The sequence below is a fragment of the Homo sapiens genome, chromosome 12 (genome assembly GCF_000001405.40).
Source record: "Homo sapiens chromosome 12, GRCh38.p14 Primary Assembly".
Taxonomy (NCBI): Eukaryota; Metazoa; Chordata; class Mammalia; order Primates; family Hominidae; genus Homo; species Homo sapiens.
In genome coordinates this window covers 101,241,757-101,518,540 of record NC_000012.12, presented here as the reverse complement: position 1 = coordinate 101,518,540, position 276,784 = coordinate 101,241,757, and the positions used below count along the sequence as shown (strand labels likewise).

The 276,784-nt window shown below is 40.5% G+C and overlaps 3 protein-coding genes, 1 non-coding gene and 4 pseudogenes across 6 annotated transcripts, besides 8 other annotated features; 2 read left to right on the top strand and 6 right to left on the bottom strand.

Annotated features, from left to right (window-relative positions):
* Positions 1-31,543: 31,543 nt before the first annotated feature.
* On the bottom strand, positions 31,544-43,205 carry SPIC (Spi-C transcription factor). Of its 2 annotated transcripts, none has more exons than NM_152323.3 (6): positions 43,039-43,205; positions 41,634-41,713; positions 40,890-40,983; positions 38,847-38,959; positions 35,641-35,749; positions 31,544-32,197 (listed from the first exon to the last, which is right to left on the bottom strand). In NM_152323.3, exons 2-6 carry the CDS (start codon positions 41,634-41,636, stop codon positions 31,770-31,772), a joined length of 747 nt encoding a protein of 248 aa, NP_689536.1. In that variant the 5' UTR covers positions 41,637-41,713; positions 43,039-43,205; the 3' UTR covers positions 31,544-31,769. The 2 variants fall into 2 exon arrangements, with proteins under 2 accessions (NP_689536.1, XP_006719302.1); XM_006719239.4 differs by having other exon boundaries at positions 41,634-41,679.
* Positions 43,865-44,560: an enhancer, noted in NCBI's record as "NANOG-H3K27ac hESC enhancer chr12:101867759-101868454 (GRCh37/hg19 assembly coordinates)". NCBI's record gives its function as "activates a minimal SCP1, AML or CMV promoter by ChIP-STARR-seq in naive H9 embryonic stem cells {active_cell/tissue: H9 hESC(naive)}" and the evidence as "EXISTENCE:reporter gene assay evidence [ECO:0000049][PMID:30033119]".
* On the bottom strand, positions 46,085-46,202 carry RNA5SP367 (RNA, 5S ribosomal pseudogene 367; annotated as a pseudogene).
* Positions 51,621-51,936, bottom strand: RNU5E-5P (RNA, U5E small nuclear 5, pseudogene; annotated as a pseudogene).
* Positions 69,677-69,854: a silencer, noted in NCBI's record as "fragment chr12:101842465-101842642 (GRCh37/hg19 assembly coordinates)". NCBI's record gives its function as "represses an EF-1alpha promoter that drives an FKBP-Casp9 reporter gene in an ReSE screen in HepG2 liver carcinoma cells and phorbol 12-myristate 13-acetate-treated (for megakaryocytic differentiation) K562 erythroleukemia cells {active_cell/tissue: HepG2 | K562(+PMA)}" and the evidence as "EXISTENCE:reporter gene assay evidence [ECO:0000049][PMID:32094911]".
* RPS27P23 (ribosomal protein S27 pseudogene 23) lies at positions 93,790-94,133 on the bottom strand (annotated as a pseudogene).
* Positions 107,082-107,184, bottom strand: RNU6-1068P (RNA, U6 small nuclear 1068, pseudogene; annotated as a pseudogene).
* Positions 110,721-125,425, top strand: ARL1 (ARF like GTPase 1). Of its 2 annotated transcripts, NM_001177.6 has the most exons (6): positions 110,769-110,899; positions 112,560-112,697; positions 115,595-115,676; positions 117,368-117,479; positions 121,964-122,142; positions 122,871-125,425. In NM_001177.6, the coding sequence occupies exons 1-6, from the start codon at positions 110,896-110,898 to the stop codon at positions 122,899-122,901; spliced, it is 546 nt and encodes a 181-aa protein (NP_001168.1). In that variant the 5' UTR covers positions 110,769-110,895; the 3' UTR covers positions 122,902-125,425. The 2 variants fall into 2 exon arrangements, with proteins under 2 accessions (NP_001287997.1, NP_001168.1); NM_001301068.1 differs by lacking the exon at positions 112,560-112,697 and having other exon boundaries at positions 110,721-110,899; positions 122,871-125,421.
* Positions 111,107-111,156: an enhancer, noted in NCBI's record as "active region_6863". NCBI's record gives its function as "activates an Ori minimal core promoter by ATAC-STARR-seq in GM12878 lymphoblastoid cells {active_cell/tissue: GM12878}" and the evidence as "EXISTENCE:reporter gene assay evidence [ECO:0000049][PMID:35858748]".
* Positions 111,237-111,286: an enhancer, noted in NCBI's record as "active region_6862". NCBI's record gives its function as "activates an Ori minimal core promoter by ATAC-STARR-seq in GM12878 lymphoblastoid cells {active_cell/tissue: GM12878}" and the evidence as "EXISTENCE:reporter gene assay evidence [ECO:0000049][PMID:35858748]".
* Positions 125,426-131,922: 6,497 nt separating the features above from the next.
* On the bottom strand, positions 131,923-238,436 carry UTP20 (UTP20 small subunit processome component). The gene is made up of 62 exons (NM_014503.3): positions 238,214-238,436; positions 237,345-237,425; positions 232,905-232,971; positions 232,660-232,792; positions 232,032-232,220; positions 229,500-229,581; positions 228,267-228,404; positions 227,653-227,808; positions 226,653-226,799; positions 226,437-226,571; positions 225,296-225,373; positions 222,883-223,061; positions 218,704-218,859; positions 218,480-218,568; positions 215,988-216,093; positions 212,476-212,626; positions 211,780-211,842; positions 210,198-210,356; positions 208,702-208,778; positions 206,743-206,822; positions 206,265-206,505; positions 200,878-201,063; positions 198,906-198,996; positions 197,604-197,689; positions 196,912-197,037; positions 191,294-191,460; positions 189,092-189,300; positions 185,097-185,240; positions 184,037-184,116; positions 180,264-180,490; positions 179,584-179,728; positions 177,931-178,018; positions 175,952-176,095; positions 175,704-175,754; positions 175,448-175,600; positions 173,791-173,946; positions 172,847-172,987; positions 171,953-172,090; positions 166,347-166,486; positions 165,412-165,494; positions 163,423-163,709; positions 161,848-161,987; positions 161,459-161,615; positions 156,481-156,579; positions 154,798-154,965; positions 152,916-153,082; positions 151,842-151,983; positions 150,565-150,681; positions 148,650-148,820; positions 147,978-148,109; positions 147,373-147,483; positions 145,578-145,657; positions 145,071-145,140; positions 144,774-144,956; positions 143,602-143,733; positions 142,785-142,917; positions 138,983-139,170; positions 137,330-137,401; positions 135,228-135,500; positions 134,872-134,998; positions 132,813-132,958; positions 131,923-132,573 (listed from the first exon to the last, which is right to left on the bottom strand). The coding sequence occupies exons 1-62, from the start codon at positions 238,256-238,258 to the stop codon at positions 132,418-132,420; spliced, it is 8,358 nt and encodes a 2,785-aa protein (NP_055318.2). The 5' UTR covers positions 238,259-238,436; the 3' UTR covers positions 131,923-132,417.
* Positions 132,286-132,500: a silencer, noted in NCBI's record as "fragment chr12:101779819-101780033 (GRCh37/hg19 assembly coordinates)". NCBI's record gives its function as "represses an EF-1alpha promoter that drives an FKBP-Casp9 reporter gene in an ReSE screen in K562 erythroleukemia cells {active_cell/tissue: K562}" and the evidence as "EXISTENCE:reporter gene assay evidence [ECO:0000049][PMID:32094911]".
* LOC124903119 (small nucleolar RNA U13) lies at positions 159,692-159,793 on the top strand. Its single transcript, XR_007063651.1, has one exon. It is a non-coding gene; the product is annotated as a small nucleolar RNA U13 (small nucleolar RNA).
* Positions 218,030-219,229: an enhancer, noted in NCBI's record as "CDK7 strongly-dependent group 2 enhancer chr12:101693090-101694289 (GRCh37/hg19 assembly coordinates)". NCBI's record gives its function as "activates an origin of replication core promoter dependent on BRD2, BRD4, P300/CBP, MED14 and CDK7 cofactors, with strong dependence on CDK7, by STARR-seq in HCT116 cells {active_cell/tissue: HCT116}" and the evidence as "EXISTENCE:reporter gene assay evidence [ECO:0000049][PMID:35650434]".
* Positions 238,146-238,737: an enhancer, noted in NCBI's record as "H3K27ac hESC enhancer chr12:101673582-101674173 (GRCh37/hg19 assembly coordinates)". NCBI's record gives its function as "activates a minimal SCP1, AML or CMV promoter by ChIP-STARR-seq in primed H9 embryonic stem cells {active_cell/tissue: H9 hESC(primed)}" and the evidence as "EXISTENCE:reporter gene assay evidence [ECO:0000049][PMID:30033119]".
* Positions 238,363-238,412: an enhancer, noted in NCBI's record as "active region_6861". NCBI's record gives its function as "activates an Ori minimal core promoter by ATAC-STARR-seq in GM12878 lymphoblastoid cells {active_cell/tissue: GM12878}" and the evidence as "EXISTENCE:reporter gene assay evidence [ECO:0000049][PMID:35858748]".

Below are 276,784 nucleotides of genomic sequence, written 5' to 3'. Positions count from 1 at the left end.
TGCCTGCCTCGGCCTCACAAAGTGCTGGGATTACATGCATGATCCACCATACCCAGACATCTTTCTATTAATATCTTAAAGTTGGCCATGTACGCCTGGTGTAGTGCCTCATGCCGGTAACCCCAACACTTTAGAGGCCATGGCAGGTGGATCCCTTGAGCCCAGGAGTTCAAGACCACCCTGAGCGACATGGCAAGACCCCATATCCACCAAAAACAAATACAAAAATCAGCTAGATGTGGCGGTGTGTGCCTGTAGTCCCAGCTACTTGGAAGGCTGAGGAGGGAGGATCGCTTGAGCCCATGAGGCAGAGGTTACAGTGAGCTGAGATCATGCCACTGCACTCCAACCTGGGTGACAGAGTGAGACCCTATCTCAATAAATAAATGAATAAATAAAGTTGGCCATGAAGAAATCCTCTGACTCACCTTGTCTGATAGTAGGTCATAAGACCCCCATTTCAGAAGGGTTTCTGCCATGTACTCCAGAGGAAGGGATGCTGCACAGAGAGGCCAAGAAGAATCTGAATGTGTTTCCCCACTTGGTTTATAGTATTAGATCACACCCTTTTTGTCCAGTCACTTTTCTGCATGTTGGTCAATCATGCCTATGCAATGAAATCTCCATAAAAGGCCCTAGAGAACAGGGTTCGGGGGGCTTCTGGATAGCTGAACATGTGGAGGTTCCTGCAGGGTGGAACACTCAGGGAGAGCATGGAAGGTCCATGCTTTTAGACCCATAGCTCATCCTGTGCGTTGCTTCATCTGTATCATTTATAATATCCTTTACCATCAGCCAGTTAACATAAGTAAGTGTTTCCCTGATTTCTGCCAGCTACTGGAGCAAATTAATAAAGAAGAGTCATGGGAACTTCAACTTGAAGCCAATCAGAAGTTCTGGAGGCCCAGGCTTGTGACTGGCACCTGGAAGATAGGGGAGGCAGTCTTGTGGGACTGAGCTCTCGACCTGTGGGATTTGACACTATCTTCAGGCAGATAGTGTCAGAACTGAACCAGAGGACACCTAGCTGGTATCTGCTGCAGAATCATTTACTCATTTGCTGGTGGGGAAAATCCCATGCACATCAGGTTACAGAAGTCTTCTGGGTTGATTTTTGTTGTGTGAGAGCAAAAGAACAGTTTGAGTTCTTCTGCTATAACAGAGGGCAACTTCCCTTATTCAGTCTGCCAATTCAAATGTTAATCTCCTCCAGAAACACCTGAATAATATAGACACAGTCAGAATAATGTGTGGCCAAATATCTAGGCAACCTGTGGCCCCGTCCAGTTGACACATAAAATCAACTATCACCAGTCCACCTCTTGTCAACTTGGCACCCATACATATCTCTTTAAACCAATAACACATTTATATTATTGATATAATTATAAATTATTCTATATTATTTTATATACATAATTTTAAATATTTATGAGTAATAACATTACTATACTAAATGTAGTCATTTGACTAATCTATACCATAGAAGTTTGTATTTTCTTTTTCTTTTTTTTGAGACGGAGTCTCCCTCTGTCGCCCAGGCTGGAGTACAATGGAGCGATCTTGGCTTACTGCAACCTCCGCCTCCCGGGTTCAAGCAATTCTCCTGCCTCAGCCTCCTGAGTAGCTGGGATTACAGGTGCATGCCACCAGGCCCAGCTAATTTTTTGTATTTTCAGTAGAGACGGAGTTTCACCGTGTTCCCCAGGCTGGTCTCAAACTCCTGGACTCAGGCAATCCACCCACCTCGGCCTCCCAAAGTGCTAGGATTACAGGCATGAGCCACCGTGCCTGGCTGAAGTTTGTATTTTCAAGTGACTGAAAACTTGCTTTTTGGACTTCTCAGTGAGAAAACAAGGGATTGAGTTATATATGGAGTCAGTTTTAATTGGGGGAAATATAGCTTTTCTGTGGGGCAGATATGTCATTTAGCCCTCATGATAGCCTTGAGAGACAGTAATATCTACATTAGAACAACAAATAATAATAATTCTTTGTGTCTCAAATAATTTAAGTCACTTGTCCAAGAATGAAGATTCAAACTCAGATTTTTCTACTCTAAATCTGGTGTACTTTCACCGAAGGAACTTAATACTTGTCAACCACTCATATTAAAAAGCACAACACCATATGCCATAAGCCTTGTTGTAATGCTCTTTCATCTATTTAATTTTCTATGCCATAAGCCTTGTTGTAATGCTCTTTCATCTATTTAATTTTCTATGCCATAAGCCTTGTTGTAATGCTCTTTCATCTATTTAATTTCAGCTATAACTATTTAATTTACCTGTGATTCCCTTTCTCCTACAAATGACTTGCCAGATAGTCATAGTCTCCTCATCAAAAGCCATATACCAGCCAGGCATAGTGGCTCATGTCTGTAATCCTCGCACTTTGGGAGGCTGAGATGGGAGGATCACCTGAGGTCAGCAGTTTGAGACCAGCCTGGCCAAAATGGTGAAACCCCATCTCTACTAAAAATATAAAAATCAGCCGGGTGGGGTGGCTCACACCTGTAATCCCAGCATTTAGGGAGGCTGAGGCAGGTGGATCACGAGGTCAGGAGATCGAGACCATCCTGGCCAACGTGGTGAAACTCTGTCTACTAAAAATACAAAAATTAGCTGGGCACGGGTGGTGGTGGGCGCCTGTAGTCCCAGCTACTCAGGAGGCTGAGGCAGGAGAATCACTTGAACCTGGGAGGTGGAGGTTGCAGTGAGTCGAGATCGCGCCACTGCACTCCAGCCTGGGTGACAGAGAGAGACTCCACCTCAAAAAAAAAAAAAAAAAAACCATATACCAATCCAAGAAATAAGTTTAAAAATTCTCTTCTCTTTTACATGTTTTTAAATCATTTTTATTTTCAATATTTAGATGCAGAGGGTACATGTGCAGGTTTGTTACATGGATATATTGCATGATGATGAGGTTTGGGCTTTGATTGAACCCAGCACCCAGATAGTGAACATAGTACCCAAGAGACAGTTTTTCAATTCTTGCCCCCTTCCTTCTCATCGCCTTTTGGAGTCCCCAGTATCTATTGTTCCCAGCATTATGTCCACGCATACACAATGTTTAGCTCCCACTTGTAAGTGAGAACATGTGGTATTTGGTTTTCTATTCTTATGTTAATTCACTTAAGATAAGAGCCTCCAGCTGCGTTTATGTTGCTGCAAAGGACATGATTTCATTCTTTTTATGGCTGCATAGTATTCCATGATATATATTTACTACATTTTCTTTATCCAATCTACTGTTGATGGGCACTTGGTTTGAGTCCATATCTTGGTTATTATGAACAGTGCTGTGATAAACATGGAAATGCAGGTATCTTTTTGGTAGAATGATTGATTTTCGAATCAGTAATTCCAATACCCAGTAATGGAATTGCTGGTTTGAATGGTAACTCTGTTTTTAATTCTTTGAGAAATCTCCAAACTGCTTTCCACAGGGGCTGAACTAATTTACAACCCCACCAACAGTGTATGAGCATCCCCTTTTCTCTGCAACCTTGCCAACTTCTGTCATTTTCTGACTTTTAAATAATACCCATTCCGACTGGTGCATGATGGTATCTCATTGTGGTTTTGATTTGCATTTTTCTGATTATTAGTGATGTTGAACATTTTTTCATATGCTTGTTGGCCACTTGTATGCCTTCTTTTGAGAAGTATCTGTTCATGTCCTTTGCCTACTTTTTAATGGAGTTGTTTGTGCTTTTCTTATTGATTTGTTTAAGTTCTTTATAGATTCTGGATATTATTCCTTTGTCAGATGCATAGTTTGCAAATATTTTCTCCCATTCAGTAGGTTGTCTGCTTACTCTGTTAATGGTTTCTTTTGCTGTGCAGAAGCTCTTTAGTTTAATTATGTTCCAATTTTCAGTTTTTGTTTTTGTTGCATTTGCTTTACAGAATTGAGGAGGAAGTATTCCTCCCCAATTAATTCTATGCAATCAGTATTGTCTGATACCAAAATCTGGCAAAAACGCACACAAAAAAGAAAACTACAGGCCAATATTTCTGATGAACATAGATGCAAAAATCTTCAACAAAATACTAGCAAACTGAATCTGGCAGTTGAATTAACATCAAAAGTTAATTCACCACAATCAAGTAGGCTCTATTCCTGGGATGGAAGGATGTTTCAACATATGCAAATCAACAAATGTGATTCACCACATAAACAGAATTAAAAACAAAAACCATACGATCATTTTAATGGAGGCAGAAAAAGCATTCTATATAATCCAACATCTGACCAGGTGCGGTAACTCATGCCTATAATCCCAGCACTTTGGAAGGCCAAGGTGGCCAGATCATTTCAGGCTAGGAGTTTGAGAACACCCTGGACAACATGGTGAAACCCCTTCACTGCAAAAAATACAAAAATTAGCTGCGCATGGTGGCATGCGCCTCTGGTCCCAGCTACTCTGGAGACTGAGGTGGGAGGATTGTTTGAACCTGGGAGGTCAAGACTGCAGTGAGCTGTGATCATGCCACTGCACTCCAGCCTGGGTGACAGAGTGAGACCCTGTCTCAAAAAGCAACAAAAACCCAACATCCCTTCATGATATAAACCCTCAACAGACTAGGCATTAAAGGAACATAACTCAAAATAATAAGAGCCATCTATGACAAACCCACAGCAAATATCATGCTGAATAGGCAAAAGCTGGAAGCATTCCCCTCAAGAACTTGAATAAGACAAGGATGCCCACTCTCACCACTCCTATTCAATGTAGTACTGGAATTCCCAGCCAGAGCAATCAGGCAAGAGAAAGAAATAAAAAGGCATCCAAACAGGAAAAGAGGAGGTCACATTATCTCTCTTCGCTGATTATATGATTCCATACCTAGAAAACCCTAAAGATTACACCAAAAGACTCCTAGACCTGATAAACAACTTCAGTAAATTTCCAGGATGCAAAATCAATGTATAAAAACCAGTATCACTTCTAATTTTTTTATTTTTATTTTTTTGAGACAGAGTCTCACTCTGTCACCCAAACTGCAGTGCAGTAGCATGATCATGGCTCACTGCAGCCTTGACCTCCTGGGTCCAAGTGATCCTCTTACTTCAACTTCCCAAGTAGCCGGGACCACAGGTGTGTGCCACCACACCCAGCTAATTTTTGTATTTTTTTTTAAGAGATATAGTATCCCTATGTTGCTCAGGCTGGTCTCAGACTCCTGGACTCATGCTATCCTCCTACCTCAGCCTCCCAAAGTGCTGAAATTACAGATATGAGCCACTGTGCCTAGCCAGAATTTAGTAGCATTTCTATACACCAATAATGCTCAAGCTAAGAACCAAATAAAAAACATGATGCCATTTACAATAACTATACACAAAATAAAATATATCTAAAAAGGAGGTGAAATACCTCTACAAGGAGAACTACAAAACATTGCCGAAAGAAATTATAGATGACACAAACAAATGGAAGAACAGTCCATGCTCATAGATTGGAAGAAACAATATCATTAAAGTGTCCATACTGCCCAAAACAATCTATAGACTCAATGCAATTCCCATGAAATTACCAACATCATTCTTCACAGAATTAGAAAAACTATTACAAAACACATACAGAACCAAAAAAGAGTCTAATAGCCAAAGCCAGAAGCATCACATTATCCGACTTCAAACTATACTACAAGGCTATCATAACCAATACAGCATGGTATTGGTACAAAAATAGACATATAGACCAATAGAGCAGAATAGAGAACCCAGAAATAAAGTCGCACACCTACAACCAATTAATCTTAGACAAAGTTGACAAAAATAAACAATAGGGAAAGGACACTCTATTCTATAAACGTTGCTGCGAAAACTGGTTAACCATATGCAGAATAATGAAACTTGACTACTACCTCTCACCATGTACAAAAATTAACTCAAGATGGATTAGAGACATAACTGTGGCAGAGCATGGTGGCTCACATCTGTAATCTCATCACTTTGAAAGGCTGAAGCAGGTAGATCACTTGAAGCAAGGCATTCCAGACCAACCTGGGCAACATGGCAAAACCCCATCTCTACTAAAAATACAAAAATTAGCCAGGTGTGTTAGTGCATACCTATAGTTCCAGCTATTTGGGAGGCTGAGGCATGAGAACTGCTTGAACCTGGGAGGCGGAGGTTGCAGTGAGCCAAGATGGCACCACTGCACTCCAACCTGGGTGACAGAGCAAGACTCCATCTCAAAAAAAAAAAAAAAACAAAAAACTTAAATGTAAGACCTCATACTATAAAAAAATCCTAAAAGATAACCAGGAAATAATCTCCTAGACACTGGCCTAGGCAAATAATTTATGGCTAAGTTCTCTTCATTATTTTTTATTTATTTACCAACCAAAGTAAGTCTCTGTACTCCACCAAAGTCAAATGAGTTGAATAACTTATTCAGTATGAAGGTAATAAGATAGCAAAATATTTTTATGAGTTGGATTGACATATTCCTTCTGCCACTCAGGGGACATGATAGGATATTCTTGCTCTACAAAAATGTTTTTACATCATCCTGCTATCAAGTAGTCCCTACATAGAAATGTTTCTAAAAATATCTATAATAAATGTTGGGTTGTTTTTGCCTCTGAATAAATTTGCATAGAGAGACCTATAAGAAATATTAATTTCATGTGGGCAAATGCATATAACTGATAGTTTTCCTTGTATTTTATTTTTTTGTATTAATGTGAGGAGAGGTAGAAAATTTTTCTTGTGTCAAATAGACACAATAAAAAATGATAAAGGGGATATCACCACTGATCCCACAGAAATACAAACTACCATCAGAGAATACTACAAACACCTCTATGCAAATAAACTAGAAAATCTAGAAGAAATGGATACATTCCTCGACACATACACTCTCCCAAGACTAAACCACGAAGAAGTTGAATCTCTGAATAGACCAATAACAGGAGCTGAAATTGTGGCAATAATCAATAGTTTACCAACCAAAAAGAGTCCAGGACCAGATGGATTCACAGCCGAATTCTACCAGAGGTACAAGGAGGAACTGATACCATTCCTTCTGAAACTATTCCAATCAATAGAAAAAGAGGGAATCCTCCCTAACTCATTTTATGAGGCCAGCATCATTCTGATACCAAAGCCGGGCAGAGACACAACCAAAAAAGAGAATTTTAGACCAATATCCTTGATGAACATTGATGAAAAAATCCTCAATAAAATACTGGCAAACCGAATCCAGCAGCACATCAAAAAGCTTATCCACCATGATCAAGTGGGCTTCATCCCTGGGATGCAAGGCTGGTTCAATATACACAAATCAATAAATGTAATCCAGCATATAAACAGAGCCAAAGACAAAAACCACATGATTATCTCAATAGATGCAGAAAAGGCCTTTGACAAAATTCAACAACCCTTCATGCTAAAAACTCTCAATAAATTAGGTATTGATGGGACGTATTTCAAAATAATAAGAGCTATCTATGACAAACCCACAGCCAATATCATACTGAATGGGCAAAAACTGGAAGCATTCCCTTTGAAAACTGGCACAACACAGGGATGCCCTCTCTCACCGCTCCTATTCAACATAGTGTTGGAAGTTCTGGCCAGGGCAATCAGGCAGGAGAAGGAAATAAAGGGTATTCAATTAGGAAAAGAGGAAGTCAAATTGTCCCTGTTTGCAGACGACATGATTGTTTATCTAGAAAACCCCATCGTCTCAGCCCAAAACCTCCTTAAGCTGATAAGCAACTTCAGCAAAGTCTCAGGGTACAAAATCAATGTACAAAAATCACAAGCATTCTTATACACCAACAACAGACAAACAGAGAGCCAAATCATGAGTGAACTCCCATTCACAATTGCTTCAAAGAGAATAAAATACCTAGGAATCCAACTTACAAGGGATGTGAAGGACCTCTTCAAGGAGAACTACAGACCACTGCTCAAGGAAATAAAAGAGGATACAAACAAATGGAAGAACATTCCATGCTCATGGGTAGGAAGAATCAATATCGTGAAAATGGCCATACTGCCCAAGGTAATTTACAGATTCAATGCCATCCCCATCAAGCTACCAATGACTTTCTTCACAGAATTGGAAAAAACTACTTTAAAGTTCATATGGAACCAAAAAAGAGCCTGCATCGCCAAGTCAATCCTAAGCCAAAAGAACAAAGCTGGAGGCATCACACTACCTGACTTCAAATTATACTACAAGGCTACAGTAACCAAAACAGCATGGTACTTGTACCAAAACAGAGATATAGATCAATGGAACAGAACAGAGCCCTCAGAAATAATGCCGCATACCTACAACTATCTGATCTTTGACAAACCTGAGAAAAACAAGCAATGGGGAAAGGATTCCCTATTTAATAAATGGTGCTGGGAAAACTGGCTAGCCATATGTAGAAAGCTGAAACTGGATCCCTTCCTTACACCTTATACAAAAATCAATTCAAGATGGATTAAAGATTTAAACGTTAGACCTAAAACCATAAAAACCCTAGAAGAAAACCTAGGCATTACCATTCAGGACATAGGCATGGGCAAGGACTTCATGTCCGAAACACCAAAAGCAATGGCAACAAAAGACAAAATTGACAAATGGGATCTAATTAAACTAAAGAGCTTCTGCACAGCAAAAGAAACTACCATCAGAGTGAACAGGCAACCTACAACATGGGAGAAAATTTTCGCAACCTACTCATCTGACAAAGGGCTAATATCCAGAATCTACAATGAACTCAAACAAATTTACAAGAAAAAAACAAACAACCCCATCAAAAAGTGGGCGAAGGACATGAACAGACACTTCTCAAAAGAAGACATTTATGCAGCCAAAAAACACATGAAAAAATGCTCATCATCACTGGCCATCAGAGAAATGCAAATCAAAACCACTATGAGATATCATCTCACACCAGTTAGAATGGCAATGATTAAAAAGTCAGGAAACAACAGGTGCTGGAGAGGATGTGGAGAAATAGGAACACTTTTACACTGTTGGTGGGACTGTAAACTAGTTCAACCATTGTGGAAGTCAGTGTGGCGATTCCTCAGGGATCTAGAACTAGAAATACCATTTGACCCAGCCATCCCATTACTGGGTATATACCCAAATGACTATAAATCATGCTGCTATAAAGACACATGCACACATATGTTTATTGCGGCATTATTCACAATAGCAAAGACTTGGAACCAACCCAAATGTCCAACAATGATAGACTGGATTAAGAAAATGCGGCACATATACACCATGGAATACTATGCAGCCATAAAAAATGATGAGTTCATGTCCTTTGTAGGGACATGGATGAAATTGGAAACCATCATTCTCAGTAAACTATCGCAAGAACAAAAAACCAAACACCGCATATTCTCACTCATAGGTGGGAATTGAACAATGAGATCACATGGACACATGAAGGGGAATATCACACTCTGGGGACTGTGGTGGGGTGGGGGGAGGGGGGAGGGATAGCATTGGGAGATATACCTAAGGCTAGATGACGAGTTAGTGGGTGCAGCGCACCAGCATGGCACATGTATACATATGTAACTAACCTGCACAATGTGCACATGTACCCTAAAACTTAAGTATAATTAAAAAAAAAAAAAGAAAATTTTTCTTGTATTTTAAAATGTCTTACATATTTTAAGTATAGCAAAATAAAGTCTAAGAAATTTTTTACACAGTCTAAGAAACACCAAATGTCTCTAACGCTGATTATCTAACTTCTTTGTATTAGGTTAAGTTGATTTCCCAGTGACTTATCAAAAAATGTTACACAAAATTAACAAATCATATCACTGTCTTTGAAGGAAATTGTCACCTTACAAAAAAAGCAATGAAGCCGGGTGCGGTGGCTCACGCCTGTATTCCATGCACTTTGGGAGGCTGAGGCAGGCGAATCACAAGGTCAGGAGTTCGAGACCAGCCTGGCCAACGTGGTGAAACCTCGTCTCTACTAAAAATACAAAAATTAGCAGGGTGCAGTGGCGGGCACCTGTAATCCCACCTACTGAGGAGGCTGAGGCAGGAGAATTGCTTGAACTTGGGAGGCAGGGTTGCAGTGAGCCAAGATCGCACCACTGCACTCCAGCCTGGGTGACAGAGTGAAACTCTGCCTTGAAAAAGGAAAAAAAAAAAAAAAGCAATAAACAAAATAATCAATGCAATAGATAGGTACATGCATACAGATATAAATAATAGATTGATATAGTACCTCAAAAGACTATAAAGCAGCAGACAATAAACTCACAAAAAGCATATTGGATAAAGATAAGGAAAAAAACAGAAACCAAATATAGACAAAAAAGTGAAAATTAAATCAGAAGTCATAGAGTGCTTAAATAAATGAATAAATTAATAAGATTATTACTGAATGTCTATTATGTAATGTTTTGAAGTTCCTGGCTACCAAAACAAGAAGAAAGAAGGAGAAAGAAGTAGAATTAGATAGAATCAGTGCTTCTGAAACTTTTCCCATAGACTTCAAAGAGAATGACTCCTGGGGTGCATAGACTGAAACAATCCGCCAGAAGTGAGAAATCATTTTGCAATTTAGCATAAGAATTCATTAAAATACTGCAGTCTATCTTCAACATATTGGAATTAATTTTAAAATAATAATTTTTATTGTCCCTAATCTAGAGTGTATTAGTCTGTTTTCATGCTGCTGATAAAGACAAACCTGAGACTGGGAAGAAAAAGAGATTTAATTGGACTTACAGTTCCGCATGGCTGGGGAGGCCTCATAATCATGGCAGGAAGTGAAAAGCACCTCTTACATGGCAGCAGCAGGAAAAAATGAGAAAGATGCAAAAGCAGAAACCCCTGATAAAACTATCAGATTTCATGAGACTTATTCACTACCATGAGAACAGTATGGGGGAAACCACTCCCATGATCCAGCCATCTCCCACTGGGTCCCTCCCACAACAGGTGAGAATTATGAGAATACAATTCAAGATGAGATTTGGGTATGGACTCAGAGCCAAACAATATCATTCCACCCCTTGTCCCTCCAAATCTCATGTCCTCACATTTCAAAACCAATCATGCCTTCCCAACAGTCCCCAAAGTCTTAACTCATTTCAGCATTTACCCCAAAGTCCACAGTCCAAAGTCTCATCTGAGACAAGGCAAGTCCTTTCCACCTATGAGCCTGTAAAATCAAAAGTAAGCTAGTTACTACCTAGATGCAATGGGGGGGGGGGGGTACAGGTATGGGTAAATACACCCATTCTAAATGGGAGAAATTGGCCCAAACAAAGGGGCTAAAGGCCCCATGCCAGTCTGAACCCCAGCAGGGCAGTGAAATTGTAAAGCTCCAAAATAATCTCCTTTGACTCCATGTCTCACATCCAGGTCACGCTGATGCAAGAGGTGGGTTCCCATGGTCTTGGGCAGCTATGCCACTATGGTTTGCAGGGTAGAGCCTCCCTCCAGGCTGCTTTCATGGGCTGGCATTGAATGTCTGCAGCTTTTCCAGCTTCACGGTGCAAACTACAAGTGGATCTACCATTCTGAGGTCCAGAGGACAGGGGCCTTCTTCTCACAGCTCCGCTAGGTAGTGCCCCAGTAGGGACTCTGTGGGGCTCTGACCCCACGTTTCCCTTCTGCACTGCCCTAGCAGAGGTTCTCCATGAGAGTCCTGCCCCTGCAGCAAACTTCTGCCTGGACATCCATACATTTCCATACATCTTCTGAAATCTAGGTGCAGGTTCCCAAACCTCAATTCATGACTTCTGTGCACCTGTAGGCTCAACACCACATGGAAACTGCCAAGGCTTGGGGCTTGCACCCTCTGAAGCCACAGCCCAAGCTCTATGTTGGCTCTTTTCAGCCATCACTGGAATAGCTGGGACACAGGGCACCAAGTCCCTAGATAGCGCACAGAATGGGGACTTTGGGCCCTGCCCACAAAACCATTTTTTCCTCGTAGACCTCTGGGCCTGTGATGGGAGAGGCTGCCACACAGGTCTCTGACAAGCCCTGGAGACATTTTCCCCGTTGTCTTGGTGATTAACATTCAGCTCCTTGTTAATAATGCAAATATCTGCAGCTGGCTTGAATTTCTCCACAGAAAATGGGATTTTCTTTTCTATTGCAAAGTCAGGCTGCAAATTTTCCAAACTTTTATGCTGTTTCCTTTTTAAAACTGAATGCCTTTAACAACACCCAAGTCACCTCTAATGCTTCGCTGCTTAGAAGTTTATTCCTTTATTCCACCAGATACACTAAATTATCTCCCTGAAGTTCATAGTTCCACAGATCTCTAGGGCAGGGGCAAAATGCCACTAGTCTCTTTGGTAAAACATAGTAAGAGTCACCTTTACTCCAGTTCCCAACAAGTTCCTCATCTCCATCTGAGACCACCTCAGCCTGAATTTCATTGTCCCTATCATTATCAGTATTTTTGTCAAAGCCATTCAACAACTCTCTAGAAGGTTCCAAATTTTCCCACATTTTCCTGTCTTCTTCTGAGCCTTCCAAACTGTTCCAACCTCTGCCTGTTACCCAGTTCCAAAGTCACTTCCACATTTTGGGGTATCTTTTCAGCAGCATCCCTCTCCTGGTACCAATTTACTGTATTAGTCTGTTTTCACACTACTGATAAACACATACCTGAGACTGGGAAGAAAAAGAGGTTTAACTGGACTTAGAGTTCCACATGGCTGGGGAGGCCTCAGAATCACGGCAAAAGGTGAAAGTCACTGCTTACACCGTGGTGGCAAGAGAAAATAAGGAAGATGCAAAAGCAGAAACCCCTGGTAAAACCATCAGATCTCATGAGACTTATTCACTACCACAAGAACAGTATGGGGGAAACCACCCCTATGATTCAAATTATCTCCCACTGGGTCCCTCCCACAACACGTGGTAATTATGGGAGTACAATTCAAGATGAGATTTGGGTGGGGACACAGAACCAAACCATTCCATGGAGTAAAATTTGTTCTCCAAAATAAAGTACCATGTTAATTCTGTAGCTTAACACCATGTTCCCAAAATATGATACATTTCTTCTTACCCCTGGGAAGTAAATATAATTTTAGAAGTCTAAGTTTACAAATTTCTCATCTTATTAATTTTTAAAAATCAGGCTGTGTTTAATGGCTCACGCCTGTAATCCCAACACTTTGGGGGGCTGAGACAGGCAGATCACCTGAGGTCAGGAGTTTGATACCAGTCTGGCCAACATGGTGAAACCCCATCTCCACTGAAAATATTTTTAAAAATTAGCCGGATGTGGTTGTGCACACCTGTAATCCCAGCTACTCAGGAGGCTGAGGCAGGAGAATTGCTTGAACCCAGGAAGCAGAAGTTGCAGCAAGCCAAGATCTTGCCACTGCACTCCAGCCTGGGGGACAGTGTGAGACTGTCTCAAAAAAAGAAAATTTTTAAAAATCATATAACAGACTTTTTAAAGTAGAATCTTTAAATTTAAATATAATATATGGGCAGGGATATCCCCCCAGGAGATAGTGTAAAAAGGGAAATAGGTTTTAGTCTTTATAAACTATAAAGACTGTCTTGAATTAGCTCGGTCTCTGACTGCATAAGGTGATCTACTCCTAATCTGTCCTTTAATTGAGATTAAAGCTAAGATAAATCCTTTCTGGAGGAAATAGTATCATTCACAGCCTATAATTTTTCATCTGCAATATCTAACATTCTCTTAAAAATTAATAAAATTGGCCAGGCACAGTGGCTCACGCCTATAATCCCAGCACTTTGGGAGGCTGAGGTGGGTGGATCACTTATCAGGAGTTCGAGACCAGCCTGGCCAACATGGTGAAACCCTGTCTCTACCAAAAATATAAAAAATTACCACATGTGGTGGTGCACACCTGTAATCCCAGCAACTCAGGAGGCTGAGGCAGGAGAATTGCGTGAACCCAGGAGGTGGAGGTTGCAGTGAGCCAAGATCATACCACTGCACTCTAGCCTGGGTGACAGAGTGAGACTCCATCTCAAAAAAAAAAAAAAAAATTAATAAAATCAAGAAATGAGACCAAGAAGAGAAAGACAATAGAAACAGACCCATTGGCTGGGCACAGTGGCTCACACCTGTAACCCCAGCAGTTTGGGAGGCCGAGGCAGGCAGATCACCTGAGGTCAGGAGTTCAAGACCAACCTCACCAACATGGATAGAAACCCCGTCTCTATTAAAAATACAAAATTAGCCAGGCGTGGTGGCACGTGGCTGTAATCCCAGCTACTTGGGAGGCTGAGACAGGAGAATCGCTTGAACCCGGGAGGCAGAGGTTGTGGTGAGCTGCAATCGTGCCATTGCACTCCAGCCTGGGCAACAAGAGCAAAACTCCGTCTCAAAACAAAAAAAAAAAAAAGAAAAAGAAACAGACTCACTGCTTATACAACAGAGGTATAATAACTGCCTTGGCCAAGAAGAGAAAACTTCAATCTATGTATTCACAGAAGGGGAAACTTAAGAGCAAAGTTGATTTTCCAAACTAAGAAGTCTGGAATTTGAGGGCACCAAGAATCATGGAAAACAGAGGTCAATGTAGGGTTGAAAATAGGGTCCTTGGTTGTAAATTTTTAAGTGGAGCAAATACATCCCTAAGTCCACTATCCCAAAAGGTAACTATTTCATCTCCTAGGAGATCAGTTTTATTATGTAGATAACTTGAATCAGAATGGCTCCAGTTTAGGTTGGAGGGCAAAGTGAAGTATGAACCTGAAAACATGAAGATTAGTGAACATCTGCTTATTGAATGGTAGGAGCCTCAGATTCTTATTCAATCTGCTCTGAAAACCTCAGGAACCAAGCATATGCCCCTCCAGTCAAGAGACTGGAATATTCTTCTAAGAAAGATTTTTCTCCATGTGATGATATTTGGGTTCCCTCCAAAATATCCTGCTCCCAACTATATCATCTTAAAATGGACCCCATAGTCAGCAAGTTCTATCCGTAAATGCCTTTCAGTGCCTCACACTTACACATTAGTAAAGAGACAAGAATCAATAGACAGTTGAAGAAAGTAACAAACATAAAAGAGAGGGGAAAGCAAGTAGGAAAAACATGAAGTAAAGGAGGGGCTTGGAAAGAAAGATTATACTGGAAATAGAAGAAAACTTAAAGCTACATATGTAATTAATAACTTACAGATATAAAGGATAATGCTTTCATAGAATAAAAACAAGATATAATGAAAATGAAACAACCAGAAAACAAGATAAAACACTTGGAAGCTAAAAATATAATAGCTAAAATAAACTTTAAATGAGGAATTGGAAGAAGAAGTTGAAAAAAGTCTCCCAGAAAGTAGAAGAAATACAAAAAGAGAATAACAATGATAAGACTTCTACAGTCAATTCATTAGGTCTACCAATTAGAAGTTCCAAAATGAGAAGGGAGAGAAACCCCTGGGACACAAGTTTACCTATATAACAAACCTGCACATGTACCCCTGCACCTGAAATACAGGTTTAAAAAATAATTGCCATGTTGTCCTCCAAAGGTTGTACTAATGTATACTCCCATTAACAGTGACAGAGAGGAGGCAGTTATTTTGCATATGATTTTTGCTAATAACATTGAATAAACTTAGCAAAGGCTTTTTGGCAAATGATAATGTTATGGAGATCTGACATTGCTGCAGGTGGAGAACCTACAGGAATGCATTCCTTAGATAGTCCTTAGTCAGTGAGTAGGGTGGAATAGTAGAAATAATTAGATGGACCTGAATTCAAATTGACAATGAAACCTGAGTTCAAATTGACTCGTTAGCTGTATGAATTTAGAAAAGATATTAAAATTCTTCCAGCACCAGTTGCTCCATTTATAAAATGGAGCTGTTAACACCCACCCTGATCATGGTGTAGCTTGCCTGAAAGAGACAGAGAGAGTCAGTTAGCAAACATGCTAGTAGTCTACTAAGCTCTGACTACCTGACCACTGCTCTTATTTATAATTGATCAACTGAGTGTCATAAGTAACTTGATTCAGTTAATGGTTTATGTTGGGTTCTCCTTCACCCTCAGAAGCAGACACTGAGACAAGAATGTGAATGTTAGTTTTTAAGAGGTGGTCCAGGAAGCATCAGTAGGAGAGTAGGGAAGTAAGATGGAGAAGAGAAGAAAGTCAATTGAAGGCAAGTTATCCAGCAGGTTACTGGAACTCGGTCCTACTGGGTAATTCTGGGGAAACCGTGTAGAACATGTCTCAGAATTATCCCAACTAAGGGTGAAGAAACAGAGGCATGTGTCTACCACTCCCAGTTGTCATTGATTAAGAACAACCCCCAAGGGGACATTAAAACCTGAGTACTTCCAAGGTACCCCTCAAGTCCTCAAAGTGAGCTCTGGCAGCCAGAAAGTGCTCCTGGGCAAAGAGGCAGCATCAATTATCTTCTATAATTGTAACTGGTTGATTGCATTATTTTGAGCTCTTCAAACTTAATTTTAGTGAAATTAAATCATAAAACCGGAATATGATAAGAGCTTCCTGGAAGAAGGAAACCATATAAAGAAAGCCTCTATATTGAGAAAGTTAGAAATTGCACACTTTAATTTTTTTAGACTAGCTTCAGTTACAGAAATGTAAGTTACAATTTTACTTGCTATTTGGAGAATTTAAATACCGTGCTGAAATTGCCCTCTCAGAAAGATAAGGAAAAGTTGTTTAGGAGCTATTTAAATTCCTATGACCACAGAAGTACTAAGAACAAACAGTATTTTTGGAGATTAGCCAGGTGGGGCAAAGGTCTTTAGAATTAAACTATACATGCTGTGATCCTTGTTGTTACGGTTTAAAAAATCTAATAAACGTTTGTCATTTTTTTGGCTGCCCAGCATCTGAACTCCTTCCTATGTTTGGGGAATTCTTGACCTTGTGTCTTGGTAGGAAGAAGAAACAGTCTCCCAGTATAAGAGTTGAGAGTTCCAGATAATCAATTTTCTAGTTTTCTTCACAGCCAAACATGGGCTCCTGACTTAGCCTCAGCCAATCAGAAGCCCCTTCCTCTAGAATTTGAATGGGTGATAGGGATATCGAGAAGAAGCAGGGAAACCTCAGCCAATCAGAAGCCCCCTCCCCAAGAATTTGAATGGGAGGTTAGGGATGTCAAGAGACAGGGATGATGGAGAACCATCTCTGAACACAATGGCAGTTGCAGCCAGAGAGCTTCTGGGCGCAGCCACGACACTGTGGATGATATGCTAGTTCTGTTCAGTGATGTCTGAGTGACATAAACTAGAGGCAACTAGGGGTTGGTAACAGGGACAATGATGTCTTCTCTTGAATAGATCTTTGGTGTGGTTCAGGGCTTTGTCTGACTGCATGTTCTCTAGCCTTCTCAGAGATTCCGTAAGCCATCTAATACCATTCAGCAAGTTCCCTTTGCACCTAAGTGAGGCAAAGCTGATTTCAGTTAGTTACAAACAGGAAAGTTTACTGCTTCAAAATTCAGCACCCAGGAAGAAGGGTGTTGTCAGTAGCAAATGCCAAAATGTAGAACTGGCAGTCCCAAACCCCTGAACGCATATGAACATATTGCTATACAGCACCAAGAAAAACATCTTTCTAATGTCCATCTCAGAGAGTGCCATAGAAAACCATAAACAGGAAAATTATCCCAAAAGGCAGAAGCAGGGCCAGGGCCCATGGAGGATATGATAAAGAGTATTCCCTGAAGAGAGTGGAAATAGGGCCAGCCTGAGGGGATGACTAAAGAACGTCCGCTCCCAGGCAGGAATCTCACCACTCGTGTGATGTTGGATAAGACATGTGTTTTACTTATTTACTTACAAAACATGTGTTTTATTTACTTACTTACTTGCTTGCTTATTTATAATTTCAACTTCTATTGAGATTCAGGGCTGGGCACAGTGGCTCACACCTGTAATCCCAGCACGTTGGGAGGCCAAGGAGGGCAGATCACCTGAGCTCAGGAGTTTGAAGCTAGCTTGGCCAACATGGCAAAACTCTGTCTCTACAAAAAATACAATAATTAGCCAGACTGCACTCCAGCCTGGGCAATAGAACAAGACTCTGTCTCAATAAATAAGTAAATAATAAATAAATAAAAGATTCAGGGAGTACATTACATGTGCAGGTTTGTTACAAGGGTATATTGTGTGATGAAGAGGTTTTGGGAATTAATGATCCTGTCAACCAGGTAGTGAGCATAATTCCCAATAAGTAGTTTTTCAACCCTTACCCCCTTCCCTGCCTCCCACTCTAGTAGTCCCCAGTGGCTACTGTTGCCATCTTTATGTCCATGAGTAGCTATTGTTTAACTCCCACTTAGAAGTAGAACATGCGGTATTTGCTTTTCTGTTTCTGTGTTAATTAGTATAGTGGCCTCCAGCTGCATCTATGTTGCTGCAAAGGACATGATTTTGTTTCTTTTTTGTGGCTGCATACTATTCCATGGTGTATATGACCCACATTTTCTTGGATAAGATACGTGTTAATATGCGTTATAGACAAGTGGGAGTTGTTTTCTGCTCCTCCCCTTTCCAGATCAGACTTTATATTGTTATATAGTCTATTGCAGGACTGCTGTGCTGCTGGAAGAGCAAATTCAGTCATGGATCAGAGGAGACAACTGAACGTTACACTGCAATCCTGGGCTTGGAGGTAGTGACCCCATGAGACTTAGGGTTGCCATTCCTTAGAGTATTTGAATAATTTCCACAAAGACATGAACATCTTTTAAGTGTTTTCAGAAAACGTGGGCAAAGAGGTGCACTAGAGCAAAAGTTGTTGGTTTCCTACTCAATATCCACTACTCCCTTTCTCCTTCCAAGAAAAACTCATTTTATTCAGGTGTTTGTCCTCTCCTACAGTGACCTCTCTCCTCCAGAGAGAAATCCTATTTGGTTTGAATCAGTCACAGCTGTCCCCTTCTTGCCAGTGATTGACTCAGTGCTGAGCATGAGACCCAGGTCTGGCCACCAAGACATGAGGAGATGTGTTCTGGGGGGCTCTAGGTGGTTTCCTTATGGCCACAAAGGAGACCCTGGAAGAAATGACCCTTTCTGCCCCTGAACATTGCTGTGTTGAGATGTATCTGGAACTGTAGTGTGAAGATAAGGCCAGTGGCAAGAAGAAGAGACCAAGGACTCAACTAAAACTGAAGGCAGAGCAAGAATGTATCACGGTTGTAGCCCACTCTTCCTTTGGACGTCTTGGTCAGCGGCATAATAAATTTTATTGTTTAAACCAGTTCATGTCAGAATTTTTTTGTTACGTCATGCTCACAGTATCCTAACCAATCTTCTTGCTTTTACTGAGTTAATGAGAAGAAACAAAGTATTCCAAGAAATAGCATTCTGACTGCAAAGCTTGTAAATGTGATCTTTCACCACATGACTTGCTAGAATTTAACTGCTTGTGTAAAACATGCTGGTTATATAAAAACTTATTGTTCGCTTACATCATAAGGTGTTTATTGGCCAGGCATGGTGGCTCATGCCTGTAATCCCAATGCTTTTGGAGGCCAAGGTGGGAGGATCACTTGAGGCCAGAAGTTCAAGACCGATAGGGGCAACGTATAGAGACCTAGTCTCTACAAAACAAAATTAAAATTTAGCCAGATATGGCGGTGTACAACTGTAATTCCAGCTACTTGAGAAGCTGAGGTGAAAAGATTGCTTGAGCCCAGGAATTCGAGGCTGCAGTGAGCTGTGATCTTGCCACTGCACCCCAGCCTGGGTAACAGAGCGAGACCCTGTCTCTTAAACACACACACACACACACACACACACACACACACACACGACAAACAAAAAATGTTTATTATAAGAAATTTGGTTTGCTTACTTGAGCTGCATGTGGACTCATCAGGCTTTCATTGATTAATTCATCACTACAGATCCCAGATGGGTTTACTTGTCAAAGAGAATCTTCACTAGTTCCTACAGCTGTAGAGAATAAAGCTACCTCTGACAGCTAATCCAAACATTTTGCAACGCTTTGTTCTTGCACAAATTGCAAATATCTCTTATTTGAACCACATCTACTTCTCTGGCACCAATTATTGGCTCAAGATCACCATGAATATGTTACATAACATATTCATGTGGTACTCTATTTTTGGGTTTTTAATCATGTGGTCCACGGCTGAGAAACCTGGATGCTACAGATTCATCTTCCACTTTCAGCTCTTTATTCATGACTGGAGTAAGTTGGGACTGCCCCTGACAGAAAATTTATTTTTGTATTTTTGAGACAGAGTCTTGCTCTGTCACCCAGGCTAGAGTGCAGTGGCATGAGCCCCAATCACTGCAACCTCCACCTCCTGGGTTCGAGTGATTCTCGTGCCTCAGCCTCTCAAGTAGCTAGGATTATAGGCAAGCATCAACACACCCAGCTAATTTTTGTATTTTTAGTAGAGACGGAGTTTTGCCGTGTTGGCCAGGCTGGTCTTGGCCTCCCAAAGTGCTAAGATTACAACTGTGAGCCCCTGTGCCTGGCCAGAAAATTATTGAAGTACTCTATTTCACACAACCACAGCAAAGCACACCCAATCCCTACCTGCAGTCCTCTTTCTCTCTTGAATCTATCCATGCCCTTAAAATCCATCCAGGCCTAAATTAGAGAGGCAGCCATCCACCAAACTCAAAACACTTTTTCTTCATATTGCAAGGGCAAATCTAAGGTATCTTGAGCTTAGATTTGTGGTCAAGAAACGTTAAGAAATACAGTTCTTAATAATGTCTTAATAGGGGATCTCAGTGCCCACTGAAACCTGGAGTTGTAACAGACTCCTGGATCCATATTTTCACACCTTAAGAGGGTCCCCCAACCCACATGTACATCAACTGGACACCTGACTGTGTCTTAACAAATCCTCAAAGTGACCAGGTGTCTGAACAAGCACTAACACTGCCCACTTGTTCAATTGGTCCAAATTCCTATAATTTATTCTGGACATCTAGAAGGAATTTGGGACACCTGAAACAATAGAGACCAGCTGTTTAATTTAACATCACTCTTCCAGCAAGTCCATGTCTTCGCCAGGCTGAAGCTTTCCCGGTCTCATTGTTCAAGAGTTTCTAAAGAGCTCAATCTCTGGCTTGGCATGGTGGCTCACACCTGTAATCTCAGCACACACCTGTAATCTCAGCACTTTGGGAGGCCGAGGCGGGTGGATCACTTGAGGTCAGGAGTTCGAGACCAGCCTGGCCAACATGGCAAAAGCCCATCTCTAGTAAAATACGAAAATTAGCCAGGTGTGGTGGCGGGTGCCTGTAGTCCCAGCTACTCAGGAGGCTGAGTCAGGAGAATTGCTTGAACCTAGGAGGTGGAGGTTGCAGTGAGCCAAGATCACGCCACTGCACTCCAGCCTGGGTGACAGAGTGAGACTCTTTCTCAAAAAAAAAAAATTAAAAAATTAAAAAAAAAAAAAGAGCTCAATCTCATCTCCATCTCCTTCCCACAGGTCTGTAGGTGGGGCTGAAAATTCACACCCTTTAATCACCGGCTCTTTCTGGGACACACCCCATCCTTAGGCTATCTAGAGGCCCCACCCTAAGTCATCTCATTAGCATAAATTTCATGTGGTAAAAGGGGACTTGTTAAAAATAGTAAAAGATACTCCCTTGCTAGGGCATGGTGGCTCATGCCTGTAATCTCAGCACTTTGGGAGGCTGAAACCAGAGGATTGCTTGAGACCAGGGGTTCAAAGCCAGTCTAGGCAACATAGGAAGACCTGTGTCTACTAAAAAAATAAACAACGAGCTGGGCGTGGTAGCACATGCCGGTAGTCTCAAGTATTCAAGAGGCTGAGGTGGGAGGATTGCTTGAACCTGGGAGACAAAGGCAGGCTGCAGTGAGCCGTGATCAGGCCATGGCACTCCAGCCTGGGTGACAGAGCAAGACCTTCCTAAAAATCAAATAAAATAAAAAAGATACTCCTATCACTCAGGGAAATTTGAAGGGTTTTAGGAGCTGCATGCCAAGAAAGAAGAACAAAGACCAATTTTTAAAAATATAAGGCCGGGCGCAGTGGTTCATGCTTGTAATCCCAGTACCTTGGTAGACTGAGGTGGGAGGATAACTTGAGGTCAGGAGTTGAAGACCAGCCTAGCCAACATGGCGAAACCCTGTAGCTACTAAAAAGACAAAAATTAGCTGGCCATGGTGGTGTGTGCCTGTAATCCCAGCTACTCAAGAGGCTGAGGCAGGAGAATTGTTTGAACCTGGGAGGCAGAGATTTGGGTGAGCTCAGATGGTGCCACTGCACTCCAGCCTGGTGACAAAGTGAGACCCTGTCTCTAAATAAATAAATACACCAATAAAAAATAAATAAAAATATAATACCACAACCTATGATACATAAAGAGAGTGCATTAGTAATTTATTTTTTTTTAAAGGCCGGGCGCAGTGGCTCACGCCTGTAATCCCAGCACTTTTGGAGGCCAAGGCAGGCAGATCACGCGGTCAGGAGATTGAGACCATCCTGACTAACACAGTGAAACCCAGTCTCTACCAAAAATACAAAAAAATTAGCCGACTGTGGTGGTATGTGCCTGTAGTCCCAGCTACTCAGGAGGCTGAGGCAGGAGAATCGCTTGAACCCGGGAGGTAGAGATTGAAGTGAGCCCAGATCATGCCACTGTACTCCAGCCTGAACGATGGAGCAAGACTCCATCTCAAAAACAAAACAAAACAAAACAAAAAAAAACAGCAATAAAAGCCCAGAACTAAATGGCTTCACCACTGAATTCTACCAAATATTTAAAAGATTTTTTTTTTGAAAGGGAGTCTTAACACTACATACTATATGAATTCACTTATGTGATAGTGAAGAAGGTGGGTATAGATTGGAAAACAACGTGAGGGAACATTAGAAGGTGCTAGGAATATTCTGTATTTTGGTCTGGATGTTGGTTATATGGGTGTATACATCAATCACAATATACAGTAAATATTAGTGCACTTTATATTTATTATACCCCTTGAAAAAAATTAGAAGCTAAGTCTAAACCAGGCTGTTATCCATCTGATGCTAGCCAGCAGGAGCCTTAGAATGATTTCAACTTAGATATACTCTACCTTTAAAAACCTAGAATTAGGGGATTTGAATCTTGGAAATCATAGGAAATTGTTTACATGAAAGTAGCAGGCCGGGCACGGTGGCTCATGCCTATAATCCCAGCACTTTGGGAGGTCGAGGCAGGCAGATGGCTTCAGCTCAGCAGTTCGAGACCAGCCTGGGCAACATAGTGAAACCCCATCTCTATAAAAAATACAAAAGTTAGCCAGATCTGGTGGTGGGCATCTGTAATCCAGCTACTCGAGAGGCTGAGTCTAGAGGATCATTTGAACCTGGGAAGTAGAGGCTGCAGTGAGTCAAGATTGTGCCACTGCATTCCATCCTGGGCAACAGAGCAAGACACTGTCTCAAAAAGAAAAGAAAAAAAAAAGCCAGGCGTGTCTCATGCCTGTAATCCCAACACTTTGGGAGGCCGAGGTGGGTGGATCACTTGAGGTCGGGAGTTCAAGACCAGCCTAGCCACCATGGCGAAACGTCATCTCTACTGAAAATACAAAAATTAGCCAGGCATGGTGGCATGCATCTATAATTCTAGCTGCTTGGGAGGCTGAGGTACAAGAACTGCTTGAAGCTGGAAGGTGGAGATTGAAGTGAGCCAAGATCACGCCACTGCACTACAGCCTGGGTGATGGAGTGAGACTCTGTCTCAAAAAGAAAAAAAAAGAAGCAGTCAAAATTAAAATTAAAAAAAGACAAATGCAAGACTCCAGTCAAAATTAAAATGTAAAAAAACATGAAAGTAGCATATGCCTCAAGGCATTCTTAGTGGATTTTTATTATTTAATTCAATTTAATTTAATTTTTTTTTGAGATGGAGTCTCGCTCTGTCACCCAGGCTGGAGTGCAATGGCGCAATCTCGGCTCAGTGCAAGCTCCGCCTCCTGGGTTCATGCCATTCTCCTGCCTCAGCCTCCCGAGTAGCTGGGAGTACAGGTGCCCGCCACCACGCCCGGCTAATTTTTTGTATTTTTAGTAGAGACGGGGTTTCACCGTGTTAGCCAGGATGGTCTCGATCTCCTGACCTCGTGATCCACCCACCTCTGCCTCCCAAAGTGCTGGGATTACAGGCGTGAGCCACTGCGCCCAGCCAAATGAAAATAAAAGGAACACATACTTTATAGGATTGCTGTGAATAGAAAATGGAAAGTACTTAGCAAAATGCCTGCCATATAAAAGTGCCAAGTAAATGTTAGCCATTGTTACTGCTAAGAAAGTGGCTCAGAGAGGAACTTACCTGTCACCCTTCTCCCTGGTGTGCTAACTTCACCCCCTGCACAGCTCTTTGATGTTGGCTTTGGCAGAAGAGGGTGAGAGGACCCAGAAGAGACAGGGAAGTGGCAAGAGGGCCCAGAGAGAAGACTAGAAGACCTTAGCAATAAGGAAGGAGAAAATGGGGCGAGGCGGGTGGTGGGAAGCAGATGAGCATATAACTAATGACATTCACTGAATTCATTGAAAGGATCTTTTCTTTTTTTAATTTCTTTTTTATTTAAAAAGCTTTTTCACTTCATACTGGATACCCCTGATGTGGCATAATCTACCTTGCACAGGAAAAGCAGGAGAAGAATAGGAAGGAAGAATAGAGGGTGGGAGAGAGGAAGGACACGTATTGAAGCTGTCTTTCAGTTTATTATAATTAATGCCATCCTCCACTTAATGCATTTGGCTTTTTCCTTAATTTAGTAAGGAAGATGACTTTGAGTAGGGCTGCTCCATAGAGTATTTTTTATACAGAACAGATGGCTGAGATGAGGAAAAAAAAATATCCTTGGCACTTATGCCTATGAATAGGAAGAACTGAAGGGAGAAAAAAGGATAAATCAACCAGAAGGCCCACCTGCTTCAGGACCAGAGCTCAGAGGAGCATCCAGTGATTTAAAAGAAGTGCTATCACTGATCATCAGGGAAATGCAAATCAAAACCACAATGAGGTAGCACCTCACACCTGTTAAGATGGTTTTTATCAGACTAAATGTTGGTAAGACTGTGGAGAAATTAGAACTCTTGTACATCGTTGGTGGGAATGTAAAATGGCATGGCCACTATGGAAAACAACATGGAGGTTCCTCAAAAATTTAAAAATAGTACTACCATGAGATCCAACAATCCCACTCCAAAAGACTTTAATCCAAAAGAATTGTAATCAGAATATTGAAATGATATCGGCATTCCCACATTTGTTGCAGCATCATTCACAATAGCCAAGATATGGAAACAACCCAAATGTCCATCAACAGATGAATAGATAAAGAAAATGTGGTGTGGTGTGGTGTGTGTCTGTGTGTGCGTGTGTGTACATGTGTGTGTATAGTACTATTCACTGTGAAAAAGAAGCTAATTCTCCAATTTGTGACAACATGGAGGAACCTGGAAGACATTATGCTAAATGAAATAAGCTAGTCACAGAAGGACAAATATTGCATGATTTCACTTATATGAGATATCTAAAATAGTCATACTCAGAAGGAGACACTAGAACAGAGATTGCTAGGGGCAGGGGGAAGGAGGAGAGGGAGAGCTGTTGCTCAAGGTATATAAAGTTTCAGTGATGCTAAGACGAAAATGTTCTAGAGATCTGCTGTACAACATAGGGCCTGATATGGTTTGCCTGTGTCCCCACCCAAATCTCACCTTGAATTGTAATAATCTTCACGTGTCAAGGGCGGGGCCAGGTGGAGGTAATTGAATCATGGGGATGGTTTCCCCCATACTGTTCTCATGGTAGTGAATCAGTCTCACGAGATCTGGTGGTTTTAAAAAAGGGAGTTCCCTTGCACACTCTCTTTTCTGCCGCCATGTAAGACATGACTTCCGCCATGATTGTGAAGCCTCCCCAGCCATGTGGAACTGTGAGTCAATTAAACCTCTTTCCTTTATAAACTACCCAGTCTCGAGTATGTCTTTATTAGCAGCATGAGACTAATATAGTGCCTGTAGTTCACAATATGGTATTGTATTCCTAAAAATCTGTTAAGAGGGTAGATCTCATGTTAAGAGTTCTTTCTAGGCCGGGCATGGTGGCTCATGCCTGTAATCTCAGCACTTTGGGAGGCCAAGGCAGGCGTATCACCTGAGGTCAGGAGTTCGAGACCAGCCTGACCAACATGGCAAAACCTCATCTTTACTAAAAATACAAAAATTAGCTGGCCATGATGGTGGGCGCCTGTAATCCCAACTACTCAGTAGGCTGAGGCAGGAGAATCACTTGAATCCAGGAGGCAGAGGTTGCAGTCAGTCAAGATCACGCATTGCACCCTAGCCTGGGCAACAGAGTGAGACTGTCTCAAAAAAAAAAAAAAAAAAAAAAAGATTTCTTATTACTGGGACACCCCTGACCTACCTACCTTCCCTGACCCACCCTCCACACACAAAGGGACACAGGGAAACTTTTGGAGGTGGTGGATATGTTTATTTCCTTGATAGTGGTGATGGTATCATGGGTGTACACATATATCAAACTTATGAAATTGGATACACTAAATGTGCAGTTTTTATTGTATATCAATTATACTTCAATAAAGCTCTTAAAAAATAAATAAAATCAGGTCTACAAAAATAATAAAATAAAGGAAGCACTGACAGGAAGCACATGGAAGCAGAAGTTTAATGCATAATACCTGGGCCAAGAAAACTAGTAATGGGAAGCTGCCCACGGGATGCACAGTGAGTAGGTCAAGTTTGCTTCTCAGACCTCCAGCTCAGTGGAGAAGAGTTTAACTGAGCCATTCAACCAGATGAAAGTGACAAAATGGAGGATGGAGTGCCATACACTAGAGATTGAGGGGCCATGAATAAAACTAGGAAGTCTTCCTTCCTTGTCCTTAGCAGGTGGGTGCACATGCCATGGCAGGGAAGAATGACCCTGTTTGTAATAGGACATCATTTTTCATAATAGAGGAAGAGGGTTTTAATCTCTGAGCACTGGTATGAGCATGTCTTTATAAGGAGGAACCTGCTTACAGAAATGGGCTTTGGTCAGCGCTTTTTGCACTGAAGGCAGAGCCCAGGCTTCTGCCTGAGAGAAAGCAACTCTGTATAATCTAGGGAAGAGAGTTAGAACTGACTGGGAGCTTTGGGGAAGAATTGTCAAGATGAACCCCTCAAGCTGGCATTGGTTATAGGAGGAACTATGGGGAGAACTAAATGTTGATGGAATTGTATTAAGTTGTTGGCTGAATGATTTGTGTGATACACCCTTTTTACCCTTTCTCCTTTCTTTTTTTTATTATTTTTTTTCAAGTTCCCATTGTCCAGGGGTCATTTCCCCTTTCAATCTTTGGTAAAACTTATGTTTCTTTTTAACTTCACTGTTGTTGCTATTTTAAATAGAGATGGGGTCTCACTATGTTGTCTGGGCTGGTCTCAAACTCTTGGTCTCAAGTGATCCTCCTGCCTTGGCCTCCCAAAGTGCTATGATTATGGGTGTGAGCCATCACACCCAGCCAAAATTTATGTTTCTTACTAATGCTTTATAAGGCATTTTCTTTGTGGGGGCATGGGTGTAAATCTCAGTCCTGCTTTGAGATGAGCATGGATTGAAATAGACTACACTTGGAGACGGCCAATATCAAGTCCACCTTCCCTCAGTCACTCTGGATTGATCATGTCTTTTCCTCAGAGTCCCTGGGGAAGGTAGGGCACACAAGAGAGGGACATGAAGGAAAAGAGGACACTGGACATTCTACAGCTCCCAGAGATCAGGCCCAGGGAGCTCTTGGCCTGGACTGAAGATGGCCCATGTAGTCTGGAAAGTTTTCCTGCCTTGTGGTAATACAAATGACATATGCAGTCACCTGCCAAGCATGAAGAAAGAAAGCATTTATTTCCAGGGTTCTTTGTGAAATGTGGAGAATAAGCCATAGCTTTCAAGCTAGACTGCTTATATCCTGGTCCCTTCCTCAGTTTACTATTTGCTGGTATCTAGCCTTTATAAAGTCTTTTTATTTTCCTTCTCTAACTGTTCTAGCCTGTCTCCACTGGGCTAGTTCAAGGGAAGAGACCATGTGCCAGATAGATACCAGGGCAACAGCACCTCCCTATGGCTTCGTGGCAGGATAGCAAGAAATATTAGCACCTGGATCTACCTAAGAAAAACGTCAACCACGAAGGGGATTTGTAGGAGGTGTAAGCTTTAGATTTTTATTATCATTAAGGAAAGTGGCATTTTCCTTAGGCTGTCATCTGTTGAATGCCACATGGTTACAGATCATGAGTGGAAGTGCAGAGAAAATACAGACTCAAGATACCCACTAAAGTTTTTTTCTTTTTTATTGTAAATTGACTATTTATAATTGTATAGATTTATGGGTTCTGTAAAGAGAGAGTTGTGTGGGGAAAAAATTTATGGGGTACAAAATGATGTTATGATTTGTGAACGCCATATGAAATAATTCAGTCAAGCTAGTTAACATACCCATCACCTCAAATACTTAACTTTCTTTGAGGTAAGAACATTTGAAGTTTACTTAGCAATTTGAAATGTACAGCACTCTACTATTAACTATATTCACCATGCTGTGCAATAGAATGCACAAAAAGAGAAAACATATTCTCCCTGTTTGAAATTGTATACCCTTTGCTCATCACCTCCCCATCTCCCCCTCCTCCAGCTTCTGTCACCACAATTCTACTCTCCACTTCTATAAGTTCATTGTTTTAACTCCACATATAAATGAGAACATGTGGTATTTGTCTTTCTAGCCCTGACTTATTTCACTTAGCATAATGTTCTCCAATTTCATCAATGTTGTCACAAATTTCAGGATTTCCTTCCTTTTTTTTTTTGAGATGGAGTCTCACTCTGTCGCCCAGGCTGGAGTGCAGTAGTGCCATCTCAGCTCACTGAAACCTCTGCCTCCAAGGTTCAAGCCATTCTCCTGCCTCAGCCTCCCAAGTAGCTGAGATTACAGGCATGCATCATCACACCCAGCTAATTGTTGTATTTTTAGTAGAGATGGGGTTTCACCATGTTGGCCAGGCTGGTTTCAAACTCCTGACTTCAAGTGATCTGCCTGCCTTGATCTCCTAAAGTGTTGGAATTACAGGTGTGAGCCATTGCACCTGGCCAGAATGTCCTTCTTTTTAAAGGCTGAATAGTATTCCATCATGTATATGCAATACATTTTTTTAATCCATTCATCTGTTGATAGACAGAGATTGATTCCCTAACTTGGCTATTGTGCGTAGTGTTGCAATGAACATAGGAATGCAGATATCCCTTCCACAAACTGATTTCGAGTCTTTTGCATTAATACACTGAAGTGGGATTTCTAGATCATATAATTCTATTTTTAGTTTTTTTTCGGGGGGGGGTGGAATTTCCATACCATTTTCCATAATGGCTACACCAATTTACATTTCCACCAACAGTGTACAAGTGTTTCCTTTGCTCTACATCCTTACCAACACTTATCTTTTGTGTCTTCATTTGAAAACATTGTTTTGAAATAAAGTACAGGATGATTAAAAACATAATAATAAACATTTTAAGACGTTGTGACAGGTGAGAGATTATATCTTATTGTGGTTTTAATTTGCATTTCTCTAATGATTACAAGAAGAAAGAAAGAAAGAGAGAGAGAGAAAGAAAGAAAAGAAAGAAAGAAAACATAGGGGAAACATATAAGACATTGGTGTGGGTAGTGATATTTTGGATTTGATCCCGAAAGCATGGACAACAAAATTAAATATAGACAAATGGTATCACATCAAACTAAAAAGCTTCTTAGTTCATGACGTGTAGCTAAAACAAACAAACTAAAAAGCTTCTGCACAGCAAAGGAAATAATCACCAGAGTAAAGAGACAGCCTATGGAATGGGAGAAAACATTTGCAAGCCAGACATCTGACAAGGGTTTAATATCCAATACATATAAGGAACTCAAACAACTCAATAGCAACAAAACAAACAAACAAAAAAGCAATTAAGACCTGCTTTCTGCTGACAAAGTCTTCTTCCTTACCCCTCCCTAATAAGAAGGAAGAAAAAAGGCAATTAAAAAAATGGGTAACTCCTCCTTAGTACAGTGGTAAAACTTAAACATTAAAAAAGTTTTGGGGCCAGCTCGGTGGCTCACACCTGTAATCCTAGCACTTCTGAAGGCCAAGGTGGGCAGATCACCTGAGCCCAGGAGTTAGAGACCAGCCTGGGCAACATGGCAAAACAGTCTCTACAAAAAAAAAAAAAAAAAATTAGCTGGGCTTCATCCATGTTTGTGTCACTGCACCTGAGCATAGGTGACAGAGTGAGACCCTGTCTCAAAAAAAAAAAAAAAAAAAAAGCTTTAAGTTGTAAAAATGGGTAAGATCAAAAGAGAAGGAAATAAAAAAATGTGTAAGGAAGCTGAACAGACATTTCTAGTGATGTTTTTAAAGCTATGAACCCATTTTGGCACAAAGGCTTTATCATATGCAGTCATTTACAAAATTTTTTTGTAAAGCCATCATATAAAAGTGTGAATTTTCTCACCTGAGTACATGACAAGAAAATGCTGAAATCAATATATAAATCAAATCATCTGTACTGGCACTGTTAATCTAGAAGAAGGTGGTTGCATAGAGAATAGCAAGAATTTAAACCAGCTTATTGAAGTGTGAAAAGAAAAAAAGAGAGAGCTTCAGAGGTAGGCTTTGCCTCTTAAAAAAATTAAAAATAGCCGGGCGCGGTGACTCACGCCTGTAATCCCAGCACTTTGGGAGGCCGAGGCGGGCGGATCATGAGGTCAGGAGATCGAGACCATCCTGGTTAACACAGTGAAACCCCGTCTCTACTAAAAATACAAAAAAATCAGCCGGGCGTGGTGGCGGGCACCTGTACTCCCAGCTACTCGGGAGGCTGAGGCAGGAGAATGGCATGAACCCAGGAGGCGGAGCTTGCACTGAGCCGAGATTGCGCCACAGCACTCCAGCCTGGGCGACAGAGCGAGACTCCGTCTCAAAAAAAAAAAAAAAAAAAAAAATTAAAAATATAAGTCACTGTCAGTGTTGTGCTTGGGAGTTAGCAGCCAAAAACAAACAAACAAACAAAAAAAGAAGTCATCGTCTGTGAAAAGAAAAGAAAAAAAGAAAAAAGAAAAAGACTTTGCATCCATTGAAGTATGCAGCAAAAGAAAACAATTTTTAAAATAAAATAAAATGGGTATAGTTGGGAGCTTAGCAATGGTCATACAGAATGGAGTAATGGACACTGGAGGCTCTGAAAGGTGGGAGGATGCCAGGGGGATGAGGGATGAAATCCTACCTATTGGGTACAGTGTTCACTATTCTGGTGATGAGGATGCATATTTCACCACTATGCAATATATCAAAGCAACAAAACTGCACTTGTACTCCTAAATCCATAAAAATAAAAAATTATCTTGGCTGAGACATCTTTAAAAAATAATAAAATAAAAAAATAAAAATTTTAATAGAGAGAGAACAGTAAGAGCAGAGCAAGGACCTTAGTCTATACTTTCAAATGGGCTTGATCATTTGAAACAATAAAGTTGTTCATTGAATCTTCACAAAGTATTATAAAAAAGTTGTTCATTGGCAGAATTTCCCAACAAGTTAGTATAGATTACATACTCTTTGATAAAAGCAACAATAAAGTTAATTTTTTTTCCTCTTTAGTATTTGCTTTAAGAGAAAAATCCTAAATTTCTTCAGAGGAGGAAAAAAAGAGAGGGAGGGAGAAATCATTAAAACTTGTAGAGATTTCCGATGCCAGTAAACCATGAAATATGAAAGTATATTTAGCAATCATGGTGATTTAGCTCATGGTAATTGGCATATGTATAATTATAATTTGCATTCCAGTTATTTAAACTGAGATATTCTTGATCAGGTTGAACACACTGTGAATAGAAGATCTCTTTCCCCAGGAAATAGGATGGAGAGAGTCTTTGGAGAATGGCCTCACTGAACTGGTAAGTCAGCTTCCTCCGGATTTTGGTAATTTCCCCACTTCTTCCGTAATTTCTGAGTGCCCTGGCCATTTTCTGGTAAGTCATGGTCTTCCTGTTGCCTTTTCTTTTCCCCCAAAGCTCGGCAAGTTTTTCTTTGTTTTTTGATACAAACTGAAAGATGCCTTTGGTTTTATCTACCCACTGAATACAAGATGCCATCTCCGGATTATACAGGGATTCGTGAAGGTATTCAAACAGTCGGAGCTTCTTCCTGCCTAAAATGAAGGGAAACAAGGTCAAACTCCACCGTGGCTGTAAACCGAGAACATCCTCAGAAAGGGTTTGTTGAGCAACTACTGAATTAAAAGCTGCATCGAGACTGGTTTTTCTCCCACTCACTGCCCTTACGAATGCATGATGGCATCATTTTATGGGATTCGAAGGTAGAGGATCTATTTGGCCTATTGAAGTTTCAACTGGATCTTTCTTTGTTGGAGAAGTTGTTAAGAATGTTGCCTGGCCGGGCGTGATGGCTCACGCCTGTAGTCCCAGCACTTTGGGAGGCCGAGGAGGGCGGATCACTTGAGGTCAGGAGTTCACCAGCCTGGCCAATATGGTGAAATCCCGTCTCTACTAAAAATACAAAAATTAGCCAGGCAGGGTGGCACGCGCCTGTAATCCCAGCTACTCGGGAGGCTGAGGCAGTCCCCTGAGGATTCTCCCTCGAACCCAGGAGAATCATTTGAGGTGGAGGCTGCAGTGAGCCGAGATCGCGCCACTGCACTCCAGCCTGGGCAACAGAGCGAGAATCTGTCTCAAAAAACAAAACAAAACAAACTTTCCACAGAACAACATTGAGCAAAATGGACCACAAGTTTAGCAGTTTCGAAGAGAAGCCTCAAAAAGCCATTTCCAGAAAACAAGTCATTTTAAGGGGCTTTATTCAAATGAGTTAAGGGATGTAAATGCACTTTGTAAAATGCAAAATAGAATGCAAATGTAAGGTAATATTAAGGAAATTAATACCGAAGACCTAGGTAAAAGTGCTAACTCTGGGTTTGCACAATTACTTGAAAAATAAAAAAGGAGAAAAACTCATATGGAAATGCCAAAAATGTTTTTATATCACTTTAACATTATTCATTTAACAATGCAATGGGCACTGTGATATTTCTCATTGTTGTGGAATAAATAGTGCCACTAGAATCTTAGGAACACAGCCATTTATATTTCAAAATAACTAGGCAGGAAATTTTGAGAGAATCTGTGTGGGTTTTGTTCAGTTGATAGGATTTCTTTTGCATAACAGCTCATGAGAACAAAAGTGACAGCCCATTTTGTGACTTCTGAGTTAGTCTGTAAATACTGTGCTCTGCCAGATCTGTCAGTAGCTAAAAAATTTGCAGCCAAATTCCATTTTCCCTTGAGGAGGTATACTAGTGGATTCCCAAACTGCTTTAAACAGTCTCTGGGGAATAATACTCTTGCATGATGCATTTATCACTCATCCAAAGACCTCAAACATTTTTACAAAGATTATCTTTTGTATTATATTATCTTGAGTTTATGAATTGAGAAATGAAAGGGACTTACCAAAAAACACATCATGAATTAAAGTCACAGCTTAAACAAAACTCCTCTGTCTCTCATTCAGTGATCAAATTGGTCTTAATGGATCATCATCTTTTAAAGTTTTCCGTATTTTTTTATGTTTAAATTTTATTTTATTTTATTTTATTTATTAATTTTTGGAGATGGAGTCTCGCTCTGTCGCCCAGGCTGGAGTGTAGTGGCGCAATCTTGGCTCACTGCAACCTCTGCCTCCCGGGTTCAAGCGATTCTCCTGCCTCAGCCTCCTGACCTCGAGTGATCTGCCTGCCTCAGTCTCCCGAAGTGCTGGGATTACAGGCATGAGCCACCATGCCTGGCCTATAATTTTTTTTTAACCATGCCTGGCCTATAATTATTTTTTAAAGTGAATCAGGTAGCCTCCTTGAACCAGAATAGGTTCGGAGAGACTCCCTCAACTATATATTTATCTATCTATTTATTTTCTTTATTTTATTTATTATTATTATTTTTTGAGTTGGAGTCTCACTCTGTCACCCAGGCTGGAGTGCAGTGGCTTGATCTTGGCTCACTGCAACCTCCACCTCCTGGACTCAAGTGATCCTCCCACCTCAGCCTCCCCAGTAGCTGGGATTACAGGCACCCACCACCATGCCCGGCTAAATTTTTTTTATTTTTTGTAGAGACGGAGCTTCACCATGTTGGCCAGGTTCGTCTCGAACTCCTGACCCCAGGTGATCCGTCTACCTTGGCCTCCCAAAGTGCTAGGATTACAGGCATGAGCCACCATGCCCAGAATTTACTTAAGATATATTATTTACTGGAAAAAGTGCAAGAGTACAATCCCATGTGTAATTTCAAAGGATATGCATATACTTGTATATGTGAAAATTTTTTTAAAAAAAGCTTTCTAGAAATATGTAAAATACACTGGAACTTTTACTTTCACTTTGTACTTTGGTTTGAGTCTTTTACCATGAGTATATAATACTTCTATTTTGAAAAATAAAAAGAGCTAGACTCTGTTTCAAAAAAATTAAAAAATAAATAAATGAATAAATAAAAATAAAAATAAATAAATAAAATGTATTGGTGAGGGAGTCTCTCTGAACCTATTTTGGTTCGGGGGGGCTGCCTGAATCACATTTAAAAAAATTATATGGCCAGGCATGGTAGCTCACACCTGTAATCCCAGCACTTTGGAAGACTGGATCACCTGAGGCCAGGGTTTCGAGACCAGCCTGGCCAACATGACAAAACCCCGTCTCTACTAAAAATACAAAAAACGGGCCAGGCGTGGTGGTGAGTGCCTGTAATCCCAGCTACTCAGGAGGCTGAGGCAGGAGAATTGCTTGAGTCGGGGAGGCAGAAGCTGCAGTGAGCTGAGATGATGCCACTGCATCCTAACCTGGGCAACAATTAAAAAAAAGAAAAAAAAGATGATAGTGGAGCTGAAAAATTCCTATCACCTAGTATCTACTGTATATATGTTTTATCATTATTTTAGATTGTACTCCTTCTACTTAATTTTCTTTTAAATTTAACTGTAAAACAATCAATAAATAATAAAATAAAAATTAAAAAATAGAAAGCTAACTGTGAATCAGCCTCAGGCAGGTTCTTCAACAGGTATTCCAGAAGGCGCTGTTATCATAGGAGATGACAGCTCTATGTGTTATTGTCCCTGAAGACCTTCCAGTGGGACAAGATGTGGAGGTGGAAGACAGTGATAGTGACGATCCTGTCACTGTTACTCCTAGGCTAATGTGTGTGTTTGTGTCTCTGTTTTTAACAACATAAGCTCAAAAAGTAAAAAATAAAAATAAAAAAATTTAAAAATAGGAGGCTGGGTGTGGTGGCTCACACCTGTAATCCCAGCACTTTGGATGGCTTGAGTCCAGGAGTTTCAGACCCAGCCTGGACAACAGAGTGAGACTCTGTCTCAGAAAAAAAAAAAAAAAAACACAGGAAGTCTCACCCAAGATGAATGGCTTGGACTGTTTCAAGAAGTCAGAGTTAAATTACTCTCAAATGTGATAAAAGAATATTTTGCAAATTCAATTCCAAACTCAGTTATAAAATCCCTTTAAAGCAGCTATGAGGAAGATCTGGTTCTTTTACCTGTATAACGAATGATGGATCAACGTACCTTTTCCCCCCTTTTGCTGGAGAAGAGTGGGTTGTACCAGCTGGTTTTCAGTTATGTTCTGCAGAGATTGATGAATATTTCCTTCAAAATAGAAGTCCGCAGCACTGTTCTATATAAATAATGAAGCAGGATGTTAAGTGAGACTTTCCCTGTTGCCCCCTATTATAGGCTGAAGTCAAAAGTTAGGGGAAAAAGAGGCTAAGCGTCTCCCAGATTGCAAAAGGAATTACCCCCAACTGCAGCCAGATAGCTCCCAGGGCAGCACTAGCATCAAACCCACATAAGGAGAGGACCAGGGGACAGAGGGTAATCCTTGGCTTTGTGAGGAGTGTCATGTCCTACCCTCCCTACAAGAAAGAAGGGATTGCTTAAAGTCTGTGGTACCATCAGAAAGGGAAGATGGGCTTCCATTCCTGTGTTGGATGCCCATGTAGGCAAGGGGAGATAAGAAAAGAAAGATGTCAGTAGGCAGCTGGGAAGATAAAATAAAATAAGTAATGAAAACAATAAAAATTTTACAAGACAAGAAAGGGCCGAGCACGGTGGCTCATGCCTGTAATCTCAACAGTTTGGGAAGCCAAGGCAGGGGAATCACTTGAGCCCAGGAGTTCAAGACCAGCCTGGGCAACTTAGAGAGACCCCACCTCTACAATTTTTTTTTTTTTTTTGAGACAGAGTTTCACTCTTGTTGCCTAGGCTGGAGTGCAATGGCGCGATCTTGGCTCAACGCAACCTCCGCCTCCCAGTTTCAAGCGATTCTCCTGCCTCAGCCTCCCTAGTAGCTGGGCGTGCCACCATGCCCGGCTAATTTTGTATTTTTAGTAGAGATGGGGTTTCTCCATGTTGGCCAGGCTGGTCTTGAACTCCCGACCTCAGGCGATCCACCTGCCTCGGCCTCCCAAAGTGCTGGGATTACAGGCATGAGACACCGTGCCTGGCCTTTTTGTACGCCAGGCATGGTGGCTCATGCCTGTAATCCCAGCACTTTGGGAGGCCGAGGCGGGCGGATCGCCTGAAGTCAAGAGTTCGAGACCAGCCTGGCCAACGTGGTGAAACCCCGTCTCTACTAAAAGTACAAAAAAATTGGCTGGGTGCACAGTGGCTCACACTTGTAATTCCAACACTTTGGGAGGCCGAGGTGGGTGGATCACCTGAGGTCAGGTGTTTGAGATCAGCCTGGCCAACATGGTAAAACCCTGTCTCTACTAAAAATACAAAAATTAGCTGGGCATGGTGGCAGGCGCCTGTGATCCCAGCTAGCTACTAGGGAGGCTGAGGCAGGAGAATCGCTTGAACCTGGGAGGCGGAGGATGCAGTGAGCCGAGATCACACTATTGCACTCCAGCCTGGGTGACAACAGTGAAACTCTATCTCAAAAAAAAAAAAAAAATTAGCTGTGGGTGGTGGTGGGCACCTGTAATCCCACCTACTTGGGAGGCCGAGGCAGGAGAATCGCTTGAACCCAGGAGGCAGAGGTTGCAGTGAGCCGAGATGGTGCCATTGCACTACGGCCTGGGCAACAGAACAAAAAAATTTATATTTAAAAATTACCCAGGCCTGGTGGCACATGTCTATAGTCCCAGCTACTTGGGAAGCTGAGGCAGGAGGATCCCTTGACCCCAGGAATTTGAAGCTTCAGTGAGCTATAATCGCACCACTGCACTCCAACCTAGGTGAGAGAAAAATACCCTGTCTTAAAAAAAAAAGATGACAGCCAAGGGAAGGCAGAATAAAGAAAGGGGACAGGAAGAAGCAGCCCAAGCTTCTACCATTTACATATGGCAAGAAGAATATGTGGGTTTCCAAGGGTTAAACACCGGAAGGGGCTGGGCTTGAGCTGTCTTTCCACACCCCAATCAAGAAGGCTGACCAGCAGGCAAGGAGTCCCCAGGGATAAGAGGCTGTGAGGCACATGCTAGAAAATGGGAGCTGAAGTAGAAAGAAGAAGGGTTGCCAGATTTAGCAAACAAAATATTGGGCATCTTGCATTTTACCTGGCAACCCTAAGTGGAGGTGGAAGAGGTTAAGCTGGAACCAAAGCACCCTCTATTTAAAATTTTTATTTACAAAATTTTTTTTTGAGACAGGGTCTTGCTCTGTTGCCCAGGTTGGTCTCGAACTCTTGGGCTCAAGTGATCCTTCCTCCTCAGCCTCCCAAAACTTTGGGATTACAGGCGTGAGCCACTGAGCCCAGCCCAAAGCACTCTCTTAAAATAAAATGTCTTGTGAAGAGGCCCCAAGGGAACAATTTATAGAAACAGAAAAAGGACATTTGACATGGTGTGATTGAAGGTAGTGACTGAAGAAAAATAAAAACCAATTCACATTTATACCTCATCCCATGAAGACCGCTTGATAAAATGGATGCATGAAGAAGACAACTAAAAGAATACATGAATGGGGAGATGGCAGGGTGTTTCCCTTTGCAGATGCTGCTATTAATAAAATATCAATGAATTGGTCCAATACATGCAGATAACACTGAGTTTGAGAAGGAAAACAGAGCAGTCTAATACAAGACTGTAGGTAAAACCAGTGCAGGGGCAGTTTGGATCTTTGCCCTGTGGCTTTTAGGGGAAACTTTTTGCAATTTCCCAGATGGACTAAGGAGAAGCAACTGATATTAACATCCTGAAAACACCTCCTTTTTACGAAGTCATCCAAACCAGTCTGAGGCTAAGTAGAGAGCAATGATGAAGGGTTATTTCCTTCCTAACAGCATGTGATCATCCATGTTGACTGTCAAGTTCAGACTACAGCTGATGGCCCTTAAAAAGCATTTTCAGGTAGAGCACAGTGGCTCACGCCTGTAATCCTTCCCTTTGGGAGGCTGAGGCTGGTGGATCACCTGAAGTCAGGAGTTTGAGACCAGCCTGGCCAATATGTGGAAATCCTGTCTCCACTAAAAATACAGAAGTTAACTGGGCATTGTGGTGCACGCCTGTAACCCCAGCTACTTGGGAGGCTGAGGCAGGAGAATCACTTGAACCTGGGAGGCAGAGGTTGCAGTGAGCTGAGATTGAGCTACTGAACCCCAGCCTGGGTGACAGAGCCAGACTCCATCTCAAAAAAAAAAAAAAAAGAAAGAAAAAACCATTTTCATAGTCAATGCTGTCTTTAAGCTGGGTTTCAGACAGTGTATGTGAAATGGAAGGCTGGCAAGAATAGGATATTTGCCTGTTATTAAGGGATGGTCTGATACTTACAATTACCGTTCTCCAATTATAGACAGGCTCCTCTGTAGGCAACACTCCATAGCAGCTGGAATTTCCTTTGACATGAGGACGATGGTTGATTAAAGCCAGGTAATTTCTGTAATCTAATTTTAAATCAGAGAAAGAAACTAAAAAAGTCAAAGTTTGTATTTGTGCATATAAATATGTGTGTATATATATGCACTTATAGATGCAATTGCTCTCATCTATGTTTTCTTGCCACTTTGCACTTCTCCTGTGGTGTTTATCTCATTATGCTGCTATTATGGATACTGTTATACATATCCCATTTGGAGAACATGCTCCTTGCAGGCTGAAACCGCATGATTTCTTTCTTTCTTTCTTTCTTTCTTTCTTTCTTTCTTTCTTTCTTTCTTTTTTCTTTCTTTCTTTCTTTCTTTTTCTTTCTTTCTTTCTTTCTTTCCTTCCTTCTTTCTTTCTTTTTCTTTCTTTCTTTCTTTCCTTCTTTCTTTCTTTCTTTCTTTCTTTCTTTCTTTCTTTCTTTCTTTCTTTTTCTTTCTTTCTTTCTTTTCTTTCTTTTTTTTTTTTAAGACAGGGTCTTGCTCTGTTACCCAGGCTGGAGTGCGGCCACGTTATTTCGGTTCACTGCAGCCTGTGCCTCCTGGCCTCAAGTGATCCTCCCACCTCAGCCTCCCAAGTAGCTGGGACTCCAGGCACACGCCACCACACTTGGCTAATTTTTGTATTTTTTGTAGAGACAGGGTTTTGCCATGTTGCCCAGGCTGGTCTTGAACTCCTGGGCTCAAGTGATCCACCCACCTTGGCTTCCCAAAGTGCTGGAATCACAGGTGTGAGCCACCATGCCCTGCCCACATGATTTCTCTTATCTTGGAACACCCTGTAATACCCTATATAAACTTAATACATAACATATTTGCATTCTATTTAGACTATATAGTCCATAGGATAATGGGTGAGGAAGGATAAAAATACTTATTCTTCCAAGTAGAATATATCTTGTTGTGTGGGTGGAAGGTCTATAAGATTCATTGGAACAATTTAAAAGCCTTTCGTGAATAGTTAAAATGAACTGTCTATTAGATAAATAAATGTCAACCAGATATTTCTAATAGCAGATAATTATATATCTTTGTATTTCTGTGTGGAATGTCATCCTCTATATTCTCTGCATTTTTATATGTGAGACTTTAGTTTTATTTAGGCTAGATACTCCTGGACATATTTTGCCTTTGCTAGAATTAATCCTGGATGCTTCAGGTAAAAATGATCTCGTTTTTGAGTCCAGGAGTTCCAGACCAGCCTGGGCAACATAGTGAGACCCTGTCTCTACAAAAAAATAAACAAATAAAAATTAAATTAAAGATAAAAAAGGTCACCGGGCACAGTGGCTCATGCCTGTAATCCCAGCGCTTTGGGAGGCCGAGATGGGCGGATCACGAGGTCAGGAGATCGAGAACATCCTGGCTAACACGGTGAAACCCCGTCTCTACTAAAAATACAAAAAATTAGATGGGCATGGTGGCGGGCGCCTGTAGTCCCAGCTACTCGGGAGGCTGAGGCAGGAGAATGGCGTGAACCCGGGAGGAGGAGCTTGCAGTGAGCCGAGATCGCGCCACTGCACGCCAGCCTGGGCGACAGAGTGAGACTTCGTCTCAAAAAAAAAAAAAAAAGAAAAAAGAAAAAAGAAAAAAAAGGTCTTCTCTGTTCTGATCATTATCCTGGAATACAGTGGCGCCATCTCGGCTTACTAAAGCTTCTGCCTCTCAGGTTCAGCAATTCTTAAGCCTCAGCCCCCAGAGTAGCTGGGATTACAGTCGCGCCACCATGCCTAGCTAATTTTTGTATTTTTAGTAGAGACAGGGTTTCGCCATATTGGCCAGGCAGGTCTTGAATTCCTGGTCTTAAGTGATCTGCCCACCTTGGCCTCCCAAAGTGCTGGGATTACAGATGTGAGCCACAGCACCTGGTCAGCTGATCATTATTCTTATATGTGTATGTGACCAACAAGCCATTTGATGTACCAGCAGAAGAGGGTAAATGACTCATCTTTACCTGGCGAGTACTGAAGATCTCCAGTTGAATGTTGCCTCAGAACCTCAAAAGCATCTTCAAATGCTTGACCCAGCTTGTCTTGTTCAACACACGTCTGTTGGAACAATGATAGAATTCTGGAGTTTTCGAATTACCAATTAAACTTAATCTCCCTGATTTAAAATAGTATTTAGTCTAAAGGAGGGTTTCTCAATCTTGACACTATGGGCATTTGGTGTTGGCTGTCTCTGTTGTCAGGGGGGCTGCCTGTGCATTGTACGATGTTTAGCAGCTTCCCTGACCCCTACCCACTGGTTGCCAGTAGTACCTTCACAGTTGTGACCGTCAAAAATGTTTCCGACATCACCAAATGTACCCTGAGGCACAAAATCAATCACAGTTGAAACACACTCCATTATAGTATACTATTTAGAGAATGGTATTCATTCTATAGTACAGTATTTAACATTATTGCAAAATTTTAGCAAGGAGTTGTAGAGCAGAGGAGAGTGATTTAGAAAAAAAGGGCCAAGGAAATATCTTCAATGAAACAGAACCTATGAATTGTTGTTTAAAAATGAAATGCTCTTATGTCTCCAAGACCTAAAATTGAATTGCTTTGCAAACTATTTCATATCCTTATTAACATGATCGATATATTTTATTTTTAAAATGGAGGGAGAGTAAAGAAAAAAGTTTTTTAATTATTATGCTGTAGAGCTCCTCTGTGGACAGAGTAAAGAAAATATTAAAATGTCAGCTTACCATATTTCATTAATAAATTGACAATTCTGTTCCTTAGCAATTGTTGCTTGAAGAAAATAAAATAAAATAAGTTGACAATCCTGAAAAAGTTTAATATTTAAAAAGCAAAATTAAATGCAGTCTCTAATTTGATTCTGAATAAGATCTTGCTCAAAAATATTTTCTGAAAATACCTTACATAAACCAAGAGTACCTCCTGAATTCTCTTTGATGAGTACAAATTTTTTTCTACGAAATTTTCTACAAACATTTCTTTTTGCTTTTCCATGATTACAAAATGCTTTAAATATTAAAATAGCTATATATTTAATTATCTGAGCTGCTTGATTGATAAGAGAAAGTGGAAATAACTCAAAAGTATATATAAGTATTTCAAAATTATTTTAAATATTCTAAAATTCTGAAAATCAAAATCCTTTTTACCTTAGCATAGCTTTATAAAAATAGGGCTTTTTTAAAAAACCTTTCTTTGGTGTTATATTGCCTTCTGAGAATCTGGCAAAAGCCATCCTTTTCCTCCCATGAAAATTGGACTTATATTGCAAATAAAATTTAGCCTGTGAAGACTATCCTTGGACTTGCTTGAATCCTAGGCTAAGAAAACTCGTCTATAATTTTGTTATTTACTTTCTTATCTCTAAGTAATTCTGATTTTGCTTTAGAGAAACAATTATCACACCGACCCACAATTAAATGCTTTTAACTCTACGTTCTATAGACCAACACAGGGAACAAACAAACAAAAACCAACCCACATAATAAAAAGAACTGTGGTGGGTCCAAAATTGCTTATCATTCCATTAAGTAAACCCAGCAGTTCTTTTTATGCAAGTATTTATCTTCTTAGTATTTACCCGCAAACACAATGTGTTTACTCTTTAGTGTTTAACTTTGAATAATAAAATGAGATGATGTAATCTAATGCCAATATTATATATATCCATCATATATCAACATAACATATTAAATATCAAAATTCTGCTTGGCTCTTTGAAATCATTACATCATGTCAGTTAAAAGAAAATAGAAGAAAATCCAGAAATCACTCTTCGGCTCATGGTCTTTAGTGAATATTATCAGTAGCACATATTTTTTAAAAGCCATGTCAGTGATTTTCAATTAACTGCTTTGACTCAAAAGTGCAGAAGCACTGAATGTTGTATTTTGAATTAAATATTTAAAAATGAACATGTTCTCTTTGACTAAAATGCTCCACAAGACTATCGCAGCTATTACAAGTAGCAAATCTAAAAGGAAGAAAAAGCTTGAAAACATTATTGATTACTATGATTGCTTAATATTTCTTGCATCTGAACACGCAGACAGTGAGAAACACTCATTAGGCCAAAGGAAAAAATGAACAGTGATTAGAAGATATTTAGAAAAACATAAGCTGAGAACTTACCGGGAAGACACTTCAACCCTTTATAGAGATGTTTCATTAATATCAGAACGGTAAATTCAACGGTAGGCTATCATGAAAATAAAAAATTATTTTCCAGTGCAATGGCTCTGATGAAAAAAAATAGTAATATTTTTTTTAAAAATTAGAATTGTTAAGACATAACCATCAAGAACATACTGGCAGAGTTGCATTAAATAGCTGTTTTTAAGGAAGTTCTTCAAAAGGGGATTTTTTTTAAAAGATACAGTGCCTTCACAATTTCTATTTCATGATATGATTAGTAGACACCAGGGGCTATTATTTTGAAGAGGCACATAGTAGTTTGCATCCCATCAGCCAAAAAGCAAAAAAGCATTAGAACAAGCCCCATGAATCCCCCGCCCAACTTAGGTTGCAGCTCTTCAGATTGCATAGCCCCACCGGAAACTTCTAACCCAGGCAACTCAGGCCCACCCTTCTTTTTTTAATTCATATTACTTCTCTCCCAATTCTGGACTCTATACTCTCTTTCTTGCCTGGACTGTCAACAGCCTTCACTCTGGACTCTCCAAATCGGTCTTTCCTCCTAAACTACTTTACTTACACTGCCATTCACTGATCGCCTTAGAGAGCTTAAAGGCTTAGGGCCCTTGTCCTGACATTCAAGGCTCTTGAGCCTTAGCCTTATATCTTGCCACTCAGTTGAGTGGGGATAATAGAATCCATGCTCTTGCTTTCCTCCACACCTAAATTCAGTAGCGGCTCCAAAATGGTTAGGAAAACCTTATGGGGGGCCATGTGGTTGGACATACCTGAGGCTGCTGCATTCCTAATGCAGGTCCCGTTCTCTTACTTGGCTTCAAGGTTTATTTGGGGTGGCTCTGTTGGAAATTATGAGACGCTCCCTCCACCTAAAATACTTTCCTCCCAGTTCATCCCCCTGCAGATTCGCCCATTTTATGTTACCTGTCCATCAGTGTCCAAAGCAGCATCCACTTGTACACGGTGGAAATAACCTTCCTGTCCCCTGAAACACATGTCTGCCTCTCACTTGGCTAACCTGAAACCTGCCATTTTAATAGCTGTCACATTTTGGCCAGGGGGAAAACCGCCTAAGAATTTTTTGTAAACCTTGTGGGTGGGGAGAGTGAAGAGGGTCTGTGATTTCAAAGCTGCCAGTAACTTCAGTTTTGCATTGTTGGAGCCTAACCTCACCTTTGATAGGGGACTATTGTTTTGGACCAATTACTTTTTTGAGCCAATTTGTTATGCAAATGTTAACACACAGTCCTTCTTCTGATATGCAGATCTTATAATAACAGGTATAAAACGGTAATCACTAATGTTGATTTGTTTTTAATCTGTACTAGTCTACACCCTTTTCAAGCCACCTTATTTGGTTCATTCGTTCAACATATTACTGAGCTCTTCACTCTTCTGGGCACTGCCCCATGTCCAGGAGCTACAGCCCTGAACAAATCCTTATGAGAAGAAATGATTTTTAAAAAATAAACACATTGGTAAAGTATTAGATAAGAAGTGTCAAAAACAACAATACAAAAGAGAAAGATTATGAAGACAGTGTGCGAATAGCCAGGAAAAATCTCTGAGGAGGAAAGCGGTGTGAGCTGAAACCCAAGAAGAAGACTTAAGAGTGAGCAGGCGGGCAGGGTGTCTGGTGCCTATATCCCCGCTAAGCAGCTACACAGGAGGATGGCTTGAGGCCAGGAGTTTGAGACCAGCCTGGACAGCACAGTGAAACCCCCAAGAAAAATGGAGTGCCTCCCCACCCTGCCTCAGAAAAATGAAGGAGTGAGCAAAACAAAAAGCAGAGATGCAAATATTTGGAGGAGCACCTCCTGGCAGAGGAAGCAGCAGGTGCAAAGAGCCTGGGATGGAAATGAGTTTGGCATTCAAGACACAGAAAAAAAGCGGGAGGAGGAGAGGAGGCTGCAGGAAAATGCACCTGGGGGCTAAGAGGCAAAGTTGGAGAAGAAAGAGGCAGGATCCAGATCAACATACACATCAAGCCCTAAAATAATCACAAGTCATGTATGGCAGTCGTTATCTGTGTACCCCCATGTCACAGATGAGGAATCTAAACTGAAGTTCAAAGATGTTTTGTGATTTTCCCTAAGGTTCAACTTCTAGTGAGGTGGGCTGGGCCAGATCCAAATTTGGGTTAATTCCACTTCATGTGCACGCTCTCAGCCCTGGAGACCTGTGTGTGCAGTTGAGGCTGCCTTCGACCAGGTGCTCAGTCCCAACGGCAAACTCCACAGCACCCAGCCCATGCTTGTCACATATTAATACTACAGGTGTGGTGAGTATTTGAAATGAATGTAAACACAGTGAACTTTTTTTTTTTTTTGAGACAGAGTCTCCCTCAGTCCCCTAGGCTGGAGTGCAATCGCATGATCTTGGCTCACTGCAACTTCCACCTCCTGGGTTCAAGCGATTCTCCTGCCTCAGCCTGCCGAGTAACTGGGATTACAGGCCACCACCACATCCAGCTAATTTTTGTATTTTTAGTAGAGACGGGGTTTCACCATATTGGCCAGGCTGTAATCCCAGCTACTCAGGCTGGTTAATTTTTGTATTTTTAGTAGAGATGGGGTTTCACCATGTTGGCCAGGCTGGTCTTGAACTCCTGACCTCAGGTGATCCACCCGCCTTGGCCTCCCAAAGTGCTGGGATTACAGGCCTGAGCCACTACACCCAGCCTGAACTTTCTTTTTTTTTAATTTTTAATTTTTATTTTTATTTCCAAGATGGAGTCTCTGTCACCCAGGCTGGAGTTCAGTGACGTGATCTCGGCTCACTGCAACCTCTGCCTGCCGGGTTCAAGTGATTCTCCTGCCTCAGCCTCCTGAGTAGCTGGGATTACAGGCCCACGCCATCGCACAGGGTTAATTTTTGCATTTTTAGTAGAGATGGGGTTTCACCATGTTGGCCAGGCTGGTCTCAAACTCGTGACCTCAGGTGATATGCCTGCCTCGGCCTCCCAAATTGCTGGGATTACAGGCATGAACCACCACGCCTGGACTATTTTTTTTTTAATGTAAATAAATTAAAACCCTGATATTTCTAGGTGGGATCTCATCCAAGTACTAAACTGGCCCTACACGCCTTGGTGTCTAAAATCGGAAGAGGTCAGGCCTGTTCAAGGTGTTATGGCCATAAAAAAGTGATTTTTTTTTTTTTTTTTTTTGAGAGTGAGCCTTGCTCTATCGCCCAGGCTGGAGTGCAGTGGCACCATATCAGCTTAATGCAACCTCCACCTCCTGGGTTTAAGCAATTCTCATGCCTCAGCCTCCCAAGTAGCTGTGATTACAGGCGCCTGCCACCATGCCTGGCTAATTTTTCTATTTTTAGTAGAGATGGGGTTTCACCATGTTGGCCAGGCTGATCTCAAACTCCTTACTTAGCTCAAGTGATCTTCCAGCCTCGGCCTCCTAAAGTGCTACGATTACAGGCATGATTCACCGTGACCGGCCAACAAGTAAACTTTCTAAGCTAGCATTTCCCCAACTATTGTCTCTAGAGTTTGATTATGCAGGATATTAATAAATGAACCTGGCAAAAGTGTTGAGTGGAAGCTAGGGTTGCTGCCTAGAACTTCCTTAGTGAAGTCAATGAGTGTGTTGATTTTTTTTTTTTTTTTTTTTTTGAGGTAGGGTCTCACTCTGTCACTCAGGCTGGAGTGCAGTGGTGCAATCATAGCTCACTAAAGCCTCAACCTCTTAGGCTCAAGTGATCCTCCTGCCTCAACCTCCCAAGTAGCTGGGACTGCAGGCAGGCACCACCATGCCGAGCTAATTTTTACATTTTTTGTAGAGATGGGGTCTCACCATGTTGCCCAGGTTGGTCTCGAACTCCTGGGCTTAAGCCATCCTCCTGCCTCGGCCTCCCAAAGTACTGGGAATACAGGTGTGAGACACTGCATACGGCCTGTTGGAGATATATGTATATATATACAACCCTACGTTACAGATGCAAAAACAGAAATGCAGCTTTAGGGTTCTCTGTAGGGCTAAGATGTGAAGTTGTTTTGGCATCTTGAAAAGTTAATGCAATAGACTTTTAGCATTTTAGAAGTCAAAACTCCTATCTCTTGAGAATCTGATGAAAGCTGGCAGTTATTTTCCCAGGAAAATGCCATCAGCACACATTTTCAGGCAAACCCTCCCAGTAGGGCCAGTGAACTCCAATTTGGGAGCCCCTGCAGTATTTATTTAATATATGGACACCAATGTTTCCCTCAACTCCAGAAATGAGCTGAGTAACAAGCTAAGGGCTCTGAAGAGAGGATCCCTGATTGACAGATTCACTTTTGCAGAAGTTCATTGTCCTCAGTGGCAATGGAGATTATTTTAGAAAATCTTAAGCAACACATGTGCTGGCGTACAAATCATATGGTGACACGCTTCAGGTGGAAGACTGTGTTTTCTGAGAATAGGGAACTGCAGAACCCAAAAAGGGAGATCAAGTTCAAGCTCTTATCATTCCTCACAAATTCTTCTTCAATAATTCAGTTGTTGAAGTGACTAAAGAATTTGGTCTTAATCTTGGCAAGATCTTTGGAAACTCCAATAAGCAAATAATAAAGATTGTTAGCAGACTGGGGAGAAGGTGCTAGAAAACTCCTCATGTTTGGCTGGGTGCGGTGGCTCACACCTATAATCTCATTACTTTGGGTGGCTAAAGTGAGAGGATCGCTTGAGGCCAGGAGTTCAAGACCAGCCTGGTCAACATAGTGAGACCCCCATCTCAATTATTTTTTTAAAAAAAGAAAGGAAGCCTGGGCACGCTGGCTCATGCCTGTAATCAATCCCAGCACTTTGGGAGGCCAAGGCGGGAGTTCGAGACCAGCCTGACCAACATGGAGAAACCCCGTCTCTACTAAAAATACAAAATTGGTAGGGCGTGGTGGCGGGTGCCTGTAATCCCAGCTACTCAGGAGGCTGAGGCAGGAGAATTGCTTGAACCCAGGAGGTGGAGGTTGCGGTGAGCCTAGATCACGCCATTGCACTCCAGCCTGGGCTACAAGAGCGAGACTCCGTTTCAAAAAACAAAAACAAAAAGCAAAACAAAGAGCGAAACTCCATCTCAAAAAAAAAAAGGAAAAAGAAAAACAATTCCTCACATTTGAGTAGGAGGAGTCATAGAACCAGAGATTATGAGACAAATAGTTAACCCTCACCCTCATTTTAATAATAATTACTTGCAATAGATATTCTATGAAATTTACTGAGACTTGTTTCGTGGCCCAACATGGAGTCCATTTTGACTGAATTTGCACTTGGAAGAATGTATACTTTGCAGCTATAAAATGCAGTGGCTGATAAATATCAATTATATCTAGTTGGCTGATAATATTGTTCAAATCTTTTATATTTTGAGGGGCTTCTTTTGTCTTCATGGTCTATAAATTAGTGTAAGGGAAATCTCCAATTATAGTTGTGAGTGTGTCTATTTCTCTTCTTTAGTTCTGTCTATTTTTGCTTCACGTATTTTGAAATTTTCTCATTAGCTGCATACTCATAATTAATTGCTATGTGTTCTTGATAAATTGAGTCTTTTGTCATTATAAAATTTCTGTCTTTTTTTTTTCTGGTAATCCTCCCTGTCTTGAAGTCTTCTTTGATATTAACCACCTCAGTTTTCTTCTCCTTAGTGTATATACCATTTATATTTTTACTTGCAACCTGTCCCGCTTGTCTGTGTCTCTCTATTTAAAGTATGTCGCTTTAAGCAGCTTATAGTTGGGGATGGCTTATTAATCTAGTTTGACAATCTCTGCCTTTTTAGTGTTTAGTCCAATGTAGTAACTCCTGATATAGCTCGGTTTAAGTCTACCATTTTGCTATTTGTTTTCTATTGATCCCACTTATTTTCTGTTCCTTTGCTCTTGCTTGCTTACTTTCTTTTGTATTGAATATTTTTATTATTTCACTTTATTTCCTCTATCATCTCATTATAATGTGATTATATATTTTTCTTTGTGTGGGGGGGGTTTTAAATATTTTTAATTTTTGTTTTTATTTTTGTGGAGACAGGAGTCTTGCTATGTTGCCGAGGCTGGTCTCAAACTCCTGGGCTAATCTTCCTGAATCAGCCTCCCAAAGTGTTGGAATTACAGGTATGAGCCACTGCGCCTGGCCTGTTTATATGATACACTTTTGTAGATTTTTTTTTGTGGTTGCTGTGGGGATTACAATATGTATTTTTAATTTATCACAGTCTACTTTGGGTTAATATTATACCACTTTATGTATAATGGAAGAAGGATAATTCCCTTTACGTCACCTCCCATTCTTTGTGCTACTGTTGTCGTCTATTCACATGTGATAACTCCCACATGTTATCACAGTTGACTATTTAAGCCTCACAGTAATGTTGTCAGGTGGTATTATTGTCCCTGAGTTCTATCTGTGACTCTGTATCTGCTAGCTGTGTAAACCTGAACAAATAACTTAATCTCTCAGTTTCTTCTTCTGTAAATTGTGGATAATAATTTTACTTATAAGTAAGGTTAGTGTGTAAATTTATCCCAGGGAATCTATGTAATGTGCTTGGGGCAGTCCTGGTTTTAATACATGCTCAGCCTGGTGTGGTGGCTCATGCCTATAATCCCAGCACTTTGGGAGGCCAAGGTGGGCCGATCACCTGAGGTCAGGAGTTTGAGACCAGCCTGGCCAACATAGTGAAACCCCGTCTCTACTAAAAATACTAAAATTAGCCTGACGTGGTGGCACATGCCTGTAATCCCAGCTACTAGGGAGGCTGAGGCAGGAGAATCAGTTGAGGCGGAGGTTGCAGTGAGCCAAGATTGCGCCATTGCACTATAGCCTGGGTGACAAGAGCAAGACTCCATATCAAAATAAATAAATAAATAAACATTTTAGAAGGCTAGGTCTTTCTTTCTTTCTTTCTTTCTTTCCTTCTTTCTCTTTCTTTCTTTCTCTCTTTTTCTTTCTTTCTTTCTTTCTTTTTTTGAGACAGAGTCTTGCTCTGTCTCCCAGACTGGAGTGTAGTGGCATGATCTTGATTCACTGCAAGCTCCACCTCCCGGGTTCACACCATTCTCCTGCCTCAGCCTCCTGAGTAGCTGCGACTACAGGCGCCCGTCACCATGCCTGGCTAATTTTTTTGTATTTTTAGTAGTGACAGGGTTTCACCCTGTTAGCCAGGATGTTCTCGATCTCCTGACCTCGTGATCCGCCCACCTTAGCCTCCCAAAGTGCTGGGATTACAGGCGTGAGCCACCACGCCCAGCCTTTGCTTTCTTAATTACCCTCATTTTACAGATGAAGAAACAGGCTCAGGGAGGCTAAGTAGCATATTCAAGGTCACGCAGTTAGGAAGAGATAGAGGTGGAGGTTTTCAAACCAGTTCTAACTAGAGGTTTTTAACCATTCTGCCTATCTTTCTTTCCTTATATGGAGTGAGGATCAGAAGAAGAAGAATGTGATAGCAATGGCCTTATGTCCTATGGCTCTTGAGAGCTATTTATTTATTTATTTATTTATTTATTTATTTATTTATTTATTTTTGAGACAGAGTCTTGCTCTGTCACACAGGCCGGAGTGCAGTGGCGTGATCTTGGCTCACTGCAACCTCCGCCTCCCGGGTTCAAGCAATTCTCCTGCCTCAGCCTCCCGAGTAGCTGGGATTACAGGCGTGTGCCACCACGCCAGGCTAATTTTAGTATTTTTAGTAGAGACGAGGTTTCACCATGTTGGCCAGGCTGGTCTTTAACTTCTGACCTCAGGTGATCCGGCCGCCATGGCATCCCAAAGTGCTAGGATTACAGGCGTGAGCCACCGCACCTGGCCTTGAGAGCTTTTATGGTGCTTGAGAACAGGAGTAAACACTCACCATGACAGCTGTTACATCACCAGAAGTGCTCTGCTTTTACCATGTCTGGGACCTGCGGCCTCGCTGGTAAGTGGCAGAACCAGGGCTCAAACCCAGTTCTTCCCTTGCCATGTCTGGTACCTCTTCCTGATCATCAGGTTGCACAACTATTCCCCATAGGCTCTATGTATTGACCATAATTACTTTAATGGCTCCTGCCAGTGTTTATACCAACAGAGGAAACTTCTCTGACACAAGACTAGTAGGGAACAGCATAGCTGCACAGAAAAAGATGAGACTACAGACCCATTCTCATCGTCCCCATTGGGTGCCAGCAAGGTAGTGACTTTTTAAGTCTTGTGTTCTGAACCATGACTGATTGTGAAAGGGCACTTTCTAGTCTTTCTGAAGCAGCTAAACTCTGAGGACCTACTGGTGTATCTTACTGCATTCTAATTCTAGGCACAGAGAGGTGGGCTAAATCACAGCCAAATTCTTTTGTTGTTGTTGTTGTTGTTGTTGTTTTAAAATTAGCCCTGAATCGCAGTGGCTCATGCCTATAATCACAGAACTTTGGGAAGCCGAGGTGGGCAAATCACCTGAGGTCAGGAGTTCGAGAACAGCCTGGCCAACATGGTGAAACCCCGCCACTACTAAAAATACAAAAATTAGCTGGGTATGGTGGTGCATGACTGTAACCCAGCTACTTGGGAGGCTGAGGCAGAAGAATTGCTTGGACCCCGGCAGTGGGGGTTGCAAGTGAGCCAAGATCGCAACACTGCACTCCAGCCTGGGTGACAAAGTGAGATTCCATCTCAAAAAATAATAATAATAAAATAAAATTGCCTTGAAGACTAAAGGCCTCAAAAAATTTGGTTAAGACTCAGAATTGTTTCTCTTCACATAAATCTTTAGGAAAAGGTGAAAAATTGATATAATCTGAAGAGATACCAGAGTATACCAGACTTTTTTTTTTTTTTTTGGACGGAGCCTCTCTCTGTTGCCAGACTGGAGTGCAGTGGCGCAATCTTGGCTCACTGCAACCTCTGCCTCCCGGGTTCAAGCAATTCTCCTGCCTCAGCCTCCCGAGTAGCTGGGACTACAGGCACATGCCACCACGCTCAGCTAATTTTTGTATTTTTACTAGAGACGGGGTTTCACCTTGTTGGCCACGATGGTCTGGATCTCTTGTACTCGTGATCCTCCTGCCTCAGCCTCCCAAAGTGCTAGGACTATAGACATGAGCCACTGCGCCCAGCCTCATTTTTTTTTTTTTTTTTTTTGAGACAGGGTCTCACTCTACCAGGCTGAAGTGCAGTGGTGCAATCATGGCTCACTGCAGCCTCGACCTCCCTGGCTCAAGCGATCCTGCCGTCTCAGCCCCACTAGTAGGTGGGACTGCAGGTGCGCACCACCACGCCCGGCTAATTTGTGTATTTTTTGTAGAGATGGGGTTTCACCATGTTGCCCAGGCTGGTCTACCAAATTCTTTATACATTTTTATCCTAAGCCTGAAGAACACATATGCCTCTGCTTCATCACTTTTGGCCTCAGAAGTTTCTAAACCTAAGCCATTTACCAGCCTGGGAAAGGGAAGAGGAAAATGACTCCTCCCTTCATCTCTTAGTGGGTTTGTAATGCTTATTTTCACTTTCTAGTTTACTAAGAAGACAGACTTGCAATTGATTCTGCTTTAAATTTAGGTCCTTTTGGTAAGGAATTTTTTTTTTTCTAGCAGTTTGTAAGTGGCAATTCTCCCTGTTTTAACAAAATTAATTAGCAGGGCAATAATGTCCTTTTTACAGGGAAGAGGCATCCTGTTCTTACAGAAGTTAGCTGGTTAACTGGGAGTAGAGAAGAAGGGTTGGGGAGTCCTGTAAACTCAAAGAAGTTTAGGAAACAGGCACATTAATGGGATCCCAAGTTTCAGCTACGTGCTTATAACTGGCTATAAGTTTCTGGTTCCAGTTGTCATCAGTGAGAATTCACTGCTGGTAGGAGTCTAAATTGGGACAACCATTTAAGAAAATAGTCATTAGCAAAGCTTAGTTCACAAATCCTTTTCAGGCATATATATAAGAGAAATTCTTGTATACAAGCATCAGGACATATGTGGAAAGAAGATGGTTTTAGCAGCCATGTTTATAAGGGGAAAGAACTACAAACTATATATCTTTCTATAGATATGTAAGTATAGATAGATAAACATATATAGGTCTGATAGATATATACTCACATACATAGTGACAAGAGAATGAGTGAATTGTGGTATGTTCACATAATAGAATATAGAAATGTGAAAATGAATAAACTATAACTAAGTGCAATTACTTGGAAGAATCTTGAACACATAATATTCAGTGAAAAAGGAAAACCTAGAAAACCACTTAAAATATGATTTCTATAGAGTTCAAAAATAAACAACTACACAATATATTATTTGTCTACATCTATCTATCATCTATCTATCTATCTATCTATCTATCTATCTATCTATCTATCTATCATCATCAATCGTGTGTGTGTGTGTGTGAGTAAAGCAAGGGAATAATAAGCACAAAATTTAGGGCAATGGATACTTTTAGGAATGGGAAGGCAGGGAAATAGATGATCTAGGTGTGGCGCATAATTTATCACAACAATTTTTTTTAGCTGGGCATTGTGGCTCACGCATGTAGTCCCAGCACTTTGGAAGACTGAGGCGGGTAGATCACCTGAGGTCAGGAGTTAGAGACCAGCCTGGCCAACATGGCGAAGCCCGTCTCCACTAAAAATACAAAAATTAGCCGAATGTGGTGGTGCATGCCTGTAGTCCCAGCTACTTGGGAGGCTGAGGCAGGAGAATCACTTGAACCCGGGAGGTGGAGGTTGCAGTGAGCCAAAATCATGCCACCTCACTCTAGCATCAGTGACAAAGCAAGACTCTGTCTAAAAAAAAAAAAAAAATTTTCTTTTTTGTTTTTGGGCCAGGAGATGGGCTCATGGGTGTTTATTTCACTGAAGTATCACATATATGCTTTTGTATGTTTCAAAAAACATAACATCATAAACAACTAAAATAATGACAGACAAAAAAATAATAACAATGAAAATAATAATAAACAATGACAGACAAAAGGAACAAGGGATAAGAGAAGGTCAACTAACAAAGCAAGTGAAGTTTCAAAAAAAATTCTAAGGAAACAATTTTGCTGCTGCTGCTTCTTTCTTTTTTTTTCTTTTTTTTTTTTTAAGACAAGGTCTTGCTCTGTCACCCAGCCTGGAGTGCAGTGACACAATTTTGCTTTTAACAGTGAAAACATTCATCATTCAGTATTGTAAAATTAGTTTTCATTATGTGAAAACTCTTGCCTGATTTAAGTATAATAGTTCAATTTATGACAGAAATAAATTATGAAAGTTTGGAGAACAGGCTGGGCATGGTGGCTCAAGCCTCTAATCCCAGCACTTTGGGAGGCCAAAGCAGGAGAATAGCTTGAGCCCAGGAGTTCGAGACCAGCCCGGGCAACATAGCTTGGGCATGGTGGCATGTGTTTGTGGTCTCAGCTATTTGAGAGGCTGAGGTGGGAGGATCACTTGCACCCAGAAGGTCCAGTCTGCAGTGAGCTATGATCATGCCACTACACCCCAGCCTGGGTGACAGAGCGAGACCCTGTCTCAAAAAAAAAAAAAAAAAAAGAAAAGTTTTGGAAACTCATTCTGCTCCCTTCAATTGCAAGAGACTTTTTCTTGTTTAAAGTCCTATACTCGGCTGGGCGCGGTGGCTCACGCTTGTAATCCTAACACTTTGGGAGGCTGAGGTGGGCAGATCACCTGAGGTCAGGAGTTTGAGACCAGCCTGGCCAACAGGTAAAACCCCGTCTCTACTAAAAATACAAAAATTAGCCAGGTGTGGTGGTGTGCACCTGTAATCCCAGCTACTTGGGAGGCTGAGGCACTAGAATCACTTGAACCCAGGATTTGGAGGTTGCAGTGAGCCAAGATCACACCACTGCACTCCAGCCTGGGTGACGGAGCGAGACTCTGTCTCAAAAAATATAATAAAATAAAATAAAAAATAAAAAAATAAAGTCCTGTACTCAAATGGGAATAATTTTGCCATCAGATAACACTATAGTTAACATATGGACTGTCTCGATTCATGTTTCTTGGTGTGCCAGTGTGGGTAAATATGAAAGAAGAAACACTTGATTAAGACAGGGTCTCACTATGTTGCCAAGGCTGGTCTCGAACTCCTGGGCTCAAGTGATTTTCCCACCTCAGCCTCCGAAGTGAGGAGGAGGAAGCAATCCATTTCTGAACAAAGTCATCGCTATTGCGAAGATGGATGCAGGGTGTGATAGGCCGTGAATTTTAGAGTATTTCAGAAATGTTCAAGGAGACCAGCACCCTTATGAGATGCAGAGACAGACCAAAAGTGGGCCAGACAGACAAGATCCAGAACAACACTTTACAATGAGCTCTAAAATATTACCATAAATGTAAGGATATTGGCGAAATCTATTTACCAGAATTCCTCTTGAGGACTGGATTATATGGGTTGGAAAAAATGTTTGATAAACCATGGAGGAGCTGAGGGATCTGCTCTTGTCTCCATGATAGTCCCTGAGATGCCTTCCTTTAATCGTCTCATGAATATCTACTGAGCACCAATAGTTGCTGCTCTAGATGCTGGGATACATCAATGAACAAAGCAGACAGAGATTCCTGTCTTTGTATCATTTCTACAATAAGCATGGGTCTGATGCATGAATTAGAATCCATAGTAGAAAATGAATAGTTTGTGAAAGAATAAAAAGCCAAGCAGGGTAAGGAGAATCTAGAATGCGAGAGGGTCCCCCTTTATATAGAGTGATCCAGCCATGCCATATTAAGACAGTAGCATTTGGGCAAAGACTTGAAGGAGGTGAAGAAGTTAATCGTGTGAACATCTGTGGGAAGATGACTCAGGCAAGGGAACAGCAAGTGAAATAGCAGCTCCTCACGCCTGTAATCCCAGCACTTTGGAAGGCCAACACAGCAGGATCACATGAGCTCAGGAGTTCAAAACTAGCCTGGGCAATATGGCAAAACCCCATCTCTACAACAAATACAAAAATTAGCCGGCCTTGGTGTCACATGCCTGTGATCCCAGCTACCTGGGAGGCTGAGGTGGGAGGATTGCTTGAGCTCAAGAGGTCGAGGCTGCAGTGACAGAGCCTGGGTGACAGAGCAAGATCCTGTTCCCCCGCAAAAAAAGAGGGCCCGGCTCAGTGGCTCACGCCTGTAATACCAGCACTTTGCGAAGTCAAGATGGGCATATCACTTGAGGTCAGGAGGCTGAGGCAGGAGAATCGCTTGAATCCGGGAGGTGAAGTTTGCATTGAGCCGAGATCATGCTACTGCACTCCAGCCTGGGTGATGGAATGAGACTCTGTCTCAAAAAAAAAAAAAAAAAAAAAAAAAAAAGAGAGAGAGACAGCTAGCAGCTCATAGGCTTCGAGAACATGAGAGCTGAGGGTTTGAGTGCCTTTCTGGAGGGAGGGTCCCAGTTCATTGGAGGACTATATTGGTTGCTTGGGGGCACTGATGAAAGTGATCTTTTGGCTGGGTACAGTGGCTCATGCCTGTAATCCCAGCACTCTGGGGGGCCGAGATGGGCAGATCACGTGAGGTCAGGAGTTCAAGACCAGCCTGGCCAACATGGTGGAACCCTGTCTCCACTAAAACTACAAAAATTAGCCAGGCATGGTGGCGTACGCCTGTAATCCCAGCTATTTGGGAGGCTGAGGCAGGAGAATTGCTTGAACCAGAGAGGCAGAGATTGCAGTGAGCCGAGATCGCACCATTGCACTTCAGCCCGGGCAAAAAGAGCGAAACCCTGTCTCAAGAAAAAAAAAAGGAACAAAAAAAAGAAAAAGAAAGAAAGAGGCTGGGCGCAGTGGCTTACGCCTATAATCCCAGCACTTTGGGAGGCCGAGGCAGGCGAATCACGAGGTCAAGAGATCAAGACCATCCTGGCCAACATGGTGAAACCCTGTCTCTACTAAAAATACAAAAAAATTAGCTGGGTGTGGTGGTGCATGCCTGTAGTCCCAGCTACTCTGGAAGCTGAAGCAGGAGAATCGCTTGAACCCGGGAGGCGGAGGTTGCGGTGAGCTGAGATCGCGCCACTGCACTTCAGCCTGGTGACAGAGTGAGACTCCATCTCAAAAAAAAAAAAAAAAGAAAGAAAGAAAGAAAGAAAGTATCTTTTTTTCATCCTTCTTGTAGTCGGATGCACTCCTAAATGCTTTAAACATCAAGTTGATATTTAAGGAATGTGCGTTTGAGAGTGTACCAAATTAGAAACTAGATGCCTATTTGTTTCCATCTCTTCTGATGCATTAAATAGGGTGTGGAGAAAAGGGGACCACTGTACACTATTGGTGGGGATGTAAGTTGGTGCAGACACTATGGAAAACGGTACAGAGGTTCCAATTAAAAATAGAATTACCACATGATCCGGCAATCCCACCTCGGGGTACATACCCAAAGGAAAGAAAACCAGTATGTTGCAGAGGTATCTGCACTCCCATTTTCATTGCAGCATTATTCACAATAACCAAGATATGGAAACAAATAAAGTGTTTTTTATGGATGAATGGCTTAAGAAATTATGTTGTGTGTGTCAGCTGGGTTGTGGTGGCTCACGCCTGTAATCCCAGCACTTTGGGAGGCTGAGGCGGGAGGATCACCTGAGGTCGGGAGTTCGAGACCAGCCTAACTAACATGGAGAAACCCCGTCTCTACTAAAAATACAAAAATTAGCTGGGTGTGGTGGCCGGCGCCTGTAGTCCCAGCTACACGGGAAGCTGAAGCAGGAGAATCGCTTGAACCTGGGAGGTTCTACAACCTCTGCCTCTCAGGTTCAGGTGATTCTCCTGCCTCAGCCTCCCAAGTAGCTGAGATTACAGGTACGCACCATCATGCCTGGCTAATTTATTTATTTATTTTGAGACAGAGTCTCACTCTGTTGCCCAGGCTGGAGTGCCGTGGTGCGATCTCAGCTCACTGCAACCTCTGCCTCCCGGGTTCAAGCAATTCTCCTGCCTCAGCCTCCTAAGTAGCTGGGATTACAGGCCACTGCACCCAGCTGAAAAGAACTTCTTTAGAGAAGAACACACAAAACAAATACTAATCAAATAAAAATTCAAACATTTCACCTTAATCTTAATGTGAAGAACTTCTGTATCAGGCAGAGTTTCTGCTGCTGCTTCTTCTTTTCTTTTTTTGGAGACAGACTCTCGCTCTGTTGCCCAGGCTGGAGTGCAATGACACAATCTTGGCTCACTGCAACCTCTGCCTCACCAGTTCAAGCAATTCTCCTGCCTGAGCCTCCCAAGTAGCTGGGATTACAGGCACCCACTACCACACCCAGCTAATTTTTTTATTTTAATAGAGACAGGGTTTCACCATGTTGGCCAGGCTGGTCTTGAACTTCTGACCTCAGGTGATCCACCCACCTCGACTTCCCAAAGTGCTGGGATTACAGGCCTGAGCCACCGCCCCTGGCCCAGGCCAAGTTTCAATTGCAAACAGATGACAAACTCAGGCCAAGATGATTCAACTAGAGTTTGTTTACAAAGGGATTAACTATAACAGGAGGAACAGAGTGTTGGGGAACTATCAAGAAAACAATGCAGGAAGCCTGGGTTAGCCGTAGAGGAGCTCCCTCCACCAACAGGAGGGACAGGGAGGTCAACAGAACCTGAAAGAGAAGGAGAATCCTCCAAGACAGGGCTCCTTTGGCCAGGAAATGCAGCACCTCATGCAACCTCGCAGGGAAAGAGCTAGGAAGAAAAAAACCCTGACCTCATTCTGTTCCCTCCAACTTCCTGCTGGGGTTCCTCTTTCTGGCCAAACTCAAGTAGAAAGTAGGGAATATAAAGCCCACTGATGAGTTTCATATAGGAAGGCATTCAGGGGCAGAGAGGAGGTGGAAATCAACCTAGAGGGGCAAGCATGACTCATAATAATTAAAAAGCATCTTAAAGAAAATGAAAAGAGCCACCACTTACTCAATTTTATGGAATGAAGTATTGCCAATTTAAATTTTAAAAATAACATTTTAAAAAAAAATTTAAAGAAAATGAGGCCGGGCAAGGTGGCTCATGCCTATAATCTCAGCACTTTGGGAAGCCGAGGAGGGTGGATCACCTGAGGTCAGGAGTTCAAGACCACCCTAGCCAACATGGTGAAACCCTGTCTTTACCAAAAATACAAAAAATTAGCTGGGCATGGTGGCAGGCACCTGTAATCTCAGCTACTCAAGAGGCTGAGGCAGAAGAATCACTTGAACCCAGGAGGCGGAGGTTGTAGTGAGCCGAGATCACACCATTGCATTTCAGCCTGGGAGACAAGAGTGAAACCACGTTTCAAAAAAAAAAAAAAAAGAAAATGAAAAGACAAGCAACTGGAGAAGATAACCAACTGAAACTCAGACACCAGTGGGGCAGAAGTGTAAATTGGCACAATCATTTTGGAACATAGTTTAGTATTATCTGGCAATTTGAACATTCACAAATATTTATACCATTTTTATGCATATATTCAAGAGAAACTCTGGCTAATGTGTACCAAGGGACATGGACAATCATGTGCAAACCAGTGTTGTTCATTATAGCAAAAAGGAGACGATAATTCAAATGCCCATTGACAGGACAAGGGTAGAGTATATTTACATAACTGAATAGTATGCACCAATGAAATGGAATCTCAGCAACACAATGTTGAGTAAAACATCAAGTCTCAGAAGATTACAAACAGCATGTTGTATCCCTTCTACCCACGGTACTTCTAGGATTTTCTTTTTTCTTTTTTTTTTTTACAGATCCACTCACAAATAATATATACAGGGATATGTATAAAAGTATTCATTTCAGACCAGGTGCAATGGCTCACGCCTGTAATTCCAACACTTTGGGAGGCCGAGGCAGGCAGATCACTTGAGGTCAGGAGTTTGAGACCAGCCTGACCAATATGGTGAAATCCCATCTCTACTAAAAATACAAAAATTAGCCAGGCGTGGTGGCACGTGCCTGTAACCCCAGCTATTGGGGACGCCGAGGCAGGAGGATTGCTTAAACTCAGGAGGTGAAGGTTGCAGTGAGCTGAGATCTCACCACTGCACTCCAGCCTGGGAAACAGAGTGAGACTGTCTCAAAATAATAATAATAATAATAAAGTATTCATTGGATGGGCACGGTGGCTCATGCCTGTAATCCCAGAACTTTGGGAGGCCAAAGTGGGTGGATCACCTGAGGTCAGGAGTTCAAGACCAGCCTGGCCAATACAGTGAAACCCCTTTTCTACTAAAAATACAAAAATTAGCTGGGCGTGGTGGTGCGTGCCTATAATCATAGCTACTCGGGAGACTGAGGCAGGAGAATCACTTGAACCTGGGAGGCAGAGGTTGCAGTGAGATGAGATCGTGCCACTGCACTTCAGCCTGGGCAACAGAGAGAGACTCCATCTCAAAAAAAAGTAAAAAATAAAAATGTATTCATTTCAGCAAAAGATGGGAAACAAATCATGTCCATCAATAAAGAATTATGAAGCAAACCATGGTAATCCACCTGATAGGAATGCTGTGTAGCCATTAGAATGAATTATTTTATTTATATCAATATGGAACCCTAAGGTATATTATATTATGAAATAAAAAATGTGAGGAGCCATACCATGTGTAGCCTAATTTAATTTATATTTTAAAGGATATATTGGGCCAGGTGGGGTGGCTCACACCTGTAATCCCAGCACTTTGAGAGGCCAGTGAGGGAGGATCGCTAGAGGACTAGAGCCCAAGAATTCAAGACCAGCCTGGGCAACATGGTGGGACCTTGTCTCTCTCTCTAAAAAAAAAAAAAAAAAAAAATACGTTAAATATTATATGTGCTTATCTATACATGGTATACATGGAATAGCCTGCAAGGATACATAAGAAATTACTAAAAATGGGTGTCTCTAGGCAAGAATAGAGATTGGATACTACAGGTAGGAGACTTATTTTTCACTATATACCTTTTGGTACTCTGAATTTTTTAATCATCTAGTTTTAAAAAATATAAAGCTGGTGCAGTGGCTCACGCCTGTAATCCCAGCACTTTGGGCGGCCAAGGTGGGCAGATGACCTGAGGTCAGGAGTTTGAGACCAGCCTTGCCAACATGGAGAAACCCCATCTCTAATAAAAATACAAAAAATTAACTGGGTATGGTGGCTTGCACCTGTTGTCCCAGCTACTTGGGAGGCCGAGGCAGGAGAATCACTTGAATCTGGGAGGCAGAGGTTGTAGTGAGCCAAGATTGCACCACTGCACTCCAGCCTGGGTGACAGTGCAAGACCCCATCTCAAAATACAAATAAATAAATAAATAAACAACTAAATAAATAAAAATATAAAACCTTTTAAAAGTTAAAGGCTAAATTTTCTCATGTAACACAGGTTTAATATATATGTTTCTCCTTTGGAAGAAATTTTTCACAATTAGGAATAAAATGTACTTTGAAAACACTTAGGAATATTCCATTAATACATAGCCTCAACAGAATAAAGAAACCCTCTTAGGTGTTGACAAAATGAAAAACAAAACCTTCAGTATGCATTTAAACACTGGCTGGGCATGGCCTAAAACTTATATATATATATATATTTTTTTTTTTTTTTAGAGATGGAGTCTTGCTCTGTTGCCCAGGCTGGAGTGCAGTGGGGTGATCTCGGCTCACTGCAAGCTCCGCCTCCTGGGTTCATGCCATTCTCCTGCCTCAGCCTCCTGAGTAGCTGGGACTACAGGCGCCCACCACCACGCCCAGCTAATTTTTGTATTTTTAGTAGAGACGGGGTTTCACCGTGTTAGCCAGGATGGTCTCAATCTCCTGACCTCATGATCTGCCCGCCTCAGCCTCCCAAAGTGCTGGGATTACAGGCGTGAGCCACCACACCCGGCCTAAAACTTACATTTTAAGCAGGATTACCTCTTGCCCCATATCCATTGTTCAGGTTCCAGAAAAGTTTAGCTCTTTTTAAAAAGCAAGTTAAACTGGGTGTGGTGGCTTGCATTTGTAAACCCAGCTACCTGGGAGGCTGAGATGGGAAGACTGCCTGAGCCCAGGAGTTTGAGGCTGCAGTGAGCCATGATCATACCAATGCACTCCAGCCTGGGCAACAGAGTGAGGCTCTGTGTACACTTCTATTTAACATTGTATTGGTGGTCCTAACCAATGTAATAAGGCAAGAAAAAGGAATGAGCATTCAGATTGGAAAGGAAGAAGTAAAACTGTCTTTATTTGAATATGATATGATTGGTTATGATTACAATCCTAAGAAATTCACAAAAAGGTTGCAGAATATGAGGGTATTTCTATATACCAATATTATAATCCCAGCTACTCAGGAGGCTGAGGCAGGAGAATTGCTTGAACTCAGGAGGTGGAGGTTGCAATGTGCCGTCCCACTACTGCACTTCAGTGTGGGTGATGGGATGAGACTCTGTCTCAAAAAAAAAAAAAAAAAAGAAAGTCTTGAAAAACTGAACTTCATTAAAATTTAACTTTGTCTCTTCAAAGGACGCTGTGAAGAAAATTAAAACCCAAGCCACAAACTGAAAGAACATACATCAAGCCCTCAAATAACACATCCTTTCCGTCCACCTTCTTTTGTCCTTTGGCTCTAACTTTGATGAGAAAACAAATGGATTCCTGGCCTGGGCCACTTCCTGTATGGGGTTGGTACTTCCTCTGTGGGGTTGGCACTTCCTGTGTGGGGTTGGCACCTTCTCTCCGTAGTCTGTATGGGTTTGCTTTGGTACTCCAGTTTCCTCTCACATCCCAAATATGGGTACGTTAGGTTCATTGGGCTGTCTACATGGTCCCAGTCTGAGTGAGTGTAGATGTGGTTGTGGGTATGCACCCACCCTGAGATGGGATGGTGTCCTTTCAGGGCTGTTTCCAACCTGAGCCCTGAGCTGTTGGAGAGGCTCTGGCCACCTTCAACCCGGAACTGGAATAAGCAGATTGGGAAAGGAATGAAGAAATTTATACAAATTATAGTAAAATAAAAGTTTGTAAAGTATAGGATAATTATACAAATGCATGACAATAAGTGATGTGACACAAGAGCGCTCAGAGAGCCGCCATTTTCATCAGTGTTTGCTTTGGGTGAGGGGAGGCACTTTCAACAATTTTTGCTTTGCAAACATTTATTCCTTAATTTAACCCATGGCCACTGTGACTGCCTTCATCACTGATTCCCCCAAAATTAGGTAAATAATTATCTTACTTGTTTTTATTTATCTTTCTTAAATGAATACATAGCTTCCATTTATTTGTTTAATATTAAAAGTGTTGGCCAGGCACGGTGGCTCACGCTTGTAATCCCAGCATTTTGGGAGGTTGAGGCGGGCGGATCACCTGAGGTCGGGAGTTTGAGACCAGCCTGACCTACATACCTACATGGAGAAACCCCATCTCCACTAAAAATACAAAATTAGCCAGGTGTGGTGGCACATGCCTGTAATCCCAGCTACTTGGGAGGCTGAGGCAGGGGAATCTTGAACCCAGGAGGCAGAGGTTGAGGTGAGCCGAGATCACGCCATCGCACTCCAGCCTGGGCAACAAAGAGCGAAACTCCATCTCCAAAAAAAAAAAGAAAAGAAAAGAAACAGGGTTTTGGTCTTGTTGGATGGGGTGGCTCACGCCTGTAATCCCAGCACTTTGGGAGGATGAGGCAGGCAGATCACTTGAGTTCAGGAGTTCGAAACCAGCCTGGGCAACATGGCAAAATCCCATCTCTACTAAAAATACAAAAACATTAGCTGGGTGTGGTGGTGCACACCTGTAATCCCAGCTACTTGGGAGGCTGAGACACGAGAATCATTTCATCCCAGGAGGTAGAGGTTGCAGTGAGCCAAGATTGTGCCATTGCACTCCAGCCTGGGCAACAGAATGAGACTCTGTTTCAATAAATAAATAAACTAATAGTAGTAGAAAAATTGGTTGGGTGCAGTGGCTCACGCCTGTAATCCCACCAGTTTGGGAGGCTGAAGCGAGTGGATCCCTTGAGGTCAGGAGTTGGAGCCCAGCCTGGTCAACATGGTGAAGGCTCCTCTCTACAAAAAGTACAAAAATTAGCTGGGCATCGTGGCACATGCCTGTAATCCTAGCTACTTGGGAGGCTGAGGCAGGAGGATCGCTTGAACCCAGGAGGTGGAGGTTGCCGTGAGCTGAGATTGCACCACTGCACTCCAGCCTGGACAAAAAAGCTAGACCCTCTCTCAATAATAATAATAATAATAATAATAAAACTCAAATTTTAGCTGGGCATGGGGGCTCACGCCTGTAATCCCAGCACTTTGGGAGGTGGAGGTGGGTGGATCGTCTGAGGTCAGGATTTCCAGACAAGCTTGGCCAACATGGTGAAACCCCATCTCTATTAAAAAAACAAAAAATTAGCCAGGCGTGGTGGCGGGTGCCTGTAATCCCAGCTACTCAGGAGGCTGAGGCAGGAGAATCACTTGAACCTGGGAGGCGGAGGTTGCAGTGAGCCGAAATCATGCCTTTGCACTCCAGTCTGGGAAACAAGAGTGAAACTCCATCTAAACAACAACAAAAAAAGTCCCAGGTTAACCAGGAAGACTTGGTCACCACAGGCGTACTTAGCATAGCCATAACAAGAGGGCTAGCATTTATCAATTATCTAGAATATCTTGGGTGTTTCCCGTTCTAAGCACTTTGGATGTATTAGCTCTTTTTAATCTGCCCGACAGTTTTACCCCCAGGTAATTAGTAGTATCAGTACCATGATGCAATGAAGGAAATCAAGTCACACAGATTCTCAAGGTCAAAATCTAGGAGGTGGTGGAACCAAGCACAGTGACCTTCTAAAGTTCACGCTTTTCTCCATTGTTCTTTCCTTCTGGGCGCACATAATAATAGCCTGCTATTGGAACTGGGTGTGGTGGTGTGTGCCTGTAATCCCGGCAACTCTGGAGGCTGAGGCAGGAGGATGGCTTGAACCCAGGAGTTTGAGGCTGCAGTGAGCTATGATTGTGTCATCACACTTCAGTATGGACAACAGAGCAAGACCCTGCCTCTAAAAAATAAAACAGGATGGGAGTGGTCGCTTATGCCTGTCATTCCAGCACTTTGGGAGGCCGAGGCAGGTGGCTCACTTGAGGCCAGGAGTTCGACACCAGCCTGACCAACATGGCAAAATTCTATCTCTACTAAAAATACAAAAATTAGCCAGGCATGGTGGCGTGAACCTGTAATCCCAGCTACTCTGGAGCCTGAGGCAAGAGAATCGCCTGAACCCAGGAGGCGGAGGTTGCAGTGAGCCAAGATGGCATCACTGCACTCCAGCCTGGGCCACAGAATAAGACCTTGTCTCAAAATAAAATACAACATAAAAAATAATGGAAAAAAGAAAAATAATCAGCTGTGGTTGGTTCTAAGGAACTTAGACTACCCAGGAATGTCAGAACAAAGTCCAACTTGACAACGAAAGCATTCAAAAGTTTACTAATCCTAGTGATTTGAACATAGAACTACCAGTCTCCCAATTCCATGACCTGCCAGGTAAACATTTCTAACGCTTTGAATGAAGTTCTAGGTCCCTAGAACACTTTGCAATGGATCCTTACCTGTTCTGAGATAACTATAGATTAAGTGAGGGTCAATTTCAACTCTGCTCAGCTAATATTTATATTTTATCACTTTTCAAAAATCAGCTATCCTTAATTGAGAACGTACTATGTGTCTAGCATTGTTTTAAGTTTTAAGCATCTCACATATATTAAATCATTTATTCTGTATTGCCTTTTTCTTTCTTTCTTTCTTTTTTTTTTCTTTGAGTGTCTCACTCAGTCACCCAGGCTGGAGTGCAGCAGTGCAATCTTTGCTCACTGCAACCTCTGCCTCCGGGGTTCAAGTGATTCTCCTGCCTCAGCCTCCCAAGTAGCTGGGACTACAGGCATGCACCACCACGCCCGGCTAACTTTTGTATTTTTAGTAGAGATGGGGTTTCACCACATTGGCCAGGCTGGTCTCAAACTCCTGACCTCAGGTGATCCACCTGCCTCTGCTTCCAAAGTGTTAGGATTACAGGCGTGAGCCACAACACGTGGCCGTATTCTATGTTTTCTATATTGGTCTGCAAAAGAAGCATGCCTGTGGCAGGGTGCGGTGGCTCACCTGTAATCCCAGCACTTTGGGAGGCCAAAGGGGGCGGATCACCTGAGGTCAGGAGTTCGAGACCAACCTGGCCAACATGACGAAACCCCATCTCTACTAAAAGTACAACAATTAGCCAGGCATGGTGGCAGGCACTGGTAATCCCAGCCCAGGTGGCTGAGGCAGGAGAATCGCCTGAACCCAGGAAGTGGAGGTTGTGGTGAGCTGAGATCATGCCATTGCACTCCAGCCTGGACAACAAAGTGAGACTCCATCTCAAAAAAAAAAAAAAAAGAAGCATGCCTGCAAAAAAAGAGAAATTTGAAAGTTAGCTTTTTACCTATGGTTTTCTGAAAACTAAAGTAAATAAGTAAATAGGAATTCTTAGACAGAGCAATCAGGCAAGAAAAAAAAATAAAGGGCATCCGAATTGGAAAAGGAAGTCAAACTATCTTTTTGCCAATGATACAATCATATACCTAGAAAATCTTAAAGACTCCTCCAAAAGATGCCTATATTTGATAAATGAATTCAGTAAACTCTCAGGGTACAAAATCAATGTACACGTCAGGTGAAGTGGCTCATACTTGTAATCCCAGCACTTTGGGAGGCTGAGGCAGATGGATTGCCTGAGGTCAGGAGTTCCAGACCAGCTTGGCCAACATGGTGAAACCCCATCTCTACTAAAAAAAACAAATACAAAAATTATCCAGGTATGGTTGTGCATGCCTGTGATCCCAGCTACTCGGGAGGCTGAGGCAGGAGAATTGCTTGAACCTGGGAGGTGGAGGTTGCAGTGAGCTGAGATCGTGCCACTGCACTCCAGCCTGGGCAACAGAGAGAGACTCCATCTCCAAAAAAAAGAAAAAAAAAGAAAAAAGAAAAAAAAAGAAAATCAATGTACACAAATCAGTATCACTGCTATGCATCAACAACAACAAAGCTAAAAATCAAATCAAGAACTCAATCTCTTTAAAAATAGCTGCAAAAGGCAGGATGTGGTTGCTCAAACCTGTAATCCTCACACTTTGGGAGGCTGAGATAGGAGGATCACTTGAGGCCAGGAGTTCAAGACCAGCCTGGTTAACATAGCAAGACTCCATCTCTATAAAAAAAAATAATAAAATAGCTGCAAAAAAAATAAAATAAAATAGCTGCCAAAAAAAAAAAAAAACAACTAGGAATGTACTTAACCAAGGAGGTGAAAGGGCAAGAGTTCGAGACCAGTCTGGTCAACATACCGAGACCCTGTCTCTATAAAAAAAGTAACAATAATAATAGTGGCTCCTGAGCTGCTTGCTAGGACCCGCTCCCACCCTGTGGAGTGTACTTTTCGTTTTCAATAAATCTCTGATTTTGTTGATTCAAAAAAAAAAGTAAAATAGCTGCAAAAAAAAAACAATAAACAAACAAAACAAACACCTAGCAATATACTTAACCAAGGAGGTGAAAGGATCTCTTTTAATCAAGGAGGTAAAAAATCTCTAAAAGGAGAACTACAAAACACTGCTGAAAGAAATCATAGATGATACAAACAGATGGAGATATGTCCTATTCTTATGAATTGAAAGAAGAATCAACATTGTGAAAATAACCATATTTCGCAAAGCAATCCACAGATTCAATGCAATTGTTTTTTTGTTTTTTTGTTTTTTTTGAGATGGAGTTTCACTATTGTTGCCCAGGCTGGAGTGCAACGGCACCATATTGGCTCACTGCAACCTCCATCTCCTGGGTTCAAGCGATTCTTCTATCTCAGCCTCCTGAGTAACTGGGATTACAGGCACCCACCATCACTCCCAGCTAATTTTTTTTTTTTTTTTTTTGAGATGGAGTTTTGCTCTGTTTCCCAGGCTGGAGTGCAGTGGCACCATCTTGGCTCACCACAACCTCCGCCTCCCAGGTTCAAGCGATTCTCCTGCCTCAGCCTCCCAAGTAGCTGGGACTACAGGCACATACCACCATGCCCAGCTAATTTTTTATTTTTATTTTTAGTAGAGACGAGGTTTCACTATGTGGCCAGGCTGGCCTCGAACTCCTGACCTCATGATCCGCCCACTTTGGCCTCCCAGAGTGCTGAGATTACAGGCATGAGCCACCGCATCCAGCCTAATTTGTGTATTTTTAATAGAGATGGGTTTTTATCAAGAAGTGCAATTCTTATTAAAATACAAACATCATTTTTCACAGAATTAGAAAAATCCAAAAATTAATATGGACCCAAAAAAGAGCTCAAGTAGACAAAGCAATCTTAAGCAAAAAGAGCAAATCTGAAGGCATCACATTACCTGAATTCAAAGTATGCTACAAGGCTATAGTTACCAAAACAGCATGGTACTAGTATAAAGGTAGATACATAGATCAAAGGAACAGAATAGAGGATCCAGAGATAAGACCAAATACTTACAACTGCCTAGTGTTCAACAAAACATACAAAAACATAAATTGGGGAAAGAACAATATTCAATAAGTGGTGCTGGTAAAACTGGATAGCCACCTGCTGAAGAGTGAAACTGAATCCCTATCTCCATAGGGATCCATATACAAAAGTCAACTTAAGATGAATTTAAGATTTAAATCTAAAACCTGAAACCATAAAAATTCTAGTCAAAAACCTAGGAAAAACTGTTTGGGACATTGGCCTACATAAAGAATTTATGACTAAGACCCCAAAAGCTAATGCAGCAAAACCAAAAATAAATAAATGGGACAGAAGTAAACTAAAAAGCTTCTTGCACAGCAAAAGAAATAATCATCAGAGTAAACAGACAACCTACAAAGTGATAGAAAATATTTGCAAATTATGCATCCCACGAAGAGGTAATATCCAGAATCTACAAAAAACTCAAACAAATCGTCAAGAAAAAAAAAATTATCTCATCAAAAAGTAGGCAAATGACATGAATAGACACTTCTCAAAGAAAAAGATATTGCAAATGGCCAAAAAAATATGAAAAAATGCTGAATATCACTAATCATCAGGGAAATGCACATTAAAACCACAATGAAATACCATCTTACCCCAGCCAGAATTGAGTTTTGTTTTGTTGTTGTCGTTGTTTTGTTTTGTTTTTTGAGATAAGGTGTCGCTCTATCACCCAGGTTGGAGTGTAGTGCCACAATCTTGGCTCACTGCAACCTCTCCTCCTGGGTTGAAGCAATCCTCCCACCTCAGCCTCTTGAGTAGCTGGGACCATAGGCATTCACCACCATGCCCTGCTAATTTTTTTTTTTTTTTTTTTTGGTATTTTTTGTAGAAATGGGGTTTCGCCATGTTGCCCAGGCTGGTTTTGAACTCCTGGACACAAGCGATCCACACACCTAGGCCTCCCAAAGTGCTGGGATTACAGGCATGAGCCACTGCACCTGGCCCAGAATTGCCGTTATTAAAAAGACAAAAAACAATAGATTTTGATGTGGATGTGGTGAAAAGGGAGTGCTTATACATTGCTTGTGAGAATGTAAATTTGTACAACCTCTATGGAAACAGTATGGAGAGTTCTTTTTTTTTAAATTTTATTAAAGACTTTATTTTTACAAGTTTTAGGTTCACAGAAAAATTGAGAGAAAGGTACAGAGATTTCTCATATACCCCGCCCCCCAATCCCCCCACCCGCCCCGCCACATGCACAGCCTCCCCACTGTCAACATCCCCCACCTGTACATTTGTTACAATTGACAAACCTACATTGACACATCATAATTACCCAGAGTCCATGGTTTACATTAAAGTTCACTCTCAGTGTTGTACATTCTATGGGTTTGGACAAATTTATAATGACATGTAATCTATCTTTATGGTATTACACAGAGTATTTTCACTGCCCGAAAAATCCTCTGTGTTCCACCTATTCATCCCTCCCTCCCCGCCCACAACTCCTGACAACCACTGATCTTTTAATGTCTAGTATGGAGATTTCTTAAAGATCTACCATTTGATCCAGCAATCCCACTACTGGGTATCTACCCAAAGGAAAATAAGTCATTATATCAAAAAGACACCTGCACATGCATGTTTATTGCTGCACAGTTCACAATTGCAAAGATATGCAACCAACCAATTGGTTGATTGGTGCCCATCAACCCATGAGTGGACAAAGAAAATGTGATATATATACACCATGGATACTACTCAGTCATAAAAAGAACCGAATAATGTCTTTTGCAGCAACATGGATGGAGCTGGAGGCCATTATTCTAAGTGAAGTAACTCAGGAATGGAAAACCAAATACTACATATTCTCATTTATAAGTGGGAGCTAAACTATGGGTATGCAAAGGCATACAGATTGATATAATGGACTTTGAAAACTCAGAAGGCGGAGTTGTAGAAGAGGGATGATGGATTTAAAAACTGCATATTGGGTACAATGTATACTACTTGGGTGATACGTAAATCTCAGACTTTACAACTATACAATTCATCAGTGTAACCAGAAACTGCTTGTACCACAAAAGCTATTGAAATAAATGAATATATATATTAAAATATCATTCATGATAGCAACAAAATGAAATACTCAAGGATAAATTTAACAAAATATGTGCAATACCTATATGCTACACATGACTGAGAAAAACCAAAGAACACCTAAACAGTGTTATTTACTGTGTTTATGAAATAAATAAATAAAAATTTAAAATTTTAAAATTCTAAAAATTAGGCCAGGCAAGGTGGCTCACGCCCATAATCCTAGCACTTTGGGAGGCTGAGGCGGGTGGATCACCTGAGATCAGGAGTTTGAGACCAGCGTGGCCAACATGGTGAAACCCCGTCTCTACTAAAAATACAAAATTAGCAGGGCATGGTGGCACATGCCTGTAATCCCAGCTACTTGGGAGGCTGAGGCAGGACAATCTTGAAGTCAGGAGGTGGAGGTTGCAGTGAGCCGAGATCATGCCATTGCACTCAGCCTGGGAAAAAAGACTGAAACTCCATCTCAAAAATAAATAAATAAATAAATAAATACTAAAAGTAAAAATAAATAAATAAAATTCTAACAATTAAAAAAAGAAAGCTTTTCATCCTCTCCTAAAAATGACAATGGCTGGCAGGATTAAAGAAATTCATGGGAAATTGAAAATCTATCTATGCTTCAATTAGTATTTCTCCTGGTATATAAATTATTTTATTTCTTCATCATTATTCTTTGCCTGTGCAATATGCTGAAGTTATAAAGTTATGAAACTTGAAATCAAGTATCTAAAGTTTATGTTATTTATTTATGTACTTATTTTAAAGACAGGGTCTCGCTCTGTGGCCCAGGCTGGAGTGTAGTGGTGTGATCTTGGCTCACTGCAGCCTCGACCTCCCAGGCTCAAATGATCCTCTTGCCTCAGTCCCCTGAGTAGCTGGAACTACAGGTGTGTGCCACCATGCCTGGCTAATTTTTGTATTTTTTGTAGAGATGGGATTTTGCCATGTTTTCCAGGCTGTTCTTGAACTCCTGGGCTCAAGTGATCCTCCCACCTCAGCCTCCCAAAATGTGGGGATTACATGTGTGAGCCACCATGCCCAGCATATTTATTATGTTTATTTATCTTTTTAAGACTAGTCAAGTGCAGTAGTGAAAGGGGGAAAAGAGGAGAATAAGGATTTCAATCTTTGACTGCGAACAATCAATTGAGGTCACTCACTACCTTCGGAATAGCCAGGTTTATGACTTCATGTCTAAATATCTCACTATTTTGATGATATGTATCACTACTGTATCATGATCACATTTGAGGAGTTTGTTATTGTTATAATATTGTTATCTAATATAATGTTCATATTAGAATATCACCAATTACCCCGGATATGTCCTTTATAGCACTTTTGACCCCCTTCTCGCCAGGATCCAATTCAAGACCATACATTGCACTTTATGGTGGTTCCATTTCATCCCTTTAAATCTGGAGGAGTTCCTCAGCCTTTCTTTGTCCTTCACAGCATCAACTCTTTATTTTTATTTATTTTTATTTTTTTGTAGAGATGGGGTTTTGCCATGTTGCCCAGGGTGGTCTGGAACTCCTGATCTCAAGTGGTCCTCTTGCCTCGGCCTCTCAAATTGCTAGGATTACAGGTAACTTTTTTTTTTGTTTCATAAGACAGGGTCTTGCTGTGTTGTTCAGTCTGGTCTTGAACTCTTGGACTGAAGCAATCCTCCTGCTTCAGCCTCCAAAATAGTTAGGACTACAGTTGCATGCCATGGCGCATGGCATCATTGACATTTTGAAGACTGCAGGCTAGTTCTTTCATAGACTGTCCCTCAATTTGGGTTTCCTCATGATTAGGTTCTGATCATGCACTTTGGGCAGAAATGCTACACGAAATGTTTTGTCCTCAGTGGATTATATCAGGAGGCATATATGATCTCAGCTTTCTTCACTATTGGTGATGTTAATGACAGACGCTTCTTGAGCTGGGTAGCTAAATTGATGTTAGCTACAAACAAATGGATTTTTTTTTTTTTTGAGATGGGGTCTCACTCTGTCACTCTGTCACCTAGGTTGGAGTGCAGTGTTGTGATCTCGGCTCACTGCAACCAACCTCCGCCTCCCAGGCTCAAGCCATTCTCCCACCTCAGCCTTCCAAGTAGCTGGGACCACAGACATGCACCACCACACCCAGCTAAGTTTTGTATTTTTTGGTAGAGACGGGGTTTTGCCATGTTGCCCAGGCTGGTCTCAAACTCCTGAGCTCAAGCAGTCCACCTGTCTGGGCCTCCCAAAGTGCTAAGGTTACAGGCGTGAACCACAATACCCAACAACAAATGGATTTTATAATTCTTTCCTATCTTCTATTTGTGTTATTAAAAACCAATCTGGTGTTCTTCAAAAGCCTCCACTGTTGAAACACATAGACGATATTAAGTCAGAGTGGCTAAGGGCACAGGCTAGAGTGCCTGACACATAGTGGTTCAAACCCCTGATCTCATTTATCAGGAGTAACCTTGAACAATTAACTAATTCTGTAGTTTCCTCATTTGGAAACTGATTGTAATGAGAGTCCCTGCAGCTCATTTGCTTGTAATAGTGTTAAATGAAGCAATCAATGTAATAAAGCACCCAGCACGTGGCCTGGCACAAAGTAAGAGCTCAATAAATATTCAAGATTTTTTTTTTTTTAATCCTAGCCACTAGACCACTAGGGGCATGATTGTTATTATTACAAATTTTTTTCTTTTTGTTTTTGTTTTTTTGAGACAGAGTCTCACTCTGTCACCAGGCTAGAGTGCAGTGGCGTGATCTGGGCTCACTGCAACCTCCACCTCCCAGGTTCAAGCAATTCTCCTGCCTCAGCCTCCCGAGTAGCTGGGACTACAGGCATGCGCCACCACGCCCAGCTACTTTTTGTGTTTTTTAGTAGAGACGGGGTTTCACCATGTTGGCCAGGATGATCTCCATCTCTTGACCTCGTGATCCACCCGCCTCAGCCTCCCAAAGTGCTGGGATTACAGGCGTGAGCCACCGCGCCCGGCCTATTATTATAATTAATACACACAAGATCAAGCAGAGACGGTTGTTCTCCCTAAGACTTTGTCAATCTCTTTTGCCACTGGGATAGGGCCATATGATTTGTTCTGGCCAAAAAACTATAGGTGGAAGTGCCATATGCTGCCTCTATCTGGAACTTCCCCTGCTACAGGGACCTTGGAGGATGCATGCTCCACGAGAAGTAGCTACAAGATGGAGATAGGTTGCCTGTCACATATACAATTTCAATGAATAAGAAGTAAATCTTGGCCAGGTGCGGTGGCTCACGCCTGTAATCCCAGCACTTTGAGAGGCTGAGGTGGGCGGATCACGAGGTTAGGAGTTGAGCCTGGCCAACACGGTGAAACCCCGTCTCTACTAAAAATACAAAAATTAGCCGGTCGTGGTGACGCATGCCTATAATCCCACCTACTCAGGAGGCTGAGGCAGAAGAATCGCTCGAACCCGGGAGGTGGAGGTTGCAGCGAGCTGAGATTGTGCCATTACACTCCAGCCTGAGCAACAGAGCGAGACTCTCTCTAAAAAAAAAAAAAAAAAAAAAAAAGGTAAATCTTTTTGTCTCCAGCCACAGACATATCAAGGTTTGTATTTTACTGCAGCAGAATCTAACATATCCTGGACTAATGTAAGTAGCATGTCCATATAAGGTGTGAATGATAGTTTGACAATTATTCCACAGACTAAATATACAAGTTTTTATGGTTGTTTTTCTTTTTTCTTTTTCTTTTTCTTTTTTCCTTTTTTTTTTTTTTTGAGTCGGGGTCTCACTTTATAGTCCAGGCTGTAGTGCAGTGGTGCAATCACAGCTCACTGCAGCCTCAACCTCCTGGGCTCAAATGATCCTCTCACCTCAGCCTCACGAGTAGCTGGGACTATAGGCGAGTGCCACCACACCTGGTTAATTTAAAAAAATAATAAATTGGGGGACCAGACGCAATGGCTTGCACCAGTAATTTCAGCACTTTGGGAGGCCGAGGCGGGCGGATCACTTGAGGTCAGGAGTTTGAGACCAGCCTGGCTAACATCGCAAAAACCCACCTCTACTAAAAATACAAAATTAGCTGGGCATTGTGGTGGGTGCCTGTAATCCCAGCTACTTGGAAGGTTAAGGCAGGAGAATCACTTGAGGAAGCAGAGGTTGCAGTGAGCTGAGACCCTGCGCCACTGCATGCCAGCCTGGGTGACAGAGCAAGACTCCATCTCAAAAAAATAAAATAAAATAAAATAAATAAATAAGGCCGGGCTTGGTGGCTCACACCTGTAATCACTGCACTTTGGAAGGCCGAGGTGGATGGATCACTTGAGGTCAGGAGTTCGAGACCACCCTGGCCAACATGGTGAAACTCCATCTCTAATAAAAATACAAAATTAGCTGGGAGTGGTGGCGCTTGCCTGTAGTCCCAGCTACTTGGGAGGCTGAAGCAGGAGAATCACTTGAACCCAGGAGGTGGAGGTTGCAGTGAGCCAAGATTGTGCCACTGCACTCCAGCCTGGGCAATGAAAGCAAAACTCCATCGCAAAAAATGTAAATAAATAAACAAACTTTTTGTAGAGATGGGGTCTTACTATGTTGCCTAGGCTGATCTTGAACTCCTGGGCTCAAATGATCCTCCCACCTCAGCCTCCCAAAGTGCTGGGATTACAGATGTGAGCCACCATGCCCAGTCTAAGTATACTATTGATTGTATGTTTATTGATAGTTTATCGATAGTTTATTCTGTGTTTCCTGATACTCATTCAACACATATTTACTGAGCACTGACTACATATCTGACACTGTACTGTCAAACAGCAAGGAAAACTAGACAGGGTTTTTGTTGTTGTTGTTGTTGTTTGTTTTTTCGAGACAGAATCTCCCTCTCTAGCCTAGACTGGAGTGCAGTGGTTCGATTCACCTCACTGCAACCTCCACCTCCTGAGTTCAAGCAATTCTCCTGCCTCAGTCCCCTGAGTAGCTGAGACTACAGGGGCGTGCCACCGTGCCTGACTAATTTTTATACTTTTAGTAGAGATGGGATTTCACCATGTTGGCCAGGCTGGTCTCGAACTCCTAATCTCAAGTGATCCACCTGCCTCGGCCTTCCAAAGTGCTGGGATTACTAATGTGAGCCATTGCGCCTGGCCAATACGGGGTTCTTGCATTCAAGAAGGAATAGTCTAGTGGGGGAGACAGGCATTAATGAAATAATGACAAGTGGATGTATCACTGGCATAAAAACGGACACATAGACCGACAGAACACAATAGATAACTCAGATACAAAACCGCAAATTTACAGTCAACTCATTTTTGACAGAGGCACCAAGAAGATACGTTGGGGAAAGGACAGCCTCTTTAATAAATGGTGATGGGAAAACTGCATAGGATAACCCTATGCAGAAGAATGAAGCTAGACCCCTATCTCTCACCATATATAAGAATCAAATCAAAATGGATTAAAGACTTAAATCTAAGACCTGAAACTATGCAACTACTAGAAGAAAACATTGGGAAATGCTTCAGGACATTGGTCTGGGCAAAGACTTTTTGGGTAAGACCTCAAAAGCACAGGCAACAAAAACAAAAATAGACAAATGGGATTACATCAAGCTAAAAAGCTTCTGCACAGCAAAGGAAACAATCAACAAAATGAAAAGAGAGTTTACAGAATGGGAGAAAATATTTAATAGCCAAAATATGTAAGGAACTCAAACAACCAAATAGCAAAAAAAAGGATAATCTGATTTTAAAATGAACAAAAGATCTGAATAGACGTTTCTCAAAAAGAAGACAAATGGCTTACAAGTATATGTGAAAAAATGCTCAACATCATTAATCATCAGACAAATGCAAATCAAAACCAAACTGAGATATTATCTCATTCCAGTTAAAATGGCTATAACCAAAAAGACAAAAAATAATGGATGCTGATGAGGATGTGGAAAAAGGGAAATGCTTGTGCACTGTTGGTGGGATTGTAAATTAATACAACCACTATGCAGAACAGTATGGCAGTTCCTCAAAAAACTAAAAATAGAACTACCATATCATGTAGCAATCCCACTGCTGGGTATATATCCAAAAGAAAGGAAATCACAGTATGGAAGAATTATCTGCACTCCCATGTTTATTGCAGCACCATTTACAATAGCCAAGATGTGGAATCAGCCTGAGTGTCCACCAATGGATAAATAGTTAAAGAAAATATGGTACATATATAATGAAATATTATTCAGCCATACATAAGAGTAAAATCCTGTAAAATGCAGCAACATGGATGGAACTGGAGGTTATTATGTTAAGTGAAATGAGCCAGGCACAGTATGACAAATACCACATGATCTCACTCATATGTGGGAGCTTAAAAAGTGGATCTCATAGAGGTAGAGAGTTGATTGGTGGTTACCAGAGGCTGGCAAGAGAAGTGGGGCAGGGGACAAGGAAGAGAGATTGGTGAATGGGTACAAAAGTACAATTAGAAAGAACAAGATCTTATGTTTGATAGTACAGTAGGGTGACTATAGTTAACAGCAATATATTATATATTTCAAAATAGCTAGAAGAGAAGAATTGGAATGTTTCCAACATAATAAATGTTTGAGGAGATGGATACCCCAATCACTCTGATTTGATCATTACACATTGTATGTATGTATAAAAATATCACATGCACCCCCAAAATATGTACAACTATTATGTATTAATTTTTTGAAAAGTGTTACTGGTGTCATGCTCTAAAGAAAAGAGGGAACCAGGGTGCTATGAGAGCCTGTAGCTGAGAAATGAGATCTACCACCAGCTGGATGATCTTTGGTAACTTAATAGCCTCATTTTTTTCTATATAAGTACATTGGCTTAGATGATCATAAAGCTCCCTTCCAGCTCTAATATTCTATATTTCTTTGTGAAGTCCTTTCTCTTTATGTGTGTAAGCAGTTTTTTAATGGAAAAAAACAATTTAGCAGGAACATTGGCTAGCTGATACGGCAATGTGACTTCTTTTCATACTGCTAATGTGAATTCAATAGTCATGGGTAGCCTCCTTCAATGTTTTTGCTGAAACTTTGAAATATTGCTTACTAATCATCTTCAGAGGAACTTTGTGAGCTATGAGTAAGCAAGTTTCATTGAATAAGAAAAAGGCAGCTTACATTCATTTAGCAAAGATGGCCCTCTCTGTGGTGGCATTTGAAAAGAATGCTAAGAAAGCTGGTAATGGGATAACATCTCCTTCTAACTACCTGAAATCCCATGGTATTCATAACTCTTCAGAAAACTATTGAATGACAATGAATGTGTTTACTTGGAAACAATACCACTTTTTTTTTCCTGTCTAACACTTTTTTTTTTTTTTTTTTTTTGAGATGGAGTCTCGCTCTGTCGCCCAGGCTGGACTGCAGTGGCGCGATCTCGGCTCACTGCAAGCTCTGCCTCCCAGGTTCACGCCATTCTCCTGCCTCAGCCTCCCGAGTAGCTGGGACTACAGGCGGCCGCCACCACGCCCGGCTAATTTTTTTGGATTTTTAGTAGAGACGGGGTTTCACCGTGTTAGCCAGGATGGTCTCGATCTTCTGACTTCGTGATCCACCCGCCTTGGCCTCCCAAAGTGCTGGGATTACAGGCGTGAGCCACCACGCCCGGCCATTCCTATCTAATACTTGAGTGTGAATTTCTTTTTTTCTTTTCTTTTCTTTTCTTTTTTTTGAGACAGTTTTGCTCATGTTGAAGTCACTGGACGCTAAGGAAGGAGTTCAGAAAGACCTGGAGTTTGAGGGACTTGGCCAGAGAATGCAGACAGGTTGGGGTCCAGAAATAGGGATGCCCTAGGAAGACCCTGGCTGCCAGGCCAAGGGGACCCAAAATCAAAGATCAAGCCGGACACAGTGTCATAGAACTCAGGAGTTTGAGACCAGCCTGGGCAACATGGTAAAAACCCGTCTCTATAAAAAATACAAAAATTAACCAGGTGTGTGTGGCTCGTGCTTGTGGTCCCAGCTACTTGGGAGGCTGAGGTAGGAGGATTGCTGGAGCCCAGGAAGTCAAACTGCAGTGAGCTGTGATTGAGCCACTGCACTCCAGCCTGGGTGACAGAACAAGACCTGTTTCAAAGAAAAATTTTTTTTTAATTTAAAGAAAAGTCAAGGAAAAATAACTTTACTGCACAGTGTTTTCAGGGGATAACAATGAGTGCCTGACATGTTCATTACTAAATATGTTCACTACCTATTATGAAGCACTATACCATGCAACAATGGTCTTGCATACTCTAAAGAAAGAAGCATAGTCTAAGTACTTCAAACAAGAGAAGAAAGGAGTGTGAATTTTTTTGAATGACTGAAGGTCTTTGCTACCAGATCCATAACATCTGTGTACCTCAGATAGCTGTTAAAGACAAAAAGAACAAGAAAAAATTAGCATGAACATGAATTCATGTGACATTGATTCCCACGTTGATGCCAGCGAAAAAGTCAATACATAACAGCAAAATAACTTTAAAAAAATGACATGACTAAGCAAAGCTGGTATTAATAAGTCAGTTCTTCTTTTTGTAAAGGACTCGAAACTTGCTAACTTAATAGTAGGAGTTTTCTCATGCCCATAGCACCATTTTCACATCCCGCATTTTGCCAGATTGGCATTTCCTTCCTTATTGTTAAATATTGTCAGTATTTTGAAAGGAGAAAAGAAGTCCATTCGAATGTGTGTAGAATATTCTCAACAATTCTGATAGAACAAGTAGAATTTAAATCAGAAACAATTACATTTTTTTTAATTGAAAGGGCAAGGAACTTTGGTTAATGTTCTGTGTTCTTGGAGGAAAATGTCATATTTATATTAAAAGTAAATATATTTTCTGCATTCATTCAAGTGAAATAATTCACTTTATTTATTTATTTATTTATTTATTTATTTACAGACAGAGTTTCGCTCTTCTTGCCCATACTGGAGTGCAATGGTGCAATCTCAGCTCACTGCAACCTCCACCTCCCAGGTTCAAGCAATTCTCCCACCTCAGCCTCCCAAGCAGCTGGGATTACAGGTGCCCACCATCACGCCTGGCTAACTTTTTGTATTTTTAGTAGAGATGGGGTTTCACTATGTTGGCCAGGCTAGTCCCGAACTCCTGATCTCAGGTCATCCATCCGCCTCAGCCTCCCAAAGTGCTAGGATTACAGGCATGAGCCACCACGCCCGGCCAATTCACTTTATTTCATGTTATTCTTTTCTTTTGCTGGTCAATGAAATTATTATTTTTTTAACTATTCTTATTTCAATAGTTTTTGGGGAACAGGTGGATTTTGGTTACATGGATGAGTTCTCTAGTGGTAATCTCTGAGATTTTGGTGCACCCGTCACCCGAGGAGTGTACACTGTACTCAATGTGTAGCCCCCAAAGTCCATTGTATCATTCTTATGCCTTTGCATCCTCATAGCTTAGCTCCCATATTTCATATTATTCTTGAGTTGTCTCAAATATGATGTACACATATAGTTTGTAAGGAATTCTAAGAAAAGAGAAAAAAATTCTTCACAATTCTATCCATATCTTGTATTACAGAAGGAAATTTGAGGATCCAGTGGTTTTCAAATCTTTTTCTTTTTTAACCAGTGGAACATATTCCTACAACAGACTGTCACATGAAATGTCAACATATAAAACACAGGAAAGCTACCGTAGTGGGGAAGGTAACTGAGACTGTGCCTCGCATCTGGCCCTCCAAAGGCATCATAGAACTGTTTCAAAAATCGCTGATCTATCCCAAGCTGTTGATGCTGCTCAAAAAGGAAAACCAGGTTGCCTAACTTAGGTTAACTGGCTGGTCCCAAAACATAAAGTTGGTTTAAAAGAGAGTCTGGGGCCCAGCACGGTGGCTCACACCTATAATCCCAACACTTTGGGAGGCCAAGGTGGATGATCACTTGCGGTCAGGAATTCGAGACTAGCCTGGCCAAGATGGTGAAACTCATCTCTACTAAAAATACAAAAATTAGCAGGGCATGGTGGCAGGTACCTGTAATCCCAGCTATTCAGGAGGCTGAGGCAGGAGAATCTCTTGTACCTGGTAGGTGAAGGTTGCAGTGAGCTGGGATCATGCCACTGCATTCCAACCTGGCCGACAAAGCAAGACTCCATCTCAAAAAAAAAAAAAGAAAAAGAGAGAGAGAGAGAACCGGGTACTAGAACCTTGGTCTTTGATTCTCAACCCAGTACTCATTAAAAAAAAATTTTTTTTTTTGAGACAGAGTCTCAGTCTGTCACCCAGGCTGCAGTGCAGTGGCACACTCTTGGCTCACTGCAACCTCTGCCTTCCGGGTTCAAGCTATTCTCTTACCTCAGCCTCTGAAGTAGCTGATACTACAGGCATGCACCACCATGCCTGGATAATTTTTGTAGTTTTAGTAGAGATGGGGTTTTACCATGTTGCCCAGGCTGGTCTCAAACTCTTGACCTCAAGTGATCCGTTCGCCTTGGCCTCCCAAAGTGCTGGGATTACAGGTGTCAGCCACCATGCCTGGCCCCAGCATTCATTTTTAAATAAACTTTCTTTGCATCACTATTTTATCACACAGAGTTCAACATATCATAGGATCGTGAAAGAATATATTATGCTGACTCAGTCAATATCAAATAGAGATAATCACTTATATATATATATTTTTTTTAATGATTTTTAAAAAAATTTTTATAGAGATGGGGTTTTGCCATATTGCCCAGGCTGGTCTTGAATTCCTGGGGTCAAGCGATCTGCATGTCTTGGTCTCCCAACGTGCTTGGAATTATAGGTGTGAGCCATCTGGCCTAGCCAAGGTTATCATTATAATACACATTAAAAAATTTATTAAAATAATGTAATGCTGGGCATAGTGGCTCATGCCTGTAATCCTAACACTTTGGGAGGCTTAGGCAGGTGGATCTCTCGAGGTCACGAGTTCGAGACCAGCCTGACCAACATGGTGAAAACCCATCTCTACTAAAAATGCAAAATTAGCTGGGTGTGGTGGTGCACACCTGTAATCCTAGCTATTTGGGAGGCTGAGGCAGGAGAATCACTTGAACTCGGGAGGCAGGAGGTGGAGGTTGCAGGGAGCCAAGATTGTGCCATTGCACTCTAGTCTGGGCAACAAAGAGCAAAATTACGTCTCAAAATACATAAATAAATAAATAAATAAATAAATGTAATAATATAAAGTATTTTAATTGTTTTTTTTTTTTTGAGACAGAGTTTTACTCTTGTTGCCCAGGCACGATTTCAGCTCACTGCAACCTCTGCCTCCCAGGTTCAAGTGATTCTCCTGCTTCAGCCTCCCAAGTAGCTGGGATTACGCTTGGCTAATTTTTGTTATTTTTAGTAGGGATGGGGTTTCCCTATGTTGGTCAGGCTGGTCTTGAACTCCTGAACTCAGGTGATCCACCTGCCTCGGCCTCCCGAAGTGCTGGAATTACAGGCATGAGGCATGAGCCACTGCGCCCAGCCTATTTCAATATATTTTAAGTAAAATTTTATGGTAATACTTGGCCTTAAAATATGTTTTAGTCCTTGGCAAAGCAATGTGGATTCATTTTTATTTGAAAGGTATATTTTGAGTGACACATTGTGCTATGCTGAAATGAGCCAAACAGGTCCAGCAGCTGCTGTACACTGTGCCTATATGCTTATCCTCAGTCTTTGCATGACTGGTTCCTTCTTACCTCCCACACTTCAGGCTTCAGCTGGAATGTCACCTTCTTTGAGCCCTTTCCTGGCCCTTCTATCTAAAACAGCCTCTTCTTCCTAGTTACACTTTATCACCTTACCCTTCCTCTCCTCCAGAGAATTTATTGCTAACTGTATATATCTTACTTACCTACTTGTTTACATGTTGAAAGCTTCAAGTTGTGCCTCTTTTGGGACAAAGCCCCAGGAGAAAGCATGCCTGGGCTCAATGGCCAGGACTCAGTAAATATTTATTTATTTATTTATTTTTATTTATATATATTTTTAAGATGGAGTTTCACTCTTCTTGCCCAGGTTGGAGTGCAATGGTATGATCTCGCCTCACCGCAACCTCCACCTTCCAGGTTCAAGCGATTCTCCGGCCTCAGCCTCCCGGGTAGCTGAGGTTACAGGCATGCGCCACCGCACCTGGCTAATTTTATATTTTTAGTAGAGACGGAGCATCTCCATGTTGGTCAGGCTGGTCTTAAACTCCTGACCTCAGGTGATCCACCTGCCTTGGCCTCCCAAAGTGCTGGGATTACAGGCATGAGCCACCATGCCCAGCCTTATTTATTTATTTTTGAGATGGAGTCTGCTCTGTCACCCAGGCTGGAGTACAGTGGTGCAATCTTGGCTCACTGCAACTTCTGCTTCCCGGGGTTCAAGTGATTCCCCTGCCTCAGCCTCCCCAGTAGCTGAGATTACAGGCGTCCGCCACCATCCCTAGCTAATTTTTGTATTTTTAGTAAAGACAGGGATTTGCCATGTTGGCCAGGCTGGTCTCAAATTCCTGACCCAGGTGATCTGCCCACCTTGGCCTCCCAAAGTGCTGGGATTACAGGCATAAGCCACCGCACCCGGCTAATTTTTGTATGTTTAGTAGAGACAGGGTTTTGCCATGTTGGCCAGGCTAGTCTTGAATTCCTGACCTCAAGTGACCCACCTGCTTTGGCCTCCCAAAGTGCTGGGATGAATATTTATTGAATGAATGAATGATCAAACATGCATAGTGCCCAAGGGCACACAGCTGTACATGATAAACTTATAATTTAATAGGAGTGTGAATACAGGTTGTGCTTGGAATGGTTGTGGATAGACAGGGGTTCTCCAGCCCTGGAGAGGCAGTTTGTGGGAACAGAAGACTAATAACTGTCCCCTGTATGAATACTTCAGCCTCACTTCTTTCCTTAGCTAGTACTTAACCTCACTTTCCTCAGCTGTAAGTGAGAGCAATAACACCAACTTTGGTGTCCATTAATGGAAGTCTCTTTTCTCCATGCCTGCCAATGAGGCTTACAGGAGGTGCGCTGACTCTACAGGAGCACCTCATTGTGTGTATTTAGGGGATGGCAGGGAAGACTGGAATCACTCATCTTGAGCCAATGGTTACCGTTTCATTAAACGGATTGAGACCCTAATGGGACTGTTGGGAGGTTAGCTAGAGAGGGCCCACCAGAGGTCTATTTGCATGAAAGATCAGGAGCCTTCTAAGAAGGTTCTTATTCTAAGGAATCACTTAGTTACTGTAGGACAAAGCCAATTCTGAATGTTGCATGTTGCTACTCGCTCAGATTTGAAGAGTTTATGTATCATGTTGAAACCAGAACTAAGTTTTTTTTTTTCTCTTTTTTTTTTTTTTTTTTTTGGAGACATCTTACTCTGTCTCCCAGGCTCGAGTGCAGTGGCTCGATCTCAGCTCACTGCAACCTCCCCCTCCCGGTTCAAGCAATTCTACAGCCCCCCAGGTAGCTGGGACTACAGCCACGTGCCACCACGCCCGGCTAATTATTGTATCTTTAGAAGACAAGTTTTCACCATGTTGGCCAGGCTGGCCTCAAACTCCTGACCTGAAGTGATCTGCCCGCCTCAGCCTCCCAAAGTGCTGGGATTACAGGCATGAGCCACTGCACCCGGCCGAGTAAGTTCTTTTGACTTGACACAGAAGTTTTTATGAGACGTGATGGGGAAAGGACTACCCTGCACGGCTTGAACCTTTCTGTGTGTTGGCACATCGGAGAGTGCACCTGAATATCTCCCCATTGTAGGCTGAGAGAACACGCACGCATGGGCTTTGCATGGGGGTTAGGAGTCTTACAGTTTTATGCATAGAAAACAGAGCCTGAGAAATGCTATGTATTATTGTTAATAAATTTCTCCCTTTTCAGTTCATCTTCTTCCCAGTATCTCCCCAACAGAATGTTTTACAGCTGTTGAAAAGAACGAAGTAACTCTACATGTATTGATACAGAATATTTGCCAAGATATGTTATTTTTAAGTGTAAAAAGATACAGAACAGTGTAAATATTATGCTGCTATTTATATTAAAGGAAATATGCATGCATCTGTATATGCATATAATACATTTAGAAAGAAACACAAGACCATTAATAGTAATTAGTTTGGCCAGGCGCAGCGGCTCACGCCTGTAATCCCAGCACTTTGGGAGGCCAAGGAGGGTGGATCACCTGAGGTTGGGATTTCGAGGCCAGCCTGACCAACATGGAGAAACCTCGTTTCTACTAAAAAATACAAAATTAGCCGGGTGTCGTGGTGCATGCCTGTAATCCCAGCTACTTGGGAGGCTGAGGCAGGAGAATCGCTTGAACCTGGGAGGTGGAGGTTGCGGTGAGCCGAGATCGCACCATTGCACTCCAGCCTGGGCAATAAGAGCAAAAGTCTATCTCAAAAAAAAAAAAAAAAGTGATTAGTTCTGAGAAGGAGATTCTGGGTGAGGAAGTTAGGGTTGTAGATATATATATATATATATTTAAAATGATGCATTGCAAAAATAAAATTGAAATTGAAAATGACTCAGCCTGGACAACATAGTGAGACTTCAACTCTACCAAAACATTAAAAAAAAAAAAATAGCCAGGCATAGTGGCACATGCCTGTAGTCCCAAGTGGGAGGATTGCTTGAGCCTGGAGGTTGAGGCTGCAGTGAGCCAAGATCACACTACTTCATTCCAGCCTGGGTGACAGAGTAAGACCCTGCCTCAAAGAAAAAAAAAAATACTGGTGAATTACTCTGAAGTTTCTCATAGTATTGATGACGTACTTACTCTTCCCAAATAATAGGAAAAGAAGAACACGCCATTTAGAGAATAATTTGTAAATATTTTCAGTTTTCATATGTGTATGTGTGTATGTGTTATTTCTTTTTATAAGGAAATTTCTTATTTTGGGTAGGCCAGTTTTTTTTTTTCCCAGAGGCAGAGCACAGAAATAGTGCTGAGGAGGTCTGGTTCTGATGTCAGACAGCTTGGACTCTAATTCTAGCTCTGCTGCTTACTAGCTATGCACCTTGGGCAAATTGCTTAACTTACCTAAGCTTCAATTTCATTGCCTTTAAAATATGGAAGAATAATAGTATTTACTTAATGGTGTTGTTTATAAAGATTTATTTATTTATTTATTTATTTTGGAGATGGAGTCTCACTCTCCCAGGCTGGAGTGCAATGGCGCAATCTTGGCTCACTGTACCCACTGCCTCCCAGGTTCAAGCGATTCTCCTGCCTCAGCCTCCTGAGCAGCTGGGATTACAGGCACCACTACCACACCTGGCTAATTTTTTGTATTCTTAGTAGAGACAAGGTCTTACCATGTTGGCCAGGCTGGTCTCGAACTCCTGACTTCAGGTTATCCGCCTGCCTCAGCGTCCCAAAATGCTGGGATTACAGGTGTGAGCCACCGCACTCAGCTATAAAGATTTTTTTTTTTTTTTTTTTTTTTTTTTGAGATGGAGTCTCGCTCCGTCACCCGGGCTGGAGTGCAGTGGCGCGATCTCGGCTCACTGCAAGCTCCTCCTCTCGGGTTCACGCTATTCTCCTGCCTCAGCCTCCCAAGTAGGTGGGACTACAGGCGCCCACCAGCACGCCTGGCTTATTTTTTTGTATTTTTAATAGAGACGGGGTTTCACCGTGTTAGCCAAGATGGTCTCGATCTCCTGACCTCGTGATCCGCCCGCCTTGGCCACCCAAAGTGCTGGGATTACAGGTTTAAGCCACCGCGCCCGGCCAGCTATAAAGATTTAATGAAGTACAATAGTTGCCCCTTATCTGTGGTTTTGCTTTCCTTGATTTCAGTTACCCACGGTCAACCCTGGTTGAGGAAAATAGGTGAATACAGTACAGTAAGACATTTTGAGACAGAGAGATTACATTCACATAACTTTTATTACAGTGTATTGTTATAATTGCTGTTTTATTTTATTATTAGTTATTGTTGTTAATTTATTTCTGTGCCTAATTTATAAGTTTAACTTTATCATAGGTTTGTAGATATAGGATAAAACAGTATATATAGGGTTCAGGATACTATCTGCAGTTCCAGGCACCCACTGGAGTCATGGAACGTATCCCCTGCAGACACGGGGGGACTATGCAATGCGGTTGAAGCAAACAGCATACTGACTGGCCCACAGTAAGCGCTTGATAAATGTTAGAAGGAAGTACATGTAATGAACATTCAGTGCACACACGATAAGAATCTGTGGGATAAAGTAAACATTTGTTTTCCTTTTTGAAAAGTGTGGCTATCTTGTGACAGATACAGATAATAAAACCCATTTAGAGATATTCCATTTGTCTAATCAACAGTCTAGTAATTGCCAGTCACTGGTTGAGGTTTAAGCCTCTCAAGGATGGCAGCCATTGAGAGTTGACCCAGGTGTGGAGATGCAAGCTGCAAATGGCAGGGCTTCACGGCCGTCTGGAAGAGACTTTGTTACCTCCTTCACCTACCTGTGTTTTCTGATGCTCTTAGTATTCTTAGTTTTCCCATGTCTCAATTCACAAGATGGAAAGAACTACGGACTGAAGAAGAGAAGAGTTCAAGTTAATGAGCAGGGTGACCTCAAGGCCACAGCATCCCCAGTTGTAAAACAAGGAGACTGGAACAGATGATCTCCGAGGTTCTTCTGGCTCTAAGCATTCTATAAAAATGCCAGGCCTGAGTCAGCCCTTCTGGTCTCTATGAATTCTGTATTCTGTGTTGCTCTATTCTGAAGAACTGAGATTACAGATGACAGAGAGCTTTGCAAAACCAGAACTAAAGATGACCTCCTTCCATAAATATTTTATCAGAAGCTAGAGAACTACATAAATGAAAAGATAGTTAAAAGTGAATATTAATGTCTGTCTTCTGAGAATCTTCACTTTACTTTGTGAAGAGAAGTTTCCATCAGAGGTATGTAAACTAAATTAAGAATAGAAATTCTTTAAAGAAAACAAACTTAAATGACTAAAATCTGTTAAGAATAAGATTCATTATACTTTATAGCTCCTATTCAAGTGATACATTACTTTATTAGGTGTACTCATTTAGCTTATATTTTCCAGCATTTTCAGAAATATTATATGTTTTGCATAGTAATGATTATAATGCTTTACATTTGTGGAGCTAATACTTTACAAGTTTACCAAGAGATTTTACAGTAAATTTCAATTATAATGACTTACAACCAAAATATTTATCTGATCAAAAATTTGGTAATATGTAATATAGTTACTTACTCTTGTCAAAAATTATAAATTTATATTAGGGTTAAAGTGTATTTTATACAACAAATATTGCAAGGTGGTTAAAACGCAGCTGTTCAATAGAAATGCAAAGTAGGATGGTAGGTTCTGAAATGCTTCTACGTTTTTTCCCACAGTTGTGAGTTAAGCAATATTCAAAGAACTTCCTTATTTTAACTTTAAGATTAAAACAACTTCTCTATATCAATAATAAAGATTCTTTGTCTTTCAACAGGCAGAAAGTCCACTTCATTATTTGGTATGCAGCATGATATTTAGTATAAAGCAGATTGTTTGACCAAGCTGTTGAAATCATGATATAATAACAAATCATACTCTATGGACAAATCTTTTATGCAATATGATGCTAATTTCTCATGCATAATATATTGTGTGTATTTGGCTTTGAAAAGTGAGACAAAAACAGCAGTAGCAAATGCCAGTGTTTCAGAAGCTAAAGAGAAATTTGAAATTTAATATCAACATTTATTTTTAATATCGTTAACTTTTGAATGGATCAAATTATTGCTTAGCTTGGACTGCCTCATTTGAATAGGCTGGGGAAATTCCAAATTGGCAGTTTCCTCTATGTTCTGGAAAACAATTTTATAAAATACTGAAACATTTGATATCTCTCTGGAGCACCAATGCTATAGTAAATTATTCATTCATTCATTCATTTATTCAACAAAACTTGCAACTTACTATACCTGAGCCACTGTGGTAAGCCTCCTAGGAAAGAAAAAAATATATATAACTGGTTACTTGTGTACATAATGATAAGCAACAATTAATAGTTGTAGGTGATTAGTGTAACATTCCAAGTGCCAGCAATGGATACTATAATATAATAAAGATGGGGGGAATTGGGGAACTAGAGTAGTAATGGAAGGCTTTGCCCAGGAGAAAGAGCTTGAAAAGGTGAGTTGGATTTATATGGAGGGAAATGAATAGAGAAAGCATCTCAGGAAAGAGAAGCAATATACAGAACTTTATAGCATCAGTCATGAAAAAGACAATAAATAGACCAGAGAACATAGAACTTCGTAATTACTTCAATAGTTGTCTTAGTCTGTTTTCTGTTGCTTAAAACAGAATAACTGAAAGTGGGTAATTTATAAGAAAAGGAATTTATTCCTTATAGTTATGGAGGCCGAGAAGTCCAAGGTCAAGGGACCATATCTGGTGAGAGCCTTCTTGCTGGTGAGGACTCTCTGCAGACTCCCAAGGCTGTGCAGGATGTCTCATGGTAAGGGGACTGAGTATGCTAGCTCAGGTGTCTCCCTTTTCTTAGAAAGCCACCAGTCCTACTCTCATAATAATCCATTAATTCATGAATCCGTGAATCCAGAAATGGATTAATTCGTCATGAAAGCAGAGCCCTCATGGCCCAGTCACCTCTTAAAGGCCCCACTTCTCAATACTGCCACACTGGGGATTAAATTTCAACATGATCTTTGAAAGGTAGAAAAAGGTACAAATATTCATGCATTAGCATCCCCTGGGAGCTTGTAGAAATGCAGAATCACAGTCTGATTGTGCATGTTCAAGGTCTTTGGTGCTTTTTTTGTTTGTTTTTTTGTTTTGTTTTTTTAGAGATGCAGTCTCGCTCTGTCACCCAGGCTGGAGTGCAGTGGCACCATCTCGGCTCACTGCAAGCTCCACCTCCAGGTTCACGCCATTCTCCTGCCTCAGCCTCCCGAGTAGTTGGGACTACAGGCGCCCGCCACCACGCCCAGCTAATTTTTGTATTTTTAGTAGAGACGGGGTTTCACTCTGTTAGCCAGGATGGTCTCGTTCTCCTGACCTCGTGATCTACCTGCCTCAGCCTCCCAAAGTGCTGGGATTACAGGCTTGAGCCACCTCGCCCGGCCAGGTGCTTTGTATGTAGACATTAAAGTCTGAGGAGTTTCACTCTTGACCAATCCTTCATTTTGCAGAGGAATCTGAACCACAGAGTGGCTGGATGGCTTTCCCAATGGTAATGGCAAACCTCACTATAGAAGCAAAATCTACAGAGTCCTGGAAACAGTGAGTTTCCCCCCGATTCCACAATGTTTGACTGAACTGGAGAGAGGTAGTCAGTTGGATCTGATTATGGAAGTATCTGAATGCTAAGTTAAGAAATTCAAGCCTCATCCTTCATGAATTCAACAAACATTTATTGAACTCCAGTGTGGTAGCACTGGAGATACAGAGAAGAATAAGAAAGACGCTGCCCTTAAAAAGTTAGCCTTCTAAAAAAGTAAGTAACTGCTATTATTTAAATGTTCCTGCCAAAACTCATGTTCAAATGTAATTGCCAGTCGGGCGCGGTGGCTCACGCCTGTAATCCCAACACTTTGGGAGGCCGAGGTGGGCGGATCACGGGGTCAGGATTTCGAAACCAGCCTGGCCAATATGGTGAAACCCTGTCTCTACTAAAAATACAAAAATTAGCTGGGTGTGGTGATGGGCGCCTGTAATCCCAGCTACTTGGGAGGCTGAGTCAGGAGAATTGCTTGAATCTGGGAGGAGGAGGTTGCAGTGAGCTGAGATCACACCATTGCACTCCAGCCTGGGTGACAGAGTGAAACTCCAACTCAAAAAAAAAGTGTCATTGCCATTATAACAGTATTAAGAGGTGCTGTTAGCTGGGCACAGAGGCTCATGCCTGTAATCCCAGCACTTTGGAAGGCTGAGGCAGGAGGATCACTTGAGGCCGGGAGTTTGAGACCATCCTTGGCAACATAGCAAGACCTTGCCTCAAAACAAAACAAAACAAAAAAGAGGTGCTTTCTCTTTTTTTTTTTTTTTGAGATGGAGTCTTGCTCTGTCACCCAGGCTGGAGTGCAGTGGTGTGATCTCGGCTCACTGCAAGCTCCGCCTCCCAGGTTCACACCATTCTCCTGCCTCAGCCTCCCAAGTAGCTGGGACTACAGGCACCCGCCACCACGCCTGGCTAATTTTTTTGTATTTTTAGTAGAGACGGGGTTTCACTGCATTAGCCAGGATGGTCTCAATCTCCTGACCTCGTGATCCGCCTGCCTCGGCCTCCCAAAGTGCTGGGATTACAGGCGTAAGAGGTGCTTTCTTTAAGAGGTAATTCAGTCACGAGAGCTCTGCCATCATAAATGGATTAATGCTATTATCTCAGGAGTGGGCTCCTGATAAAGGATGAATTCAGTTCTATTTCTCCTCTTGTTCTCATAAGCTTGCTTAACCTTCTGCCATGTTATGATGCAGCACAAAGGCCTCGCCAGAGGCAATGCCAAGCTCTTGGACTTTCCAGTCTCCAGAACTGTGAGAAATTAATTTGTTTTCTTTATAAATTACCCAGCCTGTGGTATTCCATTATAGCAGCAGAAAACTGATTAAGATAGTAACCAACAATTACGAACATCCTTGGCAATGAGTTTTAAAGGTTTCTAATAGAGAAATTAACATGATATATTCTGTGAACATGTATTGAGTACCTAGTACAGGACAGACTTTATTAGATGCAAAGTGGTGGTATTCAAAGGTATTTGAGGGTGAGGAAAAATAGGCTACTGTCCGAGAGTAGGAGATAAAGGATGAATGAACAAGATTTGGTCACTGTGAGGCCAGAGAAAGGCCCTCTGCATTAACCCATAGGTGGCAAGGAGAGGTAGAATTTGGCTCATTGAGCAGAGAAATAAGAAAGTTGGGAGAGTAAATCAGATTTTTAGAGTTGTGTTTGTTTTACTTTTTAGTTAGCAAAAAGGTATGTTTGGTTTTAGACATATGAAGCTTGAGTGAATATCCCATAAAGAACTCTCTAGTAAGTAGTTGGAGATTCAGAACAGAAGCTTGAGAGAAAATCAGGACTGGAGAAAGGGTTCATCAGATGTTTTTGTTCATAAGAATCCATTTTCTTTGGGAGGCTGAGGCAAGAGGATTGCTTGAGCCTTGGAGTTCAAAGCTGCAGTGAGCTATGATAGTGCCATACATCCCAGCATGGGTGACAGAAGGAGACCCTGTCTCTTAAAAAAAAAAAAAAAGAAAGAAAGAAAAAAAGGCCAACAGTTCATTTTAATCACTGGTAAGTCAATAGGACTGATTGGGCAGTTTCAAGTTGTTGATTGGTTAGATATATTTCATTTGCTTTTATTTATTTATTTAGAGACATGGTGTCACTCACTGGTGCAGCCTCAATCTCCCCAGCTCAAGTAATCTTCCTGCCTCATCGTCCCAAAGTGCTGGGACTACAGGCATGCACCACCACGCCTGGCTTTGTTTGCCTTTAAATAAAGTTCCAAAGCCTTTGCTTTCTCAGCTACAACTAACACAGTTATGTTTAATTATAACAATCGTTATGTCACTTTTGGGACTCAGAAAACAATATCTGGCTGAGTATAGTCGCTTATGCTTGTAATCCAGCACTTTAGGAGGCTGAGGCGGGCGATTGCTTGAGGCCAGGAGTTCAAGATCAGCCTGGGTAACACAGCAAGACTCTGTCTCTACAAAAACAAAAACAAAATAGCCAGGCATGGTGGCATGTGCCTGTAATCCTAGCTACTTGAAGGCTGAGGCAGGAGGATCACTTGAGGCCAGGAGTTTGAGACCAGCCTGGCAACATAGTGAGACCCCGTCTCTACAAAAAAAATTTAGAAATTAGCTGGATGTGGTGGTGTAGTAGTTTCAGCTACTTGGGAGGCTGAGGTGGGAGGTTCGTTTGAACCTGGGAGGCTGAGGCTGCAGTGAGCCGAGATCATGCCACTGCACTCCAGCCTGGGTGACAGAGTGAAACCCTGTCTCTTAAAAAAAACACAATACCCCCAAAATGAAGGCCTCAGAAGCAAAACTTTTTGTCTTTCTCCTGATGTTCTTTCAGTCTCATTCTCCCCAAAAACTAGCCATAGAAACCAGAATCCCTCTTCCCAAGGCAGATCATAGAAATCAGAACCCTTTTTCCCCAAAGCCAGCCATAAAACCTAAAAAGATTACTTTTATTTTCCTTCTATCTTTCTGTGTAAAAATTGGCCAAAAAAATTTATCTGAGCTATCTTCTTTGACTATTGATCCTAAGACCCTCCATTCCAGAGAGGGTCCTGCCCCATAACCAGAAAAAAAAAATACCCAGAGAGGCTGAAAAGAATCTAGACACACAGGCATTTCTGGGTGTCCTACTCAGGCTATTAGCATTAGGTCATAACCTTTTTGTCCAATCACATTTCTACACCACTGTTCTAGTTTGTAAACCTAAACATTAAAGGACAATTTTCCCTGTATTTTTGGATCTTCATTCTAAAGGCTTCTGTGTATACATGTTAAATAAATCCGTATGTCTTTTCTGTTTTTGTTTTTCATTTATTTTATTTTATTCTTTAGAGACTGGGTCTTGCTATGTTTCCCAGGCTGGTCTCCAACTCCAGGCCTCAAACAATCCTCCTGCCTGAGCCTTCTGAGTTGCTGGGATTACAGATGTGCACCAACTGTCCCCAGTTGTTGTATGCATTTTCTTCAATTAATCTGCCTTTTTGTGGATTGGTTTTTCAATACCCTTCAGAAGGCCAAAAGGAACCTTTCCTTTGGCCCCTACATCACAAAAGTCACCTAATTTCTTTTTCCTGCCAGTGCAACATTAACAGCAAAAATGCCAGTAACCAAGTTTTTTTTTAACTCCATTTTCCAAGTCCTATTGTAATATGTTTTATCATGCAAGTGTTCACTTTTTAAAATATTTTAGCTAACTTCAACTTCAGAAACAACAGCTGTCCTATAGCCTAAAAAATTTGATCAACTATATAAATAGTTATTACAGTTAATGCATAGCTGGGTAATTTAAGTTCCTCTAAAAATTATGTAACTAATAATTTAATTTTTAATTTTTTGAAACTTTTTTTTTTAATAATAAAGACTGGGTTTCACCATGTTGCCCAGGCTGGTCTTGAATTCCTGGACTCAAGTGACCCGCCTGCCTCAGCCTCTCAAAGTGCTGGAATTACAGGCATGAGCCACCTCCCAGGCTCAAGTGATTCTTTCCACCTTAGCCTCCCAAATAGCTGGGACTACAGATGTGTGCCAACATGCCCGGCTAATTTTTTTTTTAATCCAAAATGTGCTTATTGAGATGGTTTCCCACTCATCTTGATTCAGAGTGCTTTTAGTGCTGCTTTCTCCTAAAGGAACATCCTTCTGTAAGCCTTGCTTTTCCTCTTGTGGGCTAGCAGTGGACAGTAGAGCAGCCAAAACACAAAACTACTGTTTGTGCATGCTAAAGACCATGGTGATTTTATAGCATCCTGGGTATTTCACATCCATGAAGTAGGAATTGGGGCTCTGCACCAGGCGTTTCCTCTTGTGTTTCCTCTTCTTCTCTCCTGAAGAGGGATGAAGGAGATCCTTTGCAAGAGGCATGTTCTCGTGGGTAGGTCATCACTGCCAGAAAGGATTTTTTACTTTTTTTTTTTTTTTGAGACGGAGTTTCGCTCTTGTTGCCCGGGCTGGAGTGCAATGGCACAATCTTGGCTCACCACAACCTCCACCTCCCGGGTTCAAGCAATTCTCCTGCCTCACCCTCCCAAGTAGCTGGGCTTACAGGCATGCGCCACCATACCCAGCTAATTTTGTATTTTTAGTAGAGACAGAGTTTCTCTATGTTGGTCAGGCTGGTCTCGAACTCCTGACCTCAGGTGATCTGCCAGCCTCAGCCTCCCAAAGTGCTGGGATTACAGGCGTGAGCCACTGCACCAGGCAACTTTTTTTTTTTGAGATGGAGTCTCATTCTGTTGCCCAGGCTGGAGTACAGTGGGGCAATGCTGGCTCACTGCAACCTCCACCTCCTGGGTTCAAGTGATTCTTCTGCCTCAGCCTGCCAAGTTGCTGGGATTACTAGGAGCACGCCACCATGCCCAGCTAATTTTTGTATTTTTAGTAGAGACGGGGTTTCACCATATTGGCCAGGCTGGTCTCGAACTTCTGACCTCGTGATCCACCCACCTCAGCCTCCCAAAGTGCTGGGATTACAGGCATGAGCCATTGTGCCTGGCTGATTTTTAAATTTTTTATACAGATGAGGTTTCATCATGTTGCCCATGCTGGTCTCAAATTCTTGGGCTCAAGTGATCCACCCTCTTTAGCCTTACAAAATGCTGGGATTACAGACATGAGCCACTGCTCCCAGGCATCAAAGTTTCTTTATCAAAGGATGAGTTTGGCCCCCTTTTGGCTCTCTCTTGCCCTCTCTTTGCCCTTCCACCATGGGATAACACAGAATAAGGCCCTTGCCAGATGTCAGCTTCTCAGTCTTGGACTTTCCAGCCTCCCAAATCATGAGCCAATACATTTCTGTTTATTATATATAATAAATAAATAAAAACAAAAATACAAATTTAGGTCACAGGCCAGGCGCAGGAGTTCGAGACCAGCCTGGCCAACATGGTGAAACCCCGTCTCTAGTAAAAAAACAAAAATTAGCCAGGCATGGTAACGCGTGCCTATAATCCCAGCTATTCAGGAGGCTGAGGCAGGAAAATCACTTGAATCTGGGAGGTGGAGGTTGCAGTGAGCCGAGATCGTGCCATTGCACTCCAGCCTGGGCAATAGAGTGAGACTCCATCTCAAAAAAAAAAAAAAAAAATTTAGGTCAGAGACCGATCCTTTGAGATTCTGATAGAGGTTCCAGACTGTCTTTCTGAGAAAAGAATGCATGGCCCATGTGTGGTGGCTCACACCTGTAATTCCAGCACTTTGGGTGGCCGAGGCAGGCGGATCATGAGGTCAGGAGTTTGAGACCAGCCTGACGAACATGGTGAAACCCCATCTCTACTAAAAATACAAAAATTAGCCAGGCGTGGTAGCAGGCGTGGTAGCACGCGCCTGTAATCCCAGCTACTTGGGAGACTGAGGCAGGAGAATTGCTTGAACCTGGGAGGCGGAGGTTGCAGTGAGCCGAGATCACGCCATTGCACTCTAGCCCGGGTGACAGAGCGAGAGTCCATCTCAAAAAAAAAAAAAAAAATGCATGTACACACAGAGATAAAATTCTGAAAATAACTTTAATAGGTGTGCAGGCTCCCAGAAGTCTACTGTGAATTAACAGAATGTCAGGTTAAGAACCATTTGTCTCAACAAAATAAGTAAGTTTAACCAAAGAACTGTAATACCTGTTACTGAAAACTCCAAAACATTGAAAAAAATTTATATATGTATTTGTATCTCACTCTGTCGTCCAGGCTGGAGTGTGATGGCACAATCTCAGCTCACTGCAACCTCTGCCTCCTGGGTTCAAGTAATTCTCTTGCCTCAGCCTCCCGAGTAGCTGAGACTACAGACACACACCACCACGCCGGCTAATTTTAGTATTTTTAGTAGAGACGGGGTTTCGCCATGTTGGCCAGGCTGAACTTGAAATCCTGGCCTCAGGTGATCCACCCACCTCGGCCTCCCAAAGTGTTGGGATTACAGGCATGAGCCACCACTCCTGGCCTATATAATATTGTTTTTTATGGTTTTTTTTTTTTTTTTTTTTCAGACAAGGTCTCTCTCTGTTTCCCATGCTGGAGTGCAGTGGTGTGATCACAGCTCACTGCAACCTTGACTTTCTGAACTCAATCGATCCTCTCACCTCAGCCTTCTGAGTAGCTAGGATTACAGGTGTGTGCCACCATGCCCAGCTAATTTTTGTAATTTTTTTTTTTTTTTTTTTGAGAGGGAGTCTCACTCTGTCGCCCAGGCTGGAGTGCCATGGCATGATCTCGGCTCACTACAACCACCTTCTCCCAAGTTCAAGCGATTATCCCACCTCAGCCTCTCAAGTATCTGGGACTACAGGCGCATGCAACCACGCCCGGCTAATTTTTGTATTTTTAGTAGAGATGGGGTTTCACTATGTTGGCCAGGCTGGTCTCGAACTCCTGACTTCGTGATCCGCCTGCCTTGGCCTCCCAAAATGCTGGGATTATAGGCGTGAGCCACCGCGCCCAGCCTAATTTTTTATTTTTTTTAAATAGTTATGAGGTTTTACCATGTTGCCCAGGCTGGTCTCAAACTCCTGGGTTTGGCCTACAAAACCCAGGCATTGGCCTCCCAAAATGCTGGGATTACCGGCACAAACTGCTGTGCCTGGCCCATAAATGTTGTTAAGATGACAGCACTTCCTGTTATGGTTTGAACGTAGGTATCCCTCCAAAATTCATATGTTGGAATTCAACACGGTACCCTCCTCTTGACCTTATCTATGGGGGATATGTTTCAAGACTCCCAGTGGATGCCTGAAACTGCAGATAGTATCAAACTGTATATGACAATGCTCTGGAGCGCCCAGGACTAGATCTCCTCACTGCTGATTACTAAGAGTACTGCATCAGAGTACAAAGCATGGGAGTCAGAAAATGAGTAATATGGAAGGGAGGGTTGGAAAAAGCAAAGGCTTCTTTTTGGCATATCAGAATGGCCAGGATCACTACTCTTGCATTTTGGGGTGATTTTCTTTTCTTTTTTTTTTCTTTTGTGACGGAGTTTCGCTCTTATCGTACAGGCTGGAGTACAATGGTGCAATCTTAGCTCACTACAACCACTGCCTCCTGGGTTCAGGTGATTCTCCTGCCTCTGCCTCCCTAGTAGCTGGGATTACAGGCATGCGCCACCATACGCGGCTTATTTATTTATTTATTTATTTATTTTTGTGAGATAGAGTGTTGCTCTGTTGCTCAGGCTGGAATGCGGGGCACGATCTCGGCTCACTGGAACCTCCGCCTCCGGGGTTCAAGTGATTCTCCTGACTCAGCCTCCTGAGTAAACTGAGATTACAGGCACACACCACCATGCCCAGCTAATTTTTGTATTTTTAGTAGAGTCGGGGTTTCATCAGGTTGACCAGGCTGGTCTTGAACTCCTGACCTCATGATCTGCCACCTCAGCCTCCCAAAGTGCTGGGATTACAGGCATGAGCCACCGCGTCCCGCTAATTTTGTATTTTTAGTAGAGACGGGGTTTCACCACATTGGTCAGGCTGTTCTCAAACTCCTGACCTCAGGTGATCCACCTGAAGTGTTGGGATTACAGGCATGAGCCACCGCGCCCAGCCTGGGGTGATTATTAAGCAAAACAAGAGTTGCTTGAACACAAGCGCTGTAATACTGTGACAGTTGATTTGATAACTGAGATGGCTACTAAGTGACTAGCAGGTGGGTAGCATATACCGCAGGGATATGCTGAACAAAGGGATAAAATTAACATCCAGGACAGCACAGAGCAGGATGGTGTGAGATTTTAACATGCTACGCAGAATAGCAAGAAATTTAAAACTTATGAATTATTTCTGGAATTTTCAATTTAATATTTTTGGACCGAGGTGGACCATGGGTAAGTGAAACCTCGAAAAGTTCACCACAGATAAGGGGAAACTACTCTATTTATGTGACAGTGTTAAGAGGTAGGACTTCTATTGAAGGGATTAATTCACAAGGGCTCTGACCTCATGTATGGATTAGTACTATTTTTAAAAAAGTTGAAGGGGGCCGAGCGTGGTGGCTCATGCCTGTAATCCCAGCACTTTGGGAGGCCGAGGCAGGTGGATCACGAGGTCAGGAGGTCGAGACCATCCTGGCCAACATGGTGAAACCCCGTCCCTACTAAAAATACAAAAATTAGCCAGGTGTGGTGGCACGTGCTGTAGTCCCAGCTACTTGGGAGGCTGAGGCAGGAGAATCGCTTGAACCTGGGAGGCGGAGGTTGCAGTGAGCCGAGATCTTGCCATTGCACTCCAGCCTGCTGACAGAGTGAGACTCCATCTCAAAAAAAAAGGTAGAAAGGAGTGCTCCATGCCTTTTGTCCTTCAACCATATGAGAAAGGACCAAGAGGCGCCATCTTGGAAGCAGATAGCAATCCTTACCAAGCACCAAATCTGCTAGTGTGTTGATCTTGGACTTCCCAGCTCTAGAACAACGATAAATAAATTTCTATTGTTTATAAATTACTCAGTCTAAGGTAGTTTGTTATAGCAGCAGGAAAAAGCTAAGACATTTCCCAAATTAATCTACAGATTCAATGTAATCCCTATAAAAATTCCAACTGCCTTTTTTTTTTTTTGCAGAAATGAATAAACTGATTCTAAAATTCACATGGAAATGGAAGGGACCCAGAATAGCCAAGACAAAGTAGGAAATGAACAAAGTTGGAGGACTCACACTTCCTAATTTTAAAACCTACTACAAAGCTACTATAATCAACAGCTACTTTGGAAGGCTAAGGTGGGAGGATCACTCAAGGCCAGGAGTTTAAGACCAGTCTGGGCGACATAGTGAGGCTCCATCTCTGCAAAAAATTAAAAAATTAGCCAGGGATAGTGTTGCACACTCATAGTCCTTGCTATTCAGGAGACTGAGGCAGGGGGATTGCTTGAGTCCAGGAGTTTGAGGCTATAGTGAGCTATGATTGCACCATCATACTCCAATCTGGGCAACAGAGTAATGCTCTGTCTCAAAATTAAAAAAAAAAAAATCAACACGGTGTGTGTGGTACTGGCACAAAGATAAACATATACATCAATGGACTAGAATTGATAATTCAGAGGTTGGGCACAGTAGCTCATGCCTGTAATCCCAGCACTTTGGGAGGCCAAGGTGGGTGGATCACTTGAGGCCAGGAGTTTGAGATCAGCCTGGCCAACATGGTGAAAACCCGTTTCTACTAAAAATACAAAAATTAGCCAGGCATGGTTGTGTGCACCTGTAATGCCACCTACTTGGGAGGCTGAGGCATGAGAATCACTTGAACCCAGGAGGTGAAAGTTGCAGTGAGCCAAGATTGTGTCCCTGTACTCCAGCCTGGGCAACAGAGGGAGACTCTGTCTCAGAAAAAAAAAAAAAAAGAAAATTCAGAAATAAACTTGTAATGTAGTAATGTGAAATGAATACTGACTTTTTTTTTGTAAAATTAGTTAAAATTATTTAAAAAAAGAAAAAAGATGGGCCAAGTGTGGTGGCTCATCTCTGCAATGCCAGCAGCACTTTGGGAGGCCAAGGCAGGCAGATCACTTGAGCTCAGAAGTTTAAGACCAGCCTTGGCAACATGGTGAAACCCTGTCTCTACTAAAAATTCAAAAATTATCTGGGTGTGGTGGTGCACACCTGCAGTTCCAGCTACTCAGAAGCCTAGGTGGGAGGATCACTTGAGCCCGGGTGGCAGAGGTTGTAGTGAGCTGAGATTATGCCACTGCACTTCAGCCTAAGTAACAGAGCAAGACCCCATCTCAAAAGAAAAAAAAAAAAAGGGAAAAAAGAAAAAAAGAGGCTGGGTGCAGTGGCTCACACCTGTAATCCCAGCACTTTGGGAGTCCAAGGTGGGCAGATCACCTGAGGTCAGGAGCTCAAGACCAGCTTGGCCAACATGGTGAAACCCTGTCTCTACTAAACATACAAAAAATCAGCCAGGCGTGGTGGCAGGTGCCTGTAATCTCAGCTACTTGGGAGGAGGAGGCAGGAGAATCACTTGAACCTGGGAGGTGGAGGTTGTGGTGAGTCGAGTTTGCACCACTGCATTCCAGCTTGGGCAACAGAGTGAGACTCCATCTCAAAAAAAAAAAAAAAATTAGCCTGGCGTGGTGGCACACACATGTAGTCCCAGCTACTTGGGAGGCTGAGGCAGGAGAATCGATTGAGCCCAGGAGGTGGAAGTTGCAGTGAGTGGAGACTGCGCCACTACACTTCAGCCTGGGCGACAGAGAGAGACTCTGTCTCAAAAAAAAAAGAAAAGAAAAAAGAAATTTATATTACCTATGATCAATTGATTTTTGACAAGGTGTGAAGACCATTTAATGGAGAAAGTCTACTTTCTTCAACAAAAGGTGCCAGGACAACTGGATATTCACATGGCAGGGTTTGTTTTGTTTTGTTTTGTTTTTTTGAGACAGTCTTTCTCTGTCACACAGGCAGGAGTGCAGTGGTGCAATCTTGGCTTACTGAAACCTCCACCTCCCAAGTTCAAGTGATTCTCCTGCTTCAGCCTCCCGAGTAGATGGGATTACAAGCATGCAACACCACACCTGGCTAATTTTTGTATTTTTAGTAGAGACAGGTTTCACCATGTTGGCCAGGCTGGTTTCAAACTCCTGGCCTCAAGCGATCTGCCTGCCTTGCCCTCCCAAAGTACTGGGATTACAGGCATGAGCCACCCAAGCCTGGCCAAGCAAATGAATTTGGATCCATATTTCATACGATTTGCAAAAATCAACCCAAAATAGAAAAAGATCAAAATATAAGAGCTAAAACAATAAAACTCCTAGAAGAAAATACAACTGTAAATCTTTGTGAGCTTGGGTTAGGCAATGGTTTCTCAGATATGATACCAAAAGCACAAGCTACAAAAGAAAAAAGTAGATTTTTTTTTTTTTGAGAGTCTTGCTCTGTTGCCCAGGCTGGAGTGCAGTGGCACAATCTTGGCTCGCTGCAACCTCCACCTCCTGGGCTCAAGGGATTCTCCTGCCTCAGCTTCCTGGGTAACTGGGATTACAGGTGTGTACCACCACACCTGGCTAATTTTTGTATTTTTAGTAGAGACGGGGTTTCGCAATGTTGGCCAGGCTGGTCTTGAACTCCTGACCTCAGGTGGTTCACCTATCTCGGCCTTTCAAAGTGCTAGGATTGCAGGCATGGGCCACCACACCCAGCTGAAAAAAAAAATAGATAACTTGTATGTCTTAGTCCATTTTGTGTTGTTATAAAAGAATATCGTAGACTGAGTAATTTATAAAGAAGAAAAAATTACTTCTCACAATTCTGGAGGCTGGAAAGTCCAACATCAAGATGCCTGCATCCTGTGAGGGCCTTCTTGCTCTGTCATCCCATGGCAGAAGGTGGAAGGGCAAGAGAGCATTCTTGAGAGAAAAGGCAGAACTCGCTTTCATAACAAACTTACTCTAGTGATAACAAACCCACTCCTTTGATAACAACATGAATTCATTCATGAGGATAAAGCCCTCATGATCTAATCACCTCATAAATGTCCCGCTTCTCAGTAGTGTGGCATTGGGGATCATGTTTCCAACACATGAACTTTGGAGGACACATTCAAACCAGAGCACTGGACTTCAACAAAATTAAAAACTTTTGGCCAGGCGCGGTGGCTCGAGCCTGTAATCCCAGCATTTTGGGAGGCCGAGACAGGTGGATCATGAGGTCAGGAGATCGAGACCATCCTGGCTAACACGGTGAAACCCTGTCTCTACTAAAAATATAAAAAAATTAGCTGGGCGTGGTGGCAGGCGCCTGTAGTCCCAGCTACTCAGGAGGCTGAGGCAGGAGAATGGCATGAACCCAGGAGGCGGAGCTTGCAGTGAGCAGAGATTGTGCCACTGCACTCCAGCCTGGGCGACAGAGCAAGACTGCATCTCAAACAAACAAACAAAAATTAAAAACGTTTGTGTGTCAAAGGGCATGCTCAACAAAGTGAAAAAACTCACAGAATGGGAGAAAATATTTGTAAATCATAAATCTGATAAGGATCTAGTACACAGAATATATAAAGAACTTTTACAACTCAACAATAGAAAAATAATCCAACTAAAAGATGGTCAAAAGACGTGAATAGACATTTCTCCAAAGAAGATATATGTATGTCCAATAAACATGTGAAAAGATTTTCAAAATCATTAGTTTTTATCAGCAAAATTCAAATCAAAACCACGATGCAAACCACCTGCTAGGATGGCTATAATTTAAAAAGTGGAAAATAAGTGATGGTGAGAATGTGGAAAAAACAGAACCCAGATGCATTGCTGGTGTGAATGTAAAATGGCATAGCCACCATGGGAAATAGTTTGGTAGTTCTTCAAAAAGTTAAACATACATATGACCCACCAATTCCACTCCTAGGTATATACCCAAGAGAACTGAAAACATATGTACCCACAAAAACTTGTGCAGAGATGTTAATAGCATCTTTATTCAAATAGCCAAAAAGTGAAAACAACCCAATGTCCACTAACTTATGAATGGATAAACAAATTGTGGTATGTTCATATAACAGAATATTATTCAGCCATAAAAAGGAATGACATATTGATACATGCTACAATATGGATGAACCTTGAAAACATTATGCCAAATAAGCCAAACACAAAAGAACAAATACTGTATGATCCTACTTATATGAACTACCTAGATTAGGCAAATTCATAGAGAAAGAAAGTAGATTAGAGGTTACCAGAGGCAGGAATTTGGGGCAAGGACTAGAGAATTATTACTTAATGGGTATAGACTTTCTATTCAGGGTGCTGAAAATGTTCTGGTATTAGATAGTGGTGACAGTTGCAAACCTTGTGAATCTACTAAAAACCACTGAATTGTACATTTAAAAATGGTGAGTTATGGTATGCGAATTGTATCTTAATTGAAAAAATAACAACCTTTAGTCTAAAGAGAAATTCTGCTTTGTTGGCAAAATACATGTCATTAAAAGGAAACATGTTTGAAACACACTATACACATCCTAATTTGGGAAACTCAACACACCTACTTATGATCTCAAATTGCTCCTAAATTTAAAATACAATTATAAATATACATAGTTATAAGCCCTTATGAAGCCTATATTATACTTATATATTTATACTTATTATGGGTTTCTTCTTTGTAGAATAAAATCTGAACAACAGAATGTAACTTCCAATAGGCAATGGAACACACATAAATGCTAAGTTCTTTGGAAACTACAGCAAATACTTGAGGCATAGGTATGTATTTGAAAAGAAATTTATGAAATGTATAGATCATGGCTCAGTTACAAAAGACATCATAATTTAGTTATTCCAGGCCAAGTTAAATTATCAAATTTGCTGTCCTGGCTTTGTTGTCTAGTTTGTTTTTACTTCTTTATGTGTAATTGAGGTGGCTGAAATTGAGGATTTTTCTAGCTTTAAAATTCTGAGCTTATTTGATCTTATTGTGACTTATAGTCAAAGGAGTTTTTGAATTATTTTATTTGCTTGAACTGCATTAAAACATTCACATTTTAAAATTTAGTGATTCCTGGACTATAAGATCTGAAAAGGATGAAACTGCCCTCTCAGCTTTTAGTAAACTGACCAATTGACCTGATTCTAGTAGGAATTAGTCTGAAACAACACCACCACCTGGTGGCTTCTCTTCAAATATCACAATTTCCTTGAAGATGACGGTTTGGCTTCTTGTATCAAATTAGGACAAGTGCTTCAGTTACGACTATCTTAGGAAACAAGTTTAATCATATTGCAGAATATATGCTTAAGAACTAAACTAATATTTAGGGCCTTGGCCTCAAAAACTTATTTTGTAATTTAAATATTTGTTTAATGGCCATGTACAGGAACAAAATAGTGAACAAATAGACAAAAATACTTGCATTCATAGATCTTACATTCTAGTGAATGTAAGACAATAAATAATCAGCATAATAAGCAAGTAAATTATAATCTGGTGAGAAGTATTAAAACATCAGGCTAAGGGTAGGTTGCAATTTTTTTTAAAATTATACTTTAAGTTCTAGGGTACATGTGCACAAGGTGCAGGTTTGTTACATATGTATACATGTGCCATGTTGGTGTGCTGCACCCATTAACTCGTCATTTGCATTAGGTATATCTCCTAATGCTATCCCTCCACCCTCCCCTCACCCCACTACAGGTCTCGGCGTGTGATGTTCCCCTTCCTGTGTCCAAGTGTTCTCATTGTTCAATTCCCACCTATGAGTGAGAACATGTGGTGTTTGGTTTATTGTCCTTGTGATAGTTGGCTGAGAATGATGGTTTCCAGCTGCATCCATGTCCCTACAAAGGACATGAACTCATCCTTTTTTATGGTTGCATAGTATTCCATGGTGTGTATGTGCCTCATTTTCTTAATCCAGTCTATCATTGATGGAGATTTGGGTTGGTTCCAAGTCTTTGCTATTGTGAGTAGTGCTGCAATAAACATACGTGTGCATGTGTCTTTATAGCAGCACGATTTATAATCCTTTGGGTATATACCCAGTAATGGGATGGCTGGGTCAAACGGTATTTCTAGTTCTAGATCCTTGAGGAATCACCACACTGTCTTCCACAATGGTTGTACTAGTTTACAGTCCCACCAACAGTGTAAAATTGTTCCTATTTCTCCACATCCTCTCCAGCACCTGTTGTTTCCTGACTTTTTAATGATTGCCATTCTAACTGGTGTGAGATCATTGTGCTTTTGATTTGCATTTCTCTGATGGCCAGTGATGATGAGCATTTTTTCATGTGTCTTTTAGCTGCATAAATATCTTCTTTTGAGAAGTGTCTGTTCATATCCTTTGCCCACTTTTTGATGGGGTTGTTTGTTTTTTTCTTGTAAATTTGTTTGAGTTCTTTGTAGATCCTGGATATTAGCCCTTTGTCAGATGAGTAGATTGCAAAAATTTTCTCCCATTCTGTAGGTTGTCTGTTCACTCTGATGGTAGTTTCTTTTGCTGTGCAGAAGCTCTTTAGTTTAATTAGATCCCATTTGTCAATTTTGGCTTTTGTTGCCATTGCTTTTGGTGTTTTAGACATGAAGTCCTTGCCCATGCCTATGTCCTGAATGGTATTGCCTAGGTTTTTTTCTAGGGCTTTTATGGTTTTAGGTCTAACATTTAAGTCTTTAATCCATTTTGAATTAATTTTTGTATAAGGTGTAAGGAAGGGATCCAGTTTCAGCTTTCTACATATGGCTAGCTAGTTTTCCCAGCACCATTTATTAAATAGGGAATCCTTTACCCATTTCTTGTTTTTTTCAGGTTTGTCAAAGATCAGATGGTTGTAGATGTGTGGTATTATTTCTGAGGGCTCTGTTCTGTATCATTGGTCTATATCTCTGTTTTGGTACCAGTATCATGCTGTTTTGGTTAATGTAGCCTTGTAGTATAGTTGAAGTCAGGTAGCATGATGCCTCCAGCTTTGTTCTTTTGGCTTAGGATTGACTTGGCAACGCGGGCTCTTTTTTGGTTCCATATGAACTTTAAAGTAGTTTTTTCCAATTCTGTGAGGAAAGTCATTGGTAGCTTCATGGGGATGGCATTGAATCTATAAATTACCTTGGGCAGTATGGCCATTTTCACAATACTGATTCTTCCCATCCATGAGAATGGAATGTTCTTCCATTTGTTTGTGTCCTCTTTTATTTTGTTGAGCAGTGGTTTGTAGTTCTCCTTGAAGAGGTCCTTCACATGCCTTGTAAGTTGGATTCCTAGGTATTTTATTCTCTTTGAAGAAAACTGGCACAAGACAAGGATGCCCTCTCTCACCACTCCTATTCAACATAGTGTTGGAAGTTCTGGCCAGGGCAATCAGGCAGGAGAAAGAAATAAAGGGTATTCAATTAGGAAAAGAGGAAGTCAAATTGTCCCTGTTTGCAGAAGACATGATTGTATATTTAGAAAACCCCATCGTCTCAGCCCAAAAATCTCCTTAAGCTGATACTTCAGCAAAGTCTCAGGATACAAAATCAATGTGCAAAAATCACAAGCATTCTTATACACCAATAACAGACAAACAGAGAGCCAATTCATGGTTGCAATTTTTAAATAGGATGACATTTGAGGTGAGATCAATTCTACATGGTTGTCTAAAGAAAAAAATTCTAAAGACTTTAAAGAAAAAAATTCCAAAGACTTACAATCTAAACATTTAGTTTTGACCAGGTGCAGTGGCTCATACCTGTAATCCTAACACTTTGGGAGGCTGAGGCAGGAGGATCACTTGAGTCTAAGAAGTCAAGCTCAGCCTGGGCAACAGAATGGGACCCCATTTCTATGAACAAATTAAAAATTTTTAAATTTGCTTTTCACGCCTGTAGTCCCAGTTACTTGTGAGGCTGAGCTGGGAGAATCGCTTGAGCCCTGGAGGTCTAGGCTGACATGAGCCATGATGACACTACTGTACTCCAGCCTAGGTGACAAAGTGAGACCCTGTCTCAAATAAATAAATACATAAATAAATGAAAACCAAACATTTAGTTTTAATTCTAGCATGATGCTATAATTCTACTTCCTCAAAGACTTCATTTTAATAAGTAGGAAACTATAATACTAGGTCAATATTAATAGGAATGACTACATTTTGAAAAGCAACATTGCCCTAAAGATATGTATCTTTCCTACAGAGTAATGGCTGTCATTAGTTAGAATCATAAAATATACAGGAAATGGCAGTTTTGTTATTTTATTTTTCAACACCTTATCATGACCTTTATGCATTTGCGTTCCTATAAAAGTAGGAACCTTGCTGTGGTCATAAACTGAGAGAAGCAGTGGTGGAGGTGGGATGTAATCACCAATAAAGATTAGCTAAGTTTCTCTTGGCTATTTATGACTTTGTTAATTATAAATTTGTCTCAACACTTTTATTCTTTTTTAAAATTTTTTAAAATATGGAACACTTCAATTTGCATGTCATTGTTGTGCAGAGGCCATGCTAATCTTCCTTGTATTCTTCAATTTTAGTGTATGTGCTGCTGAAACAAGCTCTCAATACTTTTTTAAAAAACCTTGAGTATTATGTGTTGATAACTATTCTATTTCATGTGCGTTGGCTCATTAAATCTCTTTATTCAATGTCTCAACACTTTATTTATCCATTTATTAGCAAAAAGGTCTTGCTCTGTTGCCCTAGCTAGATCGTAGTGGCTTGATCATAGCTCACAGCAGCCTCAAACTTCTGGGCTCAAGCAATCCTTCTGCCTCAGCCTCCGAAGTAGCCGGGACCACAGGTGTGTGTCACCAGGCCTGGCTAATTACAAAAATAATTTTCTTTTTTAGATACGGGGTCTCATTATATTGCCCAGCTGGTCTTGAACTGCTGACCTCAATCTATCCTTCCGCCTCAATCCAAAGTGCTAGGATTACAGGCATGAGCCATTGCTCTGGCCTTTGTTTTGTTTTCAATGCCTGTAGGGAATTAGGTCAGTTCTTTACTAACAAAGCAAAGCATTATATGATCAAATTTTGAAAAATGAGAATTTTTGATCAAAATGCCTAATGGGTCTTTTTTAGTCTTTATTACACTGTTATTTCCACAGTGACTTGTAACTAGGTGCTTAATATAGATTCTGAAAGGCTGTCAATACATTTAAATTTGTATATAGTATTTCAGTTTACAAAGCATCGCGATATATATCTCATTTATCTGGTTCAGAATATGTAGTTTGAATACACAATTATATTACAGCACATTTTTCCTTTCAGTTCTATTTTATTTATTTTTTTGAGATGGAGTCTTGCTCTGTCGCCCAGGCTGGAGTGCAGTGGTGCGATCTCAGCTCACTGCAACCTTCGCCTCCCGGGTTCAAGAGATTCTCCTGCCTCAGCCTCCCGAGCAGCTGGCATTACAGGCACCTGCCACCACACCCGGCTAATTTTTGCATTTTTAGTAGAGACAGGGTTTCACCATGTTGGCCGAGCTGGTCTTGAACTCCTGACCTCAGGTGATCCACCCACCTCGGCCTCCCAGAGGGCTGGGATTACAGGCATGAGTCACCGTGCCCCGCCTCAGTTCTCTTTTAAAGGGAATCTGTATTTTCAAGAATTACACACATCATACTCAAATATAAATCTGACATTGACCTAAGTTTGAAGTAGTAATGGCCAAGATCTTTCAAGCAGCAGCAAACTAATCTTGTTTAAGAGGAGGTATTATAGAATCATAAGCACAGAGGTCCAATAATTAGACCACACAGTGCTTACAAAGGATAGCCTTAGAAAGGTTCAGGTGTTTAGGTAGAGCCCTTCTCCCCTTCTCAAACCATTAACAAAAATAAAAATAAACAAAACAAAACTTTTCCTTGCAGGAAAATTTCCGTGAACCTGTGGTTTTGGGGGCAAGGATGAGAGCAAGAGGCAAAAACTAGTTCAGAACCTAGACAACTAGTGGAGTCTGCAAACAAATCAAAACCAAGATAGGCATGGTTGGTGAGCATGTAAATTGGTATAGCCACTATGGAAGGCAGTATGGAGGCTCCTCAAAAAATTAAAAATAGAACTACAGTATAAACCATATAGTATATACCATATATATCATATATGCATATGTACCATATATACAATATATACGTATATACCATATATTCTGGGTATATATCCAAAGAAAATGAAATCAGTATGTCAAAGAGATATCTGCATCACCATGCTCATTGCAGCATTATTCATAATAGCCAAAGTATGGAATCACCTAAGAGTGAACTGATGGATAAAGAAAACGTGAAATGTAAAAATGTGGTATATGTATGTATATTTATATATATAATGAATACTATGCAGCCTTTAAAAAGAAGAAAATCCTGTCATTTGTGACAACATGGGTGAATTTATGCTAAGGGAAATAAGCTAGGCACAGAAACACAAATACTTCATGATCCCACTTATATGTAGAGTCAAAAAAAGTGGAACTCATAGAATGAGAGCAGAATAATGGCGGGATCTTGGCTCACTGCAACCTCTGCCTCCCAGGCTCAAGTGATCCTCCCATCTCAGCCTCTCAAGTAGCTGGGACTACAAGTGCCACTGTGCCTGGCTAATTTTTTTATTTTTTTGTAGAGATGGGGTCTCACTATGTTGCCTAGGCTGGACTCCAACTCCTGGGCTCAAGGGATCTGCCCGCCTCGGCCTCCCAAAGAGCTGGGATTACAGGCCTGAGCCACGACACCTGGCCGACCTTAAATATTCTTAGCACAAAATAAACATATACACACAAGCACACACGACTATGTGAGGTGATGGGTATGTTATCATTTCACAACATATACAACTATGAAAACATCACATGGTACACTGTAAATATATACAATTTTTATTTAAAGCTAGAAAAATTCTTTTAAAATAAACTAAAAAGGCAGTCCATAAGCTTCTGTTGAATGGATGAAAATCTCTACCATAAATAAAAACATAATATGCAAAGGTATTAATAAGATTTGGAAGAAAACCTAAGAGAGTATTAACAGTAGTGACTACTGGGGATCACCGAGATACAGGGTATTAGGGATGGAAGGTTTACTTTTCTCTTTTTTTTTTTGAGACGGAGTGTCGCTCTGTCGCCCAGGCTGGAGTGCAGTGGCACGATCTCGACTCACTGCAACTTCTGCCTCCTGAGTTCAAGTGATTCTCCTGCCTCAGCCTCCTGAGTAGCTGGGACTACAGGCGCCCGCCACCACGCCTGGTGAATTTTCTGTATTTTTAGTAGAGACGGGGTTTCACCGTGTTAGCCACGATGGTCTCGATCTCCTGACCTCGTGATCCGCCCGCCTCGGCCTCCCAAAGTGCTGGGATTACAGGCGTGAGCCACCGCGCCCGGCCGGAAGGTTCACTTTTCAATGGATCTTTGGGAAGTTTCAAAACATACATGCTCAACCTTTAAAAATTTCTCTAGGGGAAATCCCTTCTCCACATCCTATAGGTGTGCTTCCTTCTTCCTCTCCACACACTTCACTATCAAAACCTACATTACTTCCAACAGTCGACCCTCGAGGGAATAAGTCCCTGGTCCCCACGATCGGGACCAGCCAGTCCACACTGCCGACCCCTGAAAGGCGGTCTCAGCTGCTCGGTCAGCGAGAAAAAAAGCCGGCGAGGTCCTCGTCCTGCAGGCCACAGCGAAGACAAAAACCTCTGGTTACTGGCCTCAGGTGCAAGGCTGCTCCGCATTGGCAGCGCGGTACCATTCCTATTATTATTACGTAGTCTTGTTTCTTTCTGGGAGAAAGCACCTAGGGAGAGTTGGGCTGGCCCCGCAGGGCGCTCCGGGACACGCGTCCTCTGCAACGCCGCAGCCTGCGCCAGCGTTCGACCGGGACGACTCATCGAGGCCCGACTCGCATTTTCAGTTGTCAGATTCGCCACTTTTTGGTGTCAGAATTTAAAACAAAAATTCCAATTTCTCTATTTCAGAAGCTCTTTCTGTCCAGAAAAACACAAGCAGGAGAGACTTCAGGTTTTTGAATTATTCGTCTCTTCTGGCCTCCACGGTATCTACATCCAGTGAGCGGGGACCGTGAGTCGAAAGCGACGACGCGGATGCTCAGGCCACCGTTCCCGGCGCGCAGTCGCAGCTGACCCTCGCTCCCGCCCCCGCCTGGAGTCCGACGTGGAAGTTGCTGGCTGACTGGGCTTGCGAGGAAACCGCCTCGGAGCTGCAGCCGAAGGCCAAGGAATCACTGAAGATCGGCGAGGGAGGACAGGGGGTTCATCATGGGTGAGGGGTTCGAGAAGGGCACCTGGGCGCGCTCGAGGGAGCCGCGGCCGAGGGCTGGGGTGCAGAGGAGGAGAGGGGCCGGCCAGGATACCCTAGAGTAGCCAGCTCCTCAGGGGGCGGGTCGCGGAGGACTTGACTCACTTTGGATCTTCATCTGTAGGGGTGGATCCGGCCTCTCGCGTTCTCCTCCGTCCTCTCTCGGTTCCCCTTGATTCCTGCGGGGTCCAGGGACCCGGACAGCTTGGGGACGTCCGCAGAGCCTGGGTTCGAGTTCTTTACCCTTATCATGAAGTTTTCCCTCATCCCCAGCTCCACTTGCTGGGCAGAGTTGTTCTTGCGGAGGCTGGCAACGCGTCAGTCGCAGGTTCGCCGAGGTTTCTTGGTGAAAGATGAGCTGCGGCCCCAGAGTGGAAGCTTAATCATTCTCTTTACCAGGGGCGCTGGGACGGCGTCAGTTTGAAAAACCTGAGAGCAGGTGTTGCTTATGTTGTTTTATGGCCAGTTTGGCATTTGTCTGCTAATCTGCTGTAGCGTTTCATGTAATAATACGGGTATTTCTAGTCGGCAAATGAAACTTTATTCTTGGTTCTTGGCCCGCTGATTGAGGGAACTGCATTCTCACAAGCATCAGGTAACACCCTCGCCCCGCTAGAACCCAAGTGAGGGTGCACATTCTTTAACTCGTTTCTCACCCTCCAAATGAAGGTGCAGATTCTTTGGCTTGGTTAAATCCCTCCACAGTTTTCTGGGGAGCATACTTCTTGCTCCCAAGCATCACAGGCGCTGTCCTGTCTTCCATAACCGCCTTCAGTTTTGTTCCGCCTCTCTTCTACCTGTAAATGGTAGAAAGGACTTTGTCAAGTCACACCTATTCTGTTGAACTTTCCCAAGGTTCTCTAGCCCATGGTGTTGTTCATTTTTCAACTCGCAGCTCTTAGTTATGCCATGTCTTTGCCAAATAACAGTGTGGCATCACTTCTGATGTTAACTATTTTTTTTTGTATTAATGTAACTTGTTTTTAATCTTCTCTAATGGCTCTGGATGGGAAAAGGACTGTGCTTTTTATCCTACACAATACTTGGTGTACAGGAAGCTTTCTGGGAATATTTTGTGATGCATTGGATAGAGCTTTATTATTTTTAAAAGTGGGTTTTTTGTCAAAAATAGTTATTGTTTTCAGCTTTTTTCTCAATTTCTTGTACTAGCTATATTGCTTCGTGGAGAACTCTGATTGAAGTTGGTTATAGTGGTACTGCTGCTGTACAGTACTTTTCCTGTGCGAGGATTACATTGTCCCACTATCCTCCTTACTGGCCCCTTGGTTTTTAGGGGTAGTGAGGGGATCATGCTAAAATATTCCTATTCTGCTGATTAGAAAATGAGATTCCCAAAGGCCGCGGCCATATTTCTCTTATTATTTGGTTTATCTTCTGTGCCTGCATGACACAATAGTAACATAACTAAGGACATAGTAACATAACTAATTACTTGTTTGATATTGAATAATATATTTCATTGGGAGGAAAAATATGCACCTACGCATCCAGGAAATTATAATATTTAATTTGGTATTTAGCTCTCAAAGGACAAGGTTAGATGTTTTGTATACCTAGTTCACAAAATGACATTGTGTATGTTTTTTCTTTTATTATTTTTTAGGTGGCTTTTTCTCAAGTATATTTTCCAGTCTGTTTGGAACTCGGGAAATGAGAATTTTAATTTTGGGATTAGATGGAGCAGGAAAAACCACAATTTTGTACAGATTACAAGTGGGAGAAGTTGTTACTACTATACCTAGTAAGTGTTGGTATGATGAGCTAATTGTAGGGACTTTCTGGTCTCCATCCAACATAACTATTTCTTTCTTTCTTTTTTGTTTGTTTTAGTAGAGATCAGGTATCATCACTATGTTGTCCAAGCTGGTCTTAGACTCTTGGCCTCAAGTGATCCTCCTGCCTTGGCCTCCCAAAGTGCTGGGATTACAGGCATGAGCCACTATGCCAGGCCTATTTCTGAATAAATTAATTCATATAATAAAGTATTTGATAAAGTTTGTAAACTGCTAGTATGAACATAACATTGATAACACTTTTTCCATCAACTAAGAGGCAGCTTAGTGTAATTTAAGGACCCTTGTTCTGGTTTACGGCCGGGTTGGGCTGTTTATAGGTTTAAGTTACTAAATCTTACTGAGAGCCAGTATCTTTACTAATAAAATACATAAGATAACAAATACCCACTGGTTTTCAGGGGGAAATAAACAAAGTAGGTAAAAGTACCTTTTAAATCTGTGTAAAGAATTATATAAATGTTAAGTGATGTTACATGTGAAGTGCCTTTTTTTCCTGTATTTGTTACTATTTTAATTAAGATTAGTTTATCTTAGGTAATTATATTGATTACTTTTAAAGATCTGAGTTGCAGAGACTGAGTGTTGAAGTAATTTGGTACCTTAAAAATATCAAGAGAAGGCCGGGCACAGGAGCTCACGCCTGTAATGGCAGCACTTTGGGAGGCCAAGGCGGGTGGATCACCTGAGGTCGGGAGTTGGAGACCAGCCCAACCAACATGGAGAAACCCCATCTCTACTAAAAATACAAAATTAGCCAGGCGTGGTGGTGCATGCCTGTAATCCCAACTACTCGGAAGGCTGAGGCAGGAGAATCGCTTGAACCTGGGAGGCAGAGGTTGTGGCAGGCCAAGATTGCACCATTGCACTCCAGCCTGGGCAACAAGAGCAAAACTAGGTCTCAAAATATATATGTGTATATGTATATATTTATTAAGAGAAGAAATACCTCAATTTTAATCAATTATTACTGTCTTACAAAAATATTCTCCAACAGTCTTACTGACTATATGAGAATACTGTTGTTATTTATACTTTTTTCATTTGTTGCCTTGAATTTACTTAGAGAAGAGTAGTACATTTAAATTAAAGAGTTCATACAGTTTGCTCAAGATTTTTTAAATTATGCCTCTAATGTTAGTCTGTCACTCAGGGTATTTCTATATTGTTACTGTTTAAATTTATGGACTAAAACGAAAGAGGCTAGCCTCTAAGAAAGAAGAGCGTTTTGAACCCTGTAATGTCTGTTATTCCTTTTTGCTACCTTCAGTAAATTTTAGTGCCCTTAGTTTTTGCTTCTCAAAATCACCCATCTCTGTCTGGGCATCTCCTGCAGTGCACAGAGCAGCACAGTGGATAGTTTGGAGTTTCAGTGAGTGCTGCTTTACACCACACTCTTTGTTGAGACAGTGTCTTGCTTTTTTGCCCAGGCTGGAGTGCAGTGGCACATTCATAGCTCACTGCAGCGTCTACCTCTACCTCTACCTCCTGGGCTCAAGCGATCTTCCCACCTCAGCCTCCCAAAGTGTTGGGATTACAGGCATGAGCCACTGCACCCAGTCTACACCATTCTCTTGTCTTGCACATATAAACGATGTTTTTTACTGTTGGTGAACATTGTGATTACACTCCTACCTAATTCTAAGGGAGACATCATGAACTTGCATTTTAGTTTTTTGCTCAAATTTGTCATAGTATTGTTATTTTTTAATTGTAATAGACATACTTGCCAAATACTCAAAGGTATCACTTACCACTGCAGACTTAAATATAAAACAAAAGCTAATTGTCCAGTTATACCTGGAAGTTATTTTTTATTTATTTATTTTTTTGAGACAGAGTCTCACTCTATTGCCCAGGCTGAAGTGCAGTGGCAAGATCTCGGCTCACTGCAACCTGTGCCTCCCAGGTTCAAGCGATTCTCATGCATCAGCCTCCAGAGTGGCTGGGATTACAGGCATGTGCCACCACACCCGGCTAATTTTTGTATTTTTAGAAGAGATGGGGTTTCACAGTGTTGGCTAGGCTGGTCTCGAACTCCTGACCTCAGGTGATCCACCCGCCTTGGCCTCCCAAAGTGCTGGGATTACAGGTGTGAGCCACCGCACCCAGCCATGGAAGTTATTTTTTACCTATTTTTCACCTAAGAAGGATGGCAGAGAAAAGGGATGGGACACCTGCCCTTTGACCACCCAGCCATGACCTTATTACAAGTGAGTTCTGGAGGATGTCTGCAGATGGGCTGTGAGATTGAAAGCTGCAGCCATGGCTGTGTCCATGCTGTAGTTTAGAACTGAAGTTTAGCTTTTTTTCTTTTGGTCTGTTTATTTGCTGCCAGCCAAAATTCTGCTTTTTATAGTACATCCACAACTGTACTTTCTAAATACAGCTTTCGAACACTTTTAACTACTCTATTATGAGGGGAGTTTAATATAATAGGATTTCCATTGAGCTAAAAATTATGTTTTCCTTTTTATTTCTTTTTTAAATTCTTTTTTTAATTTATTTGAGCTAAAATTATATACTTTATTTGCAGAACTGCTGGCTTTTAAAAAATATCCTGAAGATGGTATTGATCTTGCTAATTGATGTTTTGTGCACACACCTGCACATGTGTGGGGGAGCAGAGCATACTATTTCGTCTTAAATGGTATAAAATCTCAACCAATAATGTGATTCAACAATTACCATTTCTTTTTAACTCGAATCCTAAGACAAATTATATATATATATATTTTAAACTCTAATAACAGTTACCATTAATTGCTGTAACTCAATTAGATAGGATATTTTGAAGGTGGAATGTATTAGTCTACACATACCACTGATTTGATTTCTCTTCCAGCCATTGGATTTAATGTAGAGACGGTGACGTACAAAAACCTTAAATTCCAAGTCTGGGATTTAGGAGGACAGACAAGTATCAGGTATGGTACAAAGACCAGGTTATTTGGTAGTATTTGACATTTATTGATTCTTTTAAGGGTTAAAATCAGTAAACCCGAATATGTGTTCTATTGTAATTTAAATGGAGCCACCTAGTTTAAAATGAGGTAAAATTGGGAACTATTTCCTTAGAGCATCCATTGAGTTAAAACTTAAGGAAGCCCAGTTTTCCAGATACCTGTTTAATGAAAATCTTTTCACGAAAATCTCAAGACCTTATTACTTCAGCTATTCTCAATTAGAAAGGACCCTCCATTTAGTTCTTGTCAGTCTCTCCTCTCTGAAACACATTGTTTTGGAATTCATTAAAGTACCTTGCAGGCATACCATTTAGGGCTAATATAAAAATAAATGCCATTGGCCGGGCATGGTAGCTCACGCCTGTAATCCCAGCACTTTGGGAGGCCGAGGTGGGCGGATCATCAGGTCAGGAGTTGGAGACCAGCCTGACCAACATGGTGAAACCTCGTCTCTACTAAAAATACAAAAATTAGCTGGGCATGGTGGTGCGTGCCTATAATTCCAGCTACCTGGGAGGCTGAGGCAGGAGAATTGCTTGTACCAGGACTTGGGAGCTGGAGGTTGCAGTGAGCTGAGATCGCGCAACTGCACTCCAGCCTGGGCTACAGAGCAAGACTCTGTCTCAAAAAAAATAAATGAATAAATAAAAAATAAATGCCTTCTGAAGTTCAGGTCTTCTGCTTAGCATTTTGGGCTTGACATGGCAACAGTGAATGTTTGATGACCGTCAGTAGTTGGTCACGATAGTACCATCTTAAAAGATTAGTAATGCATTCTCCAAACATTCTGACTTCTTTTAACTCATTTCTTGAATCACGTTTCTTTTTTTTTAAATTGTGCAGCCTCCCAAGCCAGAGTAGGCTCAGAGAGACTCCATTGAATCACTTTTGAGTTTATTTATAATTTTAGCCATTTCTACTGCTTGATGTCAGTGATTAATTTCATGACTGTTAAATAAAATCACGTTTAAAAAGTTTATTCCTCTTAAGGGGTGCCTAGTTAAAGATTTGTTTAAGAAGATGTAATGATCAGGTCTGTGTACAACTTTTCTATCAGTATATTTAGTGATTTCATAGATTATAAATAAATTTTGTCAGCCTGAAGTCTGAATGAATTCATTTGGAAACTCCCTGGTCCTGTGAGTCAATGTTTATCAACATTCTTTTTTTTTTTTTTTTTTTTTTTTTTGAGACAGAGTTTCACTCTTGTTGCCCAGGCTGGAGTGCAATGGCACCATCTCAGCTCACTGGAACCTCTGCCTTCCTGGTTGAAGTGATTTTCCTGCCTCAGCCTCCCGAGTAGCTGGGATTACAGGCACCTGCCACCATGTCCAGCTAATTTTGTATTTTTAGTAGAGATGGGGTTTCTCCATGTTGGTCAGGCTGGTCTCGAACTCCCGACCTCAGTTGATCTGCCCTCCTCAGCCTCCTAAAATGCTGGGATTACAGATGTGAGCCACCGTGCCCAGCCAATGTTTATCAACATTCTTTTGACTCCATCACATCTGAGGGATATGGTACATATATCCACCAGAAACAGTGAATCATTAAGGCATTGATTCTAACATGTGTGGGACAGAATTGGCAATTGATATGTCAGTTTCTTCCTTAAAACAATAACAATATGTTCTCCCCTTTTAAATTTTCTCTAGGCCATACTGGAGATGTTACTATTCAAACACAGATGCAGTCATTTATGTAGTAGACAGTTGTGACCGAGACCGAATTGGCATTTCCAAATCAGAGTTAGTTGCCATGTTGGAGGTAAGAAAACGTAACCACTTTAAAATGTGGGGCAGTCATTTACATATTATTACATTGAAGAATAATTAAAAAGAATGCAGGGGTTGTTCCCTCCATCCTTTTAAAATTATTTTCTTTTATGGAAATGATTTTCTATTCCAAAAATACAGTTGAGGAGGGTTGGAGACAAAACAACAACAAAAATTAACCTCGTAACTTCCTCTTCAAGCCAGATTGCTTGATTTTCCAGGAGGTTCAGAAGAGCTCACTTAAACAAAAGCATCTATTCTAAGTCACTTCTTTGATGTGACTTTTAAAATATGTCTTTTTATTTTTAGCTGTTTTAGAAGGATTCAAGTTCAGAGAAATATGTATTTCTGGGTTACTGGCACAATGCTGGCCTCACGTTTATCGTTTTTTATCCTTCCCAGTGTTTACAGTGCTTTTGACCTTCTTTCTGTTCTTTGGACACGAGCTTGCACACCTGGCTCAGGGCCTTTTGCACTTGCTGATCCGTCTGCTTGGAATACTATTCTCCAGCATCTTTGCATGGCTGCCTTCCTGACGTGTTTCTTCCCACATCTCTTCCCCAGAAAGAAGTCTTATTTATTCTCTAATCCTTTACCCTTCTTTATTCTTTATACCGATATTGTTTCTTTTTTTTCTTTTTCTTTTTCTTTTTTTTTTCTTTTTTTTTGTAGAGACGGGGTCTACCTATGGTGCCCAGGCTGGTCCCAAACTCCTGTCCTCAAGTGATCCTCCTGCCTCGGCCTCCTAGTGTTGGGATTACAGGTGTGAGCCATTGCACCCCACTTACTGTTTTTTTACATTATTTTTAAATGTATTTGTTGGCTGGGCGTGGTGGCTCACGCCTGTAATCCCAGCACTTTGGGAGGCCGAGGCGGGCAGGTCACCAGAGATCATCAGGAGTTTGAGACCAGCCTGTCCAACATGGTGAAACCTCATCTCTACTGAAAATACAAGAAAATTAACCGGGCATGGTGGTGTGTGCCTGTAGTCCCAGCTACTTGGGAGGCTAAGGCAGGAGAGTCACTTGAACCCAGGAGGCAGAGGTTGCAGTGAGCCGAGATCGTGCCCCTGCACTACAGCCTGGGTGACAAGAGTGAGACTCTGTCTCAAAAAATAAAAATTAAAAAAAAATATATTTGTTTACTTATGTATCTCTCCCTCTAAAATGTAAGTTCTTTGAGTTTACCCTGATAGGAGGAACAATGTATAGTACTTAATTAAGAATTCAATACATCTTATTCACTGAAGTTAATAAGATCATATATTGGCTAACTGATCAAATTCAGAGGATGCATTAAATAATCCATTTTTAAAAAATGAAAAAATAATCAAATGTACTATGATAATAATAAAATTGCCCTTGCTCTGGAAAATTAGATGGATAAGTTTCTTTCTCTTGTCAAAAACTGGATTCTGAATTGTTTAATCAAGGGATGTTTAAATATAAGTTCTAGGCCAGTTGATACCTAGGTAAAAGCATCCTCAGACGAGGGGACTATGTACTTTTGAATTCTTTTTTTTTTTTTTTTTTTTTTTTTTTTTTAGACAGAGTCTTGCTCTGTCGCCCAGGCTGGAGTGAGTGGCGTGATCTCCACTCACTACAATTTTCGCCTCCTGGGTTCAAGCGATTCTTCTGTTTCAGCCTTCTGAGTAGCTGGGACTATAGGCTTCTGCCACCACACCCGGCTTATTTTTGTATTTGTAGCAGAGATGGGGTTTCACCATGTTGGCCAGGCTGGTCTCGAACTCCTGACCTCAGCAGTTTGCCCGCCTCCTGATCTGCCAGCCTTGGCCTCCCAAAGTACTGGGATTACAGGCATGAGCCACCGCGCTCAGCCCAGGACTTTTGATTTCTTGAACTACTGACTTAATGGCTTCCAAGTTATAAATTGCAGACTTAATAGTTTTAAACATTTGGTTAATTTTTTTTTTTTTACATCATAGCATTATATTTATTATAAGAGCTTCTTAGACCAAATTTAAATGTAAGGATAAGGTTTAATTGCCTTGGGTATAATAGGTTTTTTAAAGAACAGTTTTATTTAGGTATAATTCACATGATATAGTGTATTTTTATCATATAAAGTATTGCTTAAAAGGAATGGATTATTGACTTCAGTTTACAATTTTTGAGTTGTGCAGGATTGTTGTTACTTGCAGTGTTAGGATTTGACTTATAAAGTCTTACAGAGAAAGAAGTAAAAGTTGGATTCTTTCTTTAGGAAGTCACTTTTAATTCATCAATAAATATCATGTTATGTTAAGTATGGGCCAAGTACGAGTCAGGACTGTTAATGTTAAAACATATAGACACAGGCCAGGTGTGGTGGCTCACGCCTGTAATCCCAGCACTTTGGGAGGCCGAGGCAGGTGGATCACTTCAGGTCAGGAGTTTGAGACCAGCCTGGCCACCCATATCTACTAAAAATACAAAAATGAGCCGGGTGTAGTAGCGCACGCCTGTAATCCCAGCTACACGGGAGGCTGAGGCAGGAGAGTCACTTGAACCCAGGAGGCGGAGGTTGCAGTGAGCTGAGATAGTGCCACTGCACTCCAACCTGAGTGATGGAGTGAGACTCCATCTCAAAACAAACAAACAAAAAATATATAGTATAGACACAAAAGCAGTTTAGGTTTCAACTTTTTTTTTTTTTTTGAGACGGAGTTTCACTATTGTTGCCCAGGCTGGAGTGCAGTGGTGCAATCTCGGCTCACTGCAGCCTCCACCTGCCAGGTTCAAGCAATTCTCCTGCCTCAGCCTCCTGAGTAGCTGGGATTGCAAGCGCACACCACCACACCCGGCTAATTTTTGTAATTTTAGTAGAGACGGGGTTTCACCATGTTGGTCAGGCTGGTCTTGAACTCCTGACCTGGTGATCCACCCACCTCAGCCTCCCAAAGTGCTGGGATTACAGATGTGAGCCACCGTGCCTGGCCTTTCAACTTTCCTATACACAAAAATGAATTCTAAATGGGTAAATAATTAAATGTAAAAAATGAAAATTATAAGAACATATAAGGAATTCAAAAGATGAGATTTAATTATATTAATGTAAACAAAACTCCCCCAAAGCTCAGATATGGCAAATATAAACAAGATTAAGATAAGAAACCAGGCCTAACCAGAAGCCAATGACTAAGGATTAGTGATCTGAATCATAGCAAGATCTTTTGCAAAATGAGCAAAAGGCAATTCGTAGGGGAAAAACATTGCTAATAACATTTGCATTTGTTTTTAAAGAGACAGGGTCAGCAGGGCGCGGTGGCTTATGCCTGTAATCCCAGCACTTTGGGAGGCCGAGGCGGGTGGATCATGAGGTCAGGAGTTCGAGACCAGTCTGAGTGACCAACATGGTGAAACCTCATCTCTACTAAAAATACAAAAATTAGCTGGGCGTGGCAGCGGGCACCTGTAGTCCCAGCTACTCAGGAGGCTGAGGCAGGAGAATCACTTGAACCCAGGATGCAGAGGCTGCAGTGAGCCAAGATTGCACGACTGCAACTTCAGCCTGAGCAACAGAGCGAGACACTGTCTTAAAAAAAGAAAAAAAAAAAAGAGACAGGGTCTCCCTCTGTCCCCTAGGCTGGAGTGCAGTGGCACAACCAAAGCTTGTTATAACCTTGAGCTCCTCTCTCTGCTTCCTTTTTTGTTTGTTTTTTAAAAAAATTTTTGTAGAGACCCCTGTGTTGCTCAGGCTGGTCTCCAACTCCTGGACTTAAGCGATCCTCCTGCCTCAGCCCATGTGCATTTCGAATACCCTAGTAATATATAATGAGATGCTATGTTTGGAAAAGTAAATAATTCCCAACTCTACAAAGGCTGCATTGAAGATGGAGACTTTTATACACTGTTGGTAGGGTAACCTTTCTGGAAAGCTGTTCATGCATGTATTCAGTTTATCAAAGCCTGAAAAAAACTGTTCATACTTTGACTCCATTTTTAGAATATTGTGTTAAGGAAACAGATTTAAACAGAAATTTTTGTATAAAGACCCTGTCACTTGGGTTTATCTAATAGTCTAGTGGAAAGACTCTAATAAGAGTCAGATACTAGAAAATAGTTAACACAGTTTATGGTGCATGCATCCATAGTGTAGAGCATATTTAGCCATTTTTTTATTTTGAAAAAGTTGTTGTAGTTTGGAGAAACATGATTTTAATTTTTAGGCAGGGTATGGAACTATATATAAATGTGATCTTAAATGTGTAAATGTATTTACTAAATAAACTCTGAAGTATCTGCAAAACAAAGTACTAGTAGAAAACACCTAAAATGTTAACAGTGATCATATTTGGGAGGTAGGATTATGAGTGAAGCTTCTTTTCTTTATACTTCTCTATATAATTTCTATATAATTTCATAATGTGTAATATATTAATTATAAAATACACGTTTAAAATGTATTTTTGGACATTTTCTAAACTCGAGAGAGCACATTAGTTAAAAGAAATTAAATATTTTCAATTTCATTTAGGAAGAAGAGCTGAGAAAAGCCATTTTAGTGGTGTTTGCAAATAAACAGGACATGGAACAGGCCATGACTTCCTCAGAGATGGCAAATTCACTTGGGTTACCTGCCTTGAAGGACCGAAAATGGCAGATATTCAAAACGTCAGCAACCAAAGGCACCGGCCTTGATGAGGCAATGGAATGGCAAGTATCATGCTTCCAGAAGCCATCTGTGCATTTGTGTGTGCTTGCAGCTATGCACGTCCACGTGTAATTTTTCTCCCGTGTTGAGGATGAAACTTTGATTTACTTAGCAGCTTATTTCATAAGTTCCTCAAGCGTTTTCTCTCACTGGTCTTCAGGTGCATCTGTCTTCTCAACCACACCTACCTGATTACAGTTACTTAGATAAGCAAATTCTTTGCCAATTTTTAGCCTTTTCCCTGCCTCACCTCACCCTCCAATTCCTTATCCTTCAGGAATTAGCTTAAGACTCTCTTCTGAAGAGCTTTTCCTAATGTATCTCTATTCCTACTGCCTAATCACTCACTTAAAGTTAGATGCCCTTGTCACAGATTAGTGACATAGTACTTGTTTTGCTGTCTTGTAAGTTTGATTTGTTCATCTACTCATTAGATAATCACCTCCTTGAGGATTGAGACTAGTTTCACCTCTGAGTCATCCATATGTAGCCCAGAAGTAGTAGTAGCCTGGAAAATAGGTATTTGGTCTTTTTTGAATTTTTCATTCAAATCATAGACAAATTCAAAGCTTAGAGGAACCTTATGGATATCTAGTGCATAACCTCATCTGTGTTAGCTGTCATCATTTTAAGTACTTTGGAATCCACCTCCAATACAAAGTTTATTATAGATGATCATGCTTTATACCTGAAAATTAATTTTATAAAACAGTTCATTTTCTCTTTACAGGTTAGTTGAAACATTAAAAAGCAGACAGTAATTCAGTCCATTCTTCTCCCCTGAAATGAAGACTACATCACCTCTCTCCCTTTGGAAACAGTCAAGTGTACTTCACACTACTAGATGTTAAAACTATATGATTATTGGCATATACTGACTGACTGCAATATTTGTAGTAAATAGGGAAAATAAGTATTTAGTTGGAGGGATAATTTGATCGAATCACCTGAATGTTCTATGTAATGTAAAATATTCTTTTCTTGCTTTCTTGTGTTAAGGTATATATTCTATTTGTATGGAATTCTTATTCAAATACAGTTCTATTAAAGAGTATACTCCTATTGGATGAAAAAAACCTATTTTTGAATAGTAGTTGCAGCTTGTTTGTATAAATACTAAAAAATATCTTAACAGATTTTTTTCCCCTTAAAATGAATTATCTTTCCAAAGATTAGACTCAGTATGAGAGTAGGTGAGGAACATAGTTTGTGTAATATAATCTTTATTTGCTTACCTGACCACTTTTTATTAAGCTGTTTTGTTTAAAAGCTTTTGGTTATAGGCATGAATATTGTTTTGATGGTTAACTTCACTGACTTATCTGTAAGTGTCATTTTATAGTACTTTACAGTTGTCAAAAAAAATCTTACATATATTGATCTAGTTGATCGGTAGAGGAAGCTTGTGAAGTAGGTAGGACAGGTTATGATGTCTTCACTGTATGGACGTGAACCCAGGGTTCTAATAGGTTGGCTTGCCCAAGGTCACCTGCTAGCTTGTAAGGTAGGAATAGGGCTCAAAGTAAAACTTTTGGTTCAGAAGCTTGACTCATAAACTATACTATATATTCCCAAAAATGTCAGTATTGACAACACAGTCTAACTCTTAAATAAAATTATGCTAATTAGTTACATTCAAAATAATGTTTATAAATTTATTTGTCTATACTAGTAGAAGTGATCAGTGACATACTATAAATAATCCTAAATGGTTATATTTGATAGAATTCATAACACATTAAAGAGAAAATTTCACATTAAAGGAAGGTTTAAAAATCTATTTTCAGATTATAAAAGGTGTCTTTACTGGTTTTCATTCCTTTTATCTACATGTAATTGGACATGTAAACTTGTTAAAAATCAAAATCTTACTGATTGTACAGGGAGAAATTAAGCATTCTGTTTTAAAAATTAGGCTTATTGCTAGACTGTAAGTTTAAAAACAATTCATGTTCAAAGGAGCTTTTCAAATTACCCAGTCCACCACAGAATCAGCTAATGTGACAGAAGTAAATATAGTGCGTCATAATTGCTAAAAACAGGGTGAATTTCTTTCACTTAAGTTGGAAAACCAGCCTCTAAAAAATTAGGTGCTGGTAATGAGAGCTTAATACCATGGTTCCCTGCAGGTCTCAGAAACATTAGTAGTTCCTTTCTTGGCCCTCACTGTCCTTCCAGTGTTGGCCTCTGGCCTCTTCCCCTCACATTTATGTTCATTCTCCGGGCTTATATTCATTCTCTGCTGCTTTCTCCCTTCACCCGTGGGACTCTCACCCTTCTTGCTCATTCTCCAGCACCCATTCCTACTTTAGTCTCTTTGAAATCTTTTTTGGAGATTTTCCTTCAGCTACAAATGTTCCAGTACAACCAATATTACTCCTGAGGGGCAAAGACTTTTTCATATTTATGTCCCTAGTATCTGGTATGGCGCCTGGCATATGGCATTTCAGAATATGTTCATAGTTGAAACAGTAGGATAGATATTTGTCATCTTGACAAGTAGCCCTTTGCAATTTATACTTGAGTTCACTCCTGGTCAATGGCACATGGCTGGAAAATGCAGAAAGCAAGTTCACTTACAGCCTGAGGCTTATAAAGCTTGTACAGCTGCCTCCCGGCAGTCCAGGAAAACTGCAAAAAATGGGAAGTAAGGTCCTGGCAGGCAGACCCGGCATGTAGCCGCTGGCCATCTTGAATCCTAGGGCATGAAGTTGCCCCAAAGTTCAGCACTTGGTTAAGCCTGATCCCTCTGGTTTATCACAAAGAATAGGATGGGATAAAGAAAGTGGACACTTAAATAAGCTATAAATTATATGGTCCTTGTCTAGCAGGAGACAACTGCACAGGTATACTACCAGCGTTTGGATATTGATATATACATGGCAAATCTGAATATTGTTTTATGAGAGGCCTGGCAATGGGTAAAACACCAAACTTGAAATCAGAACATAGGTGCAAATGGCCACTCCTGTAGTTTCTTTTCTGTAAAATGGGATCTGGACGAATGATACCAAACGTTTCTTTCTAACATTGTATTTTATAACTCTGGCCTATGATTGTGTTGTGTCTTGCATTAAAAAAAAAAATTTGAGAGTGGTAGAATTACTTCTGTTATCTGAAATACCTGAGATGCACTTTAAACTGTTGAAATGTAAGCTCTGAGGGCAGGGACCGTATCTTATTTACTGTTAGTATCCGTTGCATCTAGTGTGGTGCACCTGGCACACAGTAGGCACTCAATAAATATGTATTGATTAAAAACAAAGACGTCTTCAATATGCCAGATATATTTGTCCTTTCTGATCTTTGCCTTAGTATTTTATTTTTAAAAATTTTATGAAAGCAATACATGCACTTAAGTCACTTAGAATTAATTAAAATCAGTCTTCTAAGATGGCCTCCTTTTGATAAATTACAAAGCCCTTAGAAGCGTGAGAATTCCCGTTTGAGATACACACTACATCAAAGCACAGATGCTGAAGTGAATGAACATTTGATTTCTGTGCCACATACTGTCATATTCTAAGCCCGTAATTACAAATTATAAAGCATGGACTTTTGTTTTTTTTTTTTTTTTTTTTTTTTGAGATGGAGTCTCACTGTCACCCAGGCTGGAGTGCATTGGCACGATCTCGGCTCACTGTAACCTCTGCCTCCCAGGCGCAAGCGATTCTCCTGGCTCAGCCTCCTGAGTAGCTGGGACTACAGGTGCCGTGCCACCACGCCCGGCTAATTTTTGTATTTTTAGTAGAGACAGGGTTTCATCATGTTGGCCAGGCTGGTCTCGAACTCCTGACCTCAAGTGATCCACCTGCCTTGGCCTCCCAAAGTGCTGGGATTACAGGTGTGAGCCACCACGCTCAGCTCAAAGCATGGACTTTGAATCTTGATTGTAGCACCTACATCCTGTATCACCCTTAGGCAAGTTATTTACTCTGAGTCTCAGTTTCTTCATCTGTAAAATAGGAACCAATTGTAGAAATCTCTCAGGAGTACTAGGATTAAACAAAATGTATCCAAAGTGCCTGGCACATAGGGTGGATTTCCCACCCCATATGTCCCCAAATATATGGGGCACTAAAGAATATTTCTTCCACATCAAGTATAGGGTGAGGCAAAAGATGCTATGTGGTTGAACAACAGAAACAACTTGAGCCACCTCTAAATAAGTGTGACTTATTACAGTTTTAGTTTGTTTTTATTTTTTTATTATACTTTAAGTTTTAGGGTATATGTGCACAACGTGCAGGTTAGTTACATATGTATACATGTGACATGCTGGTGTACTACACCCACTAACTCGTCATCTAGCATTAGGTATATCTCCCAATGCTATCCCTCCCCCCTTCCCCCACCTCACAACAGTCCCCAGAGTGTGATGTTCCCCTTCCTGAGTCCATGTGTTCTCATTGTTCAGTTCCCACCTATGAGTGAGAATATGCGGTGTTTGGTTTTTTGTTCTTGGCGATAGTTTACTGATAATGATGATTTCCAATTTCATCCATGTCCCTACAAAGGACATGAACTCATCATTTTTTATGGCTGCATAGTATTCCATGGTGTATATGTGCCACATTTTCTTAATCCAGTCTATCATTGTTGGACATTTAGTTTGGTTCCAAGTCTTTGCTATTGTGAATAGTGCCGCAATAAACATACGTGTGCATGTGTCTTTATAGCAGCATGATTTATAGTGCTTTGGGTATATACCCAGTAATGGGATGGCTGGGTCAAATGGTATTTCTAGTTCTAGATCCCTGAGGAATCGCCACACTGACTTCCACAGTGGTTGAACTAGTTTACAGTCCCACCAACAGTGTAAAAGTGTTCCTATTTCTCCACATCCTCTCCAGCACCTGTTGTTTCCTGACTTTTTAATGATTGCCATTCTAACTGGTGTGAGATGGTATCTCATTGTGGTTTTGATTTGCATTTCTCTGATGGCCAGTGATGGTGAGCATTTTTTCATGTGTTTTTTGGCTGCATAAATGCCTTCTTTTGAGAAGTGTCTGTTCATGTCCTTCGCCCACTTGTTGATGGGGTTGTTTGTTTTTTTTCTTGTAAATTTGTTTGAGTTCATTGTAGATTCTGGATATTAGCCCTTTGTCAGATGAGTAGGTTGCGAAAATTTTCTCCCGTTTTGTGGGTTGCCTGTTCACTCTGATGGTAGTTTCTTTTGCTGTGCAGAAGCTCTTTAGTTTAATTAGATCCCATTTGTCAATTTTGGCTTTTGATGCCATTGCTTTTGGTGTTTTAGACATGAAGTCCTTGCCCATGCCTATGTCCTGAATGGTATTGCCTAGGTTTTCTTCTAGGATTTTTATGGTTTTAGGTCTAACGTTTAAGTCTTTAATCCATCTTGAATTGATTTTTGTATAAGGTGTAAGGAAGGGATCCAGTTTCAGCTTTCTACATATGGCTAGCCAGTTTTCCCAGCACCATTTATTAAATAGGGAATCCTCTCCCCATTGCTTGTTTTTCTCAGGTTTGTCAAAGATCAGATGGTTGTAGATATGCAGCATTATTTCTGAGAGCGCTGTTCTGTTCCATTGATCTATGTCTCTGTTTTGGTACCAGTACCATGCTGTTTTGGTTACTGTAGCCTTGTAGTATAGTTTAAAGTCAGGTAGCGTGATGCCTCCAGCTTTGTTCTTTTGGCTTAGGATTGACTTGGCGATGCGGGCTCTTTTTTGGTTCCATATGAACTTTAAAGTAGTTTTTTCCAATTCTGTGAAGAAAGTCATTGGTAGCTTGATGGGGATGGCATTGAATCTATAAATTACCTTGGGCAGTATGGCCATTTTCACGATATTGATTCTTCCTATCCCTAAGCATGGAATGTTCTTCCACTGGTTTGTATCCTCTTTTATTTCATTGAGCAGTGGTTTGTAGTTCTCCTTGAAGAGGTACTTCACGTCCCTTGTAAGGTGGATTCCTAGGTATTTTATTCTCTTTGAAGCAATTGTGAATGGGAGTTCACTCATGATTTGGCTCTCTCTTTGTCTGTTATTGGTGTATAAGAATGCTTGTGATTTTTGTACATTGATTTTGTATCCTGAGACTTTGCTGAAGTTGCTTATCAGCTTAAGGAGATTTTGGGCTGAGACAATGGGGTTTTCTAGATATACAATCATGTCGTCTGCAAACAGGGACAATTTGACTTCCTCTTTTCCTAACTGGATACCCTTTATTTCCTTCTCCTGCCTAATTGCCCTGGCCAGAACTTCCAACACTGTGTTGAATAGGAGTGGTGAGAGAGGGCATCCCTGTCTTGTGCCAGTTTTCAAAGGGAATGCTTCCAGTTTTTGCCCATTCAGTATGATATTGGCTGTGGGTTTGTCATAGATAGCTCTTATTATTTTGAGATACATCCCATCAATACCTAATTTATTGAGAGTTTTTAGCATGAAGGGTTGTTGAATTTTGTCAAAGGCCTTTTCTGCATCTATTGAGATAATCATGTGGTTTTTGTCTTTGGTTCTGTTTATATGCTGGATTACGTTTATTGATTTGCGTATATTGAACCAGCCTTGCATCCCAGGGATGAAGCCCACTTGATCATGGTGGATAAGCTTTTTGATGTGCTGCTGGATTCGTTTTGCCAGTATTTTATTGAGGATTTTTTCATCAATGTTCATCAAGGATATTGGTCTAAAATTCTCTTTTTTTGGTTGTGTCTCTGCCCAGCTTTGGTATCAGGATGATGCTGGCCTCATAAAATGAGTTAGGGAGGATTCCCTCTTTTTCTATTGATTGGAATAGTTTCAGAAGGAATGGTACCAGTTCCTCCTTGTACCTCTGGTAGAATTCGGCTGTCAATCCATCTGGTCCTGGACTCTTTTTGGTTGGTAAGCTATTGATTATTGCCACAATTTCAGCTCCTGTTATTGGTCTGTTCAGAGATTCAACTTCTTCCTGGTTTAGTCTTGGGAGAGTGTATGTGTCGAGGAATGTATCCATTTCTTCTAGATTTTCTAGTTTATTTGCATAGAGGTGTTTGTAGTATTCTCTGATGGTAGTTTGTATTTCTGTGGGATCGGTGGTGATATCCCCTTTATCATTTTTTATTGCGTCTATTTGATTCTTCTCTCTTTTTTTCTTTATTAGTCTTGCTAGCGGTCTATCAATTTTGTTGATCCTTTCAAAAAACCAACTCCTGGATTCATGAATTTTTTGAAGGGTTTTTTGTGTCTCTATTTCCTTCAGTTCTGCTCTGATTTTAGTTATTTCTTGCCTTCTAGCTTTTGAATGTGTTTGCTCTTGCTTTTCTAGTTCTTTTAATTGTGATGTTAGGGTGTCAATTTTGGATCTTTCCTGCTTTCTCTTGTGGGCATTTAGTGCTATAAATTTCCCTCTACACACTGCTTTGAATGCATCCCAGAGATTCTGGTATGTTGTGTCTTTGTTCTCGTTGGTTTCAAAGAACATCTTTATTTCTGCCTTCGTTATGTACCCAGTAGTCATTCAGGAGCAGGTTGTTCAGTTTCCATGTAGTTGAGCAGTTTTGAGTGAGTTTCTTAATCCTGAGTTCTAATTTGATTGCACTGTGGTCTGAGAGATAGTTTGTTATAATTTGTGTTCTTTTACATTTGCTGAGGAGAGCTTTACTTCCAACTGTGTGGTCAATTTTGGAATAGGTGTGGTGTGGTGCTGAAAAAAATGAATATTCTGTTGATTTGGGGTGGAGAGTTCTGTAGATGTCTATTAGGTCCGCTTGGTGCAGAGCTGAATTCAATTCCTGGGTATGCTTGTTGACTTTCTGTCTCGTTGATCTGTCTAATGTTGACAGTGGGGTGTTAAAGTCTCCCATTATTAATGTGTGGGAGTCTAAGTCTCTTTGTAGGTCACTCAGGACTTGCTTTATGAATCTGGGTGCTCCTGTATTGGGTGCATGTATATTTAGGATAGTTAGCTCTTCTTGTTGAATTGATCCCTTTACCATTATGTAATGGCCTTCTTTGTCTTTTTTGATTTAAAGTCTGTTTAATCAGAGACTAGGATTGCAACCCCTGCCTTTTTTTGTTTTCCATTTGCTTAGTAGATCTTCCTCCATCCTTTTATTTTGAGCCTATGTGTGTCTCTGCATGTGAGGTGGGTTTCCTGAATACAACACACTGATGGGTCTTGACTCTTTATCCAATTTGCCTTCAAAGTAAAGTTTCAAAGAAACCACCTGTTTTCTTTGTACTAATAACTTTGTATTAATGTGGTTTTGGCCGAACGTTAGAAAATGTTATCAGGAAATATATTATGTACAGAAAGTAATGTAATGAAGCATTATGAACTTGGAAATCTGGCACCAAATGTAAGACACTGAACAGTTTGAGGACAGTTTAAGTCCCCCAACCCCACCATGTTCTTCTCCCTTGATCCTATTCCTTCTCAGAAGTACCTTCTATCCTGAAAACTTTGAAATCGTTAATTTTTTTCTACAGATTTATATATGTACACAAAATTTTATTACAGTGGTATTCAACTCTAATTTTTCTTTTCCCCCCACTCAACATTGTTTCTAGAATATCATCTATATTTATATATATATATATAATTAGCTGATTTCCGCTACTTTATTTCAGTATATGAATAAACCATTTTATTTATTCTCTTGTGGAAGGACATTTGGATTGCTTCTAGTTCTTGACTTTTAGTAATGGTTCAAGAACATTCTTCAGATCCATGGTTCATGGTTTCTCTAGGAGTGGAATTTGGGATCAGGGAGTATACCTGTCTTCAGGTTTACAAGATAATGTCAAACTGCTTTCCAAAGTGGTTTATAAGATTTCCTATGGCTCCACCATGCTTGCCAGCACTTGGTATTGTCAGCTTTATCAATCTGATGATTTCAAAATGGAATCTAATTCTGGTGATAACTGGCATTTTCCTAATTACTAATGAGGCTAAATACAGGAGTGACTCAAACAATTTAACAACTAGACATAGCTAGTACAGTAGGACTCCGACTAATCCAGGTATTCTTTAACTTCTGGTGTGAGAAGGTATGTAATCTAAGAACCTCATGTAGCCAGGGTGGCACTTGGGGGTCTCAATGTAATGACTTACCAAGCAGTGCATAATACTTAAAAAAAAAAAGTTATAGCCATATCAGCTAACAATGTTTAAGGACCATTTACGTTTCTCCTTTTGTGCAATGCTCATTTCTCTCTTTTGCCACTTTTTCCACTAGATTATCTGTGTTGATTCATCAGTATTCATTATATGTCCTGGTACTACTAATTGTTTAACAGTATGTGTTGTATGCCATGTCCCAGTTTGTGTTTTTTCCTAAGCAGAAGTTCTTAATGAAGTAGGATTTATTACACGTTCTCTCTATAGATAGTTTTTGTGTCTTACTTTTGATATCCAATAGGGCAAGCCCCTCATCCTGTTCTACTTTTGTGAGAGTGTCATGGTTATTCTTGGCTTAATATCATCTTCCATATACATTTTAGAATTAGCTTGTTGGGTTAACGTGAAGAACTCTTGGGATTTTGCTCAGATACACATTTAACCAAAGGATCAACTTGGGAAAAAGAAGTAGCGTTTTATGATCCTGAATCTTCCTAGCCAAGAACATGGTTATAGTTCCGTTTGTGCAGATCTTTCTTACTGCCTTTTCCTAAAATTTTAGCAAGTACTATAGAGCAGTATTTGCAAATCTTTTGTTTGATTAATTGCTAACTTCTACATTTTTTCTTGCTATTTAAAAATGTATCCTTTTATTTACAAATTATATTTTAAACTCTGACTAGTGTCACATGCTTTTTAAACAGTGAAGACCCAGCAGTAGTATAGTGTTTTATTTATTTAAAAAATATGAGCATGATTACATTAAACTATATATTATACAATCTATCCAAAGTTTAACTAACTTAAATAATAAAACCTGGTTGAGCAGGGTGGCTCACACCTGTAATCCCAGCACTTTGGGAGGCCGAGGCAGGCGGATCAGTTGAGCCCAGGTGTTCGAGACCAGCCTGGCCAACATGGCGAAATCCTGTTTCTACAAAAAATACAAAATACAAAAAATTTGCCGGGCATAGTGTTGTGTGCCTAGGAGGCACAACTACTTGGGAGGCTGAGGTGAGAGGATCACTTGAACCCAGGTTGAGGCTGCAGTGAGCTGTGATGTCGTCACTGCACTCCACCTTGGGTGACAGAGTGAGACCTTGTCTCAAAAAAAAAAAAAAACGCCTCCCCCCTACCCCAGACAACCTACTGTAATTTCAGACTAGCAGAATATTCCAGAAAGTTCATGCTTGTATCAGCACAGGGAGACATTACTCCACCATTGCTAAATCTTTCAGGCTATGGCTTTTTTGTCTCTTGGCCTTATATCCTGGACGCAGGAACTCTATCTTTCTCTTCTTTGCTTCACTTTTATTTTTGTGTTTCTTCATTTTTTTCTTGGCAGCAATATCAGGATTAGTTACAAACTGGAAAAGAGAATAGAAATTTTATATTACTTTTAAAGTAAATGTTAAACCAATAAGAATCAAATACAGAAATAAATGTAAAAAACACATGCTCATTAAAGAAAATCTGAAGTCCCAGCTATAAAGTCCCCAACCGCTCAAACCCTTGATCCTCCCTAAGTGTAAGTGTGACACAAACATGCACACTTAGTAGTTATCAAGTCCAGTGAACATGCCATATTTTCAAAGAGCAAACTTACCTCCAGGGCCTTCCTCTTTTTCCGGAGTGCCCTTTTCTCATTAGCCTGTTTCTGTACAGAGGCAAAGGCTAATGAGAAGCTCTCAAGCCCAACCAGCTTTTTGAGTAATTCTATGATTTCCTGGGATAGATTCTTCAGCAAAGGATCTAATCACACACAAAGAGTAATGATCAGAGACAGGTAGGAAAGGACACATTTGAACATCAACAAAATCAACAATATGTACAACATTTATATCCAGCTACTGATCTGGCAAGAAACCCCAAATAAAACAAAACAAAATTTCAACTCTTGCAGCATTATCACTGTTACTTCAACATTAAACACTGATATAAAACTAGCCTCTATGTTCCTGGGATGGGGAAACCAGCAATGCTAGACATAGCACTCCAGCCACCACCTCACCCAGGATGCAATAAGAAATCAGAGAACATGAGGCCCACTTCCCAGCGGAAACCTGGCCCTGAAGACATTAAAGTAACTTGGGACCTTGACAGAAACGTTTTGAATTACCTCTGTTTACCTGTTGAGCTCTTGCAGATGGGGGGAAAAGTAAGAGATTCCCTCTCTAATCCATGATGGGTCACAGAGGCTTAGCTCTGCCCACAGTAACTTTTTTTTTTTTTTTTTTGGCGGGGGAGTGTCAAAAGCCTCCTTTGTGAAGTTGACAAAAAAGCCATTTCTCCCACCCTTCTCTGCCACTCACCCCTATATACAAATAACCCCCAATTTCAATTTCACAGGAGCTCAGGACATCTGTTCTAGATCACAAGCTTCTTGAAAACTTTCCTGCTGTTGAATCCCTAGTGCCTGGCAGATATTAGATGCTCATTAAATGTTGACTGGGTTGAACCAAAGCACACCTGAACCTGCTTTTGTCAGCAGCCTCAACCTTTACCATTGCTTTTTCCTTTGTAAGAGTGAGGAAACTTTCTCCCAAGGTTGTAGGACTGTAAAAGCTCTTGCTTTGACATTTGCTTCATTTGTTTTATTTTCAAACTCTGAACATTCACTTTACCTCCTTTCCTTCCTGCCCCCAGTTCCCTCTTTACCTGTTATTACCAACAATTAGAATAAGTGAGGGAAATGTATCAGGCAAGGAAAAAGAAGAAATGTTAAAATGATATTTTAAAACTATTTCATATAAAAATGATAATACTTATATTTTTGCCATATAATCTTTCTTTTGAGACAGTATCTCACTCTGTTGCCCAAGCAGGAGTGCAGTGGTGCAATCACGGCTCACTGAAGCCTCGACCTCACAGCCTCAAGAGATCCCCCCACCTCAGCCTCCTAAGTAGCTGCAATTATAGTTGTGCACCACCACACCCAGCTAATTTTTGTATCTTTTGTAGAGATGGGGTTTTGCCATGTTGCCCAGGCTGGTCTTGAACTTCTGGGCTCAAGTGATCCTCCCAACTTGGCTTCCCAAAGTGTGGGATTACAGGCGTGAGCCACTACGCCCAGCCTATAATTTTTAAGATGAGAATGTAATGACATTTTATTATTCATTATTATTCATTGTGCTATGAGGTTTAAAACTACCCTGAACCATAGTTTTCTTTGACTATTTAATCTATGTTGAGGATAAAGCATCATCTTTTATGTGAGAAACATTCTTTCTGGGACAGCAGAAAGCATACAGAAGAGGGCAATCAAATATAATACAAATATGCCTATTTGTTAATTATCTTGATATAAGTTTTCTTTTTAAAAATAAACTCTGGCTGGGTACAGTAGCTCACTTCTATAGTCTCAACACTTTGGGAGGCTGAGGTTGGAAGACTGCTTGAAGCCAGGAGTTTGAGACCAAGACCAGCCTGGCATAACATAGACCACTATTCATCTCTCTCTCTTTTTTAAATGTATGTGTGTGTGTGTGTGTGTATATATATAAATATAAACATATATAAGTATATAATATATAATTAAAATATATATATAAATAAAAATAAATCTCAGGCAGGGAGGGAGGACAGAAAGGAAGAAGGAAACATTCAGGAGAGAAGTTAGAAATCCTCATGTGCAAAAGGCAGGAGAACAGACGAGGCAGGGTTACCTTGCTCTGAATAGGTGCTGTTGAGTTCCCGAAACAAAGGAGCTATGATCATTGGGAGATACGGCTTTACCTTGTCTATCCCAAGATCCATTGCTACGGCGCCGAGGAACTTAAAGATGCATGTTCTCTGAAAGTACAGATCATTTTTTTCATTTGAAAGACTTCTCTTTAGCACTCAATCATAGACACAGCATTAATTGAGAAAACAGGGCTCAGTCTATTTTGGGACGGATGTTATTGCTGCAGTTTGGGGTTCAAAGATAAAGTTTCTAGGGACTTAGGAGGATCACTAATATCATTAAAATACTTTTTAAAGAGAAATGACTACTGTCAGTCATTCTGTGCATTCATCGCACCTTTAAGGGGTTTCTCGGCGAATAAGCAGCTTCCAGTTTTGCAATCCGGGACAGCTTCTGGATCAACCACAGCAGCGTGGCCGGCCTGCCGAGCTCTTCCTTCACCTCTTCCTTCTCTTCTCCGTCAGACTCCGCCTTCTCATCTGCACAGGCCACACCATCTTCTAAAGCTTCTTGTTCTTCCAGGTCTTCTTTTATCTTACTTTGCTTATCCTCACAATAAAGTTCCAGTAAATACAAGACTTTGGCTGCGAACAACAAATTCTTAACAACCTTTAAAAAAAAACGGGGTGGGGGAAGAAATTGGACATTGATTTTGAAATAAATAAGGCTTAGTAGAGCATAAGCTAAAATAGGTATTCTACAATTAGAAAACAAAAACAAACTAGGTATTACAACTATTTAACAACTATTAAATGATGAAGGCTCCATTTTTAGATATTCCTTTTTTTTTTTTTTTTAAAGACAGAGCCTCACTCTGTTACCCAGGCTGAGGGCAGTGGTGCAATCTCGGCTCACTGTGACATCCCCCTCCCAGGTTTAAATGATTCTCATGCCTCAGCCTCCTGAGAAGCTGGGATTACAGGCGTGCACCACCATGCCTGGCTAATTTTTATACTTTTAGTAGAGACGGGGTTTCGCCATGTTGGCCAGGCTGGTCTCAAACTCCTGACCTCAGGTGATCTGCCTGCTTCAGCTTCCCAAAGTGATGCGATTACAGGTGTGAGCCACCGTGCCTGGCCTAGATCATTCTTAAGTTCTTCCTCATAGGGCATCCAAACCCATTTCCATGTAACTTTGATCTATCTGGACTAGTTCTACCCTTTAAAGTCACACAGAATAAGGAAACAATTTCCTTCTAGGCCCTCCATTTACATTTTTTGTTTTGTTTTGTTTTGTTTTTTGGGTATTTTTTGAGACAGAGTCTCACTTTGTTACCCAGGCTGGAGTGCAGTGGTGCGATCTCGGCTCAGTGAAACCTCTGCCTCTGGGTTCAAGCAATTCTTATGCCTCAGCCACCCCAGCAACTGGGACTACAGGCTACCGTGCTCAGCTAATTTTTGTATTTTTAGTAGAGACAGGGTTTCGCCATGTTGGCCAGGCTGGTCTTGAACTCCTGGCCTCGAGAGATCTGCTCATCTCGGCCTCCTGAAGTGCTGATGTTACAGGTGAGAGTCACCACACCAGCCCCATTTTACATTTTTAACAACAGCTTTCATCTCTACCTCCATTAAATTCCTTCCGCCATTCTACATAGAAATAACTATTTCTCTCTCTTTTTTTTTTTTTTTTTTGATACAGAGTCTAGCTCTGTTGCCCAGGCTGGAGTGCAGTGTGGTGATTTTGGCTTAGTGCAACCTCTGCCTCCCCAGTTCAAGTGAGTCTCTTGCCTCAGCCTCCTGTGTAGCTGGGACTACAGGCATGCGCCACCATGCCCAGCTAATTTTTGTCTTTTTAGTAGAGATGAAGTTTCACCATATTGGCCAAGATGGTCTTGAACTCCTGGCCTCAAGTGATGCACCTGCCTCGGCCTCCCAAAGTGCTGGGATTATAGGCGTGAGTCACCGCACCCAGACCCTTATTGGGAATTTTAAATGGAGCAAAGAGTAATCCCAATACAGACCCAGTGTTGACAAGACATATGTGTATTTGAACATATATTTGAGTGTATGTCTGTATTTCATCTAATCCCCCAAGCATTAAGATAGGTTCAAAACAAAACAAAATAACAAATGTAAGCTTAGACTGTTGATAGAATAGGCCCCTTCTTTATTTCTGAGACGGAGTCTCGCTCTGTCACCTAGGATGGAGTGCAGTGGCGTGATTTCGGCTTACTGCATCCTCCGCCTCCCACGTTCAAGCAATTCTCCCTGCCTCAGCCTCCCAAGTAGCTCGGATTACAGGCACCCGCAACCATGCCCTGCTAATTTTTTTGTATTTTTAGTAGAGATGGGGTTTCGCCATGTTGGCCAGGCTCATCTCGAACTCCTGACCTCGGGGTGATCTGGCCGCCTCGGCCTCTCAAAGTGCTGGGATTACAGGCGCGAGCCACCATGCCCAGCCGGCCCCTTCTTTTAAACTGGGAGAACTACAATTCTTACCTGTTCTCCTAGAGACTGATCCAAGAATTTGGAATGCAATTGATGGCAAGAGGCGAGAGAGATACTTTTCATCTGTGAAAAGAAAATGGACATTGGTAGACAAAACACAGGACATTTCTGATTGTTTTTAAAAAGCTAAACATAATAACTGTAATACAACTAACGTACTGGATTTTGCTCTGAATGACCACCTGTATAGATTTGGAGAGGAAAGGTTCATGACCAGAAGTGGTGTACTGCTCCCTTCTACCTGCCCTAAGCATTTCATCCCAAATAAATGGGATACTTTCACATTTTGGGGAGAAACAGGTAATAATACTCTACATTTTTTTTTTTTTTTTTTTTTTTAAGACAGAGTCTCACTCTGTGGCCCGGGCTGGACTGCACTGGAGTGATCTCGGCTCACTGCAACCTCTGCTTCCTGGGGTCAAGCAATTCTCCTGCCTTAGCCTCCCAAGTAGCTGGGATTACAGGCACCTACCACCACACCCAGCTAATTTTTTGTATTTTTAGTAGTGATGGGGTTTCGCCATGTTGGCCAGGCTGGTCTCGAACTCCTGACCTCAGGTGATCCACCCACCTCGGCCTCCCAATGTGTTGGGATTACAGGCATGAGCCACCACACCCGGCCAATCCTCTACATTACTAGTAGAGCACTTTACTACAGTCCAATATTTTTTTCTTCCTCTTTTCTTCCCTTCTACCCTCCACTCATTCAATATTTATGGGGTTCCACTATGAGTGAGACATTGTGCTAGGACCTAGGAAACCAGAGACACATATATCATGGTCCCTAACATTTTCTTTTCTTTTCTTTCTTTCTTTTTGTTTTTTTGAGATAAGATCTCGGTCTTGCCCAGACTGGAGTGCAGTGGCATGATCACAGCCCACTGTAACCTTGACCTCCCCAGGCTCAGGTGATCCCCCTATGTAAGTCTCCCAAGTAGCTAGGACTACAGGTGTACACCACCATGCCCAGCTAATTTCTGTACTTTTTGTAGAGATAGGTTTTCGCCATGTTGCCCAGGCTAGTCTCGAACTCCTGAGCTCAAGTGATCTGCTTGCCTCAGCCTCCTAAAGTGCTGGGATGACAGATGTGAATCACCATGCCTGGCCTGGACCCTGACATTTTCATGAACGTGATCTCATTTACATCATCAACAAGGTTATTAGGAGGCAAGACAGACAGTATTTATCTTATTTTCCAATGCCGATAAAGAACTTATTAGCTGGGTGTGGTGGCGTGTGCCTGTAATCCCAGGTACCCGGGAGGCTGAGGCAGAAGAATCCCTTGAATTCGGGAGGCAGAGGTTGCAGTGACCCGAGATCACACCACTGCACGCCAGCCTGGGTGACAGAGTGAGACTCCATCTCAGAAAAGAAAAAAAAAACTTAAACATATAATGGAAGATGGGCATGCTAAATAAGCAAATTAGAAGTCTGACTACACTAATGGTCTAAAAATTATCTTTGAAAAAACCCTGGCCTTGAGAGTGACCCCTCTCCAGTGACTAATATTCCTATTGATTCACCTGTACAACAAATTGTTGGTTGGAAGAGTTTCTCCCAAGGGCTGGCCCGAAGATAGTTACATGAACCAGAAGGAACATCTTACAGTCACGAGGGAAGGAAAAGGTTTGAGAGAAAGCTTACCTTTTGGTCAAGGTCACTGGCTAGGAACTTGATTGCTACAGGTTCTGGGAGGTGTTTTTTGGTCTTTTTGGTATTCCATTTTTGAATAAGCTCCTCTGGCTGGCAAGAGGCAAAGAGTAATCCAAAAATCTGGGCTGCTGTGAGCCACACCCAGTTGTGTGGATGTCTCAGGTGAGAATGCACATGACCTAAGGGAACCAAAAAGCATTTGTGGATGTCACATGGCCTTCCTGATTAGAGGTAAATATGACTAAGTTAAGCATTTACAGAGTATTATGTGTTTGGAGTGGGGAACCAAAGATGAACAAAATAAGCCAATGGCTGGGAAGTGGGGGCAGGGGATGAAAAGAGATTGGTTAATGTGTACAAAAATAGAATTAGATAGAAGGAATAAGTTTAGTGTTGGACAGCACAGTAGGATGACTATAGTTAACAACGATGTACTGTACATTTCAAAATAGCTGGAAGATTTGAAATGTTCCCAACACAAAGAGAGAATAAATGTTCAAGGGGAAGGATATTCTCATTACCCCAATTGGATCATTGGACATTGTATGCATGTATCAAAATATCATAGATACCCCATAAGTAGGCATAATTATGTATCAATTTAGAAAAAGACAAATAGTCCTTGCTTCTTAGAAGCTCACAGGAGCTAGAGAGAAGTGAGGTGGGAGAGGCACTGGAAACGACTAGAAAACCAACTCCTAGAGTGGTTAAATGACTCTAATGGGGTATAAACAGCCCTCAAACAGACCAGTTCCATAAGAACTAGTTTCAGATTCAAGGGAGATAAGGTGACATTAACAGTTACATTTTCTTTTTTTTCTTTTTTTTTTGCGACAGGGTTTCATTCCCATTGCCCAGGCTGGAGTGCAGTGGTGTACTCTCAGCTCACTACAACCTCTGCCTCCTGGGTTCAAGCAATCCCCCTGCCTCAGCCTCCTGAGTAACTGTTACTACAGGTACTCACCACCACACCCAGCTAATTTTTGTATTTTTAGTAGAGACAGGGTTTCATCATGTTGGTCAGGCTGGTCTCAAACTCCTTAAGTGATCCACTTGCCTCAGCCTTCCAAAGTGCTGGGATTACAGGTGTGAGCCACTGTGCCTGGCCAACAGTTACATTTTCTAAAGTGAGTAATGTAAGTATGTATATAGGTACAGGCTTGTTTCTAATCAGTAGAATTGGTGGCTCCAAGTAGCTGCCTGTAAAGCTATCATTTACTTACTGAAGGTTTTCTATATGCCAGGGACAGGGCTAATTGTGTTACATGTATTATCTCATTTAGACCTCATAACAATTCTGTGACGTTGGAATTATAATTTCCATCTTACAGATGAAGAAACAAGTGTTCCAGAAAGGCTGTGTGACATGCTAAGCTATAACAGGCAGAGCCAGTCCTGGGCCCTAGCTTGATCTGACCTTCAAACTCTTAATTCTTCAGCATTTGGCTACGTGGCCATTCTCCATACACCACACTCAGGAAGTTATTTTTTATAGAGATGGGGTTTCACCATGTTGCCCACGCTGGTCTCGAACTCCTGAGCTTAAGCAATCTGCAAGCCTCAGCCTCCCAAAGTGCTGGGATGACAGGCATGAGCCTCCATGCCCAGCTGAGACCCTAACATTTTCATGAACATGATCTCATTTAACCATCAACAAAGTTCTTAGGAGGCAGCACAGACAGTATTAATCTTATTTCCCAATGCTGGTAAAGGACTTAAACATATAATGGAAGATGGGCATGCTAAATACGCAAATTAAAAGTCTGACTACACTAATGGTCTAAAAATTATCTTTGAAGAAACCTTGGCCTTGAGTGTGACCCCTCTCCAGTGACCACCACTCCATTGAGACCCAAACTTCCCCTTCCCTGCTGTATCTCCCCTCCGTGTAAAGGAAAAAGAAAAGAAAAAAAAGTTTTAGGCTGGGTGCAGTGCCTCATGCCTGTAATCCCAGCACTTTGGGAGGCCGAGGCAGGCGGATCATGAGGTCAAGAGATGGAGACCATCCTGGCCAACACGGTGAAAACCTGTCTCTACTAAAAAATACAAAAATTAGCTGGGCATGGTGGCACACGCCTGTAGTCCCAGCTACTCAGGAGGCTGAGGCAGAAGAATCACTTGAACCCGGGAGGCAAAGGTTGCAGTGAGCTGAGATCGCACAACTACACTCCAGCCTGGCGACAGAGTGAGACTCCATCTCAAAAAAAAAAGTTTTATAATGTGGGTTTTGGGGAACAGGATGGATTAACCGTGTCATATCTCAGTTTTAGTCTTGCTGCTATATTTCATAGACATGTTTTTACTTTTGATCTACATGAATCTTTGTAATAATCTGGCCATGTTGCAATGAAGCCACACCTGAGAAGGTCATACAGTAACCTTGTTATTTCTCACAAATCTGAGTTCTGGCTCTTAAACCAGGTGAATACTTTATTTCAGTTAACAACAGACCACATAAGATGTGGTCCCGGCTGGGCACAGTGGCTCATGCCTGTAATCCCAGCACTTTGGGAGGCTGAGGCAGGTGGATCACCTGAGGTCAGGAGTTCAAGACCAGCCTGGCTAACATGGTGAAACCTGTCTCTACAGAAATACAAAAATTGGCCGGGTGTGGTGGCTCACACCTGTAATCCCAGCACTTTGGGAGGTCGAGGCGGGTAGATCACCTGAGGTCAGGAGTTCAAGACCAGCCTGGCCAACATGGTGAAACCCCATCTCTACAAAAATACAAAAATTAGCTGGTGTGGTAGCATGTGCCTGTAATCCCAGCTACTTGGGAGGCTGAGGCGGAAGAATCACTTGAATCCGGAAGGCGGAGGAGGTTGCAGTGTGCTGAGATCGTGCCATTTAACTCCAGTCTGGGTGACAGAGCGAGACACTGTCTCAAAACAAAACAAAACAAAAAAAAAGTGGTTCCATAAGATTATAAAACAGTTTGGCACTACTCATTAAAAAAAAATACACACTGTATTTTTACTGTACCCTTTCTATTTTTGGCTGTGTTTAGATTCACAATGACCCTGTTACGAATGCCTACAGTATTCAGTACAGTACATGCTGTAAAGGTTTTTAGCAACAGGCTGGACCATATAGTCTAGGGGTGTAATAGGCTATACCATCTAGATTTGTCTAAGTATACTGTTATGAAGTTCAAACAACAAAATCGCATAACAATATATTTCTCAGAATGTTTCTCTATTGTTAGGTGATGCGCAACTGTGTGACAACTTGTGAAATCATTTAGTAAATACTGGCATATGTACATAATGGACTACTATATAGCTATTTAAAAGGATATCTACTAGGTGTCTTATAGATAGTAATATGCTTACTTAGGTACAAACAGGATATCAAAGTTTATATGGAACTAAGCAACCTCTCAAAAAAACCCTATGCCTACTGAACAAAAAGAAAGACTGGATGGAAATATAGACCACAAGTACATACATCAAAACAATACATTGTACACCATAAATATATACAGTTTTCACTTGTCAGTTGTACCTGAGGGAAAATAAATAAATAGGAAAAAAAGAGATACATATCTGAAATTATTAAGTACCAAACAGGACTTTGAAAGGTATTACTTATGAAATCATAGATACGTTTTTTTTTCAGAAGGGAACATTTTCACTGTGTTCAATCTGATAGAACCTTTTAGGTTTTTTCTCATGGACTCTTTTCCTGACATTGTATACTTTCTGAAGTATTCATATTCGAATTTCTCAAATCTACTTTCAGTAATTCTATGACAACAAATGTGTTTGATTTAAATAAAAAAGGAAATACTTACTCCAGATTTTACTCAAAGTCTCAGCGGGTTTGGTAAACTGAATAATATTACATTCCTTGATAAGTTTAGTTATCAGTGTAAGAAAACTAAACAGAAGGCGATCTGCAGCTTTTTCTTCAGTTTCTTCCATGATCTAAAAACAAGACGGATGTAAATCAATGAAAACAACAATCTGAAAGTATCTGATGGACAATTTTACTCCAGCACATCAATCCACCCGTTTCTGAACCTCCCTCGGCACTCCTGACATTGTGGGCCAGATGATCCTTTCCTGTGGGGGCTGCCATGTGCACTGTAGGATGTTACCAGCATCCCTGCTCCTCTATGCTCTAGATCCCAGTAGCACCTCCACCCTCCAGTTGTGACAATCAAAAATGTTTCCAGACATTGCCAAATGTCACCTGGGGGGGTAAAATCGCCTGAGTTGAGAACCTTTGATCTTCATATACCATGAAGATACTTTAACTTGAATCCCCCAACCCCCCATTTTTTTTTTGAGTCAGGGTCTTGCTCTGTTAGCCAGGCTGGAGTACAGTGGCACGGTCCTCCTGCCTCAGCCTCCTGAAAAGGTGGAAATACAGGCATGCGCTACCATGCCTGGCTATAATGCTCATTTTAAAAAGTTCCAATTACACTGAATTTTTGCTTTTATGATAAAGGACACTGTTTGAACACAAATATTTAATTGATTAGCTATAAATAGCTATAGCTATAAATATAAATATTTAACCTATAAGCTGATATCTAATCTGTTAGCTACATCACCTCAAGTAAAACTATAAGTTAGAAAAGTTTTATTCCCTAGCAAATTACTTACATCTTTAAAGTTTTCAGGATCAATTTCCTTTTCAATCACAGGAAGGACAGTTCCAAGTCTTTTCTCAAAATCAACTCCTTCACTTTCCACAAACAAGCCACAGATCAGGGCAGCAAGTTGTCTATTTAAGCGCTACCAAAAATAAACCACAAGACAATGTCAAGAGAACTTGGGAGGCCTTTACTGAAACTGTAAAATAAAGGTGGGCATTATTTTGTCCTCAACATTCAGAGAAAATAAACATTTCTTTCTGATGCCAGAAATCAGTAAATTATGGAGCTTTGATGGCCAATATACAAAATGTGGGGAAATTTTTACACTCAAGAATAACATTTTAAAAAGAGGCATTATTATTATCCAGTGAATACTTTAATTTTTTTTTCCATTTTTAATTAAAAGGAAATGGAAAGAAGTCTCATGCCCACCCCACATTAAGTGGGTATGCAACAAGTTACTCATTAACACAGGGCACATGTTGTTTATGTTTCACAAAGATGGGCCAACAATGATGGTGGCAGAGGTACCAAGTGGATAAAAATTACATTTCAGTAATCGAATATGCAAAATTGGAAACAAAGGTATTCATCATTAGGAGCTGGTTAAGTAAATTATGTTACATTCATGTAGTGGAATACTTTCCTAACAATAACATAGTAGGAATACGGGTGATTTTTATATTACTTTTTATTTATTTTTTTTTTTTTTGAGACGGAGTCTCGCTCTGTCGCCCAGGCTGGAGTGCAGTGGCGGGACCTCGGCTCACTGCAAGCTCCGCCTCCCGGGTTCACGCCATTCTCCTGCCTCAGCCTCCCAAGTAGCTGGGACTACAGGCGCCCGCCACTACGCCCGGCTAATTTTTTGTATTTTTAGTAGAGACGGGGTTTCACCGTTTTAGCCGGGATGGTCTCGATCTCCTGACCTCGTGATCCGCCCGCCTCGGCCTCCCAAAGTGCTGGGATTACAGGCGTGAGCCACCGCGCCCGGCCTATATTACTTTTTATAACTTCTTACACTTTGGAAAACTTTAAGAATATACTATTTGCATAATCAGACAAAAATAACACTATTTGGGAAAAAAACCAATTCAACAGTGTATGACATATATTCTTACTTAAACTATGATCCCCAAAGCTAAGACTTGTCACTGAACTGTGACTAAAAGCAACGCACACCTTTTTTGCTCCAAACCAAGTGGTAACCATATCAAACAGCCAATCTTTTTTCTCGAGGCTGATTTTACCAAGTAGGGACTTGATTGTCATGGATGCCATCTTTTTGCACGTGGCAGAGTCATCATTGATCGTCATTAGACAAAGAGGGATAAAGAACATTCCGCAGTTCTCATGGAGCAGCCCCTAAAAGAAAAGAGGCACGTGTGAGCACTCAGAGTGGAATTCCTACAGATGCTCTAGCAAAGGGGGACTGAGGACTTCCAGGAGTCACGGGGCTTATCTCTGGGGTCACAGTACCTGAGGGAACGTGTCAAAGAGATAGGCGATCATTTCCAAGGTGGACTCTCTCCCGGTCTCATGTTCGTAACTAGGGGAAGGACATTAGGTGGATTTGTTAGTATCTTCTAAATTTACAAATAATTATTTAAAAAATGAAAATATTGTATCAAGGTGTCAGTTTACTTCTTAAAAAAATGGAAAATGCTCTGTTTTCCTAATTTTAATGCTTGTATGTATCCATTAAGCTATCACTGTACAATTTTAAATGTAAGTGTGTCAGATTTCAACATTCTCCTAAGTGGACTCTTATGACAATCAACGGTTAAATTAGATTGAAAAGCAACTCAGAGAACGGCTATATGAAGCCAAGCACAATGTCTGATTATCAAGTCAATGAGTCATATAACAGTATGCTCAGAGAATGTACCATTATACTTAGGCCCCATCCTTTTTAAGACAGCCGCCATGTTAAAGGGAAAGAAGAAACTACCCTCCGCCCCTGTGTAGTTAATAGCTTAAGCTTACTTCAGTTGAGCGAGCATGAATTCCAAGTTTGGTCTCAATTTGTCACCCAGGGGATAGTCAAGAATATATTTCAGAAAAACCTAGGAACAAAAGTCACACAGATGATTATTTGGATCTCACCTCTAGTATTCCTGTTTCCTAAGCTGCTTTCTGGAACTCACTGGTAGGTTATAAAAACTTTACAGAATGGCAATCAATCAGGCTTTCCAATGCACTCCAGCTAAATCTGCCTATGAAGTCAATAGCAACTGTGACCCTTCATTTCTCCCACCATTCATCTGGTCCTGCCCTATGTGCCTGACAGAGGCAAGCCCTGGCCTGCCACTGGCACTGTGGTTTAAGACTACAAATCTAAGCCCACAGGTTGGAAGCTGATCTCTCTGTGACAGGTGGTGACAGGTGTACCACAGTATGGACTGTGGTCCAATCTGGTATCTCCCCTTCAACAAGAATAACAACACAGTGATAATATCAATACTGATAATAATAACTAATGCATTTACTAAAAACCCTCTATGTGCCAAGCACTGCGTTAAGTGTTTCTCAGTTAAATCTCATCATTCCCTTAAGAAGTTCGTGATAATAGCCCATTTTCTAGTTGAAGGGAATGAAGTTGGCCGAGACAATAAGAAACTTGTTCATGTGACACTGCCAGAATTCCATGCCTAGTCTGTGTCCAAAGGCTGCACTTTCAAACCACTATGGTATCTAGCCTCCTTTATTAATAAACTGTGAGAACTAGGCGACATCATTCAAGTTTCCAAGCCTGCCTTTCCCTCGCGGTAAAATGGGGATACCGTTTCTTCTGAAGGGTACCTGTAAACAGAGGTCATGCATTTAAAGTGCTAGGCACACAGCTAGTGCTTAATAGCAGCTGACCCTTCTTCTTCCTAATAGTGGCCAAGCAATTATTTCCAGAGACATGCATCTTGCCTTCCACCCTGGCCTCCTCAGCAGCCCAAACCCACCTGCAACCCTGAGTTCCTATTTCCAACTTAGACCTTTCCACCTCTTTGGGCACAGTATGTGTTCATAAAATTAGAGATTGACAGATGTATAGATATAAACCTGATCCTGTCACTCCTCTCCCTAAGGATTTAAATAGCTCCTTGCTATTCTTAGAACAAAGCCCCACCAGGCACCATGGCTCACGCCTGTAATCCCAGCACTTTGGGAGGCCAAGGTGGGTGGATCACAAGGTCAAGAGATCAAGACCATCCTGGCCAACATGGTGAAACCTCATCTCTACTAAAAATACAAAAATTAGCTGGGTGTGGTGGTGCATGCCTGTAGTCCCAGCTACTCAGGAGGCTGAGGCAGGAGAATCACTTGAACCTGGGAGGTGGAGGTGGCAGTGAGCCGAGATCGCGCCACTGCACCACTCCAGCCTGGTGACAGAGTGAGACTCCGTCTCAAAAAAAAAAAAAAAAAAAAAAAAAAGAACAAAGCCCCAAATCTTTAACAAGACCACAAGGTCCTGCCCAACCTGGCTCCCCACCCCTCAATTCACTTACCTGTGTTGAGCTCCTCAACCAAGCTAAGCTCTCACTCACCTCAAGCCTCTACTGCCCCCTCACCTTGAAAGCTAAGCCTTTTTCTTCCTTCAAATTTTGGCCTGCCTGTCAGTCCCCAGAAAAAGCCTCCCCTGACCACCTGCACCAGGACGCCCAAGTCTCAGCATAAAGCAACAATACGACACAAGGTGGTCTTCAGAATTCAGCCAGTGTTGACACCTCTGCCACAAAGATGCGGCAGGGCCCAGCCCTTGCTATGGGGATAAGTGCTCTCTACAAACCTGTCTACACTGGACCCTGGCAGGTTCGCTTTGTGCAGAGACTGCCAACTTGGATACTTTCCGCATGACCTCATCGATTTCTGGGACCAACAGCTTTCTTGATAAAATTGCCTAAGATACAAAAGGAAAAGACATACTCATTTCATGTGTTTTGCTGCAGATGCGTGGAAGCAGATTTGACGCTAAAGCAACCACAGGACATTTTCAAACACAAGAAAGTATCTTCAAAAGAAAAAGGATAGACACTTAAGCACAAAGAACACACAACCCTTAAACATAACACTTCAAATGGGTAAAAATGGTGAATTTTTTAAAATGGTGAGTTTTATGTTATGTACATTTTACTAAGAAGAAAAACATATAAATAAAAACAGAATACCTGTATTTGTACAGAATTCCCCGGAAATGTTAATACAGAGCTCACATTTAAACATTTTTCATAAGCAAATGTTCACCTGTAATTGACCCACCAAAATCATAATAATCTTTACAAATTACTCAATTTCAGAAGTCTATGACTAGTCAAAACACTATGATCTATGTGTTCAAAATATCTGCTGTGAAACTCATAAACCGTAACAGTCAACATTCTGGCGACAGCATACCTTCAGAAGACCAAAGGCAGTGGCTTGTCTTGAAGTATCATAAATGTCCTCCTCAGCATAGGCCAGTAGAACTTGGAGCTGTTTTTCAGTTATCTGGTAAGACTTGACTTTCTTGACAAGTATGGTCACACACTGCAAGTTACAATAGTGATGTTAACAGCCAGCACATCCCACAGTTGGGATCCAGTGAAATGACAAGGACTTAACACAACACACAAGTATGCTTTTCCAAACAGGGTGCCAGCCCTCTAGCCTTGGCAAATTACTCTGGAAAAAATTTTGGCCATAACCACAAAGGGCAATGGGGAAAACTAACTTTGATGTTAATCCTGGTTCTAGCTTTTTATGAGTCAGGGTCTCGCTCTGTCACCAAGGCTGGAGTGCAGTGATGTGATCATAGCTCACTGCAGCCTCTAACTCCTGTCAAGTGATCCTCCTGCCTCAGCATCCCAAGTAGCTGGGACTACAGGTACACATCACCATGCCCAGCTAATTTTTTTTTTTTTTTTTTATGTAGACACGGGGTCTCGTTATGCTGACCCAGCTGGTCTTGAACTCTTAGGCTCAAGTAATCCTCCCACCTCAGCCTCCCAAAGTGCTGGGATTATAGGTACGAGCTATTGCATCCAGCTCCATCCTGGCTTTTTCCAAGGGCAAGTGAAGACATCTCACCTTGAAACAATTGACCACAAGGTGGAAGTTCTGGCCCCTGGCGGCCCCGAGCTTTGCATAGTCCTTCAGCAGAAGGAAGAGGTGTTTTGTCAGCTGCTCTGCTTTTGTTTCTATGGAAGGTAGCGGGAACCTCAAGACCCAGATGAGGCACTGTAAAGCACCTGTGATCACCTGAAAAAAACAAAACAAAACACCACCAACTTGTGATGTGACCGAATCCAACTATGCAGCACCTGAGGCTATGCAGACTCTTTAAATGATTGTGCTGAATAAATAAGATGCTAAGCGCAGCCCACTCTGGAAGAACTGTGCCCAAAATGTAAGAAGATAAAGACATTTACAATTCCTGGTTGTAGAAGAATTTATTGCTTATCCGTAACAATGGATCCTTATGATGGTAGATCATGAGGAAATAAGAAAAGGCACCATATTCTTTTTACAATTTAATCTTTGTTTAAACATTTTTGGGCTGGTCTTGAACTCCTGGGCTCAAGCAATCCTCCTGCCTCAGCCTCCCAAGTGCTGGGGTCATAGGCCTGAGCCACCATGCCCAGCCATATTTTTAACCTACTTATAGGGGTTTATGGAGGTTATATGATTTGGATAGGTTGGTCAATTTTACAATTTTTTTGGAAAAATACATCTTAAATGACTTTTCTGTTTTCTAGAATGGTACTTTAATGTAATCTACTCTTACTAAGCTTGAATTAGGTATACAAGGCACTCTACTGGGTATTATAAATACAAAGATAAAAAGGATACCATCTCTGCATTTATGCAGCAGACAGTTAACTCAGAAATCAGGCACGGGAACAATTGACTATCATTTAATATAGTTAAGTGCTATGGCAAAAGACATGGAAAAAGTGTGCTGAGATCCCTGAACCTCTAAGGCCAAACCTTTGAAAGCACCGGGATCAGCTAGTTCAGCTCCATCTAATAACACCCGTGCTGCTCTGGCTGCTGAGAACTCTTCAGTGGGCTGGATTAAGACACAGAAGAGCGAGCTTGGGAGTCGGAAAGACCTTGGCTTACATCCCAGCTCTGCAACTGATTACCTGTTTGACTCTAGAGATGTTACTTAACCTCTCGGCACCTAGGTTCATAGCCTAGATCTGTACCTAGGCCCTCGCCCTAATTTTCTCATTTATAAAACATAAATAGTAAGAATATATGCCTCAGGGGTGGTTGTGAGGATCAGAAATAATGTTCTTGGGATTCATAGCATGGAGCAGTAATAGTGACAAAGGTGATGATGATGATGATTGGTAAGGGGACAAAATCATTCACCCTCATGAAGTTGTGAGGATCCAGTGACATACTTAAGGTACCTAGGAGGGCTTTTAGAACTGTTAAAGGCTATCCAAATTTATAGAATTAGTAAATTGAGAAGTGATTTAATGTAGCAAATAGTGGTGGTTCACGATGTCATAAATCTCTTTAAAAACTCAATAATCTCGGCCGGGCACGGTGGCTCATGCCCGTAATCCCAGCATTTTAGGAGGCCAAGGAGGGTGGATCATCTGAGGTCAGGGGTTCGAGACCAGTCTGGCCAACAAGATGAAACCCCGTGTCTACTAAAAATACAAAAGTTAGCCGGGCGTGGTGGTGTGCGTCTGTAGTCCCTGCTACTTGGGAGGCTGAGGCAAGACTGAGGCAAGAGAATCCTTTGAACCTAGGAGGTGGAGGTTGCAATGAGTCAAGATTGCACCACTGCACTCCAGCCTAGGTGACAAAGTGAGACTCTGTCTCAAAAAAAAAAAAACCCAAAAACCCCAAAAAACCCACCAACCAAACAAAAACACCTCAATCATCTCATAAAGCTTGAGCCCAAATACAACCATTAGGTATTCTGCAAAACATAGTTCTTCTGAAGAAATAAATGCTCCAATGCAGAGTGCAAACCGATGCTTACCTTCACATCCATGGAGCCCAGGCAGTCTATGAGGAGAGACACAAAAGGATCCAGCATTTCCAGGACACATTCACCTGAAGACTTGATCTTGGAAGTCTTCAGACTCAGATGCAGCAGCTAAGAGAGTTCAAACAGGTATTTCACATTAGTTGCCCATTAGACCAGATGAGTTAGGTAAATGTGAAATGATGTTCAGAGAAAAGCAAGAAATGTTAAGATACTTCTATTAGAAATGATAAAACATTTTTAAGGAATGACAAACTGCCTGGGAGGGTCTCAGTAAGTCAAAGTGAGAGCTCGCTGTGCAGCTGAGATGCTACCACTGTTTACCAGTCAATTTTCTCAGCATCTACTGTGATTCCAGGCACTGGCTCAGTACGCAGGATATGGCAATAACCAGGATGGACATGGTCTCTGTCTTGATGGATCTTAGCTAGACTCTAAGGAAATGATGATGTGTACAGGTAGGGTGCTTTGAGAGTTCTGTGGGAATCTTTGTAGAGCAAAGAGTGGGTGGTGAGTTCCTAGGGCAGGAAAGAGTATGGTGACTTTCTAGATGGGAAGGGAAGCCAGGGTGGCTGGAACGTGTGTTAGAAAAATGCGAGTCAATGAAGGGTTTTAAAAAGGAAATGATTAGATTTATGCTTTTAAAAGCTCACCGTCTTTTATTTTATTTTTATTTTTATTTTTTAGAGACAGGGTCTCACTATATTGTCCATATTGGAGTGCAGTGGTGCGTTAATAGCTCACTGCAGCCTCAAACTCCTGGGCTCAAGTGATTCTCCCACCTTAGCCTCCTGAGTAACTAAGACTACAGGTACGTGCCATCATGCCTGGCTAATTAAAAAAAATTTTTTTTTGTAGAGATAGAGTCTTGCTATGTTGCCCAGGCTGGTTTCAGACTCCTCTCCTCAAGTGATCCTCCTGCCTTAGCCTCCCAAAGTGCTGGGATTATGGGTGTGAGCCACCATGTCTGGCCACTCACCATCTCTTAAAAAAATTCAAAGTAGTTCAGAGGGACTCATGGGCAAAGCATCAGTAAGACCTTAATACATATTAGAGCAGAATCATTAATTCTGGGACAGTTACATCTTCAATGTAAGTGCTGCAAGAGATAAATAGTAAATGGACCAATGCACCTGTAAAAAAAAAAAATCTAAAATGTATTTACAGTAAGGCATTTCCAATGGAAGTGAGCAGTACTAGAAATTCAACAGAAGACTAAAAGGTGCAGACTCCCTGAAAGTAGCAAGTCTCATTTTAAGGTTAATTCTTACCCGAAGCCCGGACTCAATAAATATGTGCATGTTGGTTTTCCTGCTCACAACAGCTTTCTGTCCACCTCGAACTGGAGTTGGGGGAAGCAGAAGGCAGCTCTGGGGTGGTAGACGTGGATCTGGTGCTGGGGCTACTGGATTTCTGTCAATCACGTGGCATGAGAAGAGGGTAAAGAACACTGTCAGCTGCATTCCAAGAAGTTAGAGTGGCCCTTCTAAAGTGACGAGAGCCCAGCACTAAATAATGTGCCATTTGCTTGGGTTTTGCCCCTCCCCAAACCCCCAAACCATGAGATACAGAAGAGATTATTAGGCTGTTGATTAAGGTTACTAGGACAACATATTTATATTAGGATCAACAGCAGGATACTCCCTTGTTTGATTTCTGAAAATAAATGCCAACGAGTCTCTCTTAGACCATAGAAGCAAGACCAAAATGAAGTTTACTAATATATAAGATTTTGTTTTTTGAGACAGTCTTGCTCTGTTGCCCAGCCTGGAGTACAGTGGCGCGATCTCGGCTCACTCCAACCTCCGCCTCCCGGGTTCAAGTGATTCTCCTGCCTCAGCCTCCTGTGTAGCTGGGATTACAGGTGCCCAGCACCATGCCTGGCTAATTTTTGTGTTTTTAGTAGAGAATGGGGTTTCACCAAGTTGGCCAGGCTGGTCTTGAACTCCTGACCTCAGGTGATCTGCCCTCCTTAGCTTCCCAAAGTGCTGGGATTACAGGCATGAGCCACTGTGCCCAGCCTGTAAGATATTTTAAAATCTTTTAAGGTCTCAATCTCTGTTTAATCAAAATACAAGATACAGATTTAAAATCTATCCTATCTTTGAATCAATAAATCTTTTTAAAAAATGGTATCAGAGAAATGCCAAAATAATTGGCTGTTGTCACTGCTACCTCATTTATGAGAAAATCTCATGTTGAAATGTATCACACCATAAAGTACCATCTGAGAACTCAGGTGGATATAATTTTATTTTTTACTAAAGCAAATTATTAAAACAACCCACAGAATGGCTTATCAGACGCAGAGACCTAAATGACAGTTTGTTTTTTTTCCAACTTACTTTTCTTTCTCTGTTAACAGGGGAAGATTTTCACTGATCAAACCATAACTGAGTAATAGAATGGATTCAGCTGTCATTTCCTGATTTACAATTAATCCCACTGTGATTCGGCGTAAAGTTTCATGAACTTTCCGGGCCAGTTTCAAACTCGTGGTATTTTGTAAGATCTAAAGGCAAAACATAAATGTCATGCTGAGATGACACAGAAATGCATTTTGATTTGTCATAATGGCAGTTTTCTTTTATATATTAGCTTTCTAATATACGTTTGGCTTTCTCCTAATTAAAAAGCATTCTTAATATAATTTCAAACACAGATATAACATATAAGGTGAAAGTTAACTATAATCTCAATCCCAGGAAGAACCACTGTGCAGGCTTGTGAGCCTCGGGGTTTCCTCCACTCCCTCCCTGTTCTCTGCTGGTGAGGCCTCAGGGCACAATGCCAGAGATATGAGACTTCTAAGTTAACATCAACTCTCCTGGTACATTAACAGGGGTGACTTAGAGGCAAACACACACACACACACACACACACACACACACACACACAATCAACAAAATGTATTCACTCCTCATAGAAAACCACGAGAATGAAGTGCTACTATGGCCAAGCCTCAGGGTCTGATATCAATTATTGGGCCAAATCAGAGGAACCTAATGGGAACCAGGATCAGCAACCTCAGGAAATACTTGGTGCTTCAGAGCTATTATCTTGCATGAGACATGGTATTAACTCTCAATACCTTGGAGGGACTTTTTAATATACATCACGGATATATGTGCTCTGTTGACTCTTTTTCATCCTGAAAATGCATCTAACATTCTTAGATAAGGCTCACATAAAACTAAATGCATTCTAGGAGTAATTATGGAGTTCATCTAGCACCAGAACATTTAGACCTAATGTAATTCATGTCAATAGATAGTGCTCTTTGCTCTAGTTTTAATACACAAAACTAATAAATTAATAACATTTACTGGATGTTCACCTCTGCAACAGGCACAGAAATCAATAGGAAGGTGGGTAAATTACATTCCCTGATCTTCAGGAGGCAGAATGAAACCATGGTAGGAATGTGAACTTGGATCAGAAAGATCTGGAACTAAACCCTATACCCTGACTTTTCTCTTTAACCATGTTCCTTTCTACCTTTCCAAGCCTGAATTTTCTTATTTGTAAAATGGAAGTACCATCAATCTCACAGGGTGTGCAGATTAGGAGAGATAATGTAGCAGTGCTTAGAATATAATATGTCAATAAATGCCAGTTTTCTTCCTCTTGGCAACCTGGAAGTGGCAATTTGTCCAAAGGCTTTCTAATATATATTTACTCCTAACTAAAATGAATTTCTTTGTAAATGTAAATATACATTTTTAAATAGAGACAGGGTCTTGCTATGTTACCCAGGCTGGTCTCAAACTCCTGGGCTCAAGCAATTCCTCCCGCCTTGGCTTTCCAAATTGCTGGAATTACAGGTGTGAGCCACCATGCTTGGCCTAAAACAAATTCTTAATAAAATTTCAAACATGGACATAACATATAAGGAAATGTTACTCACAACCTCAACCTCAAAGATAAGCACTATGCGGCTTGTGTGCCTCTGGATTTCTTCATGTTCTTAGCTGCTGACTTGACCCAGCTATAATATTCACCTGCACTCAATTCTTGTTGCCTTTCTTTCTCATCTCATGGTTTACATAGGGGACTATGATTTTTGAATCAAAGCATTCACTCACTGGCCATATGGTCCTGGGGCCCTATCACCAAAGGAAATCATGGGTGATCAAGAACAGTGTTTCAGTTTGCCCCGCATGGTTCCTTTTAGGAACTCATGAGATTGTAATGCTGTGATCTCCAGAATTGCATTTACGTCCTTACCTCTTTTAATGGAAGGATGAGTTTTGTAACCTGATCTTTTCCTACAAACTTGCCGAGGATTTCATAAGAGTCGTAACTTTTGCTTCTTCGTGCTTCCATGACTTTGGAGAGGATCTGCTTTACTTCCTTCTCTTCAGCAACAGCACCAAACAACTCATGGTTAAAAATCTTTGGAAGAAAAAGGACAAATGGCAATTATATGCACTCAGCAAGATATGCCAACATAAGCAGTCACTGAAAAAAGGCCCTGGTATGTCCAAATCAAAGAAATGCAAGTTGGACTGGACTCAAATTAGATGGAAGAAATTTCTTTTAGAATGCACTTGTTTTCAATGCAATTTAGGGACCAATTACTAAAAAAACAAACACATAAGAAACACTTAAAGGTGATACTAACGGGAAACAAAGAAAAATCCTTCACAGATGTACATATATAATTGTATGACTTTACAGACAGTTACTTCTTTTTTGATGTACCAAAGAGTAGCTTAATTTCCCTTCAAGAAGTTCTCAGAATATTTGCAATCTAATTAATTATTTACATTCTAATTATAAATTACAAATATTTGCAATCTAATTAATTATTAGTCTAATTAATTACCTTATTTTTTGATACAGAGTCCCACTCTGGCACCCAGGCTGGAGTGCAGTGGCATGATCTCAGCTCATTGCAACCTCCAGCTCCTGGGTTCAAGCAATTCTCGTGTCTCAGCCTCCTAAGTAGCTGGGATCACAGGCATGTGCCACCCCACCTGACTAAGTTTTGTATTTTTAGCAGAGATGGGGTTTCACCATGTAGCACAGGCTGGTCTCAAACTCCTGGTCTCAAGTCATCCACCCACTTCAGCATCCCAAAGTGCTGGGATTACAGGTGTGAGCCATTGTGCCTGGCCTAACGTAAATATTTAAATTGAGATTCAAAATGTTAGTGTCTACATTTTAAAACAAATGAACAAAAGGTTATGTGGCAAATTTATTATCTTCACAATGGTAGCCTCCAAATTAGTATACTATCCAATTTTGTTTTGTTTTGTTTTTTTGAGACAGAGTCTCACTCTGTCGCCCAGGCTGAAGTGCAGTGGCGCGGTCTGCGCTCACTGCAACCTCCACAGCCCAGGTTCAGGGGATTTTCCTGCTTCAGCCTCCTGGGTAGCTGGGATTACAGGTGCGCATCACCATGCCTGGCTAGTTTTTGTATTTTTCTTAGAGACGGGGTTTCACCATGTTGGCCAGGCTGGTCTCAAACTCCTGGACTCAAGTGATCTGCCCACCTCAGCCTCCCAAAGTGCTGGGTTTACAGGCATGAGCCACAGTGCCTGGCCCAATTTTAAAAGTTATTATTAATTTCCGACTGTATTATAAATAAAGCTCCTGTGAACATAACTTATTTCTTAAAAATAGATTCTTAGATGTGACTGAAAATCTTTTCTCATTTCAAAAGCTCTTGATACAAAATGGCAACTTACTTTCCGGAAAGATCATATCAATTTATGACCTCCTTGCAGTGACAGAGTGCCCATCTCGCTTTAGTCTTAGCTCTTTAAACCTCTGCTAATCTAAAAGATGAGGTGTTACATTATTTTCATTTTTATGGGCTATTATTATTTCTTATTTGGTGAATTGATTTTTTTGTGTCGTTGGCCCACTTAAAAAAAAATTAGAATTCGTTTCTGTAAGTCTTACCTCAATCATTATATCTAAACAAGAGTCCAAATCTCCGACCTGCAGCTTATTGGTGAGGCCTTGCAGCAGCATGTGAACGGTGAAAGTCAGCACATGGACCTAACATGAGACACACAGCAACAACATGAATATTAACAATGTCACACTAGGAAAACATAAGATCTAGGAAGCACTGCAAAGAGAACACTCAGAGTTTATATGTCTTTTATTGCCAGGAGAAGCTTCGACAAATGACACATAGTTATTTCACTATCTAAAATCCTGTAACCAAATGATCACTTTGTACCAAAGGTGTTCAGAAACCCACTACCATTCTTAGGATCTATTGTTGTGACTAAACCAGGCCAGTGATTTATAAAGAAAGGCACAAGAGTCTTGAACTTTATTTATTTATTTATTTATTTATTTATTTATTTATTTATTTATTTATTTTTGAGACAGAGTGTTGCTCTTGTAGCGCAGGCTGGAGTGCAATGGTGCGATCTTGGCTCACTGCAACCTCCGTCTCCCGAGTTTAAGAGATTCTTCTGTCTCAGCCTCCCGAGTAGCTAGGATTACAGTCACCCGGCATCGTGACTGGCTAATTTTTTTGTACTTTTTGTAAAGATGGGGTTTCATCATGTTGGCCAGGCTGATCTCGAACTCCTGACCACAGGTGATTTGCCTGCCTCAGCCTCCCTAAGTGCTGCGATTACAGGAGTGAGCCACCATGCCTGGCCAAGAGTCCTGAACTTTAAAGAAAGAAGACCAACCTGTGAATTAAGGAGCTTGCCCATGTTGAATGTAATCAAAGCTTGTAAATAAAATATTATGAAGGAAACAAGTTTTTGCACCCAACAAAAATCAAGCTGATGTTTTCTGAGAGCTTACTACAGGGTAGGTACTATATTAATACCTTACATGTATTAAATCATTTAAGCCTCACTCATCCAATCTATGGAGTAGGTACTACATCATCAGCAGTTTTTAGATGAGGAAGCTGAGGCGCAAAGAGGTCATAGGTAGGAACTGGTGGAGTGAAGATTAGAAACCAGAGTCCCAGGCTCCACAACAGGTTATCCTGCCTCTCAAGCTTTTTGAATTCTTTATGCTGCTTCTAGTGCTGTGAAATTAACAAGGTAAATATCAGATAATGATCATAGGCTAAGGAAACACATTTAGTTGTCAAAACGTAGATTGGGTCTTAAACGCATAGTTTCTTATGTACCTTCTTGTGGTCTTTTATTTTTTTGGAGGCAGAGTCTTGCTCTGTCACCCAGGCTGGAGTGCAGTGGTGCGATCTCAGCTCACTGCAACCTCTGCCTCCCGGGTTCAAGAAATTCTTATGCCTCAGCCTCCCGAGTAGCTGGGATTACAGGCATGTGCCACCATGCCAATTTTTATATACAGATATTTTTTAGTAGAGACAGGGTTTCAGCATGTTGGCCAGGCTGGTCTTGAACTCCTGACCTCAAGTGATCTGCCCGCCTCAGCTTTCCAAAGTGCTGGGATTACAGGTGTGAGCCACAGCATTCGGCCCCTACTTGTGATCTTTAAGTACTTTTATATATAGACGGTTCCCGACTTACAATGTTTTGATCTATGATTTTTCAACTTTATGATGGATTTATTGGGACACTGTCTCATCATAAAAGTCAAAAAGCACCTGTACTTGAAATGTTTGCTGTGAAATTAACATACATATTTTGAGACAGGGTCTTGCTATGTTATCATGCTGGTTTTGAACACCCTGGGCTCAAGGTGTTCACCTCCCACTTCGGCCACCTGAGTTGCTGGCACTAAAGGTACACACCACTGTGCCCAACTTTCCTGTAACTGTAAAAAAACCTTTTGGTGGAGGTGAGGATGACGAGTGATGCTCGAAGAGAACAATTTTGGTACAGTCTACATGATTAACACTAAAGCTGAAATCAGTTGTTCTCTCAACTCTAATTTAGTTATTTTAACTAATAATGGGATAGACTTGAAGAACAGATGGTTAGAGAAAAAAAGGGCTACTCATTTAAACACCTCAAGTGTTCCTTAAAAATGTGTGCATGAATCCTCAAGAACAGAGATGTAGTCCTCCTTGTATGTCCAGTTCTCAATATACCATGTCTCGCAATGCTGTGGTGGTGGCAGTGGCCTTGAAACGGGGAAGGGCAGGAGCTACAACTCTGGGAGGGGAAGCTTCCTCTCCATTCATTGGAACTACAGTTCTGAGAGGGTTGGCCTAGTCTAGTTGCTTTTCTCTTTCTGTGCTGCCATTGCTTGGCCCCTGACATGGGCACAGCTGCAGGAGGCACATGGCAGAGTGGGAAAAATAAAGCCCCAGTTTTCTAGCTGAAAGACTGAAACAAATGCAAAAATTAAGTGTCAGCAAAGAAACAGAAGATCTAAAGAAAAAATAAATGAAAATTTTAGAACTGAAAAACCCAAAAACTGAAATAAGAAACTCATTGGATGAGCTCAATTGCAGAAAGATATGAAAGAGGGAAGAGTCAGTGAAGCTGCAGATAGACTGAAAGAAATTATCCAACCTAAACAGAGTGGAAGAAGAGCTATATATATATATATATACACACACACATACATACACACACACACACACACACAGCCTCAGGAACCAGTGGGAGAAAAATAAACATTCATTTCACTGGAGTCCCAGGAGAGGAGAAAGAGTGCACTGCAGGAAATTTACTTTAAAAAATACTGGGGCTGGGTGCAGTCGCTCACGCCTGTAATCCCAGCATTTTGGGAGGCCAAGGCAGGCAGATCTCTTGAGGCCAGGAATTTGAGACCAGCCTGGATAACACGGTGAAACTCCATCTCTACTAAAAATACAAAAAAATTAGCTGGGCATGGTGGCTCATGCCTGTAATCCCAGCTACTTCGGAGGCTGAGGCATGAGAACTGCTTGAACCCGAGAAGTGGAGGTTGTAGTAAGCCAAGATCGCAGTGCACTCCAGCCTGAGCAACAGAGCAGGACTCTGTCTCCAGAAACAAAAGACAACAAAACAAAAAAACAAAGAAATACTGGCCGAAGTCTTCAAATTTGGTCAAGAAGCTCAGAAAATGCCAACCAGAGTAAACCAAAGAAATCCACACTTAGACACATCATGATCAAACTGCTGAAAAATAACGATAAAGTCTTTAAAGCAGCCTGAGAAAAACAGCATATTAGTAAGAGGGGGACAACAAATTGAATAACTCATCAGAAAGGTAGGAAGGGATGCTTCATAATTTATAAGTGTGATGGTTGGGTTTCTATGTTTATGGGTGAGATATGTCTCCCTCAACCTTGTTACAACAGTTGGGCATTATCTGCCTGATGTGGGAAAAAAAAGAAAAGAAAACAAAGGCTAGAAGGAAATAGAACAATATTTTTAAAGGAAAGAACTAAACAGCTAAAAAGAAAGAACTGTTAAAGTGAAATTATATATCCAGCAACAATATGTTTCAGGAATGAAGGTAAAAGGAAGACATTCATAGAAGAAAGAAAACTAACAGAATCTGTTCCCACCATGCCTGCTCCACCACATTGCTAAAGGACACCCTCTAGACTACGGCAAAATGATATTAGAAAGAAGTGTGGAAATTCAGAAATGAAGGAAGAACAGCAGAAATAGTAAATATCTAGGTAGAACAGACTACTCTCCTCTTGAGTGCTTAAAACTTGTTTGACAATTATAAGCAAAAATTATAACATTGCCTAATGAAGTTTTCAGTATACGGAGACGTTAATACATAAAGAGCTATAATACAAAGGGTGAAGGGCAAAGGGCCATACAGGGTGATATGGTTTCTACATTCCACTTGAATTGGTAAAATACTGATTCTCAGTAGACTATTGAAATATATGGTAATCGATAGAGCAACTACTAAAAATCTATACAAAGAAAGATAGTCAAAATGAATGTGACATTTCTTAGTGTGTTAGACTTACAGTCTGTAGACTAGGAACCTTACCCATCAACAAACTAGGATGTACAAAGTAAAGCTAACTACCAGGAGTCTTAATCACGTCGACTGTACCAAAATTGTTTTCTTTGAGCATCATTCTTCACCCCCACCCCAACAAGTAATATGGCTGCTTACTTGAAAAGAAGCTGCAGCGTTCCTCAAACTTTAAATCACCCAGGGATCATATGAAAATGCAGTTTCTGTAGGGTCAGGTGTAGGACCTTTAAATCCTACATTTCTCACAACCCCTCAGATGCTGCTGATACTGTCTGTCCAGGTGCCATGCTTGGAGCAGCGAGGGGCTAGATACCACGTAACTACTTGGAGTGCTGTATATTCCACTTGGCGCTCTTATTTTATTTTTTGAGACAGGGTTTCACTCTGCAGCCCAGGCTGGAGTTCTGTGGCATGATCACAGCTCACTGCAGCCTTGACCTTCCAGGCTCAAGCAATCCTCCCACCTCAGCCTCCTGAGTAGCTGGGACCACAAACGTGTGCCACCAAACTTGGCTATTTTTATTATTAGTTTTTGTAGGGAAAAGGTCTCACTATGTTAACCAGGCTGGTCTTGAACTCCTGGCCTAAAGTGATCCTCCCGTCTTGGCCTCCTAAAGTGCTGGGTATACAGGCATAAGCCACTGCACCCAGCCCCTTATTTTGTAATTTACATTTTATATTCCAACTCTTAAACAGATGTGTATGTTCTTTATCATTCACACCAGTGATAATAGTCAATACACATCCCAAAAGAATTATATTAAGAACTCAGAGAATATAAAACTTGATATGAAGTAATTTGAGAGAAAAAAATAGGTCATGTAACCCAGGCCTATAAGGATCTTTTAAAAATCAGATATAGGAACTATTTAAACAACAGATTTCCTTAATACTAATTGGAAACTTTTGAATATTACTGCTCAGAGTGTCAGTGGATCAAATTTAAAGACAGGCCCAAAGTTCCATAACTTACAGTGTTCAAGCTGCAAATATTTTAACTCCAATACAACTTGAATATAAAGCACAAGATGCAATTTACCTGGTATCCACGGACAAGAGTAGTCTGTAATTCTTTTAAAACATATAGGAGGAAGTGCACACCAAGATCCTCTATTATTTTCGCAAGAGTGCTGCGTGCAATGTCTCTGATTTCTTGGGCTCTGTTCTTGAGTAGGGCACACACTTTCAGCAAAATACTAGAAAATGAGAAGTTGAAAAATGACTAATCAAATAAACAGAAGCAATTAAACATACACATATCCTTTAGTCTCTTAATTACTCGTAACTCAAATTTTCCTGTTAATATTCGAAACCACAGCAAGTTATGACAGTACTTTTTCCTCTTCCTGACAAAAGAGACTCAAAAGTAAGGAAGAAAAGAACCAATTTTTGAGTTTCACTAAACTTCTAATTTGTTAAAAAACATACCTTGGCAGATTAGCTTCCATAACTTCTTGTGGAAGGGACTGCATTAGTTTAACCATGGCAAAAGCTAATGGAACTCGAACGACTTCCTCATCATTCACAACCTTTGACTTGACAAGCTTGTGTTCTTCTTCCCTTTTAGTCTGTAAGAAAAATTTAGGTTAAGCTAAAATGAAAATAAATGGATCAGTGATCTACCAACACTGCAACTTTGTATTTGAAAGACAAGTTTTTCTAGAAGGATGGATGATCATAAAAAGAAGAAAGAAAAGGCTGGGTGCGGTGGCTCATGCCTGGAATCCCAGCACTTTGGGAAGCCAAGGTGGGCGGATCACCTGAGATCGGGAGTTTGAGACCACCCTGACCAACCTGGAGAAACCCCGTCTCTACTAAAAATACAAAATTAGCCGGGCGTGGTGGTGCATGCCTGTAATCCCAGCTACTTGGGAGGCTGAGGCAGGAGAATCGCTTGAACCTGGGAGGTGGAGGTTGTGGTGAGCCGAGATCGTGCCACTGCACTCCAGCCTGGGCAACAAGAGGGAAAGTCCATCTCAAAAAGAAAAAGAAAGAAAAGAAAAACAGCTCTTTCTATAGATCTTAAGCCCATTTCTAAGTTTATTTAAAAACAAACCAAATATCTAATTTGAGGATAACCCTTTAAAAATTATAAAAATAACAGGTGTAAGAATGTTCTACTTTTGGAAGAAGCCATGAGAAAAAAATAAAGCCAGATTTTCACCAACGTGGGTTAAGACTGCTGTCAAGTATAGGAAACTCATATAAAACGTGTGTCGGTGGGAACTGTCAACTGTGTGAGTGACACTGTTAGTATATAATAAATACAGGGCCTCAAATAAAGGTTTATTTACAAATATATAAATTTGTATTACAAATATACAAAATATAAATAAATATTTACAAATATACAAAATATAAATCAATATTTTATACCAGGAGTTAGCAAAATTTTTCTGAACAAGGCCATATAGTATTTTTGGCTTTATGGGCTCTGTTGAAGTTACTCAACTCTGCTGTTGTGATGAAAAGGCAGTACTAAACACTACGTAAACAAGTGGATAATTGTGTTCCAATAAAACCGTACAAAAACAGGCCACAGGCTAGATTTAGTCCCTGAGCCATAGTTGGCCAACCCGTGTTTCACCCTGAGAAGGAAGGAAAGGCTCTGGCTTCATGAGAATGCACTGCTGAATGTTATCCCTGTTAACTAGGAAAGATGAATTTTGAATAGTGCAGAACTGACCAGAAAGTAGAAAATGGAAACATTCTAATTTTTAATAACCTTTTTGGGACATGGGAGTCTCTTAATAACTACTTTGGAGATGGAAAAGCATTTATCTACCCTATCAAAATCATAAAGAAGGAGCGTTACTGCTTAGTTGCAGCAGGATAAGCCTGAAGTTGAAGAGATAAGAGTAGAGGGGTGAATTGTGAAGTGTTGAGATAAAAGGAAATCTAAAAGCTGAAATCAATCAATAATCACCAAGAGCCTCAGTGTGACAGGGCTCCACCAACACCAGAATTCACACAGACCTGCTGGACCCCGAATAAATTTATTACCGTAGATGCAAGGCATTTATGTAGCCTGGGGAGAATATCCCCGGTTATGGTTCCTTGGATATTTTTAATTGTTCTCTCTATTTCTTCCTTGTTTTGAGGAAGGAAAGAGACAGGCTTTGTGATACACTCGGATTCTTTAGCTGATGTTCCTCCAGAGTCAGCTGGATCAGGGGTTCCCGGTTGTCCGTTGTCTGACAAACTCTTGCATGTATATTCCTTCTCTTCCTCATCCACACGCTCTAATTCCATGGCCTCAGGCTCTGGTAACTCAATTGCTTCAATTGCGTCTATGTTTAATAAACAACAAAAGTCACCTTAAAGCAAATAATGAAACCACACAGTTGTGGTAAGCAGTTTTTCCCACCAACGTCCAACTTCCGATAAAAAATATCTAATCAGCAACTGTGGGCAGGCAAGGTAAGTGCTGAGGAAAGAGCAGTAAATGAGAGGGCCATGGGTTTTGCTTTCTCACAGTTTAGAGTTTAAAGAGAGACAAATAAACTGCCGATTATAAAAGAACACAGAACTGCAGGTACAGGGTAATTGGGGAACACACTGGGAGGCTTGGGGGGCAGGAACATCTTAACCAAATAAAGCACCTCCCTTCATGAGCATGAAAATCCTAATGACAGCCAACTGCCCAGAGTCTTTGTCAGTTTCTGGTATGCGATTACAATTTTACAAGTTAGTGGGAATTCCTCTTTTCCAATCATCTGAAATAGCTGGTATAGGCTGAAATGATCTACCCCTTGAATGTTTGGTAAAACTTAGCCATAAAACAATCTGTGCCTGGTGTTTTCATCAGATGACTAACTGCAGATTGAATTTCTTTTCTTTTTTTTTTTTTTTTTTTTTTTGAGACAGAGTCTTGCCGTGTCACCCAGGCTGGAGTACAGTAGTGACATCTCAGCTTACCGCAACATCTGCCTCCTGGGTTCAAGCAATTCTCATGCCTTAGCCTCCTGAGTAGTTGAGATTACAAGTGTGCATCACCATGTCCAGCTAATTTTTTGTATATTTAGTAGAGACAGGGTTTCGCTATGTTGACCAGGCTAGTCTCGAACTCCTGGCCTCAAGTGATCCACCTGCGTAGGCCTCCCAAAAGTGCTGGGATTACAGGTGTGAGCCACCGTGCCCCAGCCTAACTGTGCATTCAATTCCTTTAATGGTTAGAAATCTATCTGGATTTTCTATTTTCTTCTAAAGTCAGTTTTTGTATTATATTTTTCTAAGAATTTGTACATCTCAGCCAAGTATTCACATTTATAAATACGAAGATACCTTTTCACTTAATCGTGACGCTTTTTAATTCCTAGTAATGTTTATTACATCTTACATTTTTACAGATCAATCTTGTCAGGCATTTGCCAATTTATAATGTTTAAAAATTTTATTTTAATTTCTTTTTATTTTTAGACATAGGGTCTCACTCTGTCACCCAAGCCAGAAGGCAGTGGTGCTATGGTGATCATAGCTCACTGCAGCCAGCTCCTAGGCTCCACTGATCCTTCTGCCTTAGCCTTCCAAGTTGCTGGGATTACAGTTGTGAGCCACTGTCTCTGGCCCAATTTATAATCTTTTCAAATACTTATTTATTTTTAGCTTTGTTGATCTTTTCTATTGTATCCAGTTTATTTTTCACCAATTGCTGCTTTAATTTTTAATTACTTATTTTCTTACACTTTCTTTCCATTCATTGTGTAATGCTCTTTTCACACAAGAAGGTGATAAAATTGGATTTCTATATAAATAATCTACAGCTCACATTTTTTCACTAATACAATTTAGACTAGCCTTTTCTTTTGTTAAATAAAGTTTTCCAAGAATACTTAAACCATTTATTTTAGCCTCCTTCCTGACTCATTAACTGTCCATTGCTAGTAAGAGCAGACAAAGGGAATAAGTTGAATGTCACCATCTTTAATTAATTACCATACACTATCCAAGAATAAGATGAAAATCTTGTTTAAGAAAGTTTAAGAAACTTACTTTCTTCATTCTCAATTTTTCCCATTTGTTCTTCAAGAGTTTTGTGGTCAAAGTGGAATGCTTCTAACACTATTACTAGCAAACTGTTAAAAAAAAAAGTATACAGAAATGTTCATTTGATTATTAATATCACTGGATTATAAAAGGAGAGGAAATTTAAACACTAATAAACATTAAAATTATTTTTATTAGTATTTTTAATTTTAACAAGTATTAGCATAACCTTATTAATACAAGATAAAAGTAAATTGAGATTACAGAAAGACTAATTCACAAAATATTTTTTAAATTACTTTTTTTTAAATTTATTTATTTATTATTATACTTTAAGTTTTAGGGTACATGTGCACAATGTGCAGGTTAGTTACATATGTATACATGTGCCATGCTGGTGCGCTGCACCCACTAACTCGTCATCTAGCATTAGGTATATCTCCCAATGCTATCCTCCCCACTCCCCCCACCCCACAACAGTCCCCAGAGTGTGATGTTCCCCTTCCTGTGTCCATGTGTTCTCATTGTTCAATTCCCACCTATGAGTGAGAATATGCGGTGTTTGGTTTTTTGTTCTTGCGATAGTTTACTGAGAATGATGATTTCCAATTTCATCCATGTCCATACAAAGGACATGAACTCATCATTTTTGGAAGTCAGTGTGGCGATTCCTCAGGGATCTAGAACTAGAAATACCATTTGACCCAGCCATCCCATTACTGGGTATATACCCAAAGGACTATAAATCATGCTGCTATAAAGACACATGCACACGTATGTTTATTGTGGCATTATCCATAATAGCAAAGACTTGGAACCAACCCAAATGTCCAACAATGATAGACTGGATTAAGAAAATGTGGCACATATATACCATGGAATACTATGCAGCCATAAATTACATTTAAAAAACAAAACAAAAATAAGAAGTTTGACCACACCTGACACCCAGTTTTTGATTGATCTGTCCCGTTTGTAAGACATGAATGAAATGTTTCAAGTAATACATATACGCTGACCAAGAGAGATGTTTGCAAATGGCTCCAATAATCTCTGTGGCAGCAGTGGTTATATTTTCATGCTGTAAAACAAATCAAGAACATCAATGCAGAACAAGTATTTGCTAATAAAATGCAAGGCTAACTCAGTATATTGAAAAAGTTAGTAAGTTCTCAGTAATTACAGAAGAGAAAGAATGTCCAAACTATACTAATTTTTTCCCTCTAACCCCAGGAAAACATGCTATAGATTTAAAGGAATGACATCATTCTTTAAAGGCTATTAACATATTTTGGACTCTTTTCCACTCAGACCTCCCTGATAGGTTCAAGACTACAGAAAGCGAATGAAATAAATTCAATGTAGAAAAATCGACAAATGACAAAAACTATATATTGTGCTACTCAGCCCTCAAAAGTACATTGTCGGTGGTGGGGGTCGAGGGGAGGGAGATCATCGGAAAAATAGCTAAAGCATGCTGGGCTTAATATCTAGGTGATGGGTTAGTAGGTACAGCAAACCACCACGGCACATGTTTACCTATGTAACAAACCTGCACATCCTGCACATGTACCCTGCAACTTTTATCAAAAAAAAAAAAAAAAAAAAAGTACACTGCCTCAGAGACACCTCTTTCAGGCCATGATGAAAAACAGAGAGTGGACTTACCTTTAGACCTTAAACTAGAAAAGCAGGCAAAATACATGAAACGGACCAGGCGCGGTGGCACACGCCTGTAATCCCAGCACTTTGGGAGGCCGAGGCTGGTGGATCACAAGGTCAGGAGTTCAAGACCAGCCTGACCAACATGGTGAAACCCCATCTCTACTAAAAATACAAAAATTAGCTGGGCATGGTGGTGTGCACCTGTAATCCCAGCTACTCAGGAGGCTGTGGCAGGAGGATCACTTGATCCCGGGAGGCGGAGGTTGCAGTGAGCCAAGATTGTGCCACTGCACCCCACCCTAGGCGACAGAGTGAGACTGCGTCTTGGAAAAAAAAAAAAAATGCATGAAACGACAGTTTCCAAATCTTGGATATCAACCACTGCAGGCCAGTGATCTCTGAGAGAAAAGAAATAAATAAAGTGAGGCTTATTAATTACCCCCAATTTACTGTGTGGAGAGAACTGTTAAGTTGCAGCACAGGAAGAGAAACCCAAAAAGAGCCCAGTGGTCTTTCTGAGTTAGGAGACAGGTTTGAGGCTACGGTAGCTAGAGTCCACGGGGCACAGCACCAGAGAGGAGAGCTGCACAGAGGAAAGCTGCACAGAGCAAGCCCCTAGAGTCTTCGGCTGAGTACTGAGCAGTAAGCGTGAGTAAGGAAGACACGGGAAAAGAACCACAGAAGGGAACAGGCAAAACAATCATCAAAGACCATATAAGGTTGAGGCTAGTTCACAGTCCTATCAGCCAGAGTGAAATGCCTCATGCTACACAGGGCATTGGGTATTTAGGTACTTAGAATGGTAGTGTCTCAGTACCAGGGCCATATTAGTCATAAACTAAAGGCTGCTCCTGCCCTAAGAGAGCTTGAAAGCAAGACTCTAAAGAATTAGACTATTCATAAGTAACCTAACTGCACCTGAGAATAATTCTCAGGAATACTTAAAGACATCCAAATGTACCCAACACCCAGTAAGGTAAAATTCATAATGTCTGGCACCTAATAAGAAATTACAGCTGGGCATGGTGATGCTCGCCTGTAGTCCCAGCTACTTGGGAGGCCAATGTGGGAGGATCACTTGAGACTAGCCTGGGCAACAAAGCGAGAACCCCATCTCTACAAAAAATAAATTAAAAATTAGCCAGGTGCAGTGGTGTACACCTGGAGTCCCAGGTACTTGGGAGGCAGAGGTAGGAGGATCGTTTGAGTCCAGGAGTTTGAAGCTGCAGTGAGCTATGATCATACCACTGCACTCCAGCCTGGGAGACAGAGCGAGACACTGTGCAAGTTTTCTAGCAGCCTTGGCAATAATTTATAAAATTCTCATATGGTTATAAGTGGTTAAAACATTAATATTTAGAAAAATAAAAGAAGTGAGAGAAAAATATGAGCATGTTAAGGAGAGACATGAAAGATATTTTTAAAAGATGAAATTGAACTTCTAGAGATAAAAAAGACAATTCTGAGAGGGAAGATTTACTGGATGGGATTTACAGCAGATTAGACAATGCAGAAGAAAAGATTAGTGAACCTGAAGACAGAGCAGCAGAAAAATGAAACAAAATGAAACCCAGAAAAAAAAAAGATGAAAAAAACAAAGCAAAACAATATAAAAGTCTCTGAGTTATGGAACAACTTCAAGTGACCTAATAATGTACACTGGAGTCTCCAAAGGCAAGAAGGGGACCCAAAAATATTTAAAGAAATAATATTTGAAAATTTCCAAGTTTGGCTGGGAACAGTGGCTCAACCCTGTAATCCCAACACTTTGGGAGGCCATGGTGGGTGGATCACTTGAGGTCAGGAGTTCGAGACCAGCCTGGAAAACATAATGAAACCCTGTCTCTACCAAAAATATAATAAAATTAGTCAAGAGTCAAGGCGTATGCCTGTAGTCCCAGTTACCAGAGAGGCTGAGGTAGGAGAATCACTTGAACCTGAGAGACAGAGGTTGCAGTAAGCAGAGATTGTGCCACTGCAGCCTGGGTGACAGAGTGACATTCTCACTCCAGCCTGGGTGACAGAGTGAAATTCTGTCTCAAAAAAAAAAAAGAAAGAAAAAAAAAGAAAATTTTCAAGTTTGATGCAAACTACATATCTACATATTCAAGAAGGTCAATGAACCCCAAGCACAAGAATCATAAAAGAAACGACACTAAGGTACTCACAATCAAATGGCTTAAAACCAAAGGTAAAGAGATGCATTTTTAAAAGCAGTTAAGAAAAAACTATGAAAAAAATCCAGAAACTGTCTACAAGGGCCAGGCCATACAATAACAACAAAAAACAAAAAAACAAAACAAAACAAAAACAAAAAACCCCAAACACATTACATTTGGGGGAACAAAGTTAAGAATAACTTCTCATTGGAAATAATACAAGCCAGAATACAGTTGAGCACCATCTTTAAAGTACTGGAAGGAAAAAACAAAAACAAAAACAAAACAATAAACCTGTCAATCTAGAATTCTATACCCAGCAACATTACCTTGCAAAAACAAAGACAAGAAAAGACAAACAAAAGCTGCAAGAATCAATCACTAGTAGACCTGTACTAAAAATTAAGGGAAGTCCTCTTCTCAGAAATAAAATGAAGTCCAGGCACAGTGGCTCATGCCTGTAATCTCAGTACTTTGGAGGCTGGGGTGGGATGGTTGCTTGAGGCCAGGTGTTTAAGACCAGCCTGAGCAACAAAGGAGACCCTGTCTCTCCAAAAAAAAAAAAAAAAAAACCACCAAAAACTCACATACACACAAAAAAAGGAAACAACAACAAAAAAATCCTCCTTTGTTTCCTGCCACAACAAATAAATAAGAAATTTTAAAAATATAATTTAAAGAAGAAAAATGATACCAGATCAATAACTGGATCTCCACAAAGAAAAAAAGAGCACCAGAAACTACAAATATGTAAGCAAATATAAAAGACCTTTTCTTTATTTTCAAAGAGCTCCTTAAAAGATAATTGACTACTTAAAGTGAAAATGACAACAATGTACTGTGTGGTTTAAAATGAATGGAGAGGCAAAACCTATGGCAAAAATCCCTCAATAACTAATAAGCCAATGGAGATAAAATAAAATCTCAACAAGTACAATTAATCCAATAGAAAAAAGATAAAGAGAAAAAAAGAAAAAAATTGGGTCAAATGGAAAATAACAAGACTCAGATCTAAACACAACCTTATAAATAATCATATTAAATGTGAATGGTCTACATACCAGTTAAAAGGTTGTTGGACTGGATAAAAAACAAGACCCAGTTAAAAGCTACCAATAAGAAACCAACCTTAAATGTAAAGTCATAATTAGGTTAAAAATATAAGGCTAGAAAAGGATATACCAGCCGGGCGTGGTGGCTCACGCCTGTAATCCCAGCACCTTGGGAGGCTGAGGTGGGCAGATCACCTAAGGTCAGTAGTTAGAGACCAGCCTGGAGAATATGGCAAAACCCCATCTTTACTAAAAATACAAAAATTAGCTGGGTGTGGTGGCGGGTGCCTGTAATCCCAGCTACTCAGGAGGCTGAGGCAGGAGAATCACTGGAACCTGGGAGGTGGAGGTTGCAGTGAGCTGAGATCACGCTACTGCACTCCAGCCTAGGTGACAGAGTGAGACTCCATCTCAAAAAAAGGAGATACCATGTGAACATCAACCAAAGCTAAGTATACTTTATTTTTTTCCTGTCTACACACCATTCATATTTCAATGGCATCAAACAGTTAGGTTGTGCTTACTAGCTTTTAAACTAGAATATAAGGGAGCTATCTTTTAACTACTTAGGTAATTCTTTTAAACATTTTGAATATCCTGAAACAACAGAGGAAATCTATTATTGTATAAGGCCATGTAATCAACAGTATAAATTTAAGTCACAAATCCTGACATTACTGCAGTTAGATTTGAATTTCTATGATCATTTAATACCACCTTTCATTAAACTTTTTTTTTTCAAATAGTCTCGCTCTGTCGCCCAGGCTGGAGTGCAGTAGCGTAATCTCGGCTCACTGCAGCCTCTGCCTCCTGGGTTCAAATGATCCTCCTGCCTCAGCCTCCCGAGTAGCTGGGATTACAGGCATGCACCACCATGCCTGGCTAATTTTTATATCTTTGGTGCACATGGGTTTTTGCCATTTTGGCCAGGCTGGTCTCAAACTCCTGACCTCAAGTGATCCACCTGCCTCGGCCTCCTAAAGTGCTGAGATTACAGGTGTGAGCCACTGCACTTGACCTCATTAATCTTTTTAATCAATAATTACTTATCTAGTCTTTACTATGTGCCAGGCACCATTCTAGGCACTGTGTAATATAAAGGTTAAAACAGCCCTAAGTTGGAATACCAGTTCTGACTCTGGGTGTCTCTGAGAAAGTTATATAACCTCACTTCTTCTCAGATTACTCTCCTGTAAAATAGTAGTTGAAGAATAGTCCCTACCCTACTCCAGAGAGTTGAGTTGTTGTGAGAATGAAGCACTTGAAATAGTGCCTGGTACCTGGTATGGTGTTAATGATAACCTACTATTTCATTTCATTTCTTGTAAATCATTTGCAAAAATAATGACTGCTGACTAGGGGAGTTAACCAGATTTAAGTCCTATGACACAAAAATAAAAGTATGCAATTTTAATAATGGGATAATTTCTAGGAGGAAGAATATTTTGCGCTCGGCCTTTGTGAGCTAATAATAGCAAAAACACAAATAATAGCCACCATTTATATAGCATTTACTATGTGTCAGACACAGTTCTAAGAACTTTAGAACTATTCTAAACCTCTAATTATGGTGATGACATCAACACAAACACCACCAACTCCATGTATATTCTGGCAAAGTGTGTCATGGTATGGGAAGAGGGTCCTTGGTTTCTAGATCTAATGACCTACCTTGAGCATTTTCTCATCAAAAATTGGAGTCATGGCATAAGGCATGATGTAATTCTGAAGAGATTTAGAAGACAGAACAACTTTGCCTTCCATTAGTTGTTTTGCAAGTTTCTTCAAGGCTCTTGCTCTTCTGTGGATCTATGGGTAAGATAAAATATGAATTAGTTACCGAATAATCTCACCTACAACCAGCTCCATTTTAGTATCGTATTCTCTTTTCATAAAAAGATTAAAGGAGTGGCCAGGTGCGGTGGCTCATGCCTGTAATCCTAGCACTCGGGAGGCCGAGATGGGCAGATCACCTGAGGTCGGGAGTTCAAGACCAGCCTGATCAACATGGAGAAAACCCCGTCTCTACTAAAATACAAAATTAGCTGGGTGTGGTGGTGCATGCCTGTAATCCCAGCTACTCAGGACGCTGAGGCAGGAGAATCACTTGAACCCTGGAGGCGGAGGTTACAGTGAGCTGAGATTGCGCCATTGCACTCCAGCCTGGGCAACAAGAGCGAAACTCCATCTCAAAAAAAAAAAGACAAAGATTAAGGAAGTGAAACACAGTCCATGTGTTACAAGAGCAAACACCTGTGCCTTGATTTGCTTTCAGAGATATAATCCATAGCATTTGTTTAACAATGGACCCAAAGCATTTACACTTCTTAGGAAAAGGCAGAGAAAAGCGACACTATTATTAACTGTGGTTTGTGATACCACCAAAGAAATTAGAATCCAGGAAATGATCATCTTAACACAAATTTCAATGATGATCATAAAGACCAAGGAAAGAGAAGCTTAAACCTTTTTGGAAAGTTAAAACATGTCTTTCCAAATGAGGTAGAACTGTTTGAAATATGTATGCTTATGTCGTAGGTAGGAAAAAGCAGAATTGTCTTCTACCTGAATGTGCTTCATGTTCTCAAAGAAGTCCATTTCTGGGTCATGGTAATGAGTAAGTTGTACCAAGTCTTTGAATTCCAGTTGGTTTGGAAAGGTTTGAATTAAACAGGAAAGTATTGTGGTATAATCCTGCTGAATACTCTGTAAATATGAAGTGGAGAAAAAACATTTTATTTTAAAAAGAATTTGTTTCTAATATGAGGAAACAGAAAAAAACATAAAATTTTAAAAAGTAAAATATTTCCACTGTTAAAAAAAAAAGTCAGGATTGCTTGAGCCCAGGAGTTTGAGGACAGCCTGGACAACATGGTGAAATCCTGTCTCTACAAAAAATACAAAAATCAGCCAGGTGTGGTGGTGTACTCCAGCCTAGGCAACAAAGTGAGCCCCTGTCTCAAAAACAAAAAACAAAAAAAACCTGACAGCTATATTAGATCCAAAGTGACTGGTGGCCAGGCATGGTGCTCATACCTGTAATCCCAGCAATTTGGGAGGCCAAGGCAGGTGGATCACTTGAGGTCAGGAGTTCGGGACCAGCTTGGCCAACATGGTGAAACCCCGTCTCTACTAAAAATACAAAAATTAGCTGGGCGTGGTGGCATGTGCCTGTAATCCCGGCTACTCTGGAGGCTGAGGCAGGAGAATCACTTGAACCCGGGAGGCGGAGGTTGCAGTGAGCCAAGATCACGCCACTGTAGTCCAGCCTGGGCAACAGAGCGAGACTCCGTCTCAAAAAAAAAAAAAAAAAAAAAAAAAAAAAGCAAAAAAAAGTGCTCTCCTTTCTAGACCCACTCCCATTAAAAGTCTGGTGACTATTTACTCAACCAAGTATTCTCATTAAATGCACTAAGCCTGACTACTTTTCTATACAACAGTAGCAAACGTGGGAAAACAAAACAAAACACAGCCTCAGACAGTAGTGCCTAAAACACAAAGTTATATACCTCTGTCTGGCTCTTCAGACCTTTTCTCAATTTCTCCAGGAGTGAACGGTGGATGATTTCTCTATAGTCTTTCTCTGTGACATTCAAGGCAGCTAGCTTTTTGATGATACTCATCAGGCACATGCTGGCATTATCACTTAAACTCATATCTCCTAACTGCAAAAAAGAGAAATAAAAAAGAAATTATTCTCTGTAATAACTACAATATGGAATATTACTTCCCAGTGCAAGCATCTACAAAATTCTGTCACTGTGCTTGTAAAAATGCCTACTAAACAAGTTCCCACAAATATTTCAAACCTAAGGGAGAACCAAATGTTCTGTGAGGAATATAATACTGTAAAAGGCTGAAAAACCACGCTTCCCAAGAAGTGTCATTTAATTTCAGGCAGCACTATGAAATGTCCTTGTTAATTAGTTTTACTTCCCAAAGCAGGCAGTCTAAAAGGTTCACTAAAGCCAGTTTTCAATATTCAGTATCCGGTCATTACTGAAAATGACAGAATTGGCTGCTCCAGAGTTTGTGGTTTGAAGAATGTCAAAGTGAGTGTAGGGAAGGTATCCTTGACTCAGCCAGCCAGGCAGCGACTTAGAATTTTTTGTGCTGAATTTTGGCATGATTATGAAGAATGAGTATAAAACAGGGAGATTATTTTTTCATATATTACGTAATCCTTAATATTAGATGAATAACTATAAAATGCCACAAAGAGATCACTGATGCCACTACATGATTAACAATAATCAAAGGTTTCATTTTCTGCATTTTTGGATTTTAATTTAGTTCAGCAACATAGCACTTAATATATTCCAAACACTTTTTAATTCTCTTATAACTTCAATAAAAAAGGGATAATTTTCAATTAGTATAGTTGCATGTTTAAAAATTGACATAATTGACACACCATAAAATTCACCCTTTTAAAAAACTTACTATTTGGCTGGGTGCGGTGGCCCACACCTATAATCCCAGCACTTTGGGAGGCCAAGATGGGCGGATCGCCTGAGGTCAGAAGTTCGAGACTAGCCTGGCCAACATGGTGAAACCTCGTCTCTAATAAAATGCAAAAATTAGGTGGGTGTGGTGGCGTGCCCCTGTAATCCCAGCTACTATTCGGGAGGCTGAGGTGGGAGAATTGGTTGAACCTGGCAGCAGAGGCTGCAGTGAACCAAGATCACATCACTGCACTCTAGCCTGGGTGACAGAACGAGATCCTGTCTCCAAAAAAAAAATTTACAATTCAGTGGTTTTAAGTATATTCACGAGGTTGTGTGATCATCACCACTAATTCCAGAACATTTTCATCACTCCCAAAAGAAACCCTATACCCATTAGAAATCACGCCCCATTCCTCCCTTTCTGCAGCCTTTAGTGACCTAATGTACTTCATCTCTATGGATTTCCCTATTCTAATACATAACTTCTTGATTTTTTTCAAAATGCTTTCATATGTATTATTTTATTCACAATATTTGCCTTTTAAATCATGAGAATAACTGTTTTGCCAGACATAAGATTCTTCATCTAAAAGAAATTTAATCCTAAAAACCTTTGTCCCCCCTCAAAAAACAAATTTAAAGATCAGGTCACTGTATTAGGCAGCCGTATTACCAAAACAATAAAAAATAATTTAAAAATTTTGCTATAATAACCTACCTCTAGATTATAGAAACAATTATGCATAACTGGAATTAGGTAGTTAACATCCACAATTTGCATTTCTTTAATGTAAGAGGTGATGGTCTGGAAAGTCTCAAAGCGAACGTCGAAGTTGATATCATCAAGATGTCTTTGATCGAAGGCGTTAAGCTATAAGAAATGCCATTGAAGTTATATAAAAGAAGGCATATAAATCTTCAGTAAACAAAAATGATAATACTTTTGAAGCCAAAGAGAAACCCTTCTTTCTTACCTTGACAACATCAGTAATATATTTTAACCCACTCTCAAAATCAGAAAGAGTCTGAAAGGAAAGAAAACAGTGTATTTATCAGTGAATAAAACTTTAACTTTTCTGCCCTCCTCCCCTCAGCTACCTGTCCCCATTCAAATTCATATAAAAACATCACCCTGGCATGAAGAAAGCCCCTAATATGGTTTACAAGTCATAATTACATTTTTTTAAAAGGGTGATTTGGAGTAAAAATGAATAGTACAGACCTCAAAAACCGTACAAAGCAATTTTCTTGACAATTTGTTCTTAATAACTGAGAAAAGTTTTGCTATAGGCTTGAGGAAGCTTGTAGGGTCCACACAATGCTTTAACAAGTTTTGTACTGTCACCAGAATATCAACCTCTGTATCCTTGAGAAGAAATAATCAGAGAAATCATATTTCAGTAAGTTATAAACTGGTCAACTTATACTTTAATATATTATAGCATAGAAAACAATTGTGAATAAGATGTAAAAGTAGTAATTGGAAAAATTATTTTATCGTCTTTTAAAAGTTTTTAGCATTTTAATTTAATGTAAAACCCATAAGAATGTGTGAACCAGTTTCTTCCTTTAATTCTAATAAGCAATATATGTAGTTTTGAAACATAATTTCTTCTATTGTCTAATCAAAAAAGATACAAGAAAATGAGCTTGCTGAAGTACAGTCGTCCCTCGGTATCCAAGGGGGACTGGTTCCAGGACCCCAAAAAATACCAAACTCCAAGGATGTTTAAGTCCCTTATATAAAAAGGCATGGTATTTGCATATCACCCACACACACCCTTCTGTATATTTTAAGTCACCTCTAGATTACTTATAATACCCAATACAATGTAAATGCTACGTAAATAGTTGTTATACTGCATTTTTAAAATTTGTATTATTTTTATTTTATTTATATATTTTTTGAGATGGAGTCTCACTCTGTTGTCCAGTCTGGAGTGCAGTGGCATGATCTCAGCTCACCACAACCTCCACCTCCTGGGTTCAAGCGATTCTCCTGCCTCAGCCTCCTAAGTAGCTGGGAGTACAGACATACGCCACCATGCCAGGCTAATTTTTTTATTTTTAGTAGAAACAGGGTTTCACTATGTTGGCCACCCTGGTCTTGAACTCCTGACCTCGTGATCTGCCTGCCTTGGCCTCCCAAAGTGCGGGGATTACAGGCGTGAGCCACTGTGCCCTGCCAGTTAAAGTTTCTATCATTTTTATAATTATATTGTTATTTCTCCAAATATTTTCATCTATGATTGGTTGAATCCACATATGTGGAAATGTGAATACAGAGGGCCAACTGTATACATTTCTGGTTGTCTACAGATCTGTGGTCTTCTAAATTGAACAACTATGTGGGGAGAAATGTTTAGTATCACTACTGAGGTCTGACAAATGAGCTTGAGCCACTGGAGGACTCCTAATTAAGATTGAACTAGGGTTTGAAAATCATATCAGGAACACTTAGCTGTGTCTGAATATTAAAAGTCTGATTTTATTCTGTTTTGCCACTGTGATCTACAATTAAGATTATATAATGAGGCCGGGCGCGGTGGCTCATGCCTGTAATCCCAGCACTTTGGGAGGCCGAGGCGGGCAGATCACCCGAGGTCAGGAGTTCCAGGCCAGCCTGGCCAACACGGTGAAACCCCATCCCTATTGAAAATACAAAAAAACTAGCTGGGCGTGGTGGCAGGCACCTGTATTCCCAGCTACTTGGGAGGCTGAGGCAGGAGAATTGCTTGAACCCAGGAGGTGGAGGTTGCAGTGAGCCGAGATTTTGCCATTGCACACCAGCCTGGAGGACAAGAGTGAAACTCCATCTCAAAAAAAAAAAAAAAAAAAAAAAAAAAAAAAAAAAAAAAAAAAAAAAAAAAAAAAGATTACACAATGCACTTCTTGGGTTCCAGGCTTGTTAGAGAAAGAAAAACCCCTGAAATGAATCAGAAGCTAAACAAGGGAAATAAAGGGGCTAGTACTTTGTTGTTGTAGATGACGATGTCTCCGCTTTCTTGCCTGCCCCCATTCCTAGTGTCTGTCCCAGTCTTTTCCCTCTATTTCTAATTTTTTTAATTTCTATATAAAGTATTTTAAGTTCCTTGCGACAAATGCATCACAAAATCTAGCCAGTAAAATTGCTGCTCGCAATTAAACCTAGTGATAAAGTGCCACTCTAGAGACAAAGTTAAGTGTCCTATGAGTTTGTACCTCAGCAATATTGCCACGGTGGAGGAATGGAAGGAGAAGCGTAATGAGTACAGAACTTTGTTCTTTGTCTTTCATAAACTTGCTGATCCTAAAGAAGGAAAAAACGGATATATAAGGAACATATACAAGGATATTTCTCTAAGAAGTTAAACTTTTTGTAGAAAAACAATGACTAAAGACACAGTTTTAGCATTCCAATACACAGCTAGCTTTTAAGTATGTGTGCATGTATAAAAAGTTTACCTCAGTTACTTAGCTGTGCTCACTCTTACTCCTCTCCAACATCAAGCTCATGGCCACTATTCTATTTCTTTTGCAATATCTGATTGTGTGGGTTAGAGTGAACAGGTGAATAGGTGGGTTAGAGTGAACTCCAGTCTGGTAATTAGTAATTGTTTTATTTTGAAAAGAAATAACATTTTTAAGTGCCAAGACTTAAGGGTTTATGTACAGTATTTCAATTTAACACCCATGATAGCCCTGCAATATAGGAATCATCAGCCTGATTTTGCCCTGAAAAAAACTGAGACTCAGAGAAACTGATGTCTCACAGCTAGAAGAAGTACAGCAGGTCTTTCAAACTCTGGTCTTTCTGGTTCCTAATCTCCTCTCATCATCCTTCTACTACTACATAGCCTGGGATGAAATTTAATGAGTGTATTAGTATGATTTCCCACTCTGCATAACTTAGAAATACAATAGTATTTTAAAATGCATTGCAAAGAAGTTTCTAGAGGATTCGAACATATCACTTTTTGTTGACACTGTTGTAAGTAACAGAAAAAATACATTTTCAACAACTAAGCCTTGTAATGGTCAACTTAAAATTAAGATAGAATTGTTTCTTGCACTCAGGTTTATTAACCTTTCCCTTTACCGAAATCACAATACACTCCTAGGTCTACTGCCAAACAGACTCTTTAACAACCCTTGTGAGATCTTGACTCAAAAAAACCGAACAATCTGCTCTTTTAAGTTAATTATTTTTATCATTACACTAAAGAGTAAAAAACTGCAATTCCACAAAACTCAAAATACACAAATGCTAAACAAACAAATCTATTAGTCTACTTTAGGATTTTGAAAAATCTGTCCCCTTTAATTTTATTAAATAAAGGCAGATGCTATGAACGGTTTCTAGTAAGTAATCCAGCAGAGAAAGGGAATTCTGCATTAACTTAAAAGTAAAGGGCATTCAAAAATACTAAAAAACTTTTTAGCTTCTTATTGCCAGATTCCAACACCTGAAAAACAAGATAATAATTTTTTTTAAATTTATTTTATTTTATTTTATTTTTGAGATGGAGTCTCACTCTGTCGCCCAGGCTGGAGTGCAGTGGCGCGATCTCGGCTCACTGCAACCTCCGCCTCCTGGGTTCAAGCCATTCTCCTGCCTCAGTCTCCTGAGTAGCTGAGATTACAGGTGTCCACCACCACGCCCAGCTAACTTTTGTATTTTTAGTAGAGACGGGGTTTTGCCATGTTGGTCAGGCTGGTCTTGAACCCCTGACCTCAGGTGATCCACCCACCTCAGCCTCCCAAAGTGCTGGGATTACAGGTGTGAGCCACCACGCCTGGCCAAGATAATAATTTTTTAAAAAGTTAAAACCAAGGATGGTAATGTTATCTTTTAAGTATCAACATATCACTTACTTTGAAAGAATGCCAAGCTCTTTACTGACTTGTGCTCTATTCTTTTTCTTTTTCACCTTTTCTGCGCTTATTGTGGTTTTGCTGAGATACTGAAGAATTGCAGGTACATGAGGTAGAATTAATCTTCCTCCTATTGTGATAGACTCTGAAATAGATAGTGATTTGATTTGATTTTAATAAACTCTCTTAAGGCATAATTGTACAAAATCTTCATGATGATAAGAAAAGCACTCAACCACTATGAACATTTAAGTTAAATTTCAATTCTAAATAAATTCTAAATTCTAAATAAACAACTTTCTTCTTATTCAAAATAGCTATATTACTAGCTAAATCAAGAACTTATTTAAGAGACCCCTGAGGCTTTATTTAAACCATTTTTTGGTAATAGTAAGGGAATTATTTGGGATAATATGGTAAGAAGAATGTAGAGACATGACAGTAGAAATCATTTTCATAATTTCCTGCAGCAGAGTTGAGACTTCTTGGAGAGTAAATAATCTATTCTTATAACTACAAAGAAAATTCAGTTTATATAAATTAGTATTAGTTCCCAGGGAAAAGAAACTTCTGAGCATATGCTCTCGAGTGAGTCAAATTATACTGATTTTTTTTCTCTTCTAAGGAAACAATTGCTACAGCAGAAGTCTAAGAATTATCTGCTTTGTCAGCATACATACCACCGATGTTTTCTGCTATGCCAGGGTATACACATCCAGTTACCAGCAAGTTCAAAACTGTTTCTGTAGGCTCGAAATCTGGAAGGTTAAGAAGGTCATCAACTATGTCCATTACAATACTGGCTGTGGCATCAGAAAGATTCTTCGCTGAGAGAATTGCAAAAACATTGGTCAGGATATCACATTCTGGGTGCCCAGGCTTCTGTTTAGCCAGCAAAGGGAAATATCTGGAAGAAAAAACATTGTAGTAATCATCTTATTCTCAATATGTTCACTTCTAAAAACATGTCCATATGAATTTTCACCATGAGTTTAACAAATATTCAACATTAATAAGATTATTCAAAGGGGAATTAGTTTAAATCTAAAATTTGATGGATAATAATTCTAAGTATTACCTTACAAACATATTACTTAGGCACTTTATATATATTTCTCATTTAATTCTCACAACGTTTCTATGTGGTCGTATCATTATCCCTACATTACAGATGAAAAAACAGATTTGTCCGAAGCCACTGAGCTAATAATAGAGCTGAGATTTGAATCACAATCTAATTCCAATGTCTAAGCTCTTTCTAAAAGAGACTTACTGAAAACAAACTACTTTTCAGTTATAAGCTTTCAAGAATGTGAATGTTTATACACTCACGTAAAACCCTATGTACTAGAACATAGGAGTTAGGAGTACAGACCAAACAAACGTTTATTGATTAGGATATGGAACATTCAATGTTGGGAGACAGGGATGAATCCATCCCCAATAATGAAAGACTCACATGAAAGTTATAAATATCCTTCCTGATGCAAATGCACCAACAAGGGCAGAGAGACAAAGGCTTTCCAGCCAAGGGTAAACCGGCAGTTGATTCAGTCAGAAATGCAATCCTAACAATTACTAGGAAGGTCAAACAGAAACAATCCAGATAGTTTGCCTTTTTCAATTTATCATCACTGGAAAAAAAACAAAAGAGCTTGAGCTCTTTAACATACTTAGCATTGACAAACTGACAGAAAAGTTCTAAGAGGTTATATTCATACATCTTTCTGTCCAGCAAATACTGTGCATGGTACGGGTAGGCTCTACACAAGACACTATATTATATATTATCATCTCTATTATCAATGAAGTAGGTCTGTTATTATATCCATTTTACAGGTGATGAAACTGAGGCTCAGAGGCAAACTTGACCAAAAGAACGCACAGTGGTGCTAGGATTTGAAGCTACGTTAGTGAGGCTTCAGAAACTGTGCTCTTAACCACTATGTTGTTTTGTTGTCTTAAAATTTTTCTAGCAGAAAAGGGAAGGGAACTGCTTTCAACTGCGAGTAAAGTCCTAGCAAGAGCCCATTCAGATACAATGCAACTTCCCAGTGACCAAACCGTTTTCCCTTGACCAACGTAACTTGCTGCCACAGTACAATGAGCATGCTACATGCTAACGTGAATGGCTCAATCAGCAATTCCAATCACTCAGACAACATGCAATGATCATCAGCTACACATGGATGGAGATGTGTAACCCTCTGTGGAGTAATAAATGAGACATGGTCTTTGCCCTGAAGGAGCTGTGGATAATACGTTATGAAGATAGATGAATACAACAAAGGCAGTATGTGATGACAGGGCCTTACAGAGCTGGAAAGGGCATGCAGGAAGAAGAGACTGCTATGCTGGGGCTGTGGTGACTAGAACCAGAGCAGCTAAGAGAGGGGTCTGGGACAGTCCCAGCTTACATTGGCTGTTTTGACTTACTTATTACAACTCTTTTCAACCTCAGGAGTTTTTCAGTTTGGACAAAAAAGTACATGTTCACCCTAATTAATAAGTTTTTGCTGTCCTGAGTTCAGCTATTTCTGAGAAAATTTAAACTTACTTATAAGCTAGTAAAATGCTAGACTTCTCTATAGATGAAAAATCTGTTTTAATTTCTGATTGATACTATGTAAACTGCAACTACACTTCAAAATCTAAATTTTTTTAATTAAAAAGTAACATTCCCATTGAAGGGGTTCTGAAATATTCATTCGTTCTTCCACACACAACTTCATATGCATATCTATTGTTATGTGGATTCCAAGGGAAGTCAACACTTTTATAGATTTCTTCAGGTGAGTGTTAAGTATAAAAGGGAAAAAAAGGTTCTGCTGCCTAACTCTTCCATTGCTATATGGCTTCTATTTACCCAACCAAAAAATGAGAAATTGCAGAAAAGAATGAAGTGGCATCCAACAATGTGGCTCAATACCTTCAATAAGGACCCAATGAATATAAAAATGAATCTCTATTGTAAAGTCTTCCTGGATGAAAGTCCTTCATGGCTTATTTGCATAGAAATGACAAAACTATACAACATTTCTCAAGTAAGCCTATGAAGTGTCGCTTACAAATGTCCAATGATAAAGATATAAAATTGCTGTGTCAAATTGGGGAATAAATGTAGAGAACATACTATTAGTAAAATAAACAAGTTTTCCTGAGGAAGACAATGTCACGGTTTTTGGTTTGTTTCTGAAGACTAGTAACATGAAGAAATGTTCATGACATAAAGATACATGAAAAAAACAAAATCAAAAGCCAGTACAGTATGATTCCAATCTTGTAAAAACCAAGACTATGATTTTAACATCACTGAATCAATAATAAAACCTTTTCTGACCATGAGAGCTGAATGTACATTTAGATGGAGTTTCACAAAGAAGACAATGGTCTAGAAAATCTAGAAAGCTTGTGAGGTTTTCCTGATTTTCAGTGGGAACTGGGAGAAAGACATAGAATGCCAATTACAAGTCAGCATTTATTTTTAAGCAAGCATGCAGAAAATGATAATATTTATGTGATGATATAACTATCTGGTGTGTTTCACATTCTGTTTCTCCCTTTGCCAGGCCAAATCAAACTGCTGACATAATTATTACATATATTGGAAGAACATCTCTATCAATTCTAATACTTAAAATTTTCAAGTTTTAATCAAACTGTAAAAATTATTAAAAAGTATTAGTTTTAGCTGTAATACATACTCTAAAATTTTCATTACTTTGCAAGATGTTATTTTACCTATTTTTCCTGTTTAATTATTATAAAAAATTCAAACAGTCCAAAGGATGTATTATGAAAAGTCTCCTCTCCCTGCTCTGGTCTACCCAAACCTCCACGTGCTATGGCCACATTGTTAACAGTTCTCATGTGTCCTTCTGGACAGTTTCTATTTCATTTCATATTTATACACATAGACACAAACTTTCCTGGATCACACTATATATACTGTCTAGCAATTTATCTTTTTATCTTTTTTTTTTTTTTGAGACAGGGTCTCGCTTTCACCCAGGCTAGAATGCAGTGGCATGATCATGGCTCATTGTAGCCTCAACTTTGTTGGCTCAAGCAATCCTCCCACCTCAGCCTCCAAGTAGCTGGAACTAAAGGCATGCGCCACATGCCCAGCCAATTTTTTGATTTTCAGTAGAGACAAGCCCTCACTACGTTGTCCAGACTGGTCTCGAATTCCTGAGGTCAAGCAATCCTGCCTCTGCCTCCCAAAGTACTGGGATTACAGGCGTGAGCCACTGTGCATGGCTACATTTTTCTTTAAACTATGTATTTTGAGATCTTTCCTTGCTTTTACTCAGCTGCCTCATTCTCTAACTGTACCAAAAGTAGTTCACTGTATGGAAAGACCATAAATTACACTATTAGTTTCCTGGACTGCTTTAACCAGATTCATCTAAAACACTGCCCTTTTTAAAGAAGGAAAAAAGAAAGGTTATACCTTGCGTTTCTGCTCCAGATACTGATCAGTTTCAGCAGAGGAGTAGGAGAATATTGACTCTCAGATCCAAGCCTGCTGATCTAGGAGACAAAGTAAAAAACAGAATACCAAATACATATACCAAATTATAGAAAAACCACAAATAACTAACAAGTACAGAAATCACAGCACAGGATGAAAAAGACAAGGGACAGAGATGAACATCCAAATGACACAATAAGAAAAAGTATAAAGAGATCCAAAAGAACATCTACATAGGAAAAATGGCAAAGGTGATGCATGGAAGTGCTAGACACCAGAAAGGAAATGGTATTTTAGGTTTCAGAGTGTTGGAAATGACTGGGACCTCAAACACCTAGAAACATTTCCTAAAATCAAATCTCTCCTTCAGTCTATACCTATACCAGTTACCATCACCAAGGGGTTACAACCAGAGAAATCAAAATAGGAAGTATGTAATAAAAACACCTGGGTGTTTTCCCTCACACTTGTCCAAAGCCAGAGGCAACGCTATGTGAGGTGCTATAAAAGTCATGTTACAGGCCGGGCACAGTGGCTCACGCCTGTAATCCCAGCACTTTGGGAGGCCAAGGCAGGCGGATCACCTGAGGTCAGGAGTTCAAGACCAGCCTGGCCAACATGGCGAAACTCCATCTCTACTAAAAATACAAAAATTAGCTGGACATTGTGGTGCATGGCTGTAATCCCAGCTACTTGGGAGGCTGAGGCAGGAGAATCTCTTTCTTGAATCCAGGAGGCAGAGGTTGCAGTAAGCAAGACTCTATCTCAAAAAAACAGTTATGTTACAGTTGCTTAAGAGACACATTCATATTCAACTGAGCCTTAAGTGTAAATGCCATGGTACAGCAGAAACTAACTCTTGAGTTTTAGGTGGTAGTGAAGGCAAAGAAAAGTGTTCTAAAAACTTCCAGAAAGAAGGGCTCGATGTAAAAGGAAAGACCCAGGTAAGCATTCATGTCTGGGTGGTAGCTATGTTGGTGAGTTAGTAATAAAGGAAAAAGCAGAACGTACATAGGCAGATGTAGAAATTGAGGTTTACCTGGGGCCAAACTGCACCATGAAACACAGCATCAATTTCTTCTGTTCTAAACTGATATGATTCCCAGTCCAAAAAGATATCAGTTACCATTTTGATTCCAAGACGTCTTAAATTTTTCAATGGATTAATAAATCTCAGCTGTATCTGTAAAACAAAGATCTTCTGTTCAAAAAATACATATGTATCATTTTTATCCCTGATTCCTCAGAGAGGCACTCTTGCTCAGGTGGCTAAGAATCAAACTGGAAATCCTGTTACTAAATCTGTTGACTTGATTTACATGGGAACACCAACCAAGCAAACTGTCTTACTTTTCTCATTGAACAAGAAAAGAAAGCAGAGTCTTAAAACAATATCACTGCCTAGTAGTCACACTAGTTATCCTTAAGAAAAAATATTACAACTGGAATAGTTGTTTTGTATTCTGTATTGTTTTACTTTTTCATTCAAGTAAAATCCTGATTTCTTCCCATGAACAGAACATTCTAAACAAAGCAAAACTTTTTTTTAAAATTTTTTTCCCAACATAATGCCTTATATTAGGGGGAAAAAAATTAAATCTTCATTTCAAATAAAAGCCATTTTTCTATTTATTTCCATACTTAATATTTTACTTTTTTAAGACTAGAAGTTATAAATTATTCTTGTTAAAATTAGTCTAGGGGACTAGTTAAGGAATTTATGATTTTTCCATACAGTGAAATACTTTGTACAGCAAGAGGATGATGTGACTGAGTCAAGGGATAGGAAGATCTCAACATACATAGTTCAAAGAAAAATGCAATTTAGGAGGAAATACGATTTGTCTGTTTAGAGGCATAGAGGCTGGAATGAGTGTGAAATAAAAGCAAACCTTTAAAATAACAAATATTGCTACTTCCACTGGCATCTCCTTCGCTGTGAGTTATAAAATCACAAATACGCAGCCAATTTGTTCAGGCTCAGAGTAGGACAATTTATTGAGTCCCTACTAATGGCTCCAGTGGCATGCCATTAGTATGAATTGAGGTCCTGACCTCAATTCAACTGAAAATCTTATTAAAGGCAAATTTATTGAATGTATGTGAGAGACTGAAAATGCGAAAGACATTTCTTTTTTTTCTTTTTGAGATGGAGCTTCGCTCTTGTTGCCCAGGTTGGAGTGCAATGGCACAATCTGGGCTCACCGCAACCTCCACCTCCTGGGTTCAAGTGATTCTCCTGCCTCAGCCTCCCGAGTAGCTGGGATTACAGGCATGCACCACCACGCCCCGTTCATTTTGTATTTTCAGTAGAGACGGGGTTTCTCCATGTTGGTCAGGCTGGTCTCGAACTCCCCATCTCAGGTGATCTGCCCGCCTCGGACTCCCAAAGTGCTGGGATTGCAGGTGTGAGCCACCACACCCAGCCCAAAGATATTTCAGTAGGAGGAATTACTACAAATTTCAGGATAGAGCTTCATGGAATAGGCAGATTTCTACTGGGTATTAAAGAATGAAGAGCTTTAGGCCAAGCAGAGGAAAGACAAGGGCCTCAAAGGGATTTTTCCCTAGCACAGAATGTTAAAAAAAAAAAAAAACAAATGGGAGAAGATTCAACCCCTAATTGTTTTCCCACTTGATTAGTAAACTGTGGGCTCTAGACATACAAGTGATAATTTATTTTTATATATCACCTTAATTACCTACATTAAAACCTAAAAGCCACCTTGCAATTTATAAAGACAACACAAATGCTCTCATATAGTGAATATCAAGTCTTATGGCCAAGATAACATGAAGAAAACTAATAGGAAAATTACTTATCATGAAAATCTGATAATCTGACAGACAGAGGTATTTGAATCTGATACAGCACATTTTAAATTCAAGTAAATATGAACAAGGATGTCATTAGTTTGCTGAGCAAGCCTCAGGAATCATGGTATCTCACATATGTTCTACTTTCAGCTTATTATCTTATACAAGTTACAAAGGAAATGACAGGTAAGCAAGCACAAGGTGATGTAGTTACAAGTCATTCTGCTCTGCTTCAATTCTACTAGCAATATTTTCATCAGCTGCATCAAGTTTAGTGAAAGATAAAAATTATCCCTGATATTTGAAAAAACATATTATATGGAGCAAATATGAAGCTCACAACTGCAAACATGATATCAAATAGACACTCCCCATCCATCTCCCATTCCCACCAACCACCCTTCCCATTGGGTACAATCTGCATGTTCTATTCATTTCTGTAACTAAAGTGCCAGCTGCCCAATTTACTCAATAATTGTTGAATAAACTAGAGAAAAATCCTGAAAATGAGCAATCATAGAATTTAATTCCTAGAGGAACAGTCAATATGATTGAGTTTGTGTATGTTTACAAGTTACACTGTTGCTTAAATGTACAAAAAAACCTCAAAACCAACAATTTTCAAGTATCTTTCAATACCGATCAATGCCCTAAAGGAAAGACACAAAAAAGTAAATATATAACTGAGCTCAAGCACATAAATGTAGAACTTTAACTCACTTAAGCAAAACTACTGTGCAATAATTCACTTTAAGGAATTCCTTGGATGGGTCCAAGAATTTCAAAGGAAAATATAAGAAAGCTCCTATCTGTCAACAAGCTTAAAATCTCATTAACTAATGAACTGTGAAACTGTATAAATTATCCTTTGAGTTACTGATTATTGACTTGGGAGTGAGGCTGCATTACTAAGTAACTCCTAAGTTAACCAAAAATGTGAAGGCACTACACAGGCAAACCTTTCACAATTTAATATATTCATATACAGACAAAGTCACTATCACTTGCTACAAAGCATAAACAGGTTCTCACCTGATTCTTCCCATGGCCCTTATTACACTCTCATATAACAGAGAAAGAACTTTCTAAGACCTCTTTTCTGCTTCCATTCTTGGCCTCCTATAGTCCCTTTTCCACAAAGCAACTAAAGCAATATTTTTAAAACACTACACAGTCCTTATTACTCACCTGCTTCGAGCTTCTCAGCAGTTTCCATTATCCTTAGAAGTAAATTCACCCCCTCATCATAGCCTACAAAGTCCTACAGAGCCCCTACGACCTACCTCTTCATCCTCACCTTACATGACTCTTCCTGCTCCTGGTGCTCTAGCCACCACAGCCTCATCTATTCTTACAACATGTCAAGACCATTCCCAACCAGGGATTTTGCACTAGTCATTTTCTTTGCCTGAAATGTTCTTCTCATGGTGAGGTGTAAGCTCAAAGATCACCTTTTTATAGAGGACCCTCACCATCCTAGTAAATGCAGCACCTATCCACCCCTACACTGATCACTTTCTATTATATTTCCTCGTCTTACATTAAATTTTGCACATCTTCCATGTCTCTCCTTAACATGCTCATGATTTCTTCTACTTTCTCTAATATATGGAGTGTTTTTATAATAACTATTTTAATGTCCCTTTTTTTTTCTTTCTTTTTTTTTTTTTAAGAGGCAGAGTCTCACTCTGTTGCCCATGCTGGAATGCAGTGGTGTGATCTTGGCCTACTACAGCCTCAATCTCCTGGGATCAAGTGATCCTCTCACTTTAGCCTCCTGAGTACAGGTGTGCACTACCGCACCTGGCTAATTTTTTTACTTTTTTGCATAAATGGGGTCTTGCTATGTTGTCCAGGCTGGTCTCAAACTCCTGGCATCCAGTGATCCTCCCACCTTGGCCTCCCAAAGTGGTGGCATCAGCCTCCTTGTCTAATTCTATTATCTGTGTCATTTCTGGATCTGCTTTTATTGATTGCTTTTTCTCCTCATTATAGGTAAAATTTTCCTCCTTCTTTGTATGCCTAGTAATGTTTGACTGCATGTCAGATATTGTGAAATTTATTTTCACTTAAATCATTTACAATTTTGGGCTTTGTTCTGGGATCAAACTTGAAATGAGAGTTGGAAGATACCTTATACTTCTAGGCTCTTGGAATTAAAATCCAAGAAATATCAGTTCAAGCACTTGACTTGAAAGCATCTATAGTGAATCTAACCTTTTCTCGTTGGTCAAGGATGTGTGATACGGTTGCTGTCATACAGAGCAGTATCTGCAAAATCTTCGGCAGGTATGCGCTGATCAGATGACTAATGTTTTTCAATACTATCTCAAGGCTGTTTAAGATACCGTGCTGACGACCTAAAGGAAGAACTTTAGACAAATCCAAGTCTTCTACTGCTTGAATGACTGCAGAATGGCACTCTCCTAGTGAAACAAAGAGGACGAGAGGTCATGTAAGGTAACATATTAGTTTGTTACTATTTATAATTGTAGTTTTATTTCCATTTCCCTTAATAATACAGTATTTTCTACTGTCATGGTAATTTATAGATGACAATGCACTTTTCTTATGTATTATCTCCTTTTGACTCTTACCAAATACTCAAGGAGCTACATAAGACAGGTTTAACTACCCCCACTTTAGAGAAGAAGAAACTAAGGAATAAGAGGGTAAGAAATCTGCGACAGAACTAAGTCTCTAAACCTAATTCTCATCCAATTTCTTTACACTATCCCTCAAAACCTGAGTTATGAATAGTTTCTTATTCCATCTGGTAATTTTTTTTTTTTTTTTTTGAGACAGAGTCTCACTCTGTCGCCCAGGCTGGAGTGCACTGGGGCGATCTCGGCTCACTGCAATCTCTGCCTCCCGGGTCCACGCGGTTCTCCTGCCTCAGCTTCCCAAGTAGCTGGGATTATAGGTGCCCACCACCACACCTGGCTGGTTTTTGTATTTTTAGTAGAGTTGGAGTTTCACCATGTTGGCCAGGCTGGTCTCGAACTACTGACCTCAGGTGATCCACCCACCTCAGCCTCCCAAAGTGTTGGGATTACTGGCCTGAGCCACTATGCCTGGTCCTCCATCTGGTAACTTTCTATACACTTTTCTTACTTTCCATTTCATTCAGCTCTACTGAGTTTGGCAGTTTTACTAGAAGTAACTTTCTGTATTACAAGTTCCTTGAAGGCTGAGAATCAAGTTTTATTTCTCTTGTAAATCCTAGTTAGTAAATAAAATCAGAGTCCCTTATAAACAGCTGCTGCCATATTAATTTCAAAATTTACTGAAAAGATATGAATTGTTATTGCTTGACCTTTATTTCAAACCATCTGATGTGAGGTCATGAGCTTATGGATTCATACACCCAAACGGGCCATCCATAAGAGTATCATCTATACCTACCTCCTACAGTGGGAGTTATACATTGAACAGAAACTTTTTTTGGCATTCATCAGAGCCAACCTCCTTTACAGGGCAATATTATACTGAATGAAAAACCTGTTAACAGCTGGACCTATTATCATAGAAAAAATACAAAAACAAATGCAACAGAATACCCTATAAATAATTCTCTATGTTTGACCTCAAGCAAAGCAATTTGGGGACTGGAACAGAGGTTTCATAACCAGAAAGGTCTGAGTTTGAATCCCAACTCTACCACTTTTCATCTGAGTTACGATGGGTGAAATACCTTTCTAAGCCTAAGTTTCCCCATGTGTAAAATGGGGATAATCAAGTAATGACAGCTCATGTGGTTGATTGTCTGAAGGATCAACTGAGTTATAAGTAAATGGGTCTGTCATAACATCTGGCATAAAGTAAGCACTCAATACATGTTAGTCATTACTGTTATTAATAATTACTGACACTGCATACCAAAGAACATACCACAGAGCACTCTAGCTCAATGTATACACGATTACATCCATTTCATCTCAACTATCAGGTTGAGGGCAGAGATTGTACTTTTCTATTTTTAACTTAACAGAGTGTCCAGGGCACAGGAGGTATTCAATAAATCATTACCGAATAGATGAATGACTCAGGGAATGAATAAATGCCAAACAATTAAGATTAATTTGCAGTGTGCTTTGAATTTCTTAGAAGAAACCTATTCTTTGTATTATATGGGTAAGTAATAACCATTTTTCAAATGGCCTAAATATGCAATAAAAATACACATTTCTCATCAGGGGCTCTAACACAAGGGTGCCGATAATCCACAGGGCCAACAGTCAGTTTCACGCAATTTAATTGAAGTTTAAAATGAGTTGCACTTCAGCAAAAAGATTGCCATCAAGATTGGGAGGAACAACCCTGTTAGAAAGACGCCCAGGAGCATGGGAAATGTAGCCTGAGATGTGAGAAGTCCACCGCAGACAACAGGTATTAGAGTGAGAGGTAGCTGATAGTTACCATTCTTGAAATGCCTCACAGGTTCAAACAGCAGGTCTAAGAATATCTGGATCTCCTCAGGTTGGGTCCCGGCCAGGAACCGCAGGACAATGGCCATGCGGGTGCCTGAAGCAGATTTCCCCTGAGTTTTACTCCCAGTCTTATTCTTCATTCGCCCATACAAAATTCTGAAAAGGCAAAAGCACATTATTTGTTTGCACATTAATTCTAAAATATGAGTTGTTTTATTTGCCTAAAAGGCTAGAAGAGCAACTCAATAGATTTAAATGGATATATTATAAAACACAGAAACATGAAAATAGAAATTAGATATTTAACACAGACAATGAAAAAAGTCAACAACAAAATAAGGCTAAGAGAGCTGGGTGCAGTGCTACGTGCCTGTAGTCCCAGCTACCTGAGGGGCTGAGGCCAGAGGATCACTTGAGCTCAGGAGTTTAAAGCCAGCCTGGGCAACTTAGTGAGACCACGTCTCTATAAAAAAATTCAAAAATTCAAACAAAACACAACAAAAAACAAAGCTAAGGGAAGCAGGAAGGACAAAGGCCAGAAGGTGGTTTGTTATGGGAGAAAAAGTAGGCAAATCAAAGGTAAGTCTAATGAAGAAAAAATGAAAATGAGAATATATAGATTAAAAGGAAATAAGAGAATACAATTGTAAGTAAAATAAGGAAGCTGGAAACAGTTCAATGAAAAAGCTAATTTTCAGGAAAACACATAAATATAAATAAATAAAAGGAACTTGAGAAGAAAACCCACAGAGACCGATACTTATTGGAAAACACAAAGCTAATACAGTTTACAAGTGGGCTTTTTAAACTTTCAAGGAAAAAAAATAATTTCTATGCTATGAAGTTTCATAGCAGAGAGAAAGAGGGAAACAGTCTTTTCTCATTTATTAATGTGGCATAATTGTGATATTGAGAAGGGTTAATGAAAATAAAACTACATGCCAATCTTGCTTACAAACATAAAATACAACATTTGTAACTATAGTATCCAGTGCTGCACTGAAATCAAATAAGGATTGCCCCAGGAAATGCAAGAAAGAGTCATTAGTAAAATCTACTAGATTAATACAGATTAATCGTTCCTGGTAAAAGTTAATATAATCATTTTAATATATGTTCAACAAACTTGATGAACTCTGTTACACTAAAATCCATCTATCTTGCACTTTGAATGAATCTTTTACCCATACATGATACTATTACATGCATCAGTTACTTGGAAAATATTCGTTTACTAAGTTATGCAGAAATGTCAAATGTTGACACATTTCACTGCAAACCAAAAAAAGAAATTTGTTTATTAACATTTGTTAATATCATTAATCATCTCATCAGAAAAGTCTTTAAGCATTGGGAAGATGTCAGGTTCATAGTACCAGATAAAAGTTTTCTCCAATCCTAATTTCCACTTGAATGCTAGAATTTAGTTATTGGAAATAAATGCTGACAGTTGTTTTCCTTGAAGTGGCAGGCTCACTGCGTTCATGTTCAAGAAAATGCCTGTGAAAAGAATCCTAGCGTATATGTCTTACAAATAAGAAAAGTAGCTAGTTCAGCTTGTACATCAAATACTCACACGGGTGCCATTCATTGAGACAGCCCATGCACAGCAAAAGTATTTTATGCATTCTTCCCACTTTATCATACATGTACTCAGGGTCAAGACTCATCAAGTGTGTTTGTTTGTTAAATAACTCCAAGTATGTGGCAATGAAGAATGACTAGTAGAATTTGGTGCCACCGTCTTGATTCATGTGCTAGGGTACTAGGAGTTTTACCCACCATTGTTTTTGCCTTGTCAGTACAAATGTCAACACAGTGAAAAAGATAATGTCTTAGTAGTAGTAGCATAAAAAACTTTTGGCCAGCAGCAGAGGCTCAAACTACTTGAAGAAGGCATCGCTGATAAGGACACATTTGAGATGAGACCAAATGAATGAGATGTCAGCTGGCATGTCTTCTATGCAGAGGGATGAGCAAGTGCAAAGAATTTAAAGTGGGTTCTGAGAGAGGTGGTAAACAGGAAGAAATATGGTTATAGATATCATTTGAAGCCACCATATCAAGCCCTGTAGGTAGCAGTAAGGACTTTCTATTATATTCTGAGTAAAATGAGATGTCAAAAGGTTTGTAAACAGGGGACTAACATAATCTGTGACTGCTATTACCATTTGTGATTTTTTTAATAGAGAAAATACAAGAAAACCCAATGACAACTACTAACGCTAATAAAAGTTTTGTCATGTGGATGGCTAAATAACACAAAAATCAATAGCTTTTATATATAATTAGTTATGTAGCAAAAATAAGCTAAAAAATATAAAATGGAAAATTCCCTCTACAAGAACAAAACGTAGTTATAAAATGAAAACACTTTATTGAAAGACTACAAAAAAGGAATGATTTGAATAAATGAATATAAATACTGATGCAACTTCTCCTCAAATCAAAAGGGGAAATTACTTTGGGAAAATCAAAGTAAATGTTCATCTAGATTCTAGAAAAAACCAAAATATTTTGGAAAGAAAGGACTAATGAGATTTGTGATTGTTATTATAAACAAACCAGTGCAGAATTGGAACAAGGCAGATTAATGTAAAACCAGCAAAAGCCAACTGAAGAGTCAATTATACATGGATATTTAGTGCATATTAAAAGTGGCACTCTGGCTGGACGTGGTGGCTCATGTGTGTAATCATAGCACTTTGGGAAGCCAAGGTGGGGGGACAGCCTGAGCTCAGGAGTTTTGAGACCAGCCGGGACAACATCTCTACAAAAAAATACAAAAATTTTCAGCTGGTGAAACTCCGTCTCTACAAAAAAATACAAAAATTAACTGGGCGTTTTGGCACGTGCCTGTAGTCCCAGGTACATGGGGAGCTGAGGCGGGAGGATCGCTCGAGCCCAAGAGATCGAGGCTGCAGTGAGCTGTGCTGGCACCACTGCCTTCCAGCCTGGGTGACAGAGAGAGACCTCGTCTCTGAAATAAATAAATAAATAAATAAATAAATAAATAAATGTGGCTCTCAAATCAGTAGAGAAAGTTTAGACTTTTTTAAAAAAATTATTATTATTTATTTATTTATTTTTTTATTTTTTTGAGACAGAGTCTCGCTCTGTCATCCAGGCTGGAGTACAGTGGCGCGATCTCAGCTCACTGCAACCTCCACCTCCCGGGTTCAAGTGATTCTCCTGCCTCAGCCTCCCAAATCGCTGGGATTACAGGCACGTGCCACCACGCCCAGCTTATTTTGGTATTTTTAGTAGAGTTGGGGTTTCACCATGTTGGTCAGGCTGGTCTCCAACTCCTGACCTCGGGATCCATCCACCTCCGCCTCCCAAAGAGCTGGGATTACATGCGTAAGCCACCAGGGGGCGTCCAGCTGAAAGTCTGGATTTTTTAAGTGAAATGGTATTGCGACAATTGGGTAACACTATTTGGAAAGAAATTAGGTTTAATCCTTACTTCATTTCATACATCAAAATAAATTCCAGATGAATAAAATAATCAAATTAAAACAAACAGAATGAGAAGAAAACAGAGAGGAATATTATTTACCTGGTTTTAGAAAATACAAGTTGTCAGACATTAAAAAAAAATTTCATGAGAAAATAAACACAAATGACCCATAATCTTTTAAAACAATTCATCTTCACTAGTAAACCTAAAATATGTGAAGTCATACAACATGATATCATTTATCACTGACAAATTAGCAAGAATTAAAACAATCAAAAAATAATAACAACAAACACCCTAGTGTTGGAATGGTGTGAAACAGGCATCCTACTGCTGGTAGGAATATAAAGTGGTTCAAACTTATGGTTGGAAAGAAGTAGTTCTGAACAACAATTTGGTAATATACACCAAAAAGTTTTAAAATTTTCATCAATTTTCCTATCAAGAATCTATTCTAATCCATCAATCGAATAAGATTTATAGGTATTCAATGTAAGATTTTCTATTTTGCAAAAAAACCAAAATAAACAACAAAAACTACAGACAGGCAAAATGCTCAACACAAGTAAATGACAGCTTGTCTATATGATGAAGAATCACATTTTGAAACATTTCATGATCTAAGAAAATTCTTGTAAAATATTAAGTGAAAAAAGGTTATAAAACGTTTTATAAAATATCATCTCAATTTTCTTTCAAAAACTTGTATGGGTGTATTATTTAGATGTTTTTTGGTAGCTTGTATTCAACTACTCTGGACTTCATACAACCATCTGCTTTTTACTCTTAGAAATTTAAAATATACAAGTATTGCGGATGTTTCCTATTTACTATTGTTTTTGAGATTATAAAGTTGATAGTTATTTTTGAGTGTTTGGATATAAGATGATTTCTGCTTTCTATTTTTATTGTTTCTGTAATCCACCAATAACTGTAATTTTGTATATTCACTTATTCACTCCCTCAAATATTTTTATGTCTATTATAGTAAAGTTCTTAAAGCTTGCTATAAATGGAATCTTAATGCTGGCTACAAATGGAACTAAACAGAGCCATTAGATAAGTGCTAGCAGAGTCCCTGAGCATATCTGAACCAGCTCCTATTAAGGAAACAGAAGCCCAGTGGATCTAAAAGACTTTCTCTATCTGATAGAACTACACAGTAGGGGGCTGGACCAAAAGCAAACCTGTTAAATCCCAATCCCATGATCTTTCCAATTCTCATCATTCCAGAGCTGGTGAGATGAAAGATTTAAGCTTCATTTTTCTTTATACCCAGCATATATAAACTTTGTATTATTTATGGATCATCTTTTTGCTCTACCATTTATAATTAAAGGAATAATAACATCATTAAATATCACATGATATTTGGAAAACAGAGTGAAATATTTCTACTGTATCTCAACAGTAAAATTTAGGAAAATATTAAATTTAATTATATTATTGTCACAATAATACTATGGTAAGATCTTCTTTATATTAGGGCCCAGGCGCAGTGGCTCACGCCTGTAATCCCAGCACTTTGGGAGGCAGAGGCGGGTGGATCGCCTGAGGTCAGGAGTTCAAGACCAGCCTGGCCAACATGGTGAAACTCTTTCTCTACTAAAAATACAAAAATTAGCCAGGCATGGTGGCGCACGCTTGTGATCCCAGCTACTCAGGAGGCTGAGGCACAAGAATAGCTTGAACCTGGGAGGGCGGAGGTTGCAGTGAGCTGAGATCACACCACTGCACTCCAGCCTGGGTGACAGAGCGAGACTCCCTCTAAAAAAAAAATAAATAAAGATCTTTCTTTATGTTAGGAACAAAATTTAGTCTCTATACCAATTTGGCTTCTCCCAAAGGTACAATTCAAAAAAAAAGCAGCTGGCGGTGATGGCTCACATTTGTAATCTTAGCACGTTGGGAGGCCAAGGTGGGAGCATCACTTGAGCCTGGGAGGTCTAGGCTGCAATGAGCTGTGATCATGCCACTGCACTCCAGCCTGGGTGACAGAGCAAGACCCCATCTCCAAAGAAAATGCAATCAAAAGAAAATAGAAAATGAAATATTCTATTACAGTTGTTGAAAGAACCATAATACTGTACTCACAATTGTGTTTGTTATTAACTTTTTAAAAATCAGTGTTTGAACAGCATAAATACCTCATCAGAATAGGAAATAGATCTGCTCGGTGGGCTGTTTTCACTACAGCATTATCTTCTGAAATGCTAAAATGCACTATCTCTTCCTTAAAGCTTCTGTCTTCAAGCAACCTTTGTAAGTTTTCCCTTTAAAAACAGAGAACAGCACAAATCACCACTTTATCAACAGTGCTTTTGAATAATGAAAGAGTGAAATATGTACACAGAGTAATAACTAAAATAAGGTATATAGTACATATTATGGTTGATATCCATAAAGGAAAATCCTCAAAAAAATCTCCTAAAATGACAGATTTGTACATTTCAAAAGGTATAACGGATTAGAAAAGATTAGATTCTGTCCATAACTCAGCTGTTTAAAAAAGCATGATACAAAAAGCTTTCCTCAGTTCTTAGAGTGACTTTGATTCTCTAAGTAACCACCAAGATTCTATGGCATTATATTAATAAGAAGAGGAAAATGACATAATATTTACAACACAGTTTTAAAATTAACATTCTCTATTTTAGTATCATGGAGAACAACCCAACAAATATACTACTCGTTTTCATTTCTTGCTTGGAAATACGATGACCTCAGAAAAAAGGGAAACTTTCTAGGCCTTTAATAAATTATTCTAGAAGAGGCTCTTAGGCAGAAATATAAAAATCAGCTGAAGAAATAACAGTTCTTTAAGCTTCAAGTAACTTACCTGTAAGGGAGGACATGAGGATGTTTATATGTCATTATGCAATCCAAGGTTATTTTTTGCACCATTTGATCTTGGTGTAGCAACAACTAAGAACAGTATTTTACAGAATTAATGAAGTCATATATACATATACCATAGGATAGCAATTTACTTGTGGTTATTTGCTAAATGAGATTTGAAAAATTCTAAATTTTTACACAAGACCTAAACCTGATTGCTAACAACAGCTTCACATTTTCCTGGAAGTAAAAAAAGATGAACAGAATATATGCAAAGTAAAAATGGAAACAAAACTCTCTGACACCTGCATCCCACAGTCATACCCTGGGGTCTACCAGCTTTTGGGTGAGGCCAATCCTCTCTCTCTTTCTCTTTTTTTTTTCAAACAGAGTCTTGCTCTGTTTTCCAGGCTGGAGTGCAGTGATACGATCTCGACTCACTGCAACCTCTGCCTCCTGGGTTCAAACGATTCTCCTGCCTCAGCCTCCCGAGAAGCTGGAACCACAGGCACCCACCACCACACTTGGCTAATTTTTTTGTTTTTGGTAGAGACGCAGTTTCACCATGTTACCCAGGCTGGTCTCGAACTCCTGAGCTCAGGTGATCTGTCCGCCTTGGCCTCCCAAAGTGCTAGGATTACAGGCGTGAGCTACTGTGTGCAGCCTGGTGAGGCCGATTCTCTATGTGAATCTGGATTTAAGCCAACTAGGCTGGTCATGTACTAAGGAAAATCTCTTATCCTATGAAGGTAATGATAGTCAATAAGATGCCAGAAGAAACATCCAAATGAAAAATGAAAATTTTGTTTCCCCAGATGGCTTAGAATTACATCCAATGCTTACTTCATTTCTGATATTAATTTTTTTCTGCAAGCTTATCTGAAATTCAGGGCCACGTAATTATGACTGCAATGGACTACAATAGATCCTGAAATCCCAGTCCTCTATGAAGTCTGACTAAACTAGAAGGGAAAAGTAGTCACTTGTTTTTTTGTATAAACCCTACTCCCTTCTAAAAGCTAATTTCCATGATATAATTCATGCTTTGCTATTCTCACTGTTGACACAGCCAATCAATGTTTAGTCACCCAAAATGCCTTCAAAATCAGCTAAGTTAGTGCTAAAACTGTTTCTCAAGATAACAGAAAATATGTCTATTAATTAAAAAAAAAAAGGCTTTAATACTTAAAATGTAGACATGGGCCCTATTCAGCAATTATTGAAAATCTAAGCTACTCTGACAAAGAAAATGATAGAGAAAAGTTCACAAAGAATTATAATGCCAAGAGTTTATTTTACTGACCTGAAGATATAACTCATATAGTTTGGATTCCAGATATAAGGCCCGTGGATTTGAAAATTTAGAGAAAACTTGCAAATGAGCAATTAATTGCCTAAACAAAAACAAAACAGAGAGTGTTACAGAATTAAAGAATTGAGATCATTTTCTTAAACTGACATCTACAATTTTATTCTGACTAGAACTTCAAACACCCCGCCTATAGTTTCACTATTATATAAACAAGGCTTAGTTATTTACATTTAGGAAATTATTCTCCAGAAATCCCATATTTTGGGCAGGCCTGTCCCTAAAATTCAGGTTCTCCACACCAAAAAATCATTCAGTGTGTGCTCAGAATGGTTTAAATTGAACAAAAATTAGAAAGTAACCAAACTAGTAAAATATTCCAAAATTAAACTCAGATGATTTTTGGAATTATTCCTTGTCTAGGTTCTATGTGGCAGACAGGAAAGTAGTAGAATATATTCTCCCTCACTTTATTATAATGTAAATACAGATGTCAGGCAACAGAGGTCCAGGTTAAGGCAACCAATGGCTGTTGCTCACCAACAAGGAAGAAGAAATATATCTGAATATTTTCAGACTGTGGTTGACCATGGGTAACTGAAATCGTGGGAAGTGAAACCATGGATAAGGGGAGAGTATTGTATAGTGACATGAAGGCTGGCCATAATCTTTCCTGCCCCTGTGCTTCATACACTATTTCTGTTAGTGGACAAGACTTTCTTGGTTCTAGCTGTCTGGCAAACTTTCATCTTTCAGCATCAGAGAGCCTTCCCTGGGTCTTTTTTTTTTTTTTTTTTTCAAGATGGAGTCTCAATCTGTGGCCCAGGCTGGAGTGCAGTGGCACAACCACGGCTCACAGCAACCTCTGCCTCCTGGGTTCAAGTGATTCTCTTACCTCAGCCTCCCAAGTAGCTGGGATTACAGGCGTGCACCACCATGCCTGACTAATTTTTATATTTTCAGTAGAGACAGCGTTTTACCATGTTGGCCAGGCTGGTCTCAAACTCCTAACCTCAAGTGATCCACCCACCTCGGCCTCCCAAAGTGCTGGGATTACAGGTGTGAGCCACCACGCCTGGAATTCCTTACTGTGCTCCAATAACTTCTTTAAAAATATTTCTCCTATAAAAATATTTCACCCAGGCAGGATTGACTATGACTCCTGCATTGCAGTGGCTCTGTACAATTTATCTCTGCACACCAGCACTTAGCAAAGGGTACTCAATACAGTTGTTGAATGGATGAACTAATAAATGGCTCAGGGGAAATACGCAACAAATGGGCATATCAGATTGAGATCTAAAGTGTTAAAATAATATTTGCACCAATCCAGTGGACCTGAGACACTCAATTCAGACAATCATCAAGTAAGCTGAAGTAACTTCTAAAAGCATGATCACTTCTTCTTTTAGGTTTCTAACAATTTAGGTAAATGAACAACTAAAAGAATAAGAAAGAGAGTATAACAACAGCATGAGAAAAAAGTAACCAGTAGAAGGCAAGTTAAAAGGCAGAGAAAAGTGCTAACAGGATGGTGGGGAAGGTGGGTGGAAGGAAAAAAAAATTGCTAACATGCTTATTTTTAAGAAAAAGGATGTTCCATTACATGTTCCCCTAGCATGCAAACACAATACCCTCACGCTGGGAAAGTGCACGACAAAGGTCAAAAGAATATCCAAACACTCCAGGTCCCAAAGTTCTCATCTATAAAAAGGAGCTACAATTAGATGACTCTCAAAAGTCCCCCAATCTAACATTATGTAGCTAACCAAGAAAAAACTAATAAGTAATCAACCAAAAAACTTGGAAGCCTGACAGTTTTAGGCTGTTAAAGAAAATCCCAGGAAGATGTAGCGCTTACGTAAATAATTATCTGAGTAGTTGATTTTGTATAAAGCCGTAAGAGACCTCTTCCTGTTCCTCCCAGAACTGTGGATCTGTGATCTTTCAGCAATGGTGAACTTACTTTGCTGCAGCTCTCCTCGTCTTTTTCTTCTGTGAGGATTCATCTTGGGGCACTGCCTCTTCCTCCAACTCTTCATCATCTCCTGCGGCAGGTTCCTCTTCGATTTCCTCTGCCACCATCCCTTTGCCTTTTCTCCGTAGATCCTGGGTTGGAGCAACTTGCAGATCTGCTGGGTAATACTCATTGCTACCGTGGAAAGAAAGTCACAGGATACTGATGAAGAACGCACACCAATCTGAAAGGTGCTGATTCTGTTCATGAGAGATGTCCACAGTTCACAGAATCACACACTGAAGAGACATAGTGGTACCTTAGGCAAGCTTCCACAATATTACTCTTTCCTAACTTGGTCCTTCTTTAGTATGCTATTTGACAAGCGATTCACTAACTGTAGAAGATAGCCCATTCCACTGTTATACTGTTGAAAATATTTGAAATGTCTATTTTGGACTAAGTGGAAATCAGCCTCCCTGTCTCTGGAACCACCACTGGGGGATGAGGGGTTAGGGATGGATGATATTAAATGATTAAAGTATAGCATTAGGACTGTGCTGGTCACTTTCCATCAGATACATTCTACTTTGCCAAAGTTCTCTTGAAAATATAGTACCACCACAAAATTTAGTCCTCCAGGTATGGATTGATAAGACAGATGGAACTACCATCTCCAGAACTTTTTTGAGCAGCCACAACATGACAAAGATTGAAACTGAATGTCCATGTAATGAAAATCAGTGAGTCTTTATGTTTTATCTCTCTAAACTAAGCTTGTGCAGCTAAGCTTAATACAGTATTCACTTTGTTCTTATTAAATTTCATCCTTTATTTTTAGTCCAATGTTGCAATTAATGAATATTATCTTGAAGTCTGTCATTTAATGCATTAGTTTATGTCACTTTCATTCACTCACCCAAACAATTAACCTTTTGTTGTCTATTGAATGCAGGGCACTGGGCTAAAGATGCTAGGAAACTGATTGGATGGCCTTTCAAGTCCTCACTCAAAAACACACTGATAAAATAACATGTTTGAGGACAGCACCCTACCAACCCTCCTAAAAGAAACTCTAGCTTAGCCCAAGTTAACCTCCAGATCGATAACACTAAACTACAATCTGAGGGCTGGGACACTGTGGTACTTGGTATTTTCATCTGGCAGAATCTAGCACTTAATAAATCAAAAAATGGATGAATGAAACAAGTAAAGTTTCTATAAGTTACAAACTGCACCATCATCCACTTAATATCATACCTATTATACTTACAACATTCAATTAACCACACATTACATACTGTAACCTTTATCTCCGTGAACAGCATGTTCACTCATTCATTTATTAAATAAAACAATTCACACAAAGCATCCATAAGAGTGTCCAGCACACAGTGAGTACTCACTAAATGTCACCTTTTATTGGGATGCTGTTGCCATTGTTAGTCATTCGTTCTTGTTCCTGGTTTGGTTCGTCTCAGAGAATGTTTACAAGGGATTCACAAATTAGTTCTAATACCAAATTAATTGAAACATATTTAGAAATATAAATTGCTAGCCAAAAAATAAAAAGCCTGTAATATACTTCAAAGTCAGAATTAAAGGTGACATTTGGGTTTTCCATTAGTTCGGATCATCTATAAATGTATTATTTATAGGTAATCCATGCCAACCAGTATTAAACGTTCCTTAGAATTGTGTATCTTTAGTCTCTAAATCTTTCTAAACTCAGAGACCCACTCCCTGTTACAGGCTCCTGTTTCTACCTCTACCCCACAGCATCTTGTACCATTAGACTAAGATCTTATCCTTAAGCCGTGGGGTAAACTAATTCTTTAGGGAAAAACTTGGAAAATTAACATGGTATGAAGTTTATATGCTACTAACACCATAAATGCCAGCTGGCATATGTACAGCCCTTGCAGTTCAAAAAACTGATAAGTGTTATTTTATATAACCCTCAAAACAAAGCAAAAAAAGCTAAACATCATTCTTATTCTATAAATTTATGCCCAAAGAATTATTTGAAAAAGAGAAAATCATTGCTTTTCTGCCACTATATCTACTGACCTGCTATATCTTTGCTTGTGCCTTGCCAGAATGAATTATCCATGCAAACCTTTGAATTTATGTACTGTATCCATCTCCTCTTACCTATTTGAAGACATGGTTCTAGCCTTTTTTTTTTTTAGACGGAATCTCGCTCTGTCACCCAGGCTGGAGTGCAGTGGCACAATCTCAGCTCATTGCAACCTCTGCCTCCTGGGTTCAAGCGATTCTTCTGCCTCAGCCTCCTGAGTAGCTGGGACTACAGGTGCATGCCACCAGGCCCGGCTAATTTTTGTATTTTTGGTAGAGACAGGGTTTCACCATATTGGCCAGGCTGATCTTGAAACCCTGATCTCATGATCTGCCCACCTCGGCCCCCCAAAGTGCTGGGATTACAGGTGTGAGCCACCGTGCCTGGCCAGTTCTAGCCATTTTATCCTTTCTTGCATTACCAATTTTCCCCTCCCGTCTGGATCACTTGCACTGGTATCACATACACACACAGTTAAGTCTTTTTTTGGGAGCAGAGACAAAGTCTCGTTCTGTCTCTGTTGCCCAGGTTGGAGTGCCGTGGCACGATCTCGGCTCACTGCAACCTCTGCCTCCGGGTTCATGTGATTCTCCTGCCTCAGCCTCCCAAATAGCTGGGACTTACAGGCAGGCACCACCATGCCCAGCTAATTTTTGTATTTTTAGTAGAGACGGGATTTCACTAGGCTGGTCTCGAACTCCTGACCTCATGTGATCTGCCCACCTAGGCCTCTCAAAGTGCTGGGATTATAGGTGTGAGCCACTGTGCCCAGCCAACACTGTTAAGTCTTAACCCCAACGACAACAGCTCCCTCTCTGCCCCGGCATTTCCCTCCACCTACATCCCTATGTCTGTTTCTTTTTTACTACAAAAACTGTCCAAACTTGCTGTTTTCATTTTTCTTTTCCTCTTTCTTGAGCTTCTTTTTTTTTTTTGAGACAGAGTCTCGCTCTGTCGCCCAGGCTGGAGTGCAGTGACACAATTTTGGCTCACTGCAACCTCCACCTCCCGGGTTCACGCCATTCTCCTGCCTCAGCCTCCCGAGTAGCTGGGACTACAGGCACCCACCACCACGCCTAGCTAATTTTTTGTATTTTTAGTACAGACAGGGTTTCACCGTGTTAGCCAGGATGGTCTCGATCTCCTGACCTTGTGATCCACCAGCCTCGGCCTCCCAAAGTGCTGGGATTACAGGCATGAGCCACTGCACCCAGCCAAGCTTATTTTAATTAGGCTGTCATCCCTATCAGATTAATCAAAACAACTCATTAAGGTCACCTTCATGTGGGTCACTCTGACTAAGGTCACTCCAAAGCCAACGGTCACTTTATTCCTCACCTGATGGACTTTTCAGACACATCTGAGTCAACTGTTTACTGCCGCCTTTAGTCTCTTCACTTGATTTCCAGGATAGCAAGTGGTCTTTCTTCTTTTATCACTCTTTCCTGGCTTCCTTTGCTGGTTCCTTATCTCCCAACTTCTAAATATTGGTATCAGTCCCTGAAAGTCTTTTCTCTCTACAGTCACACTCTAGATGACTTTATTCCGTATCTGATCATTTAAAATACCATCCATATATTGATAATTTCCAATTTGTTATCTCCAGATCAAACCTTTCCCTTGAGCTTTGAACTTCTAAATTAAATGCCTCTCTACATGACAACTCTACTTGGTTATTTATTCAGTGTCCTAAACTTAAAACATCTAAAAATGAACTTTTAATTCTCCCCCACAGACCTGCAACTCCTGCATTCCTCCTATCTCAGTAAATGAGAACTTTCTTCTAGTTGCTCAGGCCAAAGCCTTAGGGAACATCCTTGATTCTGTCCCTCCCCCATTCCTTCCCTCCCTCCTTCCTGTCCCACTCCCCACCACACACACCCGTCCCACATCTGATCTGCTGGCAAATCTCACAGGCTGATCTAGTTGCAACCTTTCATAAATGTTATCTTATCGAATTGAAATCATTCAAAAAATACCCATCTTCACTGCTATAACTTTGGTTAAGTCGCCATCACTTCTTGCTTGGACTTGCAATCTCCTCATGACTGGTCTCTCTACTCTCACCAATGTCATTCTACAGTCTATTCTCAACACAGCAGCCATAAAAATCCTTAAGAAAACTTAGGTCAGGTCAGCCTTCTGCTTAAACCTCCAAATGGCTTCTCATTTCACCAAAAGTAAGAGCCAAAGTCCTTCCTATCACTTAAAGGCCTACACACTTTCATCTCCTGCTGACTTTCTGCCCTCATCTCCAACCATGTCCTCCCTGGATCATTCTGCTAGAACCACTCAGATCTTGCTGTTCATTGAACAAGCCAGGCATGTTGTGGTTTATGGCCTGCTTGACCTAACCCTACAGCATTTTCCCAGGAAACTACTATAGGAAAACATGCTTTTTATGTATTACTTAATAATGTTCTGCACACCACACCCCTCATCTTTAGTTTTAATACAATCAGACTCTCACATAGCATATCCAGTTAAAACAAAACAATGCTCCAGAAAACTCTTGTTATTCCTCAGCATCATAGGCAGAAACATCAAGAGGCCCCAAGCAGTGTTGCTGTTGGGTCACTGGAAAATACCTTCAAGCCCCAGGCAGGCAATAAAATAATGAATAACAGGGCAAGAAATAATAAGGCCTTTCTACATGAATCAAACTCAGTGTGGCCCTTCTTATACTGTAACCCGGAATTTTTTATTAATACCACTGGTGTGCTGGTTAAATTTTGATTTAGATCAAAATCAAATGGTGAACTAAACTAGTTTAGTTGTTATCTGATAGAGCCAGTGCTTTGTAGCTGTGCCAATGATTTGAAAACGTGACAGATGTATAAAGAACTCAGCCTAGGCTGGGCGTGGTGGCTCACGCCTGTAATCCCAGCACTTTGGGAAGCCGAGGTGGGTGGATCACCTGAGGTCAGGAGTTCAAGAACAGCCTGACCAACATGGAGAAACCCCGTCTGTACTAAAAATACAAAATTAGCCAGGCGTGATGGCGCATGCCTGTGCCCAGCTACTCTGGGAGACTGAGGCAGGAGAATCGCTTGAATCTGGGAGGTGAAGGTTGCAGTGAGCCGAGATCGCACCACTGCACCCCTGGGCAACAAGAGCAAAACTCTGTCTAAAAACAAAACAAAACAAAACAAAAACAAAAACAAACAAACAAAAAATACCTCAGCCTAATGGATGATTGGAAGCAGAAAGAAAGAAGGCAAAAAACAAAGAACTCAGCCACTTTGGGAGGTTAATACTTCTCACATTCTCTTCTTCATGCCCCACCAGGGACATATTCTTAGAAGAGGAAACTTACTTGATAAATCTCAAGAAAAGCGGGGAAAGCTCCCTGGACCGTGGCTCTACTCTTTCTGGGAATTTGGTCAGAGCTCTCCAGAGCAGGAATCTGAAGTTGGTGTGGTCAAGTCTTTCCTGACAGTCAGTTTTCAATGCTAACTGCTCATGATAAAGAGCTCCAACATCTCCTTCCTGGGTCTGCTCCCAACTTTCATCTCCAACGGACTTCTCATCTGTCATATCATTCTGTAGTTCCTTCTCTGCAAGAAAGAAAGTTGTCATAACCACCAGACAAATATCAACATTTATCTTAAGTGTTTTCTCAAGAGAGGGCATTTCTTTCTCTATAATGTAAGGAAAGAATGTCACTCCCAAAAGTTATCATGATAATATATGTTTCATCTCTGTTTTCCAATTTCGTGAGTAATTAAGCAATAAAAACAAAACAGTTAAACAACCACTTTTCTTCGCAGCTTCCTCACAACCCCTTTACATACCAGCATGCGTAGCTGCTTTTTCTAGATGCTCATAGTAGACTTTCCAAAATTGCTTATTTTCCATTTCGTGTGCATGAGAACTAAGGGAAAAAAAAAATCACAAAATAAAAAGTGTGGTATGGCCATTTTAAGATTGCTCATAGAAAAAAAAAAAAGAGTGAAAGGATATAACTAAAATGTCAATTAGGTTATCCCTCAATGTGGAGTCGTAAACACCTTTTGCACTTTTCTATATTTTTCAAAATGCCTGCACTGAGCACAAATCATTTTTATAGTCATAAAGCACTAAAGAGTATTTTTAAAAATATAAGTAGATCCTTAAGAGAAAATCATTTTTAAAGGCACACTGATGAAACTGGGGCATGGGGCATGAATAAGATCCATTAAGAGAAGAAGGGGCCCTCTGGAGAGAAAAGTCAGTTTGTTCAAAACTAACTTAAAAATAATTAGTTTCCCTCCACCAAATTTAAATATACTTATTAACACAAAGACAAAATAAACATTCACTAACTACATGAAACAACTTTTCAGAACTTAAAAGGAGACATTAGATGGATCACATAAAGTGCTTATGTAGTTTGATATCCTAGCAACAATACTCTCAAATATTCTATCACTAATTTTCTAAGAATATGCATAAACTTTACACATGACATGTATTATATATGTTGGGAACTGACTCTACTCAGAAAACAAACCAACAGGTATGTTGTTGTTTCTATCCTTCCAAACAGAAAGAGGTACCCAACAGGAAGACAGCCCAGCCACTAGGGAGAATGCCTCATGGCATTCAGTAATTAAAGAACCAACACTGTTGATAGTGTGCTACTGGTAATATGTATGTCAAATTCTCTCTTCTGAAAGTGTAATAAACAAAATAATGAAGCTGATGTTGGGAGAATCTTGCTTTTGGCACACTGGTTTTGATGGCTTTGAAAGGTAGTAAAAGGTAGACAAATTGTAGTAAAAGGTAGACAAGGGTAGTAAAGGTAGACAAATTAGTTTCAAATTGTAAAGGGATCTGTCTATAAATGTTAACTCTCTTATTCTGTCAAGTAAGAACTAATAACTAATCGTTGGGGTTTTGAAAGGCCTCACACGACATATTTCCAATCTGATAATCTGATAAAAAAAGTGAGTGTGTATTATCTGAAGACAAATGTCTGAAGACAGATTTCTACACATGAGCCATAACATGTATTTTTTTTTTTTTTTTTTTTTGGGAGACAGAGTTTCACTCTTGTTGCCCAGGCTGGAGTGCAATGGTGCAATCTCGGCTCACCACAGCCTCCACCTCCCAGGTTCAAGTGATTCTCCTGCCTCAGCCTCCTGAGTCGCTAGCATTACAGGAATGTGCCACCATGACTGGCTAATTTTGTATTTTTAGTAGAAATGGTGTTTCTCCATGTTGGTCAGGCTGGTCTCGAACTCCCGACCTCAGGTGATCCACCTGCCTCAGCCGCCCAAAGTGCTGGGATTACAGGCATGAGTCACCGTGCCCGGCCTATAACATGTATTTTCTATGTGACCACTGAAGACATTTTGGGGCTAAAGGGATTTTGGATGCTAGACAGCAAGGTTTTGAAAAAGTCTTTATTTTTAAAGTATGGCTCAATGACTCAAAATATAGAAATAAAATTATGCAATTATTATACTTCCTTGCTGTAACAAATTTTAATAACACAAAAGTATCATAAAAAGCAAAAAGAGAAACTCCTTCAAAGTTATTTCAACACACAAAGAGACACACGTATAATATTGGAACTACTGAAGATGTGGCATCAGAGAGAATAATTCATGTTTATTTTTAATTTACCTTGTCTCACAAAGGATTTAAAGTACTGTAAATACCATATACACCCATTCATTTAAATCACACCCAGAAGGAGAATAATCTGGGCCCCATCATTCTGCAGTAGTTAAAGTATAATAGTTTCATCCCATTTAACCCATGTTTACCTTATGAGTTCAATAACAGGATCCCAGAGTGCACTGAAATTAATATATAGCATGCCTAACAAATAACGAAGCGGCACCTGCAATTACAAAAGACTAGTTTAGTATTGGGTAATGAAATACAGTATAGAACAGAAGTACTGAAATGCAAACATCCCAAGTTGGACAACCTGAGGTTTGGAAAGAAGCCTGTGCGATAAGAAAAAAAGTTGCAGGCACCAATCCAAAATTCAATGTATACTAATTTTCCTCTTCTCCCCAAAATGTCACTCACTATTTAAAATAGAAGAATCGCTACAGCAAACATAGTATTCAAATTCACTCCAGGTATTCATTCATTTAAATGAACAGATTTGACTAATGATTAAACTCCCTTCTAACAAATGTTGCTGTCACCAGATTAAGACAAAACTTCAACAGCAGTCAGAAATGCACACATGCCGAAGAACGCAAGGAAACATGCTGTGAATGACTGAGGCTTTGCAAGTTCAGTAAAAGGGTCTAAAGTTTCCCGGTCACCTTTTGGAATAAGGGTCATTATTACTAACATTCCCATGTGCTAGGGAGGCACCATCCAGACTGGTAGTTTTATTATTATTTAGGGATGGGGTGTTTGTATATATTCTAGAAGCAGTCTTTTTTCCAAATGAAACAGAAGTATATTTATATACCTAATTTATAAAACAGGTAAGAGAAGAACTGCTCTGACTGAAGGGAGAATGCCTCCTTTTGGCCTTACTCCCAAAGAGGTCTGTGATGTATCTTCAAGGGTCATGGAATGAAAACCCTGATATAAAACATAGAGGGCTGGGCCGGGCGCAGTGGCTCACGCCTGTAATCCCAGCACTTTGGGACGCCGAGGAGGGCGGATCACGAGGTCAGGAGATCAAGACCATCCTGGCTAACACGGTGAAACCCCATCTCTACGAAAAATACAAAAAAATTAGCCAGGTGTGGTGGCATGCACCTGTAGTTCCAGCAACTCGGGAGGCTGAGGCAGGAGAATGGTGTGAACCCGGGAGGCTGAGCTTGCAGTGAGCAGAGATTGCGCCACTGCACTCCAGCCTGGGTGACAGAGCGAGACTCCATCTCCAAAAAAAAAAAAAAACATAGAGAGCTGATGTTCTGCAGCAGCAAACAAATCTAGTGAAGAAGAGCAAGCTTTAAACCTGACATTAAATCCTGTTGCCACTACCTACCTACCTACCTGCGTCACTCAGGTTCAATGAGCCCCTGCTTACTCATTTCTAAAAAGGTACTAACATGGCCAGGTACAGTGGCTCATGCCTGAAACAGAGAATACTAAATTATTCCTGCTACTTAAAAAAGCTGGTAGAGCTGTTTAACTCAAAGCATCTAAGAGAACTGGGGATTTCCCTTATTATTTTTAAATTATTATTATTATTATTATTATTATTTTGGTGACTACTTGATGTGCTTCCCCAAACAGGATTTAAAGCATGAATTAAAAAGGAAAAATAAAAGAACACTATTTTTACCTCCTGTAACGGCCCATCAGGGACAGCAGTCTGTACCACATCATGTCTTAGTTTTCTCAAATGAAGAAGCTTCTCTCTATAATCATTCACAGTTGCTGGAACAAGTTCTGCCTGGCGTAATATAGCAAAGACAGACTGCCGCTCTGAGAGCCCATCATCCTGAATAACCAGAGAAAACCATGGAGAAGACCAGTCAGTATTTTGATTTTCCAAAAAGAACATTAAATGTGACCAAAGGTCTAAAAATAGAAAAACTGGAATATGTTAATATTTTTAATGAAATAAGTAACACTTTTTTTTTTGGTAAATGATTCTTTTCTCCCCATACCATTTACTTCTTGGTAGATAATTTAGTGTCTAGTGCATAAATGACAACTAAACAACAGGAAAATCATTCTCAAGTCACTCAAATTGATTGGCAACATTTGTTGAAATAAAAATAAAATGCACATACGCTTTTGCTTCACAAATCTATTCCTAGTAATCTGCATTATGGAACTATTTCCCTACATAAACATATCCGTATAAGGATGTTCACTGCAGTATTGTTTGAAATCCTAAAAAAATGCAAAACCTACCTAACCATCCGTCAACAAGAAAATGGCTAAATAAGACATTTTCAACTGTGGAGTAGTATTCAAACTTCAAAAGGAATGAGATAGATATTGGCTGGGTACAGTGGCTCACACCTGTAATCCCAGCACTTTGGGAGGATGAGGTGGGCAGATCACTTGAGGTCTGGAGTTCGAGACCAGCCTTGCCAACATGGCAAAACTCCATCTTTACTAACAATACAAAAATTAGCCAGGCGTGGTGGCAGGCACCTATAATCTCAGCTACTCAGAAGGATGAGCCAGGAGGATCGCTTGAGCCGGGGAGGTGGAGACTGCAGTGAGCCGAAATCACGCCACTGCATTCCAGTCTAGGTGACAGAGTGAGACCCCGTAAAAAGAAAAGAAATGAGGTATGTGGTAGATATAGAGGTAATCATATGGAAAAACCCCATTTGTTTAAATTATGTGTGTGTGTGTGTGTGTGTGTGTGTGTGTATTCAAAAAGTTTGAAAGAATATTTGCCGATTAATGGTGGATTTTCAGTGGTGACTTTATTGGTAGACAGGAGTAAGAGTTACCAAAAAAAAAAAATCAATTTTTTTTTTTTTTTTTGAGACGGAGTCTCGCTCTGTCGCCCAGGCTGGAGTGCAGTGGTGCGATCTCGGCTCACTGCAAGCTCCGCCTCCCGGGTTCACACCATTCTCCTGCCTCAGCCTCCCGAGTAGCTGGGACTACAGGTGCCCGCCACCACGCCTGGCTAATTTCTTTTTTTGTGTTTTTGGTAGAGACGGAGTTTCACCATGTTAGCCAGTATGGTCTCAATCTCCTGGCCTTGTGATCCGCCCGCCTCGGCCTCCCAAAGTGCTGGGATTACAGGCGTGAGCCACCGCGCCCAGCCAAAAAAATCAATTTTTACGACAGATATTTATATAGTGTGTTAATTTTCTGCAAAGGTATCATTTTGGAAACCACAATAATATGTAAAACTATATTTTTTTAAAACCTATCCACTCAAACAGTTAAAATACCTCCATTGATTCTGGAAGCTGGACATCAAAATGGTTTAGGATCCTTATTGTCAAAAGCCGAATCTGGAGAAAGTAAAAGGCATCTTTCAAATTCCAAAGTTTAACCATAAAAAGAAACTGATTCACAGTCAGCAAGATTTAAGTTTTATACAATTTAAAAAAAAAATACCATTTGACCAGAGTAATATGTGCCTATTCTAGCCCTTATTTCATATTCAACACCAACCAACACCTAGTTAAAATAGTACATGGAACAATCAGTAGTTTCTTTGAACTATGACACTATAACCATGTCTGTAAATAAGTACAAAGAAGTTGATTAAGTTGTCAATTCAATTAAAGTTAGTGATTTTTATTCCTAAGTAATGTACAATATTCAGGTATTTCCGCATACCTAAATGAGCAGGAGAACCACCTAGAAGACTTAAAAAAAAAAACTATGTTGATTTTTCAGTTCTACCCTAGCCCTACTGAATTGGAATCTTTGAGGGTAGGGACCCAGAATTTGTATTTTTATTTATCTCCCTAACTAATCCTACTGCAATTGGTTTGCAGGCCAACATTTAAGAATCATCGCTTTAAACAGAAATCATCCCACAGCAACACTTTCTAACTAAGATGCTCTGAAAACCACTGCAGTCCATATAGAAACAGGAGAAGAGAGACTGAGGACACACTACCACAAAACACCATTACCTTGGATACACCAGTTGAAATGTTTGCTTGTAACTTGGGAAATAATTCCATTAAAGCCTCCTGGGAAAGTGGCCCTTTGCAGCCACACAAGGCTAATCTCTGATAATAGAGATCAGTCAACAGCAACACAGATGGCTCCAGGGGAAAGGTTCTGCAACGAGATGTTCATTAGACCCAAACTGTACCATATAACCCAGAGTATCTAGACTATAGTATAAGCCACAGAAAATGATCACTGATGAAGAAAATGTAAAAGGTAACAGGCAAAAGTCTCACGTGGATATCTGGCTCACTTCATAGATGAAGAATCTGAGGCCCAGCAACAATGAGTGACATATGCAAGGACACACAGCTGGTTGCAGGCAGAGGTGGGAGCAGAATATGCTAGACTCCAATGTTGCCTCTTCAATCCACATAGTTGTAAATGACAGCCACTTATATATATATATATATAATATTTATTATTTAATTTATATTTTATTAAATAATATTAAATATTAAATTTAATATTTAATATAATATATACATATATAATATTTATTAAGTGTTTGTCATGTGCCAGGCACCGAGCTAATGAGGATAGTAGAGAGGAGTAGTCTGACACACGAGCTCTGGGGTAGGGCAGCCCAGGGTTGAATCTGGCACCATTACTCATAAGCAGTGTAACCTCAGGCAAGTTGCTTAACCTCTTGGTACCATCCTTATGCAACAAATATTCATTGAGTACCTACTATGTACTGTGACTTTTCTAGATACTGTAGATATAGCAGTTAACAAAAGACAAAGTTCCTTTTCCTGGAACTTATATTCTAGTAGGGGAAAGTAGCCAATAAATAAGTACTATGACAGTGATGAGCGTCATGGAGAAAGGCTCCATGAAACCAGGTTTGGAGAAACCAGGTTCTGGAGAAAACCCTGGTTTTCTCCAGAAAACCAGGGGAAAAAGGCTTGACAAAGAGATTGACATGCAGGGAGTTGTGGGGAGACGGTGTGGAGGTGAAGAGAAGCACCATTTGATACAGGGGTGCTCCTAAAAAACGGAGACCAAAGGAAGTGAAAAAGTCAGCTAAAAGGGTATCTGAAAGAAAAGCATTCTAGGCAGAGGGAACTGCAATGCCAGTCTGAGGTGTGCTTGTCTGCAGGAACATCGAGGAGGCCATCTCAGCTGGAACTAACAAAGAGTGCCTGAAGATGTCAGAACTAGCCAGGAGTTAGCTCATACGGAGCCCCGAGGAACATGATGAGGATGCTGGATTTTATAGAGTGAGATGGGATACCTCTCGAGCAAGGTTTCTCTACAGTAGCACTACTGACATTTTGGGCCAGAGAACTCTTTGTGGTGGAGGGCAGTGCTGCCCACTGCAGGGGGCTCAGCAGCATCCCTGGCCTCCACCCACTAGATGCCAGTAACAGTGCTCTTTCCCCATGCTGTGACAGCTGGAAAGTCTCCAGGTTTGCTCCCAGTTGAGAAGCACTGTATTAGAGGGTGATGAGCAAAGGAGTGGCATGATCTGTCCTATACTTAGAAGCAGCAGGGCAAGAGCGGAAGAAAGGAGTTCAGACCAGGGCTTTCTTTTGAAACTTTAGTTCCTCCATCTATACTGATAACAGTACCCACACATCATGGAATTGTTGTGACACAATCAATGCAATTGTTTATTACTATTATTGCATGCATTGTATAACTTAATCTCTACAAGGTGAGATTTCTATTCCTTCCTTTTTTTCTTCACTACCCCTTTTTGAGAGATAATCAAGTTGAGGTTAACTAAGTCACCCAAGGCTACAGCTAGTAAGTGGTGGATTCAAGAGTCAAAACCAGGCAGTCTTGGCTGTGAAACCTAGGTGCTCATCAGTCTACTAGCATAGCAAAGAGAACAGAATCCTGCATCTACTCTGCAAGTTTATGCCCCTGCCCTCAAAACCAGAGCCACTCCTGTTGGACAACTCTGTGTCTCCAAGGCTTAGAGCCACCTGGCTGGGAGGCAAGCTGGCCTTCCCCAAGGGGAACATGGACCCCATTCTGTGCTATGTGTGTCTTTTGTTTCAATTTCTACAGCCACCTTCAATTGTTTATACCAAGGGTGAAAGTATGAGAAGTTTAAACAGAATGATTTTAAAAGGGAGACTATGTAATATGGTAAATGTGGTGATGTCAAAGAACTAATCCTCTCTACAGGAAGTTAATTTAAACCAATGCAATTAACCATGGAGAAATGCCAACTTCACCCAGATTTGGAAAGGCAAAGAGATTCCAGATTATTATAGTATTCCCCTACAGTCTCAACACAGCAGCCGGAGTGATTCTGTTTAGGTCAAAGTCATTCCACTGCCAAAAATCCTCCCATGGCCTCCCCTTTCATTCAGAGTAAAAGCCAAGGCCCTACGGTGACCTAAGGAGGTCTACTGCCTCCACCTCTCTGTCCTCTTCTCCTACAGCCCACTCTCGTGCTCTGCTCAGCCAAGATGACCTCTCCTTGCTGTTCAAGCCAGGCACCCACCACCCCCACAGAGCGTTGGCATTCATGTCGCCTCCAGGTCTGGAACCCAGGGAGCAGCCCAGACCGCAGGTATCCTCATGGCTTACGTCCCTCACTGCTTTCCGCCTTCTGCTTAAGTGTCTCCTCCTCAGTAAGTTCACCTTGATTTAAAACTGCTACCGCTCCCCTCACCTCTGGACTCTCCCTATCTCCTGACCCTGCTTTGTTTTTCTTCACAGCACTTAGCACCTCCTAACACGCTATATAGTTTACTTTTTATTCTGTTTAGTGCCTCTTCTGGCTAGAGCATTAGCTACAAGAAGGCAGGGAATTTTGTCTGTTTTATTCACTATGTTTCACAGTGCCTGGAACAGGGCTTGGCATGTGAGAAAAGCAAATGATTACCTACTGAACAAAGTGAATGAATAAATCTTTAAAACACTTGGAAATAAAATGGAGTAGACTTCAGGAAAAAGCAGCAAGGCTTGACCTTTAGAAAAGATATATTGTTGGCTCCTCTCAAATGGCTCTGTGCTGCTATCAAAATCAAAGGCTGGCTAAACTATACTTAAAAAGCAAACAAAGAAACCAAACCAACAAAAAAAAAGAAACTGGATTGTTTCAGTGTGTAGTAAAAAGACCACAGGGAAGTTTTCTGAAATGCTGATCACCTCAAGTTGAGGCCGAACAAGAGTGGGAATGTGCATGTTGGAACCACTAAAGAAGTTATAAAAGGTCAACATCATGCCACGTTACAGTTGGGAATGATCAGCATTACAAACCCTTCAAACTTTACGACATTAATCTACACACGCAATAAAACACCCTTTACAAAGATGAATCTGTATTTAAAGACTGTGTCAAATGTACTTATTTTAACTGGAGGATCTAAATCAATATTAAATTTCACTACGTGAATACAACTCAGGTATAAAATAGATCAAAGGGATTTTCTTTGTGTCCAAGATTTCACAACAATAGAGGCTTTTATATTTTATTCATTACTAAACCAACTGGAAGATGTTTACTTACAATACTAAATTCTTCACACGTTCCACAGGAACCAAATGAAGAAGTTCAGAAGATTCTTCCAAACTTAGTAGAGTATTTACAGCTTGACAAAGAACAAATAAGTTTCCTAAGGGCAGAAAAACAGGAGAAACCACATTACTTATTTCTTTGACATTATTAACTATCAAACACCTTATTTATTGAATACTTGCTACTTATGGGAAGTTCTTAAAGTGAATTTATGCCTTCCAAAGAATTGTCTGTCAAACATCCAAATATAACAGAAAGAAACAGAAAAGAGAAGTTTCCAAGTCCTATATTTTACCTTTCTTAAGAAAAATACAGGCTGGTCATGGTGGCTCATACCTGTAATCCCAGCACTTTGGGGGTGCTGAGGTGGGAGGACCACTTGAGGCCAGGAGTTCAACACTAGCCTGGGCCACACAGTGAGACTTCATCTCTATAAAAGATTAAAAATTAGCTGGGCATGGTGGTTCACACCTGTAGTCCCAACTACTCAGGAGGCTGAGATGGGAGGATTGCTTCAGCCTGGGATGTCAAGGCTGCATGCAGTAAGCCATGATCGTGCCACTGCCCTCCAGCCTGGGTGACAGAGCAAGACAGTCTCAAAATAAATAAATAAATAAATAAATACTCAGAAGTAGAGAATAAAAATGTGTATGTTCCATTAACCAAAATGAGTACCAAGTATAATGGTCCCACTCACTGATGTTATCAAAACTAGTACTTTTGAGGAGTGCAGGCTTGGATTTATCAATAGCTAAGAAATTATCTTGGTATAAAACTTGTTGATTTTATTTTTCAAGTTTATAAGAAGTCACATATTCAATGGCTACTACCCATAATACATTCAATTAATGATATTATTTATTTATTTATTTATTTTGAGACAGAATCTTGCTCCATCGCTCAGGCTGGAGTGCAGTGGTGTGATCTCGGCTCACTGCAACCTCCACTTCCCAGGTTCAAGTGATTCTCCTGCCTCAGCCTCCCCAGTAGCTGGGATTACAGGCATGTGCTATCATACCCAGCTAATTTTTGTATTTTTAGTAGAGATGGGGTTTCCCCGTGTTGGCCAGGCTGGTCTCAAACTCCTGACCTCAGGTGATCCACTCACTTCGGCCTCGCAAAGTGCTGGGATTACCGGCATGAGCCACCACACCCAGCCTTATTTTTTTAAATAGAGAGTCAGAGTTGGGCGGGGGGGGCTCTCACTATGTGTCCCAAGCTGGTCTTGAACTCCTGGCCTCAAGTGATCCTCCCGCCTCAGCCTCCCAAAGTGCTGGGATTACAGGCCTAAGCCATGATATCCAACATAATTAATGATATTAATTAAACACTCATTTAGTCTCTGGCCCAGAGGTCAGCAAACTATGTCTCTAGCCCAGAGGTCAGCAAACTATATGGTCTGCAAGTCAGATCTGGTAAGCAGCCTGTTTCTATATGGACTGCAAGCTAAAAATGTTTTTTACATTTTGAAGGGGTTGTTTAAAAAAATATATATATGTATGTGTGTATATATACATATATATGCCACAAAGACTGAATGTGGCCCATAAGACCTAAAACATTTACTGTCTGGTCCTTTACAAAAAGATTTTACCAGTCCCTGCTCTAGGCTCTAGATCAGTGCTGTATAACAGAATTTTCTACAATGGTAAAAATACTTGTCCTAATATGTCGCCACAATCCAGTACAGTAGCCACCAGTCACATATGGCTACAGAGCACTTGACATGCGGCGAGTCCACTTTATTCTCTAATACGTCTGCTTAGTATCTAACACAGAATGTAGCACATTAATATTTAAGTGAATGAATGACCACTATATACACGTGATTTTTAAAAAATTTTGCATTAGAATAAAACAAAATATTAAATAACTGCTTTTGAATTGCCGTTTGCAGACTAGTGGGGGAGACATATAAATATCTAATAGGAAATGGTGTTTTGGGCAGGGCAGTCTAATTCTGCCTAAAGAGTCATAAAGGCCTTCCTAGAGGTGTTGTGCCTGAGCTGAGTTTTGGAAGATAAGCAAGAGTTCACTGAATGACAAAGACCTAGAAGGGTCTCCATGCAGAGGAAACACATGGGCAAAGGCAGCCATACAGTTGTAAAAGTTGCAAAAGAATGTGTCTTTCTCATGGTAAGCAAATGGATTTGCTTGGAGCATAAGGTGTATACTAGGAGTCAGATGTACGTGGGAGATGAAAAAGAGGACCTGGTATGGGGCTCAAAAACAAATGGCCTTCTAAGCCATGGCATCCTTTTGATATGTCCCCTTCCTTATGCTCAAGCCACCGTGACCCAGTCACCACATTATGTGGTACAAGTGAGACATGCCCATCATATCCTCATTTCTTCCAGATTTATCATCCAGGGGGTTATGCCAGAACACAATGTAAGTATTATTCTCTAATAGCTCATGTGTTTACAATTACTTTGAGTGTGCCAGAAAAGAAGAGAAGAGAACACATGATGATTGTAACTGACCTTTCCCAAAGCTTCCTTTGTCAACAGTCATGAAGAGTGCCTCTATGAAGCCGGTGACGAGTGGTATCACCTTCTCTTTCTCAAGAGGTCTGTCCAAGGGGGAGAAAAAGGGAAAAGTTCAAACTGGCATTCAATGGTTTGTTTCAGAGAACAGCAAGGAATGGCTAACATATTTTAATCAGCATGTTATCTCTTTCAAAATTAAACATAGCTTATTTTCTTACCTAATATGAGGTAACACCACGAGGGCTGCCCAAGATTGTGAAAGGTAAGTAGTATCTTTATTTGGGGGTAACTTAATTATAGATAAAAGATGGTCCAATACTGGAAACTGTTCGTTTCTTCCCTTGGATCTAGTCTTCTTCTGCTTTATATAGAATCTGAAGGATTAAAAAAAATGTTTAAAATAACAGAGAATGTAATCGCTCTTGCCCTCTGAAGTCTGAAATAAAATTGGATTCTTACCATTGTGGAGCATTAGAGGGAAGGAATTGGTGGTGGTGGTTGAGCTAAACAAATGTGAGTCATTTACTGAGTTTTCAGTGAGAAGCTTTTTCAACTCCACTGGCTCTACTTCCTTTCACTTCTATTTTAATTTGCTTTATAACTTAAACCAAGTTTCTTCTAGTTTTAAGTATGATTTCTCAATTTTGTGCTCCTGGGCATGTTTTTGATTGACAATTCACTGGAATGAACTGACTTCCTCCATTCTCCCTTTCCTTTTTGACATGAATTTTACTACTTTCCACAAATGTAGAATGATGTTGCAAAGTTACTGTGATGAAGTTGACGAATACCACTAAAATGATTATGACATATAAGTAATTTTCTCCTGCTGCTTTGATCAGATACACAGTTGCTCAATGACATTTTTCGACATGACATTCTGTTTTGAATATCTGTGACTCTGGTCACAGATTAGATAGAGGCTAACTATTCTTGTTAGCCTCTTTTTATTTTTGCCAATGTACTACACCTCGGTCCTATTTGAAAGACAAAAATCTAATCAAAAGAAAAATCACAGAAATCTTAAGTTAAATGATCTGTTTTACAATTATCCTCCAACTCCAGTTTGGTTAGCTTGTTATGCAATAGAAGTGGAATATCAGGTTTTTACTCTTGCACCCTTTTTATCATTAAAATTCACCAAAAAATGGTCAGGTAGGGGAAGGAAGGAAAAAAAAAAACAAAAACAAAGAAAAAAAATTCTCCAAAAAGCTACATTCTCTTTTGTTTCATACTTACCAGGATGTTTAGTGTCTGGAAATCATGATAGATAACTAAGTTAATTTAATTATCAATTCCTTAAAGTCACCACATCTTGATATATATAGTCTTTTTAGTAATAATCATGACTCAACAATCTGCAAAAATCTTACAAAATACTAAGATGCTTTAAAAAACAAAAATGAGTCATTAGTTGCCACGTCATTCCCGTTTTCTAGACCTGCCAATGGCTCCACCAATGAAGTCCATACTCCTTAAGTCATCCTGTAAGGCCCTCTGTGATTTGACCCTCACCCACCTCCATCTCCTCTCACCCCAATCTCCTCCTTGCTCTTTACCCACAGAGGTTTTCTTTCTGTACTTCAAACATGCTGAGCTTATTCCTGTCCCAGAGTCTTTGCAGTTAACTTTTCCTTCTGTCTGGAGAGTCTCTCACTGAGATCTTTGCAAGGCTGGATCCTTCCCAGCTTAAAATTGGACCAAACGTTCCCTCTCTGGAAAGTGACCCCTCTCCATTCAGTCTCCCTCTCAACACTGCTTTGTCTTCTTTTATCACGATCAGGATCTGAAATCATCTCGCTTATTTGCTTACCCGCCTCACCACATTCCTTTCCCCAAAAGAAGGAACTTTTTTCTTATTCTTTGTTGCACCCCAGTATCCAGTGCCTGATACCGTAAGTAGTTGTCAAACGACAGTAAGTTTATCTCCTAAAGAGTCTTTTCACATTTATTATCTTTATTTTTTCTCACAGCAAACTGGTGAGATGGGTAGATAGAGTGTTACTAGTAATATTCAAACTATGATTTTAAAATCTTCATAGAAGGAATCAAAACAAAGGTGACCATTCACACATACCATATCTCCGTTGGGGGTGGCAGAGGGGTGTTTTTGCAGAGAAAGAAACACAGAAGTGGAAGAACTTGCCATGAGTTAGCACATCGAAATTTATTTATTTAACACGTCACCCTCCTGGGAGGATCTGAGATGGCTGAGATGATGGGGTAAGAAGGTCTGACGCCCAGTCTCAGTCAGTCCCTTAGCTTCACCTCATGGAAGCCAAACAACAAAGCAGCTTCACTCTCCCTGCACAGAACTCAGTTTTGGCATGTGCAAGGAATCTGCCTGTTGGAGATGGGCTTGGGTGTTGACAAATCAAGGGAAAAGTTTCAAAGGAATAATTCTATTGGAGTTACTCACTACCCATTCCTCAGGAATCAGAATTCAATACATTTAAAAACCAACAAGATTCTGTTGGCATATTTTAATAGAGAAGCAATTTGTAAGGTATACAGAAGATATAAGTAGGTGTTAAGATGAGTTTGCTAAACACAGTGGCTCAACCTGTAACCCCAACACTTTGAGAGGCCAAGGTAGGAAGATCACTTGAGTCCAGGAGTTTGAGACCAGCCTGGGCAACATAGCGAGACCTCGTCTCTACAAAAATTAAAAAATTAGCTGGGCATGGTGGTGCGTGCCTATGGTTCCAGCTACCTGGGAGGCTCAAGTGAGAGGATAGCTTGGGCCCTGGAGATCGAGGCTGCAGTGAGCCGTGATTGTGCCACTGCACTCCGGCCTGGGTGACAGAGCAAGACCTGCTCTTAAAATAATAATAATAATAAATAAAACATTTAAAAAAGAAAATAGGTTCCTCCAGAACCTCAAGCTGATCAAACTCAAAAGCTAGCTCTGCTCTGTGACTGTGGGACAGTAACTCCCACCTCCATGGATGTTTCAAAGTCGAGTATTCAGCACAAACTCAAGGAATGCCCATCAATTCCGCCTCAAAGCAAACCAAAAACACAACAACGGGTCTAACTACTCCAAGAGAAATAAGAAGATTAAGTATAAAAACAAAGGAATGACAAGGGAACTGGTTTCCTAAGCTACAGTTTCTAGAAGCATACCCACTTAACTATTTGAGAAATGATACAATAAATCTTCTCATGTATGTAAATAAGCTTTGTTTTTAACTTCTAAACAATGTGTCATTTTGAATGAAATTAAGAAAGTAATCCATGACACTTAACAACTGAAACAATACAAAGGTATATAATTTTTATTTTTATTTTATTTTATTTTATTTTTTGAGATAGAGTCTTGCTCTGTCGCCCAGGCTGGAGTGCAGTGGCATGATTTCGGCTCACTGCAACCTCTACCTCCTGGGTTCACGCCATTCTCCTGCCTCAGCCTCCTCAGTACCTAGGACTACAGGCGCCCGCTACCACACCCACCTAATTTTTTGTATTTTTCTTTTTTTTTTTTTGAGATGAAGTCTCGCTCTGTCGTGCAGGCTGGAGGGCAGTGGCGTGATCTCGGCTCACTGCAAGCTCCACCTCCCGGGTTCACGCCATTCTCCTGCCTCAGCCTCCCGAGTAACTAGGACTACAGGCGTCCGCCACCACGCCTGGCTAATTTTTTGTATTTTTAATAGAGACAGGGTTTCACCGTGTTAGCCAGGATGGTCTCGATCTCCTGACCTCGTGATCTGCCCTCCTCGGCCTCCCAAAGTGCTGGGATTACAGGCGTGAGCCACCGCGCCTGGCCAGGAGTGTGGTTATTAAAAGGTAGCATGAGGAATCCTCGTGGTGAGGGAACAGTTCCAGATATTCACTCTGGTGGTGGTTACAAATCAACACAGGATAAAACTACATATGACTATATATCTATATAAGTATACACACTCAGATGAGTGCACATACAACTGATGATATCTGATAAGATTGATGGATTGCACCAATGTCAATTCTACAGTTGTGATATCGCAGTATGCTCATGCAAGATGTACCAATGGAGTAATCTGAGTGAAGAGTATACGAAACCTCTCTGTACTATTTCTTGCAACTGCACGTGAATCTACAATAACTTTAAAATAAATGGTTAAAAAATTAAGTCACCTCTGTCTTTCCCTTACCATCCTTCTGATTAAACAAAGTTAACAAGTTTCTGTATCCTTCCACATGTTTTTCTATGTTCATACACACTTTTTGCTTTACCTTGCAAAATGAGATCATACTATACGTACTATGTGTGTAGCTCTACAACTTGCTTTTTTCACACAACTTATCATGGACATCTTTCCTGTTACATATAGATCATTTTTTTACAGTATTCTTGATACATTACATTTAAATGGGTAAACTTATCATCATTACAGGAATAAAAAGTTAGAACTCACCCCACCATCTGCGGTGAGAAAACCAGAGGGTACTTTTCAATTGCCATCGAGCCAGCAGTGGGAGGTGCTGCTTTGTTCAGAATGAGCTTGGCCAGAATGGCCAGAGCTTCATCTTTGACTACAGCATCATCAATTAAGAAGCAATTCACAATATATGACAGAAAGCTTGGTAGAAAAAGCTAAAGTTAAGAAAAAAAAAATCACACTTATTAACAGATATAATAAAGAGAAGATGCTAACAATTCAAAAAACTAGACCAAAAACAAAGGATCAAGAATCACAATGGCATTAGACCTCTACATAGGAACAATGGAAACTAAAGACTGTGCAGCCATGTCTTAAAACTCTGAGGAAGGATGACTTAGAATCTAGAATTCTATACCCTGTCTACTAATAATGCAGTGTCAGGAGAGAATAAAGACATTTTCAGATGTATTAAATCTCAATATTTTATCTCCATGAACCCTCCCTACCCCCAGGAAATTATGAAAAATAAATTCCACCAAAATTAGAGACTAAACTATAAGAAGAAGAGAACACGGAACCCAGGAAACAAGAGAGAAGCAAAAGGAAGTCCCAGTACAACATTTGTGCACTGGGCAGAGAAAGCAATGCATTTAGACTGGACTTGCTCCAGGAGAAATGTCTCCAAGAAAGAAGAAAAAGAAAAATTGAGCTGCTAAATTATCTGACAGTTTTGTCATGTGAAGGACATTTATAAAGCTGCTGGAAGACAGACTCTTTGGCCAGCCATTCAAAGAAAACAATTTCCAGTTTTTAAAGAACGAGGCAATTATAAACTCTAAGAAAAATGAGGCCAGGTGTGGTGGCTCATGCCTGTAATCCCAACACTTTGGGAGGCCGAGGCAGGCAGATCATCTGAGGTCAGGAGTTAAGAGACCAGCCTGGCCAACATGGTAAAACCCCGTCTCTACTAAAAATACAAAAATTAGCCAGGCGTGGGGGCACATGACTGTAATCCCAGCTACTCAGGAGCCTGAAGCAGGAGAATCACTTGAACCCGGAGGGTGGAGGTTGCAGTAAGCAGAGATGGCACCACTACACTCCAGCCTGGGTGACAGAGTGAGACTATGTCTCGACAAAAAAAAAAAAAAAAGAAAAACGAGAATGTATACAAAAAGGTCATATAATCATAAAATACTCCTTGTTTATATAAGTATGTGGTGAATATGGATTCAACCAAAATTTCTAATATAATTCTATTGGGAGCATGAGAGGTATAAAGGAACTAAAGTCCATCTGCCATAGGAGGAAGTCTACACATGAGAACCAAAACTAGCAAACCAAGGTAAAGCAGTATATTCAGATGATTTAAAAGTATAAAGTAAATATAAGAAAAAAATAGCTGGCCGAGGCAGGCAGATCACAAGGTCAGGAGATCAAGACCATCCTGGCTAACATGGTGAAACCCCATCTCCACTAAAAATACAAAAAATCAGCCAGGCGTGGTGGTGGGTGCCTGTAGTCCCAGCTACTTGGGAGGCTGAGGCAGGAGAATGGCATGAACCTGGGAGGCAGAGGTTGCAGTGAGCCGAGATCATGCCACTGCACTCCAGCCTGGGCGACAGAGTGAGACTCCGTCTCTAAAAAAAAAGAAGAAAGAAAAGAAAAAAAATAGCTAAAAATCATTAGACCCGATGGCTGCTAATAAGATGGGAGCAGAAAACAAATGACTGCCATTTAACCTGGTTTGTCTTCCTAAACTACAGACGTGTAAGCAGTATTTGGATAAAAATAAGATTAAAAAAAAATAAAAAGACCAAAGGGAACACGGGAGAAAGGAAAAATGCAGTTGTTAAACAGAGCAAGATGAAGAGTCTTCCTGGGGCAGAAAGAAACAGATCTTGGACAGGTACAAAAGTGTTCTTTTTAGGCAAATGAGAATATATAGTATTAAAGGCTAAAAGGAAGAATATTGAGAGGACAGATACAGAGATATGTTTCCATGATGTATACTGTAGGGTTACTAGTTAGGAGGAGGGCCAAGTGTTTGATGAGAAGGAAGAGAAAAAAATAAAATAAATTCAGGATTAGATAAGAACATTTTCTCCCTCACTCAGTTACCTTATTTTGGAGCAATGAAATCAATTTGCAAACTTCCACCAGTGCAAATTGTTTCACAAACTATTTTCTATGCTTCAAATTCACATAAAAGTTTCTTAAACTGTTTTTTCAATTTTACCACACGGTTCTGTAACTACCTAAAGGATTATTAAAAAAACAAGTAATCTAGAATTGAATATAATTTCTTTAAAAAACATATTGACTAAAACATCAAGCACTTATCCTGTTCCTCTCAAAAAACAAACAGAAATAACAGGATTTCAAATTTGATCGTTTTTTCCTGACAGATTTGTTTTTAAAAATACTCCGAACTTAGTAACTTGCTTACCTGCTCAAACTGCTTCATGGCAAACATGACTTCAGAAAAACTGAAAATTAAACGTTTTTCAAATCTGCTCTCAAATATCTGTGACCAAGGTAAAAAATATTAATGTAAGTACACAGAGAGTATTTTCCCCATCCCCCCAGCAAGCAGCTATAGAAGGGAATGGCAGGGACACTTCACTCAGTGCTCTGTCCAGTTGCCCGGCCTTCTCCAAAGGTGCTTCCACAGATGCAAAGGGCTTCTGCTGATTACACAGGGCTCTGCCTAAAGGCTGCTCAACTCTTGCCCAGCTACAGTGAATTATGAAAGGGCAAACAGCATGATTGTATATCTTCCCTCAAAGTGTACTACTGTGCTCCATTAAGCTAGAAAGAACTTAACCAACCTTTCTATTTCCAATCCTACTTCCAAATTCACTAAAATGCAAATCTCATCAAATCATATCCCTGCTTGGAATTCTTTCAGGGTCCTCCACTAATGCAGGATAAAACCCAACCTAACTTTTCAAAGCCAAGCCAGAGCTTTGCTGATATCATGTCATATCATGTGTCCATGCGCTCAGACTGCAAACATTTATGAACACACGTCTTTTCTGTTCCCTCTCTTAGTATTTTTAACCCCGCTTCTGACTGGCAGACTGCTTTTCAACCTTCAAGGACTATCCCAAATACAAGTCCTTTGAAAAGCTTTCTCTGTTCCTCAACCCCAGGCAGAATTAATAGTTATAATTCAATATATCTCCAACAGACAAATTCGCTAGACTATAACTACTCGGTTCCAGGCTCCATTTCTCCAACAACTATCAAAACCTGCAGGCATCACTGTTTACCCTGGAATAGCCAGCTCATACCCAGCACACAGTAAGCTCTACTGCTTACTGCAATATGTGCTTACATATATTGCAGAATATGTATAGATTTAGCTTTTGCCACACTTTATTTTGCTTATTTGCTATATAAATTAAGCTTTTATCACACTTTATTTTGTTTATTTACATTACTGCATGCAATTCCCATTTCCTTAACAAGATTATAAATTCCTTGAGGGCAGAGCCTTTGTCACACTTCACTTGTATTCCTCAGAAGGTTACTCAATGCTAAACATATTATTAACTGCTCAATTAATATTTGTTGAAGTAAATTACTTTTTCTATGGTTTCTTTGATGAGGGTCTCCGGCAAGGAAACATTTTCACCCAGGATCAAAGCAGAAATTACATCCAAGAGGGTCTCCCAGCAAGATGTGGAGAGACTGGCTACTTGCAGTGTTTGAGATAACACCTGCAAAAAGAAAAAACAATGCATACTCAGCAATCAGCTTTTAAAAACCAGACTCTCGAGCATATTAAGTTGGGAACTCACCTTACAGACATCAGCAGGCGTGGGTATCTTTGTCCCACTTCCATGTTTTACAAGTATAAGGTATGTTTCCAACAACCTTTTAATCTGTTCAGAACTTTCACAACAGTTAGTTTTTGTTACTTTTGTGTGTAGATCCAAGAGCGATTCCTGCAAACAAAGAATTTAACAGAGAGAATATAAAGTATCAAACTCAACTGTTAATCCAACAATAAAAACTGTGGGACAGTTCAACTTTTCCCATTCTCTTGCTTTGGAAGAAAAAGATACATTTACCAGGACTCACTAACGATAACAGCTAACATTGGCTGAGTGCATTGTTCTAAGTCTTTTTTTTTTTTTTTTTTTTTTGAGATGGAGTTTCACTCTTATTGCCCAGGCTGGAGTGCAATGGCGCAATCTTTGCTCACCGCAACCTCTGCCTCCCAGGTTCAAGCGATTCTCCTGCCTCACCCTCCCAAGTAGCTGGGATTGCAGGCATGCGCCATTTTGTATTTTTAGTAGAGACAGCGTTTCTCCATGTTGTTCAGGCTGGTCTCGAACTCCCAACCTCAGGTGATCCACCCACCTCGGCCTCCCAAAGTGCTGGGATTACAGGTGTGAGCCACTGTGCCCGGCCCATTCTAAGTTTTTTACAAGTATTCACTCATCATCCTCACAGCAACCCTGAGGGAGAGAATATTACTACCCCCATTTATTATCTGAAGAGACTGGGGAATCGAGATTTCAAATAATTTTCCCAGGTTACACTAGCAGTAAGTGGAAGGGTCAAGATTCAAACAGGCAGTCTGGCTCCAGAGCCTTCTACTGCATCTCAAGATAACATATCAAATAAAAAATAGCACAGGGGGGCAGAGGGAAGGAAAATTTTAATATGTGTACAGAAGTATAAATAAAACAATTATAAAATATAACTTCTAGGAGTGATTTGCAAAACTGAGAGCAGAAACAGTAAATTCTTAGACTCCTTATCAAAAACCCATCCTTAAAGATTAGAACTCACTTGCAAACATTCAAAAAATGTACCAAAATGTTCCTTGGAGATGTAGGATACAGTGGATTTGACCATGTTTTTGAGTGTTTCTCCAATTAACATCCATGGTAGTTGAGTTTCTGTTTCAGTGACTGGTCCTAGCTTTCGCAAAATTAGCTTCACTGCCTGTGGGAATACAAGTCATTAACATTAATATATAAACTCTTATTTTCAAGTATTGCTCTGGGAGTCACCACTCTGATTACATTAGCTACCTTAAAAATCAGGTCTGGAATAGTCAAGGATATGGCAACTTTGATGGTTAATAACGTGTCCCAAAAGGAACTTCTAAACTAGGATGGGAATTTTATCATTACAACTGTTCCCTCCCCACCTGCCCTTGCCCATTAATCAATTTATCTTACCCCCTAGCATCCAAAATAAAGAAGACATCAATGGCTCTGTAAGTAACATCTCACTGTCCAAGGCCTACATTGGGTAAGCATTGTTACTGAACACCCAACACTCCTCATCTAGTGCTATGTACTCTAGGCTGTCTTCCCTCCACATCATTTGCCTCATTCTTTTCTACTTTCTGTTTCATCCATCCACATAGACTCTAAGCACCCCTCCCCATTATGTACCTGGCCTGTACAGGAGTGAAACATATTTCTAACTCCTTTGCACATTTCAAAGAGCAACTGTCCAACACCTTCAACTTTTTCTGGATGTTTATCAAGATCAAGAAACATTAAATTGAAAAGTGCGTTTTTATCAGAGACCTAAAATATAAAGTAGAAATGGAAAATTATATTCACAAACATAAACATATCCAAATGAAGAACTCTCATTTGCTATTCTATATATTGTTATTTAAATATACTTAGGAAAAAATTGTGAAAAGAACAGACATTTGTAATGATTTCAAACTACTCTAATAGTGTGTTCTCACTTGGAATGTCACACAAAAGAGTGAATTCATTGGTATTACAGGAAGATATGTACTACAAAAAAAACTACAGAAGTCAACATTCTATCTTTTAAAGTAAATACATTTGTATTTTGTATTGTATACAGTAAAATATTTGTATTTTATGAAATAAAAAATTTAATATTAATGTTTTTGTTTTATTACAAAAACCCTCTAAAATTTACTATGAATATTTTATACAAACACAAATGACACCATGCTACCAGTTACTTCCAGGAAACTATTAGAAAAGTTCTTGTTAATGTCACAGTTCATGTATTTACTGACTTGAATTAGAGAGCATTTTTGATATATACACACTGAAAGCTATCACAAACCTAAATAACAATACAATAGTGACCCAAATTAGATCACATCAATTTGTGAGCAACAAATAAGTCTTACTGTGAGATAAATTCAAAATAGTAACAGATTTCTGTTAAGTATATATATAGATACATAGAAAAAATTAGCCCATAATAACCACATTTTTAAAAGATATCTACTTCTATTCATCAGATTATTATTATTATTATTATTACTAGTGTGTGTGTGTATGTGTGTGTGTGTGTGATATGGAGTCTTGCTCTGTCGCCTAGGCTGGAGTGCAGTGGTGTGATCTCAGCTCACTGCAACTTCCACCTCCTGGGCTCAAGCAATTCTCATGTCTCAGCCTCCCAAGTAGCTGAGGATACAGGTGCGCGCCACCACGCCCAGCTAATTTTTGCATTTTTAGTAGAGACGGGGTTTTGCCATGTTGGTCAGGCTGGTCTCCAATTCCTGACCTCAGGTGATCCACCTGCCTCGGCCTCCCAAGGTGTTGGGATTACAGGCATGAGCCACCACGCCTGGCCTATTCATCAGATTCTTGATGATTAGCAACAAACAGATAAAATACCAGACTAACCTTTCTCATCAAAAAAGTAAAACTTTCAGCAGCAAAATTTCTTATATGTAGTTTTTTATGAGCCAGGAGTGTGCTGTACATGCTATACATGAAAAAAATAAGATACATTTCATTAATCATATAATTGTAATAAATACATACTACATGTCAACAATATGGGCAACAATGTGCTGGGTATGCAAGGAATACACAGCAGGTATCAAACAAATTTAAAATCTCATTCATTTATGGAGACACCCACATGTTGAAAGGAAGACTTGACCACAGACATGAAGAGTCCTAGGACTGGTGGTACTGGTTTTACAAACAAGACTCCAGGAAAAGTTGAAATTTGTAATGAGCTCTGAATGAAAGAAGAATTAGGTGGGGACTGCAGTCCATATTATTGGTATAAAAGCAAGAGCAAAGATGAGGCAGGTGGAAATGATCATGGTCATGACAAGGAGGCTGGTCCATCTAAAAGAGGAAAGATGATACAGTAGAGGAGAGCAGCTATGGATAAAGTTGGTCAGGTAGACAGGTCTAGCTTACATCTGTATAAGCACTTACTCTGTGTTACGCCATTTAATCAGCACAATAACTCTATGGGATGGGTACTATTATAATCCTCCCATTCTACAGATAATGAAAGTGAGGCAGAAAGCATAAGCAACTTGCTCAAGGTCAAGCAGCCATGCATCTATAACTAAATAATTACTTATATATAATCACATTGTTAAATTTGGTCTCCCTAATGATAGAAGGGTATGGAATATATCTCTCCAATTTTCTCATAACCCCAGTACCTAATAGTTCCTTGCTGACAGCAGGTACTAATAAATGTTGGCTGAATGAGAAATGACCATTTTCAGAAAGACTAATTTGGCAGCAATATACAGGATAAAATAAAGGAGGAAAGAAGAGTCTGCTAATTCAGTCAGAAAGGTGCTCAAGTCATACAAGCTTGGGCTAACAGGCATGAAAGAGACTGGAAGGAGAGGCAAAATGGCAAGGGATGAACCCAGTAGACATTTCAGGAGTGCCCACAATGAAGCTGAAGACCTTACAGCGGTCCACAGGGCCCTGGATGATCTGGCGCCTTACTACTGCTTCTCTGACATCACTTAGCTAGTCTCACCCTTATACAGGCTGCTCGGCCACCTAAAACTTCTCCCGGGCATGTGCCCAAGACATTCTCCCCCTGCTAAAATGTAAACTTTGTGAGAAGAGCATTTTTTATCTGTTTTATCTGTGACTGTATCTCAAGTGCCTGACATACAGACAGTGTCCAATAAATATTGACTGAGCAAATGCATGAATGACAGAATCAAGAGGATGTGGACACCTCTGAAGACAACTGGGTTAGTGATGCCTCTGATATTCCAAAACTCAGAGACAGGAAGAACGTTAGTATTAATGACAGAAAATGGGCAACCAAACAGGGCCTGGCATACGGCAGACACTCAATACCTATTTACTGAACACTTGAATGAATGTACAGATAAGAGGAGTTGATTTAACAGGAAAGTGTTGAGTTCAGTTTCAGTAATACAAGTGAAAATAGCCAGGCTACTGAAGTTGTCACACCGAAAGCAAATAAATTTAGAACTGAAGAGCCTGACTTAGGAGACATAAAAGTGGCAGCTTTTATGACAGCTGAAGTCATAAAACTAAATCAATTATTCCCCAAAGACCTTGTTGGTTGTTTAATGAAATAATATTGGTTTCTAACATATTTGACCAAAAGCTTCATAGGGAACTAGTAAAGGCTGGAAAAAGATTTCTTTCTCTTTCTTCATTCAAAGTTCCTAAAAGAGAACGGTGGGCTGAGTGAAACGGGTGGCATAAAACAAAGTCTATTGTCCCATACCATGCATACACCATTTACTGTGGGGTAAGGGGCTGATGACTGATATTAAACACTCCTGTGGCAATTATAGAACATGAAAACAACCGGAAGACCAAGTGGAAAATCCCACCAAACCCCAGACTTAAACAGATAATAAGACAATTTATGCTTACTTTAAACAAAAGGTTACTACAAAATTCATTCTCTTTCCTTGTCCACATTTACTCACAAATACTGAGTGTCTCTTTCACCTTAGTAAGTATTAGTGGCTGGGGAAATGTCAGTGTTTAAAACAGGGCTCTTAACCTGTCTTAAACCTCCCTTATACCAGGTGTAGAGAGGACAGCAATACATTATAACCAAACAATTCTGGTAAAAGTTGTGTGACATAGGTGGTTAAAAAATGCCAAGAGGATAGAGAGTACAAAATTTTATTAATACTTCTGGCAAAGGTGCCTGTTTGTGGAGGCTGTAGGGACCGAGTCAGGCCTTCTTGGGTGGGTATACTTCCAGTAGCTGGAGAGGAGAGATGGTCATGGCAACTCAGACTGGCAGACTAGATTGTGGACCACTTTGGCTGGAGAATCAACTTTGTACATGGAAACAATTAGGCACTGAGCTGGCAAAGTGGTTTGGAGTCATAAAGAAGCCAGGGAAAAAGAAGCAGGCAATTAAAAAACATACTAGAGAGAGAAAGGGGTTACCTGTATATACTGGACATGTCCTTCACCATCAGTCTCCACAGGTACTTATAAAGATATGATAACGAGGTGAAAGCCCATTCTAACAACTCTGTGTCCTGAGTCTCCAGGATCGAGGTGATAGTCAAAAAAAACTCTGGAAAGTGTGGGTAGAAATCCATCTGCAGATCTCGTGCCAACTGTACAACCAAACTGGATTAAAAAAAGAAGCAACTGATCATGTGGATTTTTTTAAAAGGCTACAAATCTACTTAACGATAGTAGGTGGCCTATGATCATAGGATTAATTAAATAAAAATACTTCTAAATCAAGTCTGAAAAATTATAAAATTCTTTAAATCTTAAGATCTCAGCAAAGAAATCAGGCAAGAAGTTACATTCCATCATAAGTTGTAGCCAACTGTTCCTATAGTGTCAAAGAAAAATGAGATTATCTTAGTATATAACAAATGCGAAATTATACCCCAAGATTCCACTTTATGGTAATGCACTTATTCCTAACAGAAAAGGAAAATCCTCCTTGTTTCTAAATTATGAGCACCTGATCTGCGGTATATGTAGCTTTGAAACACAATCTTTCTTAAAATTCAGGCAAATATAGTTGTGAGCTTTCTCTCAAGATGCTACTTACTCCAAAAGGGGTTGATAGGCAAAACTGTTCTTAACTTGCAGGTGAGTCTTCAAACTCTGAACTATCTCGTTTTGGTGATACACCAACTGATTGAATGATTGGCATTTGTCAATAACTTCTTTGTAAAATTTTCCTGAGTGGGGGAAAAAAAAATATGTTCTTTTCTATCACACCACTATTCAGCTGTATGGAACATATAAAGTGCAAACTATGGGTGAATAAAATAGAAACGAAATAGAAAATACCGAAGTGTTCTGTGAGGTTTAATTCTCTCCATTTCAGCAGACCCTCAAAAAAGTAGGTTTCAACCTCCTGTCAAGATTAAAGCAGTCCATTAATCAAATAACTCTAAGAAAGCAATGATCAAGGTAAATAGAATAATGATATATTAATATCTTAAGACAATGATACTGAAGAGTTTAAGAACTCCTTTTAGTTTTTTAAAACAGGCCATTAAGTAACACACTAAAAAGCAATCAGAAGTTATCAATAGGCCACTTATAAAATGCTGTTTTGTTGATTTGGTTTCAGCAAATAATTTTCTGGGGCCTATATATATTGTCCACTAAGGGAAAATTATTTTCTGTGTTTTTTTATAATTTTAGGCAAAGAATAAGGTGTTGGTTCTTTACAGTTCCTTCATTCTGCTTTTAGAAATATGAATTACTACAACCTTATAAAGAAGTAATATGGCATTCCTGTTAAAATTCAAAATAGTTACGCTCTTTGACCCAGGTAGTTCTTATAAAGTTTGCAAGCCTTTAAGTAAAAGATGTTTATTCAGCTTAACTACAGTGTGGGGAAACATTAAACAGGCTAAAATATCCGACAATAGGAAAATGGTTGGAATAGCCCATGGTCTATATATACTAAGGTATATTATGTGGCTACTAAAAAGAGCTATATCTCTATTGAACTAGAACTACACTGAAGATATGCCCCCAAAATGATAAAAGTTATGCAGTGAGAGGGTATGGCAGGATTCAATTTTCCTTAAAAAACAAAAATAAAAAACCCTCTATAAATGTTTGTACATACGAACATGAGAGGACAGTATGGAAGAATACAACTATACTGAACTGTCAGTGTTGGCTTCCTTGGGAATTAGGGGTGGGAGGAGTGAGATAATGGGCTTTTCGTAAGTTTACCACTATGTTACTTAACTTGTTAACATGGTATCAATTACTTTGTACTTTGAAAGGTAAAGCCAATAAATTATCATACATGTATGACATGTATGTATACATGTACGTATGTGTGTATATAGATGTATAAATAAATGCATACCCCCCCAAAACAATCATTCTACCAAAAAGATACATGCCTTCGTATGTTTATCTCTACACTATCCACAATAGCAAAGACATTGAATTGTCCCAGGTGTCCATCAACAGTAGATTGGATAAAGAAAATATAGTACATATACACCATGGAATATTATATGCCTTAAAAAAGAATGAAATCGTGTCCTTTGCAGCAACATGGATACAGCTGGAGTCCATAATACTAAGCAAATTAACATAGGAACAGAAAACCAAAAACTGCATGTTCTGACTTATAAGTGGGAGCTAAATATTGAGTACACATAGACATAAATATAAGAACAATGAACACTGTGGATTACTAGAGGGTGGAGGAAGTGGGGATGGGTTAAAAAAAACTACCTGTGGGGTACTATGCTCACTACCTGGGTGACAGGATCCATACTCCAAACCTCAGCATCACACAATATTCCCATGTAACAAACCTGCACAGGTACCCCCTGTATCTAAAATCAAAGTTGAAATAAAAATAAAAATAAATACAAATATGTGTTTATAGAGAGAGAGAAAAAAGAGAGAATAAACACATAAGCACACATGCAAACAGCATGCCAAATCTACAATATCAAAAAAAAAAATCCTTAAACTGTTCTTTGGAAATCTTTAAAATCAATAGTTAGGCAGAATAGATACTATGTAACCACAAATATTAAAAACTAAAAATTAAAAAAAAAGGCAGAAAAGAAAGAGAATCCCATTAAATTTTGTTTTAGGCTGGGGACAATGGCTCATGCCTGTAATCCCAACAGTGGGAGGCTGAGGCAGGAAGAGCATTTGAGCCCAGGAGTTTGAGACTAGCCTAGGCAACAACACGAGATCCTATCTCTATTTTTCAAAAGTAAAAATATTAAAATTTTTTTGTTGTTGTTTTCATGTCCTTTAAGGCATTTTCATGTCCTTTAAGGCAGAAAGAAAATATGCAACACAGTTTAAAACTTAAATGCAGAACGCATTTCTAGCCTAGCACAGACCTGGCGTATGTCAGCTATGTGTGAGAGACCATGTCACGTCCTTTTGCAAGGTAACTCTGGAGCTCCTTTCACCAAGAGACGGAGTCTGTTTCCTCACCCTTTGAATCTGGCCTGGCCTCCTGACTTGCTTTGACTAATAACATGCGATGAAAGTGACTCTCATGACCAAAGCAAAACTTTATGAGGTCTTGACAGCTTCTGCCTTCACTCTATTGAAAAGATTCTGCCACCATGAAAAGAAGCCTAGTCTAGCTTATTGGGGAATAAGAGGCCATGAAAAGAACCAAGATCAACAAGCCACAGCCAACTGCCAGACACGTGACAGAGGCCATTCTGGACCATCCAGTCCAGGATTCTAATTTCAGGCTGTCTTCTCTGCCTTCTTAACACTGCCTCTTGATACCTTCAACCTCTCCTGTGGCTTAAATTATTAATCATATTCTAAATGCCAAATCTGTAATTTCACCTCTGAAGTCACCTATACTCCAGATCCATATATACAAACATCTTTTGGACACTATCATTTGGATGGCCAAAGGTATTTCAAATTCAAGCCCCAAATGGAACTAATTATCTTATCTTTACAACCTTGTGCTCCTTTACCTATAAATATATCTTGATGAGTAACATCCTCAACCATTCAGCCTTAACCTCATTATCTTCCTTGCTGCAAACCCAGTAGGTCACAAGTCCTATCCATTCATTCTACTTCCTCAACATCTCTGGAATCTTTCTCTTCTCTCTATCTTGATTGCTGCTACCATAATCATTTCTTACTTAGATAACAGTCAAATCCTCACAACTGGACAACTGAGATTGGATCTCCAAGTTAAAGGCATGTTACACAGGACCTTAAAAGGCTAGCAGAGGAATCATGACATGATGAAGAACTGCAGTCCTGCTCTTTTCTCCACACTAAAGCCAGAGAGATTGAAAATTTAAACCTGATCATGTCATTCATTCCCCTGCTTACAGTCCTAGAACTCTAAGTCCCTACAGCTTCAGGATAAAACCCCAACTTAGCTTCACATATGAAGTCCTTTATGATCCTTGCCTATTTCTCCAGCTTTATCTCACCAGTTGCCCCCTTGCCCCATCCCAGTCACCATGAATACAAAAAAAAAACACCCTATACACACCTATAACCACACTGGACTGCTTTGCAGTTTCTTGAATGTGACATGCATTCTCTAGCTTCTGTTCCTTTATATAGGCTTCTCCCTCAGCCTGGAACAGGCTTTCCTGTCCTCTTTACCATGCTAAAACCTATATAAACAAAATTCAGGTGTCACCTCGTCTAGATCACCGTTTTTTTGACACCCCTAAAGAATGTAGGTTAGGTTCCCTTTACTATGAGTTCTCAAAGCACAATGTGCTCACCTAGACGACATCATTTAACACATTGAATTTACACAGTGGAGATAATGCATTCAAAGACCCAGCGAGTGGAGTCTGATTATAGTAAAGAAGAATATTACGAACTGAGATTGGATCGCCAAGGTATAGGCATGTTACGTACGACCTTAAAATGCTAGGAGGAATAACGACATGATGCAGAAAAAGACTTCTGCATAAAAGGATGACAAGGCCGGGCGTGGTGGCTCACACCTGTAATCCCAGCACTTTCGGAGGCCAAGGCGAGCAGATCACGAGGTCAGGAGATTGAGACCATCCTGGCCAACATGTCAAAACCCCGTCTCTACTAAAAATGCAAAAATTAGCTGGGTGTGGTGGCACGTACCTGTAATCCCAGCTACTCGGGAGGCTGAGGCAGGAGAATCGCTTAAACCTGGGAGGTGGAGATTGCAGTGAGCCAAGATCACGCCACTGCACTCCAACCTGGAGACGGAGCGAGACTCCATCTCAAAAAAATGAATAAATAAATAAAAGTAAAATAAAGGGATGACAGAGTCAGAGTATGGTTAAAACTGGAAAATATTATGTAGTCTAGCCCCTTTATTTTTATAAAGGAGAAAATTAAGCCCCGGGAAAAGGGCTTCCTCAAAATCACTTTAAAGTTATAGCTTCAGGAATATGGATCTGCAGCAGTGCTTGGAATGCATAAGGGAAAGGGAGAGGCTAGAATCACAAAGACAGCTGAAAGTCAAGTCAATTGTCTAATAGAGCTTCACCCAACAGAACTTTCTGCAAAGATGAAAATGTTCCAATTCTATATTTATTCAATATGTTAGCAACTAGCCACATTTGGGCACCCAAATTTTTAATTTACTTTAAATCCAATTTGTCATATGTGGCTACTGTATGAAACAGCACAGGTCTAAAGCATTTCATGTCCAAAAAGGAATACCTTGAAAAACAATTCACTTCTACTAACAGAAGAAACTAAAACACCATGAACACTTGAAGATTGACTAGTATCACATTCTCTTACCTCCTCATAGCTTGCAGTTCTATCAATCCGGTGAATAATATCAATATTAACATTCCCCAGTCGTTCAGCAAATGTAAGAAACTGGAAGGGAAAGTATATTTAAGATACATAATTAATTAAAATTTATCAGATCTTTAATATCTATTTGAATGCTGCATGTAGGCATCTCTAATCACAAAGGATAAGTGGAAAAATAAACTGAAAAACATACGGCCGTAAACAAATTTACTGCATCACTGTTCAAAGATAATGAATACTTCTATGTTTGCATAATTTCTCTCAGCTATGTCATTTCAAATAAAATTTCCATTGCCAGACTGGTGAGCCTAGGTGGATGCTGGCAATTAGTCTCGCTAGATCTATTAGGTTTCATACCCTCCCATAAGCATGGGGACCTAGCAAAGTCGCTGCAATAAAAGTGTTTTTAAACATATACAGACCTATGATTGTATCCTAAGGAAGACCTGGAAACAATCTATCAAGGGGCAAACAGAGAAAGCGCTGTATATTTGCCCTTAGCTGGGAATCACTCACCGCCAGCCGACTCGCCCAATTCGGTCTTTAAAGATAAAAGAGCAGGGGAGAATTGGTCCTAAGCAATCTCCTGGAATAGTGAATTTAATTCTGGACTACAGGAAATTCCCAGGACTGGCCAGACCCCATAAAACATGGGTGAAACTTGCTGTCCACACTTCTTTCCTCCTCCAACCCATGTTTACTACATCCAGTGTCTCCCTCTTTCGCCGGAGCCTCCAGGAAAGTGACACACTCGGCCCAGAAGTCTGAGGCCCCTGGAGTCTCGCTCAGAGCCTGTCTCACGACTGAGGCAGCGGAGACCCGCGGCTCCCTGCCTAAGCTCCCGCGCTCACCCGGTAGGTGTTCTCGGTCTTGTGGGAAACGGGCTTTGTCTTCATGGCTGCAGAGGGCCAGTGGCCCGCGACGGCCTCGGGAGTGTCGAAGGGATGCAACCGACAGTAAGGAGGGGAAAGCGGCTCACAGGCTATACTCTCCGATTCCCAGATGCCCAGACTTTCTCACGTGCGGCTTGAGCCCCTGGGCGCCGCCATGTTGGAGACAAGGAGGAGCCTGAGTGGGTCACGTGGACGGAAAAAAGAACGGCGCAGGCGCACCCTTTGGTGGGGTGGGGCCTACAGGAGGCGGGGCTGCGCACATAAGGGCGGGCGTTTGGGTGAGGTGTTCTTTTCACTCCCTTCGGTAAAGGTTTAGAAGACAAATGTATTTTCATTATAAAATAAAACATACCTGTAATCGTTATCAACTAACATTACTGTCCCTCACTACGTACCTGCATCGTGCAAAGATCCTTTCATCCATAATTTCACAGTAAAGCTTATTAGGGATGTTAATACAAAGGAGGTACTGCGTCTATCTATATATCTATATATAGATATATACTTTTTTTTTTTTTTTTTTGAGACGGAGTCTCACTCTGTCTCCCAGGCTGGAGGGCAGTGGCGCGATCTCGGCTCACTACAATCTCCGCCTCCCGGGTTCAAGCAGTTCTCCTGCCTCAGCGTCCAAAGTAGCTGGGACTACAGGCACCCGCCGCCACGCCCGGCTAATTCTTTTGTATTTTAGTAGAGACGGGGTTTCACCTTGTTGCCCAGGCTGGTCGCGAACTCCTGAGCTCAGGCAATCCGCCCGCCTCGGTTTTCCAAAGTGCTGGGATTACAGGTGTGAGCCACCGCGCCTGGCCGGTACTGTGTATATTTTTAAGCCAATTTGACACAAGAGGAAACCAAGGTTGTGCAGCTGGTAACTGGCAGTCTTCACTCAGACTCTAAATTTTGGTATTCTTAACCACTACGCTGTAAATAAAATTGAAAAATAGAGAAGGAGTTTTAAGAAAAATCTTTTAATTTCATGCACAACCGCTGTTAATGTTTGGTGTTTTTCCCATCACTTTAATGTCTACACATAGCATGTTGTTAAATTGTACAGTTATATATACATATATGTACAATTTTAAAAAATAATTTAAAAATATAATTATTTACCCCATTTTACATTCATTCATTCATTCAGCAACTATTTCTTGAGAGTCCTCTGTGGACCAGGTACTGTTCTGGGAGCCAAACGAGAAAGGCAATAATAGTATTAATTAATTATTTGAAAATATTCACAGCCTTCAATTCCTGGGCTAAAGTGAGCCTCCCACCTCAGCCTCCCAAGTAGCTAGGGCTACAGGCATGCACCACCACACCCAGCTCTTTTATTATTATTATTATTATTATTATTATTATTATTATTATTTGTAGAGATGGGATCTTGCTATATTGCCCAGGCTGGTATCAAACTTCTGGACTCAAGCAGTCCTCTTGGCTTGGCCTCCCAAAGTGCTGGGATTACAGGGGTGAGCCACCATGCCCAGACTGGAAATACTTGGTCTGAGATGCTTACATTTTAGTCAAGGAGTGATGTTAAGTAGACAATTGGATATATTGTTGTACAGAGCTCACTGTAGCAGTCTGGGCTGCAGACGTGACTTAAATACACCTAAATACCTCAAGTGTGAGGCATTTGCGACTGGGAAAGAGAGCCAGTAAGGTAGAAACAGACTAGTTATGGCATGGAAGCAGAGCTGGTGGCCAACTATACTGCAAATTCGAGGATAGAGAAGTGGTTGCTGGATCTGACAAGGTGAAGGTCACTGGTGACCTTGCTAAGTACAGTCTAGTTGGAAGAAAGGAAGTGAAATATGCATGGATTGAGGAGGTAATCAGAGTTGAGAAAGTGAACATAACACTTTCAAATTGTTATTGGCATTATCACATCAACATTTTCTGTGTCACCACAGGGTTGTTCTAAATATTTTAATGCCTCCATAGCATTTATAGATTTTTTTATAATAAAATATTGACGTGCCTAATGTTCCATTGGCTTTCAGTAGGCTAATAATTGGTCTTTTTTTTTTAAAAGCCTTTTATGGGTCACAGGGAAATCTAAGAAAGCTGTAGAACTTCTCCCAGAAAGATGCAAAGAAGCTCATCCACACTAAAATGTGCACGTTTCAGAGAGTTAGAAGCCTGCAGTTAACTGAGGGTAGAAGCCCCCACTCAAAGCAATATTTTCCCAACCTGTTGCCAAAATCACCCCCACATCATTGTGCCATTTTCCTTCTCTGCAATTTATTTTTGGTAATGGAGTTAACTGGACAATAAGGAGTGAAGAGAAAAATCAAAGAAACTGAAAGAACTGACACAAGTTATATTGACCATTTATTGTTTGCATTGTTCTTCATTACATGACCCTCACACACTGACTTGACTCTGACTGGCTTAACAATATGTCAATAGAACATGGTGGTTGAGAGCATAGATGCTGGAACCAGGTTGTCTGGAGGTAATCCTGGTTCTGCCATTTATTAGTAGGGTCAGTTACCCTTTCAGAATGACATTTCCGTATATGTAAATGAAGCTAACAAAAGTAGCTACCTCACGGGTGGTGATTATGCAGAGTAAATAAGCTAATGGATAAAAGATGCTTAGAATGTGCCAGACACCATAATTGCGCAAGCTCAGAAATTACTTAACCTTTCTGAGACCCAATTTCCTCATCTATAAAATAGAGATGACAATAATACCAGTCTTTCAAGATACTGTGTTGGTGCATAGAGCATGAAATAAATGTTTGCTAAGTGGATAAATAAATGACCATTTATTCTCTACTACCTGGCTACCTGACAAGTTCCTTAAGGGCTGACACCTTATACTTTTTCAACTTTGTGTCATCAGTTCCCTTGAACATAAGAGTTGTTTAATGAATGTCTGTTGAATTAACAAAGCTTATAATACTTACATTGACCCGGACAAATTTAAGAGTAATATAGTTCCAGCATTGGATGTGAATTGCACCACATGATTTTTGGTATCTCTCAAAACTAAGTTTCTAAGCTTTAATGGAATACCGAAAGCATCCGTGAAGAGCACGAGTGTTTCTTATAAACATTTCCTTGCTTCCAGCGTTTGTCCTCTGTCAAGGTATAGGATGAATATCCTATACCATCCTTTATATCCTTTTTCCATTAGGGCTCTGCCTGTCCTAACTACTCCAGCCAGTAAATAACATACATTATTTTTTCATTCTTTTATTCTTAAGCTTTATAGGGCGCTCCTGGAAGTTTTGCTTTTTAATTTTTGTTTCCTTATTGCTTAGCGTGCTGCAATTTCAAGCCAAGAAACTTTAAGAGCATGTAAGAGCTAGGCCCAGTGGCTCATGCCTGTAATCCCAGAGCTTTGGGAGGTCAAGGTGAGAGGATTGCTTGAACCCAGAAATTTGAGACCAGTCTTGGGCAACAAGGCGAAATCCCATCTCTACAAAAAATACAAAAATTAGCCAGACATGGGGATGTGCACCTGTAGTCCCAGCTACTCAGGAGGCTGAGGTGGGAGGAACACTTGATCCAGGAGGTCAAGGCTCCAGTGCTGTGATCCTGCGACTGCACTCCAGCTTGGGTAACAGAGTGAGACCCTGTCTTGAAAGAAAAAAAAGGAAGGAAGGAGAGGGAGAAAGAAGGGAAAGTAAAGGAAAGGAAGGGAGGGGAGAGGAGGGAAAGGAAGGGAAGAAAGCACATGAGGAGTTTACCCAGCCTAGACAAGAAAGTGGAATCCAGAGAAGGCTTCTTGGGGGAAGTGACATCTAAGCTGAGACCTGGAAAATGAATAGGAATTAGCCAGGCAAGGAATGGACATGAATGGTGTTATCTAGGTAGAGGGAGGAGTATAGGCATTTGTCTCAAAATGGTTGAGACAAATTTGGTTACTTTTAGTTTCCAAGGCAAAGCCACACCCTGTCAAATTAGCATTGGCCATGGGTATCATCTTTAGCATCCTTGGACTAATAATAGGAAAGAATAGGGACAAGATGAAGCTCAGAGGTAAGAAGAGCCTTGGTTTTCTCATCTGTAAAGTGAGATAGACATATGAGAAAGTCAACAGTCATATGAGACAGTTGAAAGATTAACACATTGTATCACTTCTCACAGTCATATGAGACCGTTGAAAGATTAATTAATACATTGTATCGCTTCTCAGCCTTTTGGCTAAGATCAAGTCTAGTAATTAACACATTGTATGTGGTGATCTGGAAGGGGGCAAGTCGACCTAGTGGCATGGTCTTGTTTAGAAAGCAGTTCAAGGAGTGCTGTGTATCAGGGCAGAGAGGATTTGACTCAGAACAAGGGACCAAGGAAGTGAATGTAAAAAAAAGAAAGAGAAGAGAAAGTTTTAGTAATTCTTTGTTGGTTTTTTCTTAAATAGAGACAGGGGTCTCACTACATTGCCCAGGCTGGTCTTGAACTCCTGGGCTCAAGCGATCCTCCTGCCCAGCCGAGTAGTTCTTGACTGTGGTAGTAAGGAAAGCTGATCCACGTATCTCTTCTTGAGAAAACTGTGTATTGTTGACAGTGTGTGTAAATCAGGAAGCAGTGAGAGCATGGAGTTTGGATTTGGGACAACTGGGTCCCAGTTCTAGCATTTTTCATGTATTAGCCAGTAACTGGGCAACTGACTTAACCTTTCAGCCTCAGTTTCCTCATCTTTAAAACAGGCATAATAACTAGTTCTGCCTTTTCCCTTAACGGTTGCTAAGAAGACCATTCGATATAAAGCAGGCAAAGTCCCCTGTAACCAATACAGAGGAGTTACAGAAACACTAAGTATTGTTTCCCTTTGCATTGTGTGATCATGTTCAGCCCTGATACCACAGAGCTTCTATTCTCCTTTCCTTATTTTGAAGCTCAGGCATTAGAAACATTAGACCAGAAATTGCGGATTTGTGGGGCCTATAAGCTCAGGTAGCCCACAGATAAGTTTTGTTTACCAAACATATTCTTCTTCTTCTTTTTTTTTTTAAGAGAGTGTCTCGCTCCGTTGTCCAGGCTGGAGTACAGTGGCACGATCGTCACTTACTGCCAACCTCAAGCTCCTTGGCTCAAGCGATCCTCCCACCCCAGCCTCCCTGGTAGCTACAGATACTACAGGTGTGCATCACCATGTCCAGCTAATTTTAAAAACATTTTTAGAGGTGAGTCTTGCTGTGTTGCCCAGGCTGATCTCGAACTACTGGGCTCAAGTGATCTTCCTATTCCAGCTTCCCAAAGTGCTGGCATTACAGACATGAGCTGCCATGCCCAGCATACCAGATGATATTCTTGAAATTTATTTTTATTTTTTATAATCAGATACTCTCTCAGCAGAATCACAAATGTTTTAATTTGTTAAAAATCTGAAAATTTTAGGTAAAACTCTAGATTTTCAACTTCTCTTGAAAAGTAAAAAAAAAGAAAACTGCAATACTGGGCCCATATTTTGAGAAGCAACAACCAGCTGGAGTTGAGTAGTAGTGGCTCTTTGATGCCACCACTTTGTCTCTGTGCACACCACTCCTTCCTTTTTGTCCTACCCCAGGCCCATGTCATGACTTAAGGTGGATACCTGGCCCCTGTGGAAAGCTCAGTGTGTAGCCTCTGCCTCAGAATATTCCTCAGGCAGAAGGCTGTTCTCGTCTTTGGTTTTAAACATGCCTCATAGGCAGCAGATTATTTTTCTGTTGCTTCTGCAGCTGCTTTTATTGTTTAATGCAGTGAGTGACTCAACTTGTTGTTGCTGTTGTTGTTTCTGTTGTTTGAGACAGACTCTCACTCTGTCTTCCAGGCTGGAGTGCACTGGCGTGATCTCGGCTCACTGCAACCTCCACCTCTCAGGTTCAAGTGATTCTCCTGCCTCAGCCTCCCACATAGCTGGGATTACAGGCACCCGCCACCATACCTGGCTAATTTTTGTATTTTTAGTAGAGACGGAATTTCGCCATGTTGTCCAGGCTGGTCTCGAACTCCTGACCTCAAGTGATCCACCTGCCTCGGCCTCCCAAAGTGCTGGGATTACAGGCATGAGCCACCCCGCCCAGTTGAGTGACTCAACTTTTTATAAGGGAGTCAGTGCAGTTTTTCAGTTGGTATTCAAATATTTGTAACACCTTCCCTATCCCTGAACACACACACACACACACACACACACACACACACACACACCACTGTGGTCTGTATTCATCTTGTTTTCCTTCCTCACTTTCGCTCACCATTTGCATTTCTGTCATGGACTTTAATTTCCTTATTCTTTAAAGTAAGCTATCTCAGAGGATAATCTAAATTAACCTGCTTTTAGAACAATTTAAACATCCACATACTTTTACCTACCCCTGTTTATGATTTTTATCCTTTCTTTTGATCATTAGCTAAACTGTTGGCATCATGTTTAGGAAGGATGAGTAGTCTCACCACTGGGTTGTATCTCCCCTTTATTTTCTCACCTTTCTCTTGGTTTGGTTTTGGTTTCCATTGTTACAGTGTGATTGCTTCTTTGAACACAAGGCGCTACATCACAGTACAAAGGAGCTTGGACTCTGCACCCAGCCCTCCCAGGCTCACACACTTGGGCTGCCACTGCTCTAGGAGCTTCCATTTACTCATCAATACGGGGGATACTAGTGCCCCTCATGGGGTGGTTATGAGGAGGCAATGACCTCATACATTGCTTCTCAAGTGTGGTCCCTGACCAGCAGTATCAGCACCTCATGAGAACTTGGTTAGCACTGTAAATTCTCAGACCCTGCTCCAACCCTCCTGAATCAAGAACTCTGGGGATGGGGCCCAGCAAACTGCTTTCATAAGCCTTCCAGGTGATTCTGAGGCAGGCTCTAGTATGGGAATCACTGACTTAACATACACTACAGCACCTAGAACATTGTCCAACACATACCATGTGCTACAGAAAGTGTTTATTCTTATTACTGTCTAGTCTTTACATAAATGTTTGCATCATCATTATTTAATTCTTCTATTCATCTCTCTGATATAGTAGTATGATACTGTTAGCCTTTTTATTTTTTATTTTTATGGATACATAACAATTATATATATTTATGGGCTACATGTGATATTTTGATACAAGTATACAATGTGTAATGGTCAAATTAGGGTAATTGGGATATTCATCACCTCAAGCTTTTATTATTTTTTTGTTAGAAACAATCCAGCTCCCGTCTTCTAGTTATTTTGAGATGTGCAATAAATTATTGTTAACTACAGTTGCTCTATTATGCTACCAAACACTGGATCTTATTCCTTCAATCTCATTGTATTTTTGTATCCAATAACCACCCCCTTTTTATGCTTCCTCCACTACCCTTCCCAGCTTCTGGTAGCCATCATTCTACATTCTATCTCCATGAGATCAATTTTTTTAGCTCCCACATATGAGTGAGAACACTCATATTATTTGTTTTTCTGTGCCTGGCTTACTTCATTTTACATAACATCCTCCAGTTCCATCCATGCTGTTGCAAATGATAGGATTTCATATTTTTTATGGCTGAATAATATTCCATTGTGTATATTTACTACATTTTCTTTACCCATGCATCCATTAATGAACACTTAGATTGAGTCTATGTTGATTATTATGAATAGTACTGCAATAAATATTGGAATGCAGATATCTCTTTGATATGCTGATTTCCTTTTCTTTTGATATATACCCAGCAGTGAGATTGCTGGATCATATCATAGGTCTAATTTTAGTTTTTTGAGGACCCTCTATACTGTTCTCCATAGCCATTGTACTAATTTACATTTCCACCAACAACATATGAGAGTTCCCTTTCTCCACATTATCACCAGCACCCATTATTGCCTGTCTTTTTTATAAAAGTCATTTTAACTGGAGTGAGATGATACCTCATTGTAGTTGTTTGTGGGGCTTTTTAAAATTTTGTTTTGTTTGTCAGACTTGAGCATTTCCCAGGCTGGAGTGCAGTGGCATGATCATAACTCACTGCAGCCTTGAACTCCTAGGCTCAGGCATCCTCCTGCCTCAGCATCCAAAGTAGCTGGGACTACTTGTAGTTTTGATTTGCATTTCTCTGATGATAAGTGATGTTGAGCACCTTTTTACATGCCTATTTGCCATTTGTATGTCTTCTTTTCAGAAATGTCTATCCAAATATTTTGCCCATTTTTTAAATCACATTTATTTTTACTATTGAGCTTCTTCTATATTCTGGTTATTAATCCCTTGCCAGATGGGCTTTGAAAATATTTTCTCCCCATGGATTGTTTCTTCACTTTGTTGGTTGTTTCCTTTGCTGTGCAGAAGCTTTTTTAGTTTGATGTAATCTCATTTGTCCATTTTTGCCCTTGGCTGCCTATGCTTTTGAGGTCTTACTCAGGAAATCTTTGTCCAGACTAATGTCCTTGAGCATTTCCTCAATGTTTTCTTCTAGTATTTCATAGTTTGGGGTCTCAGATTTAAGTATTTAAGTCATTTTGATTTGATTTGATTTTTGTATATGATGAGAGAAAGGAGTCTAGTTTCATTCTTCTGCATGTGGATATCCAGTTTTCCCAGCATCATTTATTGAAGACACTGTCCTTTCCCCAATGTATGTTTTTGATGCTTTTGTTAAAAAAGAATTGACTGGCTGGGCACAGTGGCTCTTGCCTGTAACCCAGCACTTTGGGAGGCCGAGGTGGGAGGATCATTTGAGGTCAGGAGTTTGAGACCAGCCTGGCCAACATAGTGAAACCCCATCTCTACTAAAAATACAAAAAATTAGCCAGATGTGGTGGCACACGCTTGTAATCCCAGCTATTCCAGAGGCCGAGGTGAGAGAATCACTGGAATCCAGGAGGCGGAGGTTGCAGTGAGCCAAAATCATGCCACTGCACTCCAGCTTGGGCAACAAAGTGAGACTCATCTCAAAAAAAAAAAAAAAAAGGAGGGGGGAGTTGACTGTAAACATGTGGATTTATTTCTAGGTTCTCCATCTTGTTCCATTGTTTTATGTGTCTATTTTTATGCCAGTATATTATGTTTTTGGTTACTATAGTTTTGCAATATAATTCGAAGTCAGGTAATGTGATGCCTCTAGCTTTGTTCTTTATAAGTAGCCTCATTTTAAATGAGGGATCTGAGGCTCAGAGAACTGCTAAATGGTAGAAAGAGTTGAAGCTGGGTCTTCTAACTTCATGTTCAGTGCTCTGTTTCATGTCCCCACACTATCCCACATCTTAAGAGTGTAAACTAATAGGGGCAAATTTAGATAAATTGGCCAGGCATGGTGGCTCACGCCTGTAATCCCAGCACTTTGGGAGGCTGAGGTGGGTGGATCACTTGAGGTCAGAGTTTGAGACCAGCCTGGCCAACATGATGAAACCCTGTCTCTACTAAAAATACAAAATTAGCCAGGTGTGGTGGCTCATGCCTGTAGTCCCACTTACTCAGGAGGCTGAGTCAGGAGAATTGCTAGAACCCAGGAAGCAGAGATTGCTGTGAGCTGAGACCATGCCACTGCACTCCAGCCTGGGAGACAGAGCGAGACTCCGTCTCAAAAAAAGGAAAAAAAGATAAATAAATGCTTGGCTGTTGTAGATATTTGTAGATTTCCTTGTCCTCTCTTTTCAGCAGCAGTCCCCAACCTTGTTGGCACCAGGGGCTGGTTTCGTGGAAGACAATTTTTCCACAGACTGGGGGCTGCGAGTGAGGGGGTGGTTTCAGGATGAAACTGTTCTGCCTCAGATCATCAAGCATTAGTTAGATTCTCATAAGAAGCACTGCAAGCTGGATCCCTGTATGCGCAGTTCACAATGGGGTTCCACTCCTATGAGAATCTAATGCCGCCGCTGATCTGACAGGAGGCGAAGCTCAGATTGTAATGCTCTTTTGCCTATCTCTCACCTCCTGTTGCGCAGCCCAGTTCCTAACAGGCCATGAACCGGTACCGGTCCGCGGCTCAGGGGTTGGGGACCCCTTTTCAGGAAACAGCATCCTGATTTTCCTTTGAAGAATCAATCTGCCTTCACTCTTAGTGTCTGAGGTTCGAGCTAGGGTCCAGGGAAGGTCTGTGTCCTAGGCTGCATTTCTTTGACAACATCATTGGCTTAGAGATGGGCAGGTACCCCAAGCTGGGCCAAGCCCCTGAGCTGAACTTTTACTAGAGCTAAGCCATAGGTAAGAAGGTGCTTCTTTTTCTTAGATTTGCCAGGATGCTAGGAGCCTGAAGTTTTTGGTGGTCCTCGTTGTCACTTCATGGAGAGGTCGGCCTGAGAATGAAGCCTATGCAAAGGAAAACAGAGGGGACAGGGAGAGAGAAATTGATAATAAGTATTGATTAGCTTATTGGATCCATCCAGTCCTTGGACTTTCAGTAACCTTAGTTCACTAATTCCCTCTTTTGTGTTTAAGCCAATTTGAGTTGGGTTCTGTCATTTGCAACCAAAACAATATAGAATTTATGCCGATAATTTAAGATTTGTATGTTGCTCATAAGATTGGAAACCTAAGCCTTCCTCCGAACACAAATATGTGAGTAAGAATAAAAAAAGTCAAATACAAAGTCTTGATGATAACAGTCAATGGGATGGATTTGGAAAGTGTCTCAGACTAGGAGTCAGAAAACCTGGGTGCTGATCCTAGGAGGTTCACTTAGCCATGTGACTTTGTAAAATGTGTGAAACTAACGCTGTAAAATATGAAAAATTAACCCTGCAACAAAAAAGTAATGTACACATACATATTTTGAATGTTGCATGATATAAAGTCAAGTAAGTAATTTATTAGAGTTGCTCCCAGAACTTTTTCTGTATATCCAATAATTAGTTTTCAATAATAGTGAAGGAAAGACCTAGGAGTGGACATTTCTCAGTCTCTCATACACCATATGCACTGATCTGGGTGACAGAATACCTTTAAAGATACACTTAAAAATGCATCTTAAGAGAATAAGACAAGCCACAGACTGGGAAAAATATCTGCAAAACACTTATCTAATAAAGTTTTGTATTCAAAATATGCAAACACCCTTAAAACTCCACAATAAAAAACAAATAGCCCAATTAAAAAATGAATGAGAGATCTGAACAGACACCTCACTGCAGAATATATACAGTATGAAAAGATGCTCAACATCATATGTCATTAGAGAATTGAAATTTAAAATAACAAGATACCACTACACACCTATTACAGTGGCTCCACTCCAAAATACTGACAACACTAAATGCTGGAAAGGACGTGGAGCAGCAGAAATTCTCATTCATTGCTGGTGAGAATACAAAATGGCACAGCCACTTTAGGAGACACCTATTTCTTAGAAAGTGAAACATAGGCTTACCATATGGTCCAGCGATTGTGCTCTTAAGTACTCATCCAAATGAACTGAAAACTTATAGCCACACAAAAACCAGCACACAAATATTTATAGCAGCTTTATTCATAATTGCCAAAAATTGGAAGTGACCAAGATGTTCTTCAATGGATAAACAAACCATGGAACATTTAGACAATGGAATATTATTCCAGGATAAAAAGAAACCAACTATCAGGCTATTGCAAAGTGAAAGAAACCAATCTGAAAAGGCTACATAGGCTTCATCTTTAAGACTCCAAATATGACATTCTAGAAAAGTTAAAACTGTAGAGACAATAAAAATATCAGTGGTACTAGAGTGAGTGGGGGAAAGAAGGGAGGGATCATTAGGTGGAACACAGGGCATTCTTAGGTCAGTGACACTACTTTTATGACACTGTAATTATAGATACATGACTAATGCAACATATTACTAATGAAGAAAATTGTGCGGGGAGGGAAAGTAGGCATATGGAAACTCTCTGTACTTTCTGTTCAATTTTTCTATAAACCTAAAACCACTATAAAAATAAAGTCTATTAATTTTTTTTAAAAAATGTGTCTCTCTGTAATTCCTTCTGCCTCTCATCCTGAAGTCCTCTATGAAATGGAATCAGGAAAGACAACACCTTACTCTTGAATCCTGGGAGCCCCAAGAAGAAGTAGGACTGGAATCTCAGGAGTACTAGAAACCAGGAAAATTTGGATCCACTGACATCCAAAGTGGATCAGAAAGAAAAGTGAGTGCCTCAGACACCAATTGGAAAAGAAAAATTTATTTACTTTCTCAATGAATATTTATTGAGTGCCTCCTGTGTAAGGCACTGGTCTAAGAGCTGAAGATACAACAGTAAACAAAGTTTCTCCCGTCACGAGGCTCAGGTTCTAGTTTGGAGGGACAAAAAGAAAAAAACATGTGAATTTATAGACTGTCAGATGCAATAAGTGCCATGGAGATAATATAGCTGGTGAGTAGTGTGTGGCAGAAGCTGTTAATTGTTCCGTAGAATTAATTGTTCCATTCATCTTTTAGAAAAAGAAGCCTCATCTCAAAGTTTACTTGGTTATGCATCTGTACATTACAATCTTCATTTCCCCAGATCCATTCTACTCTCCTGCCCCCTTGCACCTAGATACAGCCTTGTGACCAAGGTCAGCCCCATGGGAAGTGCTCTGCGTAACTTCCAGGTCATTTGCTAAAAGATAAAGCTACTTGCCTTGGATTCTTTCTTTCTCTCTCCTATTGACTGGGAAATAATGATTGAAGAATCCTTGGAAGCCAAAAGTGGAAGACAGCAGAGCCCCCAGTTGTAGTCTGTTCGATTCTTAGCTGTTACATGAGAGGAAATTTTTTTTTTTGAGACTTCCCCAATGCCTGGACTTTTCAGTAACATAAGGCAATATATCCCCTTGTGTGTATAGGCAAGGCTGAGTCAGCTTTCTGTCACTTGTAACCTAGATTAATTTTTTCTGATTAATTAATTGTTCCAATTAGTACAAGAATAATTTATATACTAGACTTTCTGCCTCACCTTGAAACCTGGAAGCTCACTGTATCAGTTCTCTCTTGCCACAATGAAGTTGCTTGTAAAACAACCACAGTGGCAAGCAACAAGTCTACAGTTGGCTGAGTGGCTCTGCTATTCTGTATTGGTCTTGGCTGATCTTGGCTGGGCTCATTCATGTGTCTGTGGTCAGCTGGCAGACTGGCTGGGGGCTGGCTAATCTAGCACAGTTTTGGCTTAAATGACCCAACTACCTGGCTCTGCTTCACAGCATCTCTCATCATCCATTAGGCTATCCTGAGCTTTTTTCATGGTAAAGCAGGGTTCTGAGACAGACAGGCAGAATGCAAGGTCTAAGCTCATAATGGTCACAGTACCACTCCCACAGCATTTTGTTGGGTACAGTAAGTCACAAGGAAGGTCCATATTTAAGGATGGAGGAAATAGTCTCTACTCCGAAGAGCTGCAAATTCCTATTGCAAAGGGCATGGCTACTACAGGGAGGGGTGGAGAATTGGAGACATTTTTGCAATCAGTCTACCACATTTATCATAATTATTCCCATAATTAAACAGTGGTGGTAGAGAGAAAAGGAGCAACTGGATACTGGAGCTTAACCAGGTGCCTACTAAGCACAAATTCCTCAGTACATGCAGGGGATGAAGCTATCCTATTCTGATTCCACCCATTTAGCATATGTGATTTTTTTTTTAAGTTGGAAATAGGCAGAGAGACCCTGTTTTGAAAGAGAACTTAAGGGTCATCCGGCCCAATCTCCATATTGTTTCAGAAAAAAGAACCAGGCACCAAAGTTAGGGGACTTGCCCAGGGCCACACAGTGAGTGAGGGACACACGTGGGTCTAGATGTTTGCCTGCTGACTCCCCGCACAGCAGACCTTCCACGGTCCTGTGCTGTTCTCTTCTCACGCCAAGGCAGAACACAGCAGTGGCCACGTGCTTGCACTTTGGAGGCAGTTAGCCTGGGTTGTCTTTCTTCCTTCCTTTCTTTTTTTTTGAGACGGAGTTTTGCTCTTGTTGCTCAGGCTGGAGTGCAATGGTGTGATCTCCGCTCACTGCAACCTCCACCTCCCAGATTCAAGCTATTCTCCTGCCTCAGCCTCCCGAGTAGCTGGGATTACAGGCATGCACCACCACGCCCAGCTAATTTTGTATTTTTAGTAGAGACAGGGTTTCTCCATGTTGGTCAGGCTGCTCTCGAACTCCTGACCTGAGATGATCCACCCACCTCGGCCTCCCAAAGTGCTGGGATTACAGGCGTGAGCCACCATGCCCAGCCAGCCTGGGTTTTCAACCTGGCCTCTTGCTTATTACTTATGAGACTTTGGACAAATTATTTAACCCCTCTATCAATGATTGTAATAGTACTGGGCCTCATAGGGTTGTTGGGCAGATTAAATGAAAGAAAGGAAATAAAGCACATAGCAAGTGCTCAATAAATTTTAGCTATTATATTTTCTCTAAAAATACAGCATTTTCCTATTTGGTTTGTTCTTGTGTGCATTTAGTCTGGGTTTAGGCATTCAAGAGAGCTGAAAATATCATAATACTAAATATTTAGATGGCAAAGAATGAATTCAACTTATAAAAGTACCTGGAGTATAAATTCACATTTTCTTGTAAGAAGAGATATTTATAATCTGGTTTATTTGTTTACTTACTAACAAACATTTACTGAGAGTCTACTGCGAGTCAGGCATTGTAGTAGTTTGCTCTTGCTGCAACATATTACCACAAACTTAGTGCCTTAAAACAACATATGTTCTGGAAGTCAGAAGTCTGAAATGGATCATCTGGGCTGTTCCTTATGGAAGCCCCAGGGGACAATCTGTTTCTTTGGTTTTTCCAGCTTCTGGAGGCTGCCAGAATTCCTTGGATCATGGCCTGTTTCACTCCAATCTCTGCTTCCACCATCACCTCTTCTCTCCCTTGACTCCATTGTCTCATTGCCTTCTCTGACACTCTTGCCTGTCCATTATCAGCCTCTCCATATGGATTGTGCTTTCTTACAGCATGGTGGCCTCAGGGTAGTCAGACATGGTGGCTCAAGGCTCCAAAAATGAGTATTTTCAGCAAGCAAAACAAAAGCTCCATGCTCTTTCATGAATTCACATTAGAAGTCACATAGCTTTGTATTCCATGTGGGAGTTGAAGAATGAGAAGTCATGGACACAGGGAGGGGAACAACACACTCTGGGTCCTGTTGTGGGATGAGGGATGAGGGGAGGGACAAATACCTAATGCATGCAGGGCTTAAAACCTAGATGACGAGGCTAGGAAGAAACTGCATCAACTAACGAGCAAAATAACCAGCTAACATCATAATGACAGGACCAAATTCACATATAACAATATTAACTTTAAATGTAAATGGGCTAAATGCTCCAATTAAAAGACACAGACTGGCAAATTGGATAAAGAGTCAAGACCCATCAGTGTGCTGTATTTAGGAAACCCATCTCACGTGCAGAGACACACATAGGCTCAAAATAAAGGGATGGAGGAAGATCTACCAAGCAAATGGAAAACAAAAAAAGGCAGGGGTTGCAATCCTAGTCTCGGATAAAACAGACTTTAAATCAACAAAGATCAAAAGAGACAAAGAAGGCCACTACATAATGGTAAAGGGATCAATTCAACAAGAAGAGCTAACTATCCTAAATATATATGCACCCAATACAGGAGCACCCAGATTCATAAAGCAAGTCCTTAGTGACCTACAAAGAGACTTAGACTCCCACACAATAATAATGGGAGACTTTAACATCCCACTGTCAACATTAGACAGATCAATGATACAGAAAGTTAAAAAGGATACCCAGGAATTGAACTCAGCTCTGCACCAAGTGGACCTAAAAGACATCTACAGAACTCTCCACCCCAAATCAACAGAATATACATTTTTTTTCAGCACCACACCACACCTATTCCAAAATTGACCACATAGTTGGAAGGAAAGCACTCCTCAGCAAATGTGAAAGAACAGAAATGATAACAAACTGTCTCTCAGACCACAGTGCAATCAAACTAGAACTCAGGATTAAGAAACTCACTCAAAACTGCTCAACTACATGGAAACTGAACAACCTGCTCCTGAATGACTACTGGGTACATAACGAAATGAAGGCAGATATAAAGATGTTCTTTGAAACCAACGAGAACAAAGACACAACATACCAGAATCTCTGGGACACATTCAAAGCAGTGTGTAGAGGGAAATTTATAGCACTAAATGGCCACAAAAGAAAGCAGGAAAGATCCAAAATTGACACCCTAACATCACAATTAAAAGAACTAGAAAAGCAAGAGCAAACACATTCAAAAGCTAGCAGAAGGCAAGAAATAACTAAAATCAGAGCAGAACTGAAGGAAATAGAGACACAAAAAACCCTTCAAAAAATTAATGAATCCAGGAGCTGGTTTTTTGAAAGGATCAACAAAATTGATAGAGCGCTAGCAAGACTAATAAAGAAGAAAAGAGAGAAGAATCAAATAGATGCAATAAAAAATGATAAAGGGGATATCACCACCGATCCCACAGAAATACAAACTACCATTGGAGAATACTACAAACATCTCTATGCAAATAAACTAGAAAATCTAGAAGAAATGGAAAAATTCCTTGACACATACACTCTCCCAAGACTAAACCAGGAAGAAGTTGAATCTCTGAATAGACCAATAACAGGAGCTGAAATTGTGGCAATAATCAATAGCTTACCAACCAAAAAAAGTCCAGGACCAGATGGATTCACAGCCGAATTCTACCAGAGGTACAAGGAGGAGATGGTACCATTCTTCCTGAAACTATTCCAATTAATAGAAAAAGAGGGAATCCTCCCCAACTCATTTTATGAGGCCAGCATCATCCTGATACCAAAGCCTGGCAGAGACACAACCAAAAAAGAGAATTTTAGACCAATATCCTTGATGAACATTGATGCAAAAATCCTCAATAAAATACTGGCAAACCGAATCCAGCAGCACATCAAAAAGCTTATCCACCATGATCAAGTTGGCTTCATCCCTGGGATGCAAGGCTGGTTCAACATACACAAATCAATAAACGCAATCCATCACATAAACAGAACCAATGACAAAAACCACATGATTATCTCAATAGATGCAGAAAAGGCCTTTGACAAAATTCAACAACCCTTCATGCTAAAAACTCTCAATAAATTAGGTATTGATGGGACATATCTCAAAATAATAAGAGCTGTCTATGACAAACCCACAGCCAATATCATACTGAATGGGCAAAAACTGGAAGCATTCCCTTGAAAACTGGCACAAGACAGGGATGCCCTCTCTCACCACTCCTATTCAACATAGTGTTGGAAGTTCTGGCCAGGGCAATTAGGCAGGAGAAGGAAATAAAGGGTATTCAATTAGGAAAAGAGGAAGTCAAATTGTCCCTGTTTGCAGATGACATGATTGTATATCTAGAAAACCCCATTGTCTCAGCTCAAAATCTCCTTAAGCTGATAAGCAACTTCAGCGAAGTCTCAGGATACAAAATCAATGTACCAAAATCACAAGCATTCTTATACACCAATAACAGACAAACAGAGAGCCAAATCATGAGTGAACTCCCATTCACAATTGCTTCAAAGAGAATAAAATACCTAGGAATCCAACTTACAAGGGACGTGAAGTACCTCTTCAAGGAGAACTACAAACCACTGCTCAGTGAAATAAAAGAGGATATAAACAAATGGAAGAACATTCCATGCTCATGGGTAGGAAGAATCAATATCGTGAAAATGGCCATACTGCCTAAAGTAATTTATAGATTCAATGCCATCCCCATCAAGCTACCAATGACTTTCTTCACAGAATTGGAAAAAACTACTTTAAAGTTCATATGGAACCAAAAAAGAGCCCGCATCGCCAAGGCAATCCTAAGCCAAAAGAACAAAGCTGGAGGCATCACGCTACCTGACTTCAAACTATACTACAAGGCTACAGTAACCAAAACAGCATGGTACTGGTACCAAAACAGAGATATAGATCAATGGAACAGAACAGAGCCCTCAGAAATAACGCCTCATATCTACAACTATCTGATCTTTGACAAACCTGAGAAAAACAAGCAATGGGGAAAGGATTCCCTATTTAATAAATGGTGCTGGGAAAACTGGCTAGCCATTTGTAGAAAGCTGAAACCGGATCCCTTCCTTACACCTTATACAAAAATTAATTCAAGATGGATTAAAGACTTAACATGTTAGACCTAAAACCATAAAAATCCTAGAAGAAAACCTAGGCAATACTATCCAGGACATAGGCATGGGCAAGGACTTCATGTCTAAAACACCAAAAGCAATGGCAACAAAAGACAAAATTGACAAATGGGATCTAATTAAACTAAAGAGCTTCTGCACAGCAAAAGAAACTACCATCAGAGTGAACAGGCAACCTGCAAAATGGGAGAAAATTTTCGCAACCTACTCATCTGACAAAGGGCTAATATCCAGAATCTACAATGAACTCAAACAATTCACAAGAAAAAAACAAACAACCCCATCAAAAAGTGGGCAAAGGATATGAACAGACACTTCTCAAAAGAAGACATTTATGCAGCCAAAAAATACATGAAAAAATGCTCATCATCACTGGCCATCAGAGAAATACAAATCAAAACCACAATGAGATACCATCTCACACCAGTTAGAATGGCCATCATTAAAAAGTCAGGAAACAACAGGTGCTGGAGAGGATGTGGAGAAATAGGAACACTTTTACACTGTTGGTGGGACTGTAAACTAGTTTAACCATTGTGGAAGTCAGTGTGGCGATTCCTCAGGGATCTAGAACTAGAAATACCATTTGACCCAGCCATCCCATTACTGGGTATATACCCAAAGGATTATAAATCATGCTACTATAAAGACACATGCACACGTATGTTTATTGCAGCACTATTCACAATAGCAAAGACTATTGTCTTTTGCTATTTGGAACCAACCCAAATGTCTAACAATGATAGACTGGATTAAGAAAATGTGGCACATATACACCATGGAATACTATGCAGCCATAAAAAATGATGAGTTCATGTCCTTTGTAGGGACATGGATGAAGCTGGAAATCATCATTCTCAGTAAACTATCACAAGGACAAAAAACCAAACGCCGCATATTCTCACTCATAAGTGGGAATTGAACAATGAGAACACATGGACACAGGAAGGGGAACATCACACTCCGGGGACTCTTGTGGGGTGGGGGAAGGGGGGAGAGAGAGCATTAGGAGATATACCTAATGCTAAATGACGAGTTAATGGGTGCAGCACACCAACATGGCACATGTATGCGTATGTAACAAACCTGCACATTGTGCGCATGTACCCTAAAACTTAAAGTATAATAAAAAAAAAAAACCTAGATGACGGGTTGAGAGGTGCAGCAAACCACCATGGCACATGTATAGCTATGTAAGAAACCTGCATGTTCTTCACATGTATCCCAGATCTTAAAATAAATAAAAAATAAAAATAAATAAATAAAAATAAAAATTATATTAAAAAAGAAGTCACATAGCTTTATTTCCATACCCCATGGGTTGAAGCAGTCACAGCCCATTCAGATTCCAGGGAAAGGGACACAGGCCACATCTCTTGATGAAAAGAACATGAAAGAATGTGCAGTTATGTTTTAAAAACATCCCAGTAGAGTTCACGAACATGAGTTTTTACAGCAGACACTACATTTCCCTGCCAGTTTACCTGCCTTGGGATGGTGGAGGTCTCTGAAGTTGGCAGTCGTTTCCTGCAGGATTCTAAGTTGGATGGCAGCAGCTCTCCAGCTCTGAGGCAACGAAACTGAAAGCTAGTGGAGAGTTGCCTGAATTTTGCCTTCTCAGGTCTTTCCATAAGTTCTGTGAACACTCAATTTCCTGTATCAAATTCCTTCTTCTTGAAAATGCTTAGAGTGATACCTGTTTTTTCTACTGGAGTCTGACTGATTCAAGCTCCAAAGTCTGCCCTCCTAACTGCCTCTCGCGTTGTTCTAAACCTTTCTGGTGCTCCTGGCCTGCTCCTTTGCAACCCACACACACTCACACATCCAGCATACCCTAAGAAGATGACACTGCCTCTTAGTGCTCACAAAAGGAGTGCAAGTTATATGAACCTCAACTATCCTTTCTATCCAACTGGAACTGTATCTGTCTGTTTTTCCCCCTTCTGCTCCGTCTTAGAAGAAAAGTTCATCAATACTTTTGGGAAAAAGGTAAACTTTTAAACACGATGCATGGCACCCTTCATTTATCTTTTCAACCTGATTTTCTGCCATCTTTTTATATGTGCCCATGTTAATTATGGTAGACTAACTGCTTTACCAAATAGACTCATAAAATTGGTGGAATTATTGCTGCAACAGAAAGACCCAAAGGTCTACAATGGCCTAAACCCTGTAAAAGTTTATTTCTTGCTCAAATAACAATTATAGGCAAGCAAATAATCAGTGGCATATGCCCTTCTCTATGTAGGGACTTAAACTAATAGAGAGACAACCATTTCCTTCCCTCCCTCCCTCCCTCTCTCTCTCTCTTTCTTTCTTTCTTTTTTTTTTTTTTTTTTTTTTTGATGGAGTCTTGCTCTGTCACCCAGGCTGGAGTGCAGTGGCGCGATCTAGGCTCACTGCAACCTCCGCCTCCCGGGTTCAAGCGATTCTCCTGCCTCAGCCTCCTGAGCACCTGGGATTATAGGCGCCCACCACCACGCTCGACTAATTTTTGTATTTTTAGTAGAGACAGGGTTTCGCCACGTTGGCCAGGCTGGTCTCAAAGTCCTAACCTCAGGTGATCAGCCCGCCTTGGCTTCCCAAAGTGCTGGGATTACAGGCGTGAGCCACTGCGCCTAGCCTGAGACAACCATTTTCAACATTTGCTTTCCAAGGTCACCCTTTCCAGACATCCAGAAGAGAATGTAAACTAAAAATAAAATCCTAAGCCCCCCAACCAACTGAACAGACCCCCTCTTGGCCAAGAAGACCTCAAGAAAAACTTAAAAACTGAATTCCTGGCCATCACAAGAAGGGAAGGTCCAATATGCTTTGTTATCCTCCCTCCCTTTTGGAGTTTAGGCACAACTGAACAGCATTAGTGTTAAAATAGAGATCGTAAAGCTAACAAAATGGACTTATTGTCACAATAAGATGCCAAATTACAAATAGGACCTAACACGACACAAGAAGGGTTGAGTCACACATTCTTATAATTCACTGTAACCCAGTGTACTGGAAAACAATATCTTAATATGAAATATTCCTTTTTTGCTGCCTCCGAATTTTTAGACAAAGCTTTATTTCTTTAACCAATTGTAAATTAAACAGTCTCTGAATTTACTTATACCCTGTAAGCACCTGCTTCAAGATATCCCACCTTTTCAGGCTGAATCAGTGTAAATACCTTCCATGTGACTGATTTATATCTTTGCCTGTAACGCCTGCCTCCCTAAAATGTGTAAAACTGTACTGTAATCCTACTACCAAGGGTGCACTTTCTCAGGACCTCTTGAAACTGTGTTCCCCAGGCCATGGTCACTCATATTGACTCAGAATAACATCTTTAAAATATTTTAGCCAGGTGTGGTGGCTAACACTCATAATCCCAGCACTTTGGGAGACCATGGCTAGAGGTTAGCTTGAGGCCAGGAGTTTAATGCCCAGCCTGAAGAACATAGCAAGATCCTATCTCTACAAAAAAAAAAAAAAAATTAGCTGGGTATGGTAGCACATACCTGCAGTCCTAGCTGCTCAGGAGGCTGAAGTGGGAGGATCGCTTGAGCCTGGAGTTTGAGGCTGCAGTGAGCTATGATTATGATCATTCCACTGCACTCCAGCCTGGGTAACGGAGCAAGACCTTGTTTAAGGAAAAGAAGAAAAGAAAAAGAAAGAAAGAAAAGAAAAGAAAGAGAGAGAGAAAGAAAGAAAGAGAGAGAGAGAAAGGTAGAAAGAAAGAAAGAAAGAGAAAGAAAGAAAGAAAAAAAGAAAGAAAAAGAAAAGAAAAAGAAGGAAAGAAAGAAAAGAAAGAAAGAAAGAAAAAATTTTTTATGGAGTTTAGTTTCTCCATTAACGGGGGAAGCATACAGAGGGTATATGTGAGAGGCTTTTATGGGTTAGCCCTGGACATGGTACACATCACTTCTGCTCCCATTCCACTAGCTAGAATTCAGTCACAAGGCTACATCTAGCTGCAAGGGAGGCTGGGAAACGTCACCTAACTGTGTGCCCAGGAAGAAGAGAAAATGAGTTTTGGTGAATGACCAGCTAGCAGTGTGTGCCATTGTGCCTTAAACCTTGGCATGCTTATTTAATTTTCCTATAGTTCAGCTTTGTCATTTCAAAGTTGAGGATCATCGTGGCACCTCCTTCACAGGGCTATTGTAAGGATTAATTACATTAGTACTGTGAAGACCTTAGAACATTGCCTGGCTTTTTGTAAGCATCCCATAAAAGTTATCTACTATTGTTATTATTCTTGTAATCCTTAGGGACTCTGCTTTGATACTACTTCCTTACATGAAATCTTTCTTCTCCCTTTCCCCTCTGGCCCATTCTCTCTAGCACCATCATATTGTATTGTAGCTGTCTGTTTTCTGGTTGGTCCCTCCCCTAAATGCTTCTTGAGGATAAGGATTATGTTTAGCTACATTTTAAGTAACTAACATAGTCTCTGGCATATGATAGGTACTCACTAAATATTTGTTGAGGGAGTAAAGGAGAAAGTGATAAAGGTGAGAAGGAAAGCCACAAAGTGGATCAGTATCTTGTCATGGGGAGATCTGTGAAAGGACGGTTTGATAAATTGTCCCTTCATGGATTGTAGTCACCATCTTCCAGGTCCCAGAGGGTCACTTGGTACTGAAGTCTTATCAGCCTAGGGACCAAGGCTGCCTGCCCTTCATGCCCTGTGTGAGACACCGCTTCTGCACTGCCTCACGTCCTCTCAACCTACCTTTTCTCCAGTCCCTGCTGCAGCACCCAGCACCCAGAGAAGTGAATCTACTTTCCCTCACCTTGTAACTGAGTCTTTCAACTTTGAATGCATTTTAAAACTTTTTTCCTCTCTTTCTAGTCTTAAGATGTAACCTCGAAACTGAGTGTAGAAACTCTCTTTTCCTTAGTCTTAAAATATACCTTGAAATGTACTTTGAAACTCTGCTTCCCTCTCTTTCCCACCAGACTCTCCCTTGCACCATGGACACGTATCTAACTGTATACTTGTTAATAAATTCCAGGGGCTGATTTTACACAACAGCCAGGCAAGGAGACCCAGCTGCAGAATTCTCCCCTACTTGGAGATTACCTCATGACAGACATCTATAAACTGACTGCAACTGAGATGGCACCAGCCAGCACTCCAAGTGGACAACAACTCAAAATAACCCTTGGAAGAAGACATGCAGGCCTGTATCTTGTGTTACTCTGGCATGGTTCTCATACTAAGTATCCCCTTTTTATTTTTTATTTATTTTTAACATATTTTTTGAAACAGAGTCTCTCTCTGTTGCTCAGGCTGGAGTGCAGTGGTGTGAACATGGCTCACTGCAGCCTCAACTCCCAGGCTCAAGCAGTCCTCCCAACTCTTAGCCTCCAGAGTAGCTGGGACTACAGGTGTGCACCACCACATCTGGCTAATTTTTTTTGTATCTTTTGTAGAGATGGGTTTTCACTATGTTGCCCAGGCTAGTTTCAAACTCCTCGGTTCAAGCAATCGGACAGCCTCGGCCTCACAAAGTGCTGGGATTACAGGCATGAGCCACTGCGCCTGGCCAAGTCTCCCCCTTTAAAATCCCTTCCTTCAGTCTAACACTTGAAATGGTCTTTTGGAGGCACAAGCCTGGCCATTTCCCAATTGCTAGCATTTGAATAAAGTTGCTTTCCTTTTACTCGCTTCTCATATTTTGGCTCTCAAGTCATGAGCAGCCAGACTTGCATTCAGTCACAACGTGGCTGCCCTGCATCTCATTCTGCCCTGGGGTTGCTCTTGCTCAACTTCCTTGGACATTGTTAGAAATGTATTTTGACTGTCACATATGCAAGTATGCAAGTGCAAGGGAGTTGGCATCTCATGGGGCAATGTAACCACTGCAGGACATGAACTAGTTGATAAATATTCGTCTCTTCTGACTCTTGAGCAGATGATTCTGAAAGGGTGATGAACTCATCCTGGCTTTCCACGGATCTGAGTTTTCTCTGAGTTAGCACTGGAAATCCCATGTTGCTGTTGGTTACCTTAATTCTGAAATGCATTATGCAGGACTCCTTAGGGGGTCCCAGTGAGATCAAGTTCCAGTTTCCCACAGCTTAATAACACAGATTGTTTTGCCTTTTCCTGCATTTCTGGGATTACTTCCCAATATATACTGCCTTCACACAAGCTTGTGTCTTCGGCTCTGTTTTCTATGGGGAATCTAGCTGGTCTTTGAATTGGGCAATGCTTAGCTTATCTGTGCAGTGATGAGTGTTTCCAACTTTAGGAAACTTAAAAAGACAGAGGCAAGTGAAATAAGTCAGGGCCCCAAACAGCCAAATTATCACTTTCCTGACGTTGTTACAAAATTAGTCTGGAAGGTATGGCACTGTTCAAAGACAGTGTAATGAAATATTTATTATAAGGTTTAATTGCTTGAACAGCCAGATATAGAAAGGACTGCAGACAGATAGTCAGGAGACTTAACTTCTGGTCCCACTTTTAGTATTTAAAATCCTATGTGACCTTTGACACGCTTCTCCTTGGGCCTCAGTTTCTTCATCTCCAAATTCTTGGCTGCTACTCTGCTAAGATCAAGTGTACAAAATTAGGAGGTTAGGCTAGATTTTGCTTTTACCAGTTGTTCTATTGCAGCAGGTGCAGTTATACATGATGGGCAAAGGCTTGTGGGGTGTCAGGGGCCTTGTCCCTTCCTAGCGCCACTAGGGTTAATAGGCCTGGTGGCCTGTTTCATGTCCATTTCACTAGTTGAGCACATATTGAAGAAAGATTTTATATATGGGTCATAGTGGACCATGAAGAACTCCCAACTTATTTCCCTGACAACATTCTTTTTTTTCCTTTGAGACAGCCTTGCTTTGTTGCCCAGGCTGTAGTGCAGTGGCATGATTTCGGCTCACTGCAACCTCCGCCTCCCTGGTTCAAACAGTTCTCCTGCTTCAGCCTCCCAAGTAGCTGGGACTACAGGCATGTGCCACCATGCCTGGCTATTTTTTTTTTTGTATTTTAGTAGAGATGGGGTTTCACCATGTTGACCAGGCTGGTCTCGAACTCCTGACCTCAAGCGATCCACCCACCTCCGCCTCCCAGAGTGCTGAGATTACAGGCATGAACCACTGCACCCAGACCCCTGACAAGATTCTCGAGATTTAACAATCTCAAATCTTCTTTCCGCAGTGCCAACTAGACAAGATATCAGGGCCAAAAATATTTGGCTCTGAGATGTAAGAAAGGTCTTTCTAATTACTGTAGAACTTGAGGTCATGATCATCACAGCCAGTGGTGTGCTGCTCCTACCTGCTTGTAAAAGCCAGTTGCTAAATATTCAGGAATGTTTCAAGCCAAACAACCACTGGTAGCTTGAAATCAGTCATGGGGAGAGTATTGACACCACAGAAGTTGACAGATGCTACAAATCCATGTTCTCTCCACATCCACCCCTCCCTGAGCCAGTTTACCAGCAATTCCCCGCATCCAGCTCTTAACACTGGAAGTTTTTATCCAGGACTATGGCTAAATTAAATATGTGTGTCTTAAAAAGAATTTTTTTCCCTGCTTTTTGGTTTGTGGATACAAAGAGCTGAATCATTAAAACTTGTTTTTCTCTCCACCTCAACAGTGGCTTTCTTTATAGATTCTATGAATCTGAAAGATACAAGTTCCACCAGAGGTCTTGGTAGGGTTCCACAGCCCCAAGCTCTGCAGGTTCTGACAAAGGATAGGCTGGGCCCTGCCAGGAAAACTCACAGAACCACATCAAGGTGTTTGTGCTGCTGCTTTAAGAGTTTGTCCTCAAGACAAATAAGAGTTTGCCTATTTGGGGGCTTTGGAAATTTTTTTTTAGGATTTTGGAAGCCTGTTCTGTTACTTGCTAGTTGTGTTACTGGACAAGTTAGTTAACCTTGCTGATCCTGGGAAGTAATCTCAGGAAAGCAGGGAAAGGCAAAACAGCGTGTGTTATTAAGCTGTGGGAAACTGGGACTTGATGCCCCTGGGACTCTCTAAGCAGTCCTGCAAATTGCATTTCGGAATTAGGATAACCAACAGCAACACGGGATTTCCATGCTAAACCAGGGAAAACTCAGGTCCCTGGAAAGCCAGGATGAGTTCGTCACCCATTCAGAATCATCTGCCTAAGAGTCAGAAGAGGGGAACATTTATCCACTAGTTCATGCCCTGTAGTGGTTAAGTTGCCCCATGAGATGCCAACTCCCTTGCACTTGCATACTTGTATATGTTCAAGTATGGTGCACATGCTTGAGACAGGATCTCGCTCTGTTGCCCAGGCTGGAGTGCTCTGGCTTATCACGGCTCACTGCAGCCTCAACCACCCGGGCTCAAGTGATCCTTCCACCTCAGCCTCCTGAGTAGCTGGGACCACAGGCATGCATCACCATGCCTGGCTAACTTAAAAAATTTTTTTGTAGAGATGGAGTCTCACTATGTTGCCCAGCCTGGCCTCAAACTCCTGAACTCAAATGATTCTCCTACGTTGGCCTCCCAAAGTGCTGGGATTGCAGGAATAAGCCACTGTGCCCAGCCAACCTTGCTGAGCTTCACTTATATGTGGAATGGATGAGACCACTTCAGAGGGTTTATGGGTTTGTCATGAAGCTCAGGGAGCTTAAGGCTCAAGACACCTCACTTGTACAAGCTTCTCACAGGAGGGCTTTAGGTACACTGTATTTGTAATTTTCTAGTCTAAAGACCCCTGCCCTCTTCCCAAAATGTGTCATCTTCAGAGCTGCACAAACCTTGGATCTGATCCTGCTTGTGAGGATGAATCACGTGTAAAACACTTATTCTTGAGTCTGGCCCATTGTAAAAGCCTCAGAAATAGTCCTTGCTGTTGTCAGTGGAAGTACTTTCCCTCCATTATCACATATCCACATATTCTTTCTCCCACTGCCTAAATGTCAATGCCCATCCACGTCTGCTCAGAGTTTGCTTCTTTTCCTATAATGTCAGTTTCTTGCCAATCACTCCCCACTTGCCATTTTGCCAGTCTTATTCCATAAGGTGCATCTGCACTTCCTCACTGCGTCCTTTTTCATAATGGGAAAACAATGTCCAGCGATTATATTCTTCACAGAAGTGATGTGACAGCAAAGAGAGATCATAAATGAATCGCCTGAAGCTTGTTGGTGTGAGGGGGAAACCAAAGTCATATTAATACTTAACAAAACAAGCAACAGGACAGGAAAACAAAAGGTAATTAAGGCAAAGCTGTGATGTTTTGCCAGTTGTTAACATAAGAGGCCAATTGTCAGCTGACTGTGATGTAAAGACGCTTCCTTTAAGAGCATGTGTAATATGTATCTCAGAATCATCAAAGGGCTCTAAGTCACCCTAATAATGGGTCTGTACCACAAACAGAGAGAATGCAAACCACATTTTGTCTTAAAAGACACAGCAAATTGCACTGCAGCTGTAACAAGAATCTCAGAGTCATTTGCATTAACTGGGGATGAGTGAAGGGGCTAAGTGGAGTGTCTGTGTGCAACATGGCACTTCTTCCTTGACCTGTGAGAAAGGAACTTGACAGCCAGGCTCAGTGGCTCATGCCTGTAATCCCAGCACTCTGGGAGGCTGAGGCAGGTGGATCACGAGGTCAAGAGTTCAAGATCAGCCTGGCCAACACAGTGAAACCCCGTTTCTACTAAAAGTAAAAGAAAAAAAAATTAGCCGGGCATGGTGGCGGACGCCTGTAGTTCCAGCTACTTGGGAGGCTGAGGCAGGAGAATGGCATGAACCCGGGAGGCAGAGGTTGCAGCGAGCTGAGATCGTGCCACTGCACTCCAGCCTGGGAGACACAGCGAAACTCTGTCTCAAAAAACAAAAAAGGAAAGAAAAGAAAGGAACTTGACTTATATACACTTAGGTGCAGCCATCATTGAGGGCTTGTTGTGCAAGGTGCTATGGATGGTGATGAGTAAAACCAGGTGTCCTTTCTATTATGCTGTGCTGGAAGCTTCTTTGGCAAGTGAAGGGAGTGTGGCCTTTGGGATCAGATGAATCTGGTGGAATCCTGGCTCTGTGCTCAGCATATGATTTAGACATTTATGTAACCTTCTTGAGCCTCAAGTTTCCTCATCTGTAAAATGGTAACAATACTACCCATCTTACAGAATCACAGAGAGGATTAAATGGGAAAAAAAAGACAAAGTGTCTGAAATATAGCAAGTTCTTAATAAATATTAACTTTCTTACCCCCTTCTGGAGGCATAGAATCTTAGTGCAATCTTGGTACTCTCAGAAACTGTTTATGTAGCTCATCTGAATCTTATTTTTTTAGTAGTTGAAACATTTTGTCTTAATACAGAAGCAATACATATTTGTAGCACAAGAATTAGAATATTTATTTATATATATATTTATTTATTTTTGAGACCAAGTCTCACTCTGTTGCACAGGCTGGAGTTCAGTGGTGCAATCTCAGCTCACTGCAACCTCCACCTCCTGGGTTCAAGGGATTCTCCTGCCTCAGCCTCCTGAATAGCTGAGATTACAGGCGTGCACCACCATGCCCGGCTAATTTTGTATATTTTTAATAGAGCCAGGGTTTCACCATGTTGGCCAGGCTGGTCTTGAACTCCTGACCTCAAGTGATCCACCCGCCTCAGCCTCCCAAAGTGCTGGGATTACAGGGGTGAGCCACCGCGCCCGGCAAGAATTAGAATATTTAGATAAGAAAAAAATTCAAAATTACAAATAATTCTAATACGTTAACACCCTTGGGTGTATCCTTCCAGGACACTTTTATGCCTGTTAATACATACGTATTATTAAAAATATAATTATACAATACATATTATTTTATAACCTGCTTTGTTTTCATACGTTACGTCATTATGGGAAATCTTTGAAAAAATCTCTCCCATGAAAAGGCCAGCTAACAATTATGGGAAGTATGGGAAGTGGTTTCGATTAACATACTGTGACAACTATCTATTATTAAGAAAGTCACGACAAAATTTTGGTGCCCCTTTCCCAGATGAAGGCCACATAGCTGCTATAAGGGACAAGGACCAGTAATATCTTCAAATCCTCTTTTTGAAGTGCCTTCATTTAAAAATCATGCATTTTCTTTTAAGAGTTTTATAAAATCTAGGAGGAAACTTATCCCTTTGTGTTTAGAACAAGGCAAAAGAAATTTCTGATTGGATATTGTTATGGGCCCATGACTTCTGTTGCAGAGAAGGTAATAGAAAAAGGTAAAATACTTCTACGCTCTATAATTCACCTTGCTGGAAAAAAAACAACTGGATTGGCTTGACAGGGGCTTAGACGGGTGACCAGGTTACTGTTTGGTTGGTTGAGAGACGGAAGCAGTACAGAATGACAAAAGTGTGTGGTGGGCCACCGGCCACTGGTTCATCATAGCAGGACCTCAAACCAATGTCTAGTCCATGAATGTTTATATATGGGTTGGTATATGAAGGTGGATATTTGCAAACAAATGCTTAGTTTTAGTGTCAGGATTTTCTTCCTAATTAATGAAAAGAGACTGTATGTTTTCAAGTTCTGTAGGCCTAACTAGAAAGGAAAGAGTTCAGGATTTCAGATTGTGCTACTTTCACAAGATGTAGGTATATCTTTACCAAAACACACATGGCTATGCACATGTTCAAGTATCTTGTTATAAGAAGGGTGTGGTGTAAGTGGAAAAATTGCTTCTGTTATTCTTGTGAGGCAGTGTAACTTAGTGGTTAGAAGCACTGATTGAAGAGCAAGACTACCTAGTCTTGAATTCAGCTTCACCAACTGTTAGCTGGGCAATCTTGGGCAAGTTAGTTACTCTTTCTGAGTCTCTATTTTTCTTGACCTGTAAGAAAGGAAATTGATGGCCAGGAGTGGTGGCTCATGCCTGTAATCCCAGCACTTTGGGAGGTTTAGGCAGGCGGATCACAAGTTCAAGATCAGCCTGGCCAACACAGTGAAACCCCATCTCTACTGAAAGTAAAAGTAAAAAACAAAAAAAAACAAAAAAAGAAAAAACAAATTAGCTGGGCATGATGGTGGGTGCTGGGAGGCTGAGGCAGGAGAATGGCGTGAACCCGGGAGGCAGAGGTTGCAGTGAGCCGAGATCGTGCCACTGTCTTCTAGCTTTGAGACAGCGAAACTCTGTCTCAAAAAAAAAAAAAAAGAAAAAGAAAAGAAAGGAACATGACTTATGTATATTTAGGTGCAGCCATGATTGAGGGCTTGTTGTGCAAGCTGCTATGGATGGTCATGAGTAAAACTAGGTCTCCTTACTATTATGCTGTGCTGGAAGCTTCCTTATGGGTATAATAATAGTTGCTCCTATTAATGAGTATATCCACCTCATAGGGTTGTTGAAGGATTTGAAAAATATTTTAGAAAGTAACAACTTTCAGCATTTAGAACAGTGCCTAGTATATAATAGGAAGTATGTGTTAGCTATTGCCATTTTATTAGAGTTTTAACAGGTCAGTCCAACAGAACTGGCAATTTCCTGAGTGATACTTTTTTTTTTTCCTGGGACAGAGTGTTGCTCTGTTGCCCAGGCTGGAGTGTAGTGGTGTGATCTTGGCTAACTGCAACTTCTTCCTCCTGGGTTCAAGCCATTCTCCTGCCTCAGCCTCCAGGGTAGCTGGAATTATGAGAACGCACCAACACGCCCAGCTAATTATTGTATTTTAGTAGAGACGGGGGTTTCACTGTGTTGTCCAGGCTGGTCTCCAACTCCTGACCTCAAGTGATCTGCCCACCTCAGCCTCCCACAGTGCTGGGATTACAGGCGTGAGCTACTTTTAATTCATTCATTACTCAAACAACACGGTATCCTGGATGTCTATATATGGTTAGGCACTATGCTAGGCTCTGGGCAACTGAAAAAAAAATGCCAATATTCTATATCTTTGAAAAGTAAAAACTGACTACTCGTGTCTTCTCAAGAAGCTTTGTGACTGAGGTTATGCAGGTCTTTTTATCTAGAGTAGGCTTCCTGGAAGGAGGACAAGACTAGCTCACCTGCAAAGAACTCAGTCACTTATCAGGAATGAATGAAGTGCAGAGCGTATTGGGATTCCCTAACACCAACTCTTCCTGAACATGCACCTTTGTCAAACCTGCCACTGTCAGAGCTGCCGACACAGGCAATGGATGGGGACATCAGGACAGGGCTTGGGGTGGGAGCCTGCAGTTCCTGGAATTTGCCCTGCTGACCTCACACTAGGTGATTTTATCCTACTTCCCAGAAACTTTCCCCCAGTTAGTCTAAAGTTGGGATGAAGCTACAAATTATTTGCTCTGAAAATTCTGAGTCTATTCTAGAGTTAATTTCCTGTACATGTTACATGGTTTGCATTATTAGAAGGGCCAAGGGGCCCCGGCAGTGCATTCCTTTTCATTTTCTGTAAAAGGGATCTGTGGGACTCTTTCATCTTCCATTAATGATGAGAATGTGGAAAGGGGAGGGTGGGGTAAGAGAACTAACAATTATTGAGCACTTACTCTGTGCCAGGTACTTTGTACATGTTCCTGGCACAGAGTCAGTGCTCAATAATTATCGGTTTTTGGGGGAACTGAAACGAAAATCTGAGAGGCCAGGGGCCATGTTTTTGTCAATACGTCTATTTTGGCAATGAGCACATTACCATGTATATTGTCAGTGGTCCATGTTGTTGAATGATATGATTATACACATGTTATGTGTGCATATCCACCACCTATCTATGTATCATCACTTGTCTATCACTTATTGAATCTTAGCTAAAGCTCATGCTATTTAAAATTACAATTGCCTTGGTCTCAGTTGAATACCATCCCATAATTTCTATGTGAAACAATTGATTTTGTGATTTCTATTTCATAATTGCAGAATTAACTAATTTATTATTCAAGTCCTTTGAACTTAAAGATGTTTTCAGTAGTGTGGATTGAATATATCTATGGGTTTGATGAAATTAACTTTTTTTTTTTTTATGAGACGGAGTTTCACTCTTGTTTCCCAGGCTGGAGTGCAGTGGCGCAATCTTGGCTCACTGCAACCTCTGCCTCCTGGGTTCGAGCAATTCTCCTGCCTCAGCCTCCTAAGTAGCTGGGATTACAGGCGCCCGCCACCATGCTCGGCTAATTTTTTGTATTTTTAGTAGAGACGGGATTTCATCATGTTGGCCAGGCTGGTCTCGAAGTCCCGACCTCAGGTGATCCCCCTACCTCGGCCTCCCAAAGTGCAGGGATTACAGGCATAAGCCACTGTGCTCGGCCGAAAGTAACTTTTAATTGTGATAATTACATTGCCCTTATTTCCATTACGCATGAAACAGAACTCCTCTGTCTTCTTATGGTAAAATTTTGGCACTGAAGACCAGTTGAAGATGAAGGATGCATCTTGGTAAGTTGAAAGAGGAGAGAGAGTGGGGCCAGGGAAGCCACAGTGGGCAACAGATTGGCATCCCAGCTTTCACCCCTCTCTATCATTCTTAGGTATTTCAGGTCAGAATTAAGAGGAACTAATTGGAGATATCATCTTCTTGGAATTGTTTGTGCCTCATAACACTTTAAAAATGCATTGACGCAGTGATTTCTGAAGTTCAGTCATTTGTGTATTGCCTTCACGAATTTTGCTATACCTTTGAATCACCTGTACTCATACTGACTTGAGTTTTTAATCATCTCACTTTCTTAAAATTAAATACTTTTCTTTTTTGGGAAGAGGATCTCATATTATTACTTTTTAAAAAATCTCTTTTTCCACACGTTCTAGTTATATCATTACTATAAAATTGAAGACAGGCTTCACTTGTTAAAAACTGAATGTAACTATAAAATTCAATCCAAGAAAAACAAAGAAAATGTTAGACAAAATTTTAGCTAAGCCTTATTTTTCTTGGACTTGAAGCCTAAGTTTTGCTCCCTGTCAGAGGGTTGCTAAAAGACCAGCAGCAAACTGAGAGTTTACCTTGGAGGTAATCAGAAAGAAAAAATAATTTTAAGGGGAATAACTTTCTCCCCCATATAATTCGGTGTATTTTAATGCCTGGTTGAGCCACTGTAATACTATGGAAGATTATGTCATCTTCCGTAATACACATTATCTCACACATGGCAAAACACTTCATGAGAAGAGAAACTGACATCTCATGATTTTGACCTTCACCACATATACAAGTTTTTTTGTTAGAAATATCACTCACGAAAAATGGATGAAGTAGTCTTCCATGCAGAAGTTTGGACATTTCAATTTAATGTCTCTGGTAAAGATTTTCCAGTTAAAAGCACATTGACCACAATGTTTCGTCTTCTCTTTAACACTGAAAAGGGGAGGAACGGCCTTATTAGCAGTCAATACTATCAAAGTCAATGGAGGCAAGGGACCAATGGCCCATCATAGTCCTAATATCACTTACTGTTTTCGAAGGAGGACATCTTTCATAGTGGTATCTACCATCTCTTGGGGAGAAGAGCAGGAATGGATAGATTAACCTCTTCCAGACATCTGCTCACAGTCCCGATGCGGTTTCTGACTTAGAGGGTTTTTCTTAGAGATCTTCTCTGCTGTCCTCTGCAGCTGTCAGGGCATTCTCCAGATGGGGCCTGGTAGGAGTCCTTGAATTGACTCAGGTCCCACATCTCCCTGCAGTTCATTTATGCTTCAGGTCAAGGGTCACAAATATTCACTTGATAAGGGATGACAGATTAGTCACAGCTAGCTGCTGAAAGTGGAGTTGCATGAAGTGCACATTTAGCTTGCATGAGGGAGAGCACAAATTGGAAACTTATCAAAATTGCCTTGGTGGGTCTCTTTCAAGGCTTCTTTGGAGGCTGCTCTCAGATCTATTACCTCTGGAAATTCTTGAGGACTTTTAAAAATACAATGACATCTCATCTCTTCTTAAATTCTGTCTAGTGGACAATTTGTGAGGGGTGTATGTGGGAATCTGCAATTGAATTCTTCCTCAGGTACGGTGAGTTGGGCCTCATTCCAGCTCCACCGCCATCATCATCAGAATCCTAGTGGGAATTTCCCTTCCTCAGAAGACTGAAACTCCACCTGTGCTGGTAATGCCAGGCCCCCTACATAGCTCCAGTCTATTACCTCAAGGGAACACAAAGGCACACTCTTACAATATATATTTACACCTGAGCTTGTAAATATGACAGCTAAGAATCAGAAATGTTGTTTTACTTAAATGGGCTTGTCAGTAGATTGGGAGTATATTGTATTCCAAGGAAATGCTTTTTAGATGTAATTTTAGGTACAAACTCTGGATTTTCCTTCACGTACAAAAATTAAAACTTTGATTACACACTAGCAGAAATGACAGCAGTAAGAGTTTTTTTATTTTAATTGTATTTATTAAACAATTAGGAAACACTGTATACTTTCTAATTGTTCTAAGTTGCTTTATAATTCTTAATTCATTTCAACTCTATTACAACCTTATGATCACCTACTATGTGACTGTAAAGCACTGTACTTTATTACATTAGCTCTAATTCTTACAATCATCCTTGAAGGTAGTTAGTACTCCCATTGTTATGAATGACCACTCTTCAGAAGCAGGAGGGACCCTCATCCAAATTTGATTTGGATGTCAAAACTGATGATGCCACACATCCACCTCACATAGGTATGAAAACTATTATTCACATAATGAGGCTTTCTGGGGATAGCAGTGTGGTTTCCAAGCAGATAAAAAAAAATGGCTTGAGAGAGAGCACAGAAAGGAGACTGGCTTAGGGTTTGTTTTGTTGGTGGTTGAGGTGGGGCCAGGGTGAGGGTTCCCACACATGGTTTGAAGTTGCCATGCAGCTTCCTAGTAGCAAAGGAGGGAATATCCTGGTTTTCTTATCAGTTCTCCTGGATATGGGCAGATGAGGAAGAGGGAGGGGTAAGGCTTAAAAGCTGGCAGTAGTCAAAAGTCAAAAAATGGAGTCAGATTCCTTATTATACCCATTTTACCAATGAAGAAACTGCGATTCTAGGATATCATGCATTGTGTCAGGCATGACTTTAGTGCAGTAATTCTCTGTGAAACTTAGCCCCACACTGCACTGTACTGTGGTCTTGGAGAAGTAGAAGCAATAGGAAATACACACACACACACACACACACACACACACACACACACACACACACACACAGTGATTTACTATAAGGAATTAGCTCACATGATTAAGGAGCCTGAGAAGTCCAAGATCTGCATTCAGCAAGACAGAGACCCAGGGGAGTTAATGGTATAAGTTCCAGTCAGAGTCTAAAGGCAGGAGAAAATTGATGATGTCTCAGCTTGAAGACAGTCAGGCAAAGAGAAATAATTCTTTCTTACTCAATCTTTTAATCTATTCGGGCCTTCAATGAATTGGATGAGGCCCACCCACATTGGGGATGGCCATCTGCTTTACTCAGTCTACCTATTCAAGTGTTAATCTCATCCAGAAACACCCTCACAGACACACTCAGCAGTAATATTCAGCCAAATATCTGGCTATTTCATGACCCATACAAGTTGATATATGCAGATAACCATCACAGTATCCACCTTGAAAATGCACATCCCTTATTATTGAAGGGGAGTGGGAGGCAGAGGAAATCCTAAACACCATTGCAAATCTATATATTCTAGAGAGACTATGAAAGCAATGTAGCTTGGCATGGTGGAAGGAGCATGGTCTTTGGGATCAGAAGATTTGGTTATAATTTGGCTTTGCCATTTATTGGCTGTGTTATCTTGAAAATTGCTTAGCCTTACTGAGTTTTAGTGATACAGAACATCTCCAGTGACATGCAAATTTATAAAACATCCCATTCTATTTTGGGGGTCTCCATTGGAAAGCTCTTTCTTAAATAATGGCATTTCCCTATATTAGGTTTGGGGTGCATACATAGTCTCTACTGGTATATCAAGGCAAGTTACCAGGAATTCCAATGTATAAGGACACAGCTGGCCATCTGGAACAAATATTGGAAGGGATTTTGGAGAACAGAGGTTAGATCCAGGGGCAATAAGGTCCAGACTCTTCACAAGAGATGAGATGAAGGCCATGCTCTGCCTATTTAGGAATCCACAGGACACTGAGAGTTACCCCAAGACAAGAGAAAGTTCAAATACCCAAGACATTGATTGACTACTGGCAATAGTTTTTGGCACAACCCTGGGATTTGCTGCCCAAATGTTGTTTCAGTCTTGTCCCAGGAGAGCTCAGTTCTCAGGCTGGCTCCACAGCCTACCATGTTAGCAAGCCCAAAAGTGAATATGTCTTTTGTAATTTTTCCAGCAAAAATTCCAGGGCTGACTCTCATTGATCCAAATTTGGTCACAGGCCCATCCATGAATCAATTGCTGTGACCAATTTACTAGGCCTGAGTCACTGGTCTGTCCACCCCAGGTGTCTTGTGGTCAGCTCACCTGAACAGCACGGACTGAGACCCAAGAAAAACTGATGCACTGTTACTAAAAAAGTGAGGAAGTGAGGCTGAGTAGGCAAAACAGCAGATGTCCATTACAGGAAAGATCTCCAAAATGTAACCTCACTCATTTTTTCTGTATGTGTAACTCTGTGTGAACTTAGCGCCTGCCCCAAGGGTGGCATTTACTTAGACTGTGATGAAAATAGAGACCCTGGATTTGTGCAGTGCTCTGTCTTCCCCCCTCTCTTTCTGCTACCACGATTTCTCCAACTTCTGGTTGTATCAGGTTTCAGCTAAGGGAGGGAAGACATGACTTAACGCATAGGCTTCCATAGAGATTCCATACTGGGACTTCAAATAGGTCACACTACTGGTGAGTCCCAGCACACAGATCCTAGTGCCAAGATACTCATGCTGTTGATTCAGAACTTCCAGACATACATGTGCTTCCTCTGACAGGGAAGGCTGCTACTACCTATATCTTCTGAATTGGTTCATATTAATCATAGGTCATGTGTACCACTGGTAACAATAGTCATCGTTTAGTGAATGTTTACAAGTGAGAACACTGCCTATTCATAAGCTTGAAATTATCTGTGAATTTGGGAATGTGTGCCAGCCGTAAGCTGACCAGACATACTTACTGGTCATTAATCAACAGGGTTTTGTTTCCTTATCCCTATGTTTGACTGAGACAAATTCCTCTCCCTACATCACTCAAATGTGGATACAGAAGTCTTCTCCCCTTCCTATTTATAACCTCAAAAGGTTGCAATTTGGACTGGAGGTAAGGAGGAGATAAAGTACTTACAAACTACTTGTGGAATTCCCCCAGTCCCCTCCACCCCCTGCTTTTTCCCTGTGTCTTGACCAAAAATCACAGAGTACCTTGATCACACTATGACACAACCAGCAGCAGGCTTTTCCCAGCAGGCTTGACACCAGGGCTTTGAACATTCCCAGGCCCTCATACAGGTATCAAGGTTTACGAGGAAGAAACTGGTCCTAGCCTTAGCCCAAATCCTTAAACCTTTATATAAACTCCATGCCCTGACCTCCTCACAGCAGACATAACTAGATAGAACACCGTTGTCTCTTGCTGTTTGTTGCAAAGATTGCTACAGCCTTCTCTGTGCCTAAGTTTTTCTAATCAATGCTTTGGATGGATCAAAAAGAAAAAAAAGAATTTATAACTAAAAGGAAAATATTGTGTACTATATATTATATATAGCATATATAATATATAATCTGTATAAAATACATGTAACATATAATCCATTGTATGTTATATGTAATTTTTATGGAAATACAACAAATTATAAGTATAATAATTATGTATGTTACATATATATATATTTTTTCACGTTTTTAACTTGAGGTTTAAGTACCTGTGATCTTTTTTTTTTTTTTTTTTTTTTGAGACAGAATCTAGCTCTGTCATCCAGGCTGCAGGGCAGTGGCTTGATCTCGGCTCACTGCAAGCTCCACCCCCTGGGTTCACGCCATTCTCCTGCCTCAGCCTCCAGAATAGCTGGGACTCTAGGCGCCCGCCACCACGCCCGGCTAATTTTTTGTGTTTTTAGTAGAGATGGGGTTTCACCATGTTAGCCAGGATGGTCTCGATCTCCTGACCTTGTGATCCGCCTGCCTCGGCCTCCCATAGTGCTGGGATTACAGGCATGAGCCACCGCGCCCAGCCTATCTGTGATCTTAACCAATTTATCTTGCCTTTTCTGATGCATGACTAAGAACTTATGGGGAATTCAAATAGATCACTAATATAAAGACAATTTAAAGTGCTTGACTTGCCAGTGTTCTTATAGCAAAACTTTCATAAAGTTTATGACACTTCTTTGATTTCTAAGGTTTTAGGGGTACAGGCATATCTTATTATAGAGTATTTTTCCTCTTTCATTTAAAGATTTAATTTACTACGCATCATTTCCAAGCTCCTTGACCTTTTCTGGATCCCCACCACCACCTGCCCTAATGGATACTGACACCAGCTGTGAATATGTATAATATAAACTGGCCAAAACACATGGCCTGGGCAGGTTAATAACTTGCTGCCCCTTCAAACTGATATTATTTAAATTTGTATTTAACACTT

Coding starts and splice junctions, on each gene's coding strand:
- UTP20 (NM_014503.3), bottom strand. CDS start 238,258: ATGAAGACAAAGCCCGTTTCCCACAAGACCGAGAACACCTACCGG. Junction 185,241..189,091: donor TCCTTGACCAACGAGAAAAG/GTTAGATTCACT, acceptor TTTGTTTTACAG/ATACAGCTGAGATTTATTAA. Junction 134,999..135,227: donor CGCCGAGAAACCCCTTAAAG/GTGCGATGAATG, acceptor CTGTACTTTCAG/AGAACATGCATCTTTAAGTT.
- ARL1 (NM_001177.6), top strand. Junction 117,480..121,963: donor AGTTAGTTGCCATGTTGGAG/GTAAGAAAACGT, acceptor AATTTCATTTAG/GAAGAAGAGCTGAGAAAAGC. Junction 122,143..122,870: donor CTTGATGAGGCAATGGAATG/GCAAGTATCATG, acceptor TTCTCTTTACAG/GTTAGTTGAAACATTAAAAA.
- SPIC (NM_152323.3), bottom strand. Junction 38,960..40,889: donor AGATCTTCAGTACTCGCCAG/GTAAAGATGAGT, acceptor ATTTAAAATTAG/ATTACAGAAATTACCTGGCT. Junction 32,198..35,640: donor CCAGCAAAAGGGGGGAAAAG/GTACGTTGATCC, acceptor CCTTCATTTTAG/GCAGGAAGAAGCTCCGACTG.